Source organism: Cavia porcellus, unplaced genomic scaffold (assembly GCF_034190915.1).
Source record: "Cavia porcellus strain 051 isolate PalLab524CR breed Dunkin Hartley unplaced genomic scaffold, mCavPor4.1 scaffold_28, whole genome shotgun sequence".
Taxonomy (NCBI): domain Eukaryota; kingdom Metazoa; phylum Chordata; class Mammalia; order Rodentia; family Caviidae; genus Cavia; species Cavia porcellus.
This window is the reverse complement of record NW_026947511.1, coordinates 46,535,588-46,815,157: the sequence shown is the minus strand read 5'-3', so window position 1 is coordinate 46,815,157 and position 279,570 is coordinate 46,535,588. Positions and strand designations below refer to the sequence as shown.

The 279,570-nt window shown below is 56.8% G+C and overlaps 5 protein-coding genes, 5 long non-coding RNA genes and 1 other non-coding gene across 27 annotated transcripts; 3 read left to right on the top strand and 8 right to left on the bottom strand.

Annotated features, from left to right (window-relative positions):
* Positions 1-7,228: 7,228 nt before the first annotated feature.
* On the bottom strand, positions 7,229-24,775 carry LOC111757961 (uncharacterized). Its single transcript, XR_002792212.2, has 4 exons — positions 24,625-24,775; positions 12,165-12,298; positions 11,598-11,685; positions 7,229-11,247 (listed from the first exon to the last, which is right to left on the bottom strand). It is a non-coding gene; the product is annotated as an uncharacterized LOC111757961 (long non-coding RNA).
* A 44,849-nt stretch (positions 24,776-69,624) lies between these two features.
* On the bottom strand, positions 69,625-76,931 carry LOC111757959 (uncharacterized). Its single transcript, XR_002792209.2, has 3 exons — positions 76,796-76,931; positions 73,685-73,817; positions 69,625-72,203 (listed from the first exon to the last, which is right to left on the bottom strand). It is a non-coding gene; the product is annotated as an uncharacterized LOC111757959 (long non-coding RNA).
* Positions 76,932-79,919: 2,988 nt separating this feature from the next.
* Grm4 (glutamate metabotropic receptor 4) lies at positions 79,920-151,128 on the bottom strand. 7 transcript variants are annotated; one of them, XM_063239044.1, is made up of 12 exons: positions 150,990-151,128; positions 142,350-143,146; positions 120,048-120,264; positions 104,707-104,842; positions 102,522-102,676; positions 101,595-101,735; positions 93,213-93,413; positions 92,902-93,038; positions 89,779-90,714; positions 85,301-85,333; positions 85,087-85,222; positions 79,920-80,803 (listed from the first exon to the last, which is right to left on the bottom strand). In XM_063239044.1, exons 2-12 carry the CDS (start codon positions 142,866-142,868, stop codon positions 80,754-80,756), a joined length of 2,661 nt encoding a protein of 886 aa, XP_063095114.1. In that variant the 5' UTR covers positions 142,869-143,146; positions 150,990-151,128; the 3' UTR covers positions 79,920-80,753. The 7 variants fall into 7 exon arrangements, with proteins under 7 accessions (XP_063095114.1, XP_003473958.2, XP_063095119.1 ...); XM_003473910.5 differs by having other exon boundaries at positions 85,087-85,333; XM_063239049.1 differs by lacking the exons at positions 142,350-143,146; positions 150,990-151,128 and adding an exon at positions 141,378-141,396 and having other exon boundaries at positions 85,087-85,333.
* Positions 151,129-164,674: 13,546 nt separating this feature from the next.
* On the top strand, positions 164,675-175,153 carry LOC134473724 (uncharacterized). Of its 3 annotated transcripts, none has more exons than XR_010044137.1 (4): positions 164,676-165,048; positions 165,968-166,339; positions 166,744-166,942; positions 170,534-171,786. It is a non-coding gene; the product is annotated as an uncharacterized LOC134473724 (long non-coding RNA). The 3 variants fall into 3 exon arrangements; XR_010044136.1 differs by adding an exon at positions 175,000-175,153 and having other exon boundaries at positions 164,680-165,048; positions 165,968-166,942; positions 170,534-171,113; XR_010044135.1 differs by having other exon boundaries at positions 164,675-165,048; positions 165,968-166,942.
* LOC134473725 (uncharacterized) lies at positions 171,574-174,556 on the bottom strand. Its single transcript, XR_010044138.1, has 2 exons — positions 171,976-174,556; positions 171,574-171,745 (listed from the first exon to the last, which is right to left on the bottom strand). It is a non-coding gene; the product is annotated as an uncharacterized LOC134473725 (long non-coding RNA).
* Positions 175,154-182,816: 7,663 nt separating the features above from the next.
* Hmga1 (high mobility group AT-hook 1) lies at positions 182,817-190,467 on the top strand. 5 transcript variants are annotated; one of them, XM_063239040.1, is made up of 6 exons: positions 182,817-182,978; positions 183,218-183,334; positions 186,016-186,188; positions 187,975-188,058; positions 188,429-188,479; positions 189,313-190,467. In XM_063239040.1, the coding sequence occupies exons 3-6, from the start codon at positions 186,054-186,056 to the stop codon at positions 189,364-189,366; spliced, it is 324 nt and encodes a 107-aa protein (XP_063095110.1). In that variant the 5' UTR covers positions 182,817-182,978; positions 183,218-183,334; positions 186,016-186,053; the 3' UTR covers positions 189,367-190,467. The 5 variants fall into 5 exon arrangements, with proteins under 5 accessions (XP_063095110.1, XP_063095111.1, XP_063095109.1 ...); XM_063239041.1 differs by having other exon boundaries at positions 182,818-182,978; positions 186,016-186,155; positions 189,310-190,467; XM_063239039.1 differs by having other exon boundaries at positions 182,818-182,978; positions 189,310-190,467.
* On the bottom strand, positions 183,041-184,613 carry LOC134473776 (basic proline-rich protein-like). Its single transcript, XM_063239295.1, has 2 exons — positions 184,427-184,613; positions 183,041-184,110 (listed from the first exon to the last, which is right to left on the bottom strand). Exons 1-2 carry the CDS (start codon positions 184,611-184,613, stop codon positions 183,041-183,043), a joined length of 1,257 nt encoding a protein of 418 aa, XP_063095365.1.
* Positions 186,219-192,835, bottom strand: Smim29 (small integral membrane protein 29). 4 transcript variants are annotated; one of them, XM_063239037.1, is made up of 5 exons: positions 192,237-192,446; positions 191,282-191,464; positions 191,154-191,179; positions 190,904-191,009; positions 190,554-190,821 (listed from the first exon to the last, which is right to left on the bottom strand). In XM_063239037.1, the coding sequence occupies exons 1-5, from the start codon at positions 192,378-192,380 to the stop codon at positions 190,756-190,758; spliced, it is 525 nt and encodes a 174-aa protein (XP_063095107.1). In that variant the 5' UTR covers positions 192,381-192,446; the 3' UTR covers positions 190,554-190,755. The 4 variants fall into 4 exon arrangements, with proteins under 4 accessions (XP_063095106.1, XP_063095103.1, XP_063095107.1 ...); XM_063239035.1 differs by having other exon boundaries at positions 191,154-191,464; XM_063239036.1 differs by lacking the exons at positions 190,554-190,821; positions 190,904-191,009; positions 191,154-191,179; positions 192,237-192,446 and adding exons at positions 186,219-187,261; positions 192,453-192,835 and having other exon boundaries at positions 191,180-191,464.
* A 12,891-nt stretch (positions 192,836-205,726) lies between these two features.
* Nudt3 (nudix hydrolase 3) lies at positions 205,727-277,463 on the bottom strand. Its single transcript, XM_063239038.1, has 5 exons — positions 277,076-277,463; positions 227,680-227,790; positions 210,914-210,958; positions 210,380-210,464; positions 205,727-206,451 (listed from the first exon to the last, which is right to left on the bottom strand). Exons 1-5 carry the CDS (start codon positions 277,172-277,174, stop codon positions 206,273-206,275), a joined length of 519 nt encoding a protein of 172 aa, XP_063095108.1. The 5' UTR covers positions 277,175-277,463; the 3' UTR covers positions 205,727-206,272.
* LOC106028517 (uncharacterized) lies at positions 239,940-250,316 on the top strand. 2 transcript variants are annotated; one of them, XR_001202132.3, is made up of 4 exons: positions 239,940-240,346; positions 240,930-241,026; positions 241,205-241,302; positions 244,989-250,316. It is a non-coding gene; the product is annotated as an uncharacterized LOC106028517 (long non-coding RNA). The 2 variants fall into 2 exon arrangements; XR_001202131.3 differs by lacking the exon at positions 244,989-250,316 and having other exon boundaries at positions 241,205-243,828.
* On the bottom strand, positions 259,183-259,287 carry LOC111758018 (U6 spliceosomal RNA). The gene has a single exon (XR_002792260.1). It is a non-coding gene; the product is annotated as a U6 spliceosomal RNA (small nuclear RNA).
* Positions 277,464-279,570: the final 2,107 nt, after the last annotated feature.

Here is a 279,570-nt window from a genome sequence, read left to right as displayed (position 1 = left end):
TGCGGCCCCTCGGGAGGAATCCTGGTGACTGCTGTCCTGGTACAGCCTGTCCCGGCTAATATTCATGTATGACATGTAGCTGGCTGGTGTTGTCGGGAAGAGAAGCCGAGGCGGCAGCGATGCCACCTTGGGCTGCCAACACATCCCATGTACCGCACGCAGCTTCACAGCGGAAAGAGCCCCAGGACACCAGGGTCCCAGGGCGGGGTCGCACAGCTTTACTCAGGGTGACAGCTTAGGGCTGCTACCATCGTGAGCTACGAGCTTCTCTGTGCAAGTAGAGCGCAGGCCGCCTGGCCAAGTGTTGAAGGAGCCCCTCCTCCACTCAGGCTCACCCCCCCCAGGCGGAGCCGGTGGCTCTGGGCTCCATCGGCCTGGTGGCCCGGTTTAGTGTGAGAGGCTGAGGCAGCTAAAGCCGCTCTCCAGCCTTTAGGGTCACAGACTCCGCGATCCCTTTCCCGTTCTTCCACTACGACTGTAGCAGCAAACCTGGTCATTTTGCTTTGCAGTTTTGCAAAGTGGTTTTTTAATGTGTGCAAGCCCCGAGTTCTTGTTTACTTGCCGTGAGCCATAAAATGGTACTGGCCACGCAGTCACCATGTAAATAAAGGTCAAGAACACCCTCAGAATCACCATCAGTAGTGCCTGAGTGATTAGACCATCAAATGCCCACTGAGAGACATCAAGCAGCCCCCTCCACCTGAGGGCAGAAATTCTGATTCCAATTCTGCTCCCTAACACACACCTCCAGAGCCCCGTTGGATCGATCCATCCCCCTTGTACAAGGCCAAAGCAAATTTTTCTCCTCAAATCTTTTCTGCACCCTAGAAGCTCCAGGTACCTTCCACAGAATCATCCCCAAAGTTTACCTTCAGAAAGGACCACACATTTTTCTCCCACTCAGTGTGGGACATATCAGTTGTTTTCTGGACATCCTCAGTGATCCCTTGTAACCCCTTGACGTGCCGCAGCTGGGCTGAGCTGCTGTAGGGCCCCTTTTCAGTCACCACCCGGGGAAACTGTGCGTCAGCACCCTCAGAGATGGCCAGCTCACCCCCGAGTAGAAAGGAAGCACCAACTGGTCTGTGGGCCCATCAGGGTGCCCAGTCCACCGTGGAATCTGTAACAGAGGAAAGGGCTGCCCTGTGCCAAAGTGATCTGATTCTTACACACTTGCTTCTGCTCGAACCACCTGTGTTCCTCCTGAGACAGCGCGAGAACCAATTCCCCCATCAGAGGAAGCGGTTGATTAGACAGGGCCTGCTGCTTCACCCCAAAGCTCCACCGTGTGGGGTGCGAAGTTCACACAGCACCTTGCCTGTGTTTGGGCTGCTGCAGAGAATCTTCACGTCTTTTCCACAGCTCTGTGAGGCTTCAGGATCTGTCACCCTGGGAGACACCCTCTCCTCTCCTCAGCAAGCTTGTTTCCAGGGCCCCAGAGGCTCCCGGCCTTACCTCCCCTTCCCAGCAGTTCCCTCTGGTATTTGGGCTCTTTAACAGATCATCATGGGTCTGGACTCCCGGGTGGGCAGGAGGTCTTCCTGCCCTTCTGGTGTGGAGGTCCACCCTCCCCGGGGACTGAGAAGAGCTGCAGGAAGCTGTTGTGGGTGCACCCAACACCTCTCGGCACAGCAGCATCACCCATAGAAAGTTCATGGTGGAAATGTTACCCTCTGGCCATCTGCACAGGGAATAATTCCATGGGAGGCAGAAGAGGTGCCATTCAAGCAGAGTTACCTTTTCCAACAAGCCCTGCTCTGTAGCTGTGTAAGCTTTTATCCAAAGGCTCAGAGGCCAGAGGGAATGATGAGAACCAAGAGCTAAAAGCCTGCACTGCACATGGGTTTGGTTGAGGGCCTGAGCGGAGTAAGCACCAGACAAGGCCAAGGGAGGTCAGGGCGAGGGTCATCGGGTCCAGTCTCCATTCATAAAAGAACTGGGGGATGCAGAGACGGCTGTGAAGAGCCCTGGGCCTCAGCAGAAGTAAAACTTGCCACCACCTCTAACCCTTTGGACCTCTCCAGATAGAAGCAAGACTTGATTCATGCAAATCCACGTTTATAAAAGCAGCACAGTTCGAAATAGCTAAATCTGGGAAGCAGCCTAGAGCCCACTGACACCCGAGCAGCTGAAGGAAATGTGGTATCTACGCACAATGGAGTACTGCTCTGCGTAAAGGAGGAGAAGCTTGAGGCATTTATAGGAAAAGGTTCACCCTGAGACCGTCATGTTCAGTGAAACAGATCAGACACACAAACCAAGGCATCGCACAGTTTCTCTTGTATGAGAAGCCCAAAGTATAAACAAGTGAATACAGAGTCAAATATAGAGAAAAGGGAACAGAAGGGATCAAGAAATGCAGGGAGGGGCAGAGGGGAGGGAAAGGGGATGAAAAAATAATTCGAATGTGTCGCGCACATGCCCCAGTTCCCTGGGGACAGGAGCACATCCCGTGTACTGCAAACATGGGCTGATGCAAGCAGCCTGGGCAGAGAAGCTGCCAGGGTGCTGCTGCCCCCCACCCTGCCCCTCAGTGCTGTGCCCCTGACGGGTCACTGGGTACAGTCCCCTCTGGCACTCAGGGCCCTGGAGACCTTAAGCTGGGTGCAGCCTGGATGAGGCAAGGCCACCAGCTGGCCCCCACTGGGAGCTGGGCCCACACAGTTGCCAGGAGTCCAGCACCTGCCCACATGTGGTTTCTGGCAGCAGTGACTGAGTGCTTCGTTTTTTGTTTTTTGTTTTTTGTTTTTTTTTTGGTACCAGGAATTGACCTCAGTGTTTTCATCCTTCATAAAGGGTCTGGCTTTAATGTACACTCTCCTCTGATACAATAGTGCTTTCCCTCTGATCAGAGGTTTTGAAATGGAACAGAACCATGTGGAGGTCCTCGGTTGGACAAGGGTAATTGCTGGGCTCCTGTTCCACTCATTTAGAACCAAAATCTCCAGAGAAAGGCTGCTGTCACGAGCAGGCGCTTCCTTTCTGGAGCTCCTCCTCTTCTCTCCCGGGTCAAAGTTAAGAGTCCTGGCTCTGGCCAAGGAGCCTTGGTCTGTGCAGGGGAGGCTTAGTGGTTAGTACTTGGTGGGAAAGGGCCTGAGGGTTCCCAGTGCTGGTGCCGTGGACCTGTACTGTCCACAGGGCTGTGCACGTGCACATCTGAAGAATCCCTAGTTACTGGGGTGCTTAGCCTCACGCTGCTTGATCTAGGGGAAAGCCTGGCTTCTGCAAAGGTATGGATGTGGGGACAACAGGACAGAAGCAGGGGGTGCGGTGCATTTGTCTTCCTTGGAAATTCAAGGGGAAATTCAAGGTTTCACAGGGGCAGTCAGCAGCTAGAAATGTAGGTGAGGTCACGCCTGGGAATCTCACAAAGCACCCAGCTCCCTACACCCCCCATCACCCAGGCTCCCCACGCCCTCAGCTAACGATCAAACTTCATCCTGTCTGCTGGAGTCTGGGGTGACCCTCGCTCCCTGCCGTCCAGGGCCATCCGTCCTGCACCCACTGCACCTCGGTCCATCCTTCAGATCTCCGGTTCAGGGCCACACCCACAGCTGCTGGGGACGGTCCCCGAGCCACCCCCCCTCCTGGCATATGTGAATGTCGCTCCTCTTCCAGGCTGAGAGGACCTGGGTCGGCTCCCCATTGCCGTCCCCAGCCCCTCCAGTGCTTAACAGACAGTCAATAAATATTTGCAGAACGTGTGAATGAAGGGACTGCTGGCTCCTCTCTGACTGGGCAGCCCCTGTGAGGCTGCAGGCTGCTCTGTTCCTTGGGCACCCGTGAAAGAAGACCGAGCTGCAGAGGAGGGCAGTGGCACAAGCGAGCTCGAAGAAGACAGAGGGGCCTGGGAGAGAGGACCGGTGTTCACAGGGTGGGGGGGGACAGGTCAGTGCAGGCGGGGGAGGACGGTTGGGGTGGCCGTGGGGAGGGTCCACTCTCCGCACTGGCATGTCAGCGTGGAAAGCAGCTCTGCTCCGGGGACTCTTCCCAACAAGAAGACCCCCAGGCTCCTGGGGATGCCCACGCAAGGAAGTTTAAGAGCCAAAGTGTCCCAAGGGGTGGCTCGTTGGAATGGCTGCACTCGTGGGGACACAGCACCGTGGGACACAGCACCACCTCCGTGGAGCGTGTGCACCGACCCAACCCGGGAACAAAGCCGGCCGCAGCATGGCTGGCACCGTGTGCCTTTGGGATAGGCTCGTCAGTGCACACGGTGCCAGGGTATTCCTGTGCAGGCCGCTCCGGGGGGACAGGCCTGTCTCCCTGTCAGTGCTGTTTCCTCTGGAGGATGGGGTCCGGGGCCCAGGGACGCTTACTGTGTTGCTGTTGTATAAATGTACATTATCTCTTCCCTAATAAAATGGAAAAGGAAAGGTTTTAGGGCATCAGGCTGCAGAGGGACTCCGGCGCTCCAGGAGCTCAGCCTCCTCAGGCTGCCGCCACCGGGAAGGAGCGGGAGGGCGGGCAAGTCCCCGGCAGACTGCAAGAGCCCTGGAGTTAGAGAGGGCTCTGGATAGAGGCCAGAGGGCCGGGTGGAGGAGAGGGCAGAGCTAACAGGACTCTGAAGGTCGGTCAGTGGGGGTGAGAAGGGTCACGGGCGCCCCAAAGCTGAGGCAGAGGATCACCCTAAAACAAGGACGAGGGGCCTGTTGGGGATGTCAGGGCGCTGTTGGACGATGCGGAAGGACGTTCATGCCGATGTCCGTGGCCACCTGGACAGGCGAAGGCCAGGAAAGAGGACAGGGCCTGATAGCTACAGCAAACTCAGAACGAGACGTAAGGGCCAGTGGGCCGGCAGACCTTCTGCTCTGTCACAGCCGGGCGGCCCAGGGAGAGGCAGGCCTTGGCTTTGGAGCCAGGAGGGGCCTGGGGCTGGCCCTTTCCAGGTCTGTTGTCCACCCCTGCCTTCCCCATGTATTCTGAGCGCCTTCTGGCTTCTCCTCACGGAAACCGGTACGTTGTCTAGGCAGGGTGCTACTGGGGCAGAGAGGAAAATCAGCTAGGCTAAGCCCTGTGCTATGCATTCGTGAATTCGACAAATATTTATTGAGCACCTACTATGTGCTAGGCTCCATTCTTCTCAGCTGTTGCAAGAAAGTCCTCTGGCTTGTTGATAGATGAATGTGGGGGGAAAGAGGATCTGTGGCTCAGGGCAAGGGCGCTGAGGGGTAAAGGCATAGACAGGATGGTTCAGAGGATGTGAGCTCGAGGCCTGGGGACCTGGGACAGGCTGAGCCACGAGCAGCCCTCCATCGTTGGGGAGAGTTGATGAGGAGCTGGTGCAGGACAGTGTGTGGGGAGACAGGTGACTTTGCCTTCTTGGACCTCCGGAGTCTCATGGGACAGTGTCAGGCTGGGGCAAGTCGCTGGCTGCCACCAGCTGCAGTTTCTGGCCCTCACCTGCTCTCTGAAGATCAACCAGAGAGGAATAGAACATTGGCAGTAGCAGGAGAGAGGAAGAGGAAGAGGAGGAGGAGGAGGAGAGGTCAGGTGGGGGACACAGAAGCCATAAGGTGCTCAGAATACGTGGGGAAGGTGTAATAGTCGCCAGGGCCCCGCCCTGAGACTCAGGATTCTGTTAGCCAGAAAAGCCCTACTGTTGGCTTCTTTTGTCCTCGGGCCACCCCGAAGCAAGGCCAAGAAGAGTCCTGAGCAGAGGCGCAGAGCCACAGTGCAGATGGGCCTGCAGGGCGGTGGTGGTGAGGGACCGGTGGCCTGGAGTCAGCCCTGTTCCACCTCGGCATCTGGCCCCTGCTCGGCCCCCTTCCACCTACTTCCTCCAGCCCCTGATACTGCTCACCGTGCACTCAGGTGACTTTGTCATGTGACTATTCTTCTTCCTGTCCCTTGAGGAGTGGCATGGTGGGCCTCATGATCTGCCCCAGGCAGTCACCAAGTCTCGACTCCAATGAACTGACCCGGAGCTGACCTGGAGCCTTCACGTGGTCGCCCTTGGGAGAGCAGTCACGGCTAGAAGTGGGAGCCCTTTGCAGGCTGACACCCAGAAGGAATCCCTAGAGAGTGGCTTTGTCTTCCCTTCTGCCTTTGAAAATGTTTGGGGGACCTCGAGGCTGGGTGGTGACCTCAGCAGTCCACGAGCAGGTGGCCAGAGGACAGCTTTTCTTCTGGAGAAAGAAAACAGAACCAGAAGCAGTGGGAGAAGAAGGAAGAGGACAGGGATGGGAGGGCAGGCCAGGAGAGGGCCTGCGAGGACAGGGGCCAGGAGGGAGGCGTGCTCTGCTTGCAGTCTTTAGGCAACCCAGTGCCAGCGGGTCGTGTCAGGTGACCTCGGGCAGCCAGCCGGTGGAAAGCGCTTTGAGGGGGATCTGAGGGCCCACGGCGGCAGGGTGGAAAACGGAAAGTGCTAGAAGGGATCTGCTCCTGGGTCCCAATGGGACAGGGGGACGGCTCCTTGGGGAGACAGCAGGCCCTCCCATCTTTTCCCCTCCCTTTCCAGTGGTCTTTCTGTGCATGGGGTTCCCGGGGGCGGGGTGCATCTCTGGGCCTCCATCCTGGCCTGGGAAGGGGTGTGGGAGGCAGCTTCTTGCCCAACCACCCCACCCGCCCCCTCGCCAGCCTGCTGCTTGGCCCGCCTGCAGCTGGAACCTCCTCATCCGCCTTTCACTCACCACACACAGGCAGAGCTCACGGGGACCATGCTGTGCACGCCCCACTGTGGCCTGAGTGCAGGAAAAGCCACCACTGGCCTGGGCAGAGGAGGGCGCGGCTCCTAAGGGCTCCCTGCCAGGGGCCCCCAGCACTCTCACGGGGCTCTCTGAGCTCCCCGCTGGCCTAAGCACTCTTCACGTTCACTTTCAGCAAGGAAAACTGTCCAGAAGGATCGCCCTGCCCTGTCACTAGCCTCTGTGGCCGCAGGGTGTCCTGCCCTGCCTCAGGGCCGCGTGGGGAACCACGTCTCTGGATCTCAGCTGATAGCGCCCTACAGCCCTAAGTAAGACACACAGCTGCCCTTGACCAGCACTCTCCTGGGGACCCAAGCCCCGGGACACCCTGCTCGGGGCTCAAAAAAGCCTCGTGATGTCTTGCTCCAAGTAGCCTAGCAAAGTGCGTGCATTCCCACCTCCCATCAAGGGCCCCAAGAAGCTGTCCTGGGTATCGTGGGGGCTGCACGGAAGGCAAGGCCTGTCCCGAGGGCTCCAGCCCTACTGTCCCTTGCTCCTCCCGGGCTGTCCCTTCTTCTGTTTTTATTTCAAAGTAACACAAGTAGTTAATAATGAAATATTTTTTTAAAGTGCTCATCTTGCTTGGATGACACAATGAAGCAAAATATCCTAACAGATGAAAGAATACCAATAGTGACCACACCGCGTCGGTGCACAAACCTTCCTCCTTCCCCCTCGGCGAGGACAAGGGAGCTTGTAAATGGAGCAGGGTAGCGCACGCACCGACTTATCTTGGAAACCACGGAACAGACAGTTGGGAATCCGCCGAGCTGCTCCCCACTTCCTGCTTCTCTATCTTCTAATTTGCTTTCCTGCCCGTGTACTTTGAGTTTCTCATATAAGAGAAACCATGCCCCTGGCAGTCTCCCGCGTGGCACGGAGCCGGTCTCTGTTGCAGGTGGCATAGGTGGGCCGGGCCACCACCTTCCCTGCCTGTCCAGGGCCTCCGCCGAGGCGCGGGCAGCCTCTTTTTGTCTGCAGTCCTGGGCTGTCCCTGTGACTAGGGCGTGACCCGGCTGGGGGCGTCAGTCTCTTCCCTGTGCCTGTGCCCCATTTTAAAGGGATGGCAGGGAAGAAGCCAGGCTCTGGCGGGCTCCTTGAGGACAGTTTCTGAGCTCAGCAATACCGTCTCTGATCGTGGATTTGCTTTTGGTGGCCGTTTGCTTTCTGCCTCAGCCGTTCTCCCGCCCGCCCGGTCACTTCTTTTCTCCCAGGCGTCTCCTTCCCCCGCACAGTCCCTGGCCTTCCTGCACCCCGTCCTGCCTCGTGAGGATGGCCGGACTCCGGGCCATACAAAAAGAGGACACAGCAGGGGAAGGGACTGGGCTGGAGGAATGTCACAGGTCCCCAGGCTTCCTTCCTGGTCTCCACTGCAATGTCACTGATGAGACTTGGCCTCTCCTGTCCCTGGTGGCACTGGGCTGTCACCTGCCTCTCTGACTTCACACGTTCCCCTTCAGGGCTGTTCCCAGGGAAGGCCCTGGCCTGAGGGTCTCCATCTGCCCCAAGCCCCGTCCCTTGGGAAGGCAACCCGGACGACTACCTCCTTGCCCCAGCCAGCCAGAGAGCCCAGTGTCCCCAGGAGGGAAGATGGGGGGGCGTGGACTGGCCGGCTCCTCCCGGGGTCCCGCCCGGCCGCCCTCTCTGGGCCTCTCAGCTCTGTGTTGTCCTACTTTCAGCTTTTCTGTTTCCTAACTGACGCACGTCCTGTGTCCTGCCTGGCTGACCTGACGGCTGCGGGCTGTGGCTGTGCCCCTGCAGCTCCCGTCTCCCACTGACCGCCGTGGCCTCGGCTCCAGGGTGTTTTTGCGCTTCATTCTGGTAATAGGCAGTTAGGGAAGCCGGAAGACACCTCAGCAGAGAGCTGACCCTTAGGGAAGGGTCCAGGCAGGCTCGCGTGCGCTTGGCAAAACTCCCCTGAGCTCAGCTCAGTGGCTGCTGTGGTGAGGGGAGCAGGTATGGGTCCCCAGAAGGGAAGGAAATTGACTCAGTTAGCAGCATGTGGGGGAGGTGTCCTAGCAAGGGGGCAATAGACACTTCTGGATGGAAGAGGAAGACTGAAGGGAACAGTCCTGGAGAAGGTGGATGCACGGGCTCCGGCAGGCCTTGGAGAGAAGCAGGCTCTATCCGTGCCATGACAGAGTGCAGGCAGGGAGGAGCCCCAGGCCCCGGGCTCCGGCCTTCCATTTCCTCATGGAATAGCTGCTGGGGGCAAGAAGGCTGAGAAGGCGGCAGGTGGCCACTCCAGCCCTGGCAAGGGCGGCTCGGGGGAGAGCTGAGCTGGGCAGGAGGAGGGCGGGTCCTCCCAGTGCAGGCTCTGGGAACCCGAGTGTCTGAGGTCCATCGGAGGGCTGCTTCCGGGCAGGCTGTGTCACGGGCAGTGGAGGGAGAAGGTGAAGCGTGGCTGCTGAGACCCGAGTGGGCTCTCGAGTCTGGAAAATGGGAGCGTGTTTTACAGTGACTTTGAAACAAGAAAAAGAGAAGATTAACAAGCAAGTCGAACCATGTGAATGCCATGGACGGTACAGTGGACGCACTGGGGGGTGTCAGATTGGAAGCGTAGCCGTTGAGCAAGGACTGCACGTCCCAGGCGGCTATTTCCATCAGGTTCCAGAAGAGGCACCTGAGGGGTCAGAGCGCAAGACAGCAACTCCCCTCTGGGAGGGCCGCTTCTGGGCGGGGCCGGGTGGGACTGCTGGGGTGGGCCTGGCGCCATTCTGGCTTTGGGCTACATTACTATTTGCTTGCAGAAGAGGTTGGTCTGAACAGTGATGACCGGAACTCATGACTCTGCATCTACTTGACTTCCAACCCAACCCAAAAATGAAATGCTGCTTGCGCCAGTTCTGTTTGGCTTCCAGGCCGCTGCTGTTTAGATCGCCTCCCACCAACTGTGTACCTCTACTGGCCAACAGGAAAGGGCAAGCGTCCCAGCAGTGGCCGGGCTTCCTGTCCCCACCTGCAGCACTGCGATAGTCAGCAGCCTCCTGAGAGCCGAGCGCCGCCTCCCCTCTGAACTGCTTCTGGCCCAGCTGGGCTTTGCCAGTGAGGGGCGCAGCCCTGGCCTGGCCTGGCTGCAGCGCAGCCGCCCAGGGGGAGGCACCTTTTATTGACAGGCCCAAGGGCTCTGGGAAGCTCCGGGCTTGCTCAGCATTCTTGAGGTCTAACAAGGTCTGAGCCAGCAGAGGAAGGCCCTGGGGGCTTTGACGTGGTGTGGATGTCAGGCCCACCGGGGCACGAGGAGACCACCAGGGCAGGCGAGGTCGGAGCAAACAGCGGTAACTTCATTGCAGACCGGTGCAGCCAGACCAAGGCCGAAAAGAGCACTGGTCCTGAGCAGGGCGGACCTTATATAGGGGAGTTTAGGGCGGGGAGGAGGGTGCTGCTGAGAGAGGTAAACATTTTAGTGCTTTCCAGGAGAAAGTGATGCCAGGGTGGGTGCAGCAGGGTGGCATTGGTGGGTTTTGCTGCTTAGCGAGGAGCGCAGAATGCTTGCTGTGGGCTCCCTGTACCAGGGTTCTGGGGTGCAGAGGGTTTCCTGCAGGTAAGGTGTGACGCTGGTGAGGCTGTCCTGTTTGGGTGGGGGTCCAGCTCAGGGACCTAACAGTGACACTAACAAAAGTCGTGGTGCCTACATGATGCATGCACCTCAGCTGTGACCAGGGCTTGGTTAAGTTCTGGCAAGAATTGGGGGACAAATTTGTTCTGGCCAGTGTCCCTGCAGCTTCCCTGGAGCTGGCCTGGCAGTGAGCTATTGGGCAGGAAAGCCCTGCTTGGGGAAAGGGGGTCACAGTCCTCCTCCTGTCCTCCAGGGTCGCCTGGGGCCTAGGTAGACACCTGTCAGCAGTCGAGATGTGTGTGCTGGGATCCCCGTGTCCACTCCCACGCCAGACAGTCCCTTCTGCAGCCCCTGCAGGGTGGGCCTCGCCCTGATCACTCCATCGCATTCTGTCACAGGCCTAATGGCTCTGTTCTGCGGGTTTTCAACTATTCCCAAGGGTTCGTGTGGGGGTGAGGGTTGCTCTTGAAATAGTTGGTTTGATTTTCATTTTTATCTTTTGTAATGGCCCCATTTCACCCGAGCTCCTTCACCTGAAATGAGGCCGGCCCCCTCTCAGAATATGAGACCATGGATCCCAGAGCTCTCTTCACCCGGGGCCTGGCCTTTGGACAGGGAGCCGCCCAGTCAGGTTCCTCCCTGTGAATTTGAGAACTGGATTTGAGGAAGCCGTGGTCGTGTGTTTTAAGTGAAACCGCACCCTGGTGTCAAATCCAAACCAAACCATCGGCAGCCAGAATGGGGGGAGGGCGCCTCTATCTATCAACGAGGAGGAGAGGGTCACACAGAGAGTACTTCATGGATAAAAGCAGAGCTGGTGAAGAAAGTTCTGGAAACTGTTGGGGATAATTCGGGACAGTCGGTAAAATGGGGTGCAGCTCCTGAAGAGTGGTGCATCGTGGTTCTCAGGAGCATCTGCTTCTCCCTGGGTGTGTCAGCCAGCCCTGGGGACCACGCTCCTATTTTCTTCCTTCCTGTAGAATTTCCAGTCTGCCGTGGCTCCTGTCACAAGTCCACACACACACACACTCACTTCCACTGCCACTCTGCAGCAACCCCTGAAACCAGCCATTGCGAGTATGTAAAATGTCACCCTTGGCTTCTCTCCCGAGTCCTGGGCCGCCTGCGCTGGGGCCTCTCTGACTGGGGGCTAAATTTCATGATCGCCCCTCAACTTTCGAAACAATTCCTTTCCATTTCTTACTGATCACTGTCCACAGGGCTGGTGGTGGTCAGAATTTCCCACAGCTCAGTGCTCAATGGCAGCTTCTCCTATTGTAGTGGAAACTGCCCTGAGCCCCTTTAAGTCCCCACCCTCCACCCCCATGGCAGCCAAGAGCTACTCATCCAACCTGTGCATTTGGCCTCCAAGACCCCAGGAGCACCACGTCTGCTGGGAGCTGAGGGCTGGGGTGCACAGCTGGTCCCACGGTGCGGGCCCTGATGGTAAAGAAGGGGGCTGGGACAGTCCTGCCATGCTCAGCCCACAATGGACCCAAATCTGAAGGCAGCGTGGTGCGTGCCATCACTCTGCTTGTACTATGACCCTGTGGGACTTTGGGGCCACCTCTGCTCCCCACTTCCTCATCATCCACCTGCACCAGCCAGTGAGGTGGCCTGCGCACCCCTCCCCCTCTCCTGCGAGCCCCCCTGGACCTACGGGATCCCAGGTCCCAGCTGCCAGGGCTTTTCCTCACTTTCAGCCTCACCCCACGAAAGGGTCTGATTCCCTAAGTGCTCGGGCCTCCACCCATGGAGTGCTCGGGCCCAAAGGACTGGAGAGGCCAGGACCGCCCAGTCTCTCTGGACAGCCCCCCAGCCAGCAGGGCTGCTCACTTGCACGGGTCCCTGGAGGCTCACTCGGGGTGCCTTCCACGGGACTGGGCAAGTCTGGAGCGCGGTGTTTGGCAGCTCCCCACCTTTCCTTCCCGTGCACTGTCTTCTCCAGGGTCTGCTGGTGTCCTTCTCTTCCATCACGTCTTCTTAGTCCTCTTTCCTCTCACGGCTGCTGTTATAGAAATCAGGAGCCAGGGACCTCTGGTGGTGCGAGGAGCTGAGGAGGAGAAAGACTCCGTTTTATTGGGTTAGCCGACCTGAGATGCTAAGTACTCCTGGCCCTGATTAGCAGGCAGGGGAGGCTTTTATATTCTTGTTTCGGTTAGGTTGGGCATCTATGCAAAGCAGAATTTTACACGAAGGACGTGCTGGTCATGCTTTGAGGTTACAGAGGCACATTTTGTGGTTACATATGTTGGGGTCATGAGGCAAGCACACCCGTACAATACATTACTTGTTGGAGGGGCACAATGAGCTTTCCATTCTGGGGCAGGAAACTGAGGGAGAAGGCAGGTTTCAAAGGGCAGAGGCACAACAGGGGCCGGGCCTCCCAGAGGCGTAGGGAGCCGTGCAACCGCCCCGCTGCTGTCTCCCCGCCTCTCCCTTATATGGGCACGTAGTGTGCCTACATCAACCATGATCCTCTCCTGCTCATGTCACGTACACGAACGTGATGATGACCCATTAGAGATCACCCCGTAGCCTCTTCCTGTCCCACCAGCCCGCCCCCTGCCCTATAAAAGCTGCGACCACTTCCTCAATAAACGAGACTTGATTGGACTTCCTCAACTTGTCTCTGTCTCTCTTTGTCTCTTGCCCTGTCTTTGTTAATCCCCGTTCCTCCTCCAGGTGGTTACCCCGCGGATTGACCCGTGGGCCAGGTCACAGAGGTCTCACTGTTTTTAGCCCCTTACCACCTCCCAAGCCCCCTAGCAACACATGGCACCTGGCGTCTGCAGCCCCTGTTTCACCAAGCACTTTGCTGTGGTCTGAGCAGAGCTGCGTCTTTCATCAACTCTAAGAGGTCTTTGGGCATTATTTCCTCTTTCCAGCAAGGGGATAAGCCTCTTATTCCTGGGGAACAGCCCTGACACTGTTGTGGGAATCAGGAATTGCAAGTGGCCATTCAAAGAGGTGGAGAAAACCAAGCTCTTTATTAACCCAGTGGAGATAAGTTCTCCGAAGTCTGGGCCCCGAGCACTGGGGTTTATATCTCTGTTTTAGTTGGGCAGGCAGAAAGAGGAGCGAAGTGGGATTTGGCTGGAGCTCTTACAGAGGCAAAGCATAGTAGGTGCTGCTATTCTCTGAGGTTTGGCCGGGCAGGGGTCTGGGCACAGCAGGTGCAGAAGGTGTCTAATTTTGCAGTTGGGAAGTTTTAGGTCCAGGGCAGAAGTTCACAGGGACATACTGTGGTCACCAGACAAGCACAGAACATTTCCTGTTGCACTTGGGGCAGGAACTTGTAGAAACAGGTCTGGAGACTTCAGGCCTTAGGTTTCCTCTTTGGCACAAGATGCCAGGGATGTGGCTCCATAGCAGCTGTATGTAACAGCGAGTGTCTCCACGGGTGTGATAGAGACATTTCCCCCAAGGGCAGAGCTCAGGACCCTCCAGGTACCAGGAGAATGCAGAGAAGGCTCGAGCAGGCTGCCAGGGTGTGGGGTGACCATGAGGGGCCCTGCTGCGGCTGGGCTGCACCTGGGAACTGGGCTGAGGAGACAAACCCAGGAGGTTTTGGAGTCACGGCTGCTGTCCAGAGCTAGCAGGGTGGGCTTTGCTTCTACACCATCCAGAGTCCCTCTTATCCCCCAAAACTCAGCTCAGAGGACGACTGAGGAGGGAGAGGTGGGGTTCAGGGTCCCAACAGGGGAGGAGGGAGGCTCTGCCTCCACAGCCAGGCTCTGGGAGGTTGGAAGCCCGAGCTAGCCCAAGATGCTGGCAAATGCAAGTGGGGTGGGATGGGGCAGGCGGGTCTCATAGACCACCTTTAGGGAAGGCACAGAATGGCTGAGGAATAGAGGAAGAGAACTCAGCTGCAACCTGCTCCCCAAACCCCTTCAGTAATCCCGGGAAAGTCCAGGGCACTTGGTGGGAGGTGGCAGCGAATTCCATCAGAGACCAGACAGGCTGTGCCCGGAGGCCTCGGAAGCCAGCTGCCCTTCCCCGGGAGTGCCCACCCTTCCCTACCCTTTCCTGACCCCCTTCCCTTCCCAAGAGCCCAGGGGGAGAGATGAGTTCCAAAAACAGGAATGAGGCTGTTCCCCAACCGACTCTGTCTCCCCTCCAGAGAAAGTCCGCAGAGCAGGGCTGGCTGTGGTCCTCCCTCGGGTCTAGGACAAGGCCTCCACACACAGGGACTGAATGAGTATTTGTTGAATGGATGAATGGTGGGTGACAACACATGGAAAAACATCCGGCCTCAAGAGGGGTGGGGCTGGCATCCTAGAGCCCCTTGGCAGAGCTGCCCTGGGAACACACTGCCAGGCTCTGGAGGAGGATGCCGCGGCCTGGGCAAGCCCTGGGGTTGGGATGTGAACTGCAGCCCTCTTTTATTTAAGCCCAAATGCCTGCAGCAGGGACCAGAAGAACCCAGACTGCGGGCCTGTTCTCCCTCCAGGCATGGGCGGGGTGGGGCGCGCCGAGGCGTGGGCCTCTGATGGAATGGGAAGTGAGGTGCCGGGTGGGTGCAGGGAGCCTGTGGCGTCCCTGGGGACAGGGGTCCGTCCAGCAGCGAGCAGCGGGGTCTCCAAAGACGGGGCTGGGGCCTGAGGTGTGAAGGGTCCGGGCCACCTCGCTATAGGGACTCTGGTGCTTGGTGTGTTTCAGATGGAAAGTGTCCCTGACCCCTTTGGAGTTCTTTCCCAAGCAGTTCCAGCCTCATGTGCTCCCTAGCTAACTGTGCCATCGCTGCTACAGCTGCCCGACACGGGGGCGCCCACAAGCTCCCCCGACCTCCAGGGTTGGAGGTGGGGACAATGGGAGCCGGAGGAGGGCAGGAATGCTGCGAAGACGGGAGCATGGCTGAGGCGGCTCTGAGGGTTAGCAGACCTCTCAGGCTTCTGTGAGCTTCCTTTGAACCCCTCGTCCCGTGCTCTGATGTCTGTAACCAGGCCCTTGCTGTCGGGCCTGGGCCTGCTTCCTAGTCTTGTGTCCGTTACCATCCATCCCCTCTCACGTGTGACCCTCGGGGGCCACGCACCTTCCTCCCCCTTCCCGACGGCGCCAGCCACCCTCCCTGCCCTTAACCACAGTACTGAGAGGCCTCCCGCACCCTGCTTCCCTGCCAGCTCCTGGCCAGCTTGTTTTAAATGGAGCCGGGTCCCCGGCTGTTTTAAATGCTGGGGACAAAGAAAGGGTCGATAACGTAAGTGCGCTGAAGAGGTCTGAGACGCTTCACAAAGGCCCCCCAGCACCTGCCTCTGACCAGGCCCGTGGCAGTGCGAGCGATGAGCCCTGGAGCTGAGCTCTTTGGGTCCCCCAACAAGGTTCCCAGGTTGCTTTGTTGGATTTTCTTGAGTTTCCAGGAGGTCTGCCGAAACCTGATTTGTCCTGGTGTTGTATGTGGCCTCACCAGCTGCTGGAAATGGGCACACACCCGGGTGAGGCCCGGTTCCCAAATTGAGGGGCACAGGGCGCTCCCAGGGGACAGAAGCTGGGGTGAAGAACGGGGCTGGGGGGTATGGATTGAGGCAGTGAGAGGACTCCCAGGCCGAAGGAGACCTTGTGAGAGTCTCATGGAGCCCACAGCCAGGTAGGGAGAGGACCTTCTGAGCCGGAGTCCCCACTAAAGGCCTTCCGAGGACAGACCCCCAGGACTGTGCCGTCTGCTCCTGGGTGAGAGCTGTGGAATTCAGGCTGCGGACGTGCTTAGCAGGATCACATTTGTGAGGATCAGGGGTTGGGTTTTTGAAGTGTGACGGCTTTGCTCATCTGGGGCCAGGGGTACAGAGACTTAGAAAGATCCAGTCATGAAGGGGATGTGGGGATTGGGTTAGGGACAGGTGTGAACAACCGACAAGGTGGAAGGACGTCTGTGCATCACCCCGGACCCTGATAGTGCAGAAGACAGCCATGGGGCCCCAGGGCCACTGGAGGCTGAGCGTGGACAGGAAGTGCCTCCTGAGAGGCAGAGGCTCCCCTCGTGAGAGTGCTTGGAAGGAGCTGCTGGCGGGACACTGAATCAAGACTGTGCATGGGGCCAGGTCTCCCGGGCTCATGGCCTGGCCTTGACCTCAGCCTGGCAGCCTGTGGGAAACCCATAACTCTGGTGTCTTGGGAAACGTACACTCAGCAGCGGTGGGGGAGGGGGGATGGACCAGCCAGCTTTCATGTCCCAGAGCCATCTGGGAGCAAGAGACCAAATCCAGGAGCAAAACCCACACCCCCAGGAAAAGGCAGCCAGGCTCAGGTTTGGAAGGAAGAACACAGTCGCATCTTAACCTTGCCACATGCCCTAGTCAGGACCCAGAAGAGGTCAGCAGTTTGGCTACAGAGGTGCCGGACACCACAGGAACAATGCTGAAGACAAGAAGAGGACCCCGCAGAAGGACGCCTTGCACCCAAGAGGTCAGAGAGCCCCAGAAGAGTCTCTACTTTGGCAAAGACTGAACTTCAGCCCAGCACGGGCAGTGGGCACACGACTGTGTCCTAAGCTACAAACCAAGGAAAGAATGTCATTCTTTCTGCCCAGTCATGTGGGTTAAGGGCTGAGGCCCTGGCACCCCAGCAGCTGCCAGTGCTACCAAGGCCCCCAGAACTTCAGCTCCACGAAGTCCCCTGCCTGCAGCACGCTGTTCCTGTGCAAAGCACTCATTTCCCTGTGTCACTTAAACTGAGAAGCAGCAAGTGTGGTCGCCAGCGTATCTTACCCACGTGGTCACACGCATATCCAGCTGGAAGCTCTGCCCTACAGGATGGGGCTGGATCAGCCAGACAGACTCAGCAGGGCTTAGCCCCAAGGCCCAGAAGATTCTGATTGCTGGGCCCAGGAGGGCAGCTTCCAGGCTAATCAAGACTTGGTCTTGGTCTCCATGGACTTTGTGGACTTGGTCTCCATGGCAGACACAAGGGGTGGGGGTCAGAGGTCAGACAGCCGATGACCCTCCTCCAGGGAGCGGAGGCCTGAGGAATCCCTACCAGATGAGGATGAAAACATGGAGGAGTGAGAATTTTGGCTCCAGGGGTCCCCAAAGCAGCAGGGGTAAAGGACAGGAAAGAGCTGTGACCACCACAGCCATAAGTGGGTTCGCTGTCTGGGACAGGGGCTTGCACTTGAGGGGCTGTGCGACTGGGCAGCCAGGCCGCCCAGGCAAGCCTTGGTGTGGGCTGTCCTTATCTGAGAACTGGCTCCGTGTGGCGTGGCGGCTCCACAGAAGTCCTGTGGCTCAAGGAGCCAAGCTGGTTTCCTGGAGACGAGTGCTCTTGCGCGGAAGTGGGGATGACCTCACCCCAGGGTGACCTGCAGGCTTCCCCTGGAATCGGAGGTGACTGCAGTCGTTTAGGAAAATGACTAGGTTTGGCTCCAAGGAGTCTGGAACCAGACAGCTGTGAAAACTGGCAAGCGAATGTGTTGGAGTCTCGGAATGATCATTACCTCGCCTTAGTTCCATGGTCTGAGAGAGGACGAGACATGGTGGGGAGTTTAGGGGGCAACAGGCGGCATTCCTGGGTCTGGGCGGGCTGCCCTTGGGGGATTAACCTGTCTCTGGGCGAACTGAGCAGGATCTGACTCCAAGTTCTCAGGGAAAACAAGACACAGCGGGAGGGAGACACGGCAAGCTTTGTTCCACCTTTCATCATCCACCCGGCATGGGCAGAACCAGCCTCTGTCCCTGTCACAGGGTGAGCGCAGCCTTGGGGCCGCGGGGAGATGGGGAGGAAAGGCTGCTGGTCTCCACTGGGCAGCCGGGAAGATGGGGCTGTCCCCAAGGGGGGCCGTGGTGGGCGGTGCTGGGCCTAGTGGCCACTTCTATTGCTGTGTGCAGCCAGGTGATAGGGCCCAGGCCAGGGAACCCTGTCTACCCTTCTGTCATCTCCAGCATGGTCACAAGGCACATGACAGAGAGGCCAGGGGCTATCTGGAAGGCAGCAGCCCAGGCCCCGTGTTGGAACCGGATTAACGGAGCCCTCAGGAGACAGATGCAAATGTCAGAAAGCGGAGGGTGAGACGGGCCAGGCCCGAGCTGCAGCTGCAGGGGGACCCAGGCCTGGCCGAGGCTGGGTCCACCCAAAGTCTGGAGGCCATTGCCAGGGACAAAACCATTTTGCACTTGCAATCAGGACAGCGGGTGACACAAGGGCTATGCAAATAGTCTTTGCTTTCTTTTGGGCTGCCCTCTGGCCCCATGGGGTGGGCCTGGAGTGGTGGCTGGGCCCCGTCCCGCAGAACCTCTCCTTCCTCGTCTGCCCCTTCACCCCATGGCCTGGCTTCACCTCATTGAATCAGGCTTCTCATTGAATCACTTGGGAACTTTTGCAGGCAGTCGGGGAGGGGACAGCAGACTTCCGAGGCTCTCAGACTGGCCCTGAGGGACCAGGGTAGCACGCGGTCCCTGTGGGGAGCAGAGCAGAGCCACGCCCTGACCCAGCACATGCACAGCTCCCCTAAGGAGAGGTGGCAGTTTATTTGCTCCCACGGCCAGCCCTGGGATGCAGGTGTGCCCAGCTTTCTCTTCATGAATTCTCCTTTTCAGCCAGTGCCAGGCACTTTCCTCCAGACCCAGGCAGGATAACTGGATCCCAGCTGCCCACAGGGAGGGAGCCCAGTGCCAAGTGCAGGCCCAGGGTGGGCGGTGTCTCTGCGGCCTGGTGAGCAGACAGGGCAGGAAAATGGGTGTTGTGGGCAGAAACCAGAAGGCTTGAGGGGCAGGGGCTCCTCACTTCGCAATCAGGGTAAGTCATTCATTCATGCATTCGTTCACTGAGCAAACCACACTCAGGTCTCCAAGCGCACAAACCTGTTAGGCGGGCTCTGTCTGTCTTCTACCTGGAGTCTTCCAGGGAAAATGAGGGACAAAGAAAATGCAGACAGAAATTATAGCAGGCAGGGCCTGTGGTCGCTGCCCGGGAGCTAAAACCAAAAGACGACTGAGCCAGAACAGAGCTTCTCCCCTCTGAGGGTCCCTTGGGGCCGCAGGGAGAGGCACCCGAAGGGGCGGGAGAGAGCGGGCCTCAGCACAGCCCTGGCACCCAGCTTCGAGGGCTGATGGGGTGCAGAGAGAAGGCGAGGCCGCCTGAAGCTCCTCTCTGGTGTTTGTTCTTCTCTATGGCATGGAAGGGGAGGTCTCCTGCCAAGTGGACAGAGGACCCGAACGTGGGAAGGGCCCGAGGCCAGCAGTAGTCAGGACACGTGACGCCATGGCTGTGTCCAGCAGCTCAGGGAGCTGGGGAGGCCAGGGGTGTCAGCACTGTGCTGGGGACAGGATGAGTGTGGGGTTGGGGCCACGGGGTGGCGGGCAGGAGGCAGCAACTTGAACTCAAGGGCCCAGTGAGATGCCAGGAGGGAGCTCAGATCCCAGGAAAGAGGGGGGACCCAGGGTGCAGGGTGGGGGGAGGACAGACCCAGGGGTGGCCTCGCACCAGTGTGGTCACAAGAGGGTGGCCATGGAGTGCATGCCCCACTGGGCGTGCCGGGCGGCCTCACAGCGCTGCGAGCCTGCGGCTCATCACATTTACCCATGTGAATGGGTCCCCACGGACACCTGTAAAGAAAGCAGGGAGGGCACATGGGTAAACTTGTTTCTGTCATAGGATGAGATAGTCACAGTTCTCACCAAGCGCCTGGTGTTCGGCAGAGAACCATGTAGGGCTCGTTCACATTACGGAGCGGGTGGCGGCAGCCTCCTTCCTCCTGACGGGACAGGCCTGAAGATGCTCTTTACCCCGGAGGCCAGGGGGGGACTACAGTAGGACATACAAGGAGGCGGCAGGGCGGAGCCTGCGTGGGCTCTGCAGAGCGGGGAGGCCCCCTACCTCGTGGGATTCCCGCTGCTCTCCAAGACGTGCCCCAGGTTGGCTTTTCAGCGCCAGGTGTCTCAGCCCCTGGACAGGGCACCTCAGCTGCTGATGGCAGCAGCAGAGTGCCAGCCTCACTGTCCACTTCTGAGGGCCAGGGCCAGCCGGCCCACCCCTAACCCCTCCAGCTCCTTCCCCTCTCGTCTAACAGGAGCGGCTGCTGAGCTGGTGAGCTCTGGGTTTCCACCGTGAAACCTGACCCAAGCCTTCATTGTCAACTCCAGGGAGGTTTATTTTGGCTCTGGCACTTGGGGGTTCAAATCAAAGGGGAGGCGGCCCCGCCCAATGCTGGTTGACCCAGATAAATCAGAAACAACACCGGGTCAGGTATTGGCTGGTGCCCACTCTCTCACACAGGCCAAGCCTTATGGGAGAGAGGGTCCAGGCAGATGGGCCAGGGCCGCAGTTGGTCCAGAGTGGCCGAGCTTCTCTCCCAGAGGAAAAAGCACAGCAAGCCTGGGCGGTTTCCTAGTCGGACCAAGGTCAAGCCACTGGCGCAGGCCAGGTGCTCAGCTCCAAAAGCTGCCTCTCCATGGTGACGTGGGCCCCTGGGAGTCACGGTCAAACCACCCAGAGTTGCTGAGTTTTTGTGTAATTGGCTGCACCCCTGGGGCCAAGCATCCTGACCCTGAGGGTCCGGCCCCGTGCCAGGGTGAAGGGTGCCAAGTGCTTGGGGCTTGGCCTCTTGTGGCCGAGACTGGAGGCAGAAAACAGAGAAGGAAAAGAACATACATGCCAGCTTCGAGGAACAGCAGCCAGGTGGAGCCTGTGTGTGCCTCTGGGACTGAACATTTCAAAGGCTCAAAGCGCCACGGGCAGCGCTGGGCAGACTCTGACCTCGCGGTAAGACAGCAGAGACGCAGACACCTCGCGGAGATCGCGGCCGAAGGGGTGCCCCACTCTCACCCATCAGACATATGAGGCTGGAGTGAGGAATTGGAGTCTGCAGCCAGCACTGGGAGGTAACCTAGGCAACTGTCTGTGCCCCACCCCACCCCCCACTGGCACAGGTGCAGCCTCCAGAATTAGAGACTTCCAAGCTGAATGTGTGAGGCCACAGGGCTTATCTAGAAGTTTCTTGTTTTTTGTTTTGGTTTTTTTGGTAAGGAGTTCTCATTTAGTGTAAATATTCTGCCGCTGTGATTTTAGCAGGGTCTCATGAAGTTCAGCCGTTGCAATGCACCATGCTGCAAAGCGTAACACTTAACTGTGGCCAGAGGCTTATCTTGTCATTGCAGCCTTCGGTCCCATCACTGTCCCACCATGGTGGCCCTTAGCTGTCACACACTGTCTGAAGCAGCTAACATCTCAATCTGGGAGGCAGTGAAGAGACTACACCTGAGTCCTGAGATCCCCTTGAAGCTGCACCCCAGTGACCTAACCTTCTCCCACCCGGCCCTTGGTGGTTTCATGTCACCCACCGTCCTCTTCCCCCATGTCCCTTTCCAGCTCCCTCCACCCACAGAAGCACCTGGGGACAGGGCCCTGCACACTTGTGTTGCTGGCAGAGGTTCCCCAGTTCCCAGCAGGGCCAGGTGACAGTGCCAAGCCCCAGCCTGGCTCAGTGGCCCAGTGGGGAGCACAGTCTTCCTACATCGCCAGGGTCCAGGAACCTGGGCCTCTTCTGAGCACCCACACACACCAGTGCCCTTGTCCAACAGCTGGATCTGGAGGCAAAGGAAACCAAGCAGGCCACCGCTCGGGTCCACGGACACAATGCCAGCACAGCTGCCAGGTCCCAGAGCTGCAGGGACTACAGGTGTCCAGCATCCTATCAGGGTCCACAGTCCTCCAAGTCCACTTGGTGACCATGTGCGACGCGTCTGAGAGACAGAGTCCAGGTCCTTGTGCATGGCAAGCAAAGAACGGCGAGCACACACCCAGTGATTAAAAAAAAGTAGCTCCTCTGTATTGGAGCTAACTGGAAGGTGCACTCAGGTGGCGCGGAGGAGCACCGCTGTTTGGCCGGGGACCAGAAGAACGGAGGTAAATCAGACTCTGGGATTTCCAAGGCTGCGCACCCCGCCCGGGGTGGGGTGGGGGGGGTGGGGGGATAAGGCTGCCAGAAATGATTGACAGGGTGCTTGGTCATCTGGGGGCACCTCAGTGCACAGGACTCTTCCGGAATTCACGGTTTAATCACGTGTCACTGAAGGTCAGGTCTGGGATCTCCTACGCATATGCCCGGGCCTTTAGACATCTGCTGGGACTTTGCTGTTCTCATTTCTGCTTCTCTTAGGACTGCAGAAAGAGAATTAGTCCTGGGAAGTTGTTCAAATTCTGGTGGATGGAGGGGGCGTGCTCTCTGAGGCCACCTGTCCTGCAGCCCCTCGAGGCTTCCTTAGCAACAGAACCCTGCTCTTCTGTGGGAAACTGAGGACCGCAAAGTTCCACAGTCCTCCATTCACGGCCAGGTGTGGCCGTGCAGCCGCCACCTGAACACAGTCGCCCTGAGTGGATGGATTTTAGGAAGTGCTTGAGAGATGAGCCTGTCTTCCTCCCGCTCTGGCCTTCTGTTGGAAGCGAAGGCTGCAGGCCTGGACCACAAGTGGGAACCTTTACCAGCTAAGCAATTGGTGGTCACAGTGCCCCAAGAATGAACCCCAGATTTCCTACTCTAGGGTGAGCGAGACTTGCGGGTGATCCGAAACATGTCATCTTTGTGCAGGCGAACCTGACCCACAGCGCTGGACGCCTGTGTGTGGAGACACCGGAGGCCTCCTCAAGGCTCTGGGGACAACTCAGAAAGGACCAGGGTAGCAAGGAGCAAAGAAGCCGCTCTGAGGGCGGAGCCTGGGAGGATGCAGCAAGCGGGAGTGGCGGGCGGAACCTCCTGGGGTTCAGGGAGAGGAGCAGCCGGGCAGGAAGACACAGGGCGGCTAACAAGCAGTTGCAGTTGACTGCTGGAGGAAATCCCAGGACGCATGCGCAAAACCATCCTGAAGCCCCGAGAGTGGACTTCTCGCGAGAACTCAAGCAGGCTTTTGAAAGTATGACGGGGACATAGCTCCCATGTGTAAAATACGACAAAGGGACTATAGCCTTTAAGTGCTCACTTTGCTGTGTCTTTTTTAGTGTGCTCTATACTGTAGGGTGTGTTTTTCTTTTTCTTTTTTTCTTCCCTTTTTTCTACTTTGCTTGGCCCACTTGCTCTGCAGACCCATCCCCCCCCCCTTTTGGTCTTTAATAAATGTGAAACTTTGCCATCTTTTATGCTTGTTTCATTCAGTTCTTTTGGGGGGACAGGAAGAACCTAGGAAGCACCTCTAGAAGGAAATCCAGCACCCCAATATCAGAACCAGCAGGTCCTCCCCACTCACCCCCACAGCCACCCAGTTGTCCCTTGGTGCAGCTGGAGAGGTGGGGGGCTCTGGGCAGGCTGAGGTTAGGGATGCAGATGTGCGGGTTCACCCTGAATAGAGATGGGGTCTGGAAGTGAACCCCCCGCTGCCCACGACCAAGTACCCATTATTCAAGGGGCTTGCTTAAGAGGTGGCTTCCTTAAGTCCCCACTGAGTTTGGTGAGCACCTACCAAGCTCCAGAGCAGCGGTGTGCGGGGAACACTCACAGCCAGCACCCAGGAAAGCTCTGGCTCTGTTGCACACAGACCTGTTACCCGCACGGTTATACAAACACCACAGCCGGTTCCCCAGGCTCCTGAAGCCCCCAGAGTAGCTCTTGGCCTGCCTAGGACATCTCCCGTCCTGCCCCAGGTCTTCAGCTCAGGCCTAGCCCTGTACCCCTCAGGTTGCTGGCCAGCCCCTGCCTGGGCCCTGGAGTTGCCAGCCCTGACCTGGTCCATGACTGAGGCTACCAGAGATCAGAGAGCCAGGGGACGGTCACCTCCCCAACTTCCCGCTACCACCCCTTTCTTGCCCTCCCCTACACCCCAGTGACTGGCTTTTCCTCCAGGCGAGACAGCTCCCTCCCAGCCTCCCCCACCCACCTCCACCTCCCCAGCCTCGGCTCTCTCAGCTGTCTCTGGGTTCTGATCGCCTCACCCATCCCTGCTGCCAACCCCCTGCCTGTCCCATGAATGTGCCTGAGGGTGGCTGCGTTTCTCCTGTCAGCTGGAGAGGAACAGCCCCCTCAGCCTCCTTGCCCAGTTCGGCCTGGCATCCTCTGCTCCACCTCCAGGCAGCTCAGAGCCAGCTGTGCCATCTGCCCAGCAGCCTGGGGCACACACCCTTTATGGCCCCTGGGTAGAACATGGATCTGGGCCCCGGTTCCCAGGCACAAGGTGCCAGCCCAGCAGGGGAGCAGCTTAATGACCTTCGTGAGCAGTAATGACACCCCAGGGCCCACTCCTAATAACCACGTATTCTCCCTGTCAGTGCGCCTTAATTGAAAATGAGTAGGCGATACAAGTCACTGTGAAGTTGGCTGGCAAGCCCTTAACGTGATATTAATTGTAGTAATTAGCAGTCACTTTGTGTTGGAGTCATCTATAAATAGGGGTCCATTAGTTTAGCAAAAGAGCATGATTTAAAATGCAAATAAAAGTCCAATTAGTCAGATAAATCACTCACCTTTCCCAGCAAATTATCATCTTCCAGTAGGACAGCAGCCACTCTGGGGTGCGTCGGTCAGTGCAGGGACTCTGAACTCCATACCACTTAGCCCTCAGCCTGAGCAGTCCATCTGCCACACTGCCCCTTTAAACAGGATTGCCAGGCTCCCTCAGGAGGCTGTCACTCTTCCAGGCTTCCTACAGACTCTCATTTTATTGGCAGTACCAGTGGTCAGGTGCCCAAGTAGCTCCTCCGTCTGCCAGCTGATTGGGTCCGTATGGTAGCACAGGCGCAGTTTTTAAAGGAACAGTAGCACAGGGTGTAGCTGGACCCTGGGGGAAGGCTGCCATTAAATACAGGTCTTTACAGCCCAGACAGAGTGAGCCACCAATGCCAAGTGTTGTCTGTGACTTGAAAGAGTTAAGAAAAAAAAAAAAAACAGACCTGGCACTTTGCTGTGGGGGTTAAAAATTTACAGTCCACTTCTTACTGCATTTCTGCACACAAAAAATATAACCTGTGGTGTCAGTTGCTGGTCTCTGTCTCTGTCTGTCTGTAAGTGGGTGCTGGTCTTTCTTTCTAGCATTGCTCAAGCTGCCAGAAGCAGGTGCATGGGCCCAGCTCTGAGCACTTCCTGCCTGTCCCTCAGCCCACCATCCACCCTCAAGAACCCCAGGTGGTATTTGGATTATAATAAGGGTTAAGGAGGCTGGGGATGTGGTGATCACACCTGTCATCCCAGAATCTGGGAGGCTGAGGCAGGAGGATCGCTGGGAGTTCAAGACCAACTTGGGCTACATGGTGAGTTCAAAGTCAGCCCACACAACAACCAGAGACCCTTCAAAATCATTCCGGATTCTGCTGAGAGAAACCAGCAGGGGAAGCTCCCCACAGAAGAACTTTGGCCTGGATTTTAAGTGACCCAAAGATGCCATCAAAGGCCCCTATGCTGACAGGAAACACATCTTCACCAGTGCCATCTCCATCCAGGGGCAGGCCCTGTCTGGTGTGGTGCAAGTGAAGCCACTTTGAGAAGCACCAAAGATCGTGTCTGTCTGTGACATCATCACATGGGTCCAAGCAGGCGTCTGAGGAGGACGGAGCACGGTCACCATGGCCACCAGCACCAAGAAGCAAATCCTACAGTTCGGACACAGGACCCCGCCAAGTGGCTAGATCGGTTTCGCCAGCCGTATACACGCAAGAAGAGCATTGTCCTTGCTTAGCTTTTCTTTTCGATTCATTGTGTCTAATGCAGGCAGCACGTGCTATTTTTAACATCCTACTTGACAAAATAAAATACTGGCATCCCTATGTTGGTCCTGAAAATATTTTTTGGCAATTTTGCCAGGGTGCGAAGTCCAAACGCTGAGCTGCTGAGCTAACGGGTGGAGAAGGAGGCTGGAGGCCGCTGCGCCGCGTGCGAGGTGCTGGTGAAAGGGGGGGGGGGGGGCTCCCTGCGGCAGGTTTCCTCTCAGACAGCACAAAAGACCAGATCCTGGGTACAGATGTGCAGGGAGGCCCAGGTCCTCACCTAGTCCCCTGGCATCACGGATGAGGAAACTGAGGCCCAGGTAGGGAAGGGACTTCCGACACCATGCAGCTAGCGTGGCCGAGGCCCAGCCCTGGCCTCAGAGCCCTGCCTGCTAGGTGGGCGGCACTGCCAGTGCCAGGGGGAATCTCTGATTTCTCCACAGTAAAAGCCAGGCGGACACTCTCGTCCCCGGAGAGTGGAGAACAGATCTGCTGACAACCAGCCTGAGCAAGTCCCCCAGGAGCAAACGCATGTCAGGGCAGGGACAGGACTGGCCAGCCTCCCCGAGTGACCGGAGCCCCTCCACCAGCCACAGTCTGGCTCTGCTCTAAGCCTCCCACCTCCGGGGTCAACATGGGGACCCCACTGCCATATCGCCCCATTTGCAGGAGGACCCAAGCCCAGATGGGCCTCTCTGCCTCCACACCTTCTCCTTAAACTCACTCAGGGCCAACTCCAACCCCCAGGGAGGCCCCAGGACCCTGCTTCCCCAGGTGCGGGACCGGGTGGGGGGCTCAAGGTGCGGCGTCCCTCCCTGCAGCAGCTAAATAACCCTCAGGTGGGGCTGGGGTTGCCAGGCTCCCAACATTCAGTGACTAGAGCCTCAGTTTTCCACAGTGTAGTAAAGAAAATCCACATTGATGCAGGCAGCAAGATTCTGGCTTCGAGGTCAATAGAGAGACATACAGATCGGGGACCAGGGCTGAGGGGCGGGATATGCGCAGTCTGTCCGCCGTCCCCGGGTCTAACAAGGAACCAAGACCATCCCACGAGGAAAAGGTCACCCTTGCCAGAAAGCACCAGGACAGCTGGAAAGCTGTACCCAAAGAATTAAAGCTGAAAACCCTCGTACAGGTGCCATGAGTCCCCAAAAGGAACACCTAACTGGAAAATAAGCCCTAGGTCAATTTGTCATGGTGACCATAATATAAACCCTACCCAAAAAATAACCCCCAGTTAAGATGATCAACCAGACAGAGGTGTCTAGTACATCCATTGCAATACACAACAGAAATACTGAATTATAAAATATTAATATATATTTAAATATAAGTACATGATACTATTGACATTAATACTTAAGTGATACTATCAATTATGATTTAAGTCTGTGTGAACACGCGGACCGACGTCTTTGGAAGAGAGGCTTGGCTTCGAGGTCTATGTAAATGGTTGAACCCCAGGCTTGCTGTGGCCTGACCAATCGGAGCGGAGAACGTGCTGCCATGACGACGAGTGGGCGTGGTTAGGTCTCACTGGACTTCCCAGTAGTGTTGTAGCGATGCACGCGCTTCCTGCAGTTGTGGGAAAGAAACAGAACTTTTCTGAACTTCGATGCCTGCGACTTTTCATCACTTCGCATGGACTGAGACTCTTAGCCGTCATCATTTTTTGTCGCTGCTCCTGCACCGCAAGTCTCCGAGGGACGCTGGGTTTCAAAGACATTCTGCCAGCCGTCGTGCAGCCTTCGTGACATGGGTGAGGACCAAATCCCCTAGCAGCGGGGTTGCCAGTGCGCCACGAACAGGCCTTAGATGGCCCAGAAGTGCTCGTCCAAGAACAGCTCTATAGCTGTTCACGAGCGATCGCGGCCAGTGGTTCTAATGGAAATGGGGTCAGGAGAGCTCCGGCTATAAAGGCAGGCGGTGGGGGAGCGCAGGGACCCTGGGGCGGGCGGCTGATCTCAGGAGGCCGTTTTCTCCTCAGATGTGAGCAGCCTGAGACCAGGAAGGCTGGGAAAGCGCACAGGTTTTCGGGGCACAGGTGGTCAGGCACAGAGAACTCAGTTCCTGGCCCCAGGGTCGTGTAGCTGTACTCGGACTGCCTAGGACCAAGGCTTGGACATGGGGCTCTTTAGTAATGGACTTGGGTCTTTCCCACGGGCGTGAGCACAAGGCTGTCCCCAGAGAAGGTGATGTGGCTATATTTGGATAAATATAGATTCTTGGACATGAACAAATAAATAAATGTAGATTGTTGCACATGAATAAATGTAGACTGTTGTGCATGAAAAAATAAGACATCTCCTGAAAATAAGCCCTATTGCCTCTTTTGGAGCACAATTAATTGACTGGAGACCCAGTCTGATTTTCAGGGAGGAAACAGTAGCACACCTGGGGCCGGGAGACCACTTCCCTTCAGCCCTTCCCAGGGTCCTTTGGGCAGCAATCATTCTGTTGTTCTCAGGGAAGCAGAAATAAAAATAACAAAGGCCCAAGAAATCTGTAAAACTCCAGGCCAGGGAACCTGCCTGTTGGATCCTGGCAGGGCCTGGACGTCAGTAACCTTTTCCTCAGGGAGCCTCATCAGAAGCACACACGTGTGGACCGCGTCGCACATTCAGAACTGAAGCTTAGCGGATCCCGGGCAGGCTTGTGTGGGCACCGCTGAGATCACAGAGCCCAGTGTGGGTCAGTCCTGTCCATCTTATCAGAGGGCCGTAACGCCTGACTTTACCTGCACGCTCCTCACGTTCCCCTCATCTCCACACCACTTTTCTGGCCAAGCCACATCCTACTGTAAGCGGCACAGGCCGCCCTGAGCACATCTTCCCACTCTTTGTCCATAAAGGCAGCCAGCCGCCTTTTCTTTCACCGCGGGACGGCGGCTTGCCTCTCTTCACTGGCCACGCCCGAGAGCCTGCGATCCGTGGGCCCCAGCACTTGGTACCATCCCCACCTCACACCATATACAAAATAAACTTAGACTGAGTCAGAGACCAAGGTGTGAACGTTCAAACCATAAAATTCGCAGGAGAAACTAGAGAGGGGAATCTTTGTGGTCTGTGCTGTTGTTTGGATCTTAACTGTCTCCTACACCCCACATGTCCCCGTGTGTTAAAGGCCTGGTCCCAGCTGCCGCTCTCAGGAGGTGACCGGAGGCGTCCTTCTGTTAGGGAAGGTGTCCCCTCACTGGGGGCCGCGGGACGGGGCCTCTTCCTCTTTGGTTCCCAGGGGTGATCCCACCACGCGGTGCCGCCTCCTCCCCACCGGAGCCTGAAAGCTCTGTGTCCGGGACCAGGACTGGAAGCTCTCAAATTGCAAGCTGAAATAAAACTTTTCTCTCTACTCGTCGCTTCTCTCAGGCATTTGACATGGTGACAGCAAGTCACCTAACACAGCCTTGGATCCTGCGAGGAGCCGCGGCTGGGACACCAAAAGCCAGAGCAACAAAGGGAAGGCAAATTGCACTGTGTAAAAATGAGAAGCTCCCGTGCCTCAGAGAGGGCCATCGAGAGAGCGGGAAGACGCCCTGCAGCTCAAGGAAACCGCTGCAAATTACACACCTGAGCGAGGATGTGCATCTCCAATAATGGGGCTCTTACAACTCAATAATGAAAAGGCTAAAAGTGTTTAATAGACAGAAGACACAGGTAGAGGCTTCCCCCGCAGGCAGTCGCGCCCAAGGCCAGAAAGAACGTGAAAAGCTGCCTAACCTCACGAGTCCCCAGGGCAGCGCAAATCACAGCCAGACCCGGAGACTGCTGCACACAGGCTCAGACAGCCGGACTCACACAGCCGAGTCGGTTCGGGTGTGGAAGGACCAAAGCCCAGCGGGGCAGGAGCCTGCGGGGGTGCAGCCCCTCCGGGAAGTGGCCCTGACTGAGAGTCACCCGAAGCCTGCGGCCCCCACTTCACCCCCGTGCGTGGGTGTGAGAGCTGGGCCTCCGCAGAATCGTGTGTGAGCGTCAGTCAGCAGCAGAGAGCTCACTAACCAGTGGGCAGACAAGACGCCGTGTGTCTCTGCAAGGAGCATCACACGCAAGCCGTGTGCACATGTGTTTTTGTTTCTCTTGGAAAAATTCCTAGGAGCAAAATTGCCAGGTCACACTGAATTATGTTTCTTTCTCATTTTTGAGACAGAGTCTCGCTGTGCAGTTCAGGCTGGCCTCGAACAACGATCCTCCTGCCTCCGCCTCTGCACTGCTGGGCATGTTTCACTTTTTAAAACCACACATACACATAGTTCTCCAGAGCCTCCCACTCTCCATGCTGTGGAAAAAGTGACCTTTCCGCTGGGCCCTGGGCAGGGGGCTGACCAGCGGCTGATATGCACGCAGAGGCCCCAGGCCTGGCCAAGGTAAAAGTGGCGCCTGCCTGCTGAGTCAGCTCAGCACCATCCTCCTCCCCGAGTGGGAATGGGGAGGCCTGGGGGACGGGGTTGCCCCGGCTGCCTGCGATGGGCACTGTGGCAGCTTCTGTCCACAGGAAGGACCGAGTTGCCGCGGGTGCTGGTGGTCGATGTCAGGCTCCAGCCCCTGCCCCTTCACAGGAATCAGGGGACTGGCTGTGCCTCTGACCACATCTTGGCGTCTCTGGTGGCCATTCCCTGTCCTGAAGCCCCCCGAAGCCCCGCCTCTGTCACCTTAGTAGTGTCATACAGGACACGCTGTCCCTGCAGAGGCCTCAGGGCTGTGCTGGGGTCCAGGGACAGAAACCAAGTCTCTGTATCCAGTCATCAGCGTGGTCTCCACATTTAGTGACAAAGTCAGGGGGTGGCAGAGGTCCCTTGGGATTCCAGGGACTCCGTCCCTTCCTGTCACCTCCAGCCTCTGCCAGCTTCACACTTACCTGGGCACCACCCTGAGAGCCGCCCTGTAGCCCAGCCAGGCTGAAGCTCGTCCAGGTCGGCAGGCAGTCGGGTGGCAGCTCAGGCAGGGCAGAGCAGAGCGGGAGTTAATCTTCCCTGGAATATTAATGGGCCTGGCAGGAGTGCTGGGGACTGCACGACAATCTGCCGTTATTAACGAGGCGGCACCAGCTGGAGCAGGGCCGGGAGGAGGGGAGGCCGCTGGGAAGCAGCAACATCTGGGCACCAAGGGACGAAGGCAGTGCTGAGTCCACCACACCTCGGCTGACAACGGCGGACCTGCCCCTCACAGCCCCCTTGCTGTGCTCCTCCGGAGTCACGGGCTAGGATCTGGGGAGCCATTCTTGATCCTGAGGTCCCACCCACGAGGGGTCCCGGCTCCAGAGCCCCATCCCTGCTGCCAAGGGCACCACCCATGACCGTGGGCTCCCTGCATGCTGGCACGGGTACCTGCTTCACCCACAGAGCCGACAGGCCATGGCCTGACCATCGTGAACCTGATTTACAAAAGGAGACACTGAGGCACGGGATGGGGAACATGACCAGTGACAGCGACAGCCAGGGGGTGAGGAAGGGACCCTCAGGTCCCCACAGCCAGGCCACCAGACACTAGGTCCTTTTCTGAGATCGAATCGGAAACAGTAGAGTCACAGGAAGAAGAAGCCAGAGGGACAAAGAGGCCCAGGGCAAGCTGGGCAGGCAGCTCAGAGACCTGACCATGCCAGCATCACTCTGTGGAAACTGAGGCCGGATGTGGGGCTGATGCTCACAGGTGTGCAGGAGTTGTGCATGTCTGGGGGACCTCGGGGTGCATGTGTCCCTGCGCATACCTGGGCTCCATCCACCCCAGCCCCTGAGGGTCTCCCTGGACCTGGGACCAGAGCACATCTGCGGGGCCAGGGCTCCCCTACAGAAGCAGGGGGGCTGAGAGGCAGGGAGGAGCCCGGCTCTGGCTGGGAACAGCGCAGATTTCCCTCCTCCCCTGTGCACAGTGGGGTGTTCCATTCCTCCACAGGAAGGAAACAAGGCCTCAGGCCCGGGCCAAATGCTACTCCTAGGAGGACCTATCTCCAGGCAGAGGGGCCTGGCCCCCCTGGAACCCACAGCACCCCAGGCTGAGCCGGCCTGTGCTGAGATGGAGTGGGGACCCCCACAGCACCCCAGGCCTGGGCCCCTCTCTGAATCCAGCCCATTGCCTAGGCCGAGCCTCAGGGGAAGAGGATGACAGCCACCCCAGCCCTGCATGGGCCACCATCAGAATCGATGACTGCCACAGTGACCACAGAAGATGCAAGGTGACCGGGAGCTTCTGGGGTATCCAGAGCTGTAGGAATCCAGTCACCATGAGGATCTCAGTTGTACAGAGATGCTGCAGCTGAGGAGTCAGTGACATTTTTTTTTTTTTAATCAGTACCAGGGATCGAACTCAAGACCACGCACTGCCTGCAAGGCAGGTGCTTATGCCGCTGAGCTAAACCCCCAGCCCAGGGTGGGTGACTTGCCCGGGGGACACAACCAGCAGGCACTAGCAGCACATACCCTGTGGGAACTCCCTGAAAGCCGTTACGGGATCCCCTTTCCTTCCCTCCCTTTACTCCATGACTAGAACCCGAAACACTTGTCACCCCAGTGTCCCTGGCTGCTAGATGCAGCCCTTGGCACAATTCAGCCAGCAGGAAAGAGGTGAAAGTCCTTGGATTGGGCATTCCCAGATAAAAAGACCAAATCAGCTGGAGAAGAACCCTTTGCTCTTCCTCTTTGCCATTCCTCTCTGGTTCTCATTCTCCCTTTCCCTTATTTAAAAGGAATACAGACGTGATAACCAGAGGCACGGCTGCTACTTTGTGGCCATGAGGAGGATATCAATACATACAGTGGGGCAGAGAGAGGGTTGCAGGATCCCAGTGACATCTTTGAGCTGCTGCACCAGCTCAGGGCCTCCTCCTGCCTGGACTGTGATTGGATGAGACAAACAAACTCCTGCCTTGTTTAACCTCTGCCAACACCTCTGCTGCTCTACTCACTGCCTAATGCACTCTGAGCTGGTAAGATTCAATCACAAGCAGCTGCCTCCCGAGTGCCAATACTGGCGATCTTACCTAGCCTGTCCCTGAGTTTGTAGGCAGAGATACAGCCTCTGTTTTTGGTACCAAGGATTGAACTCAACCTAATGCTTGCCAGGCAGGTGCTTGTGCCACTAAGCTAAATCCCCGGCCGATCCGAGAACAGATGTGGGTTCAGGGCATGTGCAGGGGCATCTTGGTTCATGAACTCAATTTGTTTGACAGTTTGGGGGAAGATGGCCATATCCACACTGATGTTGCGGGCATGTTTCACAACTTCCTGTCCAGTAGCAGGAACTGAAGTTCTACTGATGTCTCCTGCAAGGAGTTATAAAAACTGCTTTCAGTGAGCTCCCGTATGCCTAGGGTTTTACAGGAATCCCCCTCCTGGTACTAATTTCTGAATCAGGATTATTTGGGTGGGGTTGTGTTTGTCACCCAACGTGAAGTTTGTGAACAGAAGCAAAATTCTGTCAGTGTTTTTGTCTGAGAACTGGACTGTTTGCAACAGAAGCGTTCACAGACAAAGGTACCACAGTACTTTAATGTGGCTGATAACTTGAATTGTAGGGAGCCGCGCAACAGCCCCATTGCTGCCTCCCTGTCTCTCTCTCTCCTGTGGGCACAACGCGTCTGCCTACATTAACCATAGTCCTCTCCTTACGTCACATACCCGGACGTGACGATGACCCTGTTGTATTCATCCCCGTAGCCTCTTCCTGTCCCACCAGCCCGCCCTTGGCCTATAAAAGATGTGATCACTTCCAGAATAAACGGGGCTTGATCAGATTCTCTCGACTTGCCTCAGTCTCTCTCTCTGTCTCCCCCATGTGTTTATTTTAATCCCCGTTCCCCCTCCAGGCACACCCCAAGGATTGATCCGCAGGCCGGATCATTGAATCACACTCTGCAACACAGTGTTAAATTCAGGTGACGTTTTTTTTAGCTCACCGGAATTTCCACAGATGACACTGTGTGTGGATTCCCACTTGAAGGGATGCCTCTGCCCGGAGTGGCAAAACCAAAAAGCCGTCGGGTCCCGGCAGCTGCCCCCTCTGGGCACGCGCTGACACAGAACGGCCAGTGGAGCTTTCGGGACATGTAGCCATTCCAAGGCTGGAATGGTCTGTACTCTGGTGTTGGTGGGAAACAAAAGCATACATAACACGTCCCTGTGAATTGCTCCTGGAAAATGTAGCACAAAAACCAGCAGACTGGCCAGACTGGACCCGGACACCACGGCGACCCCTGTCCTTCCCTAACCAGCGTGCCTCAGGCTCTGCTGTTATAGCAGTGCATCTAGGTACGGTGCCGCCTGCGGACCTGCAGCCTCTCCTGAAAGCTCACACAAACACTCCGCGGCAGGCAGGAAACCCTTCCCCAGCGGCAAAGGGCTCCCGAGCTCCAGCCCACAACTCAGCCAGGAAGAACGCGGCTCGGGGCCGACACACTGGAGCAGGAAGCGCCGGGCCTCGGTAACTTTCTGTTGCTCACGTTCACATCTGGTTCCCTTTTGCAAAACCGCAGAGGCTGGTCTCTCCCTGCAGGGTGCTGGTCTCCATGTAGCAAGGCCATTTTAAAGGTTTCCTGACTTCGCTGACAGCTGTCCCCACATATTACACAAAGTGGTCCCGGAGACGTGACCTAGCCGTGACGTGGCAGTGCACAAAGCATGTAAGCGGGACTCCTGTCCTTTCTTTTACATGCAGCTCTCTTCTTGTTGGTGGCCTCAGCATGTTCTGCTACCTCACTATCAGGTCTTTTCTCCTTTTCCAAAAGCTCTGCAGGGATGATTTTTATTCTTTTTGGTTAAGGTTAGCTCCTGGGCTTCCCAAAACTGTGACCGAAATAAGTACACAGGGAGGGAAAGAAACTGGACAGAAGTGGTAAATGATGTCATCAGTGGACCACACACAGACTAAAACAAGTGTGGGTTCTGGCTAAAGCCTCCCCAGACGCAGCTGTCCTGCTGCAGTGCCTGGACTCCCTTAGCACTGTGAAGCCTGCCACGCACCGAGAGGGCTCCGACAAGACTCTACAGGCACGATTTATGTCGTCTCTGTGCCGTCTCTGCTCCGTGGATCTGTATTGGAAGCTGCTCCCCAGTGCTAGCATCACCATCTCAGCTCTACAAGATGATGGCGCTTAGACTCTCATAAAGAGCAGACCACCTAGACACTCACATGCGCAGCTCACAGGGGGGGCTCATGGCCCTATAAGAATCTAATGCTGCTACTGATCTGACAAGAGGTAGAGCTCAGACAGTGGTGGAGTGATGGGGGCAGCTATACACACATACAAATCCCCCCCCCCCCGGTCGCCAGCCACTCACCTCCTGGTTCCCAAGGCCAGGGGCCACCACCAGTTGTGAGCCTGAGGCTGAGCAATGCTGTGCATCAAGCCAGTTAGAAGAGCACTAAGACAGGCTTGGAAACTCATGGACTTTCCCAGAGGAGAGGGTGTCCATAGCAAGGAGGAGCCCTTCAGGAGGAGGGGCAGGGCAGGAAGGCCTCACAGCCAAAAGGGAATGGCACAGGAAGTCTCGTGGTAGCCCAGCATCTTCCCTCAGGGTCCCTACAGTGTCCCTGGCCCTTATCAGATAAGTCACTGGGACACCACTGTGTCCCCCACCGCAGGGTTAGAACCAGTCCCAGCCAATCAGAACCTCTCTGGAGAATCTGAGTAGACACAGAGATGAGGTGACAAGGGCTGAGGCCTCCGTGACTGTGTCCGAGAGGGACTGCCCAGGGGACTCCCCAGAGCTGCTCTGCTCCCACCAACCAAGACCTGTGGTCCAGCCTCCTCCAGCCTGCTTCTCTAGCTCATCAACTAATCCTCTAGTCTCCTTTAACTTTTCCACCACCAATTTTTGGTGCTCATAACCAAATAATCCTGATTCAGAAATTAGTACCAGGAGGGGGATTCCTGCAAAACCCTAAGCACAGAGAACTCACTGAACGCAGTTTTTATAACTCCATGCAGGAGACATCAGTAGAACTTCAGTTCCTGCTATTGGACAGGAAATTGGCTACCAACACACAGTGGCAAGCACTAACCTGTTCCACCCTTGGTCACCTGGGACCTGGTGCCAGCCAAAAGTGAAAGTCTGTCACAGCTGCCACAGACCAATTTATAAAGAATGAGGACCGTTGGGACCACTGGCCTGACAGCTGTCCCTAACACTGGACAATTTAAGACAAGAAAATGACCAGATCAAATCACAGTGTTCACCTTGAGACACAGAACAAAATTTAGGGCCATTAAATGATCAGGCAGAAAGAATCTTCTATCGCACAAAGCCATAAGCAGAAGTTGCTGAAGACAGCTTACAGATGGACATTAAAGTTATTCACAGCCTCACCAGGTCCCATCTGTGACAGAGAAGGGATGGCCAGGAGATACTGGCATCCTGTCAGGTCAGTCACACCCATGAGGATCACGAGCACGCTCCCTACACCCAGGATGGATGCAAGGACCCTGCCACACCACAGGGAGCTCCTCTGTGACTCAGTCCCGTGGTTTCTCCCAGAACATTTGGAATCTGGGCTCAGCGCGGTCCAGATGAAGATGCAGACTCGAGTGAGGAAGGGTGACACCCTCCCCCCAGCTGCAAGAGTTCGCTGAAGCGCGTGCCTGCAGGAGGCGCATGCGCAGGGCTGGGCTTGAGGGCGCTGGGGGAGGCGGGAGCTCCAGCCTGGGCTTGGCTTGGTCCGCTGACACCGGAGTGTTACCAGGAATTATGGATTCGGGGTGTTCTCCCGGGCGGTTGGCAGAAGTTCTGACATTTTGCAGAAGTCACAAACGCGAACCCGGACCAAATGATGATCCGCACTAATTGGCAAAAAGGGACCAGAAAATCCTTGGCATAATGAGCAGAATGAGGTCCTCGCAGCTGGAGACAGGAGCGCCGAGGGGATCTATCAGCCCGCATCAGTTCGGGGGCTCCCTGCCTCCCTCCCTGGGGATGTGATGGGCGAGAGAGCGTGGTGCATCTTGGCTTTCCATAATCAAAAAATCAGATATCAGAGGCCCAGGAAAGATGAAGCACGGATCCATGAACCGCTCAGCCGGAGGAAGACAGGAAGCGTGTTAGTGGGGTCCTGGGGGAGGGGGTGCGCGGGAAACACCTGGAAAGGAAGACAAACCGGTGGGGGAGGCCGAGGCCGGGACGTCCGGGTGGGCCTGCGCACCGGGAGGAAGGAGGCCGCGGAGGCCAGGGTGGAGCAGCCGGCGCGGGGCAGTTCCGGGGAAGTCCCAGGCAGGCCCTGGAAGTCCCCGAGCACCCCTGAGCACCGCACTGCGGACACGCCGGCTTCTCCGTCCACAGGCACCTTTAGTCTGGGTGCCGAGGCGGAAGTGGGTGATTAGGAGTCCGCGGGCACAGCACTGGGTCCTGGCACAGGACAGAGGGGCACTTGAGGTGCGCTGAGACGAAGCCGTGTCCCCGCTGGAGCTCACCCGAGGGCAGCTCAGAGGGACTTTGATCCCTTCCAGTGGTCACTGCTGAAGTTCCCAAGAGAAACGGGACAGGAAAAAGGACAGCGCAGGGTCTCACGCAGCGCTGCTGGGCACAGCCTGAGCGGGTGACCATGCGATGCAGGGCGGACAGCTCCGGCCACCGACTGCGTGACCCAGGCCGGACAGCCAGGCTCCCCACAGTCGATGGCAAACGCCCATTCTTTTAAAGGTATTAAGAGTCACCTTGTGGGTGACAGAGAACACACGTCAGCTTCTCTGCCAGAAGACCAGGGCCCTGCGCCTCCAGGAGGCCGGAGCTCGGCATTCGGAGCTGAGGTGGGAGGCGGGCTGAGCTCGGTGCAGCGCCCTGTCCACCCCTGTCCTGCTAAACCCAGGAGCAGAGGACACTGGACGTCAGAGCACCTCAGCCAAGCTGCGGCCCATTCTCAGCCTCGCAGCACCCCCGGGGCCTCCGTGTCCCCCACCACCTGTGATCCTGTGGCTGGCTGGGACTGTCCCTGCGGGGTAAGGGAGGACCTTACTGCCTCGCCTAGAGGAACCCTGGGAAAAGGTCAAAATTCAAAATTCAAACCTCAGAGTATGGCTGCCGCTGAATGCACACGGCCTCGGCACCCTCACAAGGCTGAGACACACGGGCGTGCAGCCACTGACGGCTGGGGACTGTGAACCAACAGCAGAACACCCACGCCAGAGAGGAGGTCACAGGTCCCCTCGTGGTGCCCAGAAGATGCATGTGACAGGGGCTGGGGCCCCATGGGGGGCTGGCAGCGCAAAGGGGACCCTGCGGTGCAGGGTCTGAGACTCACCTGGGTGCGCTCTGCGGGGAAGAGCAACCTGCAGGCCAGAGGCCTCCTGCACCTGCCTGAATGGTTTGGGGGGTTGTTTGTTTGTTTGTTCATGGGTACCAGGAATCAAACTCAGGACCTAAAGAAGCTCCCTTCCCAGAAAGCCCTGACTTCCTCGCATCTCCTTGGCCTTGTTGAGCCATGTGGCCATTTGTGGGCCCATTCCTAGTGGGTCACTGATTGACTGCTGATATCCAGAACCCGCCCTGAAGCGGAGAGAAGCCAATCCCATCCCGGTAGTCTGACTGACAGTGGAAGGGGCTGGTCCTCCTAAGGAAACAGGAAGGAGGCTTTTTTGTTTTAGGCCATAAAGCAGTGTGGGTGGGGGGAGCTGAAGTGTGGGCCCAGGGTTCCGCCGGAAGCAGGGTCGCCCTCTCACGTAATCACAGAATCCTGTTGTGATTTGTCCGCCTCCAGCCCGGTTCATGGGGTTCTTCCCCAGTCTTGGGTCCCAGAGGAGGAGGAAGAGGAGCCCTGCCTGGCTTAGGGCCCGGGGGACCGAGCGCCTCAGCCCCAGCTCTGCCTCCGGGTCCCAGGCCAGCAAGGCGGCCTGCAGCTGAGTGCTGCGCACAGGCTGGGTTAAGCAAGTCCTCAAGAGATGAAGCCCTTCCTCAGGCTCCGCGTGCCTTTGGGGAGCCGCAGCCTCCGCAGCCCTGGGCCCCCTTGTTATAAACCCTGCAGGCCCAGTGCGCCCTCAGGAAGGCGCCTCCCCTCTCGTGGCTGGGCGCTGAGACAGGGACAGGGCTCCTCCCGGCTCCCCACCGTGACCTGCGCGGCCACCTCCCTCCTCGCCTCTGCTCACCGGAGCTGGCTTTTCACGGCTGCAGCTCTGGGTTTTGGGGCAGAATGACCGAGATTCCCTGGAGGCTGCCGCCAGCGCAGGGCCTAGTCCCAGACTCCCCTCCCCAACTGTCTGCGGCGGCCCCCCTTGCTGGGAGGGAAGAGTGGGGTTCCAGTGACACCCCTGGTACCTAATTTCGGTGGCTGTGTAACCTAAACTTGCTCTCCTCCCTCTGTCGCTTTTTCCCTGTCTGTAGAAATCAGCTGTCTGGGCACATCAGCTGTCTGGGCGTGGGATAGGACGCAGAGATTTCTCAGTAGAGTTACTGGAAGCGTTCCGTCATTAATGGTTTGTCATGGGGCGGAGTTTCAGGGACTCCCCTAAGTTCTCTGCACCCCTGCTGGTGGCGATTGTCCCCAGTGGGGTCCCCCAGAGAGTCCCACTTTCCTCTGGTGTCACTGGGTGGCATCATTCCTCCCGGGGAGAGGGCCAAAGTGACACAGCCTGGGTGGGGGAGCTGTCTGTACCCCGAGCTGTCCCTCCATGTCACAGCCCAGCCTGGCCAGAGTGACGTGGGCCGGGCAGCTGAGCCAATGGGGGACTTCGCACAGGACAGGACGTGGCCACACTTGTGTTGAGTCACACAGTGACAGCCATGGCCAAGGTGGCAGGAAGCAAAGAAATCAGGGTGCATAGTATGGGGTTTGGGGCTGGTGAGGAGAGGTGGGGTGAGACCTGCACGGAGTCCGGAGTCACAGAGACTGTGCTCTGCCTAGGGCTCCATGGAGAGTCGGGGTGTCAGGTACGGTTGGGTCCAGGTGCTGCGGTGCTGTCTCAACTCTCTGCTGGGCTGGCTTCACTCAGGCAGGCGGGAACCCAGGACAGCCCGGGGATTCATCCTGTCAGCCGGAAACCTCCATGGGCAAGGGGCACCTCTCCAAACCCAGTCCTGGGGAATTGGGGCAGCAAGGTCAGTGTCCCCCTGGAGTCCACAATGAGGCCAGCCCCACCCCACTCACAGGGCCAGAAAGCAGAGGGAGCGAGAAGTTGGGCGCTGAGCAGGTGGCCCCTCGCACTCCAGTTTGAGAGGACGGGAACTTCTGTTTTGCTCTGAGCTCACAGCCAGGGGTGCATCTGCTGAGTGATGGGTGAAGCTGAGCCATCCAAGGTGACCAGAAACCAGCTCAGGGGCAAAGCTTTCCGCTTCCCGGACGTTTGTCAAAGACCACCACGTTAGGGTCTCGGTGTGAACCGTGAGGAGGGCTGGGGTCTGCAGACAGCGCAGTCCCACCCTCCACCCAGCCACATGGGGAGCAAGGAGGTTCATTACAGACAGCTGGCACCCACCCCTTCTTATTCTTATTCACCCCTTCATCCTTTCAGCTGTTGGGAGAAGGAGGAAATGGCTGTATCTGTGGCAACCATCCTGCCACAGGAGGTCCCTGGAGTGAAGGCCACTAAGGAAAAAGAAAAAAGGCCCAAGTTCTCTAAGGACGGCACAGAGCAGAGCTGCATCATCCCTGGACCTATGCGAGAGAGATACATTTTTATCTTGTGAGACCTCATACCCAAGTTTATAGCAGCACAGTTCACAGTAGTTAAATCTTGGAAGCAGCCCATTTGTCCATTCACAGATGAAAATGTATTTACCTATAATGGAGTACTACTCTGCCATAAAGAAGGGTAAGCTTGGGTTATTTGTAAGAAAATGGGTGCACCTGGAGACCACAAGAAATAACCTACATGTGCAAGTTCAAATGCCCACTGATAACCTGGCGTTCAGCAGTAAAGAAAAAGTCCAAACGTCACATGGTTTCTCTTCTATGACAAACCTAAGTCTAAACAACTCAAAGAGCAGAAGATAGATAATAGGAAAGAAGGAGACAGATACTTTGCAAAGGGTGAGGACGAGGAAGGCACGGGGACACAAAAGGAACCAAGACGTGTTCTGGGTGCACAGCACCTCGCACGTGACTGCGCTCGCTCTGTCCCGAGGAAACATTTCTCTACGTGCGGGAGCAGCTGGTGGTGGTGGGAGCCGTGGCTGTTCTCCAGGACAGGGCAAGGCCCCGCTGGCCACAGATCGGGGCCCCAGCTGCCTGGGTGCTGAGCTCTCTGCAGGAGGCCTGGGGGCTCAGGCCCTGCCGGCTGAGGGCACGTCTGGCCGGCTCTCCAGGAGAGGTGGTGAGGTGGGGGCCCCCTTCCGGAGCCTCACCTCACTGTCTCCCCCAGACTCAGTTTCCCCAGGGCAGTGGCAGGATCTGTCATGTGTGCACGAGAAGTAATAGAGTACACGAGTGTGCAAGGGCTGCAGTCTGGGGCTCACACCTGTGTGTGCACGTGTGCATGATACATGTGCACCTGCGTGGGCTCATGAGCCCGGACCTCCGCCCTTGCCCCTCGCCCAGGGCCCGCCTGGCAGTTTATCTACCACGATGCCTGCACCGGCCCTTCCCCCCCCACCCCGGCCCTGCGGGGATTAGAAGGCACTTCCCTGCCAGGTGCTGCCAATCCACACACTGCAATGCAGGGGCAGAGGGAGGAAGGAGCCGGGCAGGGTCCGCATGCCCAGTGCCGCCCAGCGCCGCCCGCGGCTCCCCGGACCCCCCAACCTGGGCAGGCAGCTGGGGGTGGGGCAGAGGCGCTGTGCAGTGGCAGAGGGACCAGGAGGGCAGGAGCCCCAGTCCCCTCGCAGATGGTGACAGGGACACTTGGACAGTGCTCTGCGCCCTCCTGCCCGCCTGTCTGGCCTCCTGGGTTACGCCGCGCCCCTCCGACTCCCCTGCCGGCTGCTCCTCCACCCACCCCAGCCTCCCACCTGCCTTTGCCCGGCTGAATGGTGCCACCCTGCCTAGGGGTGACTCTGCCCGCTAAGGGCGCCCTCCAGGGGAGGCAGGTGGGCATCTGTAGAGCACCGCCTCACACGGATGGCTAGGTGCCACATAGGCCGATCCCCTGGGGTCCCCAAAACGACCTGAGTGCCAAATACTAGTCTTGATGACCCTCCTCCTTCCCTCTCCTCCTCCCCTCCTGCTCCTGCTCTGTGTTGGGGACAGAACCCAGGGCCTTTGCACTGAGCTACCTCTCCAAACCTTTCTTCTTTCTTTCTTCTTTAATTTGACACGTTTCATTACGCCACTACTTGTCCAGGCTGGATGCAAACTTGCAATCCGCCTGCCTCAGCCTTCCGGAGTGCCAAGGCCCATCAACAGCCCAGGGGCCATCCGGAAACAGGGTGCACAGATCGGACCCGTGGGCATAGTTTCCCCATCTCTGTTCTGGGCTTAGGGGTCCTCAGCACTTCCCGGCCTTCCGAGGGGCGCACTCCTGATTTGCCACGGGTACAGGAGAAACGGGCTGAAAGCTCCCCGAATCCTGTACCACGGTGAGGAGAATGGAAGGCAGAACTGGGGGTGCCGGCCCTGATTCCCAGACAACCCCACAGCCCACGTGGCTTGTAAGGGACAGAGAGGTGGGTGAGGGGTGGGGTGGCCATGTGAGCAGAAGGGTGTGAGAGAAGTGACCACTGTGTCCCCAGACCACTGTGCTAGGCCAGGCAGGCCATGCCATTCATTCCAAGCAGCCCAGGAAGGGATGGGACACAGCGGATGCCCACGTCCACAGAGCAGGGACGCCATCTCTCGGGGGGAGTCCTGGGGCGGCTCAGCCATCTCTGCTCATGTGAAGGTGCTGCTGGCTGACACCGCCCAGTGGGGCCCAGGTGACCCCAGCTGCTCCTGCCTCAGTGTCTGCAGGCCACCTTGCCAGGCCAGGCACATCCTGGGGGGCTGCAGAGACCCGCTGTCCAGAGGCACCCCTGGGTGCAGGGCCGGGGGCAAGGCTGGGGCCTTCGTCCCTCAGAAATCCACAGCCAAATCTGACTGCTTCCCTCCAGCGCGCTGTGGCTGTGAGGGAGACAGTCAACTGCGCCCCATGTTCCCCGCCCTGTGCAGGCTCATCACCAGCCCAGCCCAGCCCGGCACCCTGACCCTGGGCTCCCAGCTCTGTTTCAGGACCTGGGACCTCTGCCCAGATGGAACTGAAGGACCTGTGCGTGTGGCCACGGGGGTATCGCACGCATATCTTGTTTGCCTTTAGTTGCTGTTAGTGCTGCCACTGTTGTGAGCAGCGGTGACACGGAAGCCACAGAAGCCACGACTCGGGCACCCGCAGCCAGTGCAGATCGCTTGAGTCCCGCTGTAACTGCAGCAGAGAACTTGAAACCTCTCTCAGTCCTGTTTCAAAACGGCAGTGGATTTTATTACACCGGGTGATTTAGTGCCTTCATAAAGACACATGATAAACTACATGTTTATTATAATTAGTTTCCTTTGAATCTTATCCGTTTTATAGCATACACTTTTTCCAAAGGGCATTCTGAGAAGGGGCCCACAGGGTCCCCCGACATCAGAGGGGCCGCAGCAAGGAGGGAGGAGGAGCTGCGGGGAGGTGTCGGCCCTGGGCAGAGCGCGCCTGGCACAGAACCGGAGCTGGAGAAATAGGGGGGCGGGGGCAGAGGGAGGAAGGGAGGAGCTTGGTGGAGGAAGCAGAGCCCGGGCTGCTCGGTGAACCCCAAGAGCCTCCTGTGAGTCTGAGGCCTGCCAGGGAGGTACCTGGGAGCCAGCAGAGGGGGGAACACAGGGCCTGAGCGCCCCTGCCAAGGTCACTCCCAGCCTGTGTCCTGGTTCCCACCCCACCCCGAGTCTCTGAGCTGGGGACCTGCCTCCAGCTTGGGGCACAGTGGTGAGCAGAAGAGGACGGCCCTCCAGTGTCCCAGGGTGAAGACCCCTGCTGGGTGCCTCCTGCTGCTCCCCAGGCCGCAGGACCCTGCAATGTCCACGTGATCCTGTGCTTATCACCGCCACTCCTCTTGGGTCAGCCTAGTGACATTATCGCGCCCATTTTACAATTCGGGAAGAGACCAGGGGACAGACTCCTGCATCACCTGTCTGTGCTTGAGCTCTGAGCTTATGCAGGCCTGCAAACTATGACCTGGTGTCCACTTAGACAGACCAGGGCCATTGGTTCTGAAGACCCATTGGTGATTCTGATAATGCCCACAAGGCGAGGGACAGGCCTGGTCCTTCCATGGAGAGACAGGTAAGTGCTGATGCCCAGGGTCCAGCCCGGTCTGTGCGTCTTTAGTGCATGTATCCACCGCGGCGGGCAGAGGGCACGCGGGCAGAGGCGCGTATGAGGATCAAGAAACCAAAGACCGGGCTCCAGGGATGGGAAAGAGGCAGGGCAGGCTATAGACTCAAGACAGAGCCTTGCTGGGGAAGCAGGAGGCGGCAGCCCAGGGGCCTGGACAGCAGGAGTTCCCACGGCCACAGCGGGCACATCTGGTCCAGAGGGGCTCTGGGGACCCAAGGAGGGTGGTGGGCTCTGCCCCAGGATCACAGGGCTCTGCTCTGCAAGCATCTCAGCCCTCCCGATGCCTCCCCAGCCTTGGAGTCCAGAGGGAGGCCCGGGGTGGCAGTGCCGCAGGCCCAGGGTCTGCCCAGGGCTGTATACCCAGGATCACAAGGCCAGCCGTGTGTTATCCCCTCTGGAGAATGTGTTTGTGTTTGTGTGTTTGTGCACATGTGTGTCTTTGCTCATGTGTGTTGGTGTGTGCACATGTGTGTGGGCATGCACATGTATCTGCACGTGGGTTGGTGTGTCAAGCATGTGTGTACACATGTCGTAGTGTGGGCATGCGTCTGCTCATGTGTGTTGGTATGTCCGTGCACGTGTGTTTGCATGCATGCATGTGCGCGTACATGTGTGAGTACACGTGTTTGTACATAAGCCTGCACTGTGTGCTTGCACGTACACACGGTGTGTGCACACATGCTGTGGTCACATGAGTGTGCCCTGTGCATAGGGCGCGTGGGGCTTTGCACAGTGTGCGCTCTGGCGAGGGAGCAGGCTGGGGGCTCCTGGCTGACGACCCCATCCTGTGGAGATGGCAGCTCTGGCTGGCAGGAGGCAGCACAGGGGCCCCGAGCCCCAGGGAGGCTTCTTCTCCCGAAGGCCAACCACTAGCGGGCCTGGGAGGCAGGAAGCAGCACCTTATTTAAATGCAAATGATAGAAATACAACTTTTCTTGATTAAAATGCAAATTACACCTCAGTCCCTGACACCTCCCGAGTGCAGAGCCAAGGAGCAGGAAGCAAACCAAACCGGGGGCGGGGCGCAGGAAGGGAGGGGAGGGGAGGCGGGGCGGGCACACCCTGCCCTGCCCTGCCCCGCCCCGCCAAGCCCTGCCCTCTGGCGGGGACACACACACACACACACACACACACACACACACACACACCACACACGCACGCACGCACACGCACATATCCCGGGGCCAGGCGGAGCGTGGGGGTTGCTCTGGCTGCATCCGGGCAGCCCAGAGCTCGTAGCCCAGGAGGGAAGCACGGGGGCCCGCTGACCCCCTTGCCCACCGGGTGGCCAGCACCTGCACGGCACCGGCGCTGACCTCGAGGTTCCAAGCCCAGGCCCCAGCTGTGTAGACGCAGTGCTGAGCAGGTGCCCTGCGCGCTGCTCCCCCCCAGTCACCAGGCGGGGGTCCCTGGAAGAGGGCGCTGTCTCCTCCAGTCCTTGGCTCCCTCCTCTCCCGTCCTCCCTGTGTCCTGGCCATCGTCCCAGCCCTCTGGACCACCCCCTCGTGGCTCCCTCTGCCTGTCCCCTAGAACCAGGCTGGCGCCGTCCCTTCCTGCAGGCCTGAGGCAGCACCGTGAGCCCGGGCAGGCGGGCGGGCGGGGCGCACAGCTCCTGCTGGGAGCCAGCGCGGTGGGGGGTGTCCTGCTCCTCCATCTGCCCGGCTCCTAATTTAGGCAGCAACCGCCCCGCGAAGAGACAGCCAGGGAGCCAGAAGCAGAAGGCAGCCCGGAGCCCTAGCGGAGGGTGACAGGGCTGTGCTTCTGTGTATAAATAGTCCCGTCTGTCGCCCCGGGGGCGGCGGGTGGCTTCCTGGGGCACCTCTGATGTCATCAGCTTCCCAGGAGCTCTCATGGTGCCTGCAGCCCGGTGGGATAGGATGGGAGTTGGGTGCTAGAGGCCCCCCATCCAACACACCCTGAGGCTCACTGCCCAGGAGGTTCTGGAATCCAGTTCTGGGCCTGCACATCAACTTCCTCTCTCCCTGGTTCTGAAAGAGGCTGCGTGTGGGTGGCAGCAAAATCATGCCCAGTCTTTGGGGAAGCGGGTTCAGAAACCGAGGAGCTGACTAAAAGGCCCTGGGTGCTGGCCGCGTGGTACTTTGTTAATTCTCATCACACCCCTACACAGAGGGCCACCACGTGCAGTGGGGCAGGTTGTTCACCGCACAAGGGCATCTGGCCAAAAGGACAGCCCACGTGCCCTTGCCACCTCGCTGTGTGCCTTCTGCGTGTCCTTCCCTCAGCGGGGAAGACGGGAACTTTTCTTAATTTACATGAAGCCCCAGTATAGGCTGCACACAGCCCTGCTTATGATGCCTCTTGTCATCTGCATCCTGTGGCCCAGACAGCCTAAGTCGCTTGCCCAGGACCTCCCTGCCCACCCGGAGGAGGCCGAGCCCAGCCGAGTCAGAGGATTTAGGCTTTGGACCCTGTGCTCCTCTCCCGAGTCTCCCTCGGCCTTGCCAGGCCTAGGCCTGCTCTGGGGAGGCTCCGGCTCCTGGAGGCCCCAGAGAACCAGGGGAGAGGGTCGCTCCTCTTCTGTGGACCAGGAGTCCCAGGCCCGAGTCTGAGCTGCCTGCTGGGGGGTGAGGCTACAGCCCTGGCTTCAGTTTACCCGCTCGCCCGCCTCCCGAACCAGGGTTAAACCAGCCATCGGGGAGGCAAGTGCCAAGGGAAGGGTCATATGCACCCCACTGTCCCTCCCATGTCCTGCTTCCTGCCACAGTGTCCCCTCCTGGGAGCTGGTCCTAGCCCTCACCCTGGCTGCCTCAGCTGGCCTGACCCGGCCTGGCCTAACCGATGACTCAGCTCCCAACAAGCCAGAGCAACCGGCCCACAAAGGGCTCGGGGCTCCTGACGGCTCCTTCTGCCCAGATCTGTTCTTTACATTCATTTAGGATTTGGTGAAGCGCCCGGCGTCCTTAAGGCTGCAGCAGAGTCTCCCCTTCCCAGGCTGAGCTGGCTGGCCATGCAGCCCCTGCAGTCTGGCTTGGAGACACAGTGGGGTGCCCTGGGGTGCTGCTCCAGGTGTGGGCCCCAAAAGGCACTTCAGGAGTGAGTGGAGAGAGGCATCCATGCCCCTCAGGGGCTTCCTCTGCAGGCCAGGACCTTCCTACCCTAATGGGGTCCCCTAGGAGTGCTGGTCCCCCGCCCTCCCCTCCCCACCCACCTTGCCAGCCCCCCCAGACCTCTCCCACCTGGGGCTGCACTGGCCCAGCCCTGTCCCGCCTGTCCCGCTCCCCGCCCCCAGCCTTCCAGCAGCAGTCACCAGAGCCCCATCTTAGTTACTTCTGTCTCTGTCTGAGACAAAGCACCTGACACCCAAAGTTAAAGCAGGGTTTGTCCTGCTCACGGTTTGCAGCAGCGCTCGGTCCGAGGCAGGCCGGAAGAGGAGAGCGGTTCACGGCGGGCAGCAGGTAGCAAAGCGCTTTTCTGTGTCCCTCCATCTTAGCCAGGCAGCTGGGATGGGGGGCTCACACCTCCTACCTAGCGCCCTGGACCCCAGCATCACCCCTCATCCGTCCCAGCACCTCTCACGTGAGATCCAGCCGCCTCTGACTTAGCCCTGCCTGCAGCCACCAGAGACTTTGAGGGACATCTGAACACAGCTGTGATGCCCCCTTCCTTCTGGGTGACTGCAGGCTCCATCGCTCCGCGGTCAGCCTGGCAAGGGTGGCCACACAGCAGGAGCGCCAGCCCGGCTCCCCTGGCCTGCCTCAGTTTCCCCAAATCTGCTACTGATGGAGCAGGTGGGGGAAGGCCAGCTCAACTCTGTTGGGAGCCGGGCTCCGAGGACACTGTGGCCACCCACTTGCACGAGCCTTTTGAGCTGTGAGGGAGGCCAGGGAAGGCAGGCCCTGCCCAGGCTTGCGCAGGAATGTCACAAACAAGCCTGTAGCTCCCGCGCACAGTGATGGTTTAAAGGTACCCACACGGCTCGAGTAAAAGACAGGTCTGCTGGGAGGATTCTGGGAAAGGTTTTCCTCCCTGGTACAAACAGAGCTGTGTGCTAGGAGAGGAGCCTTCTCACCTGGTTTGGATGCTGGATGTGTATGTGTGTGTGATGTGGCAGCTGCGTTGTGATCATAAGGGGAAACATGGCGACACACTGAGGGCAGCAGGGTGGCAGCCCGCCCTGGGCACCTGACATCTTGTGAAGGAGGCTGGCCTTTAGACAAGCTGCCTTGGCCTCCTCAGCTGCAGAATGGGTAATTATGCATCTGGCCTAAAGGGTTGTTACAAGAATGAAACGCATCTCCTGCTGTCAGGTAAATAGAAACCAGTCGGGTGTGGTGGTGACACCTGTAATCTCAGCAGTCTGGGAGGCCGAGGCAGGAGGATCACAAGCTCAAGCACAGCCTGGGCCACTCAGTGGCTTAGTAAGACCCTGTCTCAAAATACAGAATAAGAAAGGGCCGTGGATGGAGCTCTCCAAGAAGGTCCTCAGCGACTCAAAAAACAAAAGGTTCTCCCACCGGGAGCCTGAAGTCCCCGCCACCAGGGGGAGGGAGGCTCTTCCAGACACCGCCCAGGGCCAAGCCGCCTCCTCCAGGGAGACCCTCCTCTGCTGGTGCCAGGCCCCCTGCTCCAGGAACGGCCCCTTCCTGTCCCCACCCAGCCACCCGAGGGGGACATGGCCTCCTGAAGAAGGCCCAGCACGGGGAGCCGAGGCGCCCAGAGCAGCTGGGTCTTCAGTTCCTTCTCTCAGCCGTCACCAGCCCGGGGAGCCCCGGCACCCCCAGGCTTGGCCTCCCGCCATGGATCCAGGGGCCCAAAACGAGCTCACCCCGCAGTGATGACCCCACACTGGGTCTCATGCTCTGCTGCGGCTGTCCTGAAATTCTTCAGCTTCTAACGGGGGCCCTGTGGGTCCCCACATGCTGCCCAGGCCGGGGCTTCTGTTCTCACCCCACAGACCTGAACCCACGCGTGTCCCTTACCAGGTCCAGCAGGTGCTCCTCGGGCCTGGACACGCCTGGCCAGGGCCTCCTGGGCAGAATCTCCCCAGTGTCCCCCACTCACCCTACCTCGGGTCGAGCCCTCACTCAGCCTGGACACCCCCCAGCCAGGAGTGGGGACCCCCAGCCTGTCCCCGCACTGCACACCAGCTGCCGAGATTTCCTCAATTACAAAGCTGATCAGGTCCTGGCTGCTTTTAGCACTTCAGGGGTCACCACAGCCACAGCACAAAGCACCCCCATGCAGCCCTGCCAGGGCGTCTGGAAGCCATGGTCCCCCAGACATACCCACGCTCACACACACCTCACACGTGCTCACACTCACACGCCCATGCCCATATACTGAGACACACACACACACACTCACACACTCAGCAAGAGCCTGTTATAGTCCCACGCCAGCCCGCACAGTCACCCCTCACTGGGGCCCACTCCCTAGGGCACCGCCACCCAGCGCCTCTCAGGTCAGCCTTGGTGGCTGACTGTCCCGCATCTGCCTCTGGCCTGCTCAGCTCCTGGATGACTCCTCCCAGGGCCCCGGTGACTCCGAGGTTGCTCCCCTCCCTGGACCTCGGCCGGGGCTCGGGGCCCCAAGGGCAGGCGCAGTACCTGCTCTGCACCAGGCGCTGAGTCCACCCAGGGCACCTGGGTGCTGTCCCTGTCACATGGACAGTGCTGCTGCCCCGGGGATGGCAGGACAGGCGGTAGTGGGGACCCGGGAGAGTGCTCAGAAGCCCCCGTGCCTCAACTGCTCAAAGGAGGGGTGCGAAGGCCCAGGGAGAGCCCCAGCCTCAAAGCAGGACACCTCAAAGTGGGGCTGCCCAGAGGGAGCCCCAGCCCCCGGCCACATCCTTACCCTGCTCCTCCATCCAGGTCCAGGGAGGGGATGAGAGGGGACCGGAGAGGACAGGAGCACACAGCAGAGAGGGTGGGGGACAGTAACCCCCCTGGACAAAGCCCACCGATGGTCAGCTGGAGGTACCCTGGGCAAAGGTCCCTCTCTGGAGCACCCCGCTGGGCCAGCCCGGGTTCTGCCATCAGAAGGGGAAGTTCACGTGGCTGCCCTCCCGCCCTTGAGGCCCCTGGATCTCTTGTCCCCTCCCCCGGGGGCCGTGCTCGGCCTCCCCTGCCCAGCTCCCCCATGGTGGCCCTCCCTCCCGGCTCAGTGACAGACCTGGGCCAGAGCCACTAGATTTGACCACCCAACTCCTTTGGGGATCTGCCAGCCTAACTGGTCACCCTCAAGCCCAATTCCCCTTAAACCGTGTCCCCCAGGAGGTCACCAGGTAACATGCAAGAGGCCAGCTAAATTTGAATTTCAGATTAAACATTGATTTTTTTGAAGTGTATCCCAAATATTGCATAAGCTATACTAAACAATTATTCATGACTTATCTGAAATTCAAATCTATCTGGACACTATTTTTTAATGTTCTTTTCTAGTTAAAAATCCAGTGAGCTCTCTGAAATATTTCCAGATCATTCTGTTCTTTCATTTTCTAAATCTGGCATTCCTGGGACTCACTGGTCTCCTGCATCCCATGTGTGGCCTGATGACTTTGTTCAAAAAAACCCTGCTAGGAGACTCTGAAGATGCGTAAGGATGTGTGTTGCTGCCACAGACCGCACTTCAGGAAAGGAAGAGACAGGAAATATAGTAAAATCGTCTGATACAGGTTTGAGAAAGAAAATAGCATAGAAACAGGGTCCAAAAAACTCAAAAGGAAACAGAGGAACTAATAACAGAACAGACAGAAACCAAATAATGCTGTGAACGCTGTAATTAGAAGCATATTAATACTTAAATGTCAGGGATCTAAACTTACCGAGTAAGAATCAGAGATTATCAAAACAGATTAAAATGAACAAGGCCCAACACAGCTCTCTAGGACGGACCCGCGTTCCTGTGACCACACAGGCAGGTTAATGGAAAAGGGGGGCAAGCAAAAGGCCCCCCGCAGAAGGCGGGCCTGGCTGTTGTGTTTCAGACAGGCGAAACTTCTCGTCAGGCCAATTATCAGGGATAAAGGGGCACAAGTGACATTTTTAAAGGCGGCTTTTACCAGGAACACACAGAACCCCTCAGTGAGCAGCTTACCACGAGCTGGTGAAAAACGCTGTTAGAATTAAACACAGCAGACAAAATCCACAGTTCGAGCTGGAGATTCCGGCACAATGCTTTTAGTAATTTAGCAAAAGCAGGCAGCCCCGAGAGGCTATCAGGGGACAGAGAAATACTATCAGTTAACTGAGTCTGATTAGCATGGCTGGAACCATCCACCAGCAGCAAACGAAGACACACCCCGAAGAGATAGTCACCCAGAGAGCTATACCGCGTCAAGAACTCCTGTGACAAATGTCTTAAACTGAAGTTACACAAAATATGTTCTGTGGCCATAATGGAGTTAAGTTAAAAGTTCCTAACCAAAAGATAGCTGACAAATCTCCAAATACTGGACTAAAACACATTTATAAATAAATATTAGGAGCAATAATAACAATAATTATTATTATTATTTGAGATAGGGTTTCACTAGGCAGTTCAGGCTGGTCTTAAACTCACAGCAACCCTCCTGCCTCAGCCTCCCAAGTGCTGGGATTACAGGCGTGCAACACCACACCCAACCTCTTAGGAATGATTTGAACTGAATGCAGATAAAATAGAAACAGACCCAAATGTGTGAGATACCAGTAATTAAATGGAAATTTAATTCAAAGTTTAAATGGCAATTTGTAATATTAGAATGTCTTTATTAGACTTCTAAGTAGCAATCTAAATTCCACTTTCAGAGACTATAAAGCCTAGAGGAGGGGATATAAAATAAACCTGGAGCAAACAGGGGAAGAGATTAATCAAGACACAGGCACAAACCAATCAAACCCAAGACAGAAAAATAATAGAGCAAATCAATGAAACTAAAAGTTCATTGTTTGAAAGAACCAGTAAAATCGACAAAGCTCTAACCAAGCTGACGAGGAAAACAGGACAGAGGACAGAAGCCATCCGTGCCAGAAACGGGGTGCGTCGCTGCAGGCTGTGAGCCCGAAGGATGACAAGCGTACGTCCCCACACTGTGCTCACGGCAGCTCAGCAACCTGCAAGTGAGAGGCCAAACCTTGGAAGACACAAACCCCAAAACTTCCCCAAGAAGAAGCCGATAACCTGAGGCGTCCTACCTGCTATGGAGGTCAGTCTGTCATTTAAAACCTTCTAACCCTGATTGAAGTGCTTTGAAATTTTGTGGTAGTTTTTTCCCTTTTTCTTCTTCTTTTTCTTTCTTTTAATGTTTGAATAAACGGGTTTAAGAAAAATAAAAATAAATATACCTTCCCAACCCAGGAGGCTCCACTGATAACCAAATAGTTAAGGGGAGTCAGGTGTGGGGTGCATGCCTGTAGCTACAGCTATTCAGGAGGCTGAGGCAGGAGGATCGAAAGTTCAGGGGCAGCCTGGGCAGCTTAGTGAGATAAAATAAAAAGAATAGGGAGGTAGCTCAGTGGGTTCTAGCCCACCGGGGCACACGCGCGTGTGCACACGCACACACACGCACAGGGAGGGGAGAGAGGGAGGACAGAAAGAAGAGGAAAGCACCAATCGGCATCTCTTCCGGAACACAGAAGAGGAAACACGCCCCAACTTAGCTCATTAAGCCAGCACTACCCAGACCCCGAAAGTACACACTAGGACACAAAAAGAGCCACAGAGCAGCGCCCCCCTAAACACAGGCTGAAAGACCCTCATCAAACTGCACACGCAGCCCTCGTGCCGCTCAAGATGACTGAGAAGCGGAGAGTCCAGGCTTCCTCCGTATTTCAAAATGCACCGATGTCGTGTCCCCAAGTGACAGACCAAGGAGGAAAAAGCAACAGTCACACAGGCTGAAGCAGAGAAAGAGCTCACACCTCAGCACCCACTTGCAACAGAGGACCCTGCCCTACCTTGATAGAGGCGTCTCCCAACACGGAAGCCCTGAGCTGGAGCTGGGAGACCCTGTCCACAAGGAAGGAAGAAAGGATGACAGTCTTTATCTCATGGTGGATCTGACGAGAGCAAATCACAGAACCAGAGAGGCGCTGTGGACAAACACCAGCCAGGACAGAGGCTGGGTCCCGAAGCAGAAGCACACGGTGCCACCGACACCAGCACCAGAGGGCTGACCTTCCCCTGGGACGAAAAATGCAGCAGGCGGGGGCTTCCCGGCCAGCTCCTCCCGGACAGACCAGCTGCCGCCCCGGCCCAGGCGGAAAACCTCATTGATGGTTTGCTGTAATCTGTAATCCGGGTCTCGGTTTTTTATCTACTAGTGTGAAGAAATAACCACCTTCTAACTAAAGTCTAATCTGAGAAATTGGTTTAAAAAGCAGCCTGGGGAGAGTTGCTGGTTTTTATCTTTGCATCGATAGCATGAATTATATTGTTTTGTTTTGTTTTGTTGAGACAGGGTCTCACTAGGCAGCTCAAGCTGTCTTTGAACTCACTACGTAGCCCAGGCTGGCCACAAATTCACAGCAACCCTCCTGCCTCAGCCTCCTGAGGGCTGGGATTACAGGCAGGAGCCACCATGCCTAGCTGACTGGCTTCCTTTCCATCTTTCTTTCTTTTGCACAGGTTACTTTGTACAAAGGTCCTCTGCAGTTTCTGCCTTTATCAGAAAAACAAAACAGTTAAAGACTGAATGCTTTCCTTTAGGGTTAAGAGTCAGCAAGAAGTCCCCTCTCATCTCCAGCTCAGCACGCTGCGGGAAGCCCTGGCCTGCAGTGAGGCATGGTCCCGAGGGGAAGCAGGACACCAGCTTAGCCACACTCTTCTCCAGCAGGACCTCACGACCCTGACGGAGCAGGCCGCCTTTGCAACAGGATTCTCACTCCCACTGAGGGCCCACGTTCCTATCTGCAGATGGCATGGGAAACATGAAATCCACCCCGCAAAACGCCCCAGAGGCCACGAGTGAGTTCAGCAAGGTTACAGCGTAGAACGTCTGTACACAAAGGTCGGCCCTGGCTGCAGACTCGCACTTCTTAATGCCAGTCCCGTGGGTAACGGTTCCCCCCAGAGGACACCCAGGTAGCCATCCAGCAAACCAGACGGCAGCCACGCAGGGAAAACCACCGCGTTCATGTGAGAAATGAGGACCTGTAAGAGAGCAGAGGCACTGCCTGGACGCAGCGAGCCCCGGGCCTCCCCGGGGCTGGCCGGACCCCAGCCAGCGCCAGCCATCACCCTGCGGCCTCTGCGGACGTAAGCAAACCGATTTTAAGATTCAGGCCGAACCACAGAAGTAGAGCAGCCCACACATTTTGGAAAAAGAAGTTGGAGGATTCACACAAACCAATTTCAAGCCTTAAGAAACTGTGATGATGAACACAGAGTGCTATTGGCGAAAAGAGAGGTCAATATGAACAGATTCCACAGTGCAGAAGCCACTCAACAAACACAGTGTATCGACCTCTGGGAAATTCACAAAGGGCGTTCATCAGACAGGGACGGGTCTCCCCGACAGCCGTATGGTTAAAAAATAATGTAATCTCAGCCTAAACCCCGTACCTCATACCAAAATGAACTCCCAGTGAATAAGTCTAAAAGTTGAATATAAAATTATAAAACTCTTAGAACAAAATACAGGGGAAAAAATCCTCTCAGCTTGGGGTTAGGCAGAGAGTTCTTTTTTTTTAATTTTTTTTTAAAGAGATTAAGACAAAAGAGGACATAACAAAGCAGATCAGAACAGAACAATGTAAGCAACACAGTATTTCACCGCAAGACAACCCATAATTAACAAGGCAGAGAATTCTTAATAAGACTCCAAAAGAATAATTTGTAAAAGATAAAATTCACAGAGCAGACTTCTGAAAAACAACAACAGGAAAACCCTTTCTTTACTCTGCAGAGGGCACTGTTAGGGGAATGGGAAGATGGGCTTCTCCCTGGAAAGCAAGTGTTTGCAGAACACACGGAGACGGGTCTGGAGTACACAAAGAGCTTCCAAGACTCAGTTTTAAAAACCACCTACAACCCCGTTTTTAAGCAGGTAAAAGTTGAACAGACATTTCACCAGGTGGGGTCTAGGGTGGAAATACACACGTGGAGAGACCCACAGCGACATCCGGGACCTCAGAACTGCAGGTCGGAGCACAGCAGGCACCTGCTGTGCCCCACTCAGTGGCTAATGATAAAACGGAACTGACAGGAGGGGCTGTGGAGGATCCAGCTCCTCGGGCACTGCTGCGGGGAGAACAAAATGGGACACTGCCCTGGAAAGCAGTGTGGCCGTTTCTTATAAAGTTCAGTATACATGTATCATATGGTCCAGCAATCCCACACCTTGGTATTTGTCCCAGAGAAAACATATTCACATAAAAAACGACAGATTAATGTCTAGAAAAGCTATGTTCATAATCACACAAAAAATTCCAAACAACCCAAATGGTCTTCAGTAAGGAAATAGATAAACAGGTTGTGGTATATCCATGTTGTGGAATATTACTCAGTGGTGAAAAGGACTACTTGGATACATCTTAAAGGTATTCTGCTGAGTGACAAAAAGCCAGTCCCAAAAGATTACATATGTACTATATAATCTCCTCCTTCAGCAGAAGCCTTCCCAGGGATTCACGAGGTTCCTTGCTTGCTTCAGGGATCCACTCCAATGGCACCATCTTAAGGAGGCCTTTCCTGCCCGCTATGGAAAGCAGAACCCACTTCCGGTCTCTTTTACTTTCCATCCCCTTCCCTTTCATGCCTTCAACCTTTCTTTAACTTCAGTTCCACAGGGACAGGGCCTCTGCGGGTCATGCTGCATTCCTAGCACCTAAGCAAGGCTGGACACACACAAGGGGCACCAAGCCTGCTTCTTTGAGGAACAGGGGTCCCCTCTCCCAGCGCCTGGCCCACAGGTGGCCATCGCCAGGAGGGGCTCAGGATCTGAACAGGCTGGGAGCCAGGTGTGAGCTACTGTCCAGGCTCTGCCAGCTGCTCTGTCCCTGGGCTGCCCCACCTGGGCACAGCTGGGACGCTCAGGGGACTGACCCTGCGCCAAGCTCAAGATAACCACGAGGTGGGCACCCCCACACACACACTGTACAGGGAGGAAGCAAAGTCCCCGCGGTGCTGGACCCTGGGGACCTCTCTTCTTGGAGCCACAGGCCCAGGTCCCAGGGAGCCCACAGCCCTGGGCCTGCCGGGTCAGAAGTGCCTGGTTAGCCCTGCGCCTGTGCCCCTCCAGGTGACCCCGAGTTCCTGAGTGAATGCGGAGTTTATTGAGTTCCTGCCTTGGACTCATTATCAAGCTAAGGGCTCTGGAGCCCTCACCCCTAGACCTTCTCCATGACCCCATTACGCGGATGAGTGGACTGAGGCCAGCAGGCGAAGGACAGTGCTTGCCTCGTGCCGCGACGCGGCAGAGGGGCTCGACCACCCGGCACCCCACCCAGCGCTGCTCCTCCACCCGGCGCCGCCCGCGTGGGCAGCAGAGCCGTGTGTTCATTAATTTTCTGCCTCGGTGGATCTGGGTGGCAGCCCGAGCCCCACGGTTGCCATCCAGTCTATTAAACAGTTCTGTCCGCGAGGAACCTGGGACGTGCTGACAGGCCTTTAAATTTTAATTGCTGTGCTAACAAAGCCTAGGGAGCTCAGCAGTGGGAGGCAGCGGGGTGAGGAGAGGAAGGAGGGGAGAAGCAGAGGAGGAGCCTGTCTGCCTCTGAGGCCACGCCCTGCCACAGGCCGCATCCCACCCGAAGCCACGCCTCAACTGTGGGCCACACCCACCGCGGGCCACACCCACTGCCTCAGGCCACACCTCCGCGGCAGGTCACACCTCCGCGGCAGGTCACACACCACCCCCCCCCCGTAGGCCCCCACAGAGTGCACCCCCATCAGGCTGCACCCGCCGGCAGGCCACACCCTGTGTATGTGCCACACCCCTGTTCCCGTCACAGCCTGTGGTCCCAGCACTCGGGAGGCTGAGACAGGAAGATCTTGTGAGTTTGAGGCCAGCCTGAGCTACAAAGTGAGCTCAAGGCCAGCCTGAACTGCACAGCGAGCTCCACACCAGTGAGCTCTGTGATGCTACCCACGTCTGTGAGTGTGCCGGGCACAGGCATCACGGCAGGCGGGACAAAGAACGACGTGGAGACGGTCCCTGTGCATGTGACACTGGCGCTGTGGGGTAGGGAAACCAGAAATGAAAGTTGAACAAGGGACTCTAGGGAACGGGAAGTGACATGAGGAAAGAAAGCTCTGGTGGGATGGACGGGTGGAGCAGGCAGGTGGTGACTGTGTTAGATGGGGTGTCGGGAGGAGGAGGCCTCTGCCCGCCATGCCAGGTTCTACAGGAGGAGTTTCCAGATCAAGGACTTAGGAGGTGCAAAGGCCCTGGGGTTTGAAGACTGAATGCCAACCCCACCACCCAAGAAATCCTGAGCCACAGGCTTGCTGCTCAGTCAGGCCAGCACGTGTCTGTGGCTTCCGAGGCACGGCTCTTGCTGTAATGGGAGGGAGTGATTATAACGAGATGAGATGAGAACAGGGTGGCAGGCTGAACATAAAACAGCAGGCAGTTTAGCGGTGGCAGCTTCCGTCCGCCAGGCTGGGCCTCTGCCCGCTGCTGCCTGTGCTCGGACTCCTACAGGTAAGTCATCGCGAGTTAGAGGGGCGCCCTCGGTGCTTCTGTCTCCCTCCCTAAGACCCTCTTCAGCGAGACCAGGGCGGACGAGCACGGCTACAGGCTGTGGGCCGTCCAGCCTGGGGCGCCCCCGCACCCCTTCTGATGGCTTCTGATGGGCGGACCTGGAGAGCACAGGTCTACTGCGGTGCTGCCACTGTGAAACTGGTATTGCAAGATGACCGTTAGTCCAATACCAGCACGCTCCGAAACCCTTCTGCGTACCCCAGGGGTGCAGACTTGGCTCGGGGGCCACCGGCCCCCAGATCACGTCTCCCTGACTGTGTTTCTGGGCCGGGGCCTGGCTGTGACTCACAGCCGGTGTCTTCTTTCCCAGAGCCTCACACAGGCTCCAGGAGGGGAAGGGCCCCGGAGCCCCGGCCCTGTGGCCCTGCGTCTCTGCCTCTCAGAGTCTCTGTCCTCACCCGGCAGAAGGGGCACAGTCACAGCATCGGGCTGCGCTGACTGATGGCACAGGTGACACCGGGAAGGCCAGGACACGGCGAGGACGCATCCTACAGGTTCCACCTCGTCAGGTCCCTGCGCCCTGCCCTGCCCTGCCCTCCAGAATCCTTTCAGAGAGGTGGACACTTTGGGTCCCCTGGGACAAATCCAGAGAGTGGGCTGCCTGGGGAGTAGGGGGAGTGCGTGCTTCCGGGGACCCTAAGGCCAGCCGGGGCGCAGCCGTGCTGTGCTCCCCCCCCCACCTCCCGCACTGGCCTGCGCCTCATCTGTCTTCCCTCACTCTCATCTGTCACCGAGCCCTGCGGAGGAGGAGAGGGGATTAAATCCCAGGCCGGCCGGCCCCTGCCGAGGACCTGGTACTTTATTACCCGCCTGCCCAGCTGTCTGCGGCCATCGATCGGCCCTGGCCCTGGTGACCTCCGATCGATAGGCAGCCTGTTGTTTACTGGATTCTGTCCGGGCCGGCTGGGGAGAGGGGCACACACAGCCCACAGCCTCCCCTGGGCTGTACCTAAGGCAGAGAGGACAAGCCACCAGCAGCCCTGGGGTGGGCCGGCAGGACCTGGCAGCTGGGGACACTCGGCGGAGAGCCAGGGGTCCTGGGCCTGGCCCAGCGTCACCCTGGGGGAGGTCTCTGGGCCTCCGTGTCCCTTGCAAAAAAGTTCAGTGGGCTGCAGCCTGTGGAGCTGTGGGGGATGCAGGTGGATCACGGGGAAGGAGAGTCCAGGACCCCGTTCCCGGTCCTCCCTGCAGGCACAGGACAGCCAAGATGCCGGGTAAAGAGGCACTCTGCCCAGGTCCACCTCCGCAGGCCGACGCTGGGAGGTCACATGCTCTGTGCCACCTCTGCCCTCTGCCTCCCGCCTCAGGCTTTTTCCCATGCCAGCCCAGCTTTTTCCCATGCCAACCCAAAGGGCACTCGGGGACCCCGCTGGTGGGCCCAGAAAGGCACTGGACTAGGTCCCTGGTCCCTGGGGACAGAAGCAGCCCTGACCGTGAAGCCCTGGCTAGGGGACACTGGCACCGCATGGCCATAGAAAGTCCTGAAGTGCTCCAGGAAGGGACTCAGGGGTCCCAGCAGAATGGGGGTGCAGCCAGCCTGTATCCCAGGAGGTTCTGAGGGGCAGGGGACCTGCACTTAGGATGGGTAAGAGGCCAGAGGAGCTTGCAGGGTCAGGTTATAGGGACCCTGGGTATCGGGGACACACAGGTCAGATGGATGTGTGTGGTGGCCAGGTCTGGCCCAGAGTGTGTGGGGCTGGAGGGGACAGAGAGGCTGGAGGCAGAGATGGCCCCAGCTGGGACAGGGACCGGGAGAGACAGGACCAGAGCTGACGCTGCCCAGGTGGATGCCCAGTATGGATGTGGGTGCAGAGAGAAAGGGTCCTGCTTCCACCTCAGGCTCCCCAGAAAGCAGCAGGACTGGGCTGTCAGGAGGGCCGCACTGGAGCCAGGGCCAGCTGGCGTCCTGGACCTTTCAAGAGGCAGAGGAGCCTTCTGGGAGGAGGGAGCTGTTCAGGCGGGGGCTACGCATGTACCCCCTGTCCACTCACGCGTCCTATCAAGTAGCCCCGCTTTCCCGGCCTCCCTGACAGCCAGAATGACTGCTGGACCGACCCCTCCTGGTTTCCAGCTGCCTGAGAAGGTGCCTGCTGTTTGTCAAGGTCGCGCAGCTTCCTGGCAGATGCGAGAACCCAGGCCCTGGGAAAGCACTAGAGATTCAGGGGCCCAGGGAGCTCCATGTGTCAAAATTCAGGGGGACAAAGTAATTATGCAGGTGCTGGGCATGGTAGTGCATGCCTATAACCCCAGCAGTTGGGAGGCTGAGGCAGGAGGATTGCTGTGAGTTCAAGGCCAACCTCATATACTGAGACCCTGTCTCAAAAAAACCAAAAAAAAAGACAAATATGCAGAGACCCCAAGGGGCATCAGAGGGACACACTCACTGGTGACATTGAAGCTACTTGTATCACCAGACAGCATTCACAGGAGGGAGGGCATCGTATGGGGCGCACAGGGCCATAGCCCCCCAGGCCCAGCTGCTGACCCACTGACAGGCCCAGCCCCTCTCCCGCGCCCACAGAGGCTTCTTCTCCTGTCCACACACCCAGGATGCCCGAAGACCAGAATGCGATGTGGCTCGGGGAAAGGACCTTGCATGGAAGGGCCAGGCCCTGGCACGGGCTAGGTGGGTGACCCACTCTCCCCTGGTTCTGGCCCAGCTGTCACGTGGGCCTCTCTGCTAGCGGTCAGAGGGGGGGCTGGACCCCGGTCGCTGCTCAGAGGTTTGTCCCCCGGGCCCTCAGTTTGGGCGTCTGCCTGGGCAGCCCCTGCGGCTGCACGGCACCCCTGGGCCCTCGCCCTCCACCCTCGGCCGCACACAGACCTCAGCCCCACGGGCCCTTCACACCCTGAAACGTGAGTGAGGCTCCGAGGCTCAGTGCATTCGAGGCGGTCACTATTTATCACTCTGCATCAGCAAACTAAACCGAGAAACCTCTACATACGCACCTGCGGACTCAGGTCAGATACAAATAATAAACTCGGTTCGTGTGTGTAAGGTCTGAGAAGAGGAGGATGGGAGAAGGAGTGGCTCACTTTTTATGAGCGGTAACTATTTGAAAACAAAATCAAGGAGAGAAGTCGTGCTTTATTTTTTTTTTCTGCAAATCTCCCAAACGTCTGGCTTAATAGAAGACAGCTGGACCCTGTTACGGCTTCTCCGCTAATCTCCCGCCATATGGCGCTTTGGTTAGAGCTAATTAAGAAAATCTGGCCTCACCCACAACTGGAGCTGGTGGCGGCTACATCCAGCCTCTTCGGTGACCTTTGCTACTACACCATCCTCGACACGGGGAGACTCCTGTGCACCCCGGAAAGGAAAAACTTACCGAGATCCTCTCGAGTCAAAAGTTGCATCCACCTCGCACTCTGCGTGGGCCTCTGTAACCGTGTGAGCCTTGGCCATTTGGAAATAAAAATCTTTTCAGGATGGGAAGAATCTGCCATGCTCACAGTTACAGAGTTCCTCAAAATTCAAGTAATGGCTGGGAAGCTCCAACTGCATCGCTGGTGACCGAGACCCTCGGTTATGTCCCTTGGAGGGATCACCTCACTGCATTCAGGGCCGAGTAGCCGGGCCACGTGGCTGGGGGCAAAATGACCAGCTCAGCTCCCTTTCAACCCGTCCTCACCCTCTTCGGGGCTCCATGTGCGTGAGCCCCATTTCCCTGCGTGTTCCAGGATGCTCAGCACGGAGATCTGATGAAGTCAGCTGTGCCCATGACTCACCAAGGACACGCCCAGGGCACTGCCCACCTGACCTCCCCACAGAGAAGCCGTGACCAAGATCAAGCCACCACCCTGAGCCCCACCGGCCACCCGTGTCTTTGGGGAGCTCAGCACCTGTGCAGATCAGCTGAGCCCGGGCCCAGAGCACACCTGAGGCAGGTGCGTGTGTCCCTGTGACTCTTTCACATGTGGGGAGCTGAGGCTCAGGGAAGCACCCCACTCTGCCACTGGCTTTGAGAAAGAAAAGCACAGAGACCTTCAGGCAGCAGGCAGGGACCCAGTGGCCTCTCAGTTTCTGCAGAGCTTGTGAATCTCCAAGAGCGGCAGCCGGCTGGTGTCTGCTGGCCTGCACTGCAGCCGGGGGTCAGGGGCCCCGGCCTGCCAGGTCCTGGACACCAGAGCTCCACATCACTGGACAACAAAGGACACCAGACGAGCACACCTGCCCGCACCCCTGCTCGCACCCCTGCTCCTCCTGGGCTTGGGCAGATCCTTTGGGCTGCCTGTGACCTCTGGACAGTGACCTCCCTCGCTGGGCCATCTCATCCACACTCTGGGTGGCGGGTGGTGACATAGTTTCTCTGGCCCCCGAGGTCCCCGCGGTTCCCTCTGACGGAGTGCTGGCGCTGTGCAGTCCCCAAGGCCCCGAGGCCACCATGCCTGCCGAGGAAGCACGGTGGCGGAGGGAGCAGGCTGACAGGATCCGTTAGCTGGGCGCCTCTCCTCTCTGTTTGCTGAGGCCCCTGAGGCCCCGAGCTCATTCCCCTCCCAGAATCCTGGGAAAGTAAATAACCACAGCCGAGCTGCCGCTGCTGCTGCAGGGCAGTGGCGGCAGGGAAACAGCCAGGGTTTGCTCTGCAAAGCTCTGCCCTCCCCACCCTCACCCCACCCCACAGCCAGGACTGACACCCTCCCAGCCTGCGTCTGCACCAGCCACCCAGGCTGCTGGCAGTTGGAGCCAGGCGGCAGCTTCCAGAGTACAAGGAGGGCACAGCCAAGGCCCCAGAGGTGTGGGCAGGCCAGGGGTGCATCCTAGGGTAGGGGGCAGATGTGACCTGGAGCCAACCAGGATCCGGAACCCTCTGCTGAGACCCACTCAGCTGAGCTGACCGGGGGCCAGGGGCCTGGAAGTGGGGGTGCCTGCCCTGAAGAGCCTGGAATCAGAAGGGAGATGGATGAATCACGGGTGTCAGTGTGGCCAGGGAAGGGCTACACATCCCTGCACCAGTGCACCACCCTCCCCACTCACAGGGGCAGCCCTGACTAGGAGGCCAGAGCCGCATTAGGACAGCTCTGTCCCGGACAGGTGTTTAGAAAACAGATGTTTGTTCCAGCCGATGCCCTGCCACACACCTACAATCCCTACAATCCCTGCCCTCCGGAGGCTGAGGCAGGAGGATCAAGACAAGCCTGGGCTATTTAGCAAGACCCTCTCTCAACAACTAAAATAAAATTACAGAAATTTGCCAGGAGTGGTGGGGCACTCCTGTGAGCAATCCCAGCACTCGGGAGGCTGAGGCAGGAGGATTGTTGCAAGTTCATGTCCAGCCTGAACTACATAGTGAGCTCAAGTCCAGCCTGAACTGCATAGTGAGACTCCATCTCAAAAAGACAAAGAAAAAACATTTACAGAAGTTCTAATTATTTATTAGTAATTGTTATTATTACCGACGCTGCGAGTGGTACCAGTTGGATGGGTCTCAAAGCCAAGTGTGGCTTCTAGGTGACTGTTTCTCCGGGAGCCCTGATGGTCCTGCAGCCCTGGACCAAGAGCTGTCAGCTGGGGCTCTGCCTCTGTGATGTGCTGGGCGCAGGGGGGCGTGGACATGTGACAGCCGGGAGGGTAGGGCTGAGGGCACAGCAGGTGCTGGGAATCCGACAGCTGTCATCAAGGCCGAGGCCAGGACCGCCTAAGAGGATTAAGGTTGGAAACCATTGGGTGTCACTCCTGTCAGGGGCAGGGCAGGAGGCAGCTGCTACCTGCTGCAGGCACAGATGAGACTGGCCTCGAATGCCCAGGGTCAGGAAGGGGGCTGGCGGCTGCTGGAAGGGGTCTGCGGGGGCTTAGAGCCAGCACACAAAAATCAGCAAAGGCCGGCCCAGCCCAAGGTACCCCACACTGGGAGGTTCTGCCTTGGCTTCTTGTGCCTCCTGGGGCTTGTCAATGTCCCCCACCACCCCATGTCCAGCTTTATGCACCAAAACCATGGAAATGTCTGCGTGGTGTTCATGCGGAAACCACTCAGAGCAGGGTCACTAATCTGTGACCCCTACCGTCCTGGCCTCCACGCGCAGAGAGACGTCCATCTTGCTGCAGTCACGGAATGTGGATCCAGGTGCTAACCCACCTGGGACCCTGCGCTGCACGGCGGTGCATGGCAAGGCAGGCGGCGGCCTCGCCAGCTGCGGGTCTCCGTTTACTGCCTATTAAATCTTGCACTGTAATTGGCTCTTTGGAATAGGTACCCTGCATGCACGCCGAAGCCTGTCGTTAAGACGCAGCCTGACAGTGATGGAGACTGCTGTGTGACAGTGATTAAACAAGCCAGATGTTCGTTTCTCCCACGTGGAACACGGAGGTGGATGATCCGGAGCCACTGCTCCCTAAGTGCTTAGAGACCTGGATCTTTCCAGCTCCCTCCCCTGCTTTCCCCTGGCCCCTTCTCAGGACGCAAGGTGGCGGCTACCACAGCTCTGTTCTAGGCCACAACCAAGAAGAGAAGTGACCGGTCTGGGTCCACCCCAGTTGTCTTTAAAGGAGATTTTTAGGAGCCAGTGCATAATATTTCTATGTACACTTTGAAAGACCAGAACTAAGGCTATAACTGCTCCCAGCTGCAAAGAATCCTGGGAAATGTAGTCCTTACCTGGCAGGCAAGCGCTGGCCATGGATTCCATCCCTATGGAAGGAGGAAGGCCGACATCCCTCCCGCAAAACGTGCACCGCACATGGTGCTGCCTTCCCAGGAAGGCACGCAAGGGAACCCTCTGGGGCGACGGTGAGGTTCTGTCTCAGTGGAGGTTGGATCTCACGATGTGTACATTTTTCAGAGCTTATAGAATGATCCACTTAAGATTTGTACATTTTGTGCTGTGTAAATATTATCTCTCCACATCCCTCAACAAACACGAGAGGAACCGTAAGCGGGTGCTGAACGCTGGTTACCAGCGTGGGCGCTGAGTGTGCTGGGTGAACCGCGGTCTGCAGCTGACTCGGAAATGCATCCCCAAACATGAGCGGGGTGGGAGGCGGGAGAGGCCTAAGGGAAGCTTGTCTAGGTTCCTAGTGGGGAACCCAGGGGTGGGCAGGTGGTGCGGTCTCTGTCCAACACCCCACCCCACCCATAGTACTGGGGGCTGAACCCAGGGCCTTCACCTGAGCTACATCCCCAGCCCTTTTTATTTTAAAACCGAATCTGGAGAAATCCCTAAACTGCCTAGGCTGGGCTCAAACTTGGCAATCCTCCTGCCTCAGCCTCCCAAAGTGCTGGGATTAAGGAGTGCACCACCACGCCCAGCTCACCCTGCTCCATGTAGCTGCCCTTGATTGAGAAGAACCCTCAGCCATTGTCCCCCAGGAGCTGCCACCCATGAGCTAGCTACCCCGGGAGGTGACCACTGCCCCCACTGACACCCACTGCCCGCTGCCCACTGGCCCCTGACCCTTACCGCCCACACCCAGGTGCTGCCAGTCCTTCCATCAAAGCAGTGCACCCACACCTCAGGACACAGGGGCTCCCCATAATGCAATCACCTGCAAAGGTCCCATGAAAAGGTCTGGGGGACATGGAAAATGGAACCATAAGCCCTGCACAGGCCATAACTACAGCAAAGCCCCGGACAGTCAGCTGATAAAGTGACCACGTATCTCACCGTGTGGGAATTTCTGTCCGTGAGTGAGCAGTGGGTCCCCTTGCTTTTAGGTCCTCGATGGCAGGGGGCGGAGGGAGGTTGTCTACTGCATGGCCGGAAAGTGGGCGTGAGGAGGAGGAGGCATGGTGGTCCTGCCTCTCTCCGAGGACATATGCCCCCAACCTGAGGAACGCCCATCTGAAGCCATGGGCCCTGAGGACCCCGGCGGAACCACAGCCATCCCATCTCAGCCTCATCCCGGCCCCGAGGACTCAGTGGTAAGCCCAGCCCAGGCCCCTTCCGTCACCGAGCTTGTGGTCCAGTGAGGGACGGAGGAGACCAAAGCAGCTTGAGATTTTTAGCACAGATGAGGAGGAAACAAAGCCAGGATGCAGGGACCTGATCGTGTGCCACTTGGCGGGGAGGCTTCTCTGAGAGATGGCACTGGGCAGAGAACACAGGGATGAAGGATGAGGCGGGTGGCACGTGGGAACGCATGCCAGGCAGAGGCCGGCGGGGCTCATGGGCCTGGCATGTGGCAAGATTCTGGTGCCCCAGCCGAGTTCCCTCCCTCCTTCACCCCTGGCCAGGAAGAAAGGCCATAGTGGACCCGATGTCCTCCCAGCCTGCAGCCCCAGACCCCTCTGCCAGCCCGGGCCACCCTGCCTGGCTCACAGGTAACCACGCTTTGCTCCTGCAACACACCAGGAACCAAGCCCCCGATTCATACGCCAAGCTCCCCGCCGGCCACGTTGGATTCAAAGCCAAGCATCACTGCGCCCAGGAAGACGGAGGCCGAGGCCAGGGGAGGAGGGAACAGAGGGGAAGCCCCTGGCTGCCGGCCATGGGGCCACCTGGGCTGGGTTAGACACGAGGCCCAGGCTCCCTGAGATGCCAGGCTCCCTGATTTGCATCTCGCCTGGTGCCCAAGTCCATTCCCGCAGCGTCCCCACCCTCCCGAGGCGGCCAGCAGGGTGAGTGTGGGGATTAAGTGAGATAAGATCCCCAAGGTGCTGGCCTCTGACAAGGGCTAGAAGTGTTTTTTAAATAAAAAGGAAAGTGCTTAGTAAAGTGTATTTGAAAATCACTCCCGTCCATGTAATTGTGTTTTAAATGTTCAGTAGGAAAAGGCTTTGGCCCCTCTAAGACTAATCGGGAAGAAACTGCCTCTGTCAGCAGAAACCCGTGATTAGGAAGCCACGCTGGAGCCACCAGGGGTTTAATTAGTTCCCCCGGCACTGCAGGCCCAGCCGGAAGGCCGCCTGGTCGGCCGCTGACCAGCCCAGGGAGGGCCAGCACCCCTGGGTGGGGGCATTGGTCAGCGGTGCCCACCCAGCCCAGGCTGGGCCCAGAGAGCAACAGGGTACAGCACACGTGAGGACTGGGCATCTGCCCCTCACCCGCTCAGGGCAAAGAGGGACGCAGGCCCGGGGCCCGGGGCAGATAGGTGAGCTTTAGGGCAGGGAAAAGTTCAGGCAGGAGGAGAGGGCAAAGCCAGCGGGCAGGGACCAGGCCCCTGCTGTCGTTCATGCCCGAGGGCACGCTGGACCTAGGGCCCTGCGCCCAAGCTGCCTTTCCTTGGGCTAAACATGCCCTGGCATCTGTCAAGTGTTTATCAAGTGGCTGTGCGAATGCCATGCTCAGGACGCAGGAGGCCGGAGGCGGGGTCTGCTGGGGAGGACGTCGGCTGGGTCCTGGTTGTCCGGTTCCCTCCCTAGACCCCCACCTGTCCCTCTGAGGCCTCATCCCTGGACGTGCCTGGAAGGACAGCAGCCAGGTAGCAAACTAATTCTCACCGAGAGCCAGGGGGCAGAGGGTTGAAAAGACCAGCCCAGTGCCAGGGGAAACTGAGGCAGGCGTTCATCAAGGCAGAGCTGCCCTCCATTCCTGCCTGGGAGGCTCACAGTGGCAGGCCCTCCCGGAGACGGACAAACCAACGTAGTGTGCAAAGCTGGAGCACAGCTCAGCAGGAAAGCTGGGCTCAGTATGGGCCCCGGGTTCGAGTCCCAGCACTGGAATAAAATAAAATATATGGAAAAATGCAAAGGACCTAACATGGCCAGGACCGCTTAGCTGGAGCAAAGGCAGAGGGCTCAGCCAACTTGGTCGTGTAACTCTCTGTAAAACCTCAGCAGTTTAAGGCACCGTGAGGCTGGCTTCGCAGTACATGAAGGGACCAGTATAGGAAAATAAGTGTTGGGAATCCTGCCCGCACAGACGTGGTCAGACGGTTACAACAAAACGGAGCGCAGCTCAGCACGGAAAGGGTGAGCTTTCCCTAAATGGTGCTGGGCCGGCGGGAGCGACTGGTTCATTCGGAAAAAGACCGAGGTTTGATTGCTACCTTGCCACAGATGAAAATTAACTCTTTTTCCGTGCGGAGGATTGAACCCCGGCCCCACCCCGAGCCACAGCCACGCCCAGACCCCAAAAATTAATCCTGAACAGATCTTTGATGTAATGTGAACAGTACACAATAAAGCAGCTTGACAGAGACACTTTTGATTTTGTTTTTTATCAGTTCACGGTGGGGAGTGGGTTCACAGTTCTTTCTCATACCCTACCCTCCCTCTGTGTCCTCCCTCCATTTCTTGAAGTAGGAAAATCTTTCTTTCTTTCTTTCTTTCTTTCAAGACAGGGTCTCACTATGCAGTTCAGGCTGGCCTTGAACTCTTGGTGATCCTCCTGCCTCAGCCTCCTAAGTGTTAGGATTTACAGTCATGCACCACCATTCTCCCGTGAGTAGAAAAAGATTTCTTATAGCATAACACAAAACAACTATCCATAGAGGGGTAACTGATGAGTTGGATTGCATTGCAGGTCATCAAAGGACAGCGTGAGACAGTGAGAAACCCAGGCAGCCAGAGAGCAGAAGACACCGCACTTTCCAGCAAAGAACTCCGTCCAGTCTGTGGAGTCCAGACATCAGAGGAGTGAGGAACAAGTCAATAAAAACCACCAAAAAGCCTTAGCAGGCAAGAAAGATACTCAGGTTTTCAATAAGCTATAAAAAAGTCCTCAAAGCTGTGTACCATGTACTTGTTTTCTCTCGCTACATAGCCCAAACTGACCTTGAACTCATGGTGATCCTCCTGCCTCGGCCTCCTGAGAGCTGGGATTATAGCTGTGTACCACGTCTCCCAAGTACTCACATCTGTTCTTTACTGGTAGGGAAACTGAGGCAAAGAGCTGTCAACTAGCTTGTCCAAGAGTAGCTTGCCCAGGACCTGAAGCCAGGTCTTCATGTCCATTAGAACCAATGGGGGCTCCAAGGTCCACTTCACCCAGGTTCAGCAACTCCCCAGCTCCCCACTGAGGACCCCCAAGAAACCATGATGTCCCTCTGCTGACCCAACATCTTTGTCCAATAAACAGCCTGGTCCCATGGTGGGCACGGGGAGGAGGGCTGGCCCAGCTGTTGTGAAAAGGGCTGGTTGTGTTAATTAGGGGGTGACCCCTCTGAGGTGCCCCTTTGCTGAGCCCAGAGCCAGGGGCTGTCCCAGCCGGAACCCCGAGAGTGGGCACGTCCCAGCTGGCCAAGGGCAGGCTTTCCCAGCAGGGACCTTCTCAACAGCAAGGGCAGGCCTGGGCACGCCAGGTCCTTCCGGCTCCAGAGCCCCTTGTCGGGGCCCCAGGCTGGGCCCAGCATCCCCTACCCACTGCTCGCCCAGCCCGCGTGCCCGCCGGGTCCCCCGGAGGCCACAGCCCGAGGCGCAGGCTCCGGAGGGCGGCTGAGAGGTCGGAGGCGGGGCGCGGCCCGCGCTGCTGCCCAGGGAGGTCACCGCTCCCGGGAACTCGCTGCCTCTGCTGCCGGCCTCGGAGAGCCGGGAAAGGGCGGCTCCTCGCTGGAGCTGATGTCGAGGGGCAGAGGGAAGAGGGGTCCCTCCCAGCAAGCCCCGGCCCGGCGGCTGGTCCGAGGGGTCCGTGAGCCCGGATGAGCTGAGCGGGCCACCCAGCCGGACCGGTCCGGAGCCGGGATCCGAACCCAGCCCCCACCCCCGCCTCACAGCGGGCTGAGCACCCGGACAGTGGATGCAGAAGCTCGAGTTCCATCTCGGTGGGTAAACTGAGTCACGCGCCTCGGCCTCCCGCACATTTGCGAGTCACTTTCGCCTTGGGTAAACTGAGCCACACATCCCTGCACCCACGCTGGCCTTGGGCAGCTTCCGGACGGTGCGCGCCGGGCAAAGATGTAACCCGCACGGGGGAGGGGTCTCCATGGCGACGGGAGGCGGCCTGGGGGGAGTAGAGAGGGGGAGGGGACAGAAAGGGAGGGAGGGGCAGGGCGCAGGGGGAGGGGGAGGGGAGGAGGCGTCTGCGCATTGATCCCGCAGTCAGATTCAATCCAGAGTGAAAATGGATTTTTTAATGCGTCTATTAGCTGCTTTGAAAACGCAAATTGAGTTCAGAGAAGACCGAGGCCGCCATCAGAAAACAATTTGGCGTCTGAGGCACTGGGGACGGGTGGGAGCCCCAGCACGGGGGACCCCCACCCCCACCCCGTGCAGCCTGAGCCCAGCCTTGTGAGCAGAGCAAGAGAGACCTTTATGCCCCCACCTTCCTCCCTGCTCCCGGGACGCTGGGTTTAGCTGGAGTTGTGGGCCAGTTTTCCTACAGCAGTGAGCAAACCATTCCAGGAACAAAGCAAGCTCCCGGTATCTGGGTGATCCCGGAGGGCTGCCTGGATGTGGCGGCCTGCGAGGGAGCAGGGGCTGCTGGGGGGCTTTGACGCATGCGCACTCAGCACATCTTGGTCTCGGGTGAAAAATAATGCACAGCAAGCGTCTGCCCCGCGCTCCAGCAGCGCTTTGGAGTTTACGAAGCGCGCCCTGGCTCGCTGTGAGCCGAGTCCTGGGAAGGGAAGCAGGCAGGAGCTGGGAGCCGGCCGGCTGCAGAAAGCCTCCTCCGGGCTTCGGGGGGAGCTCGGAGAGGCAGAGGCCACGACTTCCCTCCTTTGAGATTCTCCAGCCTGGAGCCTCCTTTGCATATGCAAATGAGCTCATGCTCCCGCAATTACACAGTAATCAGCTGCAAATTACCTTCTTGCTGTTTACTTTCAGCGTTCTTAATTAATCCGGTTATTAGACGATTAATGGAGCTTGTTTGGTGAGAAATTCATAGCAAGAATGGAGAAGGCGTTGCTTAGGCAGGGAAGAGGGCAGACGGGTCCTGCCCCCAAACCGGGGTCCCCTCACCCGCCTCGCAGCTTCTCTCCTGTCCTGGGTCCCCGCACCCGCCCGGCCCACCTGCCCTCCCCGGCCTCCACCTCCCCACCCTCACCCCGGCTGCCTGGGGTGGGCCGTGGCCCTCAGTGTCCTGGCTCCCCGCCCGCACCCTCCCCTTCTCAGGGAGGAATGGCCGTCCTGCCCAGGGCCACCCGTCCTGTCCCCGTTGGACACTGCCCCGCCCAGCCGAGGAGACTCGGAGATCCAGTCTAACCTGAACAGCGCGGCCTGCACCCCTCCGTGCTCCCCCAAGTCCTCCCGTCCCCCAAGTCACTTGGGGGCTCCCTCGGGATAGTGTCCCCGCCTGCTGCTCCATCCTGGAGTCTCTGCTAATCTAACTTTTCCCATTCTGCATTTAGCTCGCTCCTTTTGTGTTTCTGAGTGTCACAGAGGTTTTGCGATGTGGGTTTCTCTTCATTTCCTCCACTTAGAGACCTTTTTTTAAACAATCATTTCCAAAAATCCCTAATGAGCATATTATTAAATATTACCTCTCCCAATTCTCTGAAGATCTCTGGAACTTCTAGATGGACTCCTAGTGCTGTATCTCATATCTTCTCCTGTTTTCTTCTCTGTAGGACATTGGACTAATGATTTCTTCAAATCTATTTTCCAATTCACTAACTGTCTCTTCGGCTGTATCTAATGGCCTGTGTATCCCTTCCACTGGGCTTTACATTTCAACATTACTTTCATTTCTGAGTCTATTAACTCATTTTCATATTTGTCTGGTTTTCCTTACAGCATCTTCCTTTCTGTGAGCATTTAAAAGATGCTGTTTAAAATAAATAAGTAAAATTTGGGTCTGAGCATTTCAGTATTAGACTTGGGGAAGTTGGTCTCCCATTAGGGATCAGCCGTGTCCTGCGTGCGTTGGAAGCTCGCGCTTAGCTCTGTCCGTGGGAGTCCTACAGCAGTGTGTCCTGCCCAAAGAGACCAGCCAGGAGGACAGGCACGATCAACCCATTTGGGGCTCCTTCCCCCACTCGGGTGAGGCAGAGGCTGACCTGAGTCCTGTGGGGCCAGCTCCGGACGTGCGATTTGGGCAGCCCCCGCCCCACACCTGGAATGTAATTGTTGCTTCTTTTACCACAGACTAGATTTTCCTCCGGGATCCTTTAGCAAAAATTTTCCTGCACGTTCCAGTTCTTGTGGACACCTTGATTCCAACCAAGCCCTGCCGCCCTGGGCTCTCCATCTGTCCCCTTCCTCCCGGGGGGATCGAGGTCTCAGCAGCTCTGCCCTGGACAACGAAGTCCCCCAGAGAGATGCCTGCCGAGGGGTGTCACCCTGAGGAGGGAGAGGCTGTGGGTTAGGGTGGCACCGACATCCACAGTGGCCACGACACACGTGCACGCACGCACACAGGACACAGGCACGAAGGATAATCTGACCCAGTGTCACTGGAACTGCTGTGGAGAGTCCCTGAGGACCCGCAGGTGGCCCGGGATCTCCCACAGCTCCAGGCCTGGAACGGGGGCTTTCAGGTGTTTCCTTAGTTTGACGATAAACGCTTCCCTTGTGCTCGTTCATTTTAAGGACGTGGCCCCCGTGTGAAAGAGCAGGTGTCCCAGGTGACAGCGCCCGGGTGTCCTGCAGTGGCGATGCCTCAGCTGCCTGGTCACCGCTGCCCGTGTCCTCCTCCCTGGCGGTCTGGAAGCCACCGTTCCTGCTCCAGCCTCCCCGGTACGCCAGGGCATCTGGAAGCCAGCAATCGTGTCACGGCACCTCGGAGACAACGCAGTCCTGAGACTGCAGGGTCCCTACAAAGTGGTCGCTCTGGGGGCTCAGGAACCCCAACTCATAGCCTCCTGCTGGCCCCAGCCTAAGGCCGGGAGGCCAAACCCTGCTCCACCAAACCTGAGGCAGTGCTGTGCGCTGTCCCCATCTCGGGACCCAGACACCCTGCAGCAGGGGCTTCCTGCCTTCCCTGGGCCTCGGCTGGCCTGGCCTGGCCCTCAGGACGTGCGTGTTGCCTGAAGAGTGAATGAATGAAGGGTGAAGGAGGTTGTGACCTCCGCAGGGCAGTCATGAGAACCAGAAACCAAAAGCACATCTCCTGGGTGCATGTGATGCAGCCTGCAGGGAGATGCACTGACCCACTCACTGTGCGTTTTGGGAAAAGCACTGCTTCACCCCTTCGAGCGTGCTGTGGCCAGAAGAGCTTCAGGGCCCACGTGTGTTCCCAGGAGCCCCTCAGTCTCCTCAGGAGCCAGTCCTGCTCCAGGTGCTGCCAGGGTGTCCGCCAGGAGGCAGGAGAAGCAGGCCAAGCACAGGACACCCTGAGCACCCAGCGCCACCATCCCAGGGGCCTCGGCCCGTCAGGCAAAGCAGGACTCTGCCTCTTCGCCTCCCCACGCAGGCTCAGTTTCAGGCCGGCCCTTCCGGCTAGCTCAGTGTCCACCAGACCAAGGGAAAGAGCACCCCCCAGAGGTGGGGCAGCTCAAGGTAGTAAGGCGGCCACACGTCTGCAGGTCAGAGCCCGGGAGTGAGGCCGTGCAAGGAAGTGACCAGGCCTGGCCAGGGCCACGGACCCAGAGGACAAGAGAGGAAGAGGGAGCATCTGTTCAATGTCTTCATGGTGTGTTCAGTTTCTTCAATCCTCCAGGTCCCTTCTTACCTCAGGGCCTTTGCACATGCAGTTCCTGTTGCCTAAAAAGTTCTTTCCCCGTTCTCCACTGATTCTCCCTTTCTCTTTGGTTCTCATCTCAAAGGCTGCCTCCTTCTGACTCCCAGTCTAATCAGACCCACCACATGCACACATCATGTACACCTCTGCTCTCTCCCAGGAACCCTGTCTGTGTCTCTCTGGGCGCTCACTAAAGATTCATCTGGAGCTGCATGCATGGACCTGAGGGACGCCTATCCCACTCCACCTGGGGACTGTAAATCTGCACTTCTGTCTGCCAGCAGGGACACCATCCTGTGTCCAAGCTGGTATCTCCCCAAGTCCATTCCCTCAGGGACACTCGACATCCCATCCCATGGTTCTTCTGTGGGTCCTTACCCTTCATCGGGCCCCAGCAGCCTCCTGCCAACCCGCCACTCCAAGGGTGACCCTCTATTCACAGCCCTTCATTGGGGGAAGCCCAGAGCTCTCTGCTCCTCAGCCTCCCCTCTCCTGCCAGCCCCTGCGGGACACTGGGGGGCGCTTGACAGTGACTGAATGGGGACACAGTACCTGCTGAGGGGTGCCTGAGTCTCCCAGGCCGGTGGGTGTGGGGCAGCCAGGTGAGGATGGGGCTGAAGCCCCTGTGTTCTGGCTGTATGCGCATGGGCAGTTACCTAATGCCTCCGAGCTTCAGTGCCTCCATCTGTAAAATGGGAACAAGAAAGCTCTTCCCTCACCCAGTCTTGTACAGACTGTGTGACTCAATGCATGGAAAACTGTAAGTCTTCGGCATGGCTTAGCCCTTTGGCTCAAGGCCAAAACTGCTGGTGGGACTGGGCAGGGGTAGCTTGGTTTGGTTTCCCTCTTAGAAAAACAAAAAGGTGCCTCCACTTCTACCTTAAAGGATGGAGCTAAGATGCCCGAGGCCCTTCCAGCCTCTGTAACGAATTCCCGAAGGCTGGGCGCCTGATGCCCCAGGAATTTACCTCTCCCTCCACCCGTCACCCCCACCTCCGCCCCACACCCTGCTCTGGGGGCTGGGAATCAGGCAGGGGCGGCAAGGGAGACTGGGGTGGGATCCTGGCTCCCACATCCTGCCAGGGCACAGTGCAGAGAGACAAGCAGGCGCCCTGAGGACACTTGTGCCATCCAAGAGGACACAGATCTTTGCACCATGGCTGTCAGGACACTGGGCATTTGGCATCCAAAGACCAAGATGCCTGAAACAGGGGAGTCCAGAGCAGTCCTGCTGGTGTTCAGAGGGTGCCAGGCTGTGGGGCTGTGGCACCAGGAAAGGAGCCGGGCAGAGGGGCGCAGCTGGCGGCCAGGGAGCCCCAGGCGCCCAGGGGCATGGGTCCGAGTCTGTAAGCACTGGCTCCAGAAAGGAAGCGGTACAGACTGATTAGGGGGCCCTCCCGAGTGGCCCCTGCCACAAGGACCCTGGTGACACGCAGGGGACAGCTGGGGGACGCTCAGGATTCGGTCCTCTGAGCCCCAGACATGATGCTGCTCGTTCTGGTCCCATCCAGTGAGGCCACAAAGAAACCTGCAAGCACCCAGGCGTTTCCAGTGACAACGCAGAGCTCAAGAGGGCTTCTTTGTGCACAGAAATAACCAGCACCCAGGGAAGCAAAATCCACGGCATTGGGCACCGAATAAGAAAATCACCACGGATTCCGTGAGGAGGAGAGCGTGACCCATACGGAGGAGAAAACACAGGCGTCAAAGCCCAGCGAGAGTGGCCCAGACAGCCCAGAAACAGCGGCAAAGGACGCAGGGGCTGCAGCGCTGGAATTCCAGGCAGTTTGGAAGGAACAGGGCGACCCAGAAAGACAAAGCTGGGATTGTTTAGCGCACACTGGAAACAATTAAAGCCGACTGGGCAGCTGAAAAACAAAAGGGTGAACTTGAAGACATTAGCATTAGAAAGGATAGAAAATGAAACAGAGGCCAGGCCTCCGGGAGGCCGAGGCAGGAGGATCCCTGCAAGCTAGAGGCCGGCCTGGCTACACAGTGAGCCCGATGCCGGCCGGAATTACTACACAGTGAGACGCTGAATCAAAACTAACAGAGTATTACGGAGCTGCGAGACCGCTGAGACCCGGTGCCTGCGCCTACATAGCAGAAGCCCCCCAGGAGGGAGCAGGAGCGGTGAGAGCCCGGACATTTGTGAAGAACTAATGCTCCCAAATATAATGGGAACAGTAAACCCAGGCATGCGGGGAAGTTGGCGAAAATCAAGTGCAAGAAACGTGAAGAAAACCACACGGCAAGCAAATTGTGTACCGGCAGTGAGGAAGGAAACGGTGGGCAGTGCACGCCCGACAGCCCAGGGGCGGGCGCAGTCCTCCAAACACCTAGGGAGATCTGACAACTCCGGCCACGGGGACCCAGACTGGGGCACCTGTTCCCCAAAAGTGAAGAATGAGCTCTAAGGAACGATGGACGGACGTTAGGAGCAGGAAATGAGGGCGAGACAGAAGGGACCCGGAAAATGGCTCCCGCTGGCCCTTTTCTCAAAGGAAGTTTTATGGGGGGAAATCACGAGTTGGTTACAACGTGGGGCAGAACTGTGACCCACCAATAAGATGCCACATGCCCCGCTCAGGAGATGCTGACCCAGTGGGAAGCAGGTCTTTGACAGATGCTCCTCCAGCCACGATGTCGTGTGTTCTCAATCTCTGCAGGGCTCTGCCTGACTGCCTGTATTTATGCCAAACTTAACCCTGTATAACATAAGCACTCCGGGAGGCTGAGGCAGGAGGCTCCCGGGTTTGATCTCGACCCGGACAACTCACTGATTGAACTAGATCTTGTTTATTTAAAAAGCAGCCAGAAGGGACATTTTATAGACAAAGATAGGGAAGATGGCAAAGACAAGGAGAAAGACACAGCAAGTGGCTGGTGTCACACGGCAGGAGATGGTTAGAGGCTGGAGGGACGGGGGAGAGATGTGGCCAGGTGAGCACCCCAGAGGTGACCGTGGCACCAGGAGGCAAGGATTAAGTAGCAGCAGTGCCAGGTGGGACCGAGGATCTGGGAGAGGACCCAGGTCTCCGGCCTGTCTGGCCACTGACCACCCGGATGGGCACCCCAGGGACAGGTACAGAGACAGAGCTGGAGAAGTGGGGTACGGGGGAGCACGTCCCCGGATGATGAGTAGCCCCAAGTTTCACGGCTCAGCAGAGTTTGACTCTGGCCCTAGAGACCTCCACCCTGTGCCCCACCACCTCTACCTGGTGCCATCTCCAAGGCAGCACAGGACGGGTGGGCACGGGCCCTCTGCCCCATGGTGGCCAGCGGCGCTTCTGCCCCTGGCCTTGACGGCTGCCGAGGAGGAGGGAGAAGCAGGGACCCAGTGCCAGCCAGTGAGCCAGCCTGCAGCTGGGGAAGTGGAGGCCCGGCGAAGGCACCGGAGTTTGAGGAGTGGGCCGAGCAGGAGCGAGAGGCCCAGGGAGCCTGAGTCCTGGCAGGAGGGTGCCGGACCTCCCGGCCCCTCACGGGTTTGGTCTTGAGTTCAACCTGGAGCCACCTTGGGGCCGCCTGGGTTTCTCCCAGCCCCGTGCCACCACCCAGCAGGTACCGCCTGGTGCCCCAGGGGGCTGGGCTCAGAGGCCTCCTGTCTGCGTGTGTGACGGGGACAGTGGGAGGTCCCGGGGCCCCGTCCTGTTAGACACTCACTTCCACGGCTTCTCCACCAGCCCTGCCGCAGTGGTGGTGGTGCTGGCCAGCGGCTCCTGGGCCTCTCCTCCCCGCTCCCGGCTCCCTCTGTCCTCTTCCGAGAAGCCTCTTCCTCCAATCACAGGAGCCCAAGGAAGGGTCTGATTTGCATACCCAGGCCCCTCCTCCACTCCCTTCTTATGGGCACAGTTGCCATAGCAACCGGCCCCAAAAGCCTCTTCTCTGCAGTCACCTCGCCTCTTCTGTACAGCTGGAATCCAGAGTCAGAGCTGAAATCTTCATTTGCAGGTAAAGAAACAGGCTCAGAAACGGACAGCAACCTGCCCAAAGGCACACAGCGAATTGGGAGCCACAGGCTTCACTAGAACCCAGGTCTCTCTGTTCCCACACCAGCCCTGGGACTCTGCTGTCACTGAATGAAGCCTGCGGTCTCAGGCACCCAGCAGCTCGGTCCCTGCCCCATACCTTTAGGAGCTGGCGTTTGTCCCATGGTTAGGTGACCGCGCCTTGGCCCAGAGGCCCGAGGTTCAGCCATGGAGCAGAGCCAGCAGTCACAAAGCTGTAGGGGGCTCCCTCGAACCATGTAGGCAGCCGCCCCACTATTCCCAGCTGGCCATGGACGTGGGGTGACCTCAGAAGCTCTGGAAGGTTCTCCCCAAACTGTGCACCAGTCCCAAGTATGCCCTGAAGACAGCCCTTCACCACCTAGTTAGAAAAACAAGGGCTCCCGGAGAAGATTCCCTTCCAGCCCCACACGAGAGTTTTATTTAACTTTTGGTGATGGAACTTTTCCAACAGGTGCGGCAGAGCGTGGGATAGACTTCCCCGCCATGGCCACCACGTCTCAGGTCTCCTGTCCCCCGCTGCAGACGTGCTGTTTTCATGGGGACAGGGGAAGAAAGGGAAGCCGCAGGACGGGTTGGGACAGCAAGGTCCCGGGGAGACCCCGGAGTTAGTAGATCCCCAGGCGAACCTGCTGGAGGACCGAGGGGTCCTGGCTCTGCATGGAGGCAGAGGCCCCGTTTCCTGCCCCGACCCCGCCTCTCTTCGTCCCCCCCCCCTTTCCCCTCACTTGCAATAAAAACATAATTACGGGGCTTTATAAAAAAAAAGGCAAATTATGGTGACACACTTTAATTATCTGCCGAGTGATGGCGGCTGAATTACACAGGCCGGCCTCGGAGGTTACCTAAAAATAAAGCAAGAAGCCTCATTAGATGCTAATTGCTGCTTTTGTCAACCGAAGTGAGATTTGGGCACCGAGTGCCATTCAGCGCGGTGGTGGGGGTGAGCCCTGGAGGCTCCGAGGGCCGGGGCCGAGCCCTGCGGGCAGCTGGGGTAGGGCGGCAGGCAGCAGGGCAGAGAGGAGCTCTCGGTGCCAGGTCAGTGCCTCAGTCTCCCCTCGGTGCTCAGTGGAAATGGGGACTGGGGGAGGGAGGTTAGGGGGGCCAGAGAGCATCTTTGGGGGTCCCTAGGCCCCATGGTGGACTGAGGCTGAGGGGTACCGTGTGCTGTTGACCACACTGCCTCTACCTTGAGGGCCTGAGAAGACAGGCCGGCTGGCACAGACCACGGGACATTAGAAGGAGAAGAAGCCCACTGGGCCGGGAGAAACCTGAGCCCCAGCCTGTCCTCCGTTTGTGCAGCTCTGTCTCAAGATCACAGGAGTTCCACCATGTCCTGTGTGTCCAGCAGTCTGGCAGGTGAGAGGGCTCCTATTCAGGCTGCTAGAACCCAGTCTTGGGTTCTAGCACCACAAGCTTGTGAGGCAGTCCTGGCTTCATGACCCCCACAGCCTGGCCCTCGCCTGGTCCTCGTCTCCGAGGTTCAGAGCTCCTGTTCCAGGGAAGCCTTGCAGGATCCCCAGGAGTGACAGTACCATGGGGCAGAATTGTGGCCACAGCCCTGGGGACACAGCAGAGGCCCAGGACTGCCGGCTTTCTGTCCACTGTGTTAAAATGTGAAGTCCAGAGGACCCTGAGCCCCCATCAGCTGCTTCTGGGAGTCCCATAGGTGCTTAGGGTGGGGACAGCCAGCTGGCCCGAGAGGGACGCAGGGGTCTTCCCCACAGTGCCCCTGGGAAGCCCCGCCCAGGCCCCCCCAGTCACCAGCCCCAGCCGCATGTCTGACAGCCACCTCCCGGCCGGCCCAGGCCTGCACACCCGCTCCCCTCTCCCAGGCCTGGCCACTGCACCCTCCTCCCACTGTTACTTGGGACAACGTGCTGCCAGCCTCGGTTTGGTGCCTCATTGGACCAGGGGCTCCCTGAGGCCACGGCTGCCTCTCCCCATGACGGGGACTGACCTGTGCCTCCTGAGAGACCCAAGCAGGCTGGGGACACCAGATGGTCCGACCCCCACGCAGCTGACCTGGCCCGGTGCTTCCTCAGCCTCTTCCCGTGGCCAGAGGCCTTGACTGCCGCCCCTTCCCGGTGGCCTCTGCCCTCTCCTAGGAGCTGAGGACGGGGTGGGGAGGGAGAGCACCCCTGCCCCCGAGCAAGAAGGTGGCTGCGTCAATGGGCAAGCATGGGCCTAATGTGTCCCCTACCCCAAGGCTCCAGGTTGGGGCTCTGCCTCCATCACCTCAAGAGGGAGCTGGGCCTGGGAGGGGAAAGCAGTGGGTGAGGACCCCCTCACCCCACCTCTGACTCCCCCACTGTTAACCTGGAAGCCTCCGGCAAGCACCCTAGGTCCACAGCCTAGAGCTGTCCAAGGGCTACAGCACAGGGCGGGATCCTCGCTAGCCCCGGGCCTTGGGCACCCGTGCCGGAGGGAGATGTTGGGGTGAGGACCCCAGGTCCCCCTGCCCCAGCTCGGACACTGACTCACATGCACTAAGTACGGGCTCAGCTGGGACACCCCAGGAGCACAGTGGGCTCATGGAGGTCACTAAGAACTTGGGGGGCTGCGCCAGCTGAGGTACTCTGCAGGGGAGAACCGAGCCAGAGAGAGAGAGAGAGAGGAGAGCCTCATTACAGGGTGAGACAGGAGGGGCAGACTGAGTACCTGCTTCCCTCGGGACGAGGCCCCACCCAGCCCTCCCACCCTCAACTCCAAGGCCCTGGATTGGGGTCACCCCGACCCTCGGTCCAGCAGCAGGACCCACAGTGGAGGCGGAGCCCAGGTGCAAAACCATGTTTCTCTTTATTAGAAATGTTCTCGGTATAAAAACGGTCATGCGCTGCACATCGCCATCAGTAACCATCACCAGACACCCAGGCACTGAACTCCGCGCGGTCAGCAGGAGGAGGGGCAGGCGGCAGGCGGGCGGGCGGGACACAAGGCAGGCGGGCGGCCGCGGGGACACACACACAGGCCACCAGGGGGGCGCGGCACTTGCAACACACTCGAGATTTGTTTTTCTTTTGGCTTTTTTCTGTTTTGACTTTTTTTTTCCCCTTTTTTGTTTTTCATTTGCGACATGGACGATTTGGTGGAGCGGTGGAAGGCGTGGGAGTGGACAGGAGCGGGGAGGAAATGCGTGGATAGGACGGGCGGGAGGCACAGCAGACGGAAGGAACCACGGAAGGAACCACGGCAGCTCGAACCAAACGGACAGACGTGCAGAGAAAACAGGCGGGGACAGAAACCGGAGAACGGAAGGACAGAAACGGAGATGGACGGACGGATGGACAGACGGACATGGCGACCTGCAGGACAGATGGATGGGGAGAGGACAGAGAGAACCAGCGCTGGGCCCCCACGCCCTGAGCCCTGTGCTCGGTGGCCTGCAGCAGCGCCAGAGACGGAGGAGGCTCTTACAGAGTCCCGAGCTGCCCGGCCCTCAGCCGCCTCCTTCACCCGCCCAGCTCGCCCGGCTCCAGCAGTGACGGCCAGGGCTCCGCTGTGCTCAGCACCAAGCCACGTCTGTGGGCGCCCACGGGCAGCAGGACATCATCAGCTGGGTTCTCGCGTGTGGCCGCGGCTCCTCCTGGTCCTGCGTGGCTCCGGCAGCCTAGCTAGATGGCATGGTTGGTGTAGGTGACGTATGTCTGTTTGGTGGCCAGCGCTAGAAGGAGAGACCAGGGGAACGCAGGAGTCAGGGGCTGCCTGTGTCACGCGCTCCTTCCCTGCAGCCCCTGCCCTGCTGCAGGACCTGCCAGGGCTCCCTACGACCTGTGGCGTCCACCCTGTCCTGCCACCCCCATTCCTGGGTCTCGGCACAGCTTCCCACCCAGGGTGCCTCCTCCACCCCGGGCCTCACCCGTCACCCCACCTCTGAGCCTCCCCCACAAACCCTGTCCTTTGGACACTGCGCCCCACCCCTCCGAGCCCTGCGGTCTCCTAACACCCTAAAATACTCTTCATTTGTGCAGCCTTGACTTAACCAGGAAGGGTCATCAAAGGGACAGCACACACACAGGCCGGGGAGGCGGGGACCAGGACACAGGAAACAGTGCCAACCAGAGAGCCTTTGCTCAGCTAGAGACCGCGGCACGGGTCGGAGCAGTCCTGTGGCCCACGCCCAGGAAAACACAAGGGCCCAGGTCCCTGCCGCCCTCCAAGTGCCATCCTTTCCTTTCTCAGGGTCCCTGTCCCCCATCAAGCTGGATACTTCTCACCCACATCTCGTGTCTCCTGTGTCTCCTGGCCACAGCCCGTTGGCAGTGGGCTCTACAGGGTCCACCCCAGCGTCCATTTTTGTTTTTTTGTTGTACGGATTGGGACTCAAACTGAGGACCTCACGCTTGCCAGGCGGGCGTTGGTGCTGCTGAGCTGCATCCCCAGCCCCACAGTGTCCGTTCCAGGTGGTGACATCAGCAATCATGAGTGTCCCTACCCAGTGGAGCCAAAGACAGGTCTCCCCCATTTGACAGATGCCTTCTGGGATCCGGGGACTCTTTTCAGCCACTAATCAAGGGTCTCCAGCAAAGAAGCCAGACAGAAGAAAATCACTCTATCCTTTGCCTTAACGCTGCCCCAACTTGCTCTTCCAGGTCCTGTCAGCTCACCAAAGGGGATGTGAGCACCACCGTAAGAGGAAACTGGGGCGGCAGTGTGGCAGTCTGCAGATTTTCTGCTCCAAGCCCAGCCAAGCAAAGGACTACATTTCCCAGCCTCCCTTGCAGCTAGACAGGGCCTCATAGGCTGCCATCTTGCTATTAAGGTAAAGCAGGCTCCACCCAACTCCCATACCCCATGACCGATGCAGAGCCTCTGTCCTTCTCCACTCCCCGCTGGAGGACAGTGGCATCAGCCTTGGGCCTCTGGGAGCCCATGGAGCAGCAGGGCAGAAGGACTGTGGGCCGCACCACAAACGAGCCCCCTTGTCATTGTCCCAGGACTTCTTAGTCACAGCAGCGTAATTGAAGCCCATGAACACAGACAGGATTCCTGGGTCTGAGTGGAGGAGCCTGCTGGGGACAGGGTGAGCCAAGGGGCCACCAGGCAGGCGGTGAGGGAGCCACCAGGTCTCCAGCAAGGCAGAGAGGAACAACAAACTGAGCTACGGGTAGTGAGCTCCTTGCCTGCAGAAGTATTCAAGCAGCGAGTGGACATTCACTCAGCTGGACAGTGGCGGGAAGTTTCCAAGTTCGGCTGCCACCTGAACAGGTGTCACGGGACCATGACATCCAGAGAAAGCATCAGAAGACAGCACGGAGCACCCCAAAACACACACAGAGTTTATTAAAAAAAAAAAAACCTCCCCCATCTCTGCAGGTGCCAGGTGATAAGCACAGCATCTAGCGCCCAGCCTGGGAGGGGACTCCACTCGCTCGGGAAAGGAGGACAGGCCGCGGTGGCAGGTGTGGCTCAGGAGGAGGAAGGTACAGGGAGGCCTCGCCCTGTACTGCCTTTGCTGCTGGGCCTCAGTTTCCCTGCTCGTGACACCAGCAAGCAGGTGGCCCTTTTTGCCCAGACTCCCTTTCCCAAGGGGCTGCGGCCCCCCTAGTGCCTGCACCCCATCTAATCCTCCAGTCAGGAAGCAGTCCAGCGGCTCAGTGCACCCCCAGCCCCGCCTGCAGGTCAGGCTGGTGCGAATCTGTCCCCAGGGCGCCATCCGCCCCTGGGTGAACCGAGAAAATGGAATCCCCAACGGTGAAGCCCTGGGCAGCTCTGCCAGGCAGTGGAGGTGGTGGCTGACGCCCAGAGGCTGCAGGGGAGATATGGCCCAAGGCGCCCCAGGCAGGGGTGCGGGAGAGGAGGGCTGGCCGTCCTCCGCTGAGTCACCGCTGTCCCCTGGAGAGTCCCACCCAGCCCCAGCTACCTGCCAGGGCCCAAAGTCCTTTAGGAACCTCAGTTTCTCCCTCCAGAAAATGGGAGCAGTGAGTCTGCCAGGGACCCCGAGAGCTAACAGTGAGGCTGAAAGGGAGCCTGGCCTGGGCCCGTCCTGCTGGACGCTAGGGACATCTCAGCACCCGGCACATGGCCCGGCCAATGCCTGACCCCAGGCGCTGCAGGCTGCTCCTCTGGAAACAGTGACACCCAGAGCCAGCTCAGCCAGGAGCTACAGAAAACACCCTGAACCCCATGCGGTGAGTGTGGCAGGGCTGAGGTCCCCAAGCCATGGACAGGTGGGGACAGTGACACCCAGCAGCACCTCAGCGCGCACCCTGTGGACGCTGCCCCTCCCCACCGGCTCCCAGGTACCTGCAGCCCAGATAACAATCAGCTGGGTGGCGTGAGGCACGCGCTGACAGCCCCCATTTGTCGCCCTGGGTCTCCACGCCCAATCTGCCTGCCATCGGGCCCCTAAATTATTTATTTATTCTGTTGTTTGTTTAAAGATATGTAGCCTGCCTGTGACAGAGTGAAAAATGTCCCTGCTTCACAGGAGTGACACCTCGCTCCTCCTCCGGCGCACACCCCCTCCATCCAGCTGTCCCTGGCATTAATCACGGGCACCTCCGTGGCCCCTGTCACCCAGCTGAGAGGTAGTGGGGGTTAGGGTGCCGCTGTCCCCAGCCTCCTCTATGAAGCACTGGGCTGTCACCCTCCCCTGGCAGGAAGCAGGGGCTGGGACGCCACCCCAGCAGGCCTTGCTGCCTGGCTCAGGCCTGAGCAGACACAGAGGGGACAGTGCCACTGTCTGGGAAGGCCGCCGCCTTCTGTGGTCCCTCTGGTCCTCAATGTCCCCCTCCAGGTCGCTAAGGTCCACTCAGGAGAGTGGGGCTGGGAGACTAAGGTTAGTGGGCACTCCATGGGGATGCTCTGCCCCCTTCTCCATCCAGAGCCCATGGTGACCCCAGGGGAGGGTGCAGGGGGCAGAGGGGTGAGCTGTGCCCCGGAGAGGAGGAAGGCCAGTGAGAGCCAGAGGTCAGCAGGGAGGGAAGGCAAAGTGGACAGAGAGAACCCGGGAGAAGCCAGCTGTGCCATGCGGCAGGGGGTGGGGACCCCAGAGACGGCCACACAAAATTAGGGGACAGCATGGGGCGCCAGACACCCTTCACCACATGGCAGCCGGAGAGACAAGCACCACCCAGACACCACAGGCTCCGGGGAAAGGTCCAGGGCCCCCCTGTGGCCCTCAGCTCTGGAACTCCTCATGGACCCAGCAAATCTCCCGAGAGGGGTGGGGGAGGGAGGCAGCAGGACCGAGGAGGGAGCCGGCTTGGGGCGGGGCGGGGTAGCCAGACACCCTGCCCATCCCTCTCCACCTGAGCAGTGCAGGCCGGGGGGGCCCCCAAGCTGGCCGAGGAGGAGGCAGCAGGTGGCAGTGGGGGCGGCAGCCTGGAAGAGCCCTCGCCTTTTCTGGGCCTTAGCATCGGGCACATGACAAAGTCCCGCCTTCGGGCCGCTGCAGGGCAGAAGCTGGCAGGCGTAGGTCTGGCCCACGGTAAGGGCAGGCGAACAGGACCAAGACTGCCCAAGACGCCCCGGGCTGCGCCCCTTCCCCTCCTCCACCCGCCCCAGCCGGTGCTGGGTGTAGGGAGCCGGCACCTCCCAGCGCAAGCTCACCCTCGAGCCTCCTGAGCACACCCCGGGGACACACCAGCCGCTGCCCCCTCACTCACCTGTCCCGGTGGCCCACATCCCGGGTCCCCATCTCTCTGGGCCCTGCTGGGGGGTTGCTGGGCAAAGCCACGCTGCCAGCCACAGCGGCTCTGGCCCCAGGCCCCTGCCGGGGTCCCTACCAAAGGGCCGGGCAGGGGTCTTCTGAGCAAGGGTTGCCTCCCCGAGGGACTGGATTTGTGGGCACAGGCGGCAGCCTGGCGCAGGGCAGGGAAATCTGGGTCTCAGGGCCCGGCAGCAGCTGAGTGCACCTAAGGCCGGGTCCGGGCCTAAGGGGCGGGACTTTGAGGGGCGTGTCCTGTGTGGGCGGGGCCTCGTGTGGGCGGGGCCGGCACTCACCTGGGGCCTCCAGGTTTTCACACAGCTCGGATTTGGCCTCCCCGTTGGGTCGGAAGTTGCCTTTCTGCGTGAACTTGTTGGACATGGTGGCCGCAGTGACGACGGCTTTGAGGCTGCGCTTGCGCTTGGGCACGTTCTGCTCCGGGTGGAAGAGGATGATGTAGACCTTGGGCATGTAGAGCATTCCCAGGGACACCGAGGCGCTCAGACTCACCGAGACCGTCAGTGTCGTCGTCTGGATGTACAGCTGTGGGGGTGAGGGTGGCATCAGGTGGCACCTGCGCGGCCTGGAAGGCCTGACCCATCTTGCGCCCACCCTGAGACTCCTCGCCCTGTGCCCTCTGGCTGCTGGCAGAAGGGTCCATGGTGCGGGTCTGGGACTCGAGACCAGGCTCCCGGACTCACGTCCTTGTGCCTCGGCTTCCTCGTGTCTGACATGGGCATGCACACTGACTGGCTCAACGCTCAGGTGTCCGTGAGTGGCAGTGCCATGCCCGTGCTGCCTCCTCCCTAGGGACCACAGCCAACAGGGAAGTCCCCAGCCCAGGCTGAGGGTGGGCGAGAGCTCTGAAACGCGTCCCAGTGGCAGTGCTGCCCCCCGCGGACCGGCTCCTCATTCAGGGGCTGCCCGCCACACGTGCCGCCTGGCAGCACAGGCCCTCAGCGTGGGGGCACGCAGCAGTCTGGTGGCAGCAGCCCCATCAAAGCCCATTTCATGCTCGCTCGCCAACACTAATGGTGACAGATGTTTAGCAAAATGAAAGCCCGTACATCCGGGTGTCAGAGAATCCATTCTTCAACAGGGAGCCTTCCAGGCGGGGCCCACAGTTCCTGCCTCCCCCAGCTGGGGTTCCCAGCCTGCCTCCTCCAACCCTGCACGTTCCCCAGGCCTCAGCTTCCCTCTGAACCCCTCAGCCGGAGCAGAGCCAGGGGAGGCCCGAGCGGTGCCTGGGGTGTTGTCATGGAGGCAGCAGCAAAGGCTGAGCCCTCATGGCTTAGGCCTGGGCCCGCCCCAGGAGTGGCTGTGCCACCTCCTCCAGGAATCCTTGCCCACCCTCCCTGGGGGGGTACACAGACCCCGATGTGCTTTCGAAGGTGATCAGATTGTGGGGGGCCCTACTCGTTTGTGGGTCCATCTGCCGCTGAGTTCACAGCTGGTCACTGGGAGTGCGACCTGGAAGGGCGCGTGCCTGGCCCTGGGTCCTGCCTCCTGCATGTTTCCCAGCTGCCAGGGACTGAGCGGCTTTCTCCCGCCAGGCCCCTCCACCATGCTGTTTCTGCCCTGGACTGAGCCCTCTGAAACTGAGCCAAAATAAATCTCTCCTCCTTTACACTGTGAGTGTTAAGGGTTCTGTCCCAGGGACGGGAAAGGGACTCATGCATACCACCACTCCCGGGCCATGAGGTCCGCCAAGCAGTGGCCTGGGTGAGGCAGGAGCAGGCCTGTCACCCAGCTCTGCACTGTTGCACTAGGACTTGCCGGGGTCAAGCCGGTTACCTGTTGTGCAAGGTAAGCTCCACTGTGTCAACTCCCTTGGCTGCGGAGCCATCTAAAAGATTAGTAAAACACAACCCTGGGTGCATCTGGGTGGGTCACGAGGGCCTAATGCAGGGCTGTGTCTGCTCCTCTGCCCCTTCCTCGTTGGCCCTCTTCCCTGCGGAATCCTGCCACCGTGAAAGAGCCAGCTTTGTCCCACCATCCCTCCAGCCGTGATGCTCCTGCCTTAGAGGCTGCTGGCCATGGACCAAACCCTCCGAAACCGTAACCCTCCTCTGTTAAACTATGGGGCTCGACTGTTGTGCTCTAGGGATGAGGACTAACACACCTGTCTTACACCCTGTGCCTCCGCCCTGTCAATGGGTGGTGTGTAACTGAGCTTATATGGACTTGGTGGCACCAGGGATCAGACCCCTCTGGCAGTGGACACTGACCACCCTGCATTAGGTAGGGGCCAGGAGCCTGGCTTCCAAGGCCATCCTGCCCTGGCCCGCAGTGGGATGCTGGGCAAATGTGCTCCCCCTCTGGACAGCAGGGACCCTCACCATTAGTTCAGGCAGCACCCACTTCATGGAGCCTCTGCTAAGAAAGGGCACGCTTGGTCTTGGTCTAATGCCCAGCTGCTGCTGTGAGGAGTTCTGAGTGACATCTGGACAGGGCCCTTATTACGCACCAGGCCCTGAAGACAATGGTGCCCACCCCGAGTACGGGCACCAGCACAGACACTGGCACAGCTGAGACTCTTTCTGCAAACAGCACTGGGGAGAACCCGAGCAGATCAAACTGGAGCCAGCCTGGCCAATCCTCTGTAGCCCTCCTTCCCAGCATGCCCCTGGGTCCGGAACCCCCACCCGCCCCTGAGCCTGCCCCTGGCTCCAGCATGGTTTCTGGGTCCCCTGTGCCACAAGGAGGTGGTAGCAGTGAGCCTTTCTCAGAGGAGCATGGTGCTCTAGAATCCAACAGGCACCGGGCCGGGCAGGCCCAGGGGAGCTTCTTGTTTCTCTGGAGACAGGGGCTCACTGTGTAGCTCAGGCTGGCCTTGAATTCACAATGTAGCCCAGGCTGGCCTTGAACTTGCAGCCATCCTCCCATCTGTCTCTCCAATGCTGGGGCCAGGAAGGCCGTAAAGCCAGCAGAGAGAGGTGGCCTCAGGAAGCGACCTCTCCTTCTCTTCCATTTGCCCATCCATGGGCCTGGTCTTCCACTATTCTTGCCCATGGTGGCCAGGCTGTGCCACTCCACCCTCTGCAAGGGAGTTGGCACCAGGCCTGCACTCCCTGAGGAAAGGAACTGGCAGAGCTGGGCTGCAGATGGAGGAAGGGCTGAGCCTGTGACACTGTGGACCACGAGCTTCCCGCTGTCTTGCTGGGCTGGTGGACACGGGGTGGGGGGGCAGGGGCTGAGGCCCTAGACTGCCTGACAGGGACCAAGAGCCTCAGAATCTACAAATCAGATGCACAAACGTCACCACACCCCAGCCAGCCTCCACACCCAGTCCTGCTTGCACCTGGCTTCACAGGAACCCCGGGCAGCTGAACTCGAGCTGCACGCTCCTACCTGATGCACACACACTTCACACATGCAGTACACAGAGACCTTCAAACATAGCCATTGTGTACTCTCACTCCTGCAACCACACAACTGCACACCCGTGTGCAAATTCACAGTTGGGCATGCACACTCAATCTGCTCACACATACACACAGAATCCCAAGGCACATACCATTGCATCCACCTGCATCAGAGGGCACACACATCTGTGCACACTCACATCTGTGCACATACACATCTGCACACACTTCTATGCCTGTCCTACCTCCTGACAGCAGCCCTGCCCACTTCCTCTCTCTTTCTCACACACACACACACACACACACCTGTGGCCGCAGCTGCAGCTTACATGTGGCTCTGACATGCACAGCTCAGAGGAGACCTGAGTCACACAGAAGCCTGGCACCTGCGCCAGCGGGACTCAGAACTCATCTGCTGCAGCTGGCTCCATTTGGAGGTCTGGGAGGCAGCTCAAAGGGGCAGAGCTGGGGACCTCAGTCACACATCCACAAGCCAGCTCTGAGTGACAGGGCAGAGCTCTGCCTCTCTGGGACTCTGGAGGGATCACCCAGGCTCCAGCTGTGGCCAATGCCGAGAGGGCCCCTAGGGACACCTGAGAGGTGGTGGACAGCCTGGAGAGCAGGGAGCTTGGAGGGCTGGGTGCATCTGGGGTGAAGGGTCTGACATATTGGATCCCCTGGAACCCCACCAGGAGGGTGCTGGTCAGAGGAGGAGGAGCTTGGCTGCCACACTGTGGCCTACCGGCTGCAGACCTGATGACCCCCAAGAGATGCTCGATGGTACCTCCTGGCCAATGCAACAACTCCTTCCTCTCTACAGACCCAGATTCTACCCCCACGGTTCAGCCAAGCACTCATCACAATGCCAGAAGGGCTGCAGGGCACAGAGCGCCCCTCCCCCCGTGGGGAAACTGAGGCCAGAGAGGCCTGATGTCTTGTCCAGATCCCAGGTAGTCACAGCCCACACGATGCCTGCTTCAGTGACTCCTGAGCCTCCCTGGTATCCAGGCAGTGCCCAGGCAATGATGTGGGCAGAGCTCATAGGATCCCTGGAGTATGTGGACCCTCAGGTCAGGCAAACAGGGCTACAGCCCCAGCTGGGCAGGGAGAGTCCTCAGCTGGCACCGCTCAGCCCCAGGCTCTTGAACCCCAGGGCAGTAAGGGGCTGGGGCGAGAGGGGACCCATCTGTTTCACACCACAGGACTCACAGGGGGCCCTGGAGGGGCGGGCAGAGGACGGAGCGCACCCAAAGGAAGACAGGGCTGGTCAGGCGGGGCCTAGAGAGGATGAGGAATGAGAGGGCGCAGCACCCTCAGCTGAGAGAGGAAGGAGCCAGGGAGAGGGACGGGAAGGACACAAGAGAGCAGGCAAGGAGGGAGAGAGGGAGAGAGAAGGCAGAGAAAGGGGCCGAAGGGGGCAGAGGAGGAAGAAGGAGAGACGAGACCCGCAGGGCAACAGGGAGGAGCAGGGGAAAGGAGGGGAAACAGCACCAGGAACAACGCTGGGAACCGGCAGCCAGAAGCCCAGCGAGGCCCGGGAGGAGGCGCCAGGGAGCGGGAGCAGCCTGCGCTGGGGGCGCCACAGGCTGCGCTGGCCTCCCCGCCCGCCCACTGCACACGCACCTTGTCAGCCGACTGCGAGGTGCCGAAGAAGATGGGGATGAAGGCGAGCCACACGATGCAGGTGGTGTACATGGTGAAGCCGATGGGCTTGGCCTCGTTGAAGGTCTCAGGCACGCCCCGGGTCTTGATGGCGTACACGGTGCACGTGACCATGAGCAGCATGCTGTAGCCCAGCAGGCAGATGAGGGACAGGTCCGAGATGTCGCACTTGAGCACGCCCCTGGCGAAGCGGGGGTCGAGCGTCCGCTGGTCCTGGAAGTCCACCACGGAGTGGGACGGGTCCACCACGAACCACACGCAGATGCCCAGCAGCTGCAGCGAGATGAGGCTGAAGGTGATGGCCAGCTGCGAGGCGGGGCTGATGAAGCGCGGGGCGCTCACCGACCGCTTGCCCTGCTCGAAGATGCGGTAGATGCGGTTGGTCTTGGTGAGCAGGGCCGCGTAGCTGATGCTCATGCCGAGCCCCAGGAAGATCCGCCGCAACGAGCAGGTGCCCAGGTCCGGCTCGGCGATCATGAGGAAGGTGGTGGCATAGCACAGGAAGATGCCCGCCAGCAGCACGTAGCTCAGCTCGCGGCCCGAGGCCTTGACGATGGGCGTGTCGTTGTAGCGCACGAAGGTGACCACCACAAACAGCGTGGCCGCGATGCCCACCACGGCCAGGAAGAGGGGCAGCACAGCCCAGGGCGAGCCCCACTCCAGCTTGATGATGGGGATGGGCCGGCAGCCCGTGCGGTTCTCTGTGGGCCGCATGTCGTAGGGACACGTCTTACAGGTGTAGCGGTCCACCTGGTACTGGTACCCAGTGCAGGGCTCGCAATGCCAGCAGCAGGGCATGCCCTTCACGGTCTTCTTCCGCTCTCCCGGCTGGCAGGGCAGGCTGCAGATGGAGCGGGGCAGCTGCTGCCCACTGCCCGGCCAGTGCATCCGCTCTATCTGGCAACGAGAGCACCGCACAGCAGCCTCAGGACGCCAGGCCCAAGTGCCCGGGACTGTGCCCAGGGCCCTACTGCCCTGCCCTAGAACTAGCCAGGAGTCTAGCCGCCGGGACTCCCCCTGGGCTTCCTGAACCCGGCAGCTGGATGGACGCAACTGCACTCCCTGTGACTCAGATCTTACTGTGAGAACCAAAACCCCGCAGGACTCGGGAGGAGCCGAGCCAAGAGAGGAGCAGCGGTAGTCCAGGCTCACGCAGGGCCCCAGTGACGCAGCAGGGGGACTCGGGGTCCTGACGCCCAGCCCTCTGAGGTCCCGCTGCCCACGACGTCCTGCGGCGTCCACCACCAGCACTTGCTGGAAACGCACACTTCGGGCCTTGTTCCAACAACCCCTGCCCTGTGACTCCTGAGTCTGCTAATTGAGGGGCCTGGGGAGCCCTGCTCGGCAGAACAGGGCGTAGATTCAATCCGAGGACACCGGCTCTGCGCCCGGCATTAGCATCTCTCTACCTCTCTCCCTAGGTCAGGGCTGCTCGTAGGGCCTGCCCCGCCCCACAGAGTGCCTTACGTTACTGGACCTTGAGGGAGTAGCCCTGGCTCAGCGCAAGAGCTGGCTCGGTGAGCGCACCTGGCTGCACCAGCACACGCACATGGCAGGTGCTAATTTTGAGAAACACCGCCTGCCAGACTGGGGCCTGGGCCAAGGAAGGGGCAGTGCTGGGGAGAGGATCCCAAGAGGACCTCACAGCGAGGGGAAAAGGAAACCTCGGTGACATGTGGGTGCTGCCGGATAGGCCACCCCAGCAGCCAGGGTGCAGCATGGCCAGGCCGGTCCCGCCGGAATGACCCCAGCGAGGGCTTTCCCGGGATGCAGGAGGACGGCAGGTGCCCTGGAAGACTCAGGCTCCAGGGTCAGGGCAGTGAGGGACGGTCACACCCTACGGTCACATGTGCCGCTCGGCAACCTTGGGCTCCGGGCCTCCTCTCCACCATTTGATCCAGCAAGCGATAGCAGGGCAGAAGCCGCCTTGTCCTGCTCCCCAGGACGACCCCCACAGCAGTCGAGGGGATGCTGCGTTCATGTCTCACCAGGACGGCAGATCTAACCGGGCCAAACCTGCAGCCCCACCGCACAGGAGCCCAGGGAATTGGCGAGGACAGCCAAGGCTGGGCAGTGACACCCCTTGGCTCCCACCCTTCAGCTCCATCGGGGACAGGGGCCAGGCCATGGGGACGGTTTGCCAGGGCGAGGGGCCTTGTACCCCTGCAGAGGGGGAGGACACCCCTGCACACGCAGCTCCGCCTTCAGCCCCCACGTCTGGGAAACGAGGACCAGGACAGCGCCTGCCTCATGGAGTGGACCTTCGCACAGTCCCGAGGGGAACTGGATCAGAACCAGAGCCTGCATGCAGCGCAGCTCGGGCGGGACTCGAAGCTGCTGCTCCAGGGAATTGGATTCTGCACCCAGACACTGCCCTCTGCACCCACACGAGCCACCTACCCTCTCGGTCCTGTCTCTGCCGTCACAGGAGGGGGCTCTGCCCTGCCAAGCCCCAGAGGACCCCCTGTGTCCCCAGGGCTGGGTTCCCTAAACATCTCCACTGGCCCAGAAGGCTGTGGGGCTATGTGGGGGTTTCACAGGGGGCAGCAGGGTGGGGAGCAGCCCCTCTGAGAGCCCAGGAATCCCAGGGGTCACAGCTCACCCTTCCCCCCAGCAGGGCAAGGATTGTTCTTGGGCACCGACTGCAGGGCTTTGTCCTGAAAGCACACCCAGAGACACCCAGTGGGGCGCTCTGTGAGTCGGGGCTGTGGGGCTCAAATAGCTCCCCGGCCAGTGGTCAGTGCAGACCCCAAACCTGGGCCTTCTGCCTTGAGACTCTGTCCTCCATCTGAAGCAGCCCCACTGCCCTCCCACGCCCAGCAGCCTCTGGTCCTCTCCCTGGGTGCAAACTCATCCATGGGAAGCATCCTAGCCAGTGGGTCACACCAGGACAACCCAGGCAACAGGAGAACAGGGCCAGAATGGGCAGCAGAAGCCCAGCTGCCCTCTTTTTTTCTTTCTGGGGTGCCGGCCTCAGCCTCTGGGGTCTGGGAGCAGGGCAGGGAAGGAAGTCCCTGCTGGGGAGCTGGGGCCCCAGGGTCCAGGTCATCCAGCCTCTGCCCCTCCCGCCCCCGCCCCGCTTACTCGGAGGTGCAGGTGGTCGGTCCAGGAGCCAATGGCCTTGTACTCAGCCGAGCCGTTGCGCAGCTGGTACTGGTAGATGTCGTAGCGCCCGGGGGCATCTCCATTCTCATTGAAGGTCACGGGGTTCCCCGCGATGCCTGTGGGGGTGAGGTCTCCACTAGGCTTTTATCCGGAGGCAGGGAGGATGCCGGACTCAGGGCAGAGACAGCTCTGGGGAGGTCTCGGGAGGGGGCATCCTGGGGGTCTCCACGCTCAGAAACATCTGAAGAGACCCCCGCTCCCTCCCTGCAGGGCCCGCACTGCGCCCCCACCTGAGAAGTTGACGTTTCGGATGTACTTAAGCAGCTGGGTGCCGTCCACGGGGTCCATGCGAGGACAGAGCCCCACACGGCCAGGACACAGGTCTCGGTGCATGGCGTGCAGCGCGTGGCCCATGGCGTACACGGCGTCAATCACGAACTGCACCTTCCCCTCCTGCTCGTATGCGGAGTCCTGCCCGATGCGCTCCCGGTCTGCAAGGAAACACCCGGCACAGGTGCCCGTGACCCCTCCGCTCTCACAGCAGTGCCCCGGGTGCCAGAGCTGACCCTGAGGCCCAGGGGAGCACAGGGTGCCCAGCCTGTGCAAACCCAGCCCAGGGCCTGCTCTCCCTCCCCAGGGGTGGGTTCTGTCACTGGGTAAAGGCAGCCTGGAAGTCTTCCTGGAGGAGGTGGTGGCTTCAAACCCCAGACATCTGCTCTTTGTGGTTACAAATCACACATCAGCCCTCTGATTCTCCCAGCGGTGCTCTGAAGTGAGCGATCATCTCCATTAGAGGTGGGGAAACTGAGGCACAGGCAGGCAAGGAACATTGCAGGACCCTACAGAGCTGATCTGAATGTAGAGGCTCCAGCTCTCAGCCTGTGCACTGTGCTGGGGAAAGTGGGGTGTGACTGGGGACCCCAAAGTGACAGCAGAGGAAGGGAAGAGATAGATGGAACTCCAGGAAAGCCCATCCACCCTCCCAAGACTACAGCACTGCACACAGCACGGCCCAGCCTCCTTCTCAAGGGCAGGACCAGGAGGTGATGCCCAGAGCCCGTCTCAGCCTGCTCTCCCTGCTGCGGGGCACAGGCCACACAGGCCCCTACAGGCAGCCGGAGAGGGCTGCACCATCCAGGCTGGCCTGGGTCGCACTTGGCCCCGCGTCCCTGGGACCTCACTCTGTACGGCTACCCCACCTTCCACCCACCTCACCCCCAGCAGATATGACAGCAGCCATCTGTCAACCCTCAGCCAGCCTGGACACTCATTGACCCCGCTGCCCAGGAGCCCACACTGTGTTCAGCCTGGCTCAGGGTGGACAGCCACGGGCAGCCAAGTGGACCCTGGAAACCACAGCATCACCATGGCAGGGATGGCAGGGCCACTGCGGCCCCCTTCTCCAACTGTCCTTCTATGGATGAGAAGGCTCATCTGGGGCCCAGAGAGGGGAGCTCCAGGTCACACAGCCAGAAGCTGAGCCTGTCAGTGAAAGGATGAGCACCCCAGCTCCCCAGAACCCCCTCCTCCCGCCCCGGTCGCACTGGCCTCGGTCCTCACCCACACCGAAGCAGTTAGCTTTGCTAACAGGCAGAGCTATTTCTAGGTCAAGGCACAGGCAGGAAGAAACATGAGACAGATTCCCGGGCTTCACCATGCTGCCTGCTCACCCAGACCTCTGATCACAGGGTTCTGAGAGCCAGGAAAGGGAGAACAGGGACATCGCTGTGCCCTGAGGGCAACAGAGAGGTCTGGGGGTGGGAAAGCCACTCCTGCACCAGGCCCAGCCTCAGGCCCGAGCCCAGGCCCAGAAGAGCACAGGACTCCTCCACAGCCCCCCACACCTCCCTGGATCCGGGTGAGGGATAAATTATTAAGCAGGGACAGAGCAGGCTGCGGCCACTGCGGAGGAGACACACTGGCTCCCAAGGCCAAGGACGCCGGACGCGGACGTGGTGCAGCTCACCTGCCCGACCCCGGGGTTCCTCCTCCAGGTCCAGCTGAATCATTTGCTCCTGAGCCACTGAGCCACCACTGAGCGTAAAGGCCCCACAAGATGCAACGCTGGCAGGTCAAAGGGCCCTCCCACCACCCCACCTCTGGGGTGCCTGCCCAGACCTGGAGTCCTTATGCTGCTGTCACCCTCTGCAGGTCTGCAGGAGGCAGCTGCAGGGAAGGGAGGGACTCAGGGGAGGGCAGGGACCCCGCAGCTTGGGGAGACAAGCAGACACGCGCGTCTGTGAGCTACTGAGGAGATAAATTCAAGATACATGGCAGCAGTGACAGCAGCAACAGTTCGAAGATGTCCTAATTGTGTCCCGGGGCACAGCGAGGCAGAGATGGGTTTGGCTCCTCCACGGGTGACAGCCAGCCAGGGACCCAGAGGGAGGATTTTCTCCCTCAAACCCGGGAGCCGTGGTTACTACGGTGACTGCAGCCTTTGTCTGCAGGTTGTAAATTGTAATTGAAATGCGTTTTCAAGGTTGAAATAATCAGAGTCCTCATTGTGTCCCCCTCACCTCCTCACGGCTCCCGACTCTGCCCACCCACCCTGCCGGCCGGGATCCCGAGGCCCACACTACGCTCATGCAGGGTAACCAGGTCCACTGTGTGGGCGCAGCCACCAGTGTACACACTTCTGCACACACACGTGCTCAGAAGGTATCCATGTACACACACACGGTGTGCACACAGCCACACATTTAACTCAAATGGGTCACTCACTCGGTCACCCCGTCCAGGGCTGGGCAGCCCCGGCAGCAGCTCCTAAGGAGTACAGCACACAGGTGTCCTGTTCAGGAGGGGACACACAGAGGGGGTCAAGGGGCGTGGAACACCACACCATGGTATTTTGGGGGGGCGGTGGGAGTCGACAAGGTCACCATCTTGGGGTGACACCACTCACCCGGTGTGGGCAGGGCCCTTGACTCCCAGGGGAGCCAGACACCTGGACCAGGAGGGAGCGCGGAGCCCTCCCGCACAACCCTGCTGACCCCGGGAGGAACACCGGTGGCAGGAGCTGAGACCTCAGTTCCAGTGGTGACTTCCGGGTCACTTCTCGATGCCAAATTTAAAAAGACCCTCATGGAGCGCCCAGGTCCCCCAAAGTCTGACCTAAAGAACATTCCCCAGATGTCTATAGACCCCAGTTTGAGGAGCAGCACATGAACATCTGGGTCCGATGGGCCAGCCAGAAGGCCTGCCTGGCCCCCGCTGGGTCCGGTGGTCTCTGAGCTGTGCACCCTGCCTGTCACTCTGTCCTCTGGCTGAACCAATCTGCTGGGATTTCTTCTGCCGTGCAGCCTCCAGACCCGAGTCCTCCCCAGCAAGCCGCCCTCGGCTCCTGGCAAGAGTTGTCCCTCGTTGCTGGCAGCAATTTCTCTGCCCCGTTTTCTCCTGACCCACTTTGCACAGCCTCTCCAAGGACACAGAGCTTGTGGAGGTCACAAATTGCTCAGGGAAGGGGCCCAACCCCTGTCCTCACTCTGCTTGGTCCCCGATTTCCGTGACGGCCAGCAACGGTGCGGCCGCTCCTGCCTGGATGACACAGCCCAGGCTTCGGGACGACAAGCTCAGGCTCCCTCGGCTCCTCCTCCTGTCCAGGGCTCTGTCTCAGGCCCTTTTCTAAGCGTCCCCTCCCGCCCCCGCTCCTCCTCCCCACGGTCCCCTCTCAGGGCCATGGTGACTCCGTCCACCTCCTCGCTCCAGCCAAGAACCCATGAGTCACCCTGGAATTTCTGTCCTCCTTCCCTCACCTTGAATCCTGTTATGGATTAAACACTGGTGGTCAATTTAACACGGCTGAACTAAATCGGCACGGTGCTGAGTGTAGGTCACTGAGGAAAGCTGCCCGCACAGGAGAGGTGGAGAGGGCAGCTGGGCCCTGTGGGTCCTCCTAAGTGTCGCCACTTTGGAGCGGTGGGTTCTCCTGGGGGAGCTTGTCATGCAGCTCCCCTGACATGAACTCAGCCATCATCAGAGGAGCTCGGGACCTTGTCACTGAGAGTGGCTGCGGTTCACTTTGGGGCAGCTCTGCTCCTAACGCTGAGCATCACTTCCTGGCTCCGCAGTGGAAGATGTGTGCTGTTTAATCTCCTGGAGGAGCTCGTCACGCTGGCTTCCTGATATGAACCTGGCTGTTATCATCATCAGAGGAGCCCGGGACCCACTGTCACTGAGGATGGCTGTGGTGCTTTTCAGGGGAGCCCTGGTCTTTATTTTGAGTGTCACTTCTTGACTCCAGTGCAGAACCCTCAACCTATGGACACAGTTCCTTCACCCTGCTGGCATAGAATTTCTAGCTTCCACGGCTGACCTTGGGCCTTCCCAGCACAGATCTGCAAAACAGACTGGCCTGAGACCTTCTTGTGGGCTCTAGATCTCCAGTTGGACTCATGGGAGGCATTGTCATGGGCTCTGGATCTTTAGCTGGACTCATGTAGGACATTGCTACGGATCCAGGTCTTCAGCTGGGTTTTTTGTTGTTGTTTGTTTTGTTTTTTTAGGACTTTAGTGTGTGGGCAGATTTCCTGCACTTTCTTGTGTTTAACTCTGGGTGACCATCATAAAGTGATATTATAAACTCAGTGTCCTGTAGGTAATCATTCTCCTTGCAGTCCCCAACTAAAACAAATCCTTTTGCAAACTCTGCAGCCATCCTGAAAATTAACCAAGAACCTGGCCCTTCTCAAGACCTCCTGGCAGTGGCCAGAGCAAGTTTAGACCACGAGCCAGTCCCTTCCACTCTCTCCCATCCTGCAGTGCTCCATCCCTTTCTGCACATGCAGATGGCCTGAGTTCCTATCTCAGCCTTGCCACTTCCTGTGTGCCAAGTCCTACCCTGTGTGCCTCAGTTTTTCATCTGTAAAATGGGTTGCTTTGAGGACCAGCCCAACAGACAGAGTTTGACAGTTGATAAATGCTATGCAAATGCTCGGTGTTATTGTTCCCCTCTTTTATTATTACTTTTTTGGTTGCTGTTAGCACAGGCTGGGGGACTCGTGTCTCCCCACTTGTCCTCAGCCGTCGTCACACGCCACCCTCCCTCCCCGAGCACCCAACCCCGGGAGCAGCAGGCAATAAATTTCTCCGATCTCCTCATAAACCGCGCCGTCCTCGGCTCAGCCATCACCTGGCCCGCAGTGCTGTCAGAAAGACGGATGCCACATCTGCCTTGTTTATGACTTTAATTCCCAGCCCTGCTCTGCAGGCGCCAGGGTGGGGCCAGGAGGGGGTGGCGCTGCCCTCGCAGGGCTGAAAACTGCAGAGACAGAGCCGGAGACGTCCCCAAAGGGGCACCTGCAAGCTCTTCCTGCAGACCGGCCCCCTCGGGCTCCCGGGAGCTGCCAGACAGGTGCTGGGGACTGGGACCCTGCCAAGCACACGAGGCTGCGAGCGGCACAGTGCCAGGACCCCAGCTCGGGGAGCCGACAAGCACACTCCTGAGAAAGAAGCGGGCGGGGTCCCACGCAGCCTGCGCCCCAGCTGTGGTACCTGCCGTGCTCTGCCTGGCAAACTGAGGCACTGGGAACTCATGACCGCAGCGATGGGGCCCGAGATGCCCATGGTGTCCACACCCCCACGGGAGGATGGAGGGGCTCCTTGCTCTCTGTCCCGGGTCCCCGGGGATAAGCTCACTGCAGTGACCCCCCGATCGCTGCCTCCGCTCCTCCTTCCCGGGCGGGCCCTTCCCAAACACGCTTCCTGCTCGCAAGCCCTCAGGAGGGACGGCGAAGGCGGGAAGACAGATGGAGCCTTCCCGAAGGTGAAGCCAGGACCGCACAGCCCTTCCCACCCTCTCAGAAGGCCACTCCCCCTGTGTCCATCCCACACAGGAAGCACGTGTCTGCCAGCACCAAGGGCAGGGGTCAGGGCAGCTGGAGCCAGACACTGGGCAGTGAGAGGGCTGCAGGGCGTCCGCAGGCACCGGGCACGGGGCAGGGAGGGACGGGAGGCGGAGGGAGGCTCCAGCGCCAGCACCGCCCTGCTCCACGGGCCTCAGTTTCTCTGCTCTGAAGCGGGTGCTGCGCTGGGGACACCCAAGCCCACTCACCGGCTGGCAGCTCCTGCCTCTGGGTCTGGGACTCAGCTGCTGGTCTAAGCCCCGCTTCCCCAGCCGCCGTGCTGTTCAGGGGCCACCACGCCCCGAGCGCCTGCCACAGGGGTCAGGAATCAGAAGCCTCATGCCAGAGGCAACCTGGAGGACTGGCGGTGACTGCCAGCTCCACAGACAAGCACCTGACACCCACAGAGCTCAGCCTTCCAAGGTCACACAGCAGGAGGAGGCTGAGCTGGGCAGGAGGGGTCCAGCACCCCAGGAGCCCAGCGTCCCCCGGTGCCCCCCTTCCCATGCAGTCCCAGCTGCTCCAGGGCCCATCACACCTGACGGGGCCCCTGTCGGCCTCGGTGGGCTCCACAGCTTCGAGGCATGTCCCCGCCCTCCTGTGAGCCCGGCCTCTCCTGGGCCTGGGGAGCCCATGTCCTCCTGCCACTCACTGTCCCCCGAGCCAGAGTCCCAGCCTTCGCTGCACAGTGGAGCCCACGGGAGCCTTCTTGTTCCTGGGGTTCAGGGGCACCCAGCACGGGATATCACAGAGCACCCGGGACGGGTGTCAGGACTGAGAACTTGTACACACTCCTCACTGACCCGAGGCAGGTGTGCAGCTCGGTCACCCGGGGAGCCTGAGCCTCCACAGCCAGGCCCCACCCCACTTCCCATTCAGTAGCCTGAGCATGGCCGTGTTACAGTTCAAACGGCGCCTCTCCCTTCCTTCCAGAACATTCCTGTCCTCCCTCCCTGCCTCTGCAGCACTGAGACCCAACACTGCCCTCAGGACTTCTAGAGAGCCCAGGATCCTCCAGACATGGCCGCACAGCCTGCCAGACAGCCAGGTGACCCCAGAGAGCCCCCCACTTCCGGTTTCACCCGTCCCACCCTAGTTGTGATCAGGGTGCCCCAGAACAGGAGAGAGGGGACACTGGGCCGCCCTGCCTGTGAGGGCCCGGCCCCAGGCCCCGCCCAGCAGGTTCCCTTCTCACAGCTCCGTCAGCTCCCGCTTCCCGCTGGTGACCTTTGCTGCCTTGTGAGGGAGACAGGAGGTGACGTTTCCAAAAGCATGAAACAGCGGACTCATGGTAACAGTGGTGTCCACGGCATCAGCTCCCCCTGGGAGTGCGTAAACCTCCCCAAAGACACTCACAGACCCTTCCCACGCAGGCGCACTGACTCATGCGTGTATGTGGTCACACGTGTGCGTGCACACACAGCCTCCGGGCACATGCATGTTCCCCGTGCACCCCGTGCACGGCAGATGCAGTCAGCTCGGCCTGAGCCTGCCCCAGGGCTCAGAGGGCAGATGTCCACCCTGTCCAACAGCTGGGAACCTGAGCCACGATGGGTCAGCACACTCCCCACCTGACCACCACGTACCCCATCACCTCCTGGCCCTGGTGGATGGTCTGTCAGATGCAGAGGGCAACCTCCCTGGCCTACCAGGCCTCCCCCAAGCTGGCCAGTGTGGTGAGACATGAGGTGGAACTCCTCATCCTGCCGAGGCACCCACAGGACGACAGGCACCCAGTCCCATACCACATCACGAGGAGGCCCTGCTGCAGAGCAGCCCAGACCCACAGCATGCAAGGACACGTGCCCACGTGTACCCAAAGCCAGCACCACAATTGCTAATTGAGGAACTGAGGGTTCACGGCTCAGACCCAGGTTCCAGTCTTGTTCTACCATCTCCCAGCTGTGGGATCCTCCTTTGAGCCTCAGTCCTCCCACCTGTAAAATGGGCAGACCACTGCCCCCTTGTGCAGCTCACTCTGCACAAGGCCTCAGATGTTTTCTCTGCAGGGAAGGCTGGCCTGGTCACTTTTAAAAGACCTTTCCCACAACACATTCCTTTTCTTTCCTTCAGTGTTTGGTTTTTAGTGCACATTTCTGACATACTCTATAATTTATTTATCTACTTGTCATCTACTTCTCCACTAGAATAAAAACTCCCAGAGAATTTTTTTTTTTTTTTTTTTTTTTTTTTTTTGGTGCTGGGGAATGAACTCCTTACCTTGAATTTGCCAGGCTTATGCCACAGAGCTAAATTCCCAACTCCCTTTTTTTTTTTTGTTTTTTTGAGACAGGGTTTCACAGTGCAATTCAAGTCAGCCTTGAACTCCATATGTAGCCCAGGCTGGTCTTGAACTCACAGCAGTCTTCCTACCTCGGCCTCCCAAGGGCTGGGATTACAGGTGTGCCTGTAATCACCACACCCGGCTTCCTAGAGAATTTTGACTCTCCTTCACTGCTATCTTCACCATGCTTAGGATAGAGCCAGCCAGTCCTAAGAGCAAAACTAGTGTTTGTTGAATGACTAAGGGAACCTTGATTGGCTAGAAGTGGTTTCTGTTCAGATATGAGATCATTGTGTATTGTGGGACCTGAACTCAGTTGTGTGAGCTAGCCCCAGGAGTCCACATGAACCCCAAGGCAGTTAGATGACCCCGGGGGCTCCGTAGCCCAGTCACAGGCAGCTTCCCAACCAAGGGGCACAATGGTTTGTACAATGAAGGATCAACTCTCCCTCCACCCAGCACTGGCTCTGACCCCGCCTCTCAGGCCCTCCCGCCCCGCCCCTTTCCTATATGGCCCCGCCCCTTTCCGCCGCGCGCATGCTCACTGGTGCACTTCTTGACGTGGCTGCCCTTCTTGAGCGCGTGGCGGCTCAGCTTGCAGTGGAAGTTGTCCTCCCAGAACTCGGCGAACCAGATATTGCGCCGGTTGTTGTCCAGCGTGCGGCTGGAGAAGTAGCGGTCGAAGCCTGACAGGGAACCGGAGGGGACGGAGGTCAGGGCCTGGGGTGCAGCCCCGGACTCGGCCCCACCCATCCCCCAGGCTGGGCCATCCAGACCCTGACCGGGAGCCGACCTGAGCCACACAGCTGTTGCTCTGTCCTGCAGAAAGTGCAGCTTAGGGGCCAGGGGCGGTGGGGGGGGTCCCTGAGTCTCAAGTCCCTGTGCCAGGACAGCTGGTGCTAGGGTTTCTGGGGGTGTGGGCTTCGGGATGAAGAGAGGACACCCTGAGTGACCTTGAGCATACCCCCTTCTCAGCCTCAATCTCAGGGAAGGTTTCCCAGGGCACCGGTGTGTGAGGTCCCTCCCTCTCCATGGGTGCAGGGTTCTGTTGCACAGAGGGCAGGAGAGGAAGGTGGGGAGCCAGCTCCCCTAGGTGAGCTGCGAATCGGGGCATAGCCACAGCCGGGCCCAGCCGCCATCCCGGGACCTGCCCCTGGCACAGTGCCCTCGGAAGCAGACAGCTCCCGGCTACCCGCAGAGGACCCTGCCAGAAGGGGGAGGGCAGCTCCCACAGGCGAAGGAGAGATGCAGCTGTGTGCGTGTGGCACTCCTCCCACACGGAGGGCGCCGGAGTCTGCTGCTCCACAACTCCACAGAGCTGAGTGTAGCCTGGATGCCTCCCAGCCCAGAGCTGGGACCAGGAGGCCTCAGCCAAGGAGCAGGAGAGCAGAGACCCTGGGGAGCCAGGGGCAGGAGCAGGAGCAGGAGGGGGCGGGGACTGGCAGGGTGAGCCCGAAGCCGGCCAGGCCTACCTCGCACAGACATCCTCTTGGGGAGGATGGTGACGGCGCCCTCGGCCACCTCCTCCAGGTGCAGCACGGGTGCGATCTTGGAGCCCCAGCTGTCCGAGCCCATCCAGAAGAAGTGGCCTGTCTGGTTGGCCCTGCGTGCCGCCTGCAGCACACGCCTGGGGACACACACCGGCCCAGCCCAGCTGCCACACCTGCCTGTGGGCCCACTGCCGCCAGTCATAGACCATGCCGGTCCCCACCCCTGACCCACCAGACCAGGGCTCACATCTGTGCGCCTCACCCAAGCCTGTGCCCAGGCCTCTCCTGCTACAAGTCCAGTATGCTCCCCAGACTGAACTCTGTCCCTGCAGAGGCCACAGCTGTCTCCCTGGATCATACATGCCCCAGGTGACTTTCCTGGGGAGGTCCTCTCAGACCCCTCCCTGCCTTCCCGCCCTAGGCCACCTCTACACCCCTTAGGCAGCCTCAGTGTCACATACACACCCCTACCTCCGGCCCTCACGGGGCACAGGGGGCCAGCGGGGCCCTCTCTGTGCACCCACCTGTGCCAAAAGCCCAGGCCTTCGTCAACCTGCTCCCCTCCTCCCGCCGGGTAGATGAGAGTGTGGGTCAGCAGCTGCTCACCATGCCCCAGGCCTATGTGACGGTGACCTTAAGCAAACCAGGGACAGAGAGCCCAGCATGGGCCCAAGACGATGCACTATGAATTAAGTGACCCTCAGTGACAGCTCCTGGCACAATCCCCTTAACCCTGCGTCCCCATGGAGAACAACGGAGCAGGGGAGGTTACCAGGCCAGACACTGCCCCTGCCCTTGGTGGGGGCCCAGGGCTCGGGTGAGGCTGAGCCTGTGCAGGCTGTGGCCAGCAGGGCCTCAGGCTCCCAGAGGGGAGTGACCATCCCCAGGCCAAGGAGCCTGGGCCCTCCTGCCTGCATCTTCTGACTCCCTGTGCCTCCCCAGCACCCACTAACGGTGGGTGGGGCCGCTCAGAGCCCACCCAGGCCCTGCTAATACCACCTGCTTCCACTGCATAGGGCAGAGCTCTAGCCCAGCGTCCCCGCAGTCACCTGCGTTTATTTTTACTGTTTGCTTTGGAAAATGCACGTGGATTTCCAGAAATGACCTGCCTTTGCCCACACTGCCTGCCTACGGCCAGCTCTGGAGCAGAACCGCGTCCTCTCCCCCACTTCCTGTCTGCAACAGAAACCAGGCCCTCTGTCCTTCCTTCCCGGCCAGCTTGGGTGTCCGCCTTGGCTGCCGGTGTCCCTGGAAGCAGCAGGCCCGGTGGGGGTGCAGAAGTGGGCCTGGGGGTTCACAAGCATCTGAGCCAGAGTTGGGGGACCTGTACCCCTTGAGAGGGCAGGTACACCCTCCGTAAAGTTTGGAGGGGGTCAGAACTGAGGTCTTAGGATGGCCCCCCACCTTTCCCTACCTGAGATACCCTGGCCATCTCCTGATGATCTTCCAGCCCTCCTCTAAGTTCAGACCTGGACCCCTACCTAGGGGACGCACAGAAAGGGGCCAGCCTAGGTTCCTACAGGGCACGTCCTGGCCACCAGCACCTGCTGCTCCAGTCTGCAGATGGGCAGACTGAGGCCCGGAACGGTGCTCTCCATCCCACTGAGTGTGCACCTGAGCCAACATCCCTAGCCATACTTCCTGTGCCCCGAGCACCCCAAAGAGAGGAAAGGTGCCACAGTGTGGCCAGCGTCTACGGGGCACCTACTTCCTGCTACTCAGTTTTCAAACACAATTAGACAGGCACCCGCTTTACACACTAAATAGCGGGCCAGGGATACAGCTCTGCAGTGCAGCACCTGCCTGGCAAGCGTGAGGTCCAGAGTTCGATCCTAGGTACCAACAAAACTACATAGCAACCAAGAAGCCCAGAGAGATTAAGAGCTTGTAGAGGTCGGGGCTGGGGATTTAGCTCAGCGGCATAAGCACCTGCCTTGCAAGCAGGCAGTCGTGAGTTTGATCCCGGTACTGATAAAAAGGAAAAAGACAAAAAAAAAAAGAGCTTGCAGAGGTCACACAGCTCGTAGGTGGGATCGGAACCCTGGCCCTGGCCCCCACATCCACAGCCTCAGCACTTCCTCTGGGCCATTCCTGCAGGCAGAAGGGCCACCTCCATCCCCTCTGGGCACAGGCTGGGCTCAGCCCCGGCCCCTGCCCCGGGCCTCACCTGATGTCATCCTCGTTGGCGAAGATGATGACGGCCCTGGCATTTGAGGTCTCCAGGAGCCTCCGGATGATCTTGTCGAACTCGCCCGTCTTGGGCTCCCGGGGGATCTTCACCGACTGCGCAATGCACACTCCCCCTGCGGGAGAGGCATGTCAGCAGGACTCCGCCTGGAGAAGGCCAGCGCTGCCCACTCCCCACTCCCCAGCCTGCGGCCAGCCCTGCGGGGCATCGGGGGGCAGGTTGTGCAGTGAGGACAGCGTGGCATGAACCTGGGCTTTGCTCTCCAGCCTGGGGCCCTAGGGATGTGGCTGAACAGCTCTGTGCCTCAGTTTCCCCGTGCAGAAGCTAGAGGTGACATGGTATCATGGTGCCCGGGTTTGAATCCTAGCCCTGCTGGTCACTGCAGAGCATCAGTGCGTATAAATACAGGGCAGTCCTCAGGCCACAGGGCTGTGGGAGCCGGGTCTCTCTGGAGCTGGCCAGCTGGAGTCCCACCCAGTGCCCTGGGATGGAGGCAGCTGAGGATCACCGCGTTCCATGTCACCCACTGCACCAGACACACGAAGGACGGATGGGGGAGGGGGCACCCCGAAGCCACACAGTGCCCTACCCTACTGCCTTCCGGGAGCTGGGAACACCCAGAGAACCCAAGCCTGTGCCCCGGTGACAGAGCAGGTGTCGGGGAAAGCACCAGAGATGACTGGAGCGAAGCCAGGCCCCTCTGAGCCTCTGGCCTCCTCTGGGTCCCCTGGGAACAGAGTACTCCTGAGCCTCCACACCCACCAGGGCTGGGGCCCCTCAATGCTGCCCCAGGCACCCCTGGGTCTCTGCCCAGGCTTAGTGTCCCATCCACCAGGTACATGGGTGCTCCTGGGGCAGGGCGCACAGGCTATCCCATACCCCCCCCCAGCAGGCCCAGGGGAGGCTGCGCACCCAGGGCCACAAGGGGCACTCAGCAGGAGGGGCTACTCTGTGCCAGGGTCCCTGCAAGGCCTGGGGCAACAGGCCACAGCACACGCACACACAGGAAGTCCCCCCACCAGAGAAGGGCAAAGTCACCAGGAGTGCAGGGGTCGTGGGGAGAAGGAGCAAGGGTCCCCAGGAACTGGCGGCCACGGCACTGGCCAGGCGCTGATGGTGGCGGGCAGGCCCCCAGCTCCCTGCTAATGCCTGCATATGGTTCCTTTCCTGTTAGAAAAAGGCCAGCTGCGACCTTTCTCCCTCAGCCTGAGGAGACAGATGGACAGGAGGGAGAGGCTGGACTGGCCAGGGAGGGAGGGCAAGTGGGGGCTGTGTAATCCGTCTGGAACAGCAGAGACGCTGGGTTCAGTAGGAATTTGGGGTCAGGCCTCCCACACCCCAAGGACACCTCTTGACATCTTTGCCAACCTACGGGGCGTCTGGAGGGGGCCCAGGCAATGCTAATGAGCACCAGCAGGGTGTAGGCCCTCGCTCCTCTGGTGCCAGGATGGCACCACGCCATTGCTGTGTGGGTGAGGAAACTGGCTTCTCCAAGGTTGGGAGAGAGGACCGGGATGGGCTTAAAGTTAGGCTGCAGGCGGGGGGGGGGGGGGCAGCGCTGTTCCTGCAGGAGGACGGGGAAGGGGAGCACGGTGGCCATGGGGAACCAGCAAGGACAGCCCCATTGTGCACCTGGCATCAGGTCTCCAGGGGGCTCACACTCCTGGGGGCAGGTGCTCATGCCCCCATCAGACAGGTGGGAACCGAGGCCCGGAGATGCCCGGCAAGGCCCAGTGTCCCCCAGGCAGAAAGGCCCCAAGCCTGCAGCCCCCCAGAGTTGCCCCCTTGCCCTCCTTCAGCTGCAAGGCAGCTCCTGCCCGGCATGCACTGAGAATGGAAGGGCAGTGCCTCCTGGGTACACACGGCACAGACAGGCGTCCCAGCCCGTGCTGCTACAGGTCACGAGCCACACAGCAGCCCTCAGCACCCTGGGGTGCAGCCCCTCCCAGGGAGCCTGGCTGTTGCACCCTAGGGATAACTTCCTCAAACCCTGCCCACCCACCCCCTCACTCTCCGGTGCCTCCACAATACAGTGAGGACCCGGAGCCCACGCCACAGTAAACACCATCTCACAAAGCCCCAGAGTCGGCGCGGAACGAGTCTGCTCCCCAGGGTCCCCTTCATGAACCCCACACGCTGCTCCCCAGCCCCGTCCAGCCTCCTGCCAGGGCCCTGACAGAACCAGCAGCCATGTGCCAGCTTCAAGCCCTGCTGTCCCAGCCAAGGCAGGGCCACCACCTGCCAGGTCGGGGTGCAGGAAGCCACAGCCCTTTGCCAGGGACACCCGAGCAGGGGAGGCTGGGGAGCTGGGAGACCATGGTTCCCAGCAAGAGGCACAGAGAGCCCAGACTTAGGCCAGAGAGGATCGCCCGCAGCACACAGTGCCGACACAGCCCCCGGACTCAGTCACTCAGTCAGCCTGGGGGGACTAGGACCCAGGCCAGCTCCTGCCTGCATGCCCAGAAGTGCTGCGCTCACCCTGGCCCCAGCCTCCACCCCTGCACCCGCTGCAGCGTCCCCAGCCTGCCCTCCCTCCACCTCCACCTTCTATGCTGTCCCATCCATCAAACCGGCTGTCCTTGGCCCCCACTGGCCTGGACATTGCTGGAGGCCATCAGAGCGCTCGGAGCCCATGGCCATGACCAGGAATGCCGCGTGCTGGTGGCCCCAGCATCAGCACCACCTCCTCCCCGCTCCTGCCAGGGACCCCAGCTCTCGGGCAGGGGACACACACACAGGCGCTCACTGCAGCGTTGGTCGCAGCTGGCGAAACAAAAACAATCTAAATATTTTACAACAAGACAGCTAAACCTCGGCGCGTCCGCCTGGTAAGCAGTTAAGATTAATAAAACTGCCCTCCAACGTCTGCGTGACAGGTGCCGAAAACAAAATGGACTGAGAGGAGCCAGTTACAGCATGCTCTGTCCCATTTATGCACAACTTAAAGACCACATGGGACACTTATTTCTGGACACCCGTGCATGCAGTCAGGAGAAAAGGCTGCACAGGGGCAGATCCCCGCTATAACCACATCCCCCTGGTGCCCAGAACACAGCCTGGCACATAGAGGTCCTCATTAGCCATGTGTCGAGCGACTAAACAAGGCCCAGAAGGAACCCCCCACCCATCAGAATCACCATCACCCAAAGAAGGAAGCCAGGGGCAGGGTTCCGGAGAGCGCCACCCTGCGCTGCCACGCACGCACCTTTCTGTCTCTTCACAAAAAAATCAGAAGCATGATCCTACGCCACCTGGCAGGGGCGGGGGATCCCCAGCCACCTCCCCACCTCGTCACTCTGACTCCCAGGCCGCTTGCACTGCCCTGAGGCACCCACCCCCGCCCGGGCAGCGCCCATCAGCTCCCAGCTGGTCCTCAGGGCCCACAGGAGACTCCTCTCTGCACGCTCTTTCCTTTTGAAAAAAATCCTCGTGATTTAAAACAGAGAACAACGAAGACACCATCCCGAGGAAATCAAGTGGAAAAATCGACGCTACGGCAAAACGTGGAGATGGCAAATCTCGATGAGGAGGAGAGGGACAGCCAGGGCAGGGGAGGGGTCCCCCAGGCCTCAGCAGAGAGGGAGCAGGGAGGCCCGAGAGGCTGGCGTGCACTCACACGTGTGCGCCCCGCCTCTCCTGCCACCCTAACCCCTCTTCTTTTCTCTCAGGAAGGGGACCAGTGGGGTCCATGACAAGTAAGGTCCAGCTCTGGCTCCCAGGCCAAACTTGCCCTCAGCTGGCCCTGGTGGCCTCCGGGGTTCTCTGCCCAGGACATCTGCATGGCCTCCTGGGGACAGGAAGCCACTCACAGCTGCTGGACAAGGGGTGATGGAGTGCTCAGCTACTAGGGACACACGGGGACAGCCCAGGAGGGACATGAGCACGATGGGGGGGCCAGCAGAAGGAGGACTCCCAGGGACCCCTATACCCGCTCCCAAGGGGCTCCCCGCCACGCAGCATGCTGGCTCCCTGAGCTGCCGTCTGGTCCCGTGAGCAGGCCCTGGGGCCCCACATGGTGCCCAGCATCTCCTCGGCACCAGGCGCCACACGCGGTGCTGCCCTGGCCACGCACCCGACCCTGCTCTGTGGGGACTCACTTCCTCCACAGGCGTACAAAACAGGAGCAAGTGGAGAAAATCGCGAGCCAGCCGTGCAAATGGGCCAGTCCCCACGGCCGCCCGGCCACAGCTAGGTGAGGCGCCAGCTCCCCACCGTGGTTACTCCAGCTGTGGCACGCAGGGGCTCCCTGGGGAGAGACCAGCGGGCACTGGCAACGCAGATGCTAGGAGCCAATGGGACGAGTCCCAGCCAGCGCACCCCCTGCACTCCGGGCGGCTGAGTGAGGAGAAACAGCCCCTGCCTCCTGGCTGTGTGACTTCAAGTGTGTTACCAAGTGCCCATCGGGGAAACGGAAGGACTTTGGCTTCACCCTGGAGGAACAGGGCCAGGGCCAGGGCCAGACACAGGCGAGTGAAGGTTCTGAGCCTCCGCCTGGGAGCAGGTGCGGGCTGCAGGACAGGAGCGTGGGTCCTTGTCACCCCACCAGTCAGGGCCAGGCTGCTGAGGTCACAGCCCTGGGCACCCTAACAGGATACAGTGGCACCCGGCCACAGCCAGAAGCCCCATGATCACCGAGGCAGTGCCACACGCTCTCTCTGCTGCACGCCCCCAGCACCCGCCACACACAGCCACACGTATGTATGCATGCACACACCCAGCTACACAGAACAACTGCACACCCCTGCAGCCTCACACCGCACCCCACAAGGATGTGCACAGAGCCACACACGGACACAGACACACACTCACACCTCGCACAAGCCCACAGCCCCTCACAGGCCCCCGCCCCAGGGTCACACACCTCCCGGCCTCGACCTGGGCACATGACTAGATAGTGGGGGACAGTGCACCCACCACAGGCCTGTGCCCCAGGCAACCACCTGCCCTCACACACACCACAGACACACGCATCACACACCGACAACACAATCACATCCACACCACACACACAGGCACCTAAACAACTCAGCCCCACACGGGCCACATAAGCTACACACACTCACACATGAGCACAGTGTCACACCCCAGAGGGTCCCCAGACACCCCTCAGCCCAACACAACCACAGGACCTGCAGGAAGGTACCCCACAACCAGGCCCGCCCTCGGGGGCCCCTGTGCTCACCCCATGTGCTCCCCTGACCTGCTCTCTCTGTCCCCAGCCCTACTCGTCCCCTTCAGGAAACTGGGCTGGGTCTGCCAGTGGCACATGGGGCAGGGAGGCGACACAGACATCACACAGCTGACCAGGCCACAGATGGACCCCCAAGTCCAGCTCCTAATAGCAGCCACAAGGCCCCCGGCACCTGTCCAAGTGCGTGACACAGATGCAGCCCCCCACCCCACACAGCAGGGCTGCGGAAGGCCAGCCTGGGCCCTGGGGCCTTGCAGGGTGGGCAGGACATGGCCCTGGGCCCACCAGCCAGGGCCACCAGGAGCTCGTGGCCTCGGAGCTGAGCCCCACACGCTCTCACCAGGAGCGTGGGCGGCTTTGTTCAGAGCTGCATCATTCATGGGCCCGGTTCAGAGCAGAAGCAAATTTGCTGAGCGATGGATCTAATCTCCTAACACAAAGCCCTTTAGCAAAACACCTTGGAAGTGAGGGCGCTGGAGGCAGCAGGAAATGGAAGAGGGGTTCAGAGGTGGAGGTGGGAGGAGCGCAGGGAGGGGCTGGCTCCCTCCCACCCCCACCCCCCGCCCCGGACCCCCAGGCCCCCCCAAGGTGCTCAGCATTCAGGGATGGAGAGGACCCAGCCGCCTCTCAGGCTCAGCTCAAGGAAGGAAGGGAGTTGGCCAGGCTTGGTGGTTCACACCTGTCATCTCAGCACTCAGGAGGCTGAGGCAGGAGGATCACTGTGCCTGGGCTGCATTAAGACCCTGTTTCAAACCACTTTTGTCATAAATCAATCAATCAATCAATAAGAGATCATTCGCCTGAGGCCACACAGAGCCCAGAATGCCTAGTGTGACTCAGGGTCTCTGTCCAGGTCACCCCAGCCAGCCCTGGACTTTGGGGGTGCTCTGTTCCTAGGGGCAGTGACAACCTGGATATGGAGGTCCCACATCAGCTCTTAGGTCCCTTCCTCTCCTGTACAGCCTCACCCTATCCAGCAGGACCACTTCCTCCACGCCACCCAGACTGTCCCACCCTCAAGCCTTTGCCGGCGTCTGGAGTCAGAGATGCCCTTCCTGACCCCTTTCTGCCCAGCACCTCCACCGCTGTCCCTGGGAAGTGTCTGCTCCATCTACGAGGGAACAAGGGCTGCACGCTGGGCTCCATCCCAGCTGCTGGCACCTCCCACTCTCCCTGCCATCCTATGGCCCCTCCTGTAACCCGCCTGCTGCAGGGAGGGGCCCCATCCAGCGTTACGGTTTGGAGCCAACTGTCCCTCCAGCCCAATGCATGCACACGTGGGCTTTCAGAGAATGACTGCACGGGGGTGAGCAGTCCATCCGTGTTTTGTGGCTGAGTGTGCCTGAGCGGGCAGGGCCTGCTGAAAGGGTGGGCCAGGGGCCGGGGGGACACCATCCCCCTCCTGCTCCTCCCTCTCTGCTTCATGGCTGCTACGGGCTGAGCGACACCCTCCCCAGGCTGTGTCTACGTTGGAGCCGCCAGCTACGGCCTGTGCACCTTTGAAATCAGGAGCAAAATAAACCTCTCCTCCTTCAGGCTGAGGCGTTGGTCATTTTGTCGCAGCACCAGGAAAGCTGACTGATGCACTGCACTGTGTAGCTTTGCATATCTTTGGATCTGGTCTCCTTGTAAGAGAACATGGACAATACCCAGGCTCGCTATGTTCGTCATGCTGGTTTCCACCGTCAGCCCAGGAGCCCCTTCAAAGGGAGCCCGGGCCTGTCTCATCCCTGACTCCCCCAGCTCTGACGGCGAGCTGGCACAGGCAGTGCCTGGCTGCTGCCGCCTGAGCAGGCCCCAATGTCCAGGCGTGCTGTCCGCCAGCCTCTCCGCCCGGATGCCAGGAAGGAGGAGCCGGAGCAGGGCTGGCTGGTGGGGCAGGGCCCCCGGAAGGTGACCCCCAGCCCGGCCGCACTCCAGGCAGGGGTCGAGGTTCAGGCTGGGAAGGAAGCCCAGGGTTAGAGGCCAACAGCTGGGCCATGGTTTAGCTAGAGAGGAGCCGGCAGCCGCAGGCCAGGATGAAATATTTAGGAGCCCACATCCCCAGGAAGTGGAAACTGACAAGCAAAATGAAATGTTGAGATGTAATTACGCAGGCAGGCCAAGCATGTCTCCCCGCCGGCGGCGGGCTCAGCCCCCACCAGCCACACACAGGTGCCGGGTAATGAGGTCCTCCCGGACCCTCTCCCATGCCAGCCGTCCACCTCCTCTCAGGCCGGGGCAGGGCGGGGGCCAGGCACCGGCTCCGGCAAAGCAGAAAGGTGGAGCCCTGGACCCCGACCTGGGAAACAGGGCACCAGGCCCAGCGGCGGGGAGAGGCCCTGACCCTGAGTGCAACTGGGGTGACCCCTTTGCCCCACCGGCAGCAGCTTCCTGCGCTGGGAACCGAGGCACTGCCGACCCACACCTGGGCTGCAGGACCGAGGACAGAGGCCAGCATGCGCAGAGCTCAGCCTCCGTGCTGACAGGGTCTGACTGAGCGCCTGTGGGGACTTCTGCAGACCCAGGCGGCCTGCACCCAGGTCTCAGGCCGGATGTGGCCCAGGAGCCGGAGAAGTGCCTGCTCCTGTCCCCAGCATGGACCGTGGCTTGGTGGGAAAAGGCTCAAGGCTCCACGTTGAAGCTGGGTTGCTCAGACCTGAAGGCAGAGTGACAGCGATGGGGCAGAGAGCAGAGGGGGTGCAGACCCCAGTCCTGAGCAGCCTGTGGGGCCTCGGAAGGGGCCGAGCAAGAAGCATCCCTGGATGTGGGTCACCCAGGCAGCACTCTGGGTGCTGAGGAATGGAGGGACGGGTGGGGGGGGACAGGATGGGGGGATGGATGGATGGATGGATGGATGGATGGATGAGTGGATGGGAGGATGGGAGGATGGGAGGATGGGAGGATGGGAGGATGGATGGATGGGTGGATGGGTGGATGGGAGGATGGGTGGGTGGATGGGAGGATGGATGGATGGGTGGATGGGTGGATGGGAGGATGGGTGGGTGGATGGGAGGATGGATGGATGGGTGGATGGGTGGATGGGAGGATGGGTGGGTGGATGGGAGGATGGATGGATGGGTGGATGGGTGGATGGGAGGATGGGTGGGTGGATGGGAGGATGGATGGATGGGTGGATGGGTGGATGGGAGGATGGGTGGGTGGATGGGAGGATGGATGGATGGGTGGATGGGTGGATGGGAGGATGGGTGGGTGGATGGGAGGATGGATGGATGGGTGGATGGGTGGATGGGAGGATGGGTGGGTGGATGGGAGGATGGATGGATGGGTGGATGGGAGGATGGATGGATGGATGGGAGGATGGATGGATGGATGGATGGATGGATGGATGGATGGATGGGAGGATGGATGGATGGATGGATGGATGGATGGATGGGAGGATGGATGGATGGGAGGATGGGAGGATGGATGGATGGATGGATGGATGGATGGATGGGAGGATGGGAGGATGGATGGGAAGATGGATGGATGGATGGGAGGATGGGAAGATGGGTGGGAGGATACACAGCTGAGTGGGTGGGTGGATGGGTGAGTGGGTGGATAGCAGGTATGTGGATGGATGGTAGACGGTAGATGGTTGAAGGACAGCTGTCTCATTAAGAGCTGCCCTACGGTCCCAAAGGCCTCCAGCCCTCCACACTCCGCCCACCCTCCGCCTCCCCGCCTGCCCCTGCCCCAGCTACCACCGGCCAGTAATCTTTGTTGTCAGCCTCCCAGGCGACTCAGGTATTGAGCATTAGGACCATTTTACAGATAAGGAAACCGAGCCCCCAGGAGCCAGAGCCAGGCACCTCCGCCCGCGCCAGCCCCTCTGCCCTTCCTCTCCCTGCCTCCTGCTCCGCAGTAGCCGGCCTGCCCCTCCGGTCCCCTCCCCTCCTCCTCCCCACCTATGACTTTGTCCTGCTTTCCCACCCCCACCCCAAGGCCTCCCTGGGGCCCCAAGACATCCTGAGCTTTCTTCCCTCCGGCTCATTAAAAGTAAGAATTTGCGTAGACTGTCCATCTGATGGCTCTGTCGGCCAGCGAGAAGAGAAGAAGCCAGCAACCCAACTCCACTTTCTCTCCCTAACGCATCGTGGCGTACAATGCCCAGCAAAGAGCAACGAGAGCCCAGGTGGCACCGGAGCAGCACAGCCCAGGACGGCGCTCTGCCCGCCTGCCCTGCAGCTGGGCGCCTCCCACACCTGCCCTGCGCTCAGCCAGTGGGCACCTGCTTCAGGCTTCAGTCTGGGCATCGAGATGCACTCAGCCCTGCCTGGACCCAGGGAGCGGGGGCAGCGCTGCCCAGAAACACACAGGTGTGGATAAAACAGAGCCTGGTGACAAGAGGAGGGTGAACTGTGGGCTGGGCAGGGGCTGGAGCAGCCCAGGTCCCCATCCGGGCCACAGGACACCAGGGAGTCTGCCGGAGCTCTGCCTGGCACAGCACGGCTCCGCACAGCACAAGGGCGCGGCAGCCCTCTGCACCCCCCAGCGCCCATCACGACCACCTGACCTGCGCCCCTCTGCCCCTTCCTCCCTCCCTCAGCCTGTGCCCCACCCAAGAATCCCAAGGAGCACCAGGGAGGGCCATGGCCACAGAAGAGACACACAGACCTGATGGCCCGATTGGGCACAGACATACTCACACACACACACACACACACACACACATTCCTACAATGCTGGGGTTTGTTTTGTTTTGTTTTAGGTTTTGTTTGTACTTATTTTTGTTGTTTTTATTTTTTGAGACAGGGTCTCCCTGGGTGGCCCAGGTGGGCCTCAAACTTGCAGCGATCCTCCTGCCTCAGCCTACCTCCTGAGGGCTAGGATTACAGGCCCAGCTTTGCCAGGGTTTTATAAACCCCAGACTGGAGCAGGGGACCACAGCCCCTCCGCTACCTGTCCACATCAGCACTCTGGCCCTGGCCTTTTCCTCCCTGGCCCTGAGCTCGCCTGGGAGAGCCTGGCCATCTCACCTCCCGCCCTGCTTCCTGGGGCCACAGGTGCCTCCAGGGTAAGGTGGGGACCTGGCAGCCTCTGGTCTGCTGCTTTGTGAGTCGGTACCAGAAAGACCGTGTGCCAAGGCTAAAAGAGACCGGGAGGCCTGGCACAGGCCAGGCGGGTGAGGTGCTGCACGGCTCCAGGGCTCCGAGGACAGGGCGGCAATGGAGAGGGCCCCCATGGGGAAGCCACAGCCCACATCCTGGTCTCACAGGCGAGGGGCTGGACACAGTGTCCTCGAAGGCTGGCTTCTGAAGGCCAGGGCCACAGAACGGGATCCCAGACCCGAGGAAGCTTCACAGTGTTCCAGAGCGGGCTGGAGCAGCAACAGGCAGCTTCCCGTCCACAGGGAAGGGACACAAAGTTAGAGCCAGAAAGCTCAGCCTCTGAGCCCTTCCGGTCCCCAGCAGTGGGGAGGCCCAAGTGCGGGTGCAGGGGCAGGTTCCTGCCCTGATGGGTGCACCAGGGCACAGTGACACCCAGCCCCGGGGCCTCACAGAATCAGAGGCATCAGCACCTGCCACTGCCACAGTGGCAGAGAAATCAGAGTGGACAGGCGAAGTCCCCGAGGCAGGCCAGGCCGGCACGGGGTTCATCTTCACGACAGGACGGGACTGAGCTGGCAGGCACAAGCCGTCACACTGATGCCAACACCTTGCCAGTCTCCAGGCCCTTCGAGGAGCCCGAGGGGGTGCCTGCGTCAGGCCCACTTAATTTCCGCCCACAGCCATGACCGGTGGCAGACAGGAGTGGAGGACAGGCTGGGTCTTGGCTCTGGCGGGGTTCCTATCCTCTGGCTCCTCAGGAAAAAACACCCCAAAGAGACAGGTCTTGGCGAACCCTGTGTTTGGGGGGGCCGGAGATGAGACACAAGGGACCATGCCCTTCCCTGTCACTGGCCGGAAGGGAACGGATACCCCACTCCTGCACCAGACGAGAAGGAAGCCCCCAAAGGGTGGGGGTGTGACCGTTACAACACAAACGTCCACTGGGGTCCACTGCGTGACCAGGTGGTGGGGGCCCTGAGCTGAGCGGAGTCCTCTTCCCCACCCTCACCCCAGGGCAACTCTGCCTTCGGGGAGGTCAGCCAGGAGGATGCACTGGGCCTGGACCCTGACGGCAGGGGGAACCCTGGGGCCCCGAGCCTGTGGGCGCAGCCGTGGCGGTGACCAGGGTCGGGCAGGTGTGATCCTAGGCAACAGCAGTTACACCCGGGCCCCGGCACCTCCAGGGCACAGGGCCAGACTGCCTGGCGGCTCCTTCCTACCCCGTCCCTTCCCTGCCTGCTCCAGGCCCCCCACCTGCCCTCCTGGCAGCCCCTCTGCACCCCGAAGTTGGCTCTTCACTCCCGACCTGGGAGCATCAGCCGGGCACATGGCTGAGCACCCACTGTGTGTAGGGCTGGGAGGGGACCCGAGTGGCACCCAGTGGGCACAGAACAAACCCCTGCAGCCAGGGACAGCTGGGAACCCTGCGCTGGTGGACAGGGCCACATCCCTTGTCCGCCAGGCAGGCAGTGCCCACAGTGGTGAGAAGGGAGATGGGAGCCCCGAGTTCCCCACCCTGACAGCGACTGGGGACAGGCGGGTGCTACCTGACCTCACCCAGAACCCTGCAGCCGCCTAGCTGCATCTGTCCTGAGGGGGCCAGGAGGGTGGGAAGAGGGATTCTGTGATCCATTGTTCATTCAGTGAATGTTTACTAAGCAAGTACTACATGCCAAGGGTTGTGCCAGATTCTGGGAAAGCAGGAGAGAACAAAACAGGCAAAAACCCCTGCCCTGGTAGACCATAAACTTGACAAATAAAACTGGGTGAGTCCAGCACTATAAAATGACAGAGCAGGGCCCAGGAGGCAGTGATCGGCTGGAGAGGGGGCTGGTATGGACGGGTGGCCAAACGGGCCTCTCTGAAAAGGGGACACCTGAGTGTCCAAGGATGTGAGCCCCACGGATATCATGGAAGAGCTTCCAGCACAGCCAGTGCAAAGGCCCTGAGGCCTGGTGATTTCCAGAACGAGGAAGCTGGCATGGCTGCAGCAGAAATAAGAGAATGGGGGGCATCAGTAAGGACACTGTGGACCCTGTGGGGGCCCCACAGGCCAATGCTCCCAACCCCACTCCCACTCCCTCCCATGCAGAAGCCTCAGAGATCCAGATGGGCCTGAGGCCCAGTGCCAGTGTGAAGGTTCTCCTAAGCTGGGCCACCTGGCACCTGCCATCCCCAGCCAACCACAGGAGCCCAGGAGAGGCACTGTCACCCTCGGCACTCAGGCAGAGAAGCAGCTGGAAGCCTCACCAGCAGCCTGGCTCCGCTGACTCTGGAATCTCAGGGGGCCCAGGACACAGTGAGACCAGGCCTGAGCCCAGCTCCTTCCTGTCCCACGGGGCACCAGCCTGGGTGTGCCAGGTGCACCAGATTCCCCCACCAGTGACCCTGAGTCCTTCCTGTCACACATGCACCAGATGTGGCGCAGCCTGGTGATGGGGGACCATCTGCTGCCCCCAGCTGTGTAGCCTCTGACCTCCGCTGGGCGCCTGTATCCCTGGACAGCCAGGGAGGTGACCTGACCAAGCCCACACAGCCGAGGCTGGCAAATAGGGCCTGGTCAGCAGGAGGCACCACACATGCTCCCCACCCACACCACCAGCTCCCGTCACCCTACAAGGACCAGGACGGGACACGGCTGCCTCCACGTGACCCGAGGTGGCCCCTAGCATTCCTGACCTCACTTTTCCTGGTCTGTGAAATGGGAGCCCTAGCACAGGTAAACTGAGGTTCAGAGTAGGCCCCAGAGGTGGAACCAGTGCAGGGATAGAGTCCAGCTCCAGCCCCGGCAAGTGCCCACATGGCCTGCAGGACGTGCCAAGAACCCTGCCAGCTCCACCCTTCCCCCGCCACCTGCCTCACCTTCTGCAGTGTCCCGGTCACCTCATCTCCTGCCTGGCAGGTCAGATCCAGGGCCAGCCAAGAGGACACCCCTGCTTCCCAGTCCAGCCCCGGCCTCAGGGAGGAGGGGCCCAGGCCAAAGGCAGATGGCCCCTGCATGTGCACACACACGCACACTCATACACACACGCATCCCGCCCTGATGCCTCCAGACCCTGTCACTGCCCTCTGGCTGCTTGAGCCAGGCCGGCACGCTCCCATGGCCTTGTCCCTGAGTCCTGATACCAAGAGCCCAAGTGCCTTTCCCAGGGCCACATGGCCACAGTGGCCGTGAACACTCGAGAGCCTGACAGCCTCTGTGATGAGAGCCAGGTAGCGAAGTGACAGCCCTGGCCCGGCCCCATCACACCTGGCTGCACATCTCAGCCTCAGTTCCCCCTCCTGTCAAATGGGGATGAAAACACCCAGCAGGGCTGTCACCGGAGCTGGCGATGGTGGTGGCACAGGCAGGGACCACAGGACAGTCCCGAGCATGAGTGGGCGAGGCCTGGGGCTGATGGGGGCTGGGTGTCTCTGTTTCCTTTTTCTTTTCTGTCTTCCTTTTTTTTTTTTGAGATGGAGTCGGGCTAAATTACTAAACTTTCCAGCTGAGCTCAAACCTGAGATCCTCCTGCCTCAGCCTCCCAGAGTGCTGGGATCACAAGTGTGCACCTCATGCCTATGCCTCTTGGACTGCCTTTAACCCCGGTTCCAATGGCCCAGGTCATCACAGGCCCCTTCCAGGGGTTTCCTGGGAGCTTCCCAACCCAGAGGACAAAGACCAGTCGCTGTCCCAGCTCAGCTCGTTGACCCAACTATAAAATGGTCATAATTACACCCTTTGGAGAGACACAGGGCCCAGCTGAGGGGGCCCCGGGACCTGCGTGGCACCCCTCTGACGTGCATCCCCAGCGCCCGTGCTCCCCCCTCTGTGCCCCTCCAAGCTGCCTGTAGATGGTCTACACTTCAGAGGACAAATCGATCCAATATACAGCAAAGACAACTTTAATCTTTGCAGGGATTAGTACAAGGCCTCTTTCTACCCGCCGCTCAATTCTGATTTCAACCCGGCCAGCTGCAGCACGGCGTTCTCTCCGCTCTTGCCAGCTCAGCCACCCCCAAATCAAAGCCCCTCCAGCGGGTGGAGGCGGGGACCCAGCGGCTCCCGCACAGGGACAGCCCAGCCAGCCCCAGGCCGCTCACTGTGACTCGGTGGCACAGGGAGGCCTGGGGAACACGGGGCCAAGGGACAGGGCAGGCTGCGGGGCAGCAGGACACAAGCTGAGAGCTGCTCTCCAGGCCATGCGATCCCCAGCTCTCCTGAGCAGGCCGCGCTCCTCCCTGACCCCCCAGTGCCTGATTAGATGGTTGTTGGCCCGTGAGGGGCAGTGGGTGCCAGGCATCAGGAAGTCCCGGGGAGGCCTTCTGGGTCCCCTACGGTGACTGCACACAGCTAGGACTGGGCCTCCGTTCCTCCCCTGCCAGCATTTCTGTCCCCAGGCCCTATAGATGACGGTGGGGGGAAAGGCATGGCAGTGCAGGGCAGGGGCGGAGGGAGGGACACGGGCTCTGCTGGGGACAGGAGCAGGGGCTGCGCTCCAGCTGCTTCTCGGTGGGACGGGTCCGGCCTGTCCTCCATGCCTCTGACACCCGCTCCCCACCACCCACCACGGGCTGCCAGCACCCAAGCACCTTCCCGGAACAATTAAAGGACTTACGGGGATTTGCGGCTAGGTGATACCCGCAGAGCGCCACCCCTGCCAGCCTTGGAGAAGCAGTTAGAGTCCCAACCCGAGGTGCAGCGCACCCTGGAGCCAGTTGGGGGCTCTGCAGGAACAGAGCTACCCTCCCTGCCCGCCAGCCGGCACCCCAGGATGCCTGAGCCACAGCCCACACCAGCACGACCCAGCCACACTCAAGGCACCACCCACAGCCCCTGCCTCCTGGCCCAAGACAGCTTGGCTTTGGGGGCTCCCCCGTCCCCTCCCACCAACGACCCATCCCTGAGAGCCAGCCCTGGGACCCGGGCCACGCACACCCCCTTCCGTCCTCCCGAGGGTTCCCACGGGAGACACAGGCACGGGCAATCCTCGTACCTGCCTCCACATCTGCAAAGCGCACTGCAGCCCCACGCGGGTCACCCAGGGCCAGACCTGGCACCCAGACGCTGCACTGAGCCCCAGAGCTTGCCAGGGCCACGCCCTGCGCCCCCCACTCACCATCCTCGCGGGACTTCTGGATGAAGGCCTCCACCCCGCTCTCGCCATAGCTGCCCTCCGAGGCCAGCGTGGACACGTAGTTCCACTTGAGGGCGCGGACAATGTCCACCATGGCCTGGGCCTGGTACGTGTCCGAGGGCACCACACGCGAGAAGAAGTCGTAGCGGCTGTTGTCGCTCAGGTCGGGGGCCGTGGAGGCGTAGCTGATCTGGGGGATCTGAGGGGAAAGGGGAGGCTGAGGGGGGCAGCCAGCACCGCACACTGCTGCACCCCACCTCGCCGGCCGAGCAGGCATGGGATGGCCCGGCCCAGCCCACCCGGGACACGGGCTCCCCTCGTGGCATAACAGAGCAGCAAAGGGGACCCGAATGGGGCACAGATAGGGCCCTGGGCCAAGCGGGCTGCATGGCTGACCTGGGGCTCCCACGTCACCCACTGCCCGGCCCGTCCACACTACAGAGTGAGGGCGGCCTTGGACTAACCCTTGGACTAACGGTTCCAGACCCCTTTCTCTGTGTGTGTCTCTCTCTGTCTCTGTCACTGTGTGTCCCTAACTCTCTGTCTCTCTGTCTTTCTGTCTCTATCACCGTCTGTGTCTCTCTTTATCTCTGTCTATCTCTCTCTCCCTCTGCATCTGGGCGCCTCCACTTCTGTACAGAACTGGAAGACCACAGCCCAGGCGGGTGAAATGGCTCAGCCAGCAGTTGGAGGCGTGGTATTAGAGGGGGTCATCTGCCCATCCCCTGTCACTACGAAGCCATCCCTGTGCCCACAGCCCCCTCTGGGCTTGGGCTTCTTCTTCCTACGCAACTCAAAGGAGACCAAACAGAAACTGCCGCTCTCCCTGCCGACCTAGCCCTAGCAGGGAAGCCCAGTGGCCCGGGCAGGGCAGCCTCGAAGTCCTTCCTCTCCACAGCCTGGATGCAGGCCTGGTGGCAGGGTGCAGACAAGGCTCCTGTCCCCAGCACGAGGTCCCCCAACCACAGAGTACCCTCCTGCCCCATCTCTACCTGGGCTCTCCAAAGCGAGGGTGCAACTCAGGGACCCTGTAGTCACGGCTGGCCATCCCAAAGGACGTTGCTCCCTACCCCGTACCGCCCAGAGCAGCCCCAGCTCCCCAAGGGCCCCACCGCTTGCCCCTGGGCCAGCCAGGCTCTGCCCCTTCTCCTCTGACCACACGACATTTGTGCTTCCTGGCACAAATCTCCTCCCAGAAACGGGGTGCTGCAGCTAACAGGCGAGGCTGTGGGGGCTGCAGGGCACTGGCAGAGGCCTCGGGGAAGCAGCCCCCACCTTTGTTCAGCTCCCAGGCTCCCCCAGGACCCTGGAGCTGGCAGCTGGCAGCTGGCCAGCAGGCCCAGCGGCACAGTGGAGAGCCGTGGGCACTGGACCCGGGGCCGAGGCAGACTGAGGAACCTGGGGCGACTCCCCGCAGTGGGGATGGGTCACGAGTTACACAGAGGCCTGGGGACTGTTGGCTCGGGCTTGGAGGTGAGTCCCAAGGGGAGGCTGAGGCAGGACAGACAGACAGGCAAGCAGGTCCCTGGAGGAGTCTGAGGTGCCAGGGCACTGAGTGAGGTGGCCTGGTGGCCACAGGAGCCGTGGGCTGGCAGCAGGCAGGCGTGGGGGACAGTGGAGCCGGAGGCCACTATGCCTCGGAAGCTGTGGCCACTGAGGACAATGGCACGGGGACAACGGCCAGGGAGACTGAGGAAGGGAGGGACGAAGGCCAGGGACGGAGGGGACCTCAGAGGAAGGACCCCGCAGATGGGAGGGAAACGCGGGTGCAGGGAGCCGAGAAGGGGGCCAGGCAGGGCCGAGGCTGACAAGCCAGGGGGAGGGGGGCACACAGAGGGGGCCTGTGGGGTGGGAGAGGAGACGGCAGTGTGAGGCGGGAGGCCAGGGTGCAGCACAGGGAGCAGGACACAGCGGAGGGGTGCAGGGGTCCACTGTCCTCTGGGACCCCACCCCACCAGGCCACAGCTGGCACAGAGCTCCGAGGAGCTGGGCAGCCTGGCACACCCACCGCCTCCACACCAGTCCCAGGGACCGGGGAGGTGGGACGGCCCAGCCAGGGGACATGGGGTCTCCTCCAGGGCCGCACTCAGGGGGCCTGACTCCACCAACAGCCACCTTCCCCATGTTCACGGAGCCGCCAAGGGACGTGGGCCACGTCCCCTCACACTGGGGTTCACACAGGCGCCCCCAAAGGAACCCCATGGCCCTTGCACCTCAGCTGCTCCTTCAGCCACCAGCTCCCCACCACACACACACTCAGGGTCCCCCGCATCCCCTCCAGAGCCCTGGTGACAGTCAGCAGGGATTCACTGAGCACCTCCCGGAGCGTTGGTGCAGGGGTTCTCAAGAAGAAAGCGTCTCGGCCAAAGGCCCAAAGGGGGTGCTGCTGCTCCTGGTCACAGCCGCCCCCTCGGTCCGCCTGGGGAGGAAATGCGCAGTCCTAGGGCCATCACATGTGACTGCAGGTCCCCCTCCTCTACCACTGGGTCCCCAGGAGACGAGGCTCATGGGTCCCGACCTCAGCACCCAACGGGCTTGGGCAGGACCCACAGCACACACACGCAGCCGGCACCGCAGCCTCCGGGGTGTTCACACTGCCCCGAGGGACTGTAGACTCCTGAACGCTTCTGAGCGCATAGGCACCCTGCAAAGCAGGTCTTCTGCATGAAACTGAGGCCCAGAGAGGCCGAGCAACTTGCCCGGGGTCACTCAGATGGTGAGTGGCTGAGCCGGAATGGAATCCAGGAGACGCATATGGGATCCGAGGGTGAGGGCGGGGCTGTGGTCCCTGGTCACCAGCAGCCACTTGCGTCTCCTGTGGGGCAGATCCCTGGGCCCAGCAGCCTTTCCATCCGTCACCCCAACACAAAGGGCAGGGCAGGGGTGAGGGCCAGGCCCCTGGAGGGTTGTGTAAATGGCTTTGCTTCGAGGAACAGCTCCTTTCTAAGCATAATTATTAATTACATGCTTATCATATGCAACCTCTGTCTCTCCAAGATGAAACTGATTTAATTAGAAATTCCGTCATCGAGCCTTTCAGATCCGAGCTTTTCATTAGGATCCAGCAGCCGCCACGGCACAAGGGCCCCTGCCTCCCTGACTGCCGAGGCCACGCGGCCTGGGGTGGGGTGTGTGGCACCTCCCTCACCCCGCGCCCCTGGCCAGGTCGTGCCCCTCGCTGGCACCCTGCCAGCCCCACTCAATGGCAGGGCCCCCTCCGCCCTGGTCACAAGCAGCCTCTCTTTGGTCTTGGAAATGGCCAGGGCAGTGCCACCATGTTCTGCCACAGGAATGGGGCGTTTACAGCGCACAGGAGACAGAGATGAAATGGGCTGCCCCCTCTGACAGTCAGGGTGGGCTTCAGGCTCGCACAAGTGAATGCCTGTCATGATCACACGCGGGCCCTCTGATGCCCCCTGCCACACCAGCCCCTGCCCTGCCCCCCTGCACCCCGCAGCTCCGTCACTTCCTAAGGCACTGTCCCCACCACTGACTCCACCCCAGCTCCCCTGAGACGTCCGAGGAGGCCTTTGGGAGTCTGAGCCTCCCCTGTGTCCTCAGATGCCTGGACTGGGGGCCGGCACCCAGCAGTGGGAGGGGACACTCCCGTCCCTGCCGACAGGACAAGCACCTCAGTGCTGCAGGCAACTTAAACGGAAGGGAAACCGAGGCTGCTCGCCGAGAACCGACAGGAGCTGGTCAGCTCTGAGCTGAGGTGGACGGGGCCGGACACTATGGGGGGCCAGCAGCAGGTGGGACTCTGAAATCTCCCCTTCCTCCAGGTCCTGCTGTCCCTCGCCATCCGGGGCCCTGCTGCACTGACTCCCTGAGATGTCCACGGAACCCCTGAAGGAGGCGTTGGGGTCTGACCCAGGCCACCTCTGTGCCCCGCCCTGGACACACCGGCCCGGCATCAGGGTGACCAGCGATATCCGGATTGAGTTACTGGCCTGCTCTGAATTACGCTACCCAGGAGAGAACCAGACAGCTGCCCCGCCCCCCGCCCCACCGCCAGGAGGGTGCTTTACTCAGTCCTCGCCTGGCCCTTTTTAACCTCTTTTGTGCCTTGGCCTGGGAAACCCGCACAGCCAAGGCTGCAGGAGGACAGAGCGCAGGACAAAGGGCAGCCGCTGTAAGCCCGGCAGCAGAGGCCGGGGCGGGCGGGGGCATTCGCACAACAAGAGCGAGCATACGAGGCTACTTCATCAGCGAGATGTGGATCAATAACCGACACTCTCCCATCGCAGGTTTCCCATGCTGACTCTGGCACCTTGTCAAGAGTGGGAACTCAGGCGGGACAGGGCAGCAGGGGGCAGGAGGGGCCCAAGGCCTGGTAGGAAGTGGGGACCAAGCCCCAGCCCCACAGCCCAGTCCTGCAGCCCTGGTCCACAGAGGCCTTGACGCCCAGGTTCCCAGGGGTGAGGAACAGGGCTGTGATTTCAGGCTCCCGTCGCCTCACCTGTCAAGGGGGCACCTTGGCAGGGATCTGGGCATTGCCAAGTTCCCTGAGAGGGCCCCATGGCAGAATGCTGATAAAGAGCCTTTGAGGAGGGGGAGAAGCCACCACTGCCCTGTCACACTCACAGCAGGCAGCAGTATTAGCAGGTGTCACCTGACTGCTGGTCCTCACCACTCTGGACAGGCGCAAGGCGGCCCCTCCAAGCAAGAGACCATCAGGGCGGCTTCAGGACCATGGAGCAAGCTTGTGGGGAGCTGGGCAGCAGGAGCAGGCCACGAGCTTGGCGAGGAGGGATTTGAACCCACATCTGTGTGGCTCCACCCAGCTCCCCACCTGGCATCATCGCAGCCCAGAAGCTGCTGCAGGAACAGGGTCCTTGCTCCTGAACCTGCCCACCCCTCCCCAGGCCTTGGTTTCTCCAGCTGTTTGGAGGGCCCGGCTCCCAGGAAGGGGCTTGTGGGAGGGGGTGGCCTCCAGAGCCCCTCCTACAAACCCAGCTGCCCGCTGCAGGCGCCCGAGTGCTGCCACCCAGCTCAGGGCTGGCCAGGCGGGGCCCTGGAGGATGAATGGTAGCCCGCCGGCTGCTGCGTGTATTAATGTGCGGTGCGGTGATGTTCTGTTCGGCACTGTGTTAATAGCAGATGATATAATGGGATGGGTTAACGTTACTGAACACACAAGCCGATAAAAGTCACATCGCTGTCACACTGTGATTTATTTCACAGCCAGGCCAAGCCCGGCTGGCCGCCCAGGCGGGCAGGGAGGAAGCCCCATGGGGCTCTAGGGGCTGCCACCAGGGAGCCCTGTGCAGAGCCTGGCAGGCAAAGTGGGGTCCCCCGCCAGGGCTCCAGCCCCCCTCCGTGCCCGACCCCACAGTGGCCCTGCTCCACAGCGGCTCCCTGTCTCCGACAGCCCCCCTCTGCTGGTCCTGCCCTCCCCGACTCCAGGGAGGCCTCCCAGGCTCCGTGCTGCGTGGCCCGGTTCTCACCCAGAGCCCGCTCCGCAGTCGGAGACAGACGATGCCGGCTCCCCTGGCCACCTAGCGAGCAGCCCAGATGCAAATCCCGGAGCCCGGTTCCCCAGGCCTTTCCCAGCCGCTGTGTCCACCGCCGGGGTCACAGCACCGCACACCTTCCCAACTAGAGCCGCTCTCCCAGGCCCAGACCTGCACCCTCTCGCTCAGCCTGCCTGCAGCTCCCGGGCGCCATGCCCCCGTGGCCTCCCACGCCCCCCACTTCAGACACTGATCCATCACCCTCACCGCGCTCCATGGCAGCTCTGGACGCCCTCTTTCGTGCAGGTCTTCATGCGATGGGGAAGCAGACTGTGACAGACAGCACCCCAGGGCCCCGCCACCTCCCTCACGGGGCCTGGCACTGTGTGCTCCCTCTTCTCCAGAGTCAGAGGACCGCACAATGAGGCGGCTGAGACACCACGACGGGAGGAGGACATGAGAGAGGACTTCACGGCCGCTCTGGAAAGGGGCGACAGGGAGCGCGTGTCTGAGGCCAGAAGGGTCCTGGGAGGTCCTGGGTGCTGTGTGCTACACTGCGATGGACTCAAACATTCACCGCTCTTCTCGCTCACAGCTTGCATCATCCTGGCGCACCCAACACCCTGGCGGGCAGGTGCCAGGATACCACAGCACACAGGAGCAGGCAGAACTTGTCCTAGTCAGAGCCAAGGCCCAAGGAGACACAGCCCCAGCCCTGCACCCACACCAACACCACAGGATCGCAGCCTCAGATGTGCTGGGGCTGGGACAGCAGGAGGGAGAGTGTGGGTCTGCCGGGTGACCAAGTAGGGGATGTTAAACTGATAGCTGAATGACACAGTTGCCAGTTGAGGAGGAAGAGCATTCCAGGCAGAAGGGGGCAGCAGATGCAAAGGTCCTGAGGCCAAGAACCCATAGCAGTTTGAAGGCACTGAAGACAAAAATACAGAGGTGGCCCCACAGCCACCTCTGAAAAGGGAGGTGCTGGCTACCCAGATTCAGCAATGTGACACCCATACTCGTGCTCTCCAGCTCCCAAAGGTCCTCCTGTGACTGCACTTGAAGGCCTTCCTGACCTCTGAGCCCACCATCAGCCAGGGAGCCAGGAGCAAGGCCAGCAGTTTCTCCAGGGCCAGCTGCCTGGTTCTCTCCCTCCCTGAGCGTCCCCAGCCACCAAAGGCCCCAGGAAAAGGACCCGAGTCCCCATTTGCCCTCTTACCATGTGACACACCACATAGGGGTGACGGGGCCGGTCCCCTTCATGGGCAGGGGTACCACTGCCAAGAGGAAGCGTTGGCCCAAACCTCCTGCCCCGGAGCCCCATGTGGCTGCCTCTTCAGACCTGTGGCCCCCAAAACACCCCAGCCCTTCTGCAGGGGGGAAGATGTGACGTGGGGTGCAGGAGCCGTGATCAGAAAATGCAGCAGTGTTTACAGTCTTTAAGAAAACTCTATGACAGTAACAGGTTCTTTGCCATCAGTCCCTGGCCCCATCTCCCAGCACACGTGTGATGCGCCCCGGCCTCCCCTGTCGTGTCTAACTTCTAATTCAGGTTCGCTGCCCTCCACAGTCGTCCTGACTTCAAGGACTGGCCAGAAGCCACACAGTGCCAGACCCGGTGCTGCGTCCTCAGAGCCTGCCCATCCGTGAGCTGACCCTCAGTCGCAGCATCTGCTGTACCGCTGCCCGTACCCCCGAGACGCTCCCGAAAGGGGTGCCCCAGAACAGCCTCAGAAAGCGGGAAGAGCAGCCAGCAGGCGTCCACACGCCCGTAACCCCCGCACTCGGGAGGCTGGGGCAGGAGGGACGGTGTGAGCTCCAGGCCAGCTTGGGCCACACAGGAAGCTCCTGTCTCAAACAACTAAACGTGAAAAGTAGCAACAGTGACAGGCTAAGTGTGTTTGAAGTGGGGGCACGCGTGACAAGGTGTCTCCGCTGTAACAAACACGCGCTGTGTGGTGGGCCAGCCCTGTGCACCTGCCAGGACCATCTTCTCTCCCCGGCAGGAACCTCCCAACGTCCCACTCAGCTTGGTGCCCACATTCCCATGCCCGCGGTGCGCCAGACGCTGTGACACGGCAGGGAGCAGGACAGGCCCTGCCCGCGTTGGATGTCCTCGTGGCCTGCTCCTCACGGTGGCACCTGTACTGCTCTGCCCCGCCCCACCTCAAGTCCCGCCAGGACACATCCTGAGGTCACTCTGGGCTGCCTACCTTGGACTGCATAGTACAGAGCCATCCAGCCCCGAATTCTCCCTCATCAATCCCGACACCCCAGAGGAGGTCTTGCTGTCCACGCCTTAGAGACAAGGCCCCAGACTCCCCGGGAAACACGATGCTCGGGCAAACACTTAGTGCTGGCCCAGCGACACTGAGGGCCACCGGCCTCCTTCCTGGGACCACCAGCATATCTTTCCAGGTTAACAGGAGGCGGCACGGGCTCCCTAACGGGACCAGTGTGTCCCATGTCCAGCAGCTGCGGCCTAAGCTGACACCTCCTGCAAAGAGGGACACCCCGGGTGCTGGCCCCTCCCGTGTCCCACCTCCTCCAGCCCCTGAATCTCCCACAAAGCCAGAGAAGGGGCGCTGGGCCAGGGCAGCAGGGAGCCAAGCGGAGGTGGAGACCGTCCAGCACCCTCAGGGCTGCCAGAGTCCACCCAGGCTGGGCGAGGGCTGATGGGGGCCACGCATCCATCACGCATGCCAACATGCATGCCAGCAGCCACCAGACAAGCACTGAAAGGAGACAAGCCCTCAGCGCACACGCTCCACACCTCAGGACACACACCCGCGTGCCAGAGACACGGGCAGGGCGCCCGAGGCAGGCGGGTCCACTGCTGTGCATGCAGCCCTGGGGAGACTTGGAAACACCCTCACACAGGCGTGCACAAGGGTACAGGGCTACCTGAAAACATGTGTGCACAGAGAGACACGCCCCACAGCACCACACACACACACACATAGACACATACACGCACGCGTGCGCGCTGCACACCGACCCAGACACTGCTCTGCGGGGAGCACAGGAATGTTCGCAACCCCCAGATCTCACTGCCCAAGGGCAGCCGGAACCCAGCCGCCTCTGCAGGCAGGAGGTGGTGACGCTGTCGCCGGCAGCCCCGGGCAGCTGTCCGCAGGGCGGGAGAGCAGGCCTGGCAGGGGCTGAGCTGGAGGAGGCAGAGCAGGTGGCAGGTGAGGACCAGAAAGGGCTGTGGCCAAGGCGGGTGCTGGGGGAGGACAGAGGGCGCCCCAGCTGTGTACACAGCCTGCCCGCCCCAACCTGGGCTCCAGGCCTGAGATACAAGGTAATAGGGCCCCTGGAGCAGCCCGGGCCCCACTGTCCCTGTCCTGGCGTCCAGATCTCCCATCAGGCCTTTAACCAGCAACGGGACCTTCTCCAGGGAAGCGGGGATCCCTCCCCTGCGCCCCGGCTGCCCCTGAGGGCTGCGCTGCTGAGACCTGCAAGGCTCCCTGCGGGCCCCGCTCCTACCCAGGAAGATGGGGCTGCGTCTGTAATTTGATTTAATAATTCTGCTGAACAGGAAGAAAATTAACAAACAAGAGCCCCGCTTAAAATTAATCAAAGTTATCCCTGTCCGTCTCCCACTTCCCTTCTTAATGAAGGCTGCTCATCCAGCGGCGATAAAACACGGAATGAGAGTCAACAGGCCTCCGCCTCCTCTCCCCACCCCGCACAGCTCCATAACCTCGCCAGCCTCTCCGTCCCCCCAGGAGCCCCTCCATCAGCGCACACCCTGTTCAGGGCAGGCAGCCCCCCTCTTCCCCCAGGAGGCACAGAGTGGGCGGGGACAGCCAGTTTCTCTAGAATCCCTGGGAATTGGGTATCAGCCCCCAATCTCAGCCCGGGGTACCTCAGGGCACCTCTCGGCTCACTGTTGCACCCCGCCCGTGCCTCTGGCAGGTCTTTGGACCCCTCTGCCCCCAGATTCTCCTCTGTGTGATACTGGGATCTGTGTCTGGCTTTGTGCAGGCAGGGCCACCTCCTGGGCCACAGCGCCCAAAGAAGCTACACTCAGTGCCCCCTTAGTCCACTCACGGTCAGTGACGCCAGGGCCATCCTCCTACTGGGACGTCCATCACCAAGTCCCCTGTGTGGGTGAGGAAAATAAGCTCAGAGAGCGCCCTGGGCAAGGGCTCCCCAGCAGCAGCGGGGGGTACCAGAGCTGGGGGACGTGGACTCTGCAGAATTACCAAGGTCCCAGAGGTCCCCTTCTGTGGAGCAGGGCTGGGGCCTGTGATGCTCCCCAGGACAAGGGGAAGGAGAAGGGAGGGAGCTACAAACACCCCTCCATGCAGCAGCTCATTGGCAGCCACAGAGGGCCTCTCCTCCCTTCACAGCCTCCGAAGACCATCCCTGCTCCTGAGATCAAGTCAAGGTCCTTCAGGAGCCATGCGGGTCTGCTGACCTAGTCCCTGCCACCCTGTCCCCTGCTCTCTGAACAGCCTCCTGTCATTCCTGAAATGGATCACACACATTCCTGCCTCAGGGCCTTTGCACAGGCTGTACTGCCTTCCAAAATGCCATCCAGCACCTGGCTTCCTGCCTCACTGACCTGGGTCTATGAGCAGACACCCATTTCCCAGACTGCCTCCCACTTCCTTCATCCAGAAAGAGCCCTTCTTCCCCTGAACCTTCCTATAAACCCCAACCCGTCCAGTGCTGGGATTTTCACTAACCATGTTCTGGGCCTCACCCTCCGTGAGCTCAGTGCATGAGGGCAGGGACTACGAGGCTTTTGCCAGCTGCTGCAGGACATCTGGGCCAACATCTGGCACATAAAAAATGCTCCCTACGCCCCGACTGAGTGAACGAATGTTACTCTGTTTAAGTCCATCTTCGAGACACTGCTGCCTCCAGCCGAGCGTCCCATTGGTCTCCTAATCGCTCCCGGAGCCTCACCCTGGAGTAGGTCTAACCCCAGCTCAGCCACGCACCACCACAGGAGCCAGGCCCGAGCCCCGCTCCATCATGGCCACCCCGCCTCCCTCCACACCCCACCCCAACACCGCAGAGGTCCTGTCCCCTTTTGGGAGCACTGCAATGGCTCCCTCTGTGCCTGCTGGACCCCGGCCGCCTCTTCCAGGAAGCCACGCCATGCACCCCTCCTTGGACCTGCCCCTTTTGAGTCCCAGGCCCTCACTGCACCCCCGACAGGAGCAGTTACCAGTCACGCTCTCCTTCCTGCTCCCCAGCCAGATTTATTCACCCTGGCAACCTCAGCACCATCTCCTGCCCCCTCCCCATTCACCAACTCACAGCTCCAAAAATACTCGCTGAGCGACAGGGAACCTGCTCGATCACAGCCCGGGGAGCGTGCCATTAACGGGGTCCCTTCCTCCAGGTCTCTGGCATTTTAGGCTGCTCCGAGGACAAATGGAACTTTAAGTGCCACTTAACCGCTGCAGCCAGGAGCGAATGCCCAAGTTCTGCTGATCTCTGCTCAGGGGTGGCTGCGGGGGAACCAAGTCACCAGGGATGAGCAGAGCCAGGGCCCCCTGGAAACCGAAGTGCTGCCTCGGGTGCCGCCACCAGCAGCTTCCCGCCCGCCCGGAGGCGGCGTGCACTGTGTGAGCGTGCGTGTGGCCGCCCCCACGGGCAAGGACAGCAGGCACAACACAGGCCCCGCTGAATTATTTATTCCGTACATTGTCAGCGCTGCAGAGAGAGCAACCGTGTCTCCAGGCTTCAATTAAAATATCAAGGCACCCGCACCGTCTGCCCGGCCACATGCCTGCTCTCAGCGCAAATGGCCGCGGTGCAATCCGCCTCACTGCGCTGCACCGCGGCCCCTCCGGGCCTCCCGCGGGAATCTGGTTTCAGGACCGCGGACAGCAGCAGCCGGGGGGCGGGGCGGGGTGAACTCTGACCCAGAGGCTGCCCCCCAGACTCTGGCAAACCTTTCTGGCCTCTCAAAGACCATTTAGTCAATCGATGGGCTGAAAGAGCCTCTCTGGTCTCCCACGGGAGCCCAGGACCAGCCTTGCAGGGCTCCTGGCCTCCCTCCACCCCGGCCTGCCCCGGCCTCCCTAAGACACTGGGGCTCTCAGAGGCAGCTCAGCCTTCCCAGTCAGGCTCCTGGGGTCCAGAGAAACAGGAACCCGGCACCCGTGTGAGCACCCTGCTTGTCACTCCAAGCGTGCGGGTGACGGTGGCCGGCCAGCACCTGCAGGGGTCCACGTCAGCCACGCCAGAAGACAGCGTTTCCTACACCAACCTGGGTGTCCCCGATTCTGGGGGATGGACGCCAGATGACAAACGCTGACTAGGATCCTTCAGGAGCTGGCTGGGCCCCGAGCTAAGTGGGTCACCACGGGATTCACGCCCCCCAGACTGGATACGAGGCTGCACGAGAGCCACGTGGGCGAGCTGAGAAAGAGCACCGACTGCAAACACAAGCCGGCCAACCGGGAGCACGTGCGGGCTCAGGGGACGGAGGTGCTGGCCCCACCGCCTTCCACAGGAGCCTCGGTTTCCCTGCGTGGACGATGGGGCTGGGAGGCCAACTTCTAGGAGGGCGGCTCCCAGAAACCCACCCATTTCTGTCTCTAAACACTGAACCCAGGCAGAAGAGAGACCCAGCCTCACTGCAGCGCTGAGCTCTGTCCGCCAGCGCTGTCCCTGGCTATGAACCCCGCACCCCAAGTCCTGCCGCAAATGCACGCAGCACACATCAGCAGGGAGGGCTCGCATCCCCCAAAGACACGTCTGCCGTGGCCGAGCCAACCTAACCCGTATCAGCCAAGCTCCTATTCAGCCCGTGTCCAGCGGCACCAGGCAGATAAATAAACGATGAACTCATGCAGGGTGACCACAGAACAGAGAAGAAAGAGGAGCCAGCCGCCAACAGCCCCAACCCGGCTGAAGCGGTCAGCAGGAGAGCAGAGCCGTGCGGAGACACGGATCGGATGGAGGAAGCTAGCGGGAGCAGGACGCGGATATGGCGGAGACAGGGGCGCTGGCCAGAAGGGTTTGGGGGCTCCCGGGTACTTAAGGTGCCCTGTTGTGGTCACTCAGAGCCGCTTACAGCTTACAGCTCTATGGCCAGGGACCCAAAATGCGTCTCCTGCCGTGTGTGAGCTACGCCTCACCGGTCAGAGGCACAGGAGCAGGGAGGGGGACAGGCGGGGCAGCTCTCTGGGGGGCTGATGGGTGTGCAGGTCGGCAGATGGAGGCCGGGACCTGGAGAGGCCTGGATTACAGCAGGAAGGAGTGGCCACGCTGGGCGTGGCCTGAAAGGGCTTCCAAGACCAGCCCGCTCCTGCCACGCCGGCCACCTGTCCACAGTGCCGGCTCCTGGGAGATCTGCTCCCGGCCGGCCGCAGCCTGGCCCCCTGCCCACACATTTGACCTAAATCTCTGAGCCTAATTTCCGGGGCTTTGGGGCTCGTCCTCCCAGCAGGTGTGAAGTGAAGCCAGGGCGCCGGCCCCTCCTCCGGCAGCCCGGGCAAGCCCCCCACGCCTCACACAGGCGGCACCGACAGGGACACCTGCTTCCACCTCCCACGCTCCACCTGCCATGGCCACCTCCCGCCCAGCCTGGGTGCTCACCTGAGCACCTGGCTTTCCCAGGATAACTGCTCCAATTCGGAGCCTCCCACTCCCGTTCCCACTGTCCAGATGATGGGGACAGAGGCCCTCAGACTCACAGCCACGCAACCACCAGGGCCCCCTGGGTGACTGTGTTGCCCCGAAGCACCGCAACCCAGAGCCTTTGGGACACGGGGAGACGCTCGCCTCCGTGGCCCGTGCACAAACCCTGGCTATGAGCTGCCCAGAGCTGCAAACCCCACAGAAGGTGGTGGGAACCACAGAGGACCCGGGCGGTGGGGTAATTGACAGTGGACACAGAGTAATTGAGCAGTCTTTATCTCCTCTTCACGCTTCTCTGTGTTCTTCCAAAGCCAGACAAAGAGCTTTTATTAACCTCTGCCAGGAAGGGACAGGGAGGGAGGGCCGCCGGACCCAGCCCCCAGGGCGCCTCCTGCACCACCACAGCTCCCACACCAAGAGCCGAAGGGTCAGGCCTGTGGCTTCCAGGCACAAGAGGAGCAGAGCCCTGGCCCAGAGTCCAGGACCCTGATGCTAAGCCCTGGGCTTCTCACCGCCTGGCTGGCCCGGCACGCAGTACCTTCCCGGACCCCCGTCTTCCCATCTATAAACACCACCGTCCTGCCCATCCCACAGGTGTCGTGAGATGAGGCTCCTGTGACCGTGGGGACTGCGCCCATGCCCCAGCAGGCCCTGCACTCCCATGGTGCTAAGAAATACCCAGATGCCACTGGTGCAGGCATCTGAAAGCCCAGGCCACACGCAGGTGACAAGCCCCACAGTGAGAATAAAGCACACAGATCATAACCGAGCCGGAAACAGACAGAGCTGGGGGTGCCAGCCTGTTCCATAGCCGGGCCTGGAGTAGATCCTTGATAAACACTGCCACAAGACACACGGGGCAGGGAGAGGACCAGGTGACACCAGGAGCGAGGGACACTGCGGTGGCCTGGCGTGCAGGCGCCCAGCTCCTGCTTTCGGGAACAGATGTCAGCTGCTGTTACAAAGACCTCCCGGCTCTTCCCTCAGGATCCTGTGGGGTCCCCAGAAGGACTGGGGGACGTCATTCTTGCTATGCAAGGCCAAGCAGAGGCCAGGCCAGGGCTGGCCACAGGGCCACTAAACAGGGCCGGGAGAGGGCAGTGAGCACAGGGCTGCAGGCCTGAGGTCTCCTTGGATGGGGCCCAGCCATGTCTTTGAGAACCTTAAACACTGACCCAGTTTACAGCCCCAGGCGCTCCCCATGCTGTATTCAAAGAGGCACAGACCGGCAGGGTGCATGTGCCTGTAACCCCAGCACACTGGGGAGGCTGAGGCGGGAGGGTTGCCATGATCTCAAGGCCTCCGTGGGCGGACAGCTGGAGAGAGAAGCAGAGGCCAGCACAGCTGGAGCAGGGCTAAGGAGGAGACAGACCCGTCCCAGGCAGGTGGGGGGAGGCAGGTGTGCTCGCTCCTCTCCCGGGTCCAGCTAGTTTGCAATTTCCTAATTGATTTTATGTCCGTCCCTGGGATAGTTAGCGCCATCTTGAGAAACCACTCAAGCAATTTAAGATAATCAAAGCACTTACAAGGCACTTGACACTTCCCACAGCCCCTCCAGCTGCAGCCCCAGCCCGGCTGCTGCTGCTGCAAGCAGAAGCCTGTCACATCCTGCTCCAGCTGTCACCTCCTCAGACGCACGCACGGTGACCCGGGGCCCCAGAGGCCTCCAAGGCAGGACAGCAAGCTCCATGCCACACTACCTCTCGCCACCAGGCCCTGTCCCCTGCACCCTCCCCGGTGCCCAGAGAACCGGGCAGGGCAAATCTGGAAGGCAGAGGCTCCTTGGACTGGGGAACCCAGACCTCAGCCCCGGGGAGGCCTCCCCACTGAGCCCCCTCAAGGCTGTACCTCCATCCTGGGCCTCAGCCTTGGCGCTCCACCCAGCAGAGGACGTTCCCAGGGAGGAGGTCACACCTGCAGAATGGTGCTAGGAACTGCTGGGGCAACTTGGCAGGATGGGAGTGAGCACTAGGAGTGGAGTCCCCACAGGGGAGCACGATGCAGCCAAGAAAAGGAGTGGCACAAACCCGGCCACAGGGCAGGAGCACAGCAGAAGGCACGCGGTAGGCCCCGCGTGCATCACGGTGAGAACACAACACTGAGCGAACATTCGTCACGGGGATTCCCGTGGACAGAGGGCGGAATTAGAAGAGCTGACAGCTGAGGCGGGAGGGTGGCAAGCTCAAGGCCAGCCTGGGCGACTCTAAAACAGCAAAACCGTGTCGGAAAATAAGAGGGGAGGGGCCGGGATGTAGCTCAGTCAAAGGCCCCAGCTTTAATCCCCAGTAATCTCCCCAGAAGAGTTTAATCGGGGACAGGACAACGGCCGCCCCTGAGGAGCAGGACAGGGCCGAGGGCGACGCAGGGCGTGGCCCTGCAGTTTCCTCTCTCAGGATGGAGACAGCTCTGCCGCCATCACCACCGGGGTCCGGGCTGGCCACGAGGCATCCATCAGTTGCTCTAATTTTTTTTTTTTTTTCTTTTTGAGACAGGGTCTCACTATGCAACTCAGGCTGGCCTTGAGCTCACTTTGTAGCCCAGGCTGGTCTCGAACTCACAATGATTTGTCTGCCTCAGTCTCCTGAGTGCTAGGATTACAGGCATGAGCCACAACGCCCGGCCAAGAAATCATTCTTGAAATACATGCTTCGAGGCTGGGCGTGCAGCTCAGTGCGGTATGCTGAGCATTCGCAAGGTCCTGGGCTCAATCCCAGCACCCTAAAAGTAAAGGCAGACTCGCGCCCTGTGGGAGCATGAAATCCCTCCACATGAGGACGCCACTCACTTGGAAGCTGGAGGCTTGGTGACAGCTACACACACACACACACCCCTGCGCCCGTCCCAGGTGCTGGCAGAGGCTAACACTGTCCCCTCGCCCCGGCCACAAACCACATTGCCCCAGGACAGCACCTGGGACCAAGCAGTGCCCAGACCCTGAGGACCCACCAGGGAGCCTCCCTGTGTGGGCGCTCCTCAGGCCAGGGCGCAGCAGTGACCATTCTTTGCCCGTTGGCATCGAGTAGCCACTCAGCGTACCTCAGGGGGTAAACTGAGACCCAGAGGGACCTGAGGCCCAGGAATGAGGGCCGGAAGGCAGTGGACAGAGAGGAGAACCCAGCCCCGCATCCCATGGCGCCCACAGCGACTGCTGCTGTTTGCTGAGCCCCCTGCCGAGCGCCCCCCCCACCCCGGGACACCCGCAGGGAAGACAGGCAGCCCCAGAGCAGTGCCAGGAAGAGGGGTGCCTCGGGCTCCATGAGGGAGGACACCCTGAGTCAGGGCGCTGGATCTGGGGGTAGGCGCCCACCAGGAAGTGCTTGGTCCCAGATGCGCAAAGCCGTAATCAAGGTGCCAGGCCGGGGGCAGCCGCAGTGGTCAGAGGCCCCGAGAACAGCCTGACAGCTGCCCACGGCCCCTGCCCCTAATCGCTGCCAGGGAAGAGGCCTCCTGAGGAGCCCGGGGACGAGAGTGGGTGGAGAGGGCTGGGGTGGAACAGGGCAGGTTCAGGCCCCTCCAGGGCAGCCGAGGTCACAGAGGCAGGCGGACTGGGGATGGAGCTGGGGACAACCAATGGAGAAGTGGGGGTGAGGCCAGGTGTCCCCGCACCTTCCCCAGGCCCACCCCTCCCCCACCCCTGCGAAGGCACGGGCAGAAAGGTCAGCTGGAAGCAAAGCAGAATCAGCCGCCCTGCTGATGGGTCATCAGTCTCCAGGGGCCGGGGTGAGGGCTGGGGGTCAGCAGGGCCAGGCCAAAGGTGTCACTCCTCCACACCCAGGCTCACCTGGGCTTGCTTCCTGTCTACCTGCCTGTCTGCCTGCCTGGGTCTGTCTTTCTGTCTGTGTCTATCTGCCTGCCTGCCTGTGTCTGTCCGAGGCAGACCCAGGGAAGGACGGACCAGCAGCCCAGCCCAGCCCTGCTGTGTGCCAGTGACCCCACCAGCGACCCCACATGACCTGGGAGGTTCAGGACCTCGAAGGAGGGTCCAGCCCTGCCAGGACAGAACAAAGTGACCTGCTCGGGGCGCACCTTTCCAGAGCCGCCTCCCCTTAGCATGGAGCGCTCTCTGGCTGCTTCATGGCTGGTCCAACGGCCCCCACCGGGCTGCCCAGCAGCATCTCCAACCATCTAACCCCAAGTTCCCAGGCCAGGCCTGGCACCAGGACCTTGGGGACCACAGTCCCCACCCAGGTGGCTGTGAGGACAGCCCGGGCGGACAGCAGATGCTGCCACGGCCCTGGGGGACCAGGAGGAAGGGACCAATGAGATTCACTGAATAAACAAATGAATGCCTGAATATCTATGATGGGTACACAGAGCTCCAGACGGGGCGGGGGAGCCGGAACCAGCAGGCGCTACCTGGAGGACCCCAGACTCACAGCCCACACCCCCTGAAAATGCTGCACCCTGAACGGGGCGCCGTCAGCATCTATTGGGCTGCAGAAGCCCACACCTCTCCCCCAAGTCCTTCGCAGGGGGCCTGGAGGCCTCCGAGGCCTCCACTTCCCTCCTAACTTGGCAGAGCCGGCTGCAGGAACCAGGGCTAAACCTGCTGCCCTGGGACCACTGGGGAGCAGGCTGGTGGGTGCAGGGTGCCATGCCAGGTGTCAGCACCTGGATCAAAACCTCTGCACCCTGGCCTGGCCTGGGAGGGCTGTGGCCTCTGTGGCCTCCATCCCAGCTCCAGCCAGGCACAGCCTGGGCTCCAGCTGAGGTTCCCTCCTACTGGGACCCCAAGGCCTGGGGATGGAGGCACCACGGGAGCAGAGCTGTGAGGTCCCCCTTACAGGACCTGCCTCCCTCCTTCACCAGCAGGGGCCCCTCACCTCACACTCTGTGTCCACTGACACCTATCCTGGTGATACTGGGAGCCTTACATGCTCCGTGGTTCCGATGAGTGTCACACCCATTTCACAGATGGGTAAAGTGAGGCTCCAAGAAGTCAGGCAGGAAGCACTAAGCTGTACCTCAAACTGACTTCTATGTGGTGGCCAAAAGAGGGGACCGCAGCCTGGGGAAAGGCCCCGTGCTCCCCGGCTGTGTGGCTCTGAGCCAGCTGCTGGCTTCTCAGGTGCCTCCCACCCAGCCACTGCGCAAAGAACCCGTGCGCAAATGTTGCCACAGATCCAACCCCATGATGGGGTCCCCGTTCAGCCTCCTACTCTTCCAGGGCAGGGAGGAGACTGTGGGGTATCGTGTCAGGGCCTGAAGAAGGTGTTTCGGGGATAGAACAGGTCCAGGTGGGTCACCAAAGGGGCGGCCCGGCTGCCACGTCCCCAGAGTGCTCACGGAGAGAGCCCCAAGTGTGAGGCTCGTGGGACTCTCACACCAGGATGGGCCTTTATCTGTGCTCTGGGTTTTTTTCCTGCTATTTAAGATATGAAAACCTTTCTTGCAAACAGATACCCAGAACACATGGGCAGACGAGGCCCCGGGCTGTCCGTCGTCCACTTCCCCAGTCTAGGAGGGAAGCCAACAGCAAACAGGGAAACAAACACATCTGCCCGGGGACAGAGCTGGGGCAAGTTCCCTGCTGGAGAAAAGGAGGGAAACGGAACACAGTCACGGAAGGAAAGAGGCCTCCCTGCTTGTAAGTCTGTGTGACAAAGATCCAGCTTCAAAGAGGGGGGGAGAAGATTCCAGGCAGTGCGGGCAGCAGGTGCAAAGGCCCTGAGGTTGAAAGAATAGGGAGGTGTCTAAGCCAGGGACAGTGGTGCACAGCTGTAATCCCAGGACTTGGGAGGCTGAGGCTGGAGGATTGCTGCAAGTTCCAGTCCAGCCTGGACTTAATAGTGAGTTCAAGGCCAGACTGAACTACATAGTCAGACCTGTCTCAAAAATAAAATAAAATACAATAAAAGACAGTGGGGTGGTATCTCCAGGGAACTTCAAAGACTGGGGGCTAAGGGCTGGGGATTTAGCTCAGCGGCATCAGCACCTGCCTTGCAAGCAGGTGGTCGTGAGTTCGATCGCCGGTACCGATAAAAATGAAAAAAAAAAGACCAAAAAAAAAGGCTGGGGGCTGCTGGAGACAGCGACATGACTGCGTATCCAACAGCACGAGGGGTGTGCGCTGTGACCCAGCTCACGGGAGCCAGAGTGCCATCCGAGGAGGGACAGCAGCCCCGATCTGGGTTCACAAGGATGGCGCGAGCCGCAAGCACGGCCTGGCCAGGAGACCAGGGAAAGGGGACGGCAGGAGGCCCGGCCCTGGCCCTGACCCAAGACGACGTAACCAGAACCGCGACGCAGAGACCAGGGTCGCCCGTGCTGCTCTGGAGGACCGGGCTGTGACGGCACCCACAGCCCCACGGGGCACAAGGCCGGTGGGATGGGGCCCCACGGCTCCCCAAGAACCACAGTGCAACCCAGGCGCGTGCCCGATCCCAAGCGGAGCTGCTGCCCGATCGGTGCTCACGCAGGAAGTCAGGGCGCAGCAGATGGCGGGGACTCTGCGGGATCAGCCGCAAAGGTCACCGTCTGTCACCGCCCCCGCTCCGTCCTCTTCCCCTCGCTGGAGTCTCGCGCGCTGCGGGAGGCCCAGACCGAGCCAAGCCACGCAGTGACATTTCCTGCGGGCCGACTGAGCGCGCACAGGGCTGGCCCGAGCTCTTCCCAGAAACCGAAGCACAAAAAGGCCCCGGCTGTCAGTCTGGTCCAGAGTCCACATTCCGCCCACCCACCGGCGGGCGCCCTCCCCACTTTGAGCCTCGGTTTGCTCACTGGGAAACAAACACATGAGCACATGCCTCGAACTGATTTCTGAGCTGGCGTGATGGAATCTATGCGCCCTGGGAGGCTGAGGCAGGAGGATCACAAGTCCTAGTCCACTCAGCCCGGGCAGCTTAGCAATTTAAGACCCTATCTCCAAATCTAAAAAATAAATAACTTTGAGGAGGGCTAGGGATGTTGAGAAACCAAGTGATTTCTGGACTCCCGTCAGCTCCTACACAGGCATGGCCACTGCCTCCTTTCAGGGTCCTGCACTCTGTTCTTTCTTCTGCAGGACTGCTGTGCCCAGGAAAAGGTCTTCCATTTGGCTTATTCTCACTAGAGTATAAATGACTGACTCCAGTCTGCCCCCACTCTGGGTCACTGTGCTCTGGGTCTCTGTGTGGGCCTCATCCCCAAGGTGTGCCATGCCCCTTTGGGAGGAATTCTTTACAATCCTCCCCAGCCTGTCCCGGGAGCCCGGGAGAAAAGGCCGAGATGAGGATGAAGGGAAGAGATGGGAGGGAAGTCAGGGATATAACCTGGTTTGAGACTGAGCCCGACTCCATGGGGACACCTGAAGGTGGCCCCCCACTCTTCCACACCGGTCCCCGCATGGCACCTGCGTCTGACCTACCGCCTGGAGTCCAGTCCTTGGCTCCAGAGAGCGGCTTTTAAACCCTCGCCAGCTCTTCGAGGAGGCCCCTGGTCTCAGGCGTGGAGCTCTGCGCTTGGAGATTGGAGAAGGGGACCAGGGAGTGCCGGCCACAGCACCTGACCCCAGGCCTGCGGCCTAGGGGGTCCTCTAGCCCACACCCACCCACCCATGTCACCTGAGGCCACAGCTGTCACACAATTTGCCACTGCTGCCTACAGGGGAACGTGCCCGACGGCCCCCTTGCAGTACAGGCTTCAGGGGACTGGGGTCCCCGCCCCCCCATGGGTGACAGGGTGCCCGGCTGTCCCCGCTGCGCACCACCCAGGCTGCCTCCTCCCCTCTCAGGCCTGGGAGTAGGTGATGACTCAGCGGGCTGGCGGGAGGTGGGGGACGCACATCCTTGAGCCACCTCCAGGGACCCCAGAAAGCTCAGACCCAAGAGGGCCTGCCCGCCCGCCTGAGGCAGGGCAGATTTTGGAGCCGCCTGCTTCAGCCTAGGCCTGTGCACACATCTGGCGTTCATGATGGATCCATTTGTTTGAAAATTAAAATCGTGTTTTCATCCGCATCCTCAAATAAAACCAACAGCCCGGGACAAGGCCACGGAGAGCCTGAGTGCAGGGGCAGGCGTGGAGGGGGGCTGGCCCGCTGCTGAACCTGCCCCCCAGGGCCTGCCCTTCCGGCCCTCCCAGCCTCCTCCCTGCACCCCTCCCCCAACCCTGCACCTCTCCGACTCGGCGACTTCCTCTCCCCTCCCCGACCCCTCTTCCCCCACACACCCCCCTTCCTGCAGCCGCCCCCAAGGACCAAAGCATCATGGGATTTAGGTAAACGGGTTCTAGAAAGGACCCAGGTGAGCGGCCTGGCCCTGGGCTATCTCACCCCACGAGCCTGGCGCCATGCGGTTGGTCCCAGGCCTCTGCTAAATCTGGGGCCCAGGGGAGAAGGGGCGGAGGGTGAAGGCCGGGAGCGTGACCCCGGGTGAGGGAGGCACCCAGCGCTCCCGTCCCATCCTCCCTGCCCCCACACAGAGCACCCCAGGCAGCTCGCAGGGAAGCGGCTCAGAATTACTGGAGAAGCGCCTGTAATGTTTTCCTCTCCACCCAGTAGCTTTCAGTTGTTTTAGCAGCTTAGCGAAGCACTTGGCTCCAATTGAATTGCAAATCAGCAGAGCAGGGAGGCGGCGGGCGGGGGCGGGGCGGGGCTCCGGCGGGGAGGAAGGTGTGCAGGGGGAGGCCGAGGGGAGGCCGAGGGGAGGCCGAGGGGAGGCCGAGGGGAGGCCGAGGGGAGGCGCAGGGGAGGCCGAGGGGAGGCCGAGGGGAGGCCGAGGGGAGGCCGAGGGGAGGCGCAGGGGAGGCGCAGGGGAGGCGCAGGGGAGGCGGGCGGGCTGGCCGGCGGAAGGGCGGCTGCCACCCCACCAGGCCGGGGCACCTCATCCGCACCTCCTGCGGGCTCCCCAGGCGCACACCCCATCTCAAAATGAGGGCACAGCTCTGCCTGTGCCCACAGCGTGGGCGGGAGGGCCACCGGGGCCTCCTCGACAACGCGGAAAGGAAACGTCCGTCTGGGAACCTGGACGTCCGTCTGGGAACCTGGACGGTTTGAAAACAACGTGGACACCAGCGTCTGGCTTTCCCTGCCTGGTGGCCTCCAGCGTCCCTGTTTCTGTCCTGTCTGCGGATCTGTGTGCACCTCCGTGACCCGCCGGTCTATCTGTCCATCAGTCTGTCCTCGGGTCCCCAGGGAGGAGCGGGGACCTGGCTGGGCTGGGGGGCAGCACAGGCTCGGGGGCCCCTGCCTCCTCGCAGGGTGGAGGAGAGGAGAAGGGAGCCGGCCTGGGGCCACCGCACTGACCTTGAAGAGGCGGAGGATGTTGGCCACCATGATGGAGACCGAGCTCCCCGAGGCTCCGATGACCCCCACCACGCGCTCGGGCTTGGTGATGATGGGGGGGCCGCCGCCCCCGCAGCGGACCTCGGTGCCGTCCTTCTCGATGAGCGCCTGCACGAAGGTCAGGGACTGCTCCAGGGCGTGGGTGTCCCGGGAGCAGGTGTCCAGGATGCGGGCGCCCAGCGTGATGTTGGGCAGCAGGTCCGGGTCGTTGTTGATGCGATCCAAGGCGAAGAGCATGGCCTCCAGCCTGTGGATGCCCTTCTCCTTCTTCAGCTCCCCGCAGGCCTTGCCCTCCGCGCCCCGGCCGTGCACGGGGAACAGGCCCCCCAGGGTGATGTCCCCGTCGATGCGGATGGAGTTCATGTGCGGGTGACCCTTGGGCTTCCCCAGGGAGGAAGGCACCCAGGGGCAGTAGAAGCTGAGGAGCAGGCAGAGGGGCAGCTGGGCCCCCCACCAGCCCCAGCCTCTCTTCCCGGGCATCTTCCCTGGCAGGCCCCCGGCCCCTCGGCCTGGACGCGCATGCGCGGGGCGGCGTCAGCAGCAGGACGGCCGAGCAGGGTCGAGCATGATGGGGGGCTCTCTGCCTCCTTCAGGGTGCTCAAGCAGAGTTCAGCGGCCCTCGAGGTCCAGGCCCGCAGACGGCGGCAAACAATGCACTGACCCTCGAGCCTGCAGGCCTGGCCCCAGCGGACAATGGTGGGAAGGGTTCAGTGTTCCCAGCTTGGCGTAGCTTGGCATCAAGAAGGGGCTCTACCAACCTGAGAAGGAGACAGAGAGACAGAGACTCACACACAGCCTGGACATTAGCTACCCTGACCTACCACTGGGAGCCCGGGAGAGGGCGATGCCGAGGTGCTCCCCAAAGACCCCATAAATCTCTACTTGGTTTCTTCCCGGCTGCAGCTCAACTCCTGTTGAGATGAGAGAGCTGAAGGAGAAATTAGGTCACATTTGAAGACTGCCCAGGGCCTGGGCCTGCTGCCTTCAGAAGCCGGGAGCACAGAGCACTGTCCTCAGGAACAGTGGCCAAGGTGGGGAGGGTCAGGGCTTTGCTCCAGTTCCACACAAGGCAGGACAGAAAGCCAGCCCCACCGGGCCCAGCCCATTGTACAGAAGTGCAAACTGAGGCCTGAGAACGCAGTTTTCGAATCACACAGGTGAGCGACAGAGCGCCCCTAGTGCCCCTCTGCCCAGGGTCCTGGTGTCCTCTGGGGAGTTGGCGGGAAGGCATGCAAGGCCTGCTGGGAAGAAACCAAAATCATCCAAGATGCTGCAGGGTGGGCAGCTGGGAGGGCAGGCCGGGACCCCAGGGTCTCCATCTCCCACCTCGTCCTCTTCCTGGTCCCTCTTCCAGGCCTTCGTGGCCTCTCCTTTGTCCCCCTGCTCCCCACCCACTTCCTCCTCTGACCCTGGGGCTCAGGTTAGGGCCTGAGCTGCTGCACATTATTATGATCCTCGTCATTATTGTTGTTGTGATTAAATATTTATCCGCAAGGGTAGAGGCGAGAACAGCAGCTCCTCCTCATCCGCACTGCTAATTTGGGCTAATTTCCCCTGGGGGTTCCCTCAAACCAGCCTCCTCCTCACTCGGAGCCCGAGGCCTCCTCCCTCCCTCCTCTCTGGAGGCCGCAGGGAACAGGCTGGAGGCTGAGTCAGGACTTCGCTGGAGCCACCGCAGGGCCCCTTCCCCACGGGCTGGTCCCGTGACGGTCACTGAGCACTTGTCTGTTCCATGCCTCAGTTTCCCTGGACAGCTGGGACAGACACCACCATCAAGGCACGAGGTGGGCTGGGAGCTGCTCCAGTCCTGGCCCAGGGGGAGGGAAAGAGGAGACGCAGCACCCCAGGCCAGCCCCAGCTCCTGGGCTCTTCCCCGGCCCCGGGACCCTCACCTCACTTCTGACTCCCTCTGTGTGAGCCCCTCAGGGCCAAGGAGGCAGGCAAATCAGGAGCCCAGGGACATCGCACACTCTCCGGTGTCACCCAGCAAACCCCAGCGCAGGGACCCTGAGGGCACCCAGGAGCCCACTGCACTCTCACCCGCTATACACCATTAAAGTCCAGGTAGGAGTAGCCACACTGTGGGGACAACTTTATCAGCCTCTTTCCCAGGAGGCAGTGGGAGGTGTGGGGAGCTGCTTGTTGACCAGGCAATCCAGAAAAGAGACGGTGGAAAAGCCATCAACAACCCCACAGTCCTGCCACTGCCTTGGGGCTGGAGGTGAGTACAGCCTTCCTGGCGTTGGGTTTCCAAATCTGTAAAATGGGTTGGCTGGAGTAAAACCCAGCCTGGGGCCGCACTACCTGTGGGGCATATTTTCAGTTGTCATACGTGTGACCCATGTGCAAGCTGGATGCGGAGGGCAGCAGAGGGACATCCTGACCACACAAGGCCGGTGCCCCTCGGAGGGGTGACAGTCAAGGACCCCACCCTGCTAGGCCCCAGCCGCTGCTGTAGTACTGCACTTATGCACTGTGAAGTATTGTATCCCCATTTCACAGATGGGGAAATTGAGGCCCTGGGTGCTTAGTGCACCAGCCACTTCCCCGCATGCTCAGGACCGCACACTGCAGGGAGGCCTGACTGGCTCCCAGGAATAGGCGACCCTGGCATCCCACTTCCGGGAGCCTTCATGGCAGGGGGTTGGGGAGGCTCCACACTGGCTTCTGCCTCAGGTCTGACCAGAGCCGGAAGCACAGAGGGATCAGGGCCAAGAGCCCTGAGGGCCCCCGCCAGCCCCTTCCTGCCCGGGCTGTCTGTCCCCAGCTCCTGCAAAGAGCCAGGCGCAGGCCGCCTCTCCCCGCCTCCCTCCTGCTCCTTTGATCGTGGACCGGGAACAAGGGGAAAGTAAAAATACCCCGCGTGAAAGGCGCCACGGAGAGCAGAGGCCGAGGGCGCTGGGGGCGGGCGCCGCCCTTGCCTCCTCCCCTGCTGCTGCCTGGCACGGTGGGCGAGCGGGGCCTTCTTTGAGGTCCTCCCCACCCTGGGCCCCAGACACCCCAATTCCAAAATAAGCTGAAGCCTGGGGCACTGGGCGGGGAGGGGTCCGGCAGGCAAAACATCAAGGTGGCGCCCACGTCCCCCAGGTGGGCGGGGCTTCTCCAGAACATTCCATTCAGAGGGGGAAGCTGGGTACAGCTGCAGGCCACCCCTGCCCCCCACCACCATCAGGATGGGGAGGCCCCAGGACAGTGCCTCAGGGAGCACCCCAAGTCTGAAGGAGTGGGTGCTTCTCCAGCCAGGAAGGACAGCAAACCACACAGCTCCACAGGCCGAGCCCAGAGGAGGGGACTCCAGGGGCGCCAGGCCAAGTCTCCCCCACCGCTCCCTCCTCTCCCGAAGAACCAGACACCAGGATAAAAGGCAGAGAAGTGGGGAGCAGATGCACCCTGCACTCTGCTCCCAGGCTGAGGGCCTGCCGCTGTCAGCCTGCGCTGGGTCCAGACAGCTGGGCCGTAAGGACAGGCCAGATGGTGGGGCCAGGTGGGAGCCTGTAGACCCCATCACCACACCCCAGCCCTCCGGGCCTGGGGAAGTCACAGGTCCCCCAAGGGAGGGGGAGCCGGAGCCCCTTCTCTGCCACCTGCGGCCGTTAACCCCTCAGCCAGGCACAGCTGTGGCTGATTCACTGTCCCTTACCGAGGGGACAAGGCTGTCACCCGGCCTCATCCACTCCCGGCTGTCCCCAGCTGGCCCAGGTGCAGGAGCAGCCAGCACCTGCCGACCCCAGCGGCCTGCCGAGAACAGCCTGGGCCGGAGCCCTCACAAGGTGGGAACCCTGGCCCGGCTCCCCATCCTGCTCCTCCCTGACATGGAGGCACCTGGGTCTCTCCGGCACCCAGGCGAAACCCGCGAGGCGGGCTGGTGGGAACAGGCTCGGCTCCGTGCCAGTGGGAACTCAGGTCAGGAGAACTTTAACCCAAGGGCCCCTGCTCCCCTTGGCCACCCAAGCAGCAGCTGAGCAGCCGCCGCCTCCAGGAAGTCTACCCTGATGACACCAACTCGTGAGACCTCCTGCTCCGCAGCCAGCGTCACAAGCCCTTCAAGGCTGTCACTGATGTCTACAGCCCAGGCCTGTGTAGCCAGTGCCCTCTATACCCCTGCAAACCCTGGGTGATCCCGGGGTCAGGCACAGCAGGAGTGCGGCTAGTGACAGGCAGAGCCAGGTCCCCAGCCAATGCAGGCACCAAGGTCCAGGCAGAGCCACAGGCAGCCTGAGCAGCTCTTCCGGGCCACCAAAAGGGATCAGGCCTAGCCTCAGATTCTGTCGGCCTCATTTTGGCTGAGTGCAGACCACTCTTCCTTCTGCCAGGATCACGTGATATGGTACCCACTGTGTGTCCCGCCTGTGCAGGTGGTGGGGCAGACACCTACAGAGATGACAGCACAGTGAGGGGTGGGCATAGATGAGAAGCTATTCAGGGGGTCATGAAAGAAAACAAGGCTCAGAAAGACCCAGAAGGCTGTTTTGGAAGAGGCTAATCAGGTAAGGCCTCCCAGGGGAGGTGACAATCAGTCAGAGGGAAAAGCAGCAAAGACCTTGAAGACACCTAGGAGAGGCACCACCTGGGCTGCAAGAACAGCAGATGCAAAGGGCCTGAGGTCTACATGAGCTTCTCCGTCAGGGTTAAGGACCAGCAAGAGGCCTGCAAGGCTGAGAGCACAGCAAGGTAGAAATGACTGAAGAAGAGATGTAGCTGGAGGGACAGTCCAGTCAAACCCAAGCAGGACCCAGGGGCCACTGTGTCAGGGTTAGGAGGGGCTTGGAGATCTCAGAGCATGCTACCAGGTAGGAACTCGTGCCAAGAGAAAGCCCAGGCCCCGGACGGCCCCCTCAGCCCTCTGACCCATGGCTCCAGCTCAAGACATGTCAAGAAATGACCTCTCACTCTCCCAGAGCCAAGCCCCGGGGTGCCCAGGCCTGTCCTTCCACCCCAGCCCTGCCCAGCCACTGCCCTCCCTAGCTTCCCAGCACGGGACCAAGAGGCCAGGTGTCTTTGTTGGCAGCTGGCGCTATTGTGGGCTTTGCCACCAACGCCGCCGCCTCCTCTCCTCCCTCTTCCTGTCCCCCTCCTTCACTCAGAGGGCCCCAGTGCCAGCGTGGCTCCAAACAACATGGCCCCCTGCCTTAACCAGGATGGCCCCCAACCCTCACGGCTGCATTTCAGAGTGAAAATCTCATCCATGCACCGAGAAGCCACCAGCGGCCAGCAGCTCTGGAGTCCAGACTGAGCCTGCAACCTCCGCTTTCCAGATGCAAACCCAGAGGGTCCTGCAGCCCAGACCCGTTCTCCTGAAGTCCCACCCTGACCAGAAGGCAGATCCCAGTGTGTTCCCACCACCCTAGGGAGCAGAGTGGTGACTGGGCCTGAGTGTGGAGCCCTGAGAAGAATCCAGGGCACTGGTCCCCACGCTGGCGCCCCAGCCCCGGTGAGCAGCCGGCTGGGGAGTCCCAGGTCCACATCCGTTGCCATAGCCTGGGGCTGATCGCAGTGACCAGCAGCCAGGGCCTGCTCCGGCAGGCAGGGGCCACGGCTCAGCTGGAACACTGTCACGGCCCCCACAGCCATCAGAGGCTGTCCTTTCCAATGGCTGCAGATAATATCTACCTTAATTGAATGGGGTCCTGATAATGTCATTAGACGAGAGTTCCCCAATTTATTTAATATACGTGTGTGCACTTATATCTGTGCTTCACTGCCGCTGTGAGACTGCTCCACGGTGAGGTTCATAATAAAACATTTCAACGGGCATCATCAGCTTTAATTTAAGGGGCAATTTTTACTACCCTTGCAATGCTTGTTTTTTCCAAGAAGCAGAGAGAGACAGGGAGAGGCAGGCCAGGGCTCTGGGCTGAGCTGGTGACAAGTGACAAGGACACCCAGCTGGGTTCCTCCATCCGTAGGTGAGGTCCACTTCTGCAGGACCCACTGGAGCTGCGGGCAGGGAGAGAAGGAGAAGTCCCCAGTGCATGGGACTCCGGGCCTTGCAACAGAAAAAAGGAAGCTGGCTGGGCAAAGAGGGGCCTGGAGCTGGGGAGGACGGCAGCAGGCCCGGGCTGGCCGGCCAGCCGACCAGCCGGAGGCTCGAGCAGCGCCCAGAGCGAGCAGGAGCAGCGCGTGCACCTCCGGCCCCAGCTAACCAGGTTAAAGCTGACACTCTGAAAACACCAGTGGCAGAGCCACAGTCCCTGCCCACCAAGATGGTGGAGTCCCTGCCCACCAAACCAAGATGAGCCCCTCGGCTTTCTCCCCCGGTCAGCCCCTTGCCAGCCCCAGCGCACAGGGCCGAGCCCAGGTGCCTGCTCCCCCAGGCCTCCTGCAGGCGGCAGCGGCTGCCACTCTGTGGAAGCAAGATAACCTTCCAGCCGGCAGCCAGCAGGCCCCACCATCCGGGCTGCCAGCCGGGCCTGCCCACTGGAAAGCTGGGTTCCAGGCCGAGTAGAGGAGGACAGCAGGGGTGGACAGATGCCTCGGGGTGGGAGGTAATTAGGGGCTGCTGGCTTCACACTTGTCTAGCAATGAGGACGCATCTATCAGCTGTGATTATAATGCTCGGGAGTCTCGGTCCTGGCAGCTTCCCACCAGCTGTGCAGGCAGTGGGACGGGTGTGGCCAGGAGCCTGTAGCCTGGGCTGTGGACCCCTCAGGGCCCTTCTGGGCCTGGGCCCCAGGTTCCTGACCCTTGCAGCCAGCCTCCTCCCAGACACCTCAGGCTTCCAGCAGAGAGAGCTGAGCACCCAGAGGAGAAGGGCAGGGGGGGACAGGGGGAGGAGGCAGGGCCCTGGCTGGGCCACTGAGGCCAGAGCAGCTCTGCTCCCTCCCGGTGTCTCCGCCTCCTCCTGCCGCTCCCACCTGGGCCTTGGCAGGTGGCCTCCCCCCACTTCTCCTGAGCTTCTTGGGCTGAAGCACTGCTGCCGTTGGGGGCAGGAGGCTTCTTGGGGTGCTCTGCTCCTGCCAGTGTGAAGGTGTTGGCAGGTGGAGAAAGCTTAAATCCAAAAGGACAAATACCAGGGGAAGGCGAGATATGGCCAGCTCACTAGCAAGCAGGCAGACATGTCCATCCCGGGGACAAGGACGGCCCGCACAGGACATCCCTGAAAGCTCCCATACCACAGATAGGACACTGCCCAAGGGCCAGCAGGACTCTCCAGGAAGGGGTTCCCAGGAGGCCAGAGAGAGGGACAAGGGCTCTGAGACCTGCCAGCGGTAACCAGGCTTCTTCCCTGGGATCGCTTCCCAGGGGGCTGCAGACTCTTCGGCTCTCTGCACCACAGGAGTCCCCTCAAGTCCCCTGCTTTCCACCGAAGCTCTGGGCCGCGGGGCCGCAGGCAGCTAGGCACATCCTGAGCAGGAGATGCTGGCGGCCAAGGTCCTTGCCAAGTATGCTAGCATGTAGGCTGGACGCGAGGCTCAGTGGACACTGTTGAACCCTGAGTCCCCACACAGCAAAATGGACTAAGTGTGCCGTGATGGGGACACACACCCTCCACCCCCATCACCTCCGGCTTCCTGTCACTGATAGGGCGGCCACCGCACAGACAAACGTGGGGCTCCGGGCACCCGGGTCCCACGAGCCCAGCTCAGTCCACCGCTCCCGAGCCAGCTTTCTCCCTGGCCCACAGCAAGAACGACAAGGGGGCGCCATGCTGAGGGCGAGGGTGTCGCACGGGGCCTAGGGGCAGGGGGCGCTCGAACGCTCGGGCTCAGGACTCCCTGCCGCCGCGGTCCGATTCCGGCACAAACAGCCTGCGACTGGCGACTGCCGACCGCCGGCTGCGGGGGCGCCTCTCGCTTAGGGGCCCCGGGCTCCCGGCCCCGCCCCCGCGCGGGGAGGGGACACCTGCAGCCCGCGAGCCCCGGGAAAGACCGACCCCGCGCGGGGACCTCCCCCCAGCACACGCGGCGCGCGCCCTGCACACTCGGAGCCGCACGGCCGGGCGGCGCGAGGGGCTGGGGCGAGAGGGGTCTCGGGGAGGCACGGTCGGCTCCGACAGTCTGGGGCGAGCCCGACCCTGAGGTCCCGGGGCGCGGGGAGACCCGGCCCCGCAGCGCCGCCCCGGCCAAGCCTGCGGCTGCGGGCCAGCGGCTGCCCGGCTCCGGCCGTGGCGAAGGCGGCGCTGGGGCGGGCAACGGACCCGGAGCGGCGCCTGGGGAAGCAGCCGCGGCGCGCGAGGCTGGCGCTGCCCTCCCGCCGGCCAGCAGACCGCGGAGAAGGGGTGCAGATGCCGCCCGCGCCTGCCGGCCCCGCTCTCCGCAGAGGGGCGCCCGATGCACCGCCCCACCGGGAGCTGGCACGACCCTCCGCCGCTGGAGCCTGGCACACACTACTTTCCCCCAGACCTGCAAAGAAACAACAAGCAGTGCCCCTTCCCTCCCCAGGGCCACTCGGAGAGGTGGCCGCAGTCTCGAGGGGAGACCCCCAGCCTAGGTCCCGCGCCCTCCAGCCCCGAGGCTCCGGGTCCCCGGCCCTCCTCCTGGCACCCGGAGCGTGGGAGCTCGCCCGAGGCCACCTCCCTAGCCCGGTGTCCTGCCCGCAGCCCGCGCCCCAGAGGCCGGAGGCACGGCCCCCTTTGCAGGCGCCCCTTGGGCCACAACTCACCGCGCGCCGGCGAGGCTTCAGCGGCAGCGAGAGGTCGGCTGCGCGCCCCGCTGCCCCGGGGGTGCGGGGAGGCGGCGGCCGGGCGCTCGGTTCTCGCGGTGCCCGGAGCCGGGCCGCGGCGGGAGGCGCTGACGCTGCGGACCGAGCCGCGCGCGGAGCCGCCCGGAGTCCCGGGCGCGGCGGGGATGCGCTGGCGGTCGCTCGGCGGCTGCTCCGGCGAGAACGAGCGGGGAGGCGGCGAGCCCTGCCCCCGCGGCCGCCGGGAGCCCGCGTCCGAACCGGAGAGTGCGCGCAGGCGGCCCGGGAGCGGGGTCCGGCCACGGGCTCTGGAGCGGGCAGGGAGCGGAGCGGGAGCAGCCGGCCGGGAGCGGGCGCCCGGCGGCGGCGGCGGCGGCGGCGGCACAGGGAGAAAATGCGAGCGAGCCCGCGAGAGAGCGCGCCGGAGAGCGGGCGGAGAGGGAGCGGAGACGGAGCGCGAGGGGAGGCTGCGGAGGGCGGGGCGGGGCGCGGGCGGGCCGGGGCCGGGGCCGGGGCCGGGGCCGGCGCCGCACCGAGGAGGCGCAGCCGGGCGCAAGTTTGCGGGCCGGGCGCGCGTCGCTTCCGCAGGCCTTTTAAAGAGAGAACACCTGGGCGCCCCCACCCCGGCGCACCCCACCCCGGCGCACCCCGCCCGCACCTCCACCTCCGGAAGCCCGGGGCCGCGCCGCCACCCGCCCCGCCGGCTGCTCCCCCGCCCGCCGCACCCCACTGTCGTCCTCTCCTGGAAGCCCCCGTCCCCCCACCTCCCCGTGCACGCGCCAGCACGCCGACTCCTGGATATGCGGAGACCCCTCCTCACCGTCCCCAGGTCGAGGTTCAGGGAACACAGCCCCACACACACACCCCGAAAAGTACAACAGATCACGGGACGCCAGGGGCGCACAGCTCCCACCCCGAGCGACACCAGAGCCCCTACCCCAGAGCCACTTCTCCTACCTCGGCGCACGTGGCATGTGCCCCCGTGTGGCGTGTTCCTGCGTGCACCCCACCGCTCCTGGCTCAAGCACAGGAAAAGCGGGGACTGACGGCCGGTGAGGTGATTCTACTTGCCGCGGGTCTCATAGCGCATGGGGGAAGGGACGCTTTCTACCAAACACCCAGCACTCGGTACCCCAGGGTCATGCGGGTCCCCAGCAAGCTGGATGCAGCGCTGGTTTGCAAAGTGTAACAACAGGTGGCTTGGACGCGCTGCAGGGACCCTGGAGAGTCCCCCAGCCCAGAAGCTGCGCCGCGCCGGACGATCCTTCCCAGAGGGCCTTGGCTTGGCCCAAGAGGAGTCCAGCGAGGAGGCGCGGGAGGCTCAATGAGACGTAGCGTCCTCGTCCCAGGAGGATGCGTGGCACAGCGCCAGGAAGCCAGGGAAAACAGTGGGGTGGCAGGGCCTGAGAGGCTGCCCCACCCCCACCTCCAGGCCGGTACCTGGGCCTCCTGGCTGGCCCACAGAGTGCCACCTTCTGTTTGTGGCTCAGCCCAGGGATATTCTGTCCCCTCACCAGCCAAATCGATTCCCACTGATAAGCGTTCCTAGGTCAGAGGGACGTCCAGTCTGGGAATAGCCCTCTCCTCTGCACCCTTACCCGGTGCCCCGGCCCTGCCCACAGGACCCGCGGGGTCACCTCCTCCAGCCCACCAGTCCCCGCAGGCCAGAGCCACATCTGGCACACCATCCTTCACCCAGTGCCTGGCACTGGCCCGGACCATAGTGAACACCAAGAGGGTTTGGTGAATGAGTAACTGTTGGCAAAGCCTGTGTTCTTTGCTGCCGCGTGCAATGGCCCACAGACATGCTTCCTAGACCCTTCGCTCGCGATTCATTTGCGCCTCTTGTGCATGTGCACAACCAGCCCTAACAGACCTTCCCCACCCACCACCCACAGCCCTGGGAAAGGACACAGGACCCAGTATGATGGATCCTGCCCCAGAGGGGTGCGTGCACCCCTTAGCCATTTGGGCCCTGACAGGAGGTGCTCTACAAAGACAGGCGGGAAAGTCTCGCGCTGAGCTTGCAGTGGAGTCCAGTTGTTCTTGGAGAGGCCGCGTCCTTGGGACGCCAGGGAGCCCAATGTACCTGTCCGATGTCCTCGGCTTCCGGTCTGTAGAGCTGTCTGCGCAGGGAGCGCCCATCCAGCAGCCTTGGTTTGGGCAGGGGACTCTTCCCATTCTGGAGCTGAGTCGGACCTGAGAATGGGGGCTCCTGGCTCTGGCGCACTGGGAGGCCTGCACCCCCACAGGCTGGGGCCAGGGGCCTAGTGAGAAGGACGTAAAATGCACATGCGCAGCCCTCCCCCCAAGTGCCCCTAGTGCCCATAAGTGGGGTCACCGGCTCTTGGCACCGAATATAACCTTTACCATCCCAGGGTGCGTGGGTGGCAGATGCAGGGCCACGAAGCAGGCACCGGTGACTGAACAGGCACCAACTGAGGCCTGAGTGGCCCCGGGCCCTGGCCTGCCTGGCTCGGGCAGGAATCTCCCCCACCACGACCACCACCAATGTGTGGCAAGGCTGGGCCGGCTGTATTTTTCAGGAACGCTGTCACCGGATTGGTGGCTGACATTATGGGCCTAGCGGGGTGCTGGTCCTTCCGGCCTCCCCCCTGGGTCGCCTGAGACCACTCCTGGCCAGGCTGGGACTCCTGTCATCCCTCCAGCTCTGCCCGCCGCACTGAGGCTGTGTCACCTGAGCCCTGCTGAGCGTTGGTCTCCCCATCTCTGAGATGGGGGGTTGGACAGAAGTCAAAGGACTCTGGGATGAGATGAGTTCAGTTTGGAAACCTTTACAGGAGGCTGACCCGGGACCCCTGAGACAAGGTCTCATTAAGTCACTAAATTACCCAGGCCGTGTTCAAACTCGAGATCCTCCTGCTTCAGCCTCCCAAAGTGCTAGGACTGTAAGCCTGTACCTACAAGCCCTGCTCAGAGTGGGAGTTCTAACCCCATGCACACAATGGGCTTCCCCCGGGGAAAGAGAGGCAGCCTCTCCAAACTCCAGCAGAAAAGGCTGGGGGAGAGGAAGAGGCAGGTGGTACTTCACACCTTGTGACCCAGAAGTCCTTCCTGAGGGTGGACCGCGTCCTCCCGCTGTGGCCCATGCTTCTAAAGCTCTTTTTTCCCCTCTGCAGGGAAGGGCTCACCTCCTGCAGCAGCAATCCGCACCCACAAACCCGCAATTTCCACTACTCCATTTTGAAAGAAGCCTCCTGGAGAAAGGGCACTTGTCTCTGAAAGTCCTGAATTCAGAGTTTGTTGAAATAAATCACAGTGAGCTGCACGGTGTAAGGGCCCGGGAGAGATGGGCTGGCCCAGACAAGGGTCCAGGCTGAGATGACCCTGCCACCGCCAGCCCAGGCCGTCAGCCAGGAATAGGCCATGTGGGAGTCCGTCCCTGCAGCCATTTCCAGGATGGACAGTGGGCCGTGGAGAGGGCGCCAGGCGCCAGGCCCCAGGGAGCCGCCAATCACCTGCAGAGCGGCAGCCAGGGCTGGGGGCGGGTGGAACAGCCCAGGCTGAGAACCCTGGGGCCACCACTCCCACCGTGCGTCTGGGGGTCCCTACCACTCCTGGCCTCATCCCAGGGGATATCGGGAAATGTTCCCTGCACAGGAAGAGTGACCCCCAGGAGCCCCAATAATCTGCTTGTCCCGCAGGCCCACAGGGGTGGTGGCCAGCGCCGAGCTTGCTGGGCTCTCCACACTTGTCACACACATGATGGCCTGGAGGCCCTGTCACCGCCCAGCCCAGGGCTCCCACCCACATACTCTGTCCCCGCCCAGGCCCAGGGAAGGGGCCCATGGGAGCGCCTAGCGGGGGACTGCGTTGGCTTCTCCACTCACTGCCCCGAGCTCCCCGGCTGGAGGATGGCACCTCCTCTGCCATCTTCAGCCTTAGTTTCCCTGCCAGGAGGCTGGTGAGGGAGGAGATGCGGGGGGGGGGGGGGGCTGGGAACTACAGGAACCCAGAAGCCACACCCGGCCTCCTCCCATCCATCCGCCCTGCTGCCTGGACTCCGCTTCCCTCTGGAGAAGAGGGGCCCATCAGGGGCACAGCGGGCAGGGGAGAGGCAGGAAGAGGCCGAGTCCTGCTCTGCTGGGGGGCGGCCTCCAAAGCAGGGGTCTCTGCCTAGCCCCTGCCCCGCACCACAACAGGCCATCCGCGGCCTGCTGTGACCTAAGTGTGAGTCACCGAGCTGGGGCCTCCAAAACAGGACCTTGAATTAGGCCTCAGAGGAGCTGCCAGACATGGGCAAGAGGGGCTCACAGCCAGTTCAAACACCTAACCCTCAACTGTGTGCAGCATATATTAGGCGTTCAATAAATAGTCACCTGTGTGTGTTTGTCTGTGTGTGTTTGTTTGTTTGTTTTGATCTTCTTTGAGGCAGCGTTTCACTATATGGTTCAGGCTGGCCTTGAACTCACTTTGTAACCCAGGCTGGCCTCGAACTCACGGCAATCCCCCTGCCTCAGCCTGCGAGTGCTGGGATTGCCACATGCCTGGTGGAAGGACTGACCACCCCGGAGAAAGCCTTCCACTTTCTCCTGCTTGATTTCTACTTTCTCCTCCTCCTTCCCTCTCTCGCTGTTTCTTAAGACTCAGGATTTTCCAGCCACTTTGCCACGCTGCAATTTAAAACGACTTATCATCTGTCTCCCTCCCTCCCCACATGTCCAGGGCTGTCAGCCTGAGCCAAATGTCATTAGGGTGGATGTCACAAGCCCAGATGTCAAAATACTATTAACATTTCAAAGGCCCTCCCGCCCCCTCAGCCTCAGCCTCAGCCCGGTGGCCGGCCTGCTCCCTGGCTGAGCCACAGAGCTCTGGGCGCCAGGAGGAGCAGCCAGTGACAGGTGATGCCACCTGGCTGGCAGCAAGGGGAGGAGGTGGGGAGGGGGCATGGACAGGGACAGAGACAGGGACCGGGCATGTCGTGGAGCCTGGAAGAGCATCCCTCTGTCTTGGGTTGGCTCTGGCTGCCCACCCCAGGAGCCAGGGAGGCGGGACTGACCCAGAGAAGACTGGCCATAGTGGGGAGCGGCCTGGGGTCACAGCGGCACTGCCCCCTGGTATCCGTCACCCAGCATCCGCTGCCTTCAGGCAGCAGTGAGTTGGCAAACAGCTGCTGAGCTGTCTCCCCGCCCCTCCCCTGCGGCTCCGCCTCTGCAGACCCCCAAAGAGGACAAAGCAGTGGAGCTGGAGGAGGAGGAGGAGCCGCGCCAGCGCCTGCCCTCGTGGGCTGCATCTTAATGGTGTTTGATTGGATCAGATGCACTGTTAATTCCCTCCTGGGACAGCAGGAGGAGGAGGTAGAAAAGAATCTTTAATTCATCAAACTGAAATATTAATAGACTCCCAGCCAGCTGGAGTGGGGTACAAGGCCCCCAGATGCGGAGGATAGGCAGGCGGGGCAGGTGGGCCGGGAGCTTGCTGCGGGGTGGCCAGGTGTCTAAGGAGCAGACAAGCACAGCCGGTCCCTCGACAGCCCGGTGACAGGGGCCAGTGTCCCCACTGATTCCAGGAGGACGGAGCCAATAATGGAGCCTGCTGCAGGCCCTGGGCCCCTGGCCCATCCCCACACCCCAAACCTGAGCTCCCTGAGCTCCCTGAGCACCTGCTGCGGGAACCACACTGTCCCCCGGCTACAGACCACAACCGAGGCCCAGGAGCCTAGCATTGCTCCATCTCGGTGCCTGAGTGTGGCAGGAGGCCTGGGGACCCGAGGCCCAAGAGTGCATGCCAAGAGGCAGGAAGGACACCATGTGGCACCAGGCCCAGTGGTGCACAGGCCTGCATTCCCAGATACTCAGGAGGCTGAGGCAGGAGGATCACAAGCCCCAGGCCAGCACCTCTCACCTGCAGGCCCTGTAGTGACAGAGGCCTGGCTACCTGCTCTGCCAGCCTCGGTTTCCTCACTGGGCAAGGATGGGTGATGCCCAGGACCCAGGAGCACACAGGTGCTCCTCCTGGCCAGCTATCTTGCCCTCCAGTTGGGCCACGCCAACAACGGCTCTGTGCCCCAGTCCCCTTCAGTCCTTACCCTAAACCCTCCTCAGACCCCTGCCCCAGCCTCAGCATCCGGAATCCCAGGCATCCAGTCAGCAGTCTGCCTCCTCCAGCTCTCTACCTGCACCTGAGCTGGTCTGCAGGCTCCTGCTGGCCCCCAGAACATAAGGCCCCAGAGCCCCCAGATCCACAAAGCCACCCCAAATCGCCTTTCAAAGAGCCCTGCGCTCCCCACCGCGGGCCGGCAGCGCCACCTGGTGGTAAGACGCCTCACTGCATGCGGCGCTCTCGCACTGGTATGTGCGGCTTACCTGCTCCACTGCTGACTGGGGGGCGCGCAGGGGCGGGAGGGGCCACACACACACACACACACACACACACACACACAGCGACCCGGGTGCACAGCGTGTGAGGCTGGCCTCTGTCCTGAGCACAGCCCTGGAGGTGCTGAGCCCGCCCGGGCTTCGCAGAGGGAGTCACCCGGAACCTCCGGGTCCTCTTGCCCCTGCAAAACAGAGCTGCACGCTGCAGAGCCAGGGTGTCACTCACATGACATGTCCTTGTCATCCACAGGACATTTCTAGGATTAGTCCTGTCCCCAGCACTGGGGACCGGGGAGCAGTGCAGAGCGGGGACAGAGGCTGCTCCCCTCCCCCAAGAATGTTATTTCAAACCCGGAGCTTCCAGCTGGCGCAGTGGCCACACTTGTAATCGCAGCACCCAGGAGACTGAGGCAGGAGTTAGAGGTCAGCCTGGGGAACACAGCCAGATCCTGCCTCAAGAAAAAGAAATTCGGGGGGAAATGTGCGCGTGTGCAAGCATGCACGTGTGTGTGCAAGCAGAGACAGCACAAAATGTGGTACAGCTAGCCTGTAACCCCAGAACTCAGGAGGCTGAGGCAGGAGGATTGCTTTAAGTTCAAGATCAGCCTGGGCTATATAGCAAGGTCCTGTCTCAAAAGAAAATAAAAATTAAAAAAAAAAAAAACAGAACCGCGATGCAGTCACGAGGGAGTAAGCATGCGCCTTGCACTATTCTCCCATCCATGCAATGGTAGGAACCGCAGGGTTGCTGAATCCCCTGTCGCCTTGTCCCTGTGCGTGCTCCACTCGTGCGCCAGGCTCCTGGGAGAGACCCAGCACGCTATGATGGGTGGGGGTCACTCCTGCACTCTCAAGCCCTGGGGGGCCACGGGGGGCCCAGGGGTCCTGCCCAGAAGCCTCCAGCAGCACCTGAGTTCTAACCCTTGCTGCTCCCCCCCCACGCCCCCGTAAGAGAGGGATCGACGGTGGATCCCGGTTCCTTTTGGTTTTGGTTTTGCTTGATACCAGGGATCGAACTCACAGCCTCATGCTTGCCCAGCAGTCAATTGTGCCACTGAGCTAAATCCCCGGCCCCCGAGGATCCCAGCCCCTAAACCCCCACTGGGAAGGACTTGGGCCCCGTACCCTGTGAGCAGTCGCTCTGACCAGGATGAAGACTCCACAGACCAGCCGCCTCCTCACCACCACCTGCAGCCTGGGTTGGGGCCGCCCACGGTGGCTGCCGCTCGGACGCTAACCCTACTGGCCAGCAGAGGGCGCCGCGACACCGGTTTTTGTTTTGCTTTTATTTTTGTTTTTGTTTTTGGAACAGGGTCTCCCTATGCAGTTCAGGCTGCCCTTGAACTCACTGTGTACCCCAGAAAGGCCTCGAACTCATAGCGATCCTCCTGCCACAGCCTCCTGAGTGCTGGGACCAACTACAGGCCCAGCTGCTGTGGCACCCCTCTGATGGCCAGGCCTTTGTTTTCTCCTTCCAACCTTTCCTCCCCAACAAGGGCCTGGGAAGCTTCAGGGAACAGTGCAGTCTGGAGTCAGGAGCAGGAAGAGGCATCTGCCACCTGCTGGGCACCACCGTGTCCCAGTCTGGGTGACTCCATTTACTCCTGGTGAGAGCCCATTCGAGAAACTGAGGCCTGCGAAGGTTGTCTCCAAGACTCCATCTCAAAATAAAAATGAACCAATAAACGGGGGCAGGGGGAGAGGCTCAGTGCAGAAGGTTGGGGCTCAGTCTACAGAACTAAAGAAGGAAAAGAGAACCAAGCTGGGTGTGGTGGCGCAGGCCTGTGATCCCGGCTCTCAGGAGTGGAGGCAGGAGGGTCACTTGGAGTTCAGGACCAGCCTGAACTGCATAGTGAGACCCTGTCCCAAAAAACAAACAAAGAAAATTTTAAAAAGAAAAGAAAAGCACAGATAAGGAAGACATGCCCCAGAAAAAGAGCTGTCCTGCCTGGAAGTGCCAAAAACAGGCCTGGCCTCATGGGAGCCCTGAGCTCCTCAGCAGGGGCCTGGCTCCATCCGCTGGCCTCAGCTTTGCCCCCAGCCACCCTGCTGTGTCCTGCACTGGCTGGGCTCCTGCCTGTCCTCCAGGCATGGCCCACAGGCCACCAAGGGAGAGTGGGGCAGGCAGAGTCATAGCTGTCCTGTTCCTCAGCCAGGCCTTGTGGGGGACATGGCCCTAGGTCATGATCTAGGGTGCAGCTTCCCAGGTGGACATGCAGAGGGAGGGCACACTGTCACCAAGCCCTGAGAGCCAGCCCAGCTCCCCGGGGCCCTAACACAGCAGCTGCACAGCATGGTCATTCTAATGGCACCTCTGTCCTCCCCAGCCCACCACTTTCAGATGCAGACTGGCCCCATCCAGCCCCTACTGCAGACACTGCAGGTGGCAGGCTCCCTGCTGGGCCCTGTTGGAAGCTGCTGAACTGCTAGATGTGCTAAAAAAGGTCTCAATTCCCAGTACTTGAGAGACTGAGGCAGGAGCATCTCCATGAGCTCAAGGCCTGCCTGACCTACACAGTGAGTTTGAGGCCAGCATGGACTACATAGGGAAAGTCTGTCTCAAAAAAAAAACTAAATAAATACCACCTTTTTTTTCAGTAATGTGGATTGAACCCAGAGTCTACACACTGAGCTACATCCCAAAATCATTTTGGTTTTTTTGTTTTGTTTTGTTTTGTTTTGTTTTGTTTTTTTGGTCTTTTTCGTTTTTATCAGTACCAGGGATCGAACATTTTGGTATTTTTAATTCTGAGAGAGCTCTTTACTAATTTTGGGGCAGGTCACTAAGTTGCATGGACTGAGTTCAAACATGCAACCCTCCTGCCTCAGCCTCCCAGTGCTGGGATTGTAGGGGTGCGCTGCCCACAGGTAGCCAGCTGGCCAAACACATTTCTTACTGGTTCAGTGCCAGGCTGTGGAAACAGCAAGCTGACTGATGCAGCTTCTCAAACATTACAGGCCCCTGGGCACTGTGGGGCACTCCTGGCACACTAGCTGCTGGGCAGGCTGAAGTAGGTCACTCCAGAGTTCAAACCCAGACCGGGCAGCTTGATGAGAACTTATCTCAAAAAAAAAAAAAAAAAAAAGGCCTGAGGGGCAGCTCAGTGGGACAGCCCTGGGTTCAATCTCCAGCACTAATAAAAAGACAGAGACAGACAGAGACCGAGAAACACAGCGCGAGAGCCACAGACACGGAAAGATCACAGCCCAGGACAGAGGGGGCCAGGGCTCCAAAGCCACTGCCGATCTCTTTGCCACTGCACAACCCAGGCTGGCCTTGGAGGCCAGGCAGGAGTCCTGGTGCCAGCAGGGTGGGCACGCTGGGGGTCCCCAACAGCCCGGTTCCGGTGTGGGGAGCGTTTCACAAAAGCCAGTCAGGGGACAGGCTTTTAGTAATACCTTTATTTTTTTTAATACATAGATAAGAACCATTTTAAGTATGCAGAGCGGCAGAAAACAGAGCAGTAACCATCTGTCGCCTCCCTCCATGAGAGGAGGCTGCAAAAGCCGGAGGAGCTCGGCGGGGCGCTCGCCGGCGCAGCAGGTGCCAGGCACGCGGGAGGCCGCGGGTTCCGTCCCGGCACCAAAACAGAGAGAGAAATCTGAGCAGCAAACCTGGGAGGCGTCTGGCGCACACAGACCACAGGCGACAGAGGCTGCGCGACCGCACGGCCTCCCGCCTCCCCGCGCCCTCCGCAGCTCCGCTCAGCCGCCGCCCGCAGCCGCCCCGGAGAAGCAGCCTCTTCCGGCCGCGAGCCCAGATCCCAGGGAAGGGCTCTGATTGGGCATCGTGGGTCACGTGAGGACGGGTTTCTGGTCACGTGGGGCGGGGGGGGGGAGTCCTGCTGCGCCTGGGCTCGGTGGCTGCAGGGGGCGGGCGGGTGGCAGCGGGGTGCCGCCGGGGATCACTGCTAATAGCGGGTCTTTAGTTGGAGCCGCAGAAGCCACGCGGGACGGTTTAAAGAGAGCGGGAGATGATTAAAGGATGTAAGGGGCTTTCTGCCGCTAGCATTGTGGCACCAGGGCTGTACTTGTCGCTGATGTGGGGAGAGAGGCGGAGACAGAGGCAGAGAAAGAGCTCAGGGTGGGCCAGGGCCAGGTTGTGGGCCACTGCCCAGTGTTTACACGGAACTGAGCCGGGAGCCAGGGGGTGAGGAACCCCTCAGTCAGAAGGATGAAGCAGCCGGGCTTGGTGGCGGACGCCTGTAATCCCAGCTCTCAGGAGGCTGAGACAGGAGGATCGTTGCAATTTCAGGATCAGCCCGGGCTACAAAGGGGGCCCAAGCCCAGCCTGAACTACATAGCGAGACCCTGTCTCAAAAGATACTCTCTCTCTCTCTCTCTCTCTCTCTCTCACACACACACACACACACACACACACACACACACACACACACGAGGGATGAAGCGACCCCAGGTGGTAAGTGTGTGGGCTATGAGCAGCACAAGAAGGGTGTGTTCCGCGTGCAAGATCCATTGGAGCGCCCCCTAGTATCGCCGTGCCCTGTCATCTAGGTTATAGGACACTAGGACACCCCTGGCCTAGCGGGATGACAGAGTCCAGAACTAGAAGCGCAGGTGTCGCTCATCGCTGCAGGGAGCTGACTGAGAACTGCTGAGATGCTAGAAGGCCAGGGAAACAATTGGGGACAGGAGGACGTCGTCGTAAACACCTGAGCAATGGCAGAAACCAGAGTTAGAACTGTCATGGATGTTTCTTTCCAATTTTGTTAATACACTGGGCACACAGACACAAGCAAATGTCTGGGTTTTCTTTGTTGATTGTTAAAATCTCCATTCAATATTTATCAAATGTCGGGAGAAGTGAGCATCACCCAAAGGAAAACTTTGCTTTTCATGCTCGAGAGGAAATTGGTGCATTTCTGTTTGTCATAGCATGTGAGATGTATTTATGAAATTGCTGTTGGATTTGTAAGTTATATGATTTAAAGAGATGATTGTCAAGTTGACAAAGGATGGATTGTGACTATCAATTTTATGTCAACCTGACAGGCTTAATTAATAGACCCTTAGCAAATGAGAAAAGCACAGTTCTGGATGTGTCTGGATGTGGATGATTGACACATAGGCTAGCAAATGGAGGACCTCACCGGGCTGTGGGCAGTTCCAGCCAATAGGCTTGCACCCTGAATGTAATAAAAAGGGAAAGAAGTTGGATGTAAGGGCGTTTTTAAAGAGTGCCAGTCAGCGTGAGCCAGTGCGTCCTTTGCTGCTGTTGACTTTGTACATCAGTCCCCAGCTTCTTCAGCTTTCCCTACAAACGCACACAGAGATTCCATCGGCTTTCAGACCTCGGACCAGTGCTGCGTCGCTGATCCAGTCCTTGGGCCAAGCGGCTCCTGGAGCTTCTCCCTTCAGCACGCAGACAGCCATCGTGCACTGTGCTGCCTCTGATCCTGTGAGGCCAACTAATAAATCCCCGTGTATAATGACACTTGTATTTTCTACTCATTCTGTTCCTAGAACCCCAAACAGTACAGCCCTTCTGATAACTGATAATTTTATCTTTCTTTGGGGGAAGAAAAAAAAAAAGACTAGAGATGCCAGGCATGGTGGTGTGTGCTAGCACTCGGGAGGCTGAGGCAGGAAGGGTCACTGCAAGTTCAAAGCCAGCCTGGGCTACACAGTGAGACCAGTCACAAAACAAAACAACACAAAATATTAGGTGCAGGTATCAGGAGTGACAAAGGACCAGGCCCAACATACGAGACAAACCAGGCCTGTGGTGGAGGGTGGCACTGACCCTGGCCCACCCTGGGTTTCTATGAGAGCAACATTAACTAAGTGAGCAAGCTTGGGGACCATAGGTCAACTGCAGTCCGACCCCAGGTAACCTGGGATGTGATTTACCACATAAAAACCCCTAGACTCAGAGCTTCACAGTGACCCACTTCTGGAACCCCTGGCTTCTTCCTCTTCCCCTGCTAGGTGCTGAGACGGGCGCTCAGCACATCTAACAGGCCAGTGTGGGGGCTTGCTCCTCTGTGCCATCTGGGGTCCCCTCTGGGGTGGCTAGGAGGCGGGAAGACCACATTCAGGGACTGTAAATTTCTCTTCTCCCTTCTGGCTCACATTAAAACACTGCCTGTCTGCCTACAGCTTCCTGAGGAAACATTGCTTTAATGGCGTGATTGCTTGTTTGGGAAGTCCCGAGATCATTCACCGTTGTTGGCACCCGTCTGTCACAGATTGCTTTTCTGTCCCCTTGCAAGCAGGATGGTTTAAAGGAGTGGGAGCTTTTTGACCCTTTTTATGCATGGTGGTCTTTGATGGTCACCTGGCCTTTTGTGAGGAAGTCCCACCTCTGGTGAATGTCACCATATGTATGGGATTTACTGTGTACTTGGGCGGAGCTGTCCCCGGCCACCCCGCCCCAAGGTGGGGCCCTGCAGGGCCCATCTTCGGGTTCTCCTATCAGCTGTGAAGTGGTGTTTGGACCTTCTGGCCTCTCCCTGAAGGAGGAAGTGTGAGCTGCTAGCTGGCTCGCTGCTGGGGAGGAGGAGAGGGGAGCACAGCCAGAGACACTGATCTAAATGTCACCAACAATGTAATTATTACAAGAGGCCACTGGGACACTGTGATGGGGGCACACGGAGGCAGGGGGATGGGTTTGGGACTCGCCCTTCGCAGAGGTCACTGCCATTAGAAAGTGGTATCACGCCCTCCTTTGAACGCTCCCCTTTCTCTAAAGGAAGTTACAAAAACACCGTAAAACCCTTTAATGATTCATCAAGCTACCCAGGCTGGAGGCTCTGCCTTTTGGCAGAATCCCTTCCTGGCCGGCTGGCCAGCACAGGGCCCAGCTCAGGTCTCCCTGTCTAAGGCGGCAGTGCAGTCCCAGTGTTTCATGTAAACCAGGAGAGCACCGGTGAAAGTGGGTCATCCCGTCCAGCCACCTTCCGCCTGTCCAGTAAACAAGTGCTCAGGCCGGCACGGGGACTCCTGCGGGACTGGAGGGAAGCTCCTCTCCCCTTGTCCTGCTCAGAATGGGAAGCCTCAAGATCCCTAAGCACCGGGGGCTTTTGGACCCTCAAGCCCTAAAGAACTGCTTAATCTTTTTCTGTCTCCCCTCCTCCCTCACTTCCCCCTGGAAGAGGAGGAATGGAGTGCTGTATGGGATTTACACTATTATTTATGACGGTCCCCTAGAGTTAAATACAAGAAAGCGCAGGAAACCTGTCCACACATTAAAGACCCAGAGAATCCAGCCGAGGGCCTGGATCCTGCAGCAATGTCCTGCAAGAGTCCAGCTGAAGACCGAGAGCCCATGACAATGACCCATGAACGTCTATCCCAGGGATCTGTGCTGGGAAGGTCCAAAGGTCAGCAGTGGAAGCCAGAAAGCCCATGGCAGCGGGGTGAAGGAGCTGTGCCAGCAGGCCGAGGGTTCTGCACTGCAGCCAGGAGGCAACGCTCACAGTAAGGAGCAGGGCGCCCCTGAAAAGTACCACAGCCAGCCTCAGCGACAGTGAGGTCTGGAGCTCCTCCAAGGAGGAGAACAGCTGAATCCGTATCAGGGCGCCACCGTGACGAGCTTCCCCGGGAGAACCCCCGGCTCCACACAACACTCCGGAGAACCCACCGGGCTGCGCTTCCGCGCCAGGTCTCCTCCTCATGCAGTAACAGCCCTCAGGCGGGCGTCCACGCCGATGCGGTCACCGGCCCACTACATGGCGTCTGCGGTAAGTAGGGATCACTACACTGCCTTACGCCACTGAGAGTGGTCGATGCCCGGGTTCCCCACCTCCAAGGCTAGGACAGCCCTGCCCTGCGTTTGCAGTGGTGTCAGCGGTGGCCACAGGTCCCTGTGGCCACCAAACCTGCCGTCCCTCCCGGGCGGAGGCTCCTCCGCCTGCTCACCGCTAAGGCTTCTAGGGGGCCCCCTCATCCCTCCCCGCTCCCCCTACCTGAAACCTGCGGGAGGTAGGGAGCGAATCCGGCCCCACGCGCGAACATGTGTTATGTCCCTTACAGAGGGGTCTGATAAATACATTCACATCTGTAGAGGGCTCCCCCAAACACGAACTGTCCTAGAAAGGCGCAATGTAGCTTTTAGAGCAGCCCCTGCCCCCCAGCGGGCAGCGGCAGTATTGCAGGCTGCCGGTGGCCTTGGGGAAGAGGCGGCAGCTCTGGCGCGAGGCCCCCAGTGGGGCCAGTTTTACGGTGGAGATGGGAACAGGAAGCATTTCCAGACCTGTATGGTAGGAATCGAACTCACGGCCTCGTGCCTGCTGGGCAGGCGCTTGTGCCGCTGAGCTATAGCCCCAGCCCCTTAGGGCTGTTTTCTCGAGGGCCCTAAACTCTGCGGGACCCTGTGCTACAGGTTGGCCACCCTGCTCTGAGCTGTCACTCCCCAGCCAGGGAAATCCCTAGGCATCTCTGGACCGGCTGCAGGAGGTTTCTGAGTCCATGGAGGGAAAAATTATCCTTACAGATAAATTCATCACCCAGGCCGCCTGTGGCATTTCCAGGAAAAAGCTCTGGCCCTTGCCCAGATAGCATCCTCAATGCTGTGGCGAGGCCTGATAGCCAAGCCGGTATGGCTCTTTTGTTTGGTTGGTTGTTTTGTTTGTTGAGGCAGGGTCTTGCTGTGTCCCCCAGGCTGACCTTGAATTCGTGGCAACCCTGCTGCCTCAGCCTCCTGAGTGCTGAGATGACAAGTGCGCCCCACCAGACCCAGCTGAACCAGTCTTTCATAACCAGAACTGACAGAAGCCCACAGGGAGAAGCCAGCGCAAGGCAGAAGTGGCCGCCCTGCTCCAACCCCGAGCCTGGTTCCCAGGCTTCTGAGGACAGGAGAGCTCTCCAGCCACACCCACTGTGACAGGGGCTTTGGCCAGCCTCGGAGGCACCCCCCTGGCATCCCAGTACTTAGGGAGGCTGAGGCAGGAGGAGCACCCTGAGCTCGAGGCCAGCCTGGAATAGCAAGACCTTGTGTCTAAATTCGGGAGTGGAGCTGGTAGTCCCCCACTGGTGAGTGAGGCGTGATGCCATCCACCCGGGGTGCCCAAGCCATGTACCCTCCATTCCCAGCCCCAACGGTGCAGGTTCATGTTCGGCCCTGGATCTGAAAGATTATCTCTGTTCCTGCACCACCTGCCTCTTGGTCCCCTTTGCCTTTGGGAATCCTCAGGACCCGGCCTCTGGGCTCTTGGGACTGCGTGGCCTCCTGGTGCAACACGGGTAGCTCAGTTAGGTGCGAAAGGGATCAGGTCCGAGAGAGAGAGAAGCCAGGCCTGTGGTCCAGGACCCCCCAGCTGGAGACGCCACAGCTGAACGAGAGCTCCAGCAATCCTGGACAGTACCACAGTCACAGAGGCCACGTCCTGGCCGCACAGGAAGTGCCCAGGGCACGCTGACCCTGTCCACCCCTGCAGAAATGGCTCTGCCCTTCTCCATGTGGTCGCCCAGTTCGCACCTGTGTTTCTGTGAGAGCATGTCAGCTGAGTGGTGGAGCTGGGGACCCCCTAGGTCATCGAAGCTGCCCCGAGGACATGGACGTGACTGACCCTAGTGTGACGCTTCCTGGACTCCACTGTCCCACGTTCTGGGACAGGCGCTGGGCACATGGAACAGGTATGGCGGGGCTGCATCCCTGTGACATCCAGGGGGTGCATGAGTGCGGGGAGGGGGGGCGTGTCACCCAGGGAGGTCACCCAAAGTCACACAGGGCAGGGCGCTGCCGGGGCCTGCAGAGCAGGAGCTGCCTACCCCGCCCTGGGCCTCAGGGCCACCGGGCCAGCGGCTGAAGTCTAGGGTGGTGCGGGGCTCCGTGGGTCCCCAGGTCAAGGCCCCCGGCAACTCCATCAAGGTGCTGGCCTAGAGGTGTGGCAGGCCCACCGAGCTGGCCGGCAGCACCCAAGGCACCACAGGAACAGAGGGCCAGCACCAACACTCACGCGGGGACCCTGTCCTGGGCAGGCTGTCCTCAGCCGTGGCCGCATCCCCGGCTTCCCGGGCCTCAGGAGCCCGTCTGCTCAGGGTCCTGAGTGTCCTCTTCCTGGCAGCCTCAGCAGGGCCCTAGTCACCCCAGGTCAGACCTTGCGGCCCCTTTTCCCTGCAGCGCGGCGATGCTAGCTTCGACCGCGAGGTGGCGCCAGACCCCGCGCCCGGCGAGGCCGAGCCGGCGCATCCGGGCCTCTGGGAGCCGGACCTGGCCAGAGCCCAACCCCTGGACCCGGCCGTGCCACTGTCCAGGATGTGTCATCCATGGCGAGTCACCCAGCTGCTGTCGCACAGGGAACCCTCTTGAGGATTAGAAACCCCAGCGCCAGGCGTGGTGGCGCATGTCTATGATCCCAGCACGAGGGAGGCTGAGGCAGGACAGTCGAAGCCAGTGTGGGCTACGTAGCGGGGACCCTGTCTCCAGAGAAAGGGAAGGAGGGAGGAAGGCGTGAAACACGACGTCTGGGGCTCCTGCCGGGCTCAGGCGCCCGGAGTTGGGGTGCATGCTGCCCTCCCAGACAGGCCCAAGAGCCAGATATTTCAGTGCAGGCGACGGAGGAGGCTTGAGAGCTGGCAGTGACCTCGAGCGTGACGGCCTGCCTGTCACTGCCTGTCATTCCACATGTGCGGCAGATTGCAGCAGCTGTGGCTGCCTGATGAATCCTTCACATGTATTCATTCAGCAAACACGCCCCAGGACTCTCTGGCTATACGTGACTGCCAGAGGCCTCTGAGAGGACCAGAGTCAGGGCCCGGGGTGAACTCAGCAGAGCTGCGGGTCACCACGAGGTGTCCTCAGGAACAAACTGGAAAACACAGGGCTGGGGATGCAGCTCGGAGACGCGGTGCTTGCAGGGCAAGTGCAAGGTCCTGAGTTTGATTCCTGGTACAAAAAAAATTGGAAAACAACCAGAACCAACTGCACCCGGGCCTGGGCTCCCCAGGTGGCTCTGGCACCCAAAGACCTCAGTAATGAATGACCACTGCCTGTGACCTTTAGAAAAGTGCGCAAGTGTCACACACGTGTCTTACCCTTGACACCCACTGGGAGGTCTCGAAGCTCGGCAGCCCTCAGGAGATATGGTGACTGTGATCGTGTCTGTCCCTGGGGACATGGTGTCCTAAGTAAGTGCCTGGCCCCAAAGATCCTGCATTTAAACTGTGGGTCTGAGCCGGGTGTGGTGGCACAGGCCTGAAATCCCAGCATGTGGGAGGCTGAGGCAGGAGGGTCGCGGTACGCTCATGGCCAGGCCGGGCTACACAGGGATTCAAAGCTGTCCTGGACTACACAGTGCGCCCTGCCTCAGCCCAACACTGGTTTTCATCCCGGAAGCTGCTTAAAAGCTGCTCAGTGAATCCCAAAGAGACACCGACAGTAGCGTCATTTCTGGGATTTCTTGAGAAATGGGTTTTTTTCTGAATTTCTGCCAAACGTGTTTTTTTTTTTGCCAAACATTTTCTTATGTTTAAGATTTTCTGTAAGCGTTTAGATATCTGTTGCTTCATGTGAGAGAAAAGTTTTCACATCAAAATAGAAAACATTCTTTGACCGAATTTTTTGTTCTGTTTTTCAGACCAGGTCTCACGCTGCCGAGCGCAGGCCGGCCTTGAACTCACTCTGTAGCCCAGGCTGGCCTAGAATTCCAAGCAATCTGTCTGCCTGGACCTCCCAAGTGCTGGGATTGCAGGAGTGCACCACCACACCTGCCTTAATGTAATTAAAAAGTACCACATTTGCGGGGGATTTAGCTCAGCGGCACAAACGCCTACCTGGCAAGCAAAAGGTCGTGAGTTCAATCTCTGGTGAAAAAAAATTTTTTTTTCTTTTTCCTGTGATTATATATATGAAACTCAACAAAAGAAAGATTTTCCTATGCTCTTTATTAGCCATTATTAACATACTGTGGTTATTACTGGAGTTAACGGTGTATGCAGGGGTGGTAAGACACATTAGCTGCCATCTAGATGGAGCAGCACATGCCATAAGCCCAGCACTCAGGAGGCTGAGGCAGGAGGATCACAAATTTGAGCCCTGTCTGGTCAATTTAACAAGAACCTGTCCTGAAATAAAAAACAGCTGGGGATGTAGCTCAGTGCAGAGGCCCTGGGTTCAGTTCCCTGTGCTGCAAAACGAAAATGAAAAGCCAAGCTGTCTGGTATGAAACGCTCACCATCTGCGGTCTCTGGGTGCAGACTGCGACAGGGCAGACCGAGGGTCCGGGAAGATTCCCGGTAGGGGGCAACATCCGGGTACCAGAGGAGCAGAAAGGCAGTGGGCGGGACTTCCGGGGGAGGTGGAAGCTTGGTGTGCGGGAGGCAAGGGCCAGAGGCCCCCCCCCCCCCGATCCTGGGTGTGGTCCGAAAACCCGAGATGGTAACTTTTCCCTTCTCAGAGGCTGTGTGGGCTTTCAGGTGGCCCGGGGGGCGAGTGTGTCACAGCGTTCGGGGCCACCAGCCTCTTCCTCGTGGTCCAAGGCGGCTGCTTGATGTCAGCCTTCGCACCTGCCTTTTGTCAGCAGGAAAGAGAAAGGGGCAAAATAAGCCCCAGCCTGCCCCACGGGACACACAGGGCTTCTGCCAGCATCCACGGGATTCAGTGCTGTGACCCCCTGAACCGCAAGGGAGCCTGGGAAATGGGACCCTCACAAATGGCTTTGTGCCCAACAGGGGATTCTCTTTCTTTTATGTGTTTTTGTTGTTTGTTTTTGGTACCGGGGATCCAACTCATGACTTTGCATTTGTCAAGCAGGCACTTGTGCTGCTGAGCCCCAGCCCTTGTTTGGGTTTTTTTTTTGTTTGTTTGTTTTTGTCTTTTTCCTTTTAATCGGTACCGAGGACTGAACTCACGACTGCCTGCTTGCAAGGCAGGCGCTTAGGCCGCTGAGCTAAATCCCCAACCCCAGCCCTTGTTTTCTGAGACAGGGGCTCACTATGCAGTTCAGGCCCGCCTTGAACTCACTATGTAACCCAGGCTGGTCTTGAACTCATGGCAATCCTCCTGCTTCAGCCTCTTGAGCCATGGGATTACAGGGGTGCACCACCACACCTGGCTGTGCATCTTCTGTAAGTGAAACTGAAGAAAACCTATCCTGAGACCCGAAGCGGACGGTACTGTGTAACAGCCTGGGCTCCACAGCGAGGCCCTTTGCCAAAAAAATAAATAAATAAAATAGTAATAATAATAACAAGTCCCTCCCTTCCTCTTCTGCTGTATGTTGTCAGATTTAGGCCAACAGCAGGTGCCAGGCAGCCATCCTGTGACCACAAGGAAGAGTATGCTGGTCCCCTGGGATGGAGGCTGAAAATAACCTCAGTCCTTGAAGATGCTGTGGAGGCTCCCGAGGAACCAGCGCTGGCGTCCCACGCCCAGCACCTGTGACAAACAGCCTGACTTTCCTCACTGTGAAGCGAGGTCTCCTCCTGGGGCTGGACGAGTGTAGGCCAGATGGGGTCAGGGCTGGGCATACAGACTCTGTCACCTCAACTCCTCCAGGTCAGACTGGAAGTCTCTGCCCCAAGCTCCCTGGGGTGGCGGCAAGGCTGGGCTTGCACTGGGCCCCTCCTGGAGGTGGGGACATGGGCGCCACATCCCTGCTGCAGTCCCACACTGGGGTGGGCATCCAGCTCCTACCCTGTGCAGGGCCACCCAGGGGAGAGAGCACGGTGTGGCCACCTTCCCTCCAGCCAGGCCAGCAGGACCCTCGGGATGCCCTTGAAGCCCACAGCCCTGCCCAAGACGCCTGTGACCCGTGCCCACCCAGGCCCGATCTCCTAATGCTGCAGCCTCACAGCCTAAAATAGCGTGAGTACTCCAGCCATCACATCCACTTTCCAGCTGTTAGAAAGAAATAGGCTGCACATGGTGGTTGCATGCCTGGGACCCCCAGCACTCGGGAGACTGAGGCAGGAGGACTGCTGCAAGTTCAAATATATCTATATATTTTTGGCCAATAAATGTATATATTTGGCCAATAATTGGCCAGACTTGAGGGAGTGTCAACACTTCCTCAGAGGCTAGAGCAGCACCGTGGCAGGTTGGGGCCAACCTGGGTAACTCTGGGGCCAGACTTCAAAATAAAAACTGGCTGGGATGTGGCGCAGTGCTGGGATGAGGCCCTGAGTTCAGTCCCCAGCACAGGGAGAAGCAACTGGCCGGGAGGTGGGGACAGAGTCTCCGCTGAGGGCCAGCTCCCAGGCAGGAGGTGGGGTCCCGGCGCCCCTGCGGCTGCCGGGCACAGGCCTGGCCGCCGCCCTCTATTCCCTTTGGTTGCTCTTTGAGACTGGGTCTCCATGTGGTCCAGACTGGCCTCAAACTCAAGTTAGTCCTCCTGCCTCCTCCTCCCCGGCGCTGCGATGACAGGCGTGGGCCGCGGAGCCGGCTAGGAACATCCAAATGTTTGAGTCCTATCTGGGCCCTGGGTTCCAGCCTCGGCTCTGCAGTGGATAAAGAAGGAAAATAAAGTCACAAAGTGAAACTTCGTGTTTCAAGGAGGGAAATTCTTTTCTGGCCCAGTTCTTGGGAGCAGGCAGAAGTCTTTTTGTCTACTTCATCTCAGGTTTGGAACCCTGAATCTATAAAAGAGGCCTCTCCCGCTTTGAGAATAAGGTTTTATTCTGATGTGATTTACAGAAAGCCCAGATGAAACATGCGCAGGGATGCATACCTATAAACTGAGCTCCCAGGGAAGCTGAGGCAGGAAGGTCTGAATCTGAGCCCAGTCTGATGACCCAGCGAGGCTCTGTCTGAAAATAAAAAACAACAAAAAGGCTGGGGATACGGCTCAGTGTGAAGGACCTGTTCAGTCCCAGGACCAAAAAAAAAAAAAAAAAAAAAAAGAACTATGCCTCAGGAGGCTGAGGCAGGAAGATTGCTATGAAGTTCAAGGCCAGCCTGGCCTACACAGAGACCCCCTCTCAGAGAAACAAAACAATGAGGCTGAGCATGGTGGTGCACGCCTGCACTCCCAGCACTTGGGAGGCTGAGGCAGGAGGATCGCTGCGGGTCCAAGGCCAGCCTGAACTGCAGAGTGAAACCCTGTCTCAAAAAGACAAAAAACAACAACAAAAACAAAACAAAACAAAACAAAAAAGCAAAGAGTCTCTGACTAGCAGGGCAAAGCGGAGAACGTCTATAATCCCAGCACACTGAGAAACTGAGACAGGAGGATCACAAATTGGATCTCAGCCTGGGCAATTTACCAAAACCTTGTCTCAAAATAAAAAACTAGCCTGGCATGGTGGTGCCTGCATCATCCCAGCACGCAGGAGGGTTGCTGTGAATTTGAGTCCATCCGAGGCTGTTCAGTGAGTTCACGGCCGGCCTTGGCTGCATGGCAAGACCCTGCCTCAAAAAATTATTTACTTATTTTTTGCAGTACCGGGGATCGAACTCACGACCTCACACTTGCCAGGCAGGTGCTTATGCCACTGAGCTAAATCCCCAGCCTCCTCCCCAAATTATTTATATACATACAAATTTTTTTGTATATATATATATACACACACACACAAAAAAAGGCAGGGGATGTAGCTCATTTGCAATCTCCAGCACACACAAACACACACAAATATCCTGACGCTGGGTCAGAAGGAATTGCACTTTTAGGCTCTTGTGCTGGGCCAGGCTGAACATCTTAGGTGCCTGGGTCACACTAACTGAGGGGGAATTGTCTTGGGCTGCATGTAAAATAGATCACATAGTCAATATGTATCACGAACAGAAGTTTCTTCTTTTTCTTTCTTTCTTTCTGTTTATTATTTGAGACAAGGCCTCACTATGTATCCCATGCTGGCCCTCAATTTGAGGCAACCCTCCTGCCTCAGCCTCCTGAAAACTGGGATCACAGGTATGCACCACCATTCTTGGTGAGACAATACTCTCAAGCAAAATATATCAGAGACAGGTCTTTAAATACAGTCGTTTCTCTGTGAAAAACAGAGCCAGCTGTAGTGGTGCACACCTGTAATCTCAGTTCTCCGGAGGCTGAGGCAGGAGGATCCCTGGAAGTTCGAGACCAGCCTGGGCTACAAAGTGAGCTCAAGGCCAGCCTGAACTGCACAGTGAGACCCTGTCTCAAAAAGACAAAAGAAAAAAATTCCTCTGTGAAAAACAGAAAGTGTAACTAAGGACTCAAATGTATAAAGGGAAGAAAATGTTCCAATGGGAAGGGGAGGGGAGGGGAGGACAGAAAGTAAGGAAGAGGGGGAGAGGAAAGGGAGCTTCTGCAGAGGGGCAGGGGAGGAGAGTGGGAGGGAAGGAAGCCGACGGTGGTAAGTGCAGGCTCAAACCCCCGTGCTGAGTGTGATCCTTATGTACCCCGAGAACGCACAATGAAATAAAAATGATAGGTCTAAATTTCACTTTTTGATCTGTGGTTCACTTTGAGTTAATTTTAGCATTTTTGAGATTTGGGAGCTTTTGTCTTATTTAGTTTGCTTTCTTGAGACAGGGCCTTGCTGTGTAGCCCAGGCTGGCCTCAAAATCAAAGCAATCTTCCTGCCTCAGCTTCCAGAGTGCTGGGCTCATAGGCACGTGCCACCACACCAGCTCCCCCAGTTTATTTTTGTGTCTTGGGTATTGAACCAGGGCCTGCACAATGAGCCACATCCCCAGCCCCTTCTGAGACAGGGTGTGGCCGAGACGCTCCTGCCTCAGCCTCTTCCATGAGCCCATACTGCACTCTTCCCTTCTGAGCCTTGCTGCACGACAAACCCAGAGCTTAGGCAGCGTGAGTCCTCCGGTGTTAGCAGCCTTCCCAAAACCTGCTCCGCTATCCTGGTTTCTCTGCCTGTCCTAATACGCTGTTAGAGAGAATCTGCCTGCATCTACAAAAACTTCCTGCAGGGACCTGGACAGGAGCCATGGGGATCACAGTTACCAGGTGACTGTGTCTCCTCCCAAAATACATGTGTGACAGTCCCCACCCCGATTCCTCATAAGGCCACCTGAGTTAGACACGTGGGTGGCCCCTGACGATGTCATTAGGACGAGGTCACGGTGGAGGAGGGCAGCCCCATAAGCAACCATCTGAGGCTCCTTTAAAAGATGAGCGAGGCGTGGTGGTGCACCCCTGTGTCCCCAGCACTCAGGAGGCTGAGGCAGGAGGACCCCCGTGTGTTTGTGACCAGCCTGGGCTACATAGCAAGACCCTGTCTCAAAAAACTTTTTTAAAAAGAGCTCTTGGTGGGGCTGGGGATTTAGCTCAGCGGCATTAGCACCTGCCTTGCAAGCAGGCAGTCGTGAGTTCGATCCCCGGTACCGATAAAAAAAAGGAAAAAAAAAAAAAAAAAAAAGAGCTCTTGGTGTAGCTGAGTGCTCAGGCCCCTGCCTGGCATCTGGAGGCCCTGGGTTCGATCCCCCGGAGGCAGATGGAACCAGACCTACTGTGCACCTTCAGTGCAGCTTCCCCGAGGACCCTGAGAGAAGCACCCCAACTGCACACAGCCAGCAGCACAGCGCAGCGCTTCGGCCACCTCTGCAGTCATCACAGCGACGCCCCTGCTGGGCTCTGTCACTGTGGCTGTGGCTGCTGCCCAAGGAAACTGGGAGCCAGGACTGTCCTCCTCCATCCCCCTGCACTGCATGGGGCCAGCTAGGCCCAGGGGTGCCACACCATGACCCACTGTGACCGGGGGCACGGGCCTGGTCTCTGCCGCTCCCTGCACCTCTCCTCCTGCTTTGATTTCAGGCTCCTGGGCTCTTGGACTTCACCTGCGTGCGTGCGTGTCTGTCTGTCTTTTTCTGAGACCCAGAAAGCCCAGGTGGAGAGCCTCCTGCTTCAGCATCCTGAGTGAGTGCTGGGATCACAGGCGTGCGCCTCCCGCCTGGCGGCCCCTTCCCTCCCTCCCTCCCTCCCTCCTCAAACCCATTTCTCTGCTGCTCCTACCTCAACCGGAAGCTCACTGCGGGGTGCCCCGCATGGCCTGGCTGGCACCATCCTGACCACCTTGGGGCCAGTGGCGACACAGCCTGAGTCACCGTGAGGCGGCTGAGTCAGGGGAGGGAGATCCCCACAGAAGGGGCCGGGCGCCATGGGTGGCGCAGGAAAATAGTGTCCCAGATGTCCCGTCCCTTTGACACTGCGACAGAGCCTGCCCAGCCGCAGGGGCCAGGGTCGCAGTGGCCCCTCTTCACTACTTCCATCGCGGCAGGGAAGCCCCCCGCGGGCCCGGCCCACTCCCCGGAGGTCCCTGTTGCTCCCACAGCCAGACTCATCCAAGCGCACAGGGTCAGACTGTCATCCAGGCCTGGCCAGGTCACTAGGTGCCAGGGGGCAGTGCCCAGGCAAATGACCCAGACCAGCGCGGGCCAGGGGACTTGGAACGAAGCCTTCTTACCTATTTTAGTAGCTACATTAAAGTGTAAAACAAAACAAAACCAGAAGCTAACACATAACTCACAGGTCTGCCTGGACCCGTTGTGACCAAATCTTAGCCTCTCAGCACAGAACAACCGCACGAGGCCGCTCTGACGGCCCCCACCAGTTTTGAGACAGGGCCTTATTGTGCGTGTAGCCCAGGCTGGCCTTCCAGGGAATCCTCCTGCCTCAGCCTCCTGGCACTGGGATCTCAGGCCTGCGGCCCCAGCCGGGTTAAGGATGCGAGTCGGGTAAGGACCCCAACCTCTCCATGAGCAGCACAGGCCGGAGGCAGCAGGCACAGAAGGGGCAGGGCTGGGCACCTCGCCAGGAGCTAAGTGAGCTGCAGACACCCAAGCTGGGCTCTGCGCCTGGCCACAGTAAGCCCGGTGCCTTCCTCCAGGGGACGGGACGGGTGAGAGCCATGGCCTGATCAAGAAGTCACCGCACTCCTAACCCCCAACTTCAGGCGGCGCCCCAAGAGTGCTCTGTGCTCAGAGAAGGGCAGGGTGGGGGTGGAGGAGGCTTTTGGGGGACCGCACCGGTTGGTTTAAAAGCCCATGCTGCAGGGTGGGGGTGGGCACTGGGAGGAAGTCCCCGGATGATCACCCGCCCTGCAGCCCTTGGCGAGGATGCACGGGGCCTATGGGTCCTGGGAGCAGGGGTAGAGAGGAGGGAGCGGTTCTGGGTCGCTTCCTGCTCATGCTAGTGGACAGAGGTGTCCACAAACACCCCTTGCCTGGGAACCCCTGAGCCCAGGAGCGAGGTGGGGGCAGCGGCCGGGCGACCTGAGTCCCGGGGTCAGTTGCTCCTGCCGGGCACTGCCCCAGCTGAGGGAGGCCTGGCCATGGCCTGCAGGGCCGGCCCTGGGTCTCCTCTGCTCGCTGCCTTCCACTGTCCCCAGAGTGCCCGCATTTCCCGCAACTCAGACGCTGGATCCCAAGCAGGGTGCAGGGTGTACCCCTAGTAACCGGGTGCCTGGAAGGTATGGGCAGAGGCTGCCGCTCAGCTCACAGGGGACAGCCCAACAGCCAGCCGGATGGGTAGAGCCCTGGGGCCTGGAGATTTGGGCCAGGTTGTTGGGGAGGAGGCTTTGGCTGGTCTGACCAGGCCACCAGCTCCAAGCCAGAGTCCAGCCCAGCCCAGCCCCTCCCCCTCCCACCCCTCCTCCACCCCCTCCTGCACCCCTTCATCCTCCATCACCACGCTTAGCCCTGGTGAAGATCTGGGGCCCAGAGGGAGGACTCCAGATCTCCGACCCGTCCTCTGCCCCTATCTTCCACCTCCATGCTCGGGTCCAGCCTGGGCTTGGGGACTGCAGCCCTGGTGACGGGGCACCACTCCTGTCCATTCCCTGGCTGGTTGCAGCGGGGGTCCAGGGGCCCTAGGGTCCCGGAGGCCTTTCATGTCCCCTACAGCCTCGGCAAAGGTGCAGCATGAACAGGGGGAAGAGGCTGGGCCAGGACTCCCCAAACTCAGGCTGGGCAAGAAGGGACCACCCTTTCACAGTTCCCATCCATATCCCGACTCGCTCAGCTCAGAAATAGGTCCCAGAAACGAGTCCCCCACCATCGAGACCCCAGAACCGCAGGCTTATTTCCAGATGGGGTCACTGGTGCCCAAGTTGGAGGACCTGAGGCCCGGCATCTTAGGCCAGGCACGAGTGGCGTGGACTTCTGGCCCAGGCCGCAGCCTGGAAGGTGACCGGAACACAGACCTGACAAGGAGGTTCCACGCGAGAGCACTGCCCCAGTAGTTTCCCACAGCTCACGGCTTTCAGGCGGTGAGTTCTAGGCCATTCCTGAGAGCAAGGGACACTGCCAGTGCCTGTGCTGCAGAGCCTCTAGTGCTGCCTGGGTAGACTCTGGGTCAAACACTGTCACTTAGACCAATGGGACCCTATGTTATCTATGCAGAAATCTGACCTCACCCAGCCAATGGCATGACGATGACCATCGCCCACAGTGCCATTACTGACAGAGACCAACCAGTCCTCACCTCCCCACTACTCCACCAAAGGGATGCTCCGGTGGCTAAAATCTTAGCAGGGCATGGTGGCACATGCCACTTGGGAGGCTGAGGCAGGAGGATCCCTGGGAGTTCAAGCCAGCCTGAACTGCACCGAGACCCAGTCTCAAGAATAATCAAATCTAAAGGCAGAGGGCACATGGAGACAGCACAGAGGCCCTAAGCTGGTCACACAAAGAACAGTGTGCAGAAGGTGGCCGAGTCCCTGGCACTCTTTGTCTCCTGGCCCTGGACCTCGGCCTGTGCGGATAAGCTGAGCGGCTCTGGTTATTCATTCTTCACTGAACATGGTTTCTGAGTCTGAACACTGCTAGGCCCCGGGGAAACCCAGAGAACACAGGAAGCAAAAGTCTCTGGGCCGAAGGTGCTGGCGCTCCAGGGGAGGGACCCAGGCAGAAAACGCCCCACATATATTACTGCTTAAATAATGAATTATATAGTACATGAGAAACTTGGTGCGCCAGAGGGAAAAAACCAATAAACCATGGTAAAGTAGTCCAGGAGCTTGGGGAGAGACATCCAGTTTAAAAGAATGCGGACAACCAAATATGGCATAGAGCCCTGAGGCAGTGGGAGGGCAGCCCCAAGGACAGCTGGAAAAGAGCTTGTGGAGGGAAGCAAGTGCAAAGGCCCTGAGGCAAGCTCTGGCCAGAGCAAAGAGAATAACCTGCAGGACCAGGGCAGAGAGGTACAGACTGCTGGGCCCTGGGAGGTAGGAGTCCCTGAGGGTTTCTGAGGGGAGGAAAAATAAACATGCTTCACATTTCAGCCCGAGAAGCTCAGCCCTGGGAGTCAGGTACACACAAGGCTGCTGGAACTGGAGGAGCCGGCTCCAGCCTGGGTGTCCTGGAACAACAGGACAAGATGGAGCTACTGCTGGCCTGTGTCCCAGTGAGGGGGGCTGGGAGCCCACTGCAATGGCTGAGCAGTGATGAGAGGGGCTTGTGGCCACCACCCTGCCCCTGGTACTTCCCTTCATGTGTTGCTGTGTTTGGCTATTTAATTCAGCTCCCAAACGGCAGCTTCAGAGGGGGTTGGAGGTGCTGACCTCGGGCCCACTGTCTGCCACACCCCATGCCATCCTCTCACTGGACAGGGGCTGTCCCCATGCCTGCTTCCTGGGGCTCAATATCCCACTTGTCCCAGCTCCCCTGGGCCCCTCACAGCACATGCCACACTGGCACACGCATGCCCTGCATGGAAGCTCCCTGCACCATCCTGTTCTAAGCCTGGGGCTCAGGGCCTCTCAAGGACCCAGATCGATCCAGGTGGCTGTGCTGGGAAAGGTGGCAACCCACGCAGTGTGGCACAGGGGCGGAGGCTGGTTCCCCAGTCAGCAGTGAGCTGGGGTCCCTGGCTCTCCACGTCGTGAAACAGGGGCCACAGCTATACTGACACGAGGTGCAGGCGGGGAGGCCTGGGTACCCTGCTCAGCAGCACAGGCTCAAGTCGCCTTTCTTGCAGGGCTTTGCTGAGGCTGGTGAAGAGCTGCTTTCCAGTCCTAAAGAAAGCTGTCCAAGTCCAGAGTATCAAGGCCACCAAGTCCCAGAGTGGGTGGCAGGCTTGAGGCAGCGACCCAGAGGTACGTGATGCTCCCGGGCCTTGTGTTCACTAGTTTTTCCCTCGAAAGTTGGAACCAGAAGAGGTCCTCCTCCCACTCCGGCTTGCCAGGTTTCCTGGCAGCGGAGTCTGCGGTCAGCAGGGCCTGGAGGCCTGAGCCTGCCGGATGACCAGATGCAGCAGTAGCTGGGTGACCGGCCGAGGGTGGTTGCAGGGAGTGGGCCATGCTGACCCTCCCTCAACTCGTGGGGCTCAGTGAAGTGTATGCCCGAGATCTGCTCATGGCCCTGGCACCCAGCGTCCTGCTTGGCTGCCGAATCCGAGCACGGAAGGCCTCGAACTTCCTGGCACTCCCAGGCAGGGTCCAGATAGGACTGAGCTCAAGACAGACTCCAGATTGTGCAGGGCGCAACAAGCAGAATCCACCCAAGTGCTGGCCACAGAGAAGGGCAGTTCTGCAGCCCGAGTGGCCTCAGGCAGAGGCACACACAGCGGCGCCCTGGAGCAGAGCACAGAGCACAGGTGACCCCGTGGGTATGCGGGCAAGGCTGGATGCGTGCTTCGTGAGGCTGCAGACCTTCAGGAGCTCTAAGGGCAGGTAACCCTGCGGTACTCAGCCTGTAAGATGCTTCACTGGCTCAGAAGTGGAGCAGAGCGCATTCTGCCTGGGTGGTTCTCACCAATCAAAGGTCTCATTATTTTTGCGATGGAACCTGGGCCTCACTGGTCTAGGTCTCTATCCCTGAGCCACACCCCAGGGCTTAGCTGGAAAGGGAGTGTGGTTTGAACCTAGTGGATTCCCTCTGCTTCTCCCAGCCACGTCCTCTGTCCTGTGGAACTAGGGAAACATCATCCCCACCACCGCCCACCCAGCCTTGGCTCTGGAGGAGCCGCTCCCACCCTTCTTCCTAAGGAGTCTAAGACACAAAAGTCAGCTGCCCCGAGGAAAAGCAGACCCCGACTCACCCCACACTCGCTTTCTAGGCTCTTTTCACAAGCCAGCTCTCCTCAGAAACCACTTCCCGTGGGGCAGATGGGCTGTGGGGCACCCCCTGATCTCCTACCTGGCTGGCGGCCTGCTCCCTGCCTGCCCTGTCCCTCACAGCCCCCCCCCCCACGCCTAGCCAAGTCCCTACAAGGCCTGCTGGAACCCACGTCTGGGACTCCCCTACCCCAGCCAGGCTTCTACTCAGTCTTGGGTGTTCAAGCATCTGACACCCCCAGCAGAACAGCAAGCTGTGCTGAGTGTACCCCAAGAGTCTGGCCTGGCTCCCCGTGCAAAGAATGGATGCGACAGTTTCACCCTCATGGCGCCTGACCGTTCCCCAGCCTGCTGGGAGGGTGGAGGTCCTGAGTCCTGGAGGTCACCACTTTGCTAGGACTCCCAAAAGCTTCCATCCCGCAATCTGCCTAATCCTGGAAGGGAAAGAAAGCGAACTCAGGGCATTTGCAATTCAGGCAGTCGGGGGTCAGCAGGGGTCGGCAGAGCCATTTGGATTTCCAGGGTGTGGGTAACCCCGACAGGAGTCCTTGCCTGCCCCACCCCCACTGCACGCATTTGCCTACCGACTTATTTATACCTGCCCCCTGCAGCAAGGGTTTGAGACAGGCGCACAAAAATACACACCATGCAAAATAAAAATCAAAGTCGGCAAGGAAATCAGGACGAGGAGAAAGTAAGAGTGGGAAAAAAAACCAAGATCGACTCGGCGCGCTAGAAATGAGACTTAAAAAAAGTTGGCCAAGTTTTCCAGCGCCCACCGGGCTCGCTCCACCTCTGCGTCCTCCCAGGGACAGGGCCACGAGTCACACGGGGACACCGAGCCGGGAGGCGGGCAGGGCCTACAGGATGGTGGCTGGGCCTAGCAGCCTGGTGGCCCAGAGAAGGGCTCTGTGGAAGGGGGACGGCCGGCCCGGAGCAGGAGCGGGTGGCTGCTGGGGCCTGTGACCAGGGACAAGGCTCGGGGGACACTGGTGGAAGGTTCGCCGCTCCACGCCACTCGGCCCAGGGCCTCGGGCTCGAAACTCGGCGGCTCCCGCCCACCCCGCTCGCGGCCTACTAACGCGCGCGCGGCGGGGCACAAAGACGGAGCGAGCCGCGCTTCCACCCCGCCCCGCCCCCACTGCCACAGACAAAGGGGCAGTGCCCCTCCCCCCCGCTGCCCCTCCGCGCGGGCGGCCCCCCGGGGACTTCCTCTCCCCCCAGGGGTGGCCCGGGGTCTCCTGGAGCACCGTTGTGCACCTGGGCGCGCGGAGGCCATCCCCGCCCCAGCCCCCCACCCCCCGGCTCGCGCCTTCCCGCCCGCGCGCCCCGCCCCCACCGCGAGCACGTGCTGCCCGCGCCCTGAGCGCCAGCCTCTGCCCGGTGGGGGCTGGGCCGCTGCCCGCCGCTCCCCGCCCCCACCGGAAACATTCCGGAGGCATTCCTGAAACTTGGAGGCCCAGCCCCGCCGGCTCCCCACCCCGCCTGCGCGCCGGGTTGGGGGTTCTACCCGGCGCCCCCTCCACCTCCGCGCGCCCGCCGGGAGGAGAAGGGGGGTTAGGGCCGGGACCTCGGCGGACCCGGGAGGAAGAAGGGTAGCAGAGAAAAACATGAGTCACAGCCGTGTGTCACTGGCCCGCATTGCAATTCCCTGCATCACAGGAGGTGTAGAGGGCCGCCCTGGGGACGGGCGCGGAGAGGTGCGCACGGCGCGGCGCGGCTCGGCTCGGCCCGGCCTGCAGGGCGCGCCCTCCTCGCGCCATCTTCCCACCCGCGCTTTCTCCTCGGCCCGCGCAACAAGTCTTTGTTGTGCCGGGGCTAGGGATGGGCCAGGCGTGAGCACGCTCGGTCCCTGCCCTCAAGGCGCTTGCAGGCGACGCCTGGCCTACCCCCCCTCCCCGTTTTCTTAAAAGTCACCATCGAGGGGGATCGGGGTGCGAAGTGGGACCGCGTGTCTCCAAGGCACCTCCTCGGGCACCTGAAGGAGTGACTCCTCCCTCCGGTGTACCTGCGAACGGGCCAATCGTGTGTCGCTAGAAGGCTGCACCTTGGTGACGGCTGGCCGGGGGCCGTTAAGGCATTGACACACTTAGGATTTCCCAAGTTTCACGTTTGCATTTCACAAGACTTGTATTTCACCAAACCAGCCACCAATGGGTTGACACTGAAACGCACATGCTGACACCTGTCCGCCCCGGGAAATCTACTGAGCCGTCGATCTGGGCGGAAAGGGGCGGTGAGTAAGGCCGCGCAACGCTCCAACCGGCTCGTTCGTCTCCACCCCCTTGGCCCGCATGGACCCCCCACGGGCCGAGTGCCTCCCGCCCCGACGGGGGGCGAGGCCCATGCGCCCGGAAGGCCACCGAAGGTGACTGTTCTCAGGTCGGGCAAGAAGGACGCCCACGCGAGGAGACCCTCCTTGACTCCTCCGCGGCCCTCCCTGGCCTCCGGCGCGCGGGACCGTGAGGAGTGGGCAGCCGGGCGGGTTCCCAGCCCAGGAATCCCTCGTAACCCTCCCACCGCTAGCACCCACCCGCGCAGCGGCTGGCGGGCTGCCGCCCTTTTAAATCCCCGGGCTCATTTGCATGGCCCCGCCCCCCGTGACACGGCTGGCGCGGGCGGGCCCGTCCCCCCTGCCCCTGGGTCGCTCTTTTTAAGCTCCCCTGAGCCGGGGCTGCGCTCCTCTAATTGGGACTCCGAGCCGGGGCTATTTCTGGCGCTGGCGCTTCTCCAAGAAGGCGTGAGTTCGCGGCCGCTCCGGTGGCTTGTTTTTTTTTTCTATCTATAATTTAATTAAATTATTTATTTATTGAGGCCGCGCACGGGCCGTGCCCGGCTTCCTGGCCCTCGCCATCCTCCGGGGAGGGCGCCGCTCGGTCCCCGCCGCTGGATGCGCGTTATAAATACCCCGCGGGGGCCCGAGCGGCGAGCACGCGGCGGCGCCGGGCTTTGAGCGCCTCTGCCCTCTCCCGGTTTCAGATCCGCATTCGCGAGCAGCGGCGGCGGTGGCGGCGCAGCCAGGCCGGTCCCCAGCGCCCAGCACCGTCGCTCCCGGCAGCCCCGCGCGCGCATTGCAGGCCGGCGGCCGAGCTCGCGGTGAGTCGTCCCCGGGGCCCGCGGCCGCCCCGCGCCCCGCCGCCCGCCCGGGGCCGCAGCGCGCGCCGCCGGCTTTATTCCCAGGCCCGGGCGCAGGCGGGCGGCGTGGGGCGGCGGCGGCGGGAGGGCCGCGCGGCGCGGGGGCGGGCGGCGGGGCGCGGAGGCGCGGGGAGGACGCCGCACCGGGTCCCCGGCGCCGCGGGCGGGGGGCGGGGACGGGCGGCGCGCGGTGGGGGAGGGGGCGGCGGTGAGCGCGAGTTGTGCGGCCGCGGCGCTGGGTGCACCTCGCGCGGCCGCCGCTCCCGCGGCCCGAGCCCGGCCGGGCGCCCCCCACCGCCGCCGGGAAGTTCCCAAGTGCGGGGGAGGCTGGGGACCCGGGTGTGCCCCGCGACCCCACCTCCGGCCCGGCCCCAGGGGCCGGGCCTGCCCTCCGCCCCCACAAACTGGTTTCGCCGCTTCGCGGGCGCTGTCGGAACTAGTCCCCTGGACGCCCCGCTTCGGGGCTTGCTCCCCCGGGCTCGGGTTCCGGGGAGAGGGAGGGGGCTTCCTCCGCGCGCAGGTTTCCTGCCCCAAGGCGGCCTTGGGTGCCCCCTCTGGCAGGAAGTGGGGCCAGTGCACCCGCGTGGCGGGGCATGCGGTCGGGGTGCGCCGCTTTCCCGCGCCTGCAGGCCCGCGCCCCTCCCCCCGCGGGCCCCCGCCGCCGCCCGCCTGCAAAGGTCGCGCGGTCCCCTGCAGCGTCACGGGCCGGGGCCGGGGCACGGGGTCTGAGCCGGCCACTGGTAGTGAGCAGAGCGGCGGCTGGCGGGGCCCGAGAGCCCGCGCCTCTCCTTCGCCAACTTGCTGTGTGACCTTGGGCCCCGCTCGGGCCTCTCTGGGCCATTTAGCTCTTTAAATAGCTGGGCCGTCCCGCGGCTTCTCCCTGTCTCCCGCGCCCATCGCTGCAGAGTTTGAACGCCTCTCGAGGGCCACGCTGTGTGCGCAATGGGCGAAGAGGCGGGCGTGAGGCCTACAGGGCTTGGGGTCGGGCCCTAAACGTGGCTCCTTGTGAGCCAGGCCTCCCTGATGTCCCGAAACAGGTGGGAGAGACAGCACGGCGTGTCTTGGCCTCGGCCCTCCGCGCTTCCGTGGGGGCCTGTCTGGGGGAGGGGCGGCGGATTACAGGGTCCCCCACCAGCACGGGGTGGGAGGAGGCACCAGATGGCACCGGCGCTTCCAGCGGGGCCGACTGCAGCCCCCCGCGAGCCGCCCAAGGCGGCCTCTCTGTGAGGTCAGCGCTCATTTAGCTGATGAATTCTGATGTTCAGTTTGAAGGGAGACCTGTGGTGTAATAGAAGATTCCAATCACTGCCTGTAATTATAGAGCAGACCCAGCCACTAATGACTGAGCAGGGCGACTCAGCAGCCACCCTGTTTAAAGGGTCTCCGAGGCTAAAATATTATCGGATGGAACAGTTACTCCAGTCCCGCCGTCTGGAGCCTCGCTAGGGCCTGGAGAGTGGCGCCCTGAGCCCTCCAAAAATCCCAAGTTTCCAAAAATGTTTTCCTGTCATTGAGTTAAAATTGGAAATGGCCTCAGTTGGCCAAGAGGAAGGAAAAGTTATCTTCTGATGCTGTAGTAGATCTCATCTTGATCAAAGCCATGACTTCTCTACTTAGGTTTTATGTGTAATTGCTGCAGTGTGCAGACGCCCCAGGGAGGTCGAGGCAGGTGCCCTGTGGCTCCCTCAAGTTAGACAGGTGGGGTTTCAGTGCTGCCTCTAACCTGGGACGTGAGTCAGGGTGGCCACCAGGAAGTGGGCAGCCTTAGGTTTGCCAGGTCCTACCTGCCTGAAACTTGGGGAACACCGACTGAGGAGACATGAAGGATCCTCTGTGTCCTTTTTATTGAGTCAGTCTTGCTGTGCATTACAGACTGATCTCAAACTCCTGAAGATCCTGCTGCCTCAGCTTCCTGAGCACTGGGACCACATGTGGCACAGTCACACCCAGCCTGGTGTCCTGTGTAAAGTCTAGCAGAGGCTACCACGTGAAGGCTGGAGGCTTCCTTGCAGCAGTTGAACCCAACAGGCCTTAGAAAAGTACTAGGAAAGGGTTGGGTTCCCAGCGCCCTGGGCTACCCCAGCTCTGGGGAAGGGACTGTGTGCGAATCCCTGCCTCCCCTGCAAGTGGCCATCACAGGAAGTTGCCCCTGTGACGGCTGGGCTGGAAAGGGAACTTTCCCCAACCTTCCCTCCAGCGTTGGACCTGGGGAAGCAGTGCAGGTGGGCCCAGCCCTGATGGCTGGTGCTGGCCGCGCAGGGCCAGTCATCTCATGGGCTGCACGTCGCAAGATCCCTTGACCTCCCCAAGCTCCCTGGTCTGGTTTTCTCTGCAGAGAACTCACCAACTGACTCGGGGTGGGACCCTGGCTTTGCTCGCACCTTTGCCCAGAGCAGCCGCACCCCCAAGTCAGGTCTGGGCTCCCTGTACCACCCCTGGGCCCCGTGGGGGTGGCTCTGGGCAGCACAACAAAGAGCTCTTCTGCACAGGAGATAAGGAACTGATTAGGGCCAACTGCCAGGCCGGGCCCCACCCTGTGGCAGCGCAGGGGGCACCAGCCAGAGTGGGGAGCTGGCCCTGGGCGTAGGCCTGGATCTATGGGTGCAGGCAGGGCCCACGGTTGACTGGCCTGTCCTCCGCAGCATCCCAGCAGGCGTTTCAGCTGCCCTAGAGAAGGAAGATGAGTGAGTCCAGCTCAAAGTCCAGCCAGCCCCTGGCTTCCAAGCAGGAGAAGGACGGCACTGAGAAGCGAGGCCGGGGGAGGCCGCGCAAGCAGCCGCCGGTGAGTCCCGGGACGGCGCTGGTAGGGAGCCAGGTGGGTGTCCAGGCCTTGCCTCGGTTTACATTTTGGGCTCGGGAGGTATGGGCAGTTGTGCAGGGAACAGTGGGTGGTCTCCGACCTCCAGACCAGGAGAGTAGGGGCGAGGAACCCCAGCTAGCCTTTGAGGCCAGGCCAGGAGCAACTTGGGGTCACCTCCCTAGGCGGGTGCCAAGGACCCCTGAATTTTTGCAGTATTAGGGTTGGCACTCAGGGCCTTGACGCTGAGCTACATCTCCAGCCATTTTGTTGTTTTCTGTTTTTTGAGACACGGTCTTGCTATGTGTGTGGCCCAGGCTGGCCTCGATCTCCATAGCATCTTCTTGCCTCTATACTAGGGCCCAACCCTTTTAATCAAAGTTTACTGTAAATTCCGTGACAGGGACTCACTAACTTGCCCTGACCACCTCAGTTTAAGCCTGGCTGTAAAATGATTTATTTTTGGGTTTTTAAGACAGGGTCTTACTGTGTAGCGTAGGCTGGTCTTGAACTTGCTTGTGTAGCCAGGCTGACCTTGAACTCACAAAGATCTTCCTGCCTCAGCTTCCCAAGTGCTGGGATTATAGGCATGTGCCACCATGCCAATCTTAATTTTATTTTTGATCGTGAAGATGGGTTAAAAATTGAAAGAGCTGGGCAGGATGATGCACCTTTAATTCTAGCACTCTTGATAGGCTGAGTCAGGAGGATCACAAGGTAAAACCCAAAGTGGGTGGCTTGGTCTCAAAACAAATACAGGGGCCGTGGCGTGTGTAGCTCATTGAAAAGGCCCTCATTTCAGAAGCAAAACAGTTCCATGCACATTTATGTTTCTTCAGTGGTGCTAGGGGTAGAGCCCCAGCCTGTGTGTGCCCTGCCCTGGGCTGCACCTCCCCAGCCACAGGCAGACAGGTGGATTTATACTTGGTACCTTTAGCCCTGAGATTCACTGCAGGGAGCTCTTGGCCTTGCTGTGAAACTTTTTCCCGCACTGCCCGGTAACACGGTGCACACCTGGATTCCCAGCACTTGGGAAGCTGAGCCAGGAGGGTCTCGGGGGTCAAGGTCAGCTTGGACTGCATAATGAGAATCTAGAAAATGAAAACACCAAAAACATGTCTGCATACTTGCTGTGCATCTTCTGACTTGGTCACCTTGGGCTGCTGGCAAGTTCCCCGGCCAGCGCTGTCCCTGGGCCTCACTTGGGGGCCTGAGATGGGCTTTGCCCCTGACTCTTTAAATGGGCCTTGGAGCCTAACAAAATGGGGGTTTGGTGGCAGTGATGCTCATACCCTGGTGTGCCTCCCTAATGGTGACAGGAAGCTGCCTGGAGTCTTGGAAGCTGGAGCTGGAAGGGGTGGGCAGCATTCAGCTGCCCCCTTTAGGGTAGGCTTGGGGGCTTCTCTTAGCCAGGCTCATGCATCTGCAGCAGCCTTTTACTCATCTTGGGCTGAGAACATTTCGGGAGCAGGTTCAGCAGAGCCTCTGGGGTCTGGGCTCTCTTCCTGGCGGGAACCAGGATTGCAGGTGAAGGCAAGGTCCCCACAGCCTCTCCAGCATGTGCCTCAGTGGGTGGGCAGGAACGAGACCATTGCCGGACACTGGGTATGTGTCCTCAGTGGGCTTTTCATGTCATAGAAACAGAATGGAGCATGAGGGCCCCTGACCGTGTCTTTCTGCTGCCTGCCCTTCTTGGTTTCTCCTTATTCTCCTGTCCCCAGGAAGCCAGGGGAGGGCTTCACAGAGGTGCTGGGGGGCTGGAGCTATGGGGTCCGGGTCCCTGACTGTTTCCCTGTCCCTGCAGAAGGAGCCCAGTGAAGTGCCAACACCTAAGAGACCTCGGGGCCGACCAAAGGGGAGCAAAAACAAGGGTGCTGCCAAGATCCGGGTGAGGCTTGACACGGGCCGGGCTCAGGATAGAAAGTGGGGTGATGCGGAGCTCTCCAAGGCGAAGGCCCTGGCTGCTTTCCTAGTCCAGGGGAAGGTGCCGTGGGGACGGGTGTGTCTGTCAGCAGCTTCACCCTGGGGTCCCTGGAAGCGGGGGACGGCGGGGCGGGCAGGGAGGGCCAGACTTGGTGGCATCTGCCTCTAGAAAACTTTCGTTTTTTTTATTTTTTTAAAGACGACTCACATCCTCTGAGTCACAGGTGGAGGGGGCGGGAAGCCTAGTGTGTACCTGGGTGGGGGGCGAGTGTGGGTGGCTGGGCACCCTGGGTCCAGCACCTTTGACTTACCGGGTGTTTCCTTTGCCCCTCTAGAAAACCACCACGGCTCCAGGAAGGAAACCACGGGGCAGGCCCAAAAAACTGGTAGGTGCTGCTACCTGCCTGCCTGCGGCACAGTGGGTTAGGCCGAGCTGCCTGGCTTGTGCCCAGAGGGACCCAAGGCCAGGTCCCCATGCCCTGCCTGTCCATGGCGGGCAGTCTCTGCGGCTCCCTCTGCTCCCAGAGGAGCAGACCTGAGGGGAGGTCTTGAGTCATCCAGGCAGAGGCCACAGGAAGGCCAGGGTGAAGGGTGAGGGTCACCCAGAACCAGGTCCTCAGGGCAAGAGGCAGCTACAGAGGGGCCTGGTCTGGAGGGGCAGTCCCCCCAGGTGCTGGGGGAGCCCCTTGCTAAGCACCCCACCTCCCTGCCCCTGGGGCTGAGGGCAGTCCATTCGTGGCCCACAAGTGAGTAACAGGAAGCAGCGGCCCTGGAGTGTGTGCCTGGCACGGGGGCTGTGGTGACCCCGCATTCCCGCCCAGTGAGTGGGCCCAGGGCGCACACTTCCCCTTCCTCCCCGCCCTAGTGGCCCAGGGACCCAGTACCTGGGGCCCCAGCTGCCAGGGGGAACGGGGCCCTCCCCAGCCCTTCCTGATTTCTCTTCAGGCCCCCTCCCCAGGCATCAGCCCCTGGGGTGCTGCCCTGCACTGCTGTCCTGTCCCCCGGGCCCTGGCCGCGCCTGGCTCCTGGCTCCTGGCTGTGGGAGAGCAGTGTGTGTGTGGTTTTTTCCTCCTGTTAAATTGTTCATTTTTATGAATGAAACGCGGCCATGGAGGCTGCTGAGTCACCCACACACTCAGCCCTGACTCACCGCCCTTCTGGAGAGCGGGGGCGACCCCAGCGTGCTGTCCCAACTCTGTCCCCTCTGCCACCGCAGGAGAAGGTGGAGGAGGAGGAGGGCATCTCGCAGGAGTCCTCGGAGGAGGAACAGTGACCCCACGGCTGGCCGCCCGCCTCCTAGGACTGGACAGCTCAGCCCGCTCCCCCGCCCCACCCCAGGCCTGCACCCTGCCCCTCCCGCACACTACATAGCACACCAGCCTGCGGGGCGCAGCCCTGCCTGCTGCCCGAGCACTCGCCATTCCGCTCCTGGACAAGGCTAACCCGCATAGCCGCACCCTGCCTCCCCACACCTGCCCGTTGGGGTCCCTGCTCTGGGCTCTTCCTTTAGGGGCCTCATCTGTTCCTCACCGCTCCCTCTGGCTTCCCCTCCGTGGGCCCAGGAGGGCTCCCCTGGCCTTAAGGGGCCCTAGCCCCGTCTCACTCTGACGTGCCCCATCCATCCCACTGTGCTGGCAGCAGCCCTGAGGCCAGTGGGGGGGTCTTGGCCCCCCAAATGCCCCAGCCAGTTTCACCCACTAGGGCTCACCCAGCTGGTCTCTCTCCGGCCTTCCTAGTCCAGGTTGGACACACCCCTGGGGTACAGGAAGGAGCCGGAGGCCCAGTCCTCTGTGTCACACCCAAGAGCGCAGCTGGCAGCCTCACCTGCTGCCCAGGTGAGGCCCAGGTGCCCTGTGGCAGCCGCCTAAGCCAGGCTTTCGCCCACCTTCCTGCTTCCACTGCTGTGGCTGCTGACCCCATGGGGTGCTGATCCGGGGACCCCACCCTGCCACCCCATCCCGTCCTCCCACCCCCAAGGTTCTGGTTCCATCTTTTCCTCTGTTCACAAACTACCTCTGGACAGTTGTGTTGGTTTTTGTTCAATGTTTCATTCTTAGACATTTGTCATTGCTGCTGCCACCAGCGCCAGATGTTCATCCTCATTGCCTCCCGTTCTGCCCTGTTCCCTCCCCAAGACACGGGGACGGGGCTGGGGCACCCAGGCGGGGTGCAGAGCACTCCAGTCCCAGGGAAGGTGGGGCCCTGCCCCTAGGATGCTGCCGCAGAGTGAGGAGGGGCCGTGTTGATCGAGGAAGGGTGTGGGGGTCACCAGCTCCCCTGTTCTGTTGGGGAAGGTGGCCATTTGTCCAGCCTGGGGCTCCCCCTCTGGTTTCCTATTTGCAGTTACTTGAATAAAAAAATATCCTTTTCTGGACTGCAGCCTTGTGCTTTGTGCACCCCAGCTGGAGTGGGGGTTCTGGCCTGTAATCTGTTGACACTCTTAGAAGTCAGCCACACCCCTAGCCACAAAACACTTTATTTATAAAATACTATATATACTGGGTACTGTACATCCAGCCGATGGCCAGGGGGCCAGTTCAGCACCCTCCTGGAGGCTGCCACAGGCTGGCAGAAGGAAGCAGGCTGACTTGTTGGCCCACCCTAGAAGAAAAGCCCTCAGCGTGGGGGGGGGGCAGACAGCAGGGCCCTTGGTCTGCCAGGGTCACGTTTTAACATCCAGCAAGGACATCCGCTTGTGCTGGTAGCCACTCTGCCAGCTGTGTGTCACCTGTGGGGAGTCCAAGCCAAGGCTGGAGTCAGCAGGACCCTACTGGGGAGCCCTGGCTGGTCCACCTGTTGCCCACGCTCACCTTGGGGTCTCCTACATCTGCCAGGAGTTCCTGTTCGGCCTCATGCAGCTCCTCGGCTGGGTCATAGCTATACATGGGGAGCAGGTGATGGCGCAACCTGTCCACCCTGGGGAATGGGCGGGGACAGCAGACGGCCTGACTGCCCGCCCTTGCTTCCCCCAGGAAGAAACCCTGAGCAGCCCCTCCCTGGGGCACCGAGAACTCATCCTAGGCAGGGGGTTCAGAGCCGGAGGTGGGCAGGGGCACTCACCGCTTTTTCTTCTGGATGTACATTACCTGGAACAGAGACAGCACTGCAGAGGCTGCCCCTTCACACCCTTCCCAGCACAGCCGCTGACTACACAGGCCAAACTGGGTGTATGGCGGGGCGCTCCTTACCACAGCCACTACCACCCCGACCAGGGTGATCAGGAAGAAAGGCCCCAACACGTAGCCCACCATGGAGTCGCTGTCTGCCTGAGGGGCACTGGGCACTGTTGTGTTACTCATGACATCGGCAGCCGGAGGCCTGGGTGGCCAGCATTGGAAGTGGGGCCTCGGGAGGGGCCTCCACCAGGCTCCCTGCAGAGGAGGATGGAGGTCAGGGCCGCACCTGCACCTGCAGTGACATCTCAATCCCTGGGAGCTGGAGATGGGTGAGAACCTTTCTAGGTCAAACCTAGGGCTGACACTCTCCAAGGGCTGGGCATGTCTTGGCTGAAAGGGGCATCAGAGTACGCAGATCCAGGGACTGCTTTCTGGCCAGCTCCTACCCTAAATCACGGTGGGGCCCAGCACTTATGCTGGCCGAGCGCCTGTAAGACTCTACCAAGAAAAGGATCGAGGCAGCTCCTTCCCAGGTCTCTCTGTGCCAGGCTGCAGGCGAGCAAACTGGCAAGCACAAGAGGGTCCCCCCTGGCAACCCAAGGAGAGGTGGGAACATCGGAAGGGCCACCTCGGCCCTGGTCGGGTCCCCACATTCGGCCTATACGCTCCATGCCTGGGTGCTACGTTCTCGTCGGCGGTGTCACCAACAACAATCTGCAGCCCCCGACCCCAATCGGTCTCATGTGCCAGTGTGGACACATTGGGGAAGGATGGTCTGTGCCTTCCAGATGATGTCACCTCGCTCTGGTCCCCACCCAGGGCTCCACCCAGGTCCTCCCTGCTGGCAGGGGCCGACTGGCGTGACGGTCAGCCTTAGCGACAGAAGCGGACATCACCCTGGGGCAGCTGCACGATTTTGGCCGGGAGCCCGACCTGGGTTCGCCAGGGTCTCTAGCAGAGCCAAGGCAGGAGCTACCTGCCCCGTGTCCGTGGGGCTCTGGCCGGCCAATGCCTGGCAGCAGCTCACCGGCCAGGTAGAGGGCCGAGGGAGGGCATCCGGCCGCTCCGAGGATGCTGGCTGGCCGCCGGCGGCGGCGGACGGCAGGCGGTTCTCACGGCGCGGGAGGCTTAGCCGGGGCGGGGGCGTCGGGGCTGCCCCGCGCCTGGGCATCCTGGGGCCCCAGCACCCCAGGCGTGGGCCTCGCCGGCGCTCGGCAGCCCATCTATCCGAGCCGTGGCTTACCTCCCGCCGCGGCAGCCGCGACAGCAACGCCCTGGGTTGGCTCCCGGGCCCGGAAGAGCCCACGGGCGCGTGATCAAAGGACCCCGTTGGTGGGCGGAGATCTGGCCCGCGTGCAGCCAATCCGGCCGCAGAAGGCAGAAGGCCTGACCCTTGGGGAGCGACCAATCGCGAGCCGGGGTGGGCGGTGCGGGGACGACCAGGCCTGCACGGTCTACGCGCGGCGCCAGGGGGCAGTCGAGGGTTGTGCAGCGGGCGGGGCTGCGCTGCGCACGGTTTCCCAGCGTGCCCTGGGCTCCCCGGCTGTCTGGCCGCGCTGGGGTCCAACGCATAGCGTGGCTCCGTGTTCCCCGGGGCACCGTCCGCCCTGGCCCGTTTTAAATCCTCGGTAGTGGAGCTCAAGCGCAGGGCACCCACCCTCTTACCTGTGCCCACGGTCCTTTTTATTTTGAGGCAGTGGCAGGGTCTCTGGGTTTGCGGGCCAGTCTTCAGGTCGTGATCTTCCGGCCTCAGCTCTTCCAGGGCTCGCGCTGGCAGGGTTTGTTGATTGGTCTATTGACTGGGCTCAGCGGGTGGAGGCGGCCAGGTCTGGTTATTCCTGCCCCCAGATCCTGCCCCGTGCAATGTCTCATGCACTGTGTGTCTCATCCTCCATCCTCCAGTGCCCTGGTCACCTCCTCCCGCTGCAGGGGACAAGGGTGGGGCCAGGGTGAAAGCCCCGTGTGTCCCGGGCAGCTTACTGACCCTGGGCCAAAGCCTTCAATAATGGTCAGATCAGTAAACCCACCGGAAAACAGCCCAAGATAGGTGCGGAGCACCAGGGCCGGGATTCCTGATTGGCATTATTTTAAGTTGGGAGAAATCAGGCGAAGCGCATTAGGTGTCTGTTTTTTTACAACTGCAGAGAATCCACACTCGCCTTCCATACATGGCATTTATTTATATATTTGCAAGCGCTGTCCCAGAGCCTCCTCTCCCCACTAAAGTCCCAAATGATCAGGAAAACTCCAGGCTGGGGTGGAAGCTATCAAAGAACCAAGGTGGTGGCACCTTAACCAGACCAGCCCCCTGGGCCCCGCAGCGGTGAGAGTCAGGGTGGCCCTGGGTGCCCTGCTCAAGCCCCAAGGCTCCACTCAGGCAGCCGTGCGGCGCGCTTTTGCTTGGCACTTAACTGCCTGGCAGGGCAGGGGCAGCGACCCTAGTGCACCTGAGTCCCTAACAGGCCCTGAGTCTCGGGGCTCCAGGGCGGCATCCCAGGCTGATTTCCAGCACAACAGGGAGCCTCTAACCTCCAGGGAGGGAAGCCCCGCCCTGGGTATCTCCCCTGCCTCTCCTCCCTTTCTTCTTTGCACTACTGGGTGTTGACCCCAAGGAGTGGGGTGCCACTGAGCCACACCTCCTTTTCATGTTGTTCTTGTTTGGAGGCTCTAGCAGGGGAGCACAGCTACTCCTCCACCCCTGATGACTGAGGAGGTGCCAGTTCTCTTCCACTAAGCACGTGGCAGCTTCCCAAAGACCCAGCCTGGAGCGATCAGCAGAGTGCTCTGACAGCCAGGTCTCCCTCTCATCCTCATTTTTTGAGACAGAGACCGGCCTCAGATGTAAGATCCTCCTGACTCAGCTTTGTAAGTAGTTGACTCAGTTTTGCAATTACCTGGGGTGACAGGTGTGTGGGACACAGCCAGACCAGCAGCCCCACTGGAATTGTTTTTTGTTTTTTTTTTTTTTGGTACCTGGGATCGAACTTACGACTCTGTGCTTGTCAGGCAGGCGCTTATGCTGCTGAGCTAAATCTCTGGCACCTCACACTGGAGTTTTGACTACTGCTTATCTGTACTGCAGGGCTTGGTACAGGAGCTGGGGCGTCCCATCCTCCTGATGCCTTGTGTTCTTCTGTCCTGCTCCAGATCCACTGGACATGATCGAAGACTGTTTTTATGTAACTGCATCATTCCAGAACAAGATCAAGAAGAGGCAAAAATGGGCTGGGGATTTAGCTCAGTGGCATAAGCACCTGCCTTGCAAGCAGGTGGTCATGAGTTCAATACCCAGTACCAAAAAAAAAAAAAAAGAAAAAGAAAAAAGAAGAGACAAAAATGCCTAGCCCAACAAGTGTGGAGCCATTGCCTGGTAGCCATTAAAAAACGGGCCCATTACAAAGTACCCAGACAAGACCAGTGTGACCATGCATTCCTGGAATCTCTAACCTGGGAGGCTGAGGAGGAGGATTGCAAATTTGAGCTCAGCCTGGATATTTTAAGTGACTTAGCAAGACCCTGTCTCAGAAAAACAAAAAAGGCTGTGGTTTGGCCCTGGGTTCAAACCACTGACAGAGAAGTGCTGCTGAGGGTATAGGAAAGGGGTGGCCTCCACTGTGGGCAGGAGAGGAAGTGAGCAGAGGCACTAGGGAGGCTTCCGTGGGACCCAGCAGTGCCACCCTGAGGAGGAAGGAGGAAGGATGGGCGACATCAGATGCCCGCCTGCGCATGGTGGCCCTGAGGTGGAGCCAGCTGTGTGTCCAGCGACGGAAGAGTGGACACAGAGAACACAGGACTATAGACAATGCCGCTGTAGTCGCTTTAGGGAGGAACAAAACTGTCCCTTGCAGCCAGACGGATGGGACCAGGGATCGTTGCATTAGCAGACAGACCAGTTCAGAAAGACGGGCTCACAGGTTTCCTCATCTGCGGCATGTAACAAAGATGCCTCGGGAACAAGGGAGAGCGTTACTAGGCACGGCAGGGGGTGAAGACCTGCCATCCCAGCACTGGTGGGAGGCTGAGGCAGGAGGATCACGGTGAGTTTGAGCCCAGCCTGTGCTACTTGTACTATGGGCTGTGGCCAACAGGGTGCAGAGACATGGGTAAGCATGGTCCTCACTGTACAGAGATTCTATCTTAATGTACATTTGCTACAGAGAGAACGGGCTGATGGTTTTCTTTTTGTTTTTGCAGACAGGGTCTTGCTGTGCAGTTCAGGCTGGCCTTGAGCTAACTTTGTAGCTGGTGTCAAATTTGCAATAATCCTCCTGCTTCAGTGTCCCACGTGCTGGGATTATAGGCATGCGTCTCAATGCTCGGATTTGTTGTTGTTTTTCATCTTTTTTTGGTCCCAGGAATCAAACTCAGGGCTTCCAGCTTGCCTGGCATATGCTGTGCCACTGAGTTACATTCCTGGCAATTGTTTCTGGGTCTGAACCTTTAATGAATAAAAAAAGCTAAAACTGTTACTGTGTACAGCGATGCCTGTCTTGCTCTCTGCACTGAGGACTGAACCTAGGGTCACTGTACATGAGCTTCGTCCAGCTTTTTATGCTTTTGAGAAAGCTCTTCCCAGGTTGCCCAGGGTGGTCTCAAACTTGCCATCCTCCTGCCTCAGCCCCAGAGGAGCTGGGACTATAAGTGTACACCACGGCATCTGACAACTGTCTTTGTGTCTTTTTTTTTGAGACAGGGTCTCACTGTGTCTCCCAGGCTGATCTTGAATTTGCAGCATCCTCCTGCCTCAGCCTCCCCAGTGCTAGGATTAAGTGTGCACCGTCATGTCCAGATACATCTGATAGTTTTTTTTTGGGGGGGGGCTAGGGGGTTGGTTTTTTGAGACAGGAGATTAAACTCAGGACCTCATGCATGCTAAGCGAGCGCTCTACCACTGAGCTCCACTCCAGCCCTTTCTTATTCTGTGAAATGGCGTATGGCCCTAATTTGGAACCCTCCTGTGTCAGCCTCCAAGCACCATGGATCACACAGATGTGTGCCACTGCGCACTGTTCCTCCTTGTTATACACTAGGATCCTCTGAAAGTCCGGGATCCAAGATGATGTTTCATGTTTGCAGTGTGGAACGACTTAGCTAACACCATTCCCAGCACCCTGCTTACCTCTCCTGCTTCCGACCGCACCTCATCCCGAGCCCAGACTCAGGACCTAGAGGAGAGGGGCCACCGATAGTCCAGTGCCCACCGGACACAGCAGACTCACCCTTACAGGGAAGAGCGGTCTCCTCCCTTGCCTCCGGATCCTCTACCCAGGACGCCCAGGGCTCCCTGGAGCCGTGCCTGAGGGCAGGGCAGGGGCGGGGTGACCCTAAGCACCCTGGTACCTGCTCTGCAGCGTCCAGGGGGCACTGAGGACCAGGGCGGGGCTCTCCTTCAGAAGGCACCTTGAGACAAGGCCCACCGAGCCCAAAGGCCTTGGAGCCTGTGCACTGTGCAGTGGTGCTGAGAGAGGCACCGGAGAACACCTGAATGTTGTAGGACGCAGCAGGGGCAAAAATCCATCTCCCAGGGCGGGCAGAAGCCAGCTCCCTAAACCATCAGCACTGGGCCGAGGAGGTGGGGTAGGGGGGTCCGTGTGGCCTCAGTGGCTGTGAGGGGCTGACTGGAGGGGGATAGGAGAGAGAGGCCTGGGTGCAGCGCCCGCACAGACATGGCTCTAACAGCAGGAACAGGGATAGATGCTAGGGGGAGACTCGGGGTCCCGAGAGACGACGTGGAGAAATGTGTGGACGAGGAGTCTTTATGGTAGAGAGCGAGACAGGGTGGTGCGGTCCGGTCCTGGCACTGCCTGCATGGTGTGTGGACCAAAGACTTATTTTAAAATACGAATTGCAGCAGGGTGTGGTGGAACGCACCCATAACCCCAGGACTTCGGGAGGCTGAGGCAGGAGACTGCAAGTGCAAAACCAGTCTGGGCCATTTAGAGAGACGGTCTCAAAACTCGGACAAACGTGGAAAGGGAACGGGGTGGGGTGGGGGGGCGTGGTTCAGAGTGAAAGGTTCAGTATGAATTTCCAGCACCACCAAACACCATAAAAAATTAAACCGTGCACACCAGCAAAGGCACAGCAGCCTACACTTCCTGCTGAGGGCTGCAAACTGCAGAACTCCTGAGAAGCCCTGCTCACTGTGCTTACTTCCAGAACTGCCGCTGGCTGTGACAGCACACAGCTGCGATCCCAGCACTCCAGGAGGCTGAGGCAGGAGGGTCCCAAGCTTGAGTTCAGCCTGGGCAACTCAGTGAGACACTGTTTTAAGTTTCCCAGCTGGGCATGGTGATGCATGCCTGTGATTCCAGCACTTGGGAGACTGAGACTCATGCCCTGAGTTCGAGGCAAGCCTTGGGTACATAGCAAGACTCTGTCACAAAAACAAAGCAAAGGAACAAAACACAAAACCCCAAGCCTAAAGGTTTGTTGACTCATTTTTCACACTTGTGTGTATTTATTTCCTGGAGGCAGGGGGTGAGAGGCAGGGATCCCACTTTATACTGTTCAGCTGTGCGGCCGGCTGAAAAGCCCACCGTTCCAGACTGGAGGCCCTCCAGCTCGGACCCTGTCCGCACTCCCCACGTCTGCTCCTGGCCCCCGCCCTGCTCATTGCCCCATTTATTGACTTCTGGACTTGGCTCAGCACCTCTGTGGGGTGAGGGTGGCCTCTGCTGGATGCAGGGCTTCCTCGGGCCTGGCCGTGGTGTTTTCCATGTTACCTGCCATGTTTCTGGAGCTTCACTGTGGCTTTTCTCATTTTTTACATTTTTATTTATTTTTGCACTAAGGGTTGAACCCAGGGCCTCCCAGCATGCTGGGATGACAGGTGTGCGCCACCACGTCCAGCTCCTCTGTGACTATTATTTAGATACTGAGACAGTATCTGTCTCTGTGTAGCCCAGGCTGGCCTCAAACTCAAGGTGGCTCCCCTGCCTCAGCTCTCCCCCAGTACTGGGATGACAGGCCAGCCCACCACGCATGGGTGTTACCGGAACCTGTCTGCTTCCCCGTCCTCAGTGAGGGCTGAGGGCAGAGGTGTGAGCAGGGCTGGACCCCGGGACACGGATGGTGCCGTCAGCTTCCAGGTGCAGGGCTGGGACCGTGCTGGTGTTACCCCCGTCCCCACTCCGCTGGCTCTGAGGCTCGGAGTAAGGTTCACACGTCCCCACCAAGCCACTGAACCCCAGCTTCCTCCCTGCTCTGGAGGCTGGGCAGCCAGCCAAGCCCTTGGTCCCAGGACCCTAGCCTGTGACACCCCCTTCTTTGGGAAGGAGCCAGTTCCGCCACTCGGGCTTCTCTGCCTGCATTTTCTCTGCACTGAGATTATCAGGGTAGGCTATGGCTTTATTTGTATCATTTCATGAACCTGGCATGGGTGTTGACATCTCCCAAATAGCTAGCCACCATCCCAGGATCATACCCCAAATTTGGTGACAGATTCTGTACCAGCATTGGTGGTGGTGGGGGTAGTCCAGGGGTGGTCTACCACTGGACCCTATACCCTTTTTATTTTTTCAGACAAGGTCTATACCAGGCTAGACTCAAACTTAGAACCCTCCTGCCTCAGCCTGCTGGAGAGCCGAGAGTATAGGCATGCACCACCATGCCCAGCACGTTTCCTTTGACCCTCAGTGGCCAGTGATGGTGACATGTCAGAAGCCACAGAGGTTGTCAACAGCTGGGCCAAGACCTGCACCCTGGCCAGTGCTCGGCCAGCTGTCCCGGCACAGAGCCTTGGGGGTGTCTGCCCTGCACCGCTCAGTGGCCCTGGTCCCCAAGCCCGCCCTGTGGCAGCATCCTCAGCACTCCTGCCCTGCCTCCCTCCCGGCTGTCTCTGCTCCCATTTCATGCCATCTGTCACCAAGCAGGCGCCTCTGAGGACGGGGTGTCCTGGGCCCAGCACATCACTGGCATTCAGGACACAGGCAGCAAAGCCTCGAGTCTCTTCCGGGCGGGGGCTGCTGAGATGCTGGCTGGGCGTCACAAGGCCTCAGAGAGAAAATGCGCTCCTCATGCCCTGCCCCGCCCCACCTCTGCCTGGAACCAGAAAGCAGCCAAAGCTGCCTCGGATGGCAGCCACCCACTGCAGTCCAATGCGGGGGCCCCTGGGTGCAGAGCCAGCTCCCACTGCATCAGGAGGTGCACTGGTGCCCTTCACCCTGACTTCCTGTCACCCATGCCTAAGAGCTGGGGGGCCTCTTTGGATTTCTCTCTCTAGCCCCAAGTCCCGGAAGCTGCAGAAAACTCCATGCTTTGCACTGCACCCCTAAAATAAAACTAAGAATGCTTGAGTAGGAAGTGACCAGCAGTGAGTTTTCAGGACACTTCAGGGACTGTCTGAGGGGGCCAGAGGCGATTTTCTGAGTGTGTGCAGCCTCAGGGAAGAGCAGGAGGCACGAGCCCATGGACTGGGATTTTCCTAGCCTGCAGGAGGGGCAGGCCTGTAATCCCAGAGCTCTGCGGGCTGAGCAGCAGGATTGCTAGGCCTGAGCCCAGCTTACGGCGGCTTAGCGAGCCCTGATCCCAGCACAACAAAAAAGGTCAGTGCAGCTCAGTGCCAAGGCCCTGGGTTCAACCCTGAAACAGACCCACCCCACACAATATTTGAGTCTAGGCGGAGGGTGTGCCCTGGGCGTGGGGAAGCCTGTCTCTGCCAGAACCCAGGCAGCAGGACACGAGGCAGTGACCGGCTCACTCCCCGATGCCTGCCGTCACACAGACAAGCGTTCCAGGACGCATGTCCAGTTGCGTCAGCAGCAGGTCTCCGGGCTGCTCATCGGCTGCAGCCTCACATGAGGTGGATCCCCACAGCTCCCCGACTCCTCCTTGGGAGGCAGGCTAACATCTCAGGGCCCCGGCTCTCAGATGGGTCCCTGGGGGCTGGGTTTCGTAGCCTGGCAGGATCTGGTCCCATCACACTGCTCCTCTCTGCACCTGAGGCTCCTGACCTGGTCTGGCCTGGGGGACAGAAGGCTCGGGGTACCGCACTCCACACTGCCTCACTGCATGGCTCCAAACATAGCACAGTACGTCCCGGGTTCTCCTCCACCCTGGATGCACCCTTCTCCTTCCCCCTGGGAGGTGCTGGGCCTCCTGGGGGTGGGAGGCTGGCCCTGCTTCCACACCTGGCACAGGACCGAGCTGAAGCGCCCGGCTTCCCTGGGGCAGTGCCTTCACCGGTCACCCTGGACCTCTAATGACCTCCAGGAACATGGCAGAGGAGTGTGGTGACATGAGACAACTGACAGGAAGGGCTCTAGGGAAGCCCCTGGAAAGAAGAGACCAGACGCTGACGGCCGTGTGTGAAACACTGCTTTTTATTGGTTGGCACAAGATTATAGCCTCCAGCTCCAGCGCCTTCCCTCCCATGCAGCTCATGGGGGACCCAGGACCTGGTCCTCACACGAGGGGCCGGTGCGCACAGGCCACAGGACCTCCTTACAGAAAGGCGTGGGGTGTGGGCAGCAGGGTCCAGCGGGGGGGGGGGGGGATGAAGCACTCTCTATGGGCGAGGCTGCCTATCCGCTGCAGGCACCTGCGTCACCAGGCCTGGGCCACACTGGGCCCTTTCCTCCAGGTGCATGCAGGTGGCTCCCATGAGGTGGCGAGAATTCCTGAGAGAAAGACAGACAGACAGAGACAGAGAGCAGGAGAGCAAGACAGCAAGAGAGAAGCTAGACTTTCTGCGCACTGCTAGGCCAGGCTGTTTGGGAAACTAACAACGAAACAAAAGAAAACACCACAACATAAAGGAAAGCAAGACCAGGAACACTGGAAAGCTGACTCCTGCGGCGCACAAACCAGTCCTGTCCCTTGAGCCCCCTTCACACTTAGGAAAGGCCTGTGGCTCTGGATGGCCACTGGCAGGGGGGCTACACTGCCTGCGCCCTAGGAGGGCCAGGGCCTCCGTCTCCTGGGGTGCACTAACCTCAGCGCATCCCCGTGACTGCAATGGCAGTGGGGAGCCCGCAGCCACATGGTCCTCAAGGGGGAGAAGTACGCCTGGTTCGCTCTTAGCCACAGCGGTCCTGGGGACCACTATGGCCCCATGGGCACTGAGATGGGCGAGCGGGGTGCGGTGACTGCAGCAAGGAACAGCCCTGCCCGCTCTGGTCACTGCAGGGGTGCCGGGCAGGCCCTGAAACGAGGTTCCGTGCCCACACCAGGCACCTGTGTCCTTCTCGTCCCACAGTTGCTGACACCCCCAAGCACCCTAACTTCTTTAGCCAAGCACGAGGTCAAGGACAGCAGGCAGCCACCTGTCTTCAGGCAAACATGCTTGCGAGCCTGCCTCTTGTGGGAGCCCGTCTGCAGGCCTGCAGACCGGGAAGTCAGTCACACTGTCCCTAGGCATTTCTTCCCTGACAGGTGACCGCTTCCTCTTCTAACCAGGCCCCCCTTGTCTGTCCCTTGAGCAACACACTCGCCTCTGCTCACACAGGGACGTGAGAGGCCGGGGCACTCACAGACTGAACGAAAGGCTGGTGGCAAGCCGGACATGCTGAGGGGAGTCACACTGGGAAATTCTGAGCAAAACTCCCTCGGCCAGGGGCTGGGGATTTAGCTCAGTGGCATAAGCGCCTGCCAGGCAAGTAGGCAGCCGTGAGTTCCATCCCTGGTACCGATTTAAAGAAAAAACAAAAACAAACAAAAAAAAAAAAAACAAAAAACCTCCCTCAGCCACAGAGGAGAGACTTCCAGCTGCAAACTGTGGGCTCCCCGAGAAAGACCTCAGGTCCCCCTGTAGGGACACCTTTGCGAGCCTGCTATGCCTGAACCTCAGACCTGTTACCTGGACACTCTTGTGTCCTGCCCCTTTCTGGGTCCCTGACACCAGTGTGGACTTTCCCTGGCACAAGTTGCACATCTTACACCAACGGTGCAAAACTAGATGCCCTTTGGGTCATTTATTAGTAACAAAACTTTCTCCACAACAACTGCGTTAAGTTAGAGACCTGGAAAGCTTCCTCTCAGCGGGCAAGAGATGGCCAGAGAGGCTCAGGGCAGGATTGCTTCCTGAGGGATTCCCAGTCTGAATTCCTGCAGCGGAGTGTCTCAGGCTGGACCCTCAGGTACAGAGCAGCCAGTTCACTTCCTAAGGGCTACAAAGGTCTTCCCAAACCCTGGGGGGAAGGTGCTCAGGCCTGGAAGAGCAACTTCCTGGGCTCTGAGCCACTCTGCTCCCTGGATAGAGCACTTTAGCAGGAAGTTGTTTCAGGCCAGAATGAACATCCTCCAACTCAGGGCCCCTGGCTCCTCACGCTTAGCTGGGGGTGGGGTGGGGAGCTCATCATGGCTGGTAAGATGACAATGCCTCTTTTCTGCTGCTGCCTGGTGAGAAGCCAGAAAGTCCTCAGGCTCAAAACTATTAATATAAACCCAATATAAACCTGGAGTGATCATACAACCAGCTGCTGGAGAATCAGAAGCAATAGTCTCCCGCCCTTCTAGAAATGGACCCTTATTTTTCAGCAAAGCCCCCGGCCTGCTGCATTCTGAGTCTGTGTGGCTCCCCTTCCTGGCGATCACTCCCCAAGGGGACAGCCTCACTTCCTAGACATGCTTTAGGGGCCATGCAGAAAACCACCCTGGTGGACAGCGAGGCCTCCTCATGAAGCCCACCCAGGAGCGCAGAAATGACCCTAGCCGCTGCAAGTGAGGTGGCTGAGGCAAGGCTGACCACTGCTGGGAGGGCCCCATGGTGCCCAGCAAGCCAGGGCTCCAGCACCAGGGCTCCGAAGCACAGCCAGCCAGCCAGGCAGGGTGACCTCTGAGTCCCCACCAGCAAGGCCCAGAGAGCATCACTTCACCACCTCGGGATGCCCTGCCCCACCCCGCCCAGCAGCCAGCTGCCCCACACAGCTGTTTCTCAGGAAGGCCTGGGCTGTTTTCTGAAGCAGAGAGAGAACCAGGACAAGGCAGTATAACTACGGCCAACACACATTTCTTTTAGAGCACAGCAACAAGGCCACTGAAGAGGTCTGTCCAGGTGTTTCCCTGATTTCTAACCTAACCTCCACTGCATTCAGAACACATTTGGGAAATATTAAAATCACACAGCTGCGGCAAAACTCCCAATGTGGTTAATAAATGCTTTATGACAGTTAAGAGTGATGTGGCTCAGGGAAGGTCTTTTAATAAGAAGGTCTGGTGGGGATTCGGCAGAGGGGGAGGTGGGACAGCGTGGGGTGCAGCAGGGCTGCAGTGGGGTGGGGCATGGGAGAGACTGGGGAAGAGGGGCAATGACTCTGCAACCCACTTTTCCTTTTAAAAAACCCACCAAGGGTGGCCTTGCTCTTTTAGGTAGCTCTAAGGGACATCACAGGGGTTCTCTTTAACATCAAAATGAAATGTTTCTGTGCTGTGAAGGAAGCTGTCCATGCAGCCACATGTTCACAAAACAGCTGCCAACCTTCGGTGAGGCCTGGGTTCAAGGGCTTCACAGGCGGGGGGGGGGGGGCGCCAGAAGTCCTGCAGTACCACCATCCAGGGACCTCTAAGCAAGGAAACCTCTACCCTTTGACCCTGCCACATGGCTCAGCAGTGAGCCCACCCCTGCATGTCAGCCGGGGCTGGACACTTGCAGAAAGGACAAGGCCAAGTCTCAAGCTGTTCTGGCCTAACGGCAACCACAGACATTGACTAGGAATCCCCCTCGTCCTGCCTCTGTCTGCCCCCCCCCCCATCTCTGTCTCACACACATAGTTAGGTTGTGGTCCAAATAGATCACATGACTTCAATGACATTTCCCCAGTGGCTGTAATTCATGAACCAGAAAAGAGAGAAAACAGGAAAACCCCTGCTATCATCCCCTGTGCCCAGTCAAGAGACTCAGTAATGCAGAACCCAGGCTGGGCAGGCTGGGATCAGGAGCCGGTGTCAGGTAACTGTTCTTCACTGGGGGAGTTTCTAACACTTCTGGCTTTCTTGGAGAGATAGAGGGTATTGTAACTGTGGGCCCAACCAATGTGTCACAAAAGGACTCCAACCAGACCCGTAAGAACGGCTGCGGCACTGGCGGTGGCAGAGAAGTCAAACCCGGGCTGCTCACTAGCCTCGGAGGGCACCGCGGGGCACTGGCTGACAAAGGGTTCTTGTGCGGGCTGGGCAGAGGGCGCCCGCTCCCGGCCCCCCACCACACAGCTCCGTGCAGCTGCCCCCGCCACCCAGAGAGCCCCACAGTCCCAAGTGGACCCCAGGGCAGGGTACTGTCACATGCCCCGCAGAACACCCTCAGGCCGGGGACGCCCGTGAGTACCACTGGCAAAGCAGAGCCTCTTCACTACTGGACTCCAGGGGTAGTCAAGCCACATCATGAAGCAGAATTATTTGCAAGCTGCATGTTTAGGATTTTATGTAGAGATTAAATTATTTTTATTTTATTTCCCCTTTATTTGGCAGAACTTTAAATGTAGCCCAAGGCAGTGCGCTTGCTGTAAGCAGGACCTACAGACAGCGAGCCGCTCCCTGGGAACCGTGGGCATTGCTTCTGGTCCAGGCCTAAGGTGGGACAGAGAATGCAAACTGAGAGCACAGAGTGACACTCAGAGCTGCCCTACTGCTGCAGACCCTGAAACTCAACACTAAACGACATGGGCCAGCAGAGGCGTCCCTCTGGGGGAGGGAAAAGCAAAAGCTCTGTAAAGCTGTAGTATTTACCAGAATCTTTAAGAAAGTGTGCTGCGACTGCCACTTCACATCCTGGCTGTGTCTGACAGGGGAGATGTCACTAACAGGACAGCGACAACCTCCGCTCTGAGCCAGGATCGGTTGGCTCAGTCTCTCCACCCTGCTCCCCCAGCTCTGCCCCTCCCCGACCAAGCCCTCCCGCTTCCCAACAGACAACACATGGACACCTGCACCCCCGTGACAGCTGTGTCAAAGCCAACAGGACCTCAGCAGGCCACGCCGCGTGGCTTGGCGCCCACGACTGCGCGACTTCCCCAGCACTGCTAGGCCTGCACCTTCGCAGACCGAGGGACAGCAGCACCCAGGCTGCGCTCCAGCGCTGCAATGCTGCGAGGGCAGACGTCACCGCCTGTCCCGGCTCCTGGGGCTGTGCAGGATAGCGGGCAGGTCTGGGTGAGGGTGACATCTGGTTCGGCACGGCGTGAGAGGCACAGGAGATGAGGTGGGGTGGAAGATTCCGAAGCAGCAGGTGGAAACCGCGCCGTGCGCTTTCGAGGACGTGATCCCGAGGCTCTAGTGCAAACCCCACAGCACACGCAGGGCAGGACTCAGCTTCCACCACTGTTTCACTGGGTCTGGGCTGAGGCTGCTGCTCCTGGCTTGGTATAAAGAAAACAGGTTCCTCCTGCTTCACGTCTGCCATGGAACGGAAACACGGCTTCTGAAAAAGGCCGTGGGTCCAGGGAGCAATCTGAAGGTCACCCTAGAACCACAGCCCACACTACGGACCAGCCTAACTATAGCGTCAAAAGCAAAAAAAGAGAGTTCTGAGGGTCTCCATGCTAGAAACACCCTCGAATAAAAAACAAAAACAAAAACCCCTGAAGTGTTAAACACCGAGAGTCTCCCAAGTCATTTATTTACATATTATATGTGTGGTATATAATGTGCAGATAAATGTACCCCGCTGAACGGCACAGCATAGCACAGACCCTCAAAAAGCTTCATCTCACACTGGTATCTTTTAATAAAAAAAAAGTTGCTTAAAAATCAAAGAAAATGTCTGGCCAGGGCCGGATGAGACAAACAGGGAGGCTTGAGAACTGGGGGAAAGATGTCTGCCTCTCTTCAGGGGGTGCAGTGTGAAAAGGGGGACAGATCATGCACAAAAGTACTTACAGACTACACGCCCAGCCCCCACCCCTCCAGGGAAAGAAGAAAAAGCCCATCTCGAACACCGAACACCGCGGGAGGCTGGCCGCCCGCTGTCGCTGCCGCTGCCCAAGGAGGAGGAGTAAGAGGCGGAGAGGAGGAGGGGGAGGAGGAGGACTAGGAGGAGGGGGCGCAGCGGCAGGAGGCTGCGGGAGGAGAGCCGGCAGGGCCGCACTGCAGTCCAGGGCCCAGCACCGGGCTCGCGGGCCTCTTCAGTCATCTGATGCCCGACATGGAGCTCTGAGCAGCCACCGAGTACGTGGTGGCCACGACCGGGGTGCCGTTGTTGGCGGAGTAGCCTTGCCTCAACGTTTCAAAGTACGACGCCTGCACGGGTTTGTGATACTGCAGCACTTTTATGGCCTCTTCTATTTTAAACCACTCCCTTTTCCTTCCTGTGAGGGCAGAGAAAAGACAGTAGTACACGTGGAAGCAGTGAGCTCCGAGTCTGGAGAAAAAGCCCATGAAAACATGAAATCAATGTTTCTCAGTACTGTTTTTTTGTTTCTTGAGATAGGGTGTCACCAGACGGTGCAGGTTGGCCTCAGACTCACAGTGACTCTCCTGCCTCAGCCTCCCGAATGCTGGGGTTACAGGCGTGCGCCACTGCGCCCAGCACACCAGCACACTTTACGTGCTCCAAAACGACACTCAGATGCCTGAGGAGGACACAGGTGAGGCCTGGGACCTGAGACGATGCTGGCTGTGTGCACCCTGCACACCTGGGCCTCGGAGGGGCCAGCAGCAGGTCACCTGCCACGAAACTGAACATGAGAAGCGGCACCCAGAGCACCAGGATGGCTGGGCTGGAACCAGCTGGTACCTAAAGCTTTTACAGGAGTCACAGACCTACTTCACAGAAAATACCAAACGGTTATCACAGACCACCATTAACTCTTCAGGTTCCATTTTTTCATATTAATGCTTTAAAATCCTCTATTACTTTTCTTTTATGAAAGTAACAAAAAAGCCAGTCAGGCACAGAAATTTGTACATGTAATCCTAGCACTAAGGGAGGCTGAGGTAAGAGGATTCCTAGTTCAAGTTGTGCCAGGCTAATTTAGTAAGACCTTGTCTGAAAAAATAAAAAGGTGAGGGGCTGAGGATTTAGCTCAGCAGCATAAGGGTCTGCCTGGCAAGCACAAGGTCTTGAGTTCCATCCCCAATACCAAAAAAAAAAAAAAAAAAAAAAAAAGTCTAAGATATAGCTCAGTGGTAAAGCTTCTACCCTGGATTCCATCCTCAGTACTGATTAAAAAAAAAAGTTAGATAAGATACCAATGATTAAACTAGGATTTGTTGTAAAGGGTAATAATACCAGCACTCTAGGAGGCTGAGGCAGGAGGATTTCCAAATTCAAGCCTGACCTGGGCTACTTAGTGAGACCTTGTTCCTAAAGGGGGAAAAAAGAGGTGTATGTGTACCTCAGTGTGAAGACCCTGGGTTCAATCCCCACATATCACAAAATAAATAAAATAAAAATCACTGCTTAAAATTGGAGTAACATAGGGGGCAGAGGCCAAGGCTAGAGGGTCACTGAGTTTGAGGAAACTGCGTGCAGGGACAGCCTGAACTACACTGCAAGACCCTGCCTCAAAAAGGGGGGGGGGCTTATTAAAAGTTTTTGGGTTATTAAAAGAGAAAAGGAGGGGCTGAGAGTACAGCTCAGTGGCACAAGCGCTGGTCTGGCAAGCATGAGGTCGTGAATTCGATTCCCGGTACCACAATAAACACATAAATCAATGGATGGAAAACAACAGAGCGGGGGTTTAGCACAGTGTAAGGCACTTGTGTAAGTGGCCCCGCGGTCAGCCCCCAGCATGAGGGGTGTGGGAGCTGCAGAAACAGGAAAGTATAAGCACCATCCTTTTTTTTTTTTTTTTTTTTTTTTTTGGTACCAGGGATTGAACTCATGAACCTCAAACCGCCTGCCAGGCAGGCACTTATGCCACTGAGCTAAATTCCCAGCTCCTTTTTTTGTTTCTTGAGACAAGGTCTCACCATGTAAACCAGGCTGGCCTTGAACTGGCAGCAGCGGTCCTCCTGCCTCGGCCTCCTGCGTGCTGGGACTGCAGGTGTGTACTCCACACCCAGCAAGCACCACCATCTCACAAGCTAGAAAACACTGCTCTCAGCGCTGCGGTGTATTCTCCTGGCCTCGTCTGAGAAAGAAACCCCTGCACATCTGGAATCAGGCTTCCGGCTCTCCAAAGGCAGCCCAGCCCGGAGTGCTATGCTTAGATGCCGGGCACCACGGGCCAGCACTGACCTCTAGGGCCCCACCTTCCTCGTCCAGAAAACAAAGACCGTCACCAGGACCCATTTCCTAACACGATGGTTAACCTGGGGACGTACCCGAACAGCACCCACACACACAGTGCAGATTTGATTTTATTTTTGATGGAACCAGGAATCAAACCCAGGGCCTTACCACTGAAATGTGTCCTTATCTACCCCCACCCCTTTTAACTTTCTCCTTCCTTCCTTCTTTTCTTTCTTTTTTGAGATAGGGTTTTGCTATGTATCTCAGGCTGGTTTTGAATTATCGATGTAACCCAGGCTGGCCTCAAACTCAGGGCAATCTTCCCGCCTCAGCTTTCTGAGTGCTAGGATCATAGGCATCCACCACCACACCTGCCTTTACCAGTGGATTTTTGTACTGAATTCTTGTATTGATAAAATAATCATTTTTGTATTTCCTCTTAGCAATTTTTGGTCATCCTGAGTTTAAACGATTGGACAGGTAAATGGTTCATGTCCCAGGGGTGAGATAAAGCATCTCCACTGCCTTCCAGAAAAGCCGTTTCCACCCCATGCTGCTTGCCGGGACTGTTGTGTCGGGTGGTCTCTTGCACCCTTACAGACACTGCTGCCTTTCTTCTTTCCTGCCCATTCAAAAGGTGGCAACCAGCATCTGGTCAGAGCCGTCCATTTCAACCTCACTCCCAGCTCTGGGGCTGGACCAGGGCCTCTGCAGTGAGCGACTCCACGGTGCCTGCCTTTGAAACTCTGAGCTGGAGCCTGGCTAAGCTGCCCGAGCTGGTCCTGACCCCGCGGCCCTCCTGCCTCGGCGTGTCCCAGCTCCACTTCCTGTTTTAACGTGGCCCTGCTCTGCCTCCACATGCTGCGCCTGGGCCCCTGCCCACGCATGGCTCTCACCTGTGACCAGGGAACCAGGGCGCCTCACCCCCCCACACACCTGTCGAGGGGTGGTGCTGAGGGAGAGGGCTCCACCCTCGCATTTCACTCTGTGCCCTGCAGCAGATTCTCCCAGGCGGGAGGAAAAGCCCTTGAGGAGGTGAACGGGGCAAGGGACTTTAAAAACACCTCATCGCAGGCGTGTGATGCCCACCTCACACTTGCCTATCCTCTTTCCAGGCCCAGCGCCAGTGTCCACCGCCCACGCTGAGCTCACTGACGCAAGCATCCTCATCACCACGGGCCCTGAGACACTCCGCACCCAATGGCTATGACTGCCCAGCTCAAAAACACGTGGGCCAAGCCACACTGCAAAAAGGGACCAAGTTGCTGGTGAATTCTATCCATCGCCTCTTAAAGCAGAAACGCCACTAATGTCACGGTCTTCAAGAACAGACTCCCTTTCAAGTAGGAGGTGAAACCCAAGCCAACCGAGCCACTCCAGCTGCTACTCAACAGACACAAGGGTGACCTGCGAACTCAAGGACACAGCTCTGCAGGAGAAAGGCAGCTGCACCTCAGAGCTGCAAGCCACTACCCCATTCCTCTACACCCCGGAACACCTGCTAAGGGGTTCATCCACGAAGCCAACAGGTTCCCCCAACGTATGAATGGCATTTTCCTTACAATACCGAGTATGGAACCCACTGAGCTACAACTCTAGTCCTTAAAAACAACGTGCCTTCTTTCTGAGACACAGTGTTGTTACGTCGCCCAGACTGGGATGGAACCCGTGATCCTCTTGCCTCAGCCTCCCAGAGTCCCTGGGTCATGGCATGTGCCATGCTGCCTGCTCCTCCCCACAGTGCTCGGGCTGAGCTCAGCCTTGTGCATGCAGGCACACACTCGGCCACCCGTGAGTGTCCTGTTCTCCCTGTTGGCCCTGGGGCAGTGGCAGCCCTGGCCTGGCAGAGGTGTGGCCCGTATCTGCTCAGGGCACAGGAGAATCAGTGCTGGGGAGGAGCCAATTTCATCTCAGAAACATGTCTGACTCAGGGGCCACGTTCCCAGCTCCCCCGCCCTCTGGACACCTCCAGCTGGGATGAGCTCTGCCGAGCTGGCCTCTTTCTCACCTCTGCGGGGTGCCCAGTGGCGAGGCAGGGCTGGTGGACAGGCAGGACTTACCAATGCTCACCGAGTCTTCCCAGTCCTCCAGCACTTCTGTGACAATGAGCACGTACACGTACGTCCTGTGCTTCCGCTCCTGGTTCTGGGGGAGTTAGTGGCATACTGCTGAGCGCGCCCAGGGAGCTCCGGGATGGGGCCACTCCTGAGGGCGCCCAGGTCCCACGTGCACTCTGCTTCTCCTTCCCCTATCTGGAGCTTCCCAGGGAGGTTCTGATGTCTCAGGAAAACGTCCCTGACAACAGTGTAACACGCACAGCCCCAGACTGAGAGCAGCCTGCAGTGTGGGGCGCAGTCAGGGTCCCGCTGCCCCCCCCACCCCCCCGCCCGTGACTCCACTCCTCTGCAGCTGCCTCCTGCGCCTCCTTTTTCCCTCCACAACCCGCGCTCCCCCTAGCTCGGGAAGACAGAAGACAGGCAGGGGTGGGTGGACACAGGAGGAGACGGAATGGAGAGGGAACAGTGTCCGCCTCAGGGCCACTCTGCCTGCCAGCCTCCTTCCCGCACAGGGACCCAAGATGCCAACAGACTCACCTCGAATATTCCAACTAATCTTCCCAGCGTCCCTTTCACTCCAGCCTGAAAAGGTAAAAAGAGAAGTTAGCACGCTGGGCTTGCTACCTTGCTGGCCTAATCCCAAGTTTTCCTCAGCAGTCTTGTGTGAAAAAGAAATGAAAAGCTTGTTAGAGCTCGGGCGGCCTCCAGCTCCAGGGTCACAGCATACCCGGAGTGGTCACAGCCGGGACTGCCCACGCAAACACGGCTGACCATCCACAGCAATGACGCTGTGCCACAAATACCTCTCAGTGTTGAGTACTTCATTAATTCATGCGTGCAGCACACACGTATGGCAGCTAATAGGGATGGGGAGGGCGGAGGTGCTGTGGGGCAGCCACAGGCAGGATGGCACAGCGCAGATGGCACTACGAGGGCCACACACAGGTGAGCGTGGCGCCGAGCTGTGTGCAGCGGCCCGAGGACCTGCAGGCGTCCTCCCCTCCGGGGACAGCCACGCTGGCTCTGCACTCTCCATCTCCTGCTCCCAAGTGCGGGATCACAGGCGGGGGTCGCCACGCCCAGATGCCCTTAGTGAAGGCCCTGTCACACATCAGCATCGTCAGTTTTTCCCTCTGTGTCTGACACAGTACAGACGAGCTCTCCAGTTGACACTCATCCATTGACCTTCAAGGGCACCAGGCTGTTTCTCATGCCGCCTTCTGTCCTTCTCACATCCACCTGTTTCCAGGAGTGTCCATCCCGCCAGGCCTGGCCTGGAGCACGCTGGGCTGCTTAGCAAAGGCCCCACCCCAAGCCCACGTCCTGTCCCTCCCCTCTCCTCTGCACCTCTGGCCTCGGGCCCAGGGGCCGGGCAGTTTTGACTCGGCTCTCAGCTGGCATGGCCTGCCTGCTTCCCCAGCTCACCAGGGCAGGCAGGGCCTGGGAGGATGTGGGCAAACCCTCAGCTCTCCATGCTTCCTTCCACTTGCTCCCAATCCCATTTCGGGAGGCCACCTGGGCTCCCCGATTCCCAAGGGCCCACACAGCCCCCACGCCCAGGCAGGCTGACTTCCCTTGCTGCCCCGCAGTGCTGTGTGTCTCTGATCTGTGAACCATCCAGCTCCCTCCTGGGCCGGGCTGTCTCTCTTCGGTGTCTGCTGTTTATATATTAAGTGTGGAGAGCAAAGAGATGAGAAATGAGGCAAAGAAAAACCCCCAAAAGTGCTTGCCTGGATATGTCAGGACTTGTATTCTATTACTGCCATGTTATTTGTGTAGTAAGTTAAAAATTAAGGCAATGTACTTTTTTTTAAGTCTTTTTTGAGAGAGAGTCTCACTAAGGAGCCCAGGCTGGTCTCCGAAACTCACATCAATCCTCCTGCCTCAGCCTCCTGAGTGCTGGGAGTGCAGGTGTGCACCACCACACCTACGGCAGTATACTTTTAAACACAGTAGTACTCAGTAAGTTTATAAAGAATGAACAAACTTTCAAAAGCACTGCAACTCTTAAGAGACATTAACAGAAACAACAGAAGCTGACTGAGAGGCCCGGGCTCCGGAAGGCTTCCATTTTAGATTAATCTCCGCTATCTGCCAAGGAGCTCTTTCCCTCTGCTGCCAACACGCCTGCTTCTCTATTGCTTTATCTCCATTCTTTACATCCATCCACCCACGGGGCTTTGCTCTGCTTGAATAAAAATGTCTGCCTTTTCTTATTTAAAATGCTTCTCTTACATTTTTAGAAATAATTGCCCTTCAGAAAAACCAACTAAAACTAGTGAGCCTTCATCTCATGAGCTAACCCAGGAAGCTGCCTGAACAAGCAGAAAGGGCAGGCCGTGAGCGGGGCCGAGAGCCTGCTCCAGCTCAGATCCCAGGCAGCCGGAGCAGCCCCGCTGTGCTTGCCGTGCTGCCGCACAGGCCGGCTCTGGGGCGCTGGGACTTCTCCTGTACAGTGGAGAGAGCATTGTCTTTAGCAGCTGACTTCATTTTCCTTAAAGAAATCGTAAGTTTAAGCTGGACGTGGTGGTGCATGCTTATAATCCCAGCACTCTGGGAGGCTGAGACAAGAGGACTGAAAGTTCAAGCCCAGTTGGGGCAGGTTATCCAGACCCGGCTCAACCAACCAACTGATCGATCGAATTTTACAAGAGCCGGGGAAGTGGCCTGGAGTGCGGACCCTGGGGTTCAATCTCCAGCCGCCCCCCAAATTTAGAAAAGCAAATAGTCTTCAAACTTTAAGGGAACACATCAGCTTGCTATTATGGCAACTTGATATAATTTAAAGTCTTTGTTTAATCGTAATTTTGGCATTCAACATCAACACACATGACCCACACTGTCAGAAGCAATTCGGGAGAGCAAACGCTGCCACCACCTGCATACCAACATTTCAGCGATAGTCACTTTCACCTTAAACTTCACCTTGTACAAGTCTGTCCTTAGCCTTCTTTCAGATTTTAGTGGGTTTTTTTTTAAGGTACCAGGGATCAAACTCATGACTTCACACTTGCCAGGCAGGTGCCTGCGCCACTGAGCTAAATCCCTAGCCCTTTTTTCAGATTTTAGACTACTACTAATTTACTGTGGGTCTATCAAGCATGGTGGTCCATGCCTGTAATCCCAGCACTTGGGAGGCTGAGGCAGGAGGAATTGTCTCCAGTTTGAGGCCAGACTGGGCTATCTGGTTGAAGGCCAGCCTAACCTACATAGCAAGATCGTGTGTCCAAACCAAGTAGTCCTACCAATAATTTTACAATAAAAAGTAGAAACATATTCCGCTGTTGGTAGTTTCTAGAACTGAGATTTAGCTGTCTTCTTAGGAAGAGTCCAACCGCAAGAAAGATTCCAGGGCTGGGGGTGGTAGGGCAGGTGGACAAGACCCTGGGCTCCATGCTGACAGGGAAAAGGGGAGACAGAGGCAGAGAGGGCAGTTCAGCGGGCAGGGATAAGAGACAGAGCTTCCCAGCAGCTCCTCCAGGACGCTGTTCCCTGCACTACTGACGTTTCCACAAAGCTCCGGACTCAGGGTGAACCCTACTTCCTGTTCTCTCCCCAGGCTGCCACCTGCAACAGGAGAGGGGCTATTTTTATCACGCACATGACTCAGGCACACAGGTCAGAGAGGGTCTGGCCTCATGTGACAGGTATGTGCTCCTTGCTGGGAATGGCACCACTCGAGGGCTTCAGAGTTTCGGTCCAGGCAGGGTGCTGGTGGGCCCCACTGCTCTCAAGTCATGGGGGGGCTGTCACCATTTCAGTCAGTCTGGAGGGCCCCCAACTCGAGGCCATTTCGGCATCTGTGCTATAAGTATGAAGGACAGTGACATTTCACAATAGCACTCTGCTGTCATCACTCAGCCAACAGTAAGTGTGTCCTCCGATGTCAGAGCACACAGTTAGTTCTAGTACCTCGCATTAGAAGTCATGTAAGCAACTGCCCGCCCGTCTTATAAAAAAAGGAACCATGAGTCTCATTTGCCTTGGGGGAGCTTCATCATGGACTGAAAGGCCACCTGGGGAGGACTGGGCTGACCAGGGAGGCTGAGGCTGCCCGTGGACAGGGGTTCTGGGGTACAGTGCTGGTGTGACCCCCACCCTACTGGTCCTGGTGGCTGACCCTCTGACAGTTGACGTGGTCTCACCTCTGGGCACCGGCCTGTTCTCCGGGCTACTGAAGTCCCAGAGCCTGTCCAGGTGGCTGCACAGGAGCCAGGCCTGGCCAGGCCTGCTGGGGCGATGCGGCCTGGAGACCTGCAGGGAACTCTCCCACCTTTCTAGAAGGCTGCCCCGAAAGACAGCCCTCGCCTCCTTGTGGGTCAAGGGAGCCCTGAAACGGAGAGCTGCTGCGGCACCTCATGACTGTGGAACAGCCGGGAGGGCCAGTGAGAGGTGACCCAGAGGTGACACTGAGAGCTGCGGGAGCTCCTGCGTGGCTGTGGCCGACGTCAGGACTTCACATGGGGTTGGGGGGGGCCACATACACCACCACACACACACCGGGGCACTGATGCCACTTCAGTCTGGTATTTATCATCTGCCTAAAAGCTGCTCTCAGTGAACCGGCTGCTGGGAAGACTAATAGCCCTCCACCCGAGGAGACAGGCTCCGTCTCAAAGCTTCCCCTGCAGAGGCCAGGGTCTCCATTCGGTACTACAGGGCAGCATTCCAGCAGGCACACCTACTCCTTCCTGCTGCCAAGGGAATGCTGTGAAAGCAGGCTTGCTTTGGAAAATGTCTCAGAAATACACATGTTAACAAAGTTGTCCTTTTGAGATGGGCATGGGGAAGCAGGCTTGTAATCCTAGCACTTGGGAGGCTGAGGCAGGATCACTGCAAGGTCAAGACCAGTCTGGGCTACAAAGTGAGCTCAAGGCAAGCTTGAACTCCATAGCAAGACCTTGTCTCAAAAGGACAAAAAAAAAAAAAAAAACCCCACAAAAAACCCAAAAACAAAAACAAAGTTTCCCTTTTGTTTTTGAGATAGGGTCTTACTATGTAGTCCAGGCTGGCCTCAAAATTGTGGCAGCTCTCCTGTTTCAGCCTCCCAAGTGCTGGGATTATAGGCATGAGCCTCCATGACTGGCAAGGAAGTACTTTTTAGTTCGCTGAGTGTTTTTTTTTTTTAAACAATGAACTGGTGTTAAGTTTTAATACATTTTTACTCTGGACTTGGACAAATATGTTCCTAAGTGTGAATTTATTGTTCTTTCCCAGATCAGGAGTCTGTGAACTCTGGTCGTTGGCAAAAATCAATTCTGATGCTGGTTTTCCTGAGAAAATAAAAGTCTTACTGGAACACCACCATGTCACTTCTTCTTTGGTACCGGATATCGAACTCACGACCTTGCACTTGCCAGCAGGCTCCCTGGCCCTACTTTTCACATGGCACTGGGAGAGGGCATGGCTGTACAGGAGGCTGCACAGCTGCAGCCGCTGTGCCTGTGCCTCAGGGGGACCCACACCAGCTTCACACTGGTAGTATGGAGGCTGCCTTCCCTCTCTGGAACCGCTTTAGGTCACAGGCCTCAGAGACCAGGGGCAGGGGCGTGGCCCAATGGCAGAGCACTGGCTAGCACACTAGGCCGTAGATTAGATTCCCAAGGTGTGCACGCACCCTCACCCCACAGAGGAACGTATTTCAGAAATTTTGCTAAAACTTTATCTAGTCTGATTGTGGCATTTTTGGCAAGATAGGAGAGTGATTACTAATGTTTTAAAGGACTAATGAGCCATACATAGACTGACAATTTTTTCTTTTCCTTTTTTTTTGAGACGGTCTCACTGTGTAGCCTCCAAATCATGGCAATCCTGCTGTCTCAGCCTCCAGAGTAGTAGGATTAGTGCACGCACTACCTATGCAGGTCCAGTTTTAGATTATTTTATCTGAAGTAAATCAAGAAGTAACTCAGGATAGTTTCAGTCTAAAAACTTTGTCAACATTTCCAAATAAACTATAGCCTTGTAATATCCTCATAACTTAAAATCATGGGGGTTTTTTTTGGTTCCTTATTTGTTCTCTTGTTTTTTTATTGGTCCTGCCAAAAGCTTGACTATTTTCTTAGATAAATAATTTTCATTCTGTGGATTGTTTCTTTATTTTTCCTATTAATTTTTGTCCCCTCCTTTGTTATTTCCATCTCTTTATTCTTTTAGAGGCTTACTCCTGATTTTTCTAGCTTCTTTTTTTTTTTTTTTTTGTAAATTGCACTGAGAATCAAACTCACAACCTTGCGCTTGCCAGACAGGCGCTGTGCCGCTGAGCCACACCCCAGCCCTTGCCTGTTGTGTTTTGAGACAGGACCTTGCTAAGTCACTGGCCTCAGCCTCCTGAGTGCTGGGATCACAGGTGAGCACCAGTGTCTGTCCTGCTGTCTACCATCACCTCTCGGGTCCCCGAGCTGACTGAGCACTGCGAGGGCAGCCGAGCGGGTTCACAGCGGCTTGGACTCCCTTCCTCCAGGCTCTCACTCAGGGGTCCTTCACACACATTTCTCTTTTCCAAGTTGGCTCTGGTGCTGATCTCTAACCTGACTGCCTTTCACTGCAGTGTAAAAAGCCTGCAATGCTGACGCTCTGGAGCATTTAATATTTCCTTTATGAGGTCATACATGACTAATTTTTGTAACCCTTCTATGTATGCTTGGAAACTATTCTTTGTTGGGTGCAAGGTTATCTCCAGATATAGCTATTGGCTTAATCTTGTAAATGCCGTTATTTAACCACTCTACTTTTCTTGCTGTTTACCTCTGTTAACAGTATTAAACAGATTTAAACTTTATTTTTAGTCATTCTGAGACAGGGTCTCATTATGTAGCCCAGGCTGTCCTCAAACCTGCAGCGATTCTCTTGCCTCAGCCTCCAGAGTGCTGGGATTACGTGTGTGTCACCTTGCTTAGCTTAAATGAGCTGTTTACAGTCTTCAGTACTGCTGATTTGTTCTTTTTCCCTTGTTGAATTCTGCTTTATGTAGATAAAGATATACTAAGTGTGCACAAGTTCGTGATACTTCTACTGTCTTGGCAATATGAAACGTCACTCTGATTTTTGTGGACTTTTTGAGACAGGGTCTCACTATGCAGTTCAGGCTGGCCTTGAACTCACTTGTAACCCAGGCTAGCCTCCAACTTGCAGGGATCCTCTTGCCTCAGCCTCCTGAGTGCTGGGATGATGGCGTGTGCTATCACACTCAACTCTTTAAATGTTTTTAACCTAAATTCTGTATTATTATTACTATCTCAGTTTTCTTTTCATTAATAGCTACCTGATGTATCTTTTTCTACCCCTCCTTATTGGTCATTTAGGATACTATGCTTGAAAACATTTAAAAAGGAGATCAATTTGTGAAGTTTTACTTTCTCTTTGGTCCAGGTCTATTAACTAGTTAAGTGTAATTATGCAGGCGTTACACTGACTATGGCCACCTAGACACTGAGCCTTCCCCAGTTGAGCCCGACTCAGCGTCCCTGTGTCCAACCCACGTCCACATTGCAGAGCACTGTAGCGGGCAGCTTGCCCAGGGGCAGCTTGCCCAGGGGCAGCTCAGCCGGCAGCAGCAGACAGCTCAACACAGTGGCTTTTGGCACCTTAATGATCACTGGTCACTGCCTCTGGAGGTGAACAGTGTGCTCAGTATGTGCCAGGACCACTGTGAACCAGCGTGCGATGGGTCGCGGACTCTCCCCGAGCACTGCAGCCTTTCCTGGAACGTGGGGGATGGGAGAGCAGATACCACCACTGTGAAGACTCTTCTGGACTCCATTCAGTTAGCAGAAGGCAGCTGGCTCCTAGCCCAGTAATTCAACCTCTGCTCAGGGCTCCAACAAAAACTAGTTCAAATACAGTACTAGACTCTCCACCAGAGCAGATTCTAATCTCTACACTTCGCCACTCAATTAACTATTCATCAACAGGTGGCATTCAATGCTGGGTGACAACACAGCTAAACTGAGTGAAGAGATTGAAGAGGCAGATAAGGAAAGAAAGGCAAAGGACGCCAGGGGATTCAACACTGGTGGGTAAAGAGTGAGGGAATCAGTACAGATAGTGATGCAGGAGAAACCTCAATAAAACCAGGGTGGTGGAAATCTACTAGAGAAGGTCATTCAGCAGCTGGCGTGGGGGGAAAGCTGGCATGGGGCTGGGATGACAGCACTGCCTGGCAAGTGTGAGCCCCTGAGTTTGAGCCCCAGTAACAACAACAAAAACTGCTGGCGTGATAGTGCACACCGGTAACTTCAGTTCTGAGGGCCCCCAGTTCAAGCCCAATCTAGCAAATTTAGCAAGACCAGAGGGAGGGAAGTGGGGGAGAGGGACCTACGAATACAGCCTGGGGCAAAAGTCCTGATACCCAGTACCACAGCCACCACTGAAAAAGGAGTTACTCAAGCTATGGGCCCAGTAACAGTGTCCCAGCCTCGGATTCGGCAGCCGAGGTCTTGGAGATTACGGAGCAGGGCGTACTCTGCACGAATTCGTCAAAGGATCCCTCTTATTTTAAATTTTGCTAGACGGCGAGCAATACCTAACACAGTTTCTAAATTCATAAATGTCACCTCACCAGCAACAGGGCCCACATAACAGACACCAGCAGCTCTCATCTGACAGTCTCACGGGTCACAGAGGAACTGTGCGCAGTGTCTTCTACCCCTGTGAGAACCCCGCCATCTGCAAACAGCTCTGTGGGCAGACACGAGCCACTCCTCTTCACAGCAGCTTTTCCCCATCGGATTTTTTTTTTTTTTTTTTTGTACTGGGGACTGAACTCAAATACTCTACGTAATTCAAAAACAAAGCAAAACAACAACAAAAAAACCTCTAAGAAAAGCAAGATCAGGGTTTCAAAGCCGAAAACATTACAACAAAAGCAAAGGCTTGAAATGAGCTATGGGGAGGTCCGCAGGGAAGGACAGGTGGCTATGTCAGGAAGCCACGCATTGCATTCTCACAGTGCTGTTTACTAAATTCGCAGTTCTGCACAAACTCTGGAGCTGTTAAAAACTTAAAAACCAGAGTTCAGATAAAGCCATTTCCAGGGACTCCCTGTGGGTCTCCACCCCCCTCCTGAAAGGTTCTCTCACCAGCTCTGAGGACCCCTTCAGACGCCGGCCCATGCAGTGGGGACCATGCAGCAGACCTGCCCCTGCCCCCCACCTGCAGATGATCCTGCGTGGTAATAGTGTGCACTCTGACAGCCCATCACAGCGCTCTCGATGGTGCTCTAACTCCTGCTGCTGGTGAGGCGCTGACAAAGGTCTAATACGTGGTTCTGTGCCTGTGAATGAAGATGCTGGGGTGCGACAGAACCAAGAGCAAAGATGTCAGAAGACACAGCCAGTTATGTCCGCACAGGTGCCAGAGGAGACACGGGCCCTTTGGGCCAAAGAGCTGGAGCATCTGAATAAAGCCGGGATGGTAGCACATGACAGCAGGGAGAAAGGTTAGAAAACCCACCTCCTCACACACTTCTTGCCCACAGGAACTGAACTCAGGACCATGGGCCTGCCAAGCAGGCGGCTGTGCCACTGAGGTAACCCTGGGCCCCTCATGTTTCCACAAAGCCCCCAGCTCCCCCGCACCCGACACTGGAGAATACCCTCTGAACGCGGTGGTCCACAGGCAAAACTCCAGATGGCAGGAAATAAACACATCGAAATGTGACTAGTGCTGTGAAAACATTCAAGTTTACTCTTTCTCTTTTCTGTTTTTAAATGTCCACACTAAGGAATACTGTAGAGCTGGGGTGGTGCCACAGGCCTGTAATCCCAGCACCTGGGAGGCTGAGGTATGAGGGTGGTTCCAAGTTCGAGGCCAGCCTGGGCTAAATGACAAGCCCTTGTCTCAAAAAGCTGCACATGGGGGCTGAGGATTTAGCTCAGCGGCATAAGCACCTGCCTTGCAAGCAGGCGGTTGTGAGTTCGATCCCTGATACCGACAAAAAAGAAAAAAGACAAAAAAAAAAAAAAAAAAAAAAGCTGCACGTGGGGCTGGGGATTTAGCTCAGCGGCATAAGCACCTGCCTTGCAAGCAGGCAGTCGTGAGTTTGATCCCCGGTATCGATAAAAAAGAAAACAAAGACAAAAAAAAAAAAAATTCCAAAAAGCTGCACATATGCTGCATACAGGAAAGATTCCTGAAACTTACACTGTCTTGGTGTGGAAGACCACTTACACACCAGCCAAGAAAGTCACGACAGCTTCCATAAGATGCAGTGAAGCTGAAAGTCCTAGGGGGTCCAGGCAGAGAGGGACAGGACTGATGTCCAGGAAGGAGGGGGCCAGGCCACAGGCTGCAGGCACAACAAGACTTGAATCGGAAGCATTCACCTGACCACTGTGCAGGGCCAAGAACGCACCACCAACCCTAGGAGCTCAGTACACAGTGCCACTCCTGCAGCAGCACTGACAGAATCAGGTGCATGTTCATGGCACTTGAGACCTAATAGGGGTGCACACCACTGAGCGCGCTAGCCCAGCCTTCTCCTTTTTTGATACAGGATCTTGCTAAACTGTCCACGTGGGGCTTAAACTCGCAGTTAACTGTCTCTCAAAGTGTGTCACAATAGGCGTGCACCACCCAACCAGGCGTCTGTTCTTGTTTTCTGAGAGGGTTTTACCATACGGTCCATGCTGAGTTTGTGATACAGCCCAAGCTAGCCTTGAACTGCGCTCCTCCCACCTCAGCCTCCAAGTGCTAGGATTACAGTCACAGGTCACCAAGCCTGCTGAGAACTAGTTTGTGAATCTTGGATAACACGGCAGGGTAAATCCCAGCTTTCTGATATCTGCATTTCTCTGCTGACCAGGAGATGGAACCCATGTCTTCTCACTTATCCTTTCCTCTCCCTGGTAGGTGGGAAGGCCAGCCAAGCACCGTGAGCACTCTCCTTTCCAACAGTGCCGCGGCTGGCACTGGCGGAGGTGCGGCTGAAGGCGCTGCTGTGAAGCCCCTGCGGGGGCCCTCCACCACCCTGCTGCGCAACAGTCCGGACGCCAGCGACCCCCCCAAGCAGGAGAGACCAAGCATTGAGGGTATGGGGGACCGAATGAATCTCCTTCCTCTGCCCGTCACGTTTTTCCCTACGCATGACTGCCCCTGAGGCACTGTAGTGATGCGTGTTTGTGGCTCTTGGGGGAGGAGAGGAGGGGCATGCCCAACGCTGGAGGGATGCTGACGCAGCAGGGAGCAGGGGCTCACTGAGACGCTTCTGCAGGTGTCTTCAAAAGCCCTGCTGCACACTCACACTGGCAGGAAATCTGCTGTTAATACTTTAACCCTAGTGCCCAATGCTGCTCTAGTTTATGAGTGGTAACAGAAACAGGTATACAGTGTCGTAGCACATTCATTATGGAAAGCAGCTGCATTTTTCTGGCTAAAAGTTATAGGCCTTACTTTATGTGTGATATAATCCTTTATCCTTCCTTCCTTTTGGGGGTGATGGTGGGGAGGCTATATAGTTCAGGCTGGCCTCAAACTTGCAGCAATCCTCCTGCCTCCCAAATGCTTGGATTACCACCACACCCAGCTCCTCCCTTCCATTTGTGGTACTGGAAATTGAACCCAGGACCTCTGCACTGAGCTACATGCCCAGGCTTTTTTTTTACTGAGAGGGTCTTACTAAATTGCCTAGGCTGGGCTTGAATCCACAGTGCTGCCTCAGCGTGTTACGGGTGCTGGGCCTGCAGGTGTGCATCACGGTGCCCAGCTGGTTTTAGGAGTTAACAATCGTGTTAGCTCCCTGATAAACTCTGTGATAACTCACCCACCACCTACCTCTGTTTACAGCTGCTCACAATGATACCAAGATACAGGAAACGCAATGCAGCCACACCGACCGACCCTTTAGGTTTCCCTGTTCTAAATACAGCCGATCGTGTTTATGAGCTAAAAGGCAGCAGGCCCAGCTGCGTGTGCACGCTTGTGGGGGCTGAGGCCAGCCTGAGCTACGCCGAGACCCTGTCTCAAAAAACAAATAAAACAAGCACCTTAAAAAAGGGCACCGAGTGCAGGGGGGAGTAGCCACAAGATAACTTCTTTCATTACCACCAGTGTCACCTACTTTCAGTGTGCTCTTCTGAGGTAACAAGATACTTCGGCCCTGCCCTCCCGACAATGACAGTGACAGTCCCTGGGCTGCATAGAGCCTGCTGGGCAAAAACAACACAACCACTCCTCTGCAGGGACAGGGCTGCACGACAGGAACTGAGACAAAGTTTACCACGGGACTGCGTGTGTGTTACTGGGGATGGAACTCAGAACACGCGCTCACTGAGCCTGATCCTCGTCACTGCAACAAGACCCTGTCTCAAAATAAAAATTCTGATCCCCGTGCCACAGCCTTCCATGGTGCACAGATTACAGGTGTGTGACTCTGTACCCCTTTGGCATCAGCTATGTTCTCATCTGAGAGCGCAAACACCCAGAGTGCCTGCGGAAACGGACGCCAGTGACACCACATCCAGGACACTTTCTTTACTGAAAGCCGTTCCGTCCAGCAGGCCGGGAGATTCTTGTCTCACACAGGACAGTGGACAGAGCCCTGAGGGTGAGCAGTCAGGTACAGGAAGTCTGAGACACCAAACCCGGAAGGTGTGTCCCATCTGGCGCATACACCCATCAGGGCTGCAGCTGGAGAGCCGCTGGGCTGCGGAGCAGCGCAGCGCCAGGCACGGGGCAAGGGGCCCTCCTAGGAGCTCACTGCATGCTGGGTTTTGCTTTTATTCTTGTTGCAATGGAGAATGTACTCAGGCTCATGCATGCTAGGCAACGCTCTACTGCAGAGCTCCGCCTCCAGCCCTTGTATGTTTTACTTGGAGACAAGGCCACGAGCCGAGGTTCCCACTCCGATGCTCCCTCCCTAGCCTCCTGGGGTTACAGGCATGCACACCACAGCTGCCTTTCTCCTGTTCACAGGTGTTTTTGTCTCTTTTGAGTTCAGGCTGGCCTTGAGCATACTGTAACCCAGGCTGGCTTTGAACTCAGAGCGGTGCTCCTGACTCAGCCTCTCAAGAGCTGGGATTACAGGTGTGCACCACCACGCTTGGCCTATGGTCACAGGTTAATCAGGAAGCTGCATACACAGGCTTCCACACAGCTGTAAGGTTTGTTTTTGGATACCCTCTACCTTTGTGGGAACATGTAGGGGTGGTGACAGGTGAGAGGAATGGCAGAGTCAGCCCCGGCTTCCCTCTTTCTCCCTGTCAGCCACAGGCTGCATCTGTCCTGCTGAACCAGCCAGAAGAACAGCTCTAAAGACCACACAGAGAAGTGCTTCTCCTCCCTACTGCAGGGAGACTGGCTCTCATGCTGTGCCACCCTGGCATGGGCCCAGGACAAAGTCTGGTCCCTCCAACCTTGTGAGCATTTATCACGGCAGAATTTGATTATAAAGAGCTAAAGTGTTAAAAAGGCCTATTTACAAAGGGGAATATTTGAGCCCTCTCTTTACGTGTTGCTGCTACTGTTTGAAGCGCAACAGATTTATGGTTATGAAGTTCAGCCAGTATGCTGGAGTTTTTGGTTTGGGGCTGGTTTGATGTTTTTAAGTACTGGGGACTGAATTCAAGGCCTTTTGCACTGAGCTGCATCTCCAGTCCTTTTACATGTTTCTTTTTAAATTTTGAGACAGGGTCTCTCTAAGTTATTGAACACCCTGGTCCTGAACTCGAGACCCTCCTGCCTAGGACCACAAGCGTGCACCACACCAGCACATCTGGCTCATAAGCTCAATTTCTAAAGCCTAGCCGAACAGCAGCTGGGTGGGATCACCCTGGGATCTGCTGCTGCCCATAATCTCATTTCATTCAGGTTCACAGAGCAAATTTTTCTCCAGTAATACTATAAACATGCACTCAATGCAGAGAGCATGATAACCTATGAGCTCAACCAAAGACAGCCACTGCAAACATTTTGGTAGACACCCTTTCAGGAAGCATAGCATTAGGAATGTGTGTATTAGCCAGGTACAGTGGTGCACGCCTGTAATCCCAGCACTTGTGAGGCTGAGGCAGGAGGATTGTTTGCAAGCTGGAAACCAGCCTGGGCTACAAAGTGAGCCCAAAGCCAGCCTGAACCCCATAATGGGACTCTGTCTCAAAAAGACAAAATAAAAAAGGAATGTAAGTGTTGCAACTGGAGGCCCTGAATTCAAAAGTAAATGCGAGTCCTGACTGCATCAGGCTGAACACAATTTATTTCACTGATCTCCCAACACTGGTTTTTCTCACCTGTGAAATGTAGACAAGTCTCAAGAGGGTCCGTAGGACAACTACCACATGCAAAAGGCTTTAGGACGGCCTGACACACAGCAAGTGACAAGCTGTTTATGCAAATGCTCAGCCCCAATTCCGTTCCTCTGAGATCCCCTCAGGACCTTCCCTCCCTCCCTCCCTTCCGTACCGCGCACAGGACTCCAGTGCTTTACCATTCAGCTATATCCTCACCATTTTTAAAAAATTCTGAGTCTTGAGACAGGGTCTCCCTAAATTGCCCAGGCGGGCCTCAAGTTTGGATCGTCCTTCCTCAGCCTCATGAGCAGCTGACAGAAACTACCTCTCAGTTATTGCATCCAACAATACACTGCTTCCTCTCTAAATGGTTTCACATCCTAAATGGCGTTCCATCCTGCTTTGATCACTAAGGAACATGTTACAACTATCCACGGCCAGGATTCTGGGTGAGGCTGCGCCGGCAGTTCCTCACACACTGCCTGTTTTATAGCTCATGACCTCACTGGTCAGAGCAGCACAGATCAACAGCCACTGATGCAAGGGGAGGCAGCTGTCTAGAAAAGGACCAGAAGACAGTGGTGTGGCAGCCCTTTTGCTCACAGGGACATCCTACAGGGGGCTATAACTAGGCAAAACCAACTGGGCGAATGGGAGAATGACTATGAAACACACACACACAGCAACTGCCAGGTGAGTGGTGCTCAAAGCAGGGAAAACATAGAAGAGGAGGCTGAGAGAGATGAGTGCAGGTCTTGCATGAAGAATGGCTGAGTGATGGGTTCCTCGAGCTCTGCTGCATGCCCACTGTCACCCACCCACAGCGACAGATGTCTGTCCAAGCACTGCAACCCAGGCTTCTAGCTTCAACAACCCAGCTGGGCAGCTGCTCTGGCACTGTCACGTTACCACTTAGCAGGGACCTGAGGAGTCCTGAACTCCTGCTCCTGACAGTCTGGAAGTACCTGCCGCAACTGCATTTTGGGGGCTGCCCTACTGATCAATCCATGACTCTATCTCCTACACTAAGCACTTGTGTGTGCTGGAAACAACAGGGAGACCACACTGGCTGGGGCGCGACAGTGTATGCACAGGGCCCAGTGTGAGCCATGGGTGACTTGACCCACCAGCACGCTGCTCCATGCAGCAAGATGAGCCTGCAGGGAGGAAGCAGACTTTAGGAAGGAAACCAAGCCACAGCCGGGGTCATCAATGTCCTCCGGGGCCTAGTCCCAGCTCAGTGCAGGGAGAGGTGACAGATGCTTGAGGCGTGAGGCCCAGTGTGAGGTCACGAGGGACCCTCAGGACAGTGGGACCTGGTCTCTTCCTGATCTTCTCATTTATCAACTTCACAGAGAGCCTCCTCAGCCATGGCGCTGCCTCAAGTAGGTCCCAAAACCTTGCGGCAAAACCCTGAAAGCCGAGAACCCAAACAGTAAGCTTCTCCCTGTGTGAGGCAGCAACAGACAACACGGGGTGCTCAAGTGTTGTCACAGTGACAGTGGACTAACGCAGACCCTTCGGTGGGTGGACACTGCCGTCTTCTCGTGCTCCACACCACTCCCACCTGCCAGGGACACTACGGAGTCGTGAGCCAGCTTGGTGCCTAGGGTCAGGGCATCCTACTGGTCGCCCAAGGTCCTGGTTTCAGTTAATGGGAGACTTTCTCTAGTGTTACAGTAAGCATCTAACTCTGGAAACATCTAGAATTAAACACAGAGCTGTTTAACAGAAGTCACAATATAAAGCCAGGGATACGGCTGAGCAACAAAGCTCCTGTCTGGCAAGCATGAGGTCCTAAGTTCAAGGCCTGGTACCAAAAAAACAAAACAAAAAACTCACAATATAAACAACTTGCATTACGGAGATTAGAGCATGACTGAGGCCCTAGCCCCTGCCACCTTGACGGTTCGCAGATCAAAGATCTTCTCATGCCCCTCTTGATTTCAGCTGGTACTTTCCGGCAGCCTCACCACCTCGAAAGGCCCTCCATGTCCTCTCTGCCCAGGTCGTTTCCTGCACTCTGAATCTGCAGTTGGGCCTTTCTTCAGCACTGCTCCAGCCACTGTGCCTCTACCACAGCTGCAGGTGCTACCGGCTCCCCTCCACGGGCGTGTGCAAGCCCCAGCAGAAAGGGTCTGCGTGGGAAATGTGGCCCCTGCCTGCAGATAGCATGGTCTAATCAGAGACACCAGATACACTTGAGGGGAGAGACACGTGCCAGGGGCAGACTGCAGGAGCTCAGCACAAGGAGCAATTCCACAGTGTTCCACAGGAAGGTTAGTGTGAGGGCGCTTCAATAAGAGAAACTCAGAATTCAGATCTGCCCTAAGTGCTATTTTGTATGCCCCAAGAATCAAACAGAAGGGGATTAAAAAGTACTACCTGTACAAAAAGATAAAATCCTACCCACCTAGGGGTGCAAGGGCCACTACGTGGGGGATAAAACTTACACCCCTCAGTTAGAAGCTCTGAACGTGCTAGCTGAGCGTGGCAGAGCTGGTGTTGCATGGGTTATGGAGAAACATCAGTTCCTTCCCCTTGGTTTTTAAACTGCAATCCATGGGTCATCTTCCCCCAGGCTCCTGAAATAAGGAACTAGAAAGTGCCCACGATTTGGCTTCTGTTTAGCTGGAATAGCTAGCTGTAAGGCCTGGGCACTCATACACATTCCTCAACATGTAAACACATAAAAAAAGAAGATACTCTTATTTTCCAAGCTGTACCATGACCAGCTCTGGTTAGCACAACCACTGCTTTAGCCACTTCTGACCTGAGGAATCAGGAAGCAGAGGAAAAGAAGGGCCTGTCCTCTTCCTCATCCTGAGGTTCACTAGAATGAGCCACACACACCAACCCAGCCAGTCCCTCCTATTCCGAGGGCCAGCTGACACCTGACCTGCTCTACAGGTAACAGCAATGCTGCAAGAGATCCCCAGGGAGCCACCAAGAAGAGTGAGGCACCTCGGCACATAGCCACCACCATGAGACGACTCGGCCTGCTCTCCCTGGGGAGGCGCACAGAGCACTCAGCACCATCCTCCTGTGCAGGGCATGGTGACAAGCCAGAGCACCTACCTCCTCACAGACCTCGCGGACAGCCGCCACGCCAGGCTCCTCCTCGGGCTCCATGCCTCCCCCAGGAACGATCCATCGGTCTGGGTGGCGACTACTGCTTACCAGCAGCACCTAGAGTTGCAGAGGGCAGAGGGGAGGATTAAAAATGGAAAAGGATGCAGGGTACATGTTCGGAGTCTGAACGCCACAAACACTGAAGTCACCAGCAAGCCAGTGCTGTTTCGTCTCATCTCACGGCAGAGGACAGGAAAGGAATCTGCTGGCAACAGCAGTGCACTCTCCTCACTCATGCCTCGCCTTCCAGGTCATCTGTGTCCCCCACCCACCGCCAGTCTTCCCCTCGACTCCTTTCTCTGAAGCCCTCACAACACTTCCCTTGCAAGACAACTAAAAGATTATAAAAAATGTGACCAACCACCCTGCAAGCACCCAAGGCTGGCCGAGAGAAGAGACCCTCGTGGTGGCGTCACCACAGCCCTCACTCCTGCGCTGCTGCTGTCCTCCAAGGTGGAGACAGCACATGATCGTCCAGCAGCTGCAAGGGCACCGGCATTCTGCAACCAGGAAATTTCATTCAGGAACAGAAAACCAAATAAAGACATGAAACACTGATACTGAATATAGTTTTAAAAAAAGAAAAACAAAAAGGAATACAGTTTTATTACTTCCAACCACCAGTAGCTGGTCAAGGGTGGAATAACTGAGTGCTCCTGCAGCTGCTTTCCTCACCCTCTCTGGGACACAGGGAACCTCAACAAGGCCAGCTGAAGTCCCCAGCTGGAGCCAGAGTCTGGCAGCTCTACAGTATCTCCAGAACTAAGGGAGCACTCCTCTGTCCCCTAAAGCATCACCGAACGTGACCACCCTGGGCTGCATCCCTGCTCTGGCCACAGTTCTCCTGAGCGCTCTGTGCCCACCGCTGTCAGTGAGCTGCCCAGCTTTCTCTCCAGCCCTGCCCGACCCCCTGCCTCTGCCTGGTAATCTTCTGCTCATCTCCTTTCTCCTTGTGGATGGTGGCAAGTCCCAGCCCTCAAGAATTCTGCCTTTGCCCTTAATCCCTGCCCTTCTGGCCATGACAGTCTACTGACACTCACCTAGGAAACCTGTGATCCTCGGACGGAGAGCAGACCTTGGGGTTAGGAGAAGGGAATCTGTGACTCCAGGACGCCTGAGATTTACAAGTGCTATTTCAAGGCGTGTGCTCCCTCCCCCTCTGATGAGTGCCACGTGGAAGAATTTAAAATACCACATAATCCACAGCCTCTGGCTGGGATATATGTTCACTCAAAGGGTGCTCCACGTGATCGCTCTGTGAAATCAACTGGCAACTTTGTGAATTTTGCCATTAAAAGCACAGTTCCCGCTGGACTCTGACCTTAGACCATACACACATGAAAAAATTATTTTAAGACAGGGTCTCACTGCAGTACAGGGTGGTCTTGACCTCACAACCTAGTGGCAATCCTTTTGCCTCTGTCTTTCAAGTGCTTGGGACTGCAGGCTGGGCCACTGCACCCGCCCTGTACATAAACATTAACTCAAAATGGAACAAACCAGGCCTGGGTTCACTTCCTTCTGGGAAAGTCTCCCCCTCTCCAAAGGGCCAAATTAAATATAAGAGATAAAACTAAGAAACAGAAGAAAACACAGGGGTGACTCTTCTCAACTGGGGACTAACCAAACTCTTACACATGACACCAAAAGCCTATATGTCAACAACATACAATAAGCTGGATCTTGTAAAAATTTAAAACTTTTGCTGGGCATGGTGGAACACATCTGTAATCTTAGCAGACAGGAGGCTGAGGCAGGAGAATTGCAGTGAGTTCTAGGCCCTGGCTTTAATTTTCAGTAGTACAAAATAAATAAACATGTATAAAATATATACATATATATACATTGTATATATTTTATATATATACAAGTGTGTATAAAATCACAAAATCACTGATTCAGTAATTAAATTCCTAGGTATATACACAAAAGAACTGAAAATAAGTACTCAAATACTTGCACACAAATGTACACACCACCACTACTCACAGCAGCCAGAAGGTAGAAACAACTCAAATGCCCACCATGGATGGGTAAGTAAAATGTGCATACAGACTGAGTATGGTGGAACATGCTTGTAATGCCAGCACTCAACAAAGGCTGGAGGCAGGAGGATCCAAGTTCAAACCCTACCTGGGCAATCTGGTGAGTTAGTGAAACCCTGCCTCAAAAAAACCAACAAAAACAGCTGGGCATGATGATACCCAGCACGTTAAGAGGCTGAGGCAGGAAGATCACAGGGAAGTTGAGGCCAGCCTAGGCTAAATGATGAGTTCAAAATTGGCCTGAAGTACATAGCAAGACCCTGTCTAAAAACAAAACGCAACACAACAGTTGGGGTTGCAGGTCAGTAGGGAGGCCCTGGTTTCCCCTAGGGTCACCAACAAAACAAAACAAACCTGGTATGTGCAAATAGTAGACTAGCATTTGGCTGTAAGAAGAAGTGAATGACACAGTGAAGCCTGCAAACATTCATTGCATGAAGGAAATCAGACAAAGAGCGAAACACACGGCTCCATCTACCTGAACCTGCAGAGGAGGTAAAGTCACACAAACGGAGCAGGCTGGCTGTCAGGGCTGCAGGAGGGGAAACTGGGTAACGTAACAAGTACTTGGTTTTGTTTTGGGGTAGGAAAGTGTTTTAAACGCAAATAAGAGGCACTGGCAGCACAATTCAAGTAACTAAATCTTGGAAGATGCCTACACGTTCCCATCACCAGAGGAACGAACGGGTGCCATGATCACTACACGCAATGGAGAGCTACGCTGCACAAGAGGACAGGGTGGGGGGTAACACTGAGATGACCCAGACACACACGCTTAGATACCACACTTCTTATGTGACAAATCCAAAACATGAAAAGCAAAATAGAAGATCAACAGTAGGAAGTAGGGAGACAGGTCTTTTTAAAAGGGAGGGGACCAAGAGATAAAGGGAGGGGAAGGGAAGGAAGGGAAAGGAAAGGAGAAAGAACTGAGATGTGTTATGTATGTGCACCAGCTCCACACGAGGAATGGGAACATTACGAGTGGCATACATGCACTAATAAAAAAAAAGCTGGGAAAAAAAGGCTACATGTGCTCAAAAATAAGCAGTCTCTAATGCCAATAAACTGCTCATGCTGATATGGTCAATTTTATGTACATAAATTTCATCTTGATTATAAATGCTGAGGCAGGCAGTGCTGCCACTTCACCCCTACAGTTCTACCCCAAAGGGGCGCCCATCCAATGGTAGTCCTTAGTTTCTATGACTCAGTTAAAAAACTAACGTAACATACTAGTCCCACAAAAGAAAAAGGGGGCTAGAGATGTAGCTCAGCAGCACAGCGCCGCCTGGCCAGAATAAGGTCAGGAGTTTGATTTCCAGTACCAATGAAGGAAGGAATGGACGGGCCCGCTGCCATGGTCATTCTCTTCAGCAACTGAGACCAACTCTTCTGTTTAAACATTCCTTGCAAAAAAAAAAGTACACACTAACAAACGTTAACATAGTTGGGTATGTAAGCACTGCGTTTAAAAATATGCCCACAAGCCCGGTGTGGTGGCACACGCCTGTGAGCCCAGGGCAGGGCATACTGAAGCAGGACTGCTGCGAGTTCAAGACCAGCCTGGCTACACAGGAAGGTCAAGGCCTGCGAGAACTGCACAGCAAGAGCCTGTCTTGAACCATCCCCACCCAACGTGACAGGCACAGTCTGTGCCCTACTGAGTGAATGCCCAGTGGAGAACTGCAGGATGCAGGTGGGCTGGCCAAGGCCCTGGGGGCACCTCACCCAGGCTGGGGCAAGGCAGAGTGGCATGGTAAGAGTTTTAGGAGAACCCCAGCTCCAGAAGGACTTTTATTCCAAAACAACAAAAGCCATGAACCATCTCGTGTGCTGTCCAGGTGCCTGTAACGCAGGGGCAAGGCAGGACGGCGTCAGCCCTGGGGCGCAGGCAGGTGACTCACTGCCCTCAGCCTCACCAGGTGCCCCGCACTTCCCCATGAGCCGCCCTCGCTGCTGGGGGCCAGGCCAGCATCTGGCTAAGGAAATGAGAGAAGGGACAGGTGTCATTTCTCCTGCACCGGGGCCGGGGTCGGGGCCAGGGCCAGGGCGGCAGAAGCCCATCCAGTTTCTCCCCTCTGCCACCACAGAAGGACAGACGCGGGATTTCAGCCAGTGAAGCCACAATCCTGGGCCTCAACCGGAGAATTTGAGCATAGCGAAAGGCCTCTAAAACACAGGCAGGAACTGGGATGAGGAATAGAACTGATGCTACTGGGTAGGACGGAGCAGCCTGTAACCTGGCACTGCGGGAGGATGAGGCAGGAGAACTGCAAATTTAACCAGGCTGGGCAACTCAGGGACTCAGTGAGACCTGGCTCAAAATAAATAAAGTTTAAACAGGCCGGAGATGCAGTTCAGTGTGAAGGCCTTGCGTTCGGCACTCAGTAACCGGGAAGAGAGGGACTGAGTTTTAGCTGCTCACCCACACACACAGGCAGAGAGGGCATAGCCTGCGGCCAGGCGGCCAGCCAATGTCTGCTAAGCAAACAAAAGAATGGACCAGCAACTGATGGGACCAGCAATTCTTCTTTTAAAAAGGAACTGAAAAGGAGTCATGATTGAAACCTGAAGACAAAGCCGGGTATGTAAACCCAGCACTTGGGAGGCTGAGGTAGGAGGACTGCTGTGAGTACAAGGCCTGGACTACCTGGTGAAACCCTGCCTCAAAAAGACAAAAACTAATTAATTAAATAAAAACCTGAAGGCAAAGGGGAGTCAATGAAGCTGATACGGCAAAGAAACTGCCTAACCCATTTGGGCTTTAGAAAGCTCACCCTGACAGGCAGGCCTGCTCCTGGAGGCCAGGGCCAGGTTCCCAGACCTGAAGGGAGCCAGGACACTGTGGGGTGTGGGCTGGCTGGGGAGCAGCCGTGCAGAAGGGGGCCAGAAAGGACCAGGGACCCAGCCTCGACCTGACCTGAGGGTGCAGCGAGGAGTCCGAGAGTACCGCCAGTGGAAATCACGCAAAGGTGGGATGAAACCCAAGAAGGGAAAGAGCCAGGGATCTGGGGAGCGAGGCCCTCAGAATCCTGCAGCCATGATGAGATTCACACAAGGGGAAATATGTGTGTCAGCAACGCCTGAGTGACATCAGGTCATCTCTATTCTACCACAGAGGACGCAGTGGGGGCAGGTGGCTCCAGAGCTCCTAGGTTCAAGTTCTAGAAAGATTTTCCCAGGAGAAATTAGGTTACATGTGATGATAATCTATACCACGGGAATGGCTGATTAATAATCCACACAGCTTAGACATATTACCATTTTCCAAAGAGGACAGTGGCACATACACACTATGCATGCACCACCATACCTGGCTTATGTGTCCCTTTTGGGAAAAAAAAAAAAATCAACATAAAAGTTAGTATCTGGCTGAGTATGGTGGCACGGATCTGTAATTCCAGCAGTCGGGAGGCTGAGGCAGGAGGATCACCATGAGTTTGAGGCTAGTGTGTGCTACACAGTAAGTTCAAAGTCAGCCTCAACTATATAGGGAGACCCTGATCTTAAAAAAAAAAAAGAGAGAGAGAGAGAGAGAGAATATGTACACCTGCTTGCATTCCAAATAAAGTGAAAATTCACTATTTTTTACAGTATTCTTTTCATAGACTGTTTTAAAAACCAGCTGCCACAACTTCTTGTACTCAATGATCCTACAAAATGTTTAAAAGGTGAGCAAAGTGGAATATTAAGTGAAATAATCTACTGAAAGCAAATCTATGAATACCAGGAAAGGTGATGCGCGCCTGTAAACCCAGCACGCTGGGAAGCTGAGACAGGAGGATGGCAAGTTCAAGCCCAGCCTGGGGAACTCAGAAATTCTACAGGACTCTGTCAGACAGAAAACAGGGGAGAAGAGGACAGGGAAGACAGAAAGGGTAGCCAAGGACCCTAACTAACTAGGTAAAAGGGTATCATTCCCAGGCGAGAGTCCCCAAAGTACAGGACGTAACAAGCCTCTGTGCGATACAAATGACGGCATGTCACTTTAAACCCTATGTGTAGTTTAGATATCTTAGAACAAGAAAGCCTAGCATTATTTCCTAGGAAATTTCTAAAGCCAAATGGAGTGAATGAAATAGTCACAGTGCTCCAGTTTCTTGAGGTTATTAAAACCAACGAGTCGAGGACATTCCTGACATCCACAAGCTGCATAATCCTCCCACACTGGCTGGGAGCTGCAGGCAGGCACTGTTCACGCCCCACGGTGAGAAGCTGACTTTGGCCAAGCCTTGCACTCCGTGTCCTCCACACTCCAGATGCATCCAGGACATTTGGTGTGAACGCACAGTGGTGTCGATGGAGTAAGCACAGGTCAAACGCCCAGCTTTAAACTGCAAGTGTGAGGTGTCCATTACAGGGCAACTATTGGACACGGCTTCCCAGGTTGCCTCTAACACCCACCAGCTATGCAAATATGAAGGGGAAAAAAAGTTTCATCTTGCTAGACTTTAGTTTTTTCAGTTTTAGAATGAACTGACAGCCAGGCACGGTGGCACACACCTGCCATCCCAGCACATGGGAGGCTGAGGCAGAAGGATTGCCAACAGTTTGAGGCCAGCCTGAACTACATAGTGAAATTTTGTCTCAAAACTCCAAATAAATAAGAAATAAACAAAATAAAGTAAACTGATCCAACAAGCTCTAAAATCCCTTTGGCATTAACATTCTATTATTCTAAATTTATATAGCTCTGTGTCTAAAATTGTGCTTCCTATTTCCACTCTCTGTAAAATTTTTCCAACAGTACCAAGTATATACATGCTCAAAAGTATAAAAGGACGCAGTGAAAAGCAAGCCTTCTCGCCTACCTTGGTCCCCAGAACACTTCTTATGAGGAATTCCTGGAGTAGCATATAACACAGTGATAGCAAACCTCTGAAGGTTCATCACCATGGTATACAAATATATATATTTTTTTTTTCTTTGTATCAACCACAAAGAAACTCATCGTCTACAATGATCTGCTTTACTTTTCCACTTAAAGCATGGGAACTGCTACAAGCAACAGTCCTGAAGAACTTCCGTTCGCTGTCCAGGCTGGTCTGAACTCCTGGGCTTCAAATGAGCCTGCAGCCTCAGGCTCCTCTTGGCTGGGAAGACAACCACTGGCTGTTTTAATGTTTTATTTCACATATACACATGTACACACCGGGGCCTGAACCCAGGGCCTCTGCCCTGAGCTACGTCACTGCCCTCTTTGGTTATTTTTAAAACTTTGAGACAAGATCTTGATAAATCACTACATTGCTCAGGCTGGGCGTGAGCTCGTGCTCCTCCTGCCTCAGCTCCCCGAGTGCTGGACTCACAGGCATGTGTAACTACAGCTGGCTTCTGGTGTTTTGGGTTTCTGAGACAAGGTGCGTGGGCTGGCCCTGGCTGTAACTGCCACTTAGGAAGCAGCAGAAAGGGCGGCAGTGCGGCCCTCCAGGAGGAGGGCCTGGAGTAAGCGAGGAGCGTGGTGAAGGTGTCGTGGAATAACTAAGCCGTGGCTGTGGGGTGCTTAGAGGCGTGACTCCGACTCTACTGTCAGAGGACAAAGAAACCTTCTGCAGTGGGCGATGACAAGAGGGCACCAGTGAAGCATCGCCTGCGAACCCTGGTCTAAGCAGCTGGGGAGGTGATGATGTGATGAGCAGGCTAGGAAAACCCTAGTGAGGTCTGAGGTGCCCCCAACACTGCCGCAAGCTGTCACGGCATCCGGCCACTCTGCAAGGCAGCAAGGTGACGCTGGCTCAGCACCCCTGACTGAGCCAAGTGTGGCGGAGGTGCAGCAGGCTTGGCGGCTGGACCTGGTGAGGCCAGGTCCTGGTACACCAAGAACAGAACCACCGCGCACAGGACAGCTCCCCTCAGCCCAGCACTGCGCTCTGTGGCCGCGGGGCGGCCCAGAGGGATGCCATGATTCCCGGTCCTGCACCCACCGGCAGCACCGCCCAATGCTCTGCTGTTGCCCCACAGGTAAAACACGGGGCTTCAGTTCCTGTGGCATCTTCCTGTGGCTGTAGGCTTTCATAGGTTCTTCTCATACACTGAAACAGTTTCTGCCATTCTTGAGGACTGTCACTGTCATTTTTTAATGTGTCACTAATTTTTGATGAAGACAAACGTTTCCCGGTAATCAGTTTTGTCTGCCTCCTATAGAAGGTACCTTCCCCTGCCAGAAGGTCATGAGGACCTACGGTAGGGGCCGGCCAGGCTTTCCTGAAGGCCACACAGTAACACCAGCAGCTCTGGGAGCCTCACACTGCGCTGCCACCAAACCACTGTTGCTGCAGCGCCAAAGCAGCTGCGGGGGATACAACTAATGAGACAGGGTACGGCTGCGCTTTAATTAACCTGTATTATAAAAGTGAGCCATCATTCACCAATCCCTCTGCTCTAAATTACTTTTTAATTTTTTATTGATACAGTGATTTTACCTATTTATAGTGTGTGACAGCAGTACAATATATAGAAAGTGATGTGTGTGTGTGTGTGTGTGTATTTATGTATTTTTTTTTTTAAATATCTTTTGAGGCTATTTAAGAACCTTGTTTGGAGACAGTATGAGTTTGTAGTGCAGGCTGGCCTCGAACTTGCAGTAATCTTCCTGTCTCAGCCTCTCAAGTGCTTCAAGGGTATTTTTTAAAATTCCAATTTCTGCCCATTACTAATACACAGAAAGATATATATTTATACGCTGACCACGTGCACACTGTGACACACTCGGTTCATTCAGTTCTAGCTGCTTAGCACTGTCTAGGGAAGGGGTCGTGCCCTATGCCAGTACAGCTTGATTTCCTCCTCTGTTTTTTAGAAAACTAAATATCTTTTAATTCCAATTCTTGCTCTACTAATAGTGGGCAGTAAAGCAGAGCAGGAACAAACAGAATGAGAATTATCACAAAACTCACAGCAAGACCAGATCCATTAAGACTGCGACTCCTGGCTGAGCTCCCCCAGCTACACACACAGTCAGCATCGGAAACAGGGAGAGCCTGTTAGAGGTGTGTGTGTGTGTGTGTGTGTGTGTGTGTCCAGAAAAGAAATGCCAAGCCCTCTCCTCTGATCAGGCTCCAGCAGAGGAACCACCAGGCACTGAGGGCAGGGTCTCCTCCAGGGAAGGGACCGGCTGGCTGGGGAGAGAAGTGTGGCAGGAAGAATTTTCACTGGGTCCCCCTGCACCCTTTGACTTCTGAACAGTGAAAACACATCGCATATTCGAAACACTGGTCGATCATTTTTAGAAGCCAACAAATACTGTAAAATAACCAAACAAGGGACAATTTTCAATCTTCTACAAACCATACTTAAAGACACTGCCACAACACATGCCAGTTTGCTACAGGTAAGATTTCCTCTGTAAATATCCTAACTACTGCCGCAGGGAAGTGCACTTTGAGGCTCACCTACACACACCTCACCTGTGCTTACCATGTTTGCCTCTATCCAGCCTGAAAGAGGTGGTGGAGAGCTGCCCATTCTTAGACATGTCTTCCACTGATCTTTTTAAATACTTGCTGACTGGCTTGATACACACACAGACAAACCACACACACACACACACACACACACTCTTAATCCAATACTGGGGCGCCAACCCAGGGCTTTCTGCACACAAGGCAGCCACTCAACCATTGAGCTAACCCCAGCCCTGCTTCATATATTTTTAATGAAAGCTCTTACAAATCTTTTTCTTGGAGCAAAGGAAATGAAAATTATAAATTATTCTTGGTGTTCCTTTTTTCAACCATTAAGAGGCCAAAACAAACATGACTCTGCCCTTCTCTGTAAAAGCACCACTGCTGCCGAAAACTTAATCTGCCCACATTTCTGCGCTGCCTCTGAAACTTGCTTGAAACCCTGACCCTAGTTTGCCTTTCAACTGTACTTCAAAGTATTCAGAGAATGAAAGGCCTCACAACACCCACTCAGTGAAGCATGTGGGAAACAAAGCCTCTCGTCCACGCCATGATGTATGTTTTAAATTCCATCTACTAACAGACTCATTCTAAAGGAGGAACTTTTAAATAAACATTTCCAAAAAGTACAGGGCCCCTACATGGCTTCACGGTAGGCAGAACGCTTGCCTAGCACGTGCAAGGCCCCACTGGTCCCTCAAAAAAGATTCTAAAAACTAATTTTTTAAAATTGACATGAAATACCCCTAAAATTAACTATTTTAAAATGAAACGTTCATACATTCATGATGTTGTGAAATTAGCACCTCCACTAGTGCCAAAATACTTTTATCACCCAAAATAAAACCTTAGACCCAGTAAGCACACAAGCCCTCCGCCCTCCCCGGCAGCCGCCGTCTCCCCCCTCTGCCTGTGGCACACCTGCCCTGAAGGACTCACCTCTTGCGCTAGACGTTCCTTCTCTCACACACAGGCACATGGGCACACATGCAGATATAAACCAAATAACCAGACTTTTTCTCCCAGAAAATAAGTAAAACAAGTGGAATATCAAGCGAAAGAAAAAATAAGTCAAAGATATTGAAAAAACTGTAAAAGATGTATCTGATGAAGCTCTTAGCCAAATTATACAAAGAACACTTAAAATTCAGTAAGAAAATAAGCTGATTAAAAAGGCAAAAGACTACCTGGGCTCTGAGGAGTACACCTATAACCCCAGCAGGAGAAATCTGAATTCAAGCCCAGTCTGGGCAACTTAAAGAGATCCTCGCGCTAAACTACCAAAAACTTAAACTAAAATAAACTTAAATAAAATGAGTTGGGGATACACCTCAGTGTGAAACCTCAGGGTTCAATTCCCTGTACCCACAAAAGGAAAGAAAAGAAATGCAGACATTTATGTCGGTTTTATTCGTAACTGTCAAGACGAGGAAAGAGTCGGATGGCTCTCAGTCAGTGAACAGCTAAAGTGGTACATTTAGACAGAGGAATATCACTCAGCGCCCAGAAACTACCAAACCAGCCCGGCGTGCAAGCACAGGCCTGCAATGCCAGCCCTCAGGAGGCTGAAGCAGGAGGTGAACTGTGCGTGCGACGGCAGCCCAGGTGCTCCACACCAGCCTGAACTATTAGCAAGACCCTGCCTCTGAAAACACACACACCATTCCGAGCCACGAAACAACACAGAAGCCTAAATACGCAGCGCGGAGTGAGAGAACTCAGTCAGGGAAGGCTGCACACCATATGTCTCTGACAGCAAAGGCTAGTGATTACCGGGGTTTAGAAAGGAGAACAGAGGAATAGGCAGGGCACAAAGGGCTTTCAGGGCAGTGGAAACGTCTGCACGCGCCCTGCACGCAGGCACACATCATCACTCATCTGCCCAAACCCACAGGGCCCACGTCAATCAGGGACGTGGTGCTACTGATGTGTGAGTACAGGCACATCCATCGTAACACACACCACCCTGAGAGACGCTGATGGCAGAGGTGGTTCCAGAGGGGCAGACAGTGGCATTTCAAAACTGTTTTCCATTCAACTCTGCCATGAGTCTCAAGGTGCTCTAAAAAGTAAAGTCTATTTTTAGAAGTTCTAAAATATTTTTTATATACTTGAAATATTTATAGTAGTATCACTAGATTACTTCAATGTATCAATTATGGTTCAACCTGAGCTCGAAGGATTATTAGCAATAGCTTTAACTAATTTTGTTTTGTTTCGTTTTCTGAGACAGGTTCTCGCTGCACAGTTCAGACTAGCCTTGACATATGTAGCTCAGGCTGGCCTCAAGCTTGTAATGATCTTCCTGCCTCAGCTTCTCAAGTGCTGGGATTACTAGGGTGCCCCACCACATTTGGTCTCTAATATTTCTATAGCAATTTAGAATATTACAAGCCCTAATCATGTACATCTAGTTCTCACAGTAATCCTAGAAATCAGATGTTGTGAGCAGACATACACATTTCACAGTCAGAAAAATGGTGGGTGAGGCTGACTGGGAAGGACACACCTGTGATCCCAGAACTCTAGGAGGCTGACACAGGAAGATCACAAACTGAAGGCTAGACTAGACAACCTGGTGAGACCCTGTTACAAAATAAAATAAGAAGAGCTGGAGAGTAGCACAGTGGTAGACACTTTGCCTAGCATTTTTAGGCCCTGGGTTCAATCCTCAGTACTGCCCCTCCCGAAAAAAAAAAAAGAAGGAAAGAAGCCGGTGTGCAGAGGGTGCTCAGACCTGAGCCCCACCCCTCCACTGCACCACACAACTCCGCGTGCTGCTGACTCACAACCACAAGCAACGCTAGCACGCATCTTGCCAGCCACCAGCTTCTGTGAGGTGAAGACAGAGCACGCCTGCAGCCTCACTCTGTGGCTCTCGGATTCCAAGAATTTCAACCAGCAACACACGCTCAGTGCACACAGCACGCTTTCAGCACAGCATAGCACAGCAATGGCCTTCCCTGTGCTTTTCTGGGCGACCACACGCTGACAGCTCTTCGAGGGGGCCAGGAGCTTTGAGGCCGCACCATATGCCAGCAATCCGGAGTTCACTGAGGTCCAGGTCAGCAGAGCCTGGGATTCCTTCAAGCTCCACAGGTCACAACTCCCCTCCAGAAAGACAGCAGGCTCCGTGGGTCCATCTGCAAAGTAACTTTGACGGTGAGTATTTCTATGACCCACTCACATTTAGTAACTTGCACTAGAGGAAGGCAGCACACAGAAGAGATCCGTACAAGTGGCCAATAAGCAAGGGGGAAGAGAAAAAGGCAGACAACTTTTACCCGCCCTCAGCAGTGAACAGGAACGGAACTGTATCCTGGCCAACCAGGGGGTGAGGGAGGCAGACTTGTCATTAGGGCAAGAAGCAAACTCAGCAGTTGTGGGCGACAAGGGAGTCTTGGCAGTAGTAAAGGCAGGCCCAAAATAGACGCATTAACACGGCTAGGTGAGAATTCTGATCAGCATGTATTTTTAGTAATTGCACATTCATACCATGCATGTCCTGTCCAAAATTAACCTGGCCATCAGTCTTTAGAAATGTCAGGAAAGTTCCCCTGCCTCATGGTCACAACAGAAATACTACCATCAAAGCCAGCTCTGCCTCTGACAGCCACAGGATCCCCAGCATGCAGCTCCTCTCCTCCTGAATGTCCTCGGTGCCCCACACCTACCTGACCTGGAGTGGCTGCTGAGGTCTAAGTGTCACATTTTTCTTGGATCTTTCTTTTCTTTTAATAATTAGTGACTCCTTGGTCATGTGCGGCAACACCTGCAATGCCAGCTCTCAGAGACACTAAGGCAAGAGGATCATGAGTTTGATGCCAGTCTGTGAGTCTGAAGTGAGTCTGAGGCCAGCCTGGAGCTGAGTGAGACAACTTGTCTCAAAATAATAAAACAAAATTAAGTGACTTCCCCCCAAAATGGCAAATATTATCAAAGTCCAAATAAATTATCCACAGGACATTTCTCATGATTTGCATCCACCCCAATGAGTAACCTTTGTGCCACCTTCTCTAGGAGACCACTCTACAAGCTGACCACATGACGTTCTTTGAACCCAAACACGACCAGACCCTTTGCCCTGGGGATGGACTGAGAGAGCAGAGCTACATCAGGTTAGCTCAGACGGTGAAAGCGGCTGCCCAAGTCCTCTTGCCCGTGCTTGGCTACCATGCAGCAGCAGCAGTGGCAAATACCGAGCAGTGCATGGTCCATGTCAAGGTCTCTGTTCCGTGCATACTGTTTGCTTGTCTGGTGGAACTGAAGATTGAACCCCAGGCCTCGCACTGAGCTACATCCCCAGCCCTTTATGGGACTAGATCTTACGAAATCACTAAGTTACCCAGACCGGGCTGGACTTGTGATCTTCCTGCCTCAGCCTCCCAGCATGCTGGGATGACAGGAGATAACCACCACAGCCCGCTCTCATGGACACGCTTGTCCTGGACAGCAGCTGCTGATTTCTGATGAACGTTCTGTTCCCAGAGTACCTGGAAGCTGCACAGCAGCAGGGCCCCAGCTTTTGACCAGCAGGCATGTCAAGCACTCCACACAGCACCCAGCAGGGAGCTAGGGCTTTAAACACAGTTGAATAATCTATCGCTGAGACTTCAAAAACTGCTTTTTAAAATTTCTGTAACAGGGACTGGAGATTTAGCTCAGCGGCATAAGCGCCTGCCTTGCAAGCAGGCAGTCCTGAGTTCAATCCCCGGTACCAATAAAAAGGAAAAAGACAAAAAAAAAAAAAATCTGTAACAAAACATACTCTAAATTTTAAAAAAAGTTAAAGTACTTGGTATTTTGGTCTTCATTTTCTTCAAGCTGCTACTGAGAACTCCTCTGACCTAAGGAGTCTTCCATGAGCCCATGAGTTTGGGGTTCTGCCCCCACCACAGAAACCCACACCCTGGGCCACCATTCTTCTCTATGGAGCCTCTCCTCCCTCCTAGCAGCAGCAAGGGCTGAAAGACAAGGCACAGACCCCCTGCAGCCCAGGGACTGCAGCCTCCACAGGGAGGCCCTGCAGCAGAGGTCAGCTGTGTGAGCAGCAGCCCTGCCCTGCCCTCCTGCCCAGCACTGCAGCCAGCTCCAACAGCGGAGGGAACCATCCTGAAGGGCCAGTCTTTCATGCTGCCAGAACTTCAGCTGGACAAGCGGGAAGCAGAAGAGGCCAGAAACCCAATGTGAGAGGCAACTGTGGTTTTCTTTCCCTCTCTCTCTCTTTTTGTGGTTATTTTTCCATGTTAACATTTAGCATAACAGTCTCTATATCTAGACAATGACATCTGAAACACTAGTTCAATAGTCTTAGGACTACAGTACAACTCAGACCCTAAATCAACAGCCAGTGAGAAGATTCAATTTCTCAAAATATGTTCTAAACCAAAAACTGGGTGGTACATATGGCAGAAGATTCATCAACTCAGACATCAATCTAAATTTATAACTGAAAGAAGAGGAAAAATTAACATCATTTGGACCAGAGATATGGTTCAGGGGCATAGAGCCTGCCTAGCAAGCTCGAGGTCGTGAGTTTGATTCCTAGTACAAAAAAAGCATTTAATTTATAATTCACGAAGTAAATTTACAAAAATTTAAACACATTCAAGTGTCTGTTTCAAATGAAAATATTTCATGTTTTTTTGTTTATCTTGTTTTTAGTTTTTCAAATTTTTACAAGTACATGTTTGGAGTATGTAATAATTACATTCACGGTGGAGAAAATACTCCTTGTTAACTATTCAATCTCTCTTGCTAGTTACTTGAAGCTAGTCAGTGAGGAACTTCCCTAGGAAAAATTTCTAATACCAATTATATCAACAAATCTGTGAGTCAAAAAGAAAGTTCCACAACATGGAGCTCAAACTATTAAGTAGCATTTTAACAAATCTGTTATGGAAAGATGAAAGAGCCCAACTATATTTTTAAATCATATTTTAAAACATACAAGATGGTCTCTAACACCAAAGTAGACAAACTTTTAAAATTCCACTTCAAGGCAAGGTGGGCTAGTGCACTCAGGAGACAGAGACAGGAGGATCACCATGAATTTGAAGCCAGCCTGTGCTTACGCAGTGTGTTCAATGTCAGCCTGCCTCAAAAAAACCAAACTAAAATAAATAAATAAATTCTACTCCCAACATTTGGAGCCACTATTTCTCATAAATGTTAACTGCTAAAATTCTAAGAATAAGACTACTTGACAGCTGAATATAAGCACCGAAGGATCTTCATGTATTTTTGAGAAACTTTTTTTTTCCAAATTCAATGAAAAGATTTAACAGATATTTCTAATATTGTAAAGAGTTTTCTGTTGGGAACCACAATTCACTGTAACCGGTTTTGCGTATTTCCCTGTGGGATGACAGGAAGGATTGTGATTACTCCATGGACTGGCTTCCTATTGACTCTTCTGAGCACGGCATCATCTACACCTTCTCGGGAAGGCATCTCGGGATTATACTCCCATCAAGAGACTTCTAAGCCTAAGATTATGGAGTCCTCTGGAGTCAGTCTTCTGATGAACTGTAATCCCTTGCCAGCCCTACCTATCACCGTACACACTTAATAAATGGGGCTGCTCTGGGAGTGGAGGAGTCCATTCCAGAGACACTGACTTCCCAGCCATTGCTGCAATGCTATACTTATCTCGGTTTTTTATTTTTCTCGCCGCATTCTTAAGACAGTCACAAGTCTTGGCCAAAGATGGCATTTCTCATCTTTTTTTTTTTTTTTTGTACTAGGAATCAAACTCAGGACCTCATACTTGCCAAGCAGCTGTTGTGCCCCAGAGCGATATCCCTGGTCCCTGTAGATTTTTCAAAACTACTCTACCATTTATTGGTTCCAAAATTAAGCCTAATGCTAGGCATGGTGCTGCACACCTGTAGTCTCAATACTGCAGGAGGCTGAGGCAGTAAGACAGCTAGTTTAGGACCAGCCTGGGTAACTTGAAATAAATTTTATTCTCAAAATAAAAATGTAAAAAGGGCTGTGTATGCAGCTCAGTGGCAGCGTACTTACCTAGCATGTGCAAAGCCCTGGGTTCAATCCTCACTACCACAAAACAAATGTTTTGAACAACACATGACGATCTTGAAAACCTGTTCACTGTGCACCTGCAGGCAAGGCTGCATTTCCATTTCAGATAGACAGACGCCTATCTCTGAAGAGGACTTAAAGCCTACACAGCATTTAACTGTTGACTGCCGCTAGTGTCACACATCTGCCCTTGTATCTAATGTCTGTCTTCTTTTGCCCTGTCTGGTGACTCAGTGAGGCTGAGCAAGCTGGTTCCATGCACTAAGAAGCGAAGTACTCTCCTCTCTGCATGCTGGTCTCCATGGTGGGGTGGAAGGCTTTCAGTTGTTAACCTAACTGCCAATGAACACTAGCTCAGGTGTCCCTGACCAAGCACTTAAACAGTCAGGGATTCTGCAGCAGCAGGTCTGGGCTTTGGGGAGGCTGCTGTCACAGTGCTCCACCAAAGCACCTTCTCTCTGCTCCAGAACCCAGGGTCAGTCACTCTGCACAGTCTGCCTGCCCGTCTTCTGCAATGTACATGTACATGGGCATCTTTATCTGTCTGCTTTGAGACTGAGTCGCAGCCTCCAGGGCGCTGGGACTATACATGTGCACACTATGCCTGGCTGTACGTGGTATTCCTTACCAGTCCTCTCCTCCTTTAGCACAACCGCTCATCGGGCAGAACTCAGTTACAGCCCCCAGTCCTTCTGCGCTCCCATCTGCTGGTTCTATCACTGTGCTGGCAAACCTGAGTTAAAACTCTGTCTCTTCCCAGATCACTGTCAGCGCACAAGTTCTGCTCAACAGCTGTGACCCTCCCATACACAACCAGCGCAACCCATCAGCAGCCTCCTACACAGCATTCCAGGACACAGAACACACAGATCACACATACTGAAGTGTACGAAAGCTCAACCTATAGCGAGAGATGTGCAACAGACGCTCCACTGCACACACAGGGCTCAGCGGCCTCAGCAGGGTGGCAGCTCACCGGACATGGTCACTCTCACCCACGAAGAAGTGACCCAAAGATGTGCCTGTAAACCCTGAAGCTAACCACACAGCACCACTCCCAGGAAGAGAGAAAGGGTTCGTCACCTGTGTACTGCGTTTTTCAGACTTACACACAAGGTGACACCAGTTTGTACCTTTTCTAAGTGTGTTTCCCTACAATCTGAGCCTGCCTTTCTTCATGTCTGTGTACACGTGAACAGTATTTTTTTTTTTTTGTCTGTCTGTCTGTCTTACATGCGGGATTGAAACCAGGCCTTCACAGGTTAGCTCTCGCTACCAGCTCTCTTTAAAACTGTCTTTGAGATAAGGTCTCGCTAAATGGTCCCACCCGGGCTGGACTGGCACCCTCCTGCCTCAGCTGCCCAGACTGCTGGGCTCACAGGAGGGAGCCACCACACCTGGGCATTTTCATGTTCTGGTACAAACAAAGCCATGTCACTGGTTTGGTTTTTCTTTTCTTACTGTTTGTTTTTTTTTCTTATTTGTTCTTGTGAGTGCAACAGTTTCTAGTTTTTTTGTTATTATCCTGTTCTGTCATTTTTTCCTTTTCTTTCCTCCTGCCTGCTTCACCAATTTCCCAAACTTTGCATAATCTTCCTAGTGCTCAGTCTTGCTTCTAATAGCTTTCTCCTCTGTTTTACTACTTTCCCCCAGTCCCTTTTAAGTTTTTTCCCCTGACGGTAAAATCACTACATCAAGGTCATATTTTTTTTTGAGGTTTTATTTATTGTACATGATTTTCTGGTTTCTTTTAGATTTTGTCATGTAACCAGAAATATAGTTCACACAGTTAAAGGTAGCAAACTAACAATACAGTTAGTCATTTTCTGGGCTGTTTGATGCTACAGTGATTGCTCACTGTACTACTTTTGCCAACTGTGACATAACTGTTCCAATCAGCTGTTCTTCCTCCTGAGCTAAGACTGAGATTATCTAAGTATCATAAACAATACTATAGGCCAGTGCCAAAAACCAGGGGCCGTGCCGAATAGGCAGCAACTTCTCATCCCCAATAACCCGAAGAGATAGGATCCTGCAACAGACTCAAGCCTAAAAGCCAGCTGCAACTGGAAGACACCTCTGAGAAGTAGTCATTTCTTAAGAGTTCTAAACACCAGCAATGAAGCTACCTGCTACAAGCAATTTACAAGCATCAACCCAGGAATAATTTAATTCTTTTTAATTTAAAAAAGCAAAAGGAAAAAAGAAAAAAAATGAGAAGACACTTAACCAAGATGCAACTCCACACTGCCAGCTCACCAAAGGCAAACCCTCAGGGAAATGAGGTGGAACCATCTGAGAGCCACCTACCTGGACGCTAACCTGGTTAACAGTGGAAGTAAAGAGGCAGACAAATGAAGCTCTCGAGAAATATCAAATCAGAGACTGAGGAAGTGATTCAGTGGGAGAGATCTTGCCTTGCATTAACAAGACCCTGGGTTCAATCCCCAGCACCACAATAAATCAGTAAACAAATAAATAAATTTTTAAAAATTAGAAATAATCTCTCATAACTACAGAGCGGGTGAACATAATGAAAAAACATGGTTAGTTACTCTTCAGCCAATACAGATAAAACAAATAAGGAAAGAGATGGAATCCATGAAAGTATACACTGCAGAATGAGCCAATGTGAGCGCGGAATAGCAGATACAGAAGACAGGATTGCAGCTGGTGACGATGAAAAAAAGATTTCTTAAAATTAGCAGGGGATCATGAAAAATCAGTCTAACAGCTGCCACATGATACAAAGAATAACGTAAAATCGACTGTAGTCCATGAAAAAGCAGAAGAGTACAAACAACATAAACCTATTCACAAAAGACATGGCAGGCGAGGTCATGAATTCGAACTCCAGTACCAAAAAAAAGGCCATGGTAGAAAACTTCCCAAGTAAAGAAAAAGAATTTGACATGCAGATAAGTAAGCATATAGAATTCAAATTAGCCATCATCAAAAAAGAAAAAACTATACCGAAGAATATAATAGTCAAGGTTCTAGAAATTCAGCACAAGAACAAAATATTAAAAGCGGTTAGATTCTGGGTGTGGTGGCGCATGCCTGTAATCCCAGCATTTGGGAGAGTGAGGCAGGAGGTCTGCTGACAGTTTGAGGCCAGCCTAGACTACAAGTGCCTGTCTGGCAAGTGCGAGGCCATGAGTTCATTCCCAGTATCAAAAAAACAAAAGCGAAACAAACAAACAACAACAAAAAAAAAAACTGGGGCTGGGGATTTAGCTCAGCGGCATAAGTACCTGCCTTGCTAGCAGGCAGGTCATGAGTTCGATCCCCGGTACCGATAAAAATGAAAAAAAGACAAAAAAAAAAAAAAAAAACTAAGGAAAGTTCAAGGCCAGCCTGAACTATGTATGTAGCAAGACTCTGTCTCAAAAAATAAACAAATCTAAATAAATAAATAAAAAGGCTGTTAGAGAAAAGAAACAAATCACAAAGGAGGGGGCTGGGGATTTCGCTCAGTGGCATAAGTGCCTGCCTGGCAAGCGTGAGATCGTGAGTTCGATCCCTGGTACGGCAAAAAAAAAATCACAAAGAAAACCGCATCAGAATTACCACAGATTTATTTTGATTAATGATACTGCTCTATTCAATATTCTATTTTGATAAGTTCTATAATCTTCTGTATGTCATTTTATTTTGCTATACCTGATTGAAAGAACAACTATTGTGATGATAATGAGATACACTGTGGTACCTATTACTGTTATCCCGGTAACCTGCTGTGAAGTTCTGTACCAATTTCACTACACTGTCTAAATTCACTTTGTTCCATCATCTTCTGTTGTATTTTACTACGTTCAAAATAATAAAAAATTAAAAATAATAATAATAATAAATTTTTAAAAAAAGAATCACTGCGGACTTCTCAACACAAATCCTCAGGTCAAGGAAAGCTTGGAGTAAAGTATCTCAAACTCTAAAAGAAAATCTCCAAACCAGATTGATGTACCCCACAAAACTATTTTTAAAAACTGATGGGGAAATAAGATCCACAACAAAAAACACTTGAAGAAACTTAGGACCACCAAAGTAGCACTCAGAAATGCTATGAAGGACATTCTACAAAGAGATAATGAGGACCACTCTATGAACCCCAGAAGAATGAATCCACAGGAGAGCCAACCAATTAAATGGGAGGGGGAACAACAGGAAAATAACATGACAAGGGTAAGTCAACACACATCAGTTGCAACCACCAACTAAAAGGTCTCAATTCACCAATCAAAAGAAACAGACTGGCAGAATGGATCAAGAAGCAAGATCCAGTGGTGGTGCATGCTTATAATCCTAGCACTCTGGAGGCCGAGGCAGGAAGATCATTGTGAGTTCAAAGTCAGCCTAGGTTCATAGTGATTTCAAGGCCAGTCTGAACTACATAGCAACATCCTGTCTCAAAAAACTTTTAAAAATTAAAGAAAATCGGGCCAGGGATATAGCTCAGCAGCACAGCACCTGCCTGGCAAGCATAAGGCCGTTAGTTCAATTCTCAGTGTAAAAAAAAAAAAAAATTAAAATTAAAAAATTAAAGAAAATAAAGCAAGATTCAACCACATGCTGCATACAAGAAACACATTTAATCTAAAAAAAGAAATTCAGACTAAAAGTCAAAGGATGGAAAACACTGTATGCAACAGAAACCTGGAAAAAAAGCAGGGGTTGCTACTTTATTTGCAAATGAAGTGGATTTCAAGCCAAGACTGATTAAGAGAGACAAAGATGGTCACTACATCCTTGTAAATGTAACAATCAAGAGGAAGAGATAACAATCATGAATATATATGCACCAAATAACCAGTGCACCCAACTCTATAAAGCAAGTATTAACAGGTATGAAAAATCAAATAAGCACTAATATTATAATGGGGGATTTCAATTCCCCACTGCCACAAATAGATGAAGTAGAAAAGTCAATGAAGAAATATGAAAACTGAACCAACTTTTGAACAAATGGGCATAGCAGATGTTACAGGGTGTTCCACACCACATCAGAATATGCATTCTTCTCAGTTGCACATGGGACATTCTGTAAAACAGACCGCATGCTAGAATGTGCTTAAGTAAATGCAAAGGAACCGAAATTATCCCATGCACATTATCAGATCATAGTGCAACAAAATTGGAAATCAATGGCAACAGAAACCACAAATACATGGAAATTAAACAACGCACTCTTCAACAACCGTTAAGTCATAGATAAAACTATTAAGAAGAAATCAGACGGTCTCCACACCTAAACAACGCCAGTACAACATACTGGAAATATGGGACACAGTGAAAACAGACCTATGAGGGACATTTATAGCACTGAATTACCACACCAGAAAAACAGAGCACGCTCAAATAAACAACTTCATGCTGAACTGCAAGCTTCTACAAAATGAAGAGCAAGCCAAGCCCAAAGCCCATCTGAGGGAGAAAACTGTCAAGATCAGAGCAGAAATTCACGCAATAGAGACTAAGACTTAAGCAATACTAAGAATCGATGAATGGAAGAGCTGGCTTTTGAAAATTTGAATAAAACTGACAAACCATGAGCCAACCTTTTCAATAAAATGAAAGAAAAGAATCAAATGCATATAATTAGGAATGAAAAGGGTGAAATCACAAAAGAGTTGCAGAAATTCAGATCATCAATACCTACTTTGAGAACCTATATTCTAATAAGATGGAAAACACAGAAGAAATGGACAGATTCTTAGATACATATGAGTTACCAAACCTGCTATCACTCAATGAAAACTAAAAATTATTTTAGTAATTGAAAATCTACTAACAAAGAAAAGTCCAGGTCTACACAGATTATGTGCTGGATTCTACAGGAAATTTAGAGAAAAACCTAATGTCACTACTTCTCAAACTCTTCAATGAAATTGAAAGGGAAGCAATCCTCCCAAATTCACTGCTTAAAGCAAGCATTACCCTGATACCAAAGTCAGTAAAAGAGCCAACAAAAAAAGAACACTACAGAATAATCTCCCTAATGAACACAGACATCTTCAATAAGATATTGGCAAACAAATGCAACAAAGGACGCAACATCAAGAAGTTTTGGGGGACTTTTTGGTTTTTGGGGGTTTTGTTTTGTCTTGTCTGAGACAAAGTATCACTGTGCAGTTCAGGCTGGCCTTGAGCTTACTTTGTAACCCAGGCTGGTCTCAAACTCACAATGATCCTTCTGCCTCAGCCTCCCAAGTGCTGAGATCACAGGCATGTGCCACCATGCCTGGCTCGTCAAGAAGATTTTGCGGAGGCTGGGGATTTAGCTCAGCAGCATAAGTGCCTGCCTTGCAAGCAGGCAGTTGTGAGTTCGATCCCTGGTACCAATTTAAAAAAAAAAAAAAAAAAAAAAAAGATTTTGCATCATCACCAAGTGGGAGTCATCCCACAGATGTAGGGATGATTCAACATATGCAAATCAATAAATGTAATATACCTAATTAACAGAGCCAAGGACAAAAATCACATAATCTCAACAGTTACAGAAAAAGCATTTGACAAAATCCAACGCCCATTCATGATAAAAACCCTATAGTAAATTGGATTAAATGGTCTTTATTTATCTCAATGTGATAAATGCCACCCATGACTAACCAACAGCCAACAACATACTAAATGGACAAAAACTAAAAGATTCAGTCTACATCAAGAACAAGACTAGATGTTCACTACCAAGAGAAGAAACAGAGATAGAAAAGGAAAGGAAGAAGTTAAATTTCATTATTTGCGTGTGACATGATACTCTACATAGAAGATCTCAAAAAATCCACCAAAATACTTCTAGATTTAATAATCAAGTCTAGTAGCATAGCTGTATACAAAGTCAACACTTGAAAATCAACAGCATTCCTATACAAAAATAACAAACTCACTGAGAGTGCTAATTAGGAAAATAACACCTTTCACAATAGCATTCAAAAAAGTGAAGTACCTAGGAATTGATCTAACAAAGCAATAAACGGTCTCTACAGGAGTCTCAAAAAGGAGATGAAAGAGACTATCAGAAAATGGAAAGATATCCCTTGTTCTTGGGTAGGAAGAACCAAAATAATAAAAATGGACATACTTCCAAAATTGTTATTCAGAGTTAGTGCAATCCCAATTAAAATATCAACAGCATACCCCACAGAATTAGAGAAAACAAGACAAAATTATTCGAAGCCAAAACTAGAATAACACAAGCACCTGGTACCAAAGGCAAGGAAGGGGATACCACAATCCCTGACTTGGAAATTATACTACAAAGCTACTGTGATAAAAACAGAATGGCTTAAAAGACAAACAAACAAAGCATGCCACTAGCAAAAAAATAAAAATTAAAGAACTGAGGGTCAGTGGCATAGATCACAAAATACAGAAACAACTCCAAACAATTCAGCCAGTTTAGCTTTAACAAAATGCCAAACACTCACTAGAGGAAACATAGCCTCTAATAAATGGTGCTGGAAAAACTAGCTTTCCACATGCCGAAGACTGAAACTAGATCCGTATCTTTCATCATGCAGTAAACTAAAGTTGAAATAAATCAAAGATCTACATATTAATAGAGGAACACTAAGTCTGCTAGAAGATAGAATAGGTGAATCTCTTGAAGACACAGCTATAGACAGACTATGAACAAAACCCTGATTACACAGGAAACATCACAAAGAATCAACAACTGGGATCTCATCTTACTAAAAAGCTTTCGTACAACAAAAGAAACCACCAGCAGAGTGTAGAGCGAACCCACTGTGTGGGAAATAATTCTTTGCCAGCTGTTCCTCAAAGGACTAATATCTGGAATATATATAGAAAGAACTTTAAAAAAAAAATCAGGCCCCAAATTTAAAGACCCAATGCAAAAATAGTCATCTGAAATCAACAGACCCTTGTGAGATGAAGAAGTAAAACCAGCAAAGAAATATATGAAAAAATGTTCAACACCACTGGTCACTTGAGAGATGCAAATTAAAACGACTCCAAGATTCCAGATCACTCCAAGAGAAAAGCTATTATCTTTCCTTTTTGGTCTGTTTGAGAGAGGGTTTTGCTACACAGTTCAAACTGGCTTCAAACTCACTTTGTAGCCCAGGCTGACCTTGAACACTGATCCTCCTGCCTCAGCCTCTCCAGTGCTGAAACTACAGGCAGGTGCTAGGATTACAATCACGCACCACCACACCCAGCCTCGAATGGCGATTATCAAGAAATCAACCAAAAACAAATGCCAGAGGGACTGTGTGGGAAATGGAACCCTTCTCCACTGGTGGTGGGAGTGCAGACGGTACAACCACTGTGGAAATCAGTGTGGAGATTCCTCAAAAAACTAGGATGGGAAGGCCAGGGATTTAGCTCAGTGGCTTAAGTGCCTGCCTGGCAAGCACAAGGTCATGAGTTTGATCCCCAGTACCAAAAAAAAAAAAACTAGGATTGGAGGTTCCATTAGACTCAGCTATTCCCCTTCTGATTATCTTCCCAAAAGAATTAAAAGCATCATTTTAAAAAGAAAAAAGCATTATACCACAATTTACGCATACCCATGTTTATAGTGGCACAGTCTGCAATAACTAACCCTTGGAAACAGCCCAAATGCCCATCAACCAATGAATGGGTAAAAGACAGGTGTTTGTTTTTTAAAAATAAAATGGGAGTACTACTCTGCCATAAAGAAAAGAAGCTTGTGAGCTGAGCCTGGCGGTATATGCCTGTAAACCCAGCCTCAGGAGGCTGAGCCAGGAGGACTGCCCTGAGTTTGAGGCCAGCTACAAAGTGCATTCAACTGAACTGCACTGTGAGACCTCATCTCCTAAAACCAAAAAACGAACAAAAGCTTGAGACATTTGTGGCTAAATGGAAGCACCTTGAGACCATACTCTTAAGTGAATTAAATCGGACACACATGTTCAAATGCTGCGCTGTTTCTCTGATGAGAGAAACTGAAAGTGTGGAGGACCAAAGTGTATAATAGATATTGGGAAACAGGAAGAAAATGTTCAAATAAGAAGGGGAACAGAGGCGAGGGATGGGAAAAGGCAGGCACAGGGAAAAAAAGAATAGAAAGAAAGAAATGGAAACAAAAGTCCTGGAAGAAAGGAGGGGGAAAGGGTGAATGGAGGGGAGAGAAATGGGGGAAAAAAAGCACGACCTATCATGGACAGGTACAAATTCCCTATGACAAACGTGACTTTGTATACCTAAAATGTACCAATAAAAACCAAGCAAAAAAAATAATCAAGTGTCCCTATAACACACCAAGGATCAAAAGCAAAGAAAGAGAACTGCAGAAGTAAGAATATCGTATAAACCAGGGTGGCGGCACACACCTGTAATCCAGCACTCAGGAGGCTGAGGCAGGAAGGTCACTCTGAGTTCAAGGCCAGCCTGGGCTACAAAGTGAATTCAAGGCCAGCCTGAATTGTATATAGCAAGACCCTGTCTCAAAAAAAAGACAAAAAAAAGTTGTAAGTTTTTGGGTCTGGCTTTGTTCTGCTTCTCTTAACACTCCACTTTGCGAATACATTTCATTGAGATGATGAATGTGGATTTCACACAAAATAGCAAATATGCAGCAGTGCGTTTTCAAATGCACAGCAAGGTCACTCTGCACAGGCGGCCCTTCTCTAGGGCTTCTCCAGACGGCAAGATGAAACACAGGGTCACCGCGTCCGCCTTGTTCCCTCACTGGAAACAGCCAGCCCTGGACATAGGGCCCTGCAGCTCACACCAGAGCTCTGGGTACCTTTACAGGTCTGATGGCGCAAGCATCCAAGACAGGAGGCCTGAGGTCACCCCTGCTTCTACCCTTCTGCCTTGAGGTCAGCAGGTCTTTCTAACACCTTGACTACTGTGTGCGTAGTGTAACTGTACAGTGTAACAAGACCTTCAGAATAAAGATAACTTACAGTAACACTTGGCTGTGAAATTTAAAAATAGAACACACAGAGTATGTATCACTCCTGATCAGGCAGAGTCCTAAAAATCTTCCTGATATAAAAGGTGAGATGTAAGAAGTCTAGTAAGAAAAGTAAACAGACCTCATTAGTGAGACTCTGGAACCAGAATATAAGGAAAAAATGAAAACAAAGCTTTTGTAATTAAGGAGGGGAAGAGAGGTTGAAGGGAACAGAAGGGAATGGAGAAAAAAGAAGATACATCATATTAGTTACAAATTCCCTGTGATGAATGTTATCACCGTGTATATCTAAAATGTACCAATAAACCAGGCGCGAGACCCTGTCTCAAAAAACCAGAAGGCAATCAATCAATCAATTGCTTTAGGGAGGCCAGATGTGAAACTCAACACAGCTGAGCTTGGATGACAGTGTGACACAAGGTGTGCCACGTCCTTCCCCTGCCCTGCCACTGCTGTGACACCGATGGTGCCAACGACCTTCATTTCCCGGTCTCTCTCCGTTTCTATTTTGCTGGGACCACAGAAGTGATCCACAGGGAACACCCCACACCCACATCTGCCCGTGTCCACTCCTGGGCCCCCGCCGGTCTCCTGGAGCTGCAAGGGCACGGGCCGAGCTCCAGAGGTCTGAGCCTCTGCCTGCACACTGCCCGTCTCTGCTTCAGTCTCCCCAAAAACCACCTCAAACAGAAATATACCCCATCAAGGCCACCAGGGCCCTGCGGGTCGTCACGCTGCCAGGCCGGCCGAGCACAGCACTCACCACAGCGCCAGGCACACGGTGTTGTGGTGGTCCTTCGGTGCCTTCGGGAGCCCCGCTCTCCTGGCACTCTTGGTCCCCCTCCTGCAGTCTCATCTCCCTGGCCTCTACCTGTGAAACTGCAGGGCTTGGTCTTCGGACCACCTTCTCCTCCACACTTTCCTCTCCCTGCGTGGGCTTCACCCAAAGTGAGGTCTAAAACATTTCCAAATTTGTATCTCGGTCCAGACCTTTCCCCCAGAGCCAACCTGGACACCCGGCTGACCCTTGCATCACCACCCTGTTCCTTCACAACTGTCTTCATCTTAGGAACCAGCAGCTCCCCGCTTCCAGCTGGGATGGCCTGAAGAGCAGTGCTGGCTTTGACCTCCCTCACACCCCACCGACACTGCTGACAGAGCCCACCCTGGCACACTGCTCAGGGTGACCCCTCACACAGCCGGGGCCAAGCTCCAGGGCCAACGCTTCTCGGTGGCCTCCTGCTCCTCGTGTCCCCCACCTCTCCAGCAGTCAATCCTCAGAGCAGACGCCAAGCTGAGAGACCCTCCCCTCTGCCCAAAGCCCTGCCCCGCTCCCCGCTCCCTGACTCACCCAGCCACAAGCTCTGCAGGCTTAAAACTCAAACCCTTAGAGAACTGGGCCAAACAAGGCTTGGAGTTCAAGCCTTCGCCCCAGGGACTGGCCTAGGACACGGTCCTCCCGCGACCCAGCTGCAAGCAGACTCCCTCAGAGCAGCAGCTCTCAGGGACGTGCAGAGGGCCGCAGGCTTCGGGGACCCTCTTTTCTGCTCTCATTCTCTCTCAGGGAGTGTTTCAGGCAGTTACCCCATGACAGGCCACAGCGCCACTGTTCTCAATGCTAATGGAATGTGTGCTGGCATATGCTGGTGTTTTCCAGAGTCTCCTAAGAACACAGGAGCAGATAATAAAATTCAGGCAAGATACCATGTATATGTTTTCTACTCTGAGTAACTACTGCAAAACAGTACTCAGTGCATTAATTGTTGTAACTCTCCTACTAACCTGTTTCAAAACTATTATTTTTTTTGTCTTAAAAAAAAAGTCAGGGATTTAGCTCAACAACATTAGCGCCTGCCTGGCAAGCGCAAGGTTATGAGTTCCATTCCCAGTAACAAAAAAAAAAAAGAAGGTATGAGATGAGTACATATTTCTCAGATGAAGAGAAATGCAAATTAAAACAATGCTGAGATTCCATCTCACTCCAGGAAGAATGGCTATTACCAAGAAATCAACCTAGAACAAATGCTAGCAGTGCTCGCGGGGGACCATTCTCCACAGTTGGTGGGAGTGCAGACTGGTGCAACCACTGTGAAAATCAGTGTGGAGAGTCCTCAAAAAACTAGTTAGAGGTCCCATCCAACTCAGATATTCCTCTTCTGTGTATCTTCCCAAAAGAATTAAAAACACACCACAGTGACATATGCGCACTCATGTTTGTAGCAACACAATTTGTAATAGCCAGATCTTGGAAACAAACCAAAAAGCCCATCAAAGAATGGATAAGCTACAAAGCTACTCAGCTACTGAGCTACAAAGGATAAACTTGAGGCTTTTATAGGTAAATGGATACAACTTGAAACCATATTCATATGTGAAATAAATCAAATTTGCATGTGTAAACATTGTATTGTCTCCCTAGTGTAAGCAACTGAAATAGTAAATAAGGTTCAAAATCTGCAACACATATTGTGAAAGGGAAAGAAACTCTTCAAAAGGAAAGAACAACTGGAATGGAGGAAAGGAGAAAAGAAGGAAAAAGAAAAAAGAAATATATATATATACACACACACACACATATACACACACAAGATAGCTAAGATAGTTATATTACTAATTTCTTGGGGCTGGGGACTTAGCTCTGCTGCATAAGCACCTGCCTTATAAGCACGTGGTCTGAGTTTGATCCCTGGTATCAACAACAAAAAAAAAAACCTAGACTAATTTCTTTTAGTTCATTAAAGAATACGGTTTGTGCTTATATTGTCTGAACAATTTTGCACGCCTGTATCTTATAATCTGAGCAACTACTTTGAAGACAATACACAATATACTAACCATTATTAATTTCCTATTATACTGTTACAAAATTCTGTGTCTTTTTTATTGGTTTTTTTTTTTTTTCTTTTTAAAGAAAGGGCTGGGGATTTAGCTCTGTGGCATAAGGTCATGAGTTTAATATCCAGTACCAAAAAAAAAAAAAAAAAAGACAAAATAAATGTTTTCCCCCTCACATATTACTTATGTCAACATGTAATGATCTTACTGTTGCTGTTTTTGGAGTGCCTCCAGGGACAGATCTCAGGCAAGTTTTTTTTTTTTTTTTTTTTTTTTTTTTGGTACCGGGGATTGAACTCATGGCCTTGAGCTTGCCAGGCAGGCAGTTATGCTGCTGAACTACATTCCCAGCCCCTTGCTGCTGTTTTTGAAAGAACTATTATTCCCTAAATTTTATAAGTTTTAATTTTAATGATAAATATCAGTACACATAATGCATAAATAAAGGTGTTTAGGGGCTAATTTTTTAAGTGTATGCAAAAGTGGCAGGGCACACAACCTGCAATCCCAGTATCCAAGTGACTAAGGCAGGAGGTTGGCAAGTTCAAGTCCCACCTGGGCAACTTAACAAGACCCAGTCTCAAAATAAAAAGGGCTGGGGATATGGCTCAATGCAAAGCTCCGGGGTCCAACCCCAAGTACTAAGAAAGTTTAAAAAAAAGAAAAAGTGTACAAATAGTAGCTTAGATAAACACAGGAGCATCACTAATCCCGAAAGTTCTTACGCACAGAAATGCTAGTAAGGGTGGCAAAGGAAAGGCTTAGCACAGAAAGGGCGTCTGGCTGTACCAGGGGAACGCTTTCAAATGTAGATGCGGACTGCAGAGGCAAAACGAAACAGGCGCTCAGTCTCCTCGCAGGACAGGAAGTCTGAGGGGACTGGTCACGGAGCTGGCTTGGCTCCTGGGGCTGTTCTGATACCCAGTGACACCACCGCAGCCCCCAGGCCCTTTTCTCTTACCAGCACCGAGGACTGAACTCGGGACCCTGATGTGCGAGCAGGCACCCTACGGCTGAGCACATTTAACAGCACTTTGACACAGGGTCTCCCCAAGTTGCGCAGGCTGGCCTCAGACTTGCAGCCCTCCTGCCTCTGATTCCTGAGTAGCAGGAAGGACAGGCATGCACCACTGCATCTGGCTTCCAGGCTGTACTTCTGTACTCTCCTGTCCCTTCTGACGATGTCATCACATGACCTCAAAGCAGCTGCGACCATTCCAGAGAACACTTCAACATCCAAGACAGAAGAGGTAAGAACAATGCCAGACTCACAAACTTCCATATGCGACGGTCACAAAGTTACCCCTCCCTGCAAACGTAACCGGCGAGCACTCCAAGGAAGGGGTCAGACAAACAACAGTGTCTGTCACAAACCCGTTCAGTCACAATGTAAGAAAGGGCCTAACGTCCTTCCCTGGACAGACTTGACAAGCTGAACAATGGCGTTAATTTTAAACCGAGTTAGGGGCTAGGGATTTAGCTCAGCGGCATAAGCGCCTGCCTTGCAAGCAGGCAGTTGTGAGTTTGATCCCTGTTACCGAAAAAGAACAACAACAAAAAAATTTTAGACTGAGTTGACCATCAAGTCAGCGATGGCCAGCATACTGGTACATTCTTCCATGTGTTCTTCAGATAAGCCAAAAACACAACTTTTGTTATGCTTGTTTTGCTGACGACAACCACCAACAAAGAAATGATGCCTTAATGACATCTATTACTACTCTGTTGTGTCTTCAAAGAGTAGTTCTATGGCCACTGCGAGTCTCTGAAGAGAGTTAAGTCTGGGGCCCAACAGAGATGCAACGCAGAAAGCATAATCGCTACTAGATGGCATGACTGACTTCTTACTGCAAAGAAGGCTCTGCCAGGTCCTTTCCAGATTCATCAGAGACGGCTCTAAACTCAACAGTCCTCTGGACACAATAATGTCCGCTCATCTTCACCCTACTAGTCACTCTCTCTGTGAGCCACACAGTAAATAAAGAATCATCCCTTCTTCTTATTAACGAGCAATGGAGGAAGCCAGTGCAGACAGAGAATTCTTTAAAATGCCTGTAACCCCAGCACCCGGGAAACTGAGGCGCTGCACCCTGTGAATGCAGGGCCAGCCTGGGCTACAAAGTGAGTTTGAGTTCAAGCCTCCTGAAACTCATGGCAAAACTTTTTCTCAAAAAGATCATTAAAAAAAAGACCTCTGACCAGCCATTTTAAAAATGTGGAATGCGTTATAAATTTGTGTCATCTTTGCGCAGGGGCCAAGCTAATCTTCTCTGTATGGCTCCAGTTTTAGTACATGGACTGCCAAAGCTAGCACTGACCAGCCATTTTAAAGAATTGCTATTCTGTACCTGCCACCAGAGAGAGAGAGAGAGAGAGAGAGAGAGAGAGAGAGAGAGAGAAACTGCGCATGAATTCAGGCTAGGAAAAAGGTTCACTGTATATATCAAAACAGACCACAAACTGAATATAAGTCAATCCCAATGTTGCAAAACTAAACGCCACCCCAGCTGTCACAGTTAACTGCGGTGTCAACTTTAAACAGCCAGCTGGTGGGTTTAGCACAGCTCTGGGTGTGGCTGATGGACCTGCAGAAGAGGGAGGCCCCACCTGGGCCAGGGTGGCACCACCCAACAGGCTTCCAGCCTGGATGGGGTAGAAAGGGAGGGAAGGAGGGAAGGCTCCCTGTTCCTTCAGCGGGCGCCATCTTCATCACCACGCTTGGTGTCTCCAGCCTTCCTGCTCAGACTCTCCGGCCTTGCAGCAGGCTTCCGGGCCTTGCAGCAGACTTCCAGGCCTCCTGGTGTGGACTCAGCACGGGACCCTGCAGGGAGCTCCACGCCTTCGCCTTCTGCTTCCCCCAGCTCTGCAGGCTGCAGCTGGCCTTTTTGCATTCTTCCACACCCGACTCTACAAGCCTAACTTGCACATACATAAATGTACACATATGTATCCTTTCTCTAGTGTCTCCATGCTTTGGGCGAAATACCTAGGGCTGAGCGGTGCTCACCCCCTCCAGCTGCAGCCTGCTGTGCAGACCTCACCGCAGAGCTCGGGCAGGACCCATTCCAGACTCTGCTATCTTCACCCCAAGCAGTTCTGCAGAGATTGCAAACTGATATGGCCAGAGCGAAGCACCTTTATAGTCAAAGAAAGATGACTAAAATGGTCTTCGAAAGTAATCGCTGGCATCAAAAATTTGCCAAAAATATCCACGCCTAACAAACTGTGCTGCTTCTCGCAGTACTGCACGGTGCCAGGATCGTGATTGGCAGCAGTCAACAGGGACAACACAGCAATGGATGCTGGTGGCAGTGGCAGAGATTACATGTTTATAACTGCAAGCTATGACTTTTTTTTTGTCTTTTTCTTTTTTTATTGGTACCAGGGATCAAACTCACGACCACACACTGGCAAGGCAGGTGCTTATGCCGCTGAGCTAAACCTCCAGGCCCTACATATTTATAACTGCATGCCAGCTTCCATCCCAAAGGTTTTTTAGATTCTGGTGCTATGAGCAGTCCTGCAAATCTGTTTCTATTCCATCTTCCCATTCCACTTTCGCAGACTTGTTGGAGGCAGCGCATGTCCTGCTTGAGAACCTTACAGTGCAAAGGACCGGAGCAGACACATCTGAATACCCTCTGGGGTTTTCAGATCCTCATCCCTGAAGGGACTGACATCACCCAAGCTTAAAAATTTACAGATGCCATGCTGTCAGGCCTCACCTCCTCCCAGTGCAAACTCACACAGCTCCACCCAACCTCTCCCCTCTCTTCCAGTGTCCCTATCTTTGGATCTCACACCACTGAAGTCTGTCTCTGTACGAGGCTGTTCTGATCAGGACTTTGTTTCCTTTTGAGATGTCAGCAATCAAATCCAGGGCCTCGCGCATGCCAGGCAGGTCCTCCCCGCTCAGCCCCAGCATCTGCTTTTCATGCCTGCACAGTCTGAAGGGCAGGGCAGCAAGCTTGCACTCGCCCTGTGCCCCCAGTTCCTGGGTCTCCATCTGGCACCTGTCAGTCCTCCGCTCCCAGAGCACCCCCACTTCCTTTCCAAGACCTTCTCCTGGCCTTCCGGAGACGGTCCCCTGGGCACCAGGTTGGCTCGCTCAGGCCCTGCCTCTGTTCTCCATGGTGGGCGCTTCCGCTCACGCCGACCTTCTCCTCCACCCTCCTCCTTCGCGGTGCCCCACACTGAGCTCTAGCTGCCATCCTGGCTTCACATGCCCCAGAGTCCACGCCTCTAACTCCTCTCATTCAGCTCCCATTTGTACTTCAAATTGGTGATAAAGTCAAAGTTCCATCTTTTCTCCAAAAGCAAGCTCTTTTCTCGTTTTTCCTGTCACCAAAATTTAATAGGCATCTTCTACCACAAGCTGCTTCATCTCTAACGTGCCATCTGTCACCCCATCTGTCACCTCCTTTGATGGCAACAGGACCTAATACACTCCTCCACTCCAACACAGCCTGACCATAGTGCTCACTCCAGCAGAGCCACCCCGGCCATCTGGGAGCCCACTGCGCTCTCCTTCTCTGGACACACGGCCCTGAGAGCAACCCCGCTTCCCCAGGTGCGGCCAACCAAAGCCCTTGTCCTCCTAAATCAAGCTGCAAAGCCCTTGACCCTCCCAACCCGCAGCCCTCCTCGGTGCCAGGCCTGGCCACCTGCTCAGTACTCCGTCACCCCCACCCTCACTCGCACTGGGCGCCTCTGCTGATGTCCCCTCCCTCTACCACAGAAATTCTGCTTCTTAAAGTCTAAGACTGACCAAGTACTTTGCCTCCAAAAAGAAGCATCCCCAAACACAGCCTCTCCTACCTGCTCTGTATACGTCCAAGTCTGGCCTCTTTCTCTATCTGCCCCTTTTAAGAGACTTGTTCGGCGGAACTGAAATGGCTAAAGGTAATTTAATTAATTCCTCCATTTTAAAAACCAACACCTGGAGAGCAGGGGACATGCCCCTGCTTTTAAAATCATCACTGCACGGGGCTGGGGATTTAGCTCAGTGGCATAAGCGCCTGCTTTGCAAGCAGGCAGACGTGAGTTCGATCCCTGGTACCGATAAAAACGAAAAAGACAAAAAAAAAAAAATCATCGCTGCACCTAAAACAAGGCTGTACAGAAGTATTAAGTAAGTTCTTGTTAACCAAGATAAACTAGGAGGTAACTGTTATATATTTTAAAAGCATCCTACAGTTTTCTTAAACTAGGATTTTTAAAATTCATTTTAAAAACTTAGTTCTTGTACTCTTAAGGCTTAAAATATTAAAAACCTACACACTCTCCAACAGTCTTCAGGACAATTCCCAAAAGAGCAGGTGTAGGCGTCACGTGTGGGGTGGGCATGACTGGACCAGTGGCCGTGCCAATCCACGATGTACCAAGGCGGCAGAGCTCAAGCCCATCAATCATGCCAGCTCCGAGCTAACACACCACCGTGGTGCCTGGCACCAGGTGTACCCCCAGGCTCCTCCTGTTACAGGGTTTCTCAAGGTGGCTGGATCCAGGGTGACTGATTCATACTGCAGCGCTGGGATGGGGGGGTGCCTGCTGGGTCAGCCCACTGACTGGACTGACACTGTTCTAATGCCAGCAGAGTGGAGACGCTGTAAAGGACAGAAAGCGGTTTGTCTCGCTCCCTTGCTGCTTTTGCCGTCTTCTGCTACCTCGAATGGTTGCCCCTCTATCATGGCCACCCCGCCTTGGAGCCAGCCAATTATGCACTGAAACTTCTACAAACTGTGACCTACAAGAGACAAGTAACGAGACGATTACTTTTGGCTATTTTAAGTCAATGGTAATATACACCTGTAATTCTAGCATTCCGGGAAGCTAAGGCAACAAAATCACAAGTTTGAGCCCAGCCTGAGAAACTTACAGACGCCATCTCAAAATAAAACATTAAAAAGAGCTGAGGATACAGCTAGGGTGAAGGCCCCAGCAATACAAAAACAAAGCCTAAGCAAAACACAAAACACTACCCACATAAGCCAACCTGTACAGTGGCAACACCCAAACAATCTGAGCACCTGGGAGGCTGAGGCAGGGAAGCCTGCAAGTTTGAGCCCTGCCCGGACTATAGGACTGGTCTGGAGCCACATATGATGGTACACACGTGTGACTCCAGCACCTGGAAGGATGAGGCAGGAGGATCATCAGGAGTTGGGTCCAGCCTCAATTTATACAGCGAGACCTAGTCTCAAAAAAATTAAACAACCACTCTGTACTGCATTAGTGAGACCTTGTCTTCAAAAAATAAGAAAACAGGAACAAAAGAACAAATAAACAAAACTACCCAAGCAATATGTGAGAGTTCTTGGTTGCAAGCAACAGAAACTAAATATGGTTGCCTGAATCCAAACAGAATGTAAGCGAACAAAAACCAAAGAATCCAAAAACTGGAGCAGCAGGGACTCTGGGCCGGGCCTGCAAGTGGGTCCTTACCACAGCCCTCACCTCGACATATTCTAGCGGGGAGCAGCCCACCTGGAGCACAGCCTGGAGCCTCTAGCCTTAAGGGCAGAAGGGATCAGCTGGCCCCTCCTCCTCTCCAAGACGGCATCTTCCAGCAGACAGGGCCTCTGTGCTAAGGACGGAGGCCTGGCCAGACAGCCCAAAAGTCACAAACGCCTCTCTTCCCACAGACATGAGCGCTTCCAAAACCATACACAGGTCAGTCATCCAGAAACATCCTCTGTGCTTTCTGATTTAATGGCAGAAAAAAATAAATCAACCATTTAATACCCACTGAGCCCTCACCATCACACCCAAAGCCTCCTAAGAGGGGCCGAGCGTGGGCGACCACCCCTACCACGGCCTAGGCCCTAAGCTCACATCCTGCACAGGCCCTTCCCAACCCCTACTCTTTCTTCCGCAGCACAGTACTTCTAGTTAAAAGTATCACTGGAAGAGTAACCCGCTGGAACTATTTTAAATTTAAAAGTACATGCTACTCAGGCTTCTATGAATTTAAAGTAACTTCTTAGGCATCCACAAGGGATTAATTCCAGGACCCCTGGCCCGCACCCACAGCAGCACGACAGCTGTGAGTGCTCAGTCCCTTGTACAGAAGGGTGGAATACTCACATGTAACTTACATCCTTTCTCCCGTGTTTTAAGTCATCTTGGGATCACCCATACAACTCAGCAAAAATGTTTAGTGATCCAGCAAGAAGGAGCAAATAGGAAATTCCAGCAGTAAGAAATGAAAAAAAAAAACAAAAACAAAACTGGACTGAAAGACCGTAAGCGCCTGCTTGCTGCCCCTGAACCAAGTAACCACATTCAACTGCATTATCTATGCAGCAAGGAGTTTTATTATTTTTACCTAAAGACGGCTCTGTACAGTGGTGACAAATATGTTTTTAGCTCAGTGGCATAAGCGTCTGCCTTGCAAGCATGCACTCGTGAGTTTCATCTCCGGTGCCAAATAAATAAATAAATAAATAAAGTAAGTGTGCCTTTTCACAATACACCTTTAAAGTTTTTAAACTGGGGCTGGGGATTTAGCTCAGCAGCATAAGCGCCTGCCTTGCAAGCAGGCAGTCGTGAGTTTGATCCCCAGTACCAATAAAAAGGAAAAAGACAAAAAAAATAAATAAAATAAAGTTTTTAAACTGTTTCATATCTAGTTAAGATGAAATTTTAAAGAACTTCATTTTTAATTTGTAATAAAAGTTTACCACTTGATTTTTTTCAAAAAGGTTAACAAGGGGCTGGGGATTTAGCTCGGTGGCATAAGCACCTGCCTTGCAAGCAGGCAGTCATGAGTTCCATCCCTGGTACCAATAAAAAACGAAAAAGACAAAAAAAAAGTTAACAAACTGCAAGAACCTGTTAACAAAGGTCTTAAATAACTGGAAAAAGAAACTTACCAAAATGCAAATACTATGGAAACAGCTGTTACATTACATTGTTCAGGGAATAAGGAGAGGAAAAAGGGTCAGGACAAGTCCTGTGCTGATGCAATAAAATAAAACTTCTGTCCACAGCTGTGTGAATCCATCAGGCTTGCACAAGCTGGGCCGGCTGTACCCCTCTTTAATGGCACAGAGAACTCATGCCATAAAATAAAAAGGAGGTCACATTGGAAGGATTTTCCTGGAGCCAGAGGCAGCCCCAAGGCTCAAACGGCTGGGGATCCACCACTCCCCGATGTGAGGGTGAGAAAGGTTTGCCCTCTGCAGGCCCTGATCCTGGTGGGCCTCCACTCCCTCCCAGCTCAGGGGGAAGGGCTGTGGTGGACAGCAGTGGATAGCACCTGCACCTTCACACTCCAGAAAACTAGCTCACCTCTTTTAGACTCCTCCGAATTCCCATAAACTCTCTACTCCAACACTCTAGTTATTTTCACTCAACTGCACCTTGCCAACAAAAATCTCAGATTCTGAGCCAGGAACAGCAGAAAACACCTGTAATCCCAGGTACTCAGGAAGCTGAGGCAGGAGAATTAAAACTTTGAGACTATGCAATTTAGCAAGATTTTGCCTCAAAGAAAAAAAAAATAGTAATAAAGGGCTGTGGATATAGCTCTGTGGTAGAGCACCCCTGAGTCTAACCCTAGTACCACAATGAAAAAACCCTCAGATTTTGCATTCCACAAATCTAAAACTCCTCAGTTGAAAATACTCTTTATGGATACCATGGCTCAATTATTTTTTAAAAAAAACTACCATAAGTCTGGGTGCGGTGGCACGTGCCTGGAATCCCAGCATTTGCAAGGCTGAGGCAGGAGGACTGAGCCTGAAGCAGGAGGACTGCAGCAAGTTCAAGGCCAGCCCAGCCTGGGCTACAAAGTGAGTTCAAGGACCAGGGATATAGCTCAGCAGCACAGCACCTGCCTAGCAAGCATGAGGTCCTGAGTTCAATTCCCAGTACCAAAAAAAAAAACAAAAAAAAACCCAACCAACCCAAAGTAAGTTCAAGCAGAGCACGGTTGTGCATGTCTATAACCCCAGCACAGGGAGGCTGAGGCAGGAGGGTCACAGAGTTCAAGGCCAGCCTGAATTATACAGCAAGACTTTGTCTCAAAAAAAAAGTTGTTAAGCTTATAAAAATACCACAGAAATAACATTACACACAGACAATTAATGGATTTATCTTCCTAATTCATCTTATCAATATAAAATCTACATGTCTCACCTTATTACTGTTAAAGGCAGACTACCTGCCTGGTGGTATGGCACATGCTGTAATCCCAGCTATTTCCAGCTATTAAAGTGGCTGAGGCAGGAGGATCACACATTCAGGTACATCCTGGGCAATTTAGCAAGGGTCTAACTCAAAACAAAAACCAAAGAGACCTGGGAACGTACCTCAGCTGTAGAACATCTCTGGGTTTAATGCTTAGTATTGAAAAATTTAAAAAGACAAACTACCCAAACTATGAATTCCATTGGGAAGAAATTAAAAGCCCTGAGCCAGGAAGCAGCAGATGTAGTAACGATGACTGGGTGCAAGGCTAACAACCAAGTCATTTGTGGGAAGAGAAAGCAAAGGAGAACATTAAATGAATTTCCAGGTATGATCACGATAACCATGCATTTACAATCCTAGTGCAAGCTGGGCGTGGTAGTGGACATCTGCAATGCCTGCAGCTGGGAGGCTGAGGCAGTGGGACTGCCTCCAGGCTAGTCGGCTTGGGCTACATAGTGAGTTCAAGGCCAGCCTTAAGTACATTGCAATCCTGAGTCAAGAAACCAGAACTTAAAATGAAGTATTAGTTCAAGATGTTTTTTTTATTTTTGTTTTGGGCACTGGGAATCAAACTAAGAACCTGGCACCTCCCAGGCAGGCACTGTATTGCTGATCTATATCCATGGCCTATGAAGTTTTAAAAGCAAAATTGCTTATAGTGTATTTTACTGAACATTCATAGAAAAATCAGCACTGTTCCTCTTTTCACAGGAGAAACAGTACATGTCTGAAACAGTACTTCTCCTCTGCTTATCACTGCTGAGATATTCTTACAAAACACTCAAGTGTCAGACACTCAGAGAAAGACAAGAATTTATTGTTTTAGGAACAAAGAAATCAATTAACTGAAAACAAAGGCTATATATGGGATTGCCTCTTGTTTTCTCTTTATAACTACTTCTCCTTGTTTTACATGTACATGCTAATCCCCTGTAGAGCACAAAAGTTTCACTAGGTCTCTAACAAGAAACTCATTTTCTTCCTCTTGGAAGTGCTTACAGCACACCCCAGCACAAGGCCAGCCCAGCCCAGGCAGCTTAGCAAAGCATCAAGACTGAAACCGGGCGGGGACAGAGCTCAGTGCCAGGGCCTCAAGTTCAATCCCCAGTGTCAACAAAAACCAATCTCCCAAAAAACCCCACCAACAACATAAGATAATGGACAAGTTGTCAATTTCCTATCTGAACAAGAGTACAAAGATGTCCTTAAACTAATAATTTTTAAAGCTTATTTGGATAAAACACACCACAGACTTGCAGAAACAGTCCACTTCGCACAAGTGGGCACACACACTGAAAGAAAGAAAAAGAAAAAATGAAAAGCCGAGAAAGAAAAAAATGAAAACTCTTCTGTGCGCATAGGATACACTTCCAGGGCTTACATGTGATTATGGGTACACTGCTCTATTTCACAGTAAATACGGAAGCTGAACTGCAGTGATCTTCTCGAGGCCACGCCGCGTCGGCAATTTGGAGGCCGAGTGGGAATGGACTCAGAAGTGTCTTTCCGACAAAGTGCAAGGCCACAATCCCTGCATTGCTGCCCATCCCACAGCTGGGGGCCTGCACACGGCTGAAGTGAACGCCCCCAGCTCATTTGGACTCATTCATGGCCTCACGAGGGAAAAGTTTAGATGAAAGATCCACTTTCCCAGTTCCTCTGCGTGGTCTAAACAATGAGCCAATTCAGAAATCAGCAGACCCAGTCTGATCCACACTCGAAAGCTTTTTAGGAGCTGGAGGCCAGTTAGACAAGACTCCACAGCCAGCCTCTCCTGAAACAAACGCAGCCTTCAGTCCTGCCCTCAGCCTCACAAGAACTGACTACACACACACACACTCCATTCCACTCCTAGCATCTCCCACACTAGACGGACTCTACCACGTAACATAACCAGACCTCAATAAAACTGAATTTTTCTATGAAAAGCCAGCAAACCTTTGGTCTCCACAAAACTGTTCCCCAAACTTCCGTTTGCAGCGCATCTCCGAACTAGCATCATGCTCCAGATCTAGCCTGTCTGAAGTCTCCTGGGTTTGGAAGGTGACAGTGGGCCCAGGGAAAAGAGGGCCCTAGAAGGCGGCCTCCCTCGCCTGGCCCTCCTCTGCTCCTCAGGACGTAGGCACACTTTCTCCTCCTCAGCAGCCCCTCCCGCCACTCGAGAACACGATTTCTCCAAACTCTGATCCCAAAGCAAGCCGCTCCCTGTCAGCTGTGGGTGCTGGGTACACTGCCTCAGCAATGGCAAAGTGACATGCTACCTGCACAGCTGACAGGTGTGCAAGAGCCTGCCCCCCCACACACACACACTACACGAAACACCAGCCAGGACCTGGTGGCTGGAGAGTAGAGAGGAGCCTGGCTCACCTGTCACTGTCCTTCCACCACGTTTTATGCAGAGCACAGCACATGGGCTGGTCACCTGTCCAGGCGTGTCTCCTGACCACACTGCCACAGCAGAGGCAAGGGACTCCAGGGTCACCACACAGCTCCTGCAATTCTGCTGGAGCCTCCCATCTCCTCTGCAGCTCCACCCCCAGCCTCAGTCTTCTTGCCCACTTGGACTCACCTGTGGGCAGCAGGTGGTGCCCTGTAACCTCCACCTGGACACATAGTCCCTGCTGCGCGTTACCCATCCCCTTTCACCCAGCCTCACATCCAAGGGAAGAAGGCCATTCCGTGGGATCTGCTGGTGACAGAGACAGGAAGCAGCAGAGGGCAGGGCGGAAATCAGGGGGGGGGGGCAGCATAAGCACCTCCACCTCCAGCCACACCGCCTGGCCCCCCAGGCCTCACTAGCCAGGGCCACCCAGCGAAGTGTGCAGACCCTGCTCGGTCACCCAGGCAGCATCTGCCTGCTCATACACTGTCTCCCATAGTTGTGTCTCGAGTCCCACAAAGCAAGAGTTAAGCTCTAATGCCACTGTGCCCCGGGACAGAGCCCAGCAGGACTGCGAAAGTCTGGGGAGGGGCTGGGACTACAGCTCAGGGGCAGATCCATCACCCAGAAGCACAAGCTGGGTTCAACCCAAAGCAGCTCAACCATAACCACGTAAAGAAACAAAAGGCTCAGGAAGGAAGAAGCAAGGCAGAGAACGAACGCCTTTTTCCATTCAGGGTTCGGAAGCAGATTTCATTCTAGAAGCCTAGGTTCCAGTGAGACAGATTCCTGAGGTAAGTTCAAGGCACTTTCTCAGGTGTGGAGAGGCTTTCACTCAGAAAACTGCCCTTGAGCATATTCTCTTACTAAATTCAAAGTTTCTCTTTTGCTTCCACCGTCTCCCAGTCCTGGAGACTGAACCTGGGCATCATTCCACAGAGCTCTGTCTCCAGCCCTTTGCGATTCCAAGGCAGGTCCTGAGGTGCCAGGGAGGACCTAAACTTTGCAATCCTCTGGCTTTAGCTGGCCCATGCTGTGTTTACAGGCAGGGACCACCATAGCCAGCTAACATCAAATTTTCTAAACCCTGCCTAAAAAAGAATTAAAACGGGGCTGGGGATTTAGCTCAGTGGCATAAGCGCCTGCCTTCCAAGCAGGCAGTCGTGAGTTCGATCCCTGGTACCGATAAAAACGAAAAAGACAAAAAAAAAAAAAAAAAAAGAATTAAAACGATGATGGGAAGATTTTATGACCGTCCCTTTCTAGCCTCCACCTCACAATTACCTACTCTGATACTATTAACTTTAGAATCAAGATGTGACATACACTGATGGTTGTGAATCGCTATCAACAAGTCATGAAAATAGCAACTAGTAACCATGACTACAGCAGGCTCACAGTCCCAGTCCCAGAAAGCCGAGGCAGGAGAATCCAGTTCAACTAGTCTGGGAAATAAGCAACACTCCACCTCAAAAACAAAACAAAGCAAGCAAACAAAAACTAGCAACTATCTCTTGATTAAAGTTTGTTTGAGCATCTATCTGTACACTGACACTAAGTTCCAAGATGTTAGCAACAGAAAAACCCTCACCCCCAGGGCTGCAGCACTAGAGCTGGGGTGTGGCACATTATGGATCACTGGCCCGACAAATCCTGAGACAGGACAGACTCTGTGTCGGAAAGGAACCCCAGTGGCCTAGGAGAAGTCTGTCCAGTAGGGTTCAGAAAAGAGAGCCAGACACGGTGGTTAACACTGGTGATCCCACACTCTGGGAGGCTGAGTCAGGAGTCACGAATCTGAGATTAGCCTGGGCTACTCAGCAAGTTCAAGGCCAGACTATCTTTAAAAAGGAATGAAAAAAAGAAACATAGCCAGACAAAAATGCCAAGTCTCAAGGACTCGCTTACATTCTGTTGGAGAGAAAGGCAATAAACAATAAGCACGCAATGTCTGGTGGGCGGTGTGCTGCAAGGAAAAGACAGCACACACCAGCTCACCTCACGTCACCGCACAGGCGACCAATCGTTAAGAGACTTGGGGACAAGGCCACCAGCAAGTGAGACCCGACATGAGGGAGTGAGCCACACAGAGGACGGAGGAGAAGCTGATACCCAGGCTGTGTGGGGCAGGGAGGGGGAGCAGCAAGAGGCAGGATCAGAGCCCGGAGACCAGGTATCGCTCACGGCCTTAAGAGGTCACAGTTGAGATGTGGGATTTACTGTGCAGGAGATGCAACCTGGCAGCTGTGGTGGAGGCTAGAGGAGTGCGGGCAGCAGCAGGGAGGCTTGGCCACAGGCCAGCGGTCAGCACGGGTGGGGGCACAAAGCACAGCACAGGCCCAAGTGGGGGCTGCAGGGGCATTGGCCCAGCTGCAGACGGCCAAGGAAAGGACGAGTCACCAAGGTCACTGGCTTCCACCTGAGCCACTGAGTACACAGACTGCTGAAAGAGGACAGTGATTCCTCTGCTTTTTGTTGTTTTTTGGTGGCTGGAATCAAGCATTCAGTTTGTGCTGAGTGTGTGCTGCACATCTGTAAGCCCAGCATTCGGGAGGCTGAGGCAGGAGGATCACTGCCAATTCCAGGCCAACCTGGCTACACAGTGAGACCCTGATTCAAAAAAAAGAAAGAATTCAGTTTGGGGACTGGAAGTGGTCAGTGGATTTGAATCCACCAAAAAAAAAAAAGAAAGAAAAGGAAAGAATTCAGTTTGAGCATTTGAAGTCTGAAACACATATCACCAGATTTCCAAATGGAAATATAGACCAGGCTTCAGGCTACACACATCTTGATTTCAGAAGAGTGTGCAGGGCTAAAAATAGACATTTGAAAATACTCAAGTGAAGCTCAGCCTAGTGGTAAGGGGCCATACTCTCAGCTATTCTCAGGAGGCCGACACACAAAGATCACTTGAACCCATGAACCTGTGGCCACCCTAAACAACATACAGAGATCCCACCTCGAAAAAACAGCTGGTGTGATGGTGCACACCTCTAATCCTCACTTTCACGAGGCAGAGGCAGGAGGATTGCCGTGAGTTCAATGCCAGCCTGGGATACACAGCAAGATCCTGTCTCAAAAAAAAAAAAAAAAAAGGAAAAAAAGAGAAAATAGATCAGTGTAAAGACAGTATTTAAAGGTGGGAGCCAGGTGTGGTGGCGAACATCTGTAATCCCAGCACTCTAGAAGGCTAAAACAGGACGATTGCAAGTTAAGCCCAGCCTAAACAATTCAGCAAGGCCCTGTCACAAAAACAAAAAGAAAAAATACAGCCCCCCTCGTTTGCAGAGTGAGTTCAATTCCCAGCAAGACCAGAAAAGAAGACTGTGCCCTGACAGGCTGCAGTGAAAGGACAAGGAAAACGTGCAGCCTGGAGGAACACTGGGAGCTAGGCCGGCGCAGCACCGAAGGTGGGGAGGACGAGGGGACAGCACGGAGGCCTGGCTCCCACAGCAGCCGGCGACCAGAGAAGCGAGGACCCACAGCAGATGGGACAAGGTAGGGCCTGAGTGGGAAGGGACAGGGAGGAGTGGGGAGCCATGGCTGAAGAGCTCCACCACCGCAGGGAAGACGGAATTGAGCAGGGAGCTGGAAGGAAGGACACAGAACTCTTCCATTCATTGTCCGCATGCAGATGGTGAAGCGATTTAGACAAACACCCCTCTGGGAACAAGGTCTCCAACTGGGGAGCAGAAATGCCCAGTGAGGTGACCGGGTGCAGGCAGCCCACCTTCCTCCCGGATCCAGAGCCCGCCGGGGGCGTGGTCTGCAGGCCGTCCTGCCACCTGCTCCTGGGCACCTTGGAGACAAACACTCGGCCCCCAGAGTCTCTGCCCACAGAAGCCCCTCAGCTTCGCAGTTCCTCACCAACTCTGCCGAAGAGGGATGGCTCACCGTGGGAAGAGGTATAAGCAAAATCTCAACAACTCTGTCCTTAAGTTTTCTTTTTCTCGGGGCTGGGGATTATGCTGCTCAGCGGCATAAGCGCCTGCCTTGCAAGTGTGCGGTCGTGAGTTCGATCCCCGGTACCGATAAAAACGAAAAAGACAAAAAAAAGTTTTCTTTTTCTCTTGGGGCGGGAAGGAGGGCACTGCTGAGGTTTGAGCCCAGCGGCCTTGCACTGAGCCACAAGCCCAAATATCTCTGATTACTAGAGTATTTTAAGGCGGGGTTTTGCTAAGCTTCCCAGGCTGGCGTCAACTTTGCCACCCTCCTGCCTCAGCCTCCCAGACTGCTGGGATCACAGAACTGTGCCACCATACCTGGCTTCATGTTTTTCTCCTTTAATAAGTGTTTTTTTTGTCTTTTTATTTTTTATCAGTACTGGGGATCGAACTCAAGACCACACACTTGCAAGGCAGGCGCTTATGCCACTGTGCTACATCCCCAGCCCCTTCTTTGATAAGTTTTAATGCACAAGGAAATCTAACAGACACAATTTCTGTTAGTACTTATGTCACCCAGGCTAAAATAGACCCTTCAGAAGCCAAGTTTGGGAGCGCATGCCTGCAGCCCCACTCACCTGGGAGACTGAGGCAGGAGGACTGCCTGAGTCCAGCCTGAATGACAGAGACAGACCCTGTTTAAAAAAAAAAAAAGACTAAAACATAAAAAAACCCTTTAGGAGCAGCTTTAACTTTTACAGATACTATGATGTCACCTGGTGTGGATTCTGTCTCTTTGACCTTCTTAGGGTATTTCATGCTCCTAGACATTTCGACTGTCTGTGTCAAATCCCCAACTCTACAACAAACAAGTGTACTCCTAGTGGCTCATTTCCCCTCATCACAAGGGAGAAGAGGGGCAGAGGAGAGGAGCAGCCTCACTGGCACCGCGTTAGGTGGCCAGAGCTGAATGCAGCAAAGACGGATGCCACACTGCCAATTCGGCCAAGAAAATCTCACAAAATAAGTTTCAGACTTCTGTTTACTAAAAAGAAGTGCCAGGGAAGTAACAGGACAGAGCAGTAAGTTTTGCAATTGTATTCATTTGCTACTTTTTGTAAGCACACAATCTTGTTTTAAGTATGAGTCTACTGTTAAATTGCAAGTGTGTGTGTGTGTTTGACAGGATTCTGCTATGCCGTTCAGACTGGCCTGGAATTTGCAGTGATTCACCTGCCTCGGCCTCCCAAGAGCTGGGGTTCCTGGTGAGCACCATCATACCACTTGACAAGTTGTCTTTTTACACACACTACACACACTAATGGTGGACAGTGTGGCTTCCAGTCCTAGCTTCTACAAAGAACAAAACCCTGAAAGCATTCATGAAATAATCCAAGTGCAAAATCCTTTCAGATCTTAAGATTTCCCTCCCAGATCTTTCTGTTTGTCCATAACAAAGCAGCAGTTTCTGAGTGACCTGCATTTTACAGTCTGTCCAAATCATTCGAAATACTTCTCACAAAACTATCCTTTTTGAACTCACACTTGAGTGGTTTGTGCCATGTTTAAATCGCATAATTACAGTAACAAGCACAATAAAACACCCGCAGAAACAGGAGTTCACCCAAGTGGCTCTCTGCAAGCCCCCAATTCAGCTTCTGGGAGGCCAGGGCTGGTGATCCTGACCCAGTGGCATACCCTCCCTGGCCCAAGCTGGCTGAAGTGGAAGTCGGGGAGGAGCCTGTCCACCGTACATCGGGTCACAGGACCACAGGAGGCACCTCTGTTATCACAAATACTCAAAACTCAGAAAGGCAGCCCAATGGTAACAATCAGCAGAATGAATGTATAAGGGGGGTTTCCTGGTTACTTTTAGTTTATCTGGAGGAAAAGAAGGCAGAATTTTAGAGCAGAGACTTCCACCGTGCCAATGCCCCCAGCCCTGAACCCTCCGCCCATCTCCTGGGTAACTGTCCCCAACCTCTGGCTCAGCGAGTGCCCTGCAAATGCCCATGCTCACTAGCCAGTTCAGAAGTTCAGCTGCTGCGCCGCTGGCCTGTAAATAAAGCTTTCTGGGGCTGACAAAAGAGAATGCAGGAGGGTCTGATGCACGTCAGTGACCGTCAATGTTCTCATCTCTTCCGCACACTTGTGTCTCCTGATGCTGGCTATGTTTATAAACCTAGGCTCCGTTTCTGTTTACGTTACTATCGTACCACGTAACGTTCTGTAAATCATTCCCTCTTGATTAAAGTCATTAGTGTCCATTAAAAAATAAAACTGAGTGGAACGTCCTTTTAAGTTTGAATTTCACTGTCCCACAAAGCGTAGCAGCCAATACTTCCAGTCTCTGGCACATCTGCTGAGAACATAAAAGTTCTCCTGGAACTAACAAATTACTTCCCTTCCAACACAATTATATAACCTGCGAGTTCAGCACTGCCCTGGAGATTACTCTGTGGTCCAAATCCCTCCCAATTAAAGGACCCCATCTAAACAACTCTGGACAGGGAGGGAGTTGTTTTTTTTTTTTTCTTAATTCTGCCTAACAGAAAGCTGTGGCCACAGTAGGCTCTTTATTTCAAACGCACTTATCCAGCTGAACTCAACAAGTCTAAAACGGTTACACTCCATTTTCTTGTTCTTCCCAGGCTTTAGCCGTAACATCCAGGGAATCTGTAATTAAAGATTTACATGATTCTTCTGCTCATTAGCCAATGTTCAAAAAGAAATTCACTAAAGGAAACACCATAATTAAGCAAGTGTAATCCATTTCAAAAATGTCCTTCTTCTGAGAGGCTGAGGCAAGAGGACTGCAAGTTTGAGCCCAGCCTGGGCAACATGGTGATTCAGGGAAACTATTTCAAAAATAAAAAGGGCTGGGGAACATGGCTCAGTGCAAAGTCCCTGCAATCAATCCCTAGCACCAAAAAATATTTCTCTTTTAACGAATTAAAATTTTAAGCACCGTGAACCAAACTGATGTCACTTGCAAAAGGCAGCGGGGTTAACAACATTAACACTGCTAATGTCAATATGAAATAAATAAAACCTGTAACAAGAAAACAGAATCAAATGTTTGCTTACAATCTAAAAAGGATTCCAGTATATCCAAAATACTCACATGTTTTCAATTTCTAGTATGATTTTTTTAAACAAAAAGCCATGCATCATTTATATGACTAAATTATATAGTCTTCTACTCCTAATTGGGGTGCTCACAGACTTAACCATGGTAATGTAGTAAGATATGTTATTATGCTAATTCATTTCCCCTCCAGTGAACAGCTCCAAGTCCATCTGATTTCCCATAATATGATATAAAGAGAACAAAGCCTACAGAACAGTAGCCAACCCCAATAATTTTACTTTGCTCCAGTATTCCAAAACAGTACTCGGTTTACAATACGGTCTCACTTGGCATCACTAATACAATGCATCTCTTTGGTGGGCTTTTATAACATATGCTAGGGCGCGAAGTACACATTTCCAAATCTCCCCTTCTATTTTTATGCAAAAGAGCACACAAGGGATCCATCACTCACCAGCACAAATAATGCTTCACTAATTTTCTTCAGGCACTAATTTAAATTTAAATATCTCTGGAGAGCAACCCCCGGTAGTCCAGTCTGTCCCTTTCATCACAGCTTTTTTCATAACTAAACCGGTCAAGTTCCTTTCCCCCATTTCAACAGGAAGCACTGCACTGTGGCCGGGCCGCCAGAGCCCACTGCTAAATGCGGGAACGTGCAACACGCTGAATTTCACTGTCCTTCATTGTCTGCAGTGTAACTGCCATTTTACCACCATGCACACGAGAGAAATGCGTTCCCACAGGCATCTTATGAATTTCCAGAGCAGCTATTCTTCGTGGATTTACAGAACATGTGCCTTCTCTGAATTCCCTTCATCGCCCCAGAAACGGCTTTAAGGGGAGGCAAACACAGATTTATTTACTTACTTGGGTCACCCCACCCCCACCCAGGGAAAAAAAAACTGAATTCTAAAACATTATTATGTGCCTAGCAATTCTGATTTCCTAGCAGCTTTAATCCTAAAGGGTCTTCATCACACGGGAAGGGAAGAATGCCTGGGCAGAGATCTGAAAATACCGCTTTAGATCGTCCCAAGAAAAATGAAAAATTTTCAGTCCACAAAACAAAACAACAAAATGATTTTTATCAGTTGTCTTTTCTTCTCTGGGCAATCCCATAAGGGCGAAGCAGCATGCCGCGGAGCAGACAGCTGGCTCGGGCTGGTGCACAGCGCCCTAAGTCTCCCGGACCCCCATTCCCCCGCTCCACCCAACACGCGCCTGGGGCTCGGAGGCTCACATAATCCCCCAGGCACCCCAAACCCGCCGCCCGGGAGGCACAAAGGCCGCCTGCGCCTCGCGCACCGCGGGCCCGCACACGTGTGCATGGTGACACGCGCGGGGCTGCCCTTCTCGGGTCAGAGCCGCGGACACGCGGGTCCCAGCCGCAGCCGCGCCGGCAGCTCCCGAGTGACAGGCGACGACCCCGCGCGCCCCCGCCGCGACCCGCGGCCCCTGCGCCGCCGCCTGAGGAGACCCCGCCCGAGCTCGCCGGGCCGAGCGGCGCGTCCGCACCCCGGCCCCGGCCCGGGCCCCGGCCCCGCCTCACCTCCTCCTCGCTCTCACTGCGGAAACACAGGCACGCGGCCCGCTTCTTGTAGCCGTCGCCGTCGTAGGTGCGGGTCTGGTTCGACTTGAGCTTCATCATCCTCCGGGCCCGGCGCGGGTGCGGTGCGGGTCGCTGGAGTCGAGGGGTGGGGAGCCCGCTCCGGACGGCCTCGCGCGCGCGCGCCCCCGGCGTGCCCGAGGGGAGCAGAAGGGGAAAGCCGCTTCTCCGCTACACGGCTCCGCCGCTGGCCCGCCGCGGCCGCCTCATTCCCCCCGGCCCAGGTCCCGCGCCGCCGTCGCCGCCGTCACGGCTGCCGTTGCCGCTCCCGCCACAGCCGCCGCCCCCTCTGTCGCCGCCACCCCCGACGACGACCACGCCGCCATCTTGGGCGCGCTGCGTCAGCGGCGTAAGGCCGCGCCGGGCTGCCGGACGGCGGCGCGCTCGTAGCGCAGGCCGCGTTCGGGAATCGCGCCCTCCCCATCCGCGTGGCGTAAACGAACGTCTGAGGCGAGAGCGGCGCGCTACGCCCGGCGGCCACTACGTCGGTAGCGTAGGCGTGGAGCGCGCGCAGAGGAAGGCGGGGAGACGCGGGTGTGGGCGCCAGGCAGAGACCCGGAGGTCCTGCTGCGCGGGGCTTTGGAAAGCGGGACCTTGCGGAAGGTACTCCGCGAGCTTGCTGGCTGTGGGCCTAAGTCACGTCTCAGGCCTCTCGGCGGCGTCGGTCTGTTGGAGAGGGAGGGAGGCTAGGGAGAGGGGTAAGCTCAGGGGCTGAAGATGGGATGCGATTAAAAGCCAAGGAGAGGGGCTGGGGATTTAGCTCAGCGACCAAAGCGCCTGCCTTGCAAGCAGGCAGTCGTGAGTTCGATCCCTGGTACCGATAAAAACGAAAAAGACAAAAAAAAAAAAAAAAAAGCAAAGGAAAATGCAGCGTGAAGTGGCTGAGCTGGGGGCGGGGCGGGGCGCCAGTTCATGTGCATTGACAGCCCAAAGCTCCGGAAGTTTTATGCGGCACGGTGGCTCTTAGGAAGAACCAACATTTTTTTTTCCCTTATGTTAAAGACCAAAGGAAGAACCAACATTTATTCTGCAGTCCTTTATTAGTGCAGAAGCACATGCTACGTTGAGGATGGACCTCCGTGGTAGAGCCCTTGCCTGGCATGCCAAGGACCTGGCGTCCATCCCCAGCACTGCCAAATAAAGGAAGACAAAACACCAAATGTTTCTCCTTTTTGAAGGTGCAGAGGGTCGTTGTTTTGCTTTATGACTGTCTCACTGTGTAGTCCAGGCAGATTATCTCCATGCCAGGATTACAGGTGGGCACCCCTGTGCCTGGCCACATGCTTCCTCCTAAGGTATAGGAAAGGGCCAGGTGTGTGAGCGTGTTACACATAATGTATAATATGTATAATGTATAACATAATTATGTTACACATAATTTAAGCCATGAAAAAAATATATATATATACATATATATGTGTGTGTGTGTATATATATATATATATTCCAGGGAAAGATTTTTGTACAGATCTAACAATCTCCAGGAAAGACAAAGGGATATCACGTGTACCTGTTCTCTGCTGCCCTGACCAAACCTAATACAGCACCATTCTGATGCCTTAGTCTTTAGAAAATCCTCTGCAGCATTTGTTGGTGAATTGTTTTTTATTTTTTGAGACAGGGTCTCACTGTAGTTCAGGCTGGCCTTGAACTGGCAGTCCTCTTGCCTTAGCCTGAGTGCTGGGATTACAAGTGTGCACCACCACACCTGGTCTGTATTTAGTATATAACCCAACAAGATCTAGATTTATGCCAAACTGAGTTGGAACTTCAATTACATCACTTTTTAAAAACTGTATGCCTCAAAAAGTTTTTAAAAAGTAAAAATTCGGGGCTGGGGATTTAGCTTAGCGGCATAAGCACCTGCCTTGCAAGCAGGCGGTCGTGAGTTCGATCCCCAGTACCGATAAAAATGAAAAAAGCCAAAAAAAAATAGTAAAAATGCGTTTCAGACATGGTGGCGCACACAGGAGGCTGAGGCAGGAAGATCATTGCGAGTTTGAGGACAGCCTGGGCTACAAAGTGAGCTTAAGACCAGTCTGCACTGCATAGTGAGACCCTGTCTCAGAAAGACAAAGGAGAAGAGCAAGAAGCCAACAAGAAGCTAAGACATCCTGTGAGTCGGTACCATGCACCAACTGACTGGCAGAGAGCCAGACGCCAGTCCGTCCTGCACACAGGCAGGAAGAGAAGAAGAGCCAGTGTTCCTCGCTGCCCGCCCCTCATAAGCAGCAGGCTGATCTGGAGAAACACAGGCTGGGATGATAGCTGATGAAGTAAATACAATAATGTTTGTAGCGTTTATGTTTCACTGACTTTGCGGGCCTAAAACTGGTAGTGTGATCATTATTCAGAGGATAATGACATGCAGAGTGGCATCTCTGGGGGATCTCCTGAAGGTGGTGGCCATTGTTAATTCCCTGTTTTGTTCTGAAATC

Coding starts and splice junctions, on each gene's coding strand:
- Grm4 (XM_003473910.5), bottom strand. CDS start 142,868: ATGCCCGGGAAGAGAGGCTGGGGCTGGTGGGGGGCCCAGCTGCCCCTC. Junction 93,039..93,212: donor CCGAAACGTCAACTTCTCAG/GTGGGGGCGCAG, acceptor TCACCCCCACAG/GCATCGCGGGGAACCCCGTG. Junction 90,715..92,901: donor CCGACCACCTGCACCTCCGA/GTAAGCGGGGCG, acceptor TCTCGTTGCCAG/ATAGAGCGGATGCACTGGCC.
- LOC134473776 (XM_063239295.1), bottom strand. CDS start 184,613: ATGAGCGCTGACCTCACAGAGAGGCCGCCTTGGGCGGCTCGCGGGGGG. Junction 184,111..184,426: donor GGCCGAGGCCAAGACACGCC/GTGCTGTCTCTC, acceptor GCTCACTACCAG/TGGCCGGCTCAGACCCCGTG.
- Hmga1 (XM_063239039.1), top strand. CDS start 186,054: ATGAGTGAGTCCAGCTCAAAGTCCAGCCAGCCCCTGGCTTCCAAGCAG. Junction 188,059..188,428: donor AGGGTGCTGCCAAGATCCGG/GTGAGGCTTGAC, acceptor TTGCCCCTCTAG/AAAACCACCACGGCTCCAGG. Junction 188,480..189,309: donor GGGGCAGGCCCAAAAAACTG/GTAGGTGCTGCT, acceptor CTGCCACCGCAG/GAGAAGGTGGAGGAGGAGGA.
- Smim29 (XM_063239033.1), bottom strand. CDS start 192,380: ATGCCCAGGCGCGGGGCAGCCCCGACGCCCCCGCCCCGGCTAAGCCTC. Junction 191,465..192,236: donor CTCGGCCCTCTACCTGGCCG/GTGAGCTGCTGC, acceptor CCTCCTCTGCAG/GGAGCCTGGTGGAGGCCCCT. Junction 187,262..191,179: donor CAGTGCTGTCTCTGTTCCAG/GTAATGTACATC, acceptor TTCATTTTCTAG/ATTCTCATTATGCAGTCCAA.
- Nudt3 (XM_063239038.1), bottom strand. CDS start 277,174: ATGATGAAGCTCAAGTCGAACCAGACCCGCACCTACGACGGCGACGGC. Junction 227,791..277,075: donor GCAGTGAGAGCGAGGAGGAG/GTGAGGCGGGGC, acceptor CTGCAACTCTAG/GTGCTGCTGGTAAGCAGTAG. Junction 206,452..210,379: donor GGAAGACTCGGTGAGCATTG/GTAAGTCCTGCC, acceptor CTGCCCTCACAG/GAAGGAAAAGGGAGTGGTTT.